The 288,358-nt window shown below is 37.4% G+C and overlaps 2 protein-coding genes and 1 long non-coding RNA gene across 7 annotated transcripts; 2 read left to right on the forward strand and 1 right to left on the reverse strand.

Annotated features, from left to right (window-relative positions):
* Positions 1-9,123: 9,123 nt before the first annotated feature.
* PLSCR4 (phospholipid scramblase 4) lies at positions 9,124-51,145 on the forward strand. 2 transcript variants are annotated; one of them, XM_020872195.2, is made up of 9 exons: positions 9,124-9,562; positions 28,544-28,571; positions 29,064-29,171; positions 35,084-35,319; positions 39,393-39,435; positions 40,345-40,571; positions 43,166-43,327; positions 46,513-46,671; positions 49,142-51,145. In XM_020872195.2, the coding sequence occupies exons 2-9, from the start codon at positions 28,565-28,567 to the stop codon at positions 49,196-49,198; spliced, it is 999 nt and encodes a 332-aa protein (XP_020727854.2). In that variant the 5' UTR covers positions 9,124-9,562; positions 28,544-28,564; the 3' UTR covers positions 49,199-51,145. The 2 variants fall into 2 exon arrangements, with proteins under 2 accessions (XP_020727854.2, XP_020727855.2); XM_020872196.2 differs by lacking the exon at positions 9,124-9,562 and adding an exon at positions 9,569-9,968.
* A 3,487-nt stretch (positions 51,146-54,632) lies between these two features.
* LOC139034784 (uncharacterized) lies at positions 54,633-93,928 on the reverse strand. Of its 3 annotated transcripts, none has more exons than XR_011487336.1 (4): positions 93,777-93,928; positions 62,853-62,949; positions 58,628-61,348; positions 54,633-56,256 (listed from the first exon to the last, which is right to left on the reverse strand). It is a non-coding gene; the product is annotated as an uncharacterized lncRNA (long non-coding RNA). The 3 variants fall into 3 exon arrangements; XR_011487335.1 differs by having other exon boundaries at positions 54,633-58,882; positions 60,920-61,348; positions 93,777-93,920; XR_011487334.1 differs by having other exon boundaries at positions 54,633-61,348; positions 93,777-93,919.
* Positions 93,706-224,707, forward strand: PLOD2 (procollagen-lysine,2-oxoglutarate 5-dioxygenase 2). Of its 2 annotated transcripts, XM_020872192.2 has the most exons (20): positions 93,706-94,084; positions 146,192-146,283; positions 149,389-149,525; positions 163,979-164,142; positions 168,084-168,196; positions 179,128-179,191; positions 180,418-180,515; positions 193,535-193,636; positions 196,875-197,000; positions 199,106-199,227; positions 202,437-202,541; positions 204,854-204,979; positions 215,275-215,416; positions 216,550-216,612; positions 217,604-217,717; positions 220,357-220,422; positions 221,442-221,546; positions 222,717-222,863; positions 222,974-223,099; positions 223,273-224,707. In XM_020872192.2, the coding sequence occupies exons 1-20, from the start codon at positions 93,970-93,972 to the stop codon at positions 223,426-223,428; spliced, it is 2,283 nt and encodes a 760-aa protein (XP_020727851.2). In that variant the 5' UTR covers positions 93,706-93,969; the 3' UTR covers positions 223,429-224,707. The 2 variants fall into 2 exon arrangements, with proteins under 2 accessions (XP_020727851.2, XP_020727852.2); XM_020872193.2 differs by lacking the exon at positions 216,550-216,612.
* Positions 224,708-288,358: the final 63,651 nt, after the last annotated feature.

Below are 288,358 nucleotides of genomic sequence, written 5' to 3' on the forward strand. Positions count from 1 at the left end.
AAGCTAAAACTAAAATTTTCTTGACCAAATTCCACAGTATCTTTTCATTCTCACTTTCCTATATCAAAAAGAAAATAATGAAATTAAAATGAAGCTATTTCTACATCCCAATAGATAGCATTTATTACAAAACTTAATATGACAGTTTACAATGAATTTTGTGTAACTGATGATATTTTTCAAAGAACAACACTTTATTATAGACAACTGACAAACCAACAATCCAAAAAAGCTGTATAACACAAAGCTGTCATTGGATTCTTCACAGAGCTATCCAAGACTATGGAAACATACTTTCCTGAAATGAGTATGAATATAATCAAAACAACTAATTTTCAGCACTTATTATTTACTGTATATTATGTTAAATCCTTCAAACAACTTTGGATGGTAAGCTTTATTAATATTTCATTACTCCAGAGGAAGACATATATAGGAGCACATACACATCAAGTAGCAGAGCTGGTCTTGTCTGACTGCAAGTCCAGGGAACCTAACATCTACTCACTGTTTATAAAACCACCCAAAAAGGTGGAAGTACCCAAATCTAAATGATATAGAATACTTGCAAAGATATAAAGCTATATTACAAAACTCAATTCTAGTTGACCTGTTAAGACAGCAAAAGGAGAGTGGTCCAAAACTTGTTTGGACTTCTCTGGTGGTCCAGTGGCTAAGACTCCATACTACCAATGCAGGGGGTCTAATATCAATCCCTGGTCAGGGAACTAGATCCCATATGCCGCAGCTAAAAGATTCTGCATGCCTCAGTGAAAATAGAATATTCTGTGTACTTCAACTAAGACCCAGTGCAGCTAAAAAAAAAAATCTTGTTTCCAAGGACAGGAGCTTCTGCGAAGCAAGTACTCTAACACTGGAAGATATGAGGGACACACTTTTATCTTTCATTCAACCATCAATACAAAATGAAAGAAATTTTTCTGTTTGGAATATTTGTCACAAAACGAAGATCAAGACTATCAGATGGAACAATTAATACTTTGTGTTTTTAAAGTTCATTAAAAAATAATAACTTTCATATACCAAAAGACTGTGCCATTCTTTTTCAAATTTTAAGTGATTTCATTTGGCATTTATTTTGCTTTAATGTTCTCTTCTTCTAAATGTTTTCTATATCTGGTATTTATATCAAATAGAGATCAATTTTTACCTGTTACTAAAATAATCCTGTCATGATATATTGGTTCATAATAAGAACAGACTATAAAAACACACTTTTTACTGAAAACAGCTGAAAATTGTAACATCATACCACCACAGAAAATTATTCACTATTATTATGGTCACATTATTTGAAAGCATGTAAATACAGTGTTATGAAAATGTGGAATAATTTTTGATTTCAAGAATTTCTGAGAATTCCTGGAAATTCCAATCTGTCATTCCTGAATGATGAATGTTAATATCAGTTGGGGATTTGGAAACATTATTCTGGATCATCAGCTTTCACAGCTTTTAAAGCAGCAGATCCCTTTTATCAAACAAAATCTACCTTGGAAACTGAAGCAAAGATAAAAATGAGGCTCTGGCTATAGGAGATAGCAGAAAAAAAGAGACGTGATTCTGATATGAACTTTGTGGCCAAATTGCTGAGTGACTTTAGGTCATTGCTTTTATTCCTCTAAGTCTTGGTTTCCTCATCAGTAAACTACAGTTGATATAGCTCTTCTAGACCCCAGGCTTATTGTGGGAGACAGTTGAGCTATTGTGGCAGAAGAGCTTTGCAAACCTGGGATGCTGTTAGGTTCAAAGCAGACAAAGGACTTCTATACTTCTGATACAACCCTTGTAACATGGGGCTGATAGGAAAATCAATAACCAAGTGCCCCAGACTCCACACCATCCTGGCTGCTTTCCAAGGCTTCTCCCTCTCTCTGCTTGTGCCTTTCCCTTTTAAGGGTTGGGGCTTCAGGATATAAATGAGACCTTGAGTTTAGATTGGAGTCATTCTATATACACATGACCAAGAGGCACATGAAAAGATGTTCAACATTGTTAATTATTGGGAAATTCAAATAAAAACTACAATGAAATATCACCTCAAACCAGTCCAAATGGGTATCATCAAAAAAAATCCACAAACAATAAATGCTAGAGAGGGTGTGGAGAGAAGGGAACCGTTACACTGCTGGTGGGAATGTAAATTGGTACGGTCACTAAGGAGAACAGTTTGGAGCTTCCTTAAAAACTAAACACAGAGCTACCATATGACCCTGAAATCCCACTCCTGAGCATATATTTGGAGAAAAACACAATCTGAAAGAATACATGCACCCTAATGTTCATTGCAGCATTGTTTATGATAGGCAAGACCAGGAAGTAACATAATTTTCCATTAACAGAAGAATGGATAAAGAAGATGTGGTACATATATACAATGGAATATTATTCAACCATTAGCAAGAATGAAATAATGCCATTTGCAGCTTCATAGATAGACCTAGAGATTGTCATACTGAGTGAAGTAAGTCTGACAGAGAAGGAGAAATGTCATATGAAATACTTATATGTGGAATCTAAAAAGAAATGATACAAATGAATTTACAAAACAGAAAATGAACTTATGGTTGCTGAGGGTAGGGATGGAGTGAAGCGATAGTTAGGGAATCTGGGATGGACATGTATACACTGCTATATTTAAAATGATAACCAACAAGTTCCTACTATATAGCAAAGGGAACTCTACTCAGTGTTATATGGCAGCCTGTATGGGAGGAGAGTTTGGGGTAGAATGGATACATATATGTATATGGCTGACTCCCTTCCCTGTTCACCTGAAACTATCATAACATTGTTAATTGGCTATACCCCAGTACAAAATGAAAAGCTTAAAAAAAAAATAAAATGGAGCCATTCTATAATTAGTTCAGGTCAGGCAGTAAACCAGAAAATTATACCCCTCACCACCTAAAAGTTATAGATTATAAAATAAGGAGTGTTATTTATGATGGATTCCACAGTTCACTGAAATGGGGGCCAGAAGGTTGTATTTCAGTCTGGAACTGCCATGAGATCCAGAGGAATGTGCCAGTTTCCCTCTTCACTTTGAAGGTCAGGAGGGCTTGGATGATGCCTCTTTTCCACTCAGAGGATTCATGGCACCTCATTCGCTGGCTGAACTCACACAGAAAAAGGAATCAGAGGTGTTCATCTGTGTCTGCAGTGATCTTGCCAAGTGGAGCTCTGACATTGCTCAGGTCAGGGAGCTCTTTTTGCAAATAACAACTCTTTACTAAAAAGTAATTGTCATGTTTACTTTCCATAACGTTGGTACCAGCTTTTAAAAAAATATTACTACATGTAAAAGCAAAAAAATGCTTGTTAAAATAAACTTTAACAAAAGTATATAAAGATGAAGTTTCTTCCACCCTCCAATCCTATCCCCCCAGTACGTAATCATATACTTCCAAACTTTTCTCTATGTTTATTCAAATATAAGTACGTGTGTGTGTGTGTGTGTGTGTGTGTGTGTGTGTGTGTGTAATTTAAGAGATTATTTTTTGTTTTCTTAGGGAGAGGGGGTGCTTGTTTATTTGCTTCATATTTTTTCATGAGACCATTCTGTAATTTGCTGTTTTTTTAATATATATTTCTAAGTCAGTACATTTTTATAATGACTGTCCTATTTTGTGGATATACCAAAATTTGTTTCTACATTTCTGTGTTGATGAATACTTGGATCTTTATACTGCCTTGCTATTAAAAATGATACTGCAAGGACAAAACAACTCAACTTCAGTGAGTACCATGCAGCTTTCAACAGAAAGATTTGCTCAGGAAAGGCTGTCTGCTCTAACCTCTGCCAGGATACTGGAGGCCAAGAATTAAATTTTTAGCTCCAGGGTACTCTCTCTTAAAGATGTAGCTCCTAAGTTGAGGGCATTAACTAAAAATCAGCTTTCCTGTTTGTCTCCTGAATGCCAAAGGATATTACTTTGAAAAGAGTGATAAAGAACAAGAGAATGACTGTAGTGCACTCAATTTTTCAAATATGAAAACACATGATTGGTATAATTTACTGTCATCACATCAACATTAACACTATCGTCATCTTATTAGTATTTGTAGGCAAACTCTTTCCATGGTCAAAGTATTGGATCTAATATAAAGTCTTGAACTAAGAGATGAGTCTCTCTATTCTCATCTCAAGTTAAACTGCTTGGGGCTGGATGCAGGTCTGGAATCTTCTGTACAATGTATTTGACAGGTGCTCTTTGAAGCATCTGGAGTGTAGTAAGAATTAGAAGGTGACTGAAAATATGTCATTTTCCCCTGAAAACTCCAGTCCTTATTTTCAGCTCTAACACAATGAGATGCAAAATTACTTCTACATAGTTCAAATACTTTAAGATAACTGGGTATCTTTTCCTTATTTCCAAATCTTTCTTCTGGACTAAACATTCTCTGCTTTTCAAACAAAGTCATATATCCAGACAAACTCTAAGATGACTCTTTAAAATACTTCAAGTTCCACAAACCTATTTGAGATGAGGTCCCAGGAACTAAATGATACTTCAAACACGTTCTGAGCATTGCAGATTATAGTAAAACTAGGTGTCCTTCCTTGCTTGGACACTGGATATGTCCTAATGGAGACTGAATTTACATCAAGACACATGAGATGGCTAAATCATACTGAGCATGGAGTCTACTCAACCATTTAGATTTTTATTTATTTTGCATAAATGCTAGCAGCTTACCAATTAGGGTTTTATTTTAATAGATATCAATTGACATAATAAAAAGGGCAGTGGACTTAAAATCAAAATATATGGATTAAATCCCTGCAAAAATATTCATAAAGTCATTCAACAACATAGAGCAAACTTATAAATGTATTATTTAAGTCTCTCAGTTTAAGTTTTCTCATGTTTAATTTGGGCTTGATAAAGGTTAAAGAAGAAGTGTTTCAAAAGTAATTTATAAAGAACTGTGTGATCATTAAGTACTGTTTTTAAAAAAAGCTTAAATGAAAACATTCATTAATTCTTTTTAATTCCACCATGTGAGCTGTCCCCAGCTATTTCTTTACTAAGAAACATTTGATAAGATATAAGATATAAGAGTTAGCAATTATATTAAATATACCTGTGTGCATGCTAAGTTGCTTCTGCTGTGTCCAACTCTTTACGACCCAATGGACTGTAGCCTGACAGGCTCTTCTGTCCATTGCATTCTCCAGCCATGAATACTGGAGTCAGTTGCCATGCCCTCCTCCAGGGGATCTTCCCAACCTAGGGATAGAATCTGCATCTCTTACATCTCCTGTATTGGCAGGCAGGTTCTTTACCACTAGCAACAACCTGGGAAGCCTTTTAAATATATGTAAACCAAAATTCCCCTTCATGGATCACAGCCTTGTGGCGAAGGGGCTTGCATAACTCAATGAAGATATGAGCCATGACATGCAGAGTCATCCAAGATGTACAGGTCATAGTGAAGAGTTCTTACAAAATATAGTCCACTGGAGGAAGGAATGGCAAACCACTCCAGCATTCTTGCCATGAAAACCCCATGAACAGTCAAAAACATATGTCACCAGAATATGAGCCCTCCAGGTCGGAAGGTGTTCAATATGTTACTAGGAAAGAGCAGAGTACAATTACTAATAGCTCCAGAATGAAGCGGCTGGGCCAAAGTGGAAATGCTCAGTTGTGGATGTGTCTGGTGGTGACAGTAAAGTCTGATGCTGTAAAGAACAATATTGCATAGGAACCTGAAATGTTAGGTTCATGAATTAAGATAAATTGAAAGTGGTCAAGCAGGAGATGGCAAGAGTGAACATCAACATCTTAGGGATTAGTGAATGGACAGGAAGGGGCAAATTTAAGTCAGATGACCATTATATCTACTACCATGGGCAGGAATCCCTTAGAAGAAATGGAGTATCCCCCATAGTCAACAAGAGTCCAAAATGCAGTACTTGGGTATAATCTCAAAAATGACAGAATGATCTTGGTTCGTTTCCAAGGCAAGCCATTCAACATCACAGTAATCCAAGTGTATGTGCCAACCACAAATGACAAAGAAGCTGAAGTCAAATGGTTCTGTGAAGACCTACAAGACCTTCTAGAACTAATACTAAAAGAAGATGTCCTTTTCATCATAAGGGATTGGAATGAAGAAGTAGGAAGTCAAGAGATAACTGGAGTAACAGGCAAGTTTGGCCATGGAGTACAAAGTGAAGCAGTGCAAAGCCTAACAGAATTTTGTCAAAAGAACACACAAGTCACAACAAACACCCTTTTCTAACAACACAAGAGACAATTCTTCACAGATATCACCAGATGGTCGATAACAAAATCAAATTGATTATATTCTTTGCAACCAAAGATGGAGAAGCTCTATACAGTCAGCAAAAACAAGACCAGAAGCAGACTGCGGCTCAGATCATGAGCTCCTTCTTGCAAAACTCAAGCCTAAATTGAAGAAAGCAGGGAAAACCAGTAGGCCATTCAGCTATGACATAAATCAAATCCCTTATTTAGAAATACAGGGAAAGTGATGAGTAGATTCAAGGGATTGGATCTGGCAGACAGAGTGCCTAAACAACTATGGAGGGAGGTTTGTAACATTATACAGAGATAGTGACTAAAATCATTTGAAAGAAAAAGAACTGCAAGAAAGCAACCTCAGTGGTTGTCTGAGGAGGTTTTACAAATAGCTGAGGAAAGAACAGAAGCAAAAGTCAAGGGGAAAAGGGAAAGATATATTGAATACAAGAATGCAAGGAACACTAAAGGAAATTCCCCAACTTGAAGGAAAGTAAAAACAGACAAAACTCCTTACCTATAAGAAAAAAAATGAAGAGCGCATTATTACATATTTGTGAATAAATGTGAAAACTATTTTCACCTGTTAATAATTATAAATGACAACTGGTTGCCTTAGAAAAACATAACATTAAATTCCATAGTTTATAATTTGTATGCATGTAAAACACTATAGCAATGACACAGGATTGAGGCACTGAAAAGTGCTTTGCAAACTTCTTAATTTTAGTTAAATTTTAAGTCTAAGCAGACTGTGGTAATGTAATAAAAAAATAATACAAAGAGATGTAGCTAAGGAGCACTGAAAGTAGGATTTAGGACTACACTAAAGCTTTTGACTGTATGAATCACAATAAACTGTGGAAAATTCTTAAAGAGATGGGAACACCAGACCTGCCTCCTGAGAAATCTGTATGCAGGTCAAGAAGCAACAGTTAGAACCAGAGATGGAACAACGGACTGGTTCCAAAATGGGAAAGGAGTATGACAAGGCTGTATATTGTCACTTTGCTTATTTAATTCATATGCAGTGAACATCATGCAAAATGCCAGGCTGGATGAAACACAAGCTGGAATCAAGATTACCAGGTGAAATATCTATAACCTCAGATATGCAGATAACACCACCCTTATGGTAGAAAGTGAAGAGGAGCTAAAGAGCCTCTTGATGAGGGTGACAGAGGAGAATGAAAAAGCTGGCTTAAAACTCAACATTCAAAAAACTAAGATCATGGCATCCCATCCCATCACTTCATGGCAAACAGATGGGGAAACAATGGAAACAGTGAGAGACTTTATTTTCTTGGGCTCCAAAATCACTGCAGATGGTGATTGCGGCCATGAAATTAAAAGACGCTTGCTCTTTGGAAGAAAAGCTATGACCAACCTAGACAGCATATTGAAAAGCAGAGACATTACTTTACTGACAAAGGTGCATCTAGTCAAAACTATGGATTTTCCAGTAGTCATGTGTGGATATGAGAGTTGGACCATAAAGAAAGCTGAGCACCAAAGAATTGATGCTTTTGAAATGTAGTGTTGGAGAAGACTCTTGAGAGTCCCTTGGGCTGCAAGGAGATCAAACTGGTCAATCCTAAAGGAAATCAGTCCTGAATATTCATTGGAAGGACTGATGCTGAAGCTGAAGCTCCAATACTTTCCCTACCTGGTGAGAAGAACTGACTCATTTGAAAAGACCCTGATACTGGGAAAGATTGATGGCAGGAGGAGAAGGGAACAACAGAGGATGAGACGGTTGGATGGCAATTCCGACTTGATGGACATGAATTTGAGCAAGCTCTGGGAGTTACTGATGGACAGCAAAGTCTGGGGTGCTGCAGTTCATGGGATTACAAGGAGTAGAAAGCAACCGAGCGACTGAACTGAAAATTTTTCATCCCCCGAAGGATTTGAGTTGTATCAGCACCAGATAAGCAATTTCAGAAAGACATAGGTTTCATCATTATTCTTCCTCTTAAAATTTGGGATTTGGGGCATATGACTTACTTTCAATTGTTTCTTTATCCCTCCCCAAAGCAGTATGTTCCATGAGACACGTTTCACTCTTGAATTACTGGGGCTCGTTCATATGACCATCATGGATGTTTGCATTAATAAACTCCGTTTCTGAATCACTCTCATGAATTCAAAACAAAACTAACAAGTAGTATTATATTTAGTTGTAGTTTTTGGCACCACTCCGTTTTATGCTTTCAATCTAACATTATTTCAGTATGTGGCTAATGTCCCATGTAATTACTACTGAGAGATACAATACGAATTTTAAAAATCTATTTCACACACATGATTGCAGATAGCATACATAAAAGAAAAGTGGAAAATTCCAGTACTCCACTCCCATATGCTTTCCCCTAACTAAACTTTTCCCATGGTAGGGGCACTGCCAAGCTCTCTTTAGAATTTAATCTAACTTACTCTTGTCCAGTTCTGTTTCTTTATAGTGTCAGGGACCCCCAGTTTCTGTCAGTAGGTTGTTTTCTTCCCCGTGGACCACAGACCTGAACCTCTGCAGTTTGAAAACAATACTCGTGCCTAACAACAGTAATTAACAAATGCCATTTTTCTCTCAGAAAACATAGGCAACTCAGCTCCTCCATCTCTCTCTCCTGGCTCGCTCCCTTCAACATCAAACTGGCCTACTCCAACCCTGTGGAAAGGAAAACAAATGCCTGGGCCCGACGCCCCAGGGTTTCCAGCCAGCACTGTATCGCCAAAGCCAAGTCTCCAAGCCAAAGGGCTGGGGGGGTGGGAGAGATGCAAATTAGCAGGGCTCTTAGGAAAGACTGGTTTTTTCTTTTCCGTCCTGGACTCTGAAATCTCTGTCTGGAAGCCCTGCCTCACAGGTTCTAGAAAGTGCCTCTCTGATTACAGGCCGCCGTCGACTTGCTCTTATCCCTTTCCTAACCTCACAGGAGAGCTGTGACAACTAATCCTTATTTCCTGCGCCTGGTATTTTTACTTGCTAGCAGGCTTCAAGCCGCGGCCGCGCCTCCAGGAACCTCTGACCCCGACCGCGGAGCTCCCAGCTCAGGGGCGGGGCGGGGAGGGGAAGGCACCCGGGGAGGGTCCCTACCCGGGACCCCGCCCCTGGCCCGCGCCCCTCCCCCGCGGGACTCTTCGGGCTTTCGTTTCAAAATCCTTTTCTTCCTTCTTCGTTTTTCGCCGCCCCGCCCCTTTGTCTTCCTCCGCGGATAGAATCAGACCCCGGGCCTGGCGTCCCGGATGCCGAGCGGACAGCTGGCGGGGCGGTGAGTGGGACCTGGCGGGCGGAGAGCTGGGTCGCGGGAGCCGAGAACAGAGGTTCGAGGCCGGCGGATTCGAGGGTGCGCGCAGTCCTGTGCTCGATGCGCTCCGCGCCGCATCCTCAGGAGGTTCCCGAAGTTTTGGGGCGTCCAGAGGGAGCCGTCTCCGGCGCTGGGGGTGGGGGGATCGGTGTTCCCCCCGGGTCTGAAGTCGGCGGCCGTGGCCTTGGGACAGAGGCTCTGTTGGGGAGACCGTCCCTCCTGCGCAGAAGCGGCCCCCGGAGACCGGCTGTGTTGCGCCAACTCGCTGCGCCCCTTTCCCGCGTATCCTGCGCGGTACTGGGCTCCACTGGGGTCTCGGGCTGGCCCTCCCTCGGCACAGAGCTGGGACCCGGCTCAGGTCGACTCGCAGGTAGGTTTTGCAGTCACTTCTGGACGTGCTTTTCTGGCAGAACCCATCACTTTTACATTCAGGTAAACTGGTGGAGAAGGAAATTGGCAACCCACTCCAATATTCTTGCCTAGAGAATCCTATGGACGGAGGAGCCTGGTGGGCTGCTGTCCATAAGGTCGCACAGAGTCGGACACGACTGAAGAGACTTAGCATGCATGCATGTACTGGAAAAGGAAATGGCAACCCATTCCAGTATTCTTGCCTGGAGAACCCCAGGGACAGAGGGGCCTGGTGGGCTGCCGTCTATGGGGTCTCAGAGCGTCAGACAACTGAGCAACTTCACTTCAAACCTGGGGGAGGGGGCTTGCAGAGTTTCTGGGAGCAGTTGCTTTGTTTCTATAGAATAAAACGTTTATATTTCAAGACTTAGAGTTTCATTTGTTTTTCTGGTCTTATCTTCTCTTAGGATCTACAATTTAGTTTTTACTTTTTTGTTTAGTAGGTGTCCATTCAAACTAGTACAAAGATGAAGATAATATGCAGTAAGGTTTTCCCACCTTCTTAAAAGGGTAAAGCTTTAGTATTTTTTTATTGGGTGTGACTACATTAGCAGAAGGATAACCTCCATCTATCTATCTCAATAAGCCTGTCACGGGAAAACTTGGAACACTAGCATCATTTCCAGGAAACCCGGAAAAGCAAAGAATAGTCATCATCATATCCTGTAACGTTGTTGTATAGGCCAGTGAGGTAGGCAGGAGGACACATTAATATTCTGATTAGAAAAGAAGACACAAAATTAGCCCTTTTTACCATAATGCATTTGTGTACCTTGAAAACAACCTAAAATCTCATAAAGAGAGAATTTAATGAAGTGTCTAATTGCATCTAACCACAATTTTAAATTTTCAATGGATATTATATATCTAAAATAGAATATAGATTAAGACAAAGTAAGCCATTTAATTGGCATGAAATAACTTGGAAAATGTATTTATAAAGAGACATAAAGCTCTAGAGACATAGATGAAAATATGCTATATGTGAGAATGTATAGGTTGAAAATACAGTAAAATACATTGTTCCAAAGATATAATTTCTCTGAAAGAACATATAAATTAAACAACATCATAACCAAGGTTGATTTCAAAACAACTGTTCAGCTCAAGTGGAAAAACAACTACATGCCAGGAAGATTTCAACTCAGAGGAAAGTGTATATATATATATATATATATATATATGGGGATTTTTACTATAAAATAAAAGGTATTATAAAGCCATAATGATTTAAAGGCTGTAGAATAGGGAATAGATCTACCAAACAAGGAAACTGAAGAGACACATAAGAGTAAAAGGAAAGCTTACATTTGATAAGAATACTTTCAAAGTCAGGGAATGGAGAAGAAATAACATTTAATTGATCATATAGGACAATTAGGTATTTATTTGAGTAACCTAATAATAAAGCTTGAACTTTGCCTCACTTTTAACATACCAATGAAATGTAGATGATTTAAACAATTTAAGACAAATATACGAAACAGAAAAACTGAATGAGTATTTGTGAGTGTGGCATGTGGAAAAGCATTTTTGAGACTGATAGAAAAACCTAAAGCCCATGTAGGGACACGATTCTTAGCATTTGCAAGAAAAAGAAAAAAACATACAAATGGCAATTGTTAATAGAAGAAGAGCTAATTTTCTAATGTGCCTAGAACTCTCTTTAAGGACTGAGGATTAAACAATCCAATTTGAGAATGGCAAGTGTTACTTGCTCAGTGGTGTCCGACTCTTTGCAACCCCACTGACTGTAGCCTACCAGGCTCCTCTGTCCATGGAATTCTCCAGGCAAGAATACTGGATTGGGTTGCCATGCCCTTCTCCAGAGGATCTTCTGGATCCAGGGATGGAACACAGGTTTCCCACATTGCAGGCAGATTCTTTACCATCTGAGAATAAAGAGTGTCAATTCAAAGTAAGAGAAACACAAATGACAAGTGGTAGAAAGACCCTCAGCCATGTTAACTATCAGGAAAATGCAAAGTAAAATAGACTTTGCCTGTTTCGCAGATTTTGAAAGTGTGATAATTCTCTAATAATGTGATGAGAGAAATGTACTCTTAGTGGAAATGTATTGATAAAACTTTTTTATGGTGATAACAAAATTTTCAAATACTCATTCACTTACTGAAATTCATGCTCCTAATTGTGCAAATAAATAAATAAATAAATATGTGTGTCAAAGGTGGTCACAGTAGGATTGTTTTTAACAGAAAATTTGTGCATAGTTTTGTAACCATTGATTGGAATTTGGTTATATAATGTATTGTACATCTACAGTGGATAATAATAGTTTAAAATATTTGTTAGTTCTAAGTGTTCTAAAGTGAAAATATGTCCAAAGTATATTATAAATTGTAACGCAAACAGACAGAAACAAAGAAACAAGTTGAAACACAGTATGTGTAAATGTTTGTGTACATCTGTGTGTTTATTATATATATGTGTGCTTTATCATGGTCTGAAATTGAACCTGCGATAGCTCTGAGGATGAGTATATTATTATGTATATTCATGTTCTGTTACATAGTTCTATAATATATGCATGTTTATAAATGAAAAGAAATGTTATTATAATAGGAAAAATAAAATAATAGTAAGGATCTTGATGGATATGTTAGTTGTCATTCAGTGTAGAAAAAATATATTTTCTATCACAAAGCTTTTCATTTTGCTTGCTCCGTTTGCTTTCTCTTTGAATGTTCTCTTTCAGGTTCTTTCTTTGAAAATCCCTTCCTTTATTTGGTTCCTTAGTATTGATTGCTATGATTTCCTATAGGTGAAAGGTTGTTGCTGAACTATGAGACACGGGATTCTTGGCCTCCGGAGGAGACGAATTTAATCGGGGCCAGAGACGAGGCTGGATCACTCAGAGCTTTTGTGTAATAAAGTTTTATTAAAGTACAAAGGAGATAGAGAAAGCTTCTGACACAGGCATCAGAAGGGGGCAAAAGAGTACCCCCCTCCTAGTCTTTAGCTGAATGTTATATAGTTACTCACAATCTGTTAATGAAAAGAATGTCATAAAATTTAGAATGGCACCAGATAATTCATCCCTGGCCATAAAACGATTGACTTGAATCTTGTAGAAGGGCAGAATACCAACATAGTTTAGTTTACGTAGATTAGGGGAACAATACCTGAGTAAGTAAATTAGGCCATTTGGCGGAACCAACTTGAAGATAGAGTCTGGGGTTCATTAACATAGCTTAAGACAACATTTCCATACGAAAAAGAAATGTATTGGTTAACTCAAGGTTGGAGAGTAGTTAGCTTCAGGTGAGACCAGGTGTCATGGCAACACAGCACTTTAAGAGAAACCTCCTTTTAAATTTATATAGAGAAGGAAACACGTATGGATGGTTTGTTTCTTCCTGCCGCTTAAGAGAGATAAAAATGTCTGGCACCTACAGCCTCTTTCCTCCATTTGGAGACCCCTGGCCTTCCTGCCTGTTACCCTCTCATAGGCGCACACAATTAAAAAGTTGAAAGGTTTTGCCTGAGAGATTTCACAGCCTGTTAACATTTTTGTAAACAGAAAACATTGTAATTTTCATACCTTTTATATTAAAGTAGCATTGTCCTAAAATCACTTTTATAGTACTCATTCTTCAGGAAGAGAGAGACACTGTCCTTTAAAAAGGAAAGTATTTAAAATTAGACTACATTTTTGTAGTAGTCTAATTCTTTTTGACTTTTTAGTCAAAAGAATGTATGGCAAAAATGTAGTAAAAATTAATAACAAATTCAAGAAAATGTTCTTAAAGTTTTAATATTATTCAGATAAATAACATGAAAATAATTTATAAAAACTAGCAAACAGTACAATGGGCACATGATAAACAGGCAGTTCACAGAAATGTAACTGAAAGTGACTTTTAAGCATATAATAAAAACTGCTCAAGATATGGAAAATAAACCTGAAATATTTCACCTTTCAGTTTGCAGTGACAAAACTTTTGATAAAACGTAGTATTAGTAATGTAACACAGTTTTGTCTGGGTCTGGTTTGTGAGCTGATTCAGATTCATGGAGAAACGTTTTATAGTAATATTAAAATAAAAATGCTCAAAACTTTATACAGGCAATTGTGCTTCCAAGGATTTAATACATAAATACACAGAGAAGTATATATAAATTTATTTCAGCATTGTTTGTAATGGCATACAATTGGGAACAGTTTAAATTTTCATCAAATAGCCTGTTGAACTGTGGTGTAGTCATTAAAAAAATAAGATTATATGAACTGAAGTATAATCAACATCAAGATATTTTAATAAATGAAAAAGCAAAATAAAAACCAGTATATAGGACACTACCATTTGTATTAGAAGGTATCAGATGGTAGAAAATCTGCCAGGAGACTCAGTTTCAATCCCTGGGTCAGGAAGATCCCCTTGACAAGAGAATGGCAACCTACTCCATTCTTGCCTGAAGAATTCCATGAACAGAGGAGCCTGGTAGGCTACAGTCCATGGAGTCTCAAAGAGTTGGACACAATTGAGCGACTAACACACACACACACACACACACACACACACACACACACATTTGTGTTTGCTTAGAAAACCTCTTGGAAGACACAAAATGCAAAGAGAAGTAGGGTATAGGTAGGAGGGATCCTTTTTGTGATAAGAGTATATGTACTTTTGCTGATAATATTTTTAAATGGCTATTTTTGTATGTGTAAGATTTCTTAGTATGATTTTATCATAGGTCTTTCTGTCTTGTTACAGTTTTTGACACTAGAAGACTAACCAAAAAATGACACAATAATATATTTTCTGGTAATCTTTCAGATATCATGATTAGGATGGTCATGTTTCCTAAAACATCATGATTATGTTACTCTTCTGCTATTTCTTATACTCCAAGTAACAGAGTAACATGCCTCCTCTGAAAATTAAAATAAAGAAGCTTGATATTCTCTTTTAAAAAGTTAAACTGTTTGGTAAAAGTTATGTATCAACTGTGACTATCAGTTTGCTCCTGTTTAATCAAATTCTTTTGTTTTAAAATAAAGCCACATAACCAACTTCTTCCTAAAATGAAGGAAATATCCTGTCATAGACTTTTGTTTGGAAGGAACCATGATGAGACTAAAATAAGAAAAATGTATAAAATATAAAAACTTCATATACATTGATCATATTTTGCCAACATTTTCATTTATTCATAATGAAAATAACTGTTTACTATTGTATGACTGATTTCATGCAAATATATAATTAAATATTTATTCCATGTTCTAGATTCCATGTATCTCTGGGACACTTAAATTGTGTGTTTTATTCCAAGATAACAGACCTAAGTTTATCTTGTTAATGCAGGCCTCTATAATTGCTTTTTGAGTTAGATAGTTTCTTCATTCCAGTGCATGTAACAGCAACCTATTAAGTTGCCCAAGTGTGAAATAAGAATGACTGAATTGTTCACAATCACTGGACTTTATTCATACTGAACCCACTCAACTATCCAGTCCCCTTGTAATCAAGAAACTTATAAAACTAATCATCGCAGTACACCACAGGAGCCAAGACTTTGGTTTCAAATCTATAGAGTATTGTGCTTGAAAGTGTGTGTAAACTTTTCATCTTTGGTGAACCTGAGTTATTTTTAGATAAAATCACTTTAGGAGAGTAGATTGTCAGTTCTGTTTCTCTTTATTTGTTTTCATTTCAGATTGTAAATTCTGTTATACATTTCTTATAGAAAAAATTGTAAAGGAATATGATTTGTATTTTAGTGTCTCTAGATCTTTAATACATTTTTAAGACAAAGCTATCCATGTTATAATTATGCAGATTATTATAAGCATTTTGATTATTTTGCAAATTATTTCTGACCATATTTTTTAAAGAAATGTGACTTTATAATGTTTCAGTATAATGTGTCTTCTTAGCTATTGTGCTAGATATTTATGTGGTTTAGAATTACTACTGTTTCATTCTGTACTACTTTTGTGAGAATGAGAATGTATCACTTAAAATCCTACAACAATATTTTGGATTTCTCTTTACCTTTAGAGGAAATTTACTTGGGTTTACAAATGAAGTTTGAGGGGAAAAAATAGGTATTGTATTAGTAAATTGAAAGTTTAATAGAATTTATTAAGGTAATAATTCTTTTAGAAGAGGGGTATTTTTAAGTGAGGAATAGACACATATAGATCTGAATTTGAGGGGGTCAAATTTGAGGGTGTCAGTGGGAGAGGGGGCAGTGAAGGATATGTAAAAACCACTTGGAAAATGGTTTCAAACCTCATAAGCTTAGTGAAAAAGTCTTCTAAAATTAGTGATTCTCAGAGTGAACCAACAGCATCAGCTCATCCTAAGTCATATTTGGAACAGTTCCAAACTTCTTTTATGTAATTATCCACCTCATCCTTGAAAATCATCATAGTTGATTGCTGAGGTGCAGGACTTTTGTGCAAGAAGAAACTTTGAAAATTAATTATGCAGGTATACTTACATTCTTGTCTGGGTGTGTTCTGTATGTCACAAGTTCTATGAAATATTTGCATAGTTTTTCTTCAATTTCAACATGATGAAAATTTTGTAATTTTGCACTCATGAGAACAAACTGAGTTATATTATTTGGATAATATATGTAGCAAATTTGACTTTCTTAAATATTTTTTAGAAGAGTGAAGTGTTTAAAACAAAGATATATCTACATTCATTTTGCAAGTAGTAACATCAAATGATGAATTAATATTTGGAAAATCCTTGTAGAAACATTGCATAGCCTCTTAATCCTTTTGAAAATTTCTGCTAAGTACCCTTGAATAGTATTGTAACAAAAATTTTTAAAAGCACAGTTGATTTAATGTCATAATCTAAAAATATTTATTTATTTAAAAATATCTTTAACAACTTGATCCAATTTAAAAATCTACACAAAATATCCTCTTTAAGTTTGTCTACAGGAGGTGTTAGTTTTCATTTAAAATTTAATGTCTCAGTTGTTTTTGAGTTATTTTAATGTTTGAAATTTATGTACTTATAAAGTTGTTGAAAGAAGTTTTCCCAGTGGAAAAGAAGTAAAACACCTTTACGGTTGATCATGTCCCTGTTTCAGGGCATCATTTTCTTAGTTCTTTATAATAGGTACATAAATATGTGTTTCTGTACTTGAATAATTAAATATGCACAGTAGAAATGATATTTAATTCCTTTACTTAAAAATTGTATCTTCACCCCCAACACAAGGGAATAGAGAAAATGAGAAAATATTGGGGCATTCTGCAACTCTTACTGAGCTGTAGGGATTCTTCTTTCCCTCTGCTTTAGCCAAGACTGCAGGACTTTTCTGGACTCTGTCCACTTGGCAACTGCTACTGTGTGTCAGGCTGCGTTAAAATAGTGTTACATCAGGAATACCAGAGAAAAATTAGGAAACTGATTCTGGTTGGAGAGCATTTCCCATTATTCTCTTCTTCACCCAGGCTCTTGCTACTGTTTAATTTTCAGGACCCTTGAATGCCCAATCATTTTGTCTAGATTACTTGCATTCGGTGGTATATGTTTACTGAATCTGACCCCAAACTGGAACATGTGACCTCTGAAGAATTTTTTTCCTCTGGATTCATGAATCATTTCTCTCCTAATTATACACATACTTCAAAAACCTTACAAAAGGGAAGTTGAAAGGGAGCTCAGTAGAGGAGCCTGTTTTCATTTTAGAGGAGGGTACAGTAATAGTAGTGGGGAGAGCTAGAGAGATCAGTGAGTTGCAGAAAGTAATTTTCAGTCCATTTAGAATACTAACCTGGCCTCTGATGATGGTTTTGAACAAATTTTTCACTTAAAAATCCTATTTTCTATTTGGCCTCATTCACGATAGTTTTGCTTCCCTGCTGGCTCAGTCTAAAAGACTCCACCTGCAATGCAGGAGACCTGGGTTCAATCCCTGGGTTGGGAAGATCCCCTGAAAAAGGGAATGGCTACCTACCCCAGTCATCTTGCCTAGAGAATCCCCATGGACGAAGGAGCCCAGCAGGCTAAAGTCCATGGGGTTGCAAAGAGTCAGACATGACTGAGCGACTTAAGCATACATATAAGGTATTTTTAAATTGAAGTGTAAAAACAGTTATCTGCTTGAGAATTTAGAAATATGACTTGTTTACCTAGGCTTCCCTGGGGAACATATTTCCATATATAAATATGTGTATAACAGGTAAACAGTTTATATGTCATGTGTTTGGTATATAAAATACATATTTAGTATATATAAAGATAGAAAGGGATTAATAATAATGGGTGATCTGATTTGATATATTGGCTACAAAAATAATAATCAGTTCTTGGGCCTCCAGTCCTTTTCATCCATCAATATAAAGTTAAGAAGTGTAAAAAAAGAAAAAAAGAGAAAGCAAAAGAACACATAATACATCTAATGAATTTACTGCAAAAATCTAGTTAAACCCTAAATGTATACAATTTGGGGTGGATCAGAGGCCATATTTCTGGATGCCTCTGTCAAGTATGACATGAACTAGTTTGTTTTCAGCAGTGATTTCAAGGAGGCTATCCCTAAACATGTGTGTTTAGATTTTCTTTCTTTCAAAAAAGTAGTTAACCAGCTATTACAATATTCAATCCAGAATCCACAGGCAAGCTAAATCAGAGACAATGCATCTGTTGCTTTTAAACCTCCAATATGGGGGCTGTTTCACTAGGCAGCCATCAAATTTACACTTGTCTTTATTTTGCTTTGTTTGAATAAATTAACAAGTTTAATATGATGTGAGGTCTTCCCCAGTGGCTCAGGAGCAATAGGTGTTTAAAGGGTCACTTATAAAAGGAAGCATCAACAATTCTTTTGAATATAAGTTAAACATTCAGAAGACTAAGATCATGGCATCTGGTCCTATCACTTCACGGGAAATAGATGGGGAAACAGTGGAAACAGTGTCAGACTTTATTTTGGGGGGCTTCAAAATCACTGCAGATGGTGATTGCATCCATGAAATTAAAAGATGCTCACTCCTTGGAAGGAAAGCTATGACCAACCTAGACAGCATATTAAAAAGCAGAGACATTACTTGGCCAACAAAGGTCCATCTGGTCAAGGCTATGGTTTTTCCAGTGGTTATGTATGGATGTGAGAGTTGGACTGTGAAGAAAGCTGAGCACCGAAGAATTGATGCTTTTGAACTGTGGTGTCGGAGAAGACTCTTGAGAGTCCCTTGGACTGCAAGGAGATCCAATCAGTCCATCCTAAAGGAGATCAGTCCTGGGTGTTCATTGGAAGGACTGATGCTGAAACTGAAACTCTAGTACTTTGGCCACCTCATGTGAAGAGTTGACTCTTTGGAAAAGACCCTGATGCTGGGAGGGGTTGGGGGCAGGAGAAGAAGGGGACGACAGAGGAAGAGATGGCTGGATGGCATCACCAACTCGATGGACATGTGTTTGAGTAAACTCTGGGTGTTTGTGATGGACAGGGAGGTCTGGCGTGCTGCGATTCACGGGGTTGCAAAGAGTCGGACACAACTGAGCGACTGAACTGAACTGAAATGAAAAGTTCCCGAGTACCTACTATTTTGTAATATTTTTGCATTAGTGTTTCTTTAAAATCTATTAAGCCATCATATCAGTTAAACTTTCTCTTTCAGAGGAGCACATTATTATTTTTAATATTTAAGGAATTAAGAATTCTATTCACTGGGATGGTAATACAAAAGAAAATTTTCCATAGTATATGGGCAAAGTTTAAAGGAAGATAGTATTTAATATTGAGATGGTCACTTAGATATGATTTATGTTTAAACTGAAGAATACTTATTAGAAAATAACAAAATATTCCCTAAACTGTAAAAAAACCTTCACCGATAGAACATGAATCCTTCTTACATTGTTTTAGTGGTAGAGAATGGGCAGAGATAATGTACAAATATTTATGTAAATAGAAATTTTATAGCATTGATCATAATACCAAAAAAAGTCTAAACAATAAACATGGAATAGTTTGAACAAATTAAGCTACAGTCATTGGTACCTAACATTTAAACAAATATCCACAGTATTTCTGAAATAAGTGACAAAGATGTGATATCTTTAATATAGTTTTAATTTTCTGCTCTTTTAAAAGTCTATTACTAAATAAATCCATTTATCTTAATAACATAACATAATTAATGTCACTGCCCTAAACTAGAAGCAAATACTGCAGACACAAGGTGTGCTTTACTCATTTGTCCTTATTTTAGTGGCAAATACAAAAAAGCTCTCCAGCAGTGTCTCCACTTTCTTTCTCCTAGTTCTTTCCAATTTGAAACTCCTTACAAGCAATGCTCATGAAATCATATCCAGTAAAACAGCTACTGGCCAAGTTAACCTCTTGGATGGTTTAATAAATTGATAACAAGTTGTTTAATAAATTGTTTAACAAATTGATAACAGACAGACAAGAAGTTCAGGCAAGGTTTTATTGGGGTTCATGCTGCAGCACATGGGAGGGAGAACAAGATGCAGGTGGCCTTGCTAGTTCCCCAAGGAGGAGGCAGGCTGCTTTCCTAAATGGGCTGAGGACGGGGACAGATCAGTGAGTGGAGAGGAGGCATAGCTTAAGTGATTTGCCCACCCCTTCCATGGTGCTATGTGCAGGGACCATGCACAGTACTCTTCTTTTGCTCTAGGCACTTCAGAAATGGTTTGTGGTCTTTTTGTATCTTTTTGTTCATAACTACCCCACTCTGCAGGATTGTAGTTATTTTCAGTCCCTTATAGTTTGTTTGTATTCTGTTGCTCAAGGAGATGAGGGTTCCAGTTTCCAGCCTGTCTTAAAACCCTAATCTCTGATGGTAGGAGATGGGAATTTTTGGTGTCAGCCTAAAACCCAGTATAAAGTCTTACACATGGATGCTGAGTTATACATGATAAATGACTGGATGACAGACGGCATTTTTTAAACTACATTTTAATACAGACATATATTCTTGGTCTCTTTACCAGTTAGTTAATTTTACCTAGTGAAGTGCATACTTGTCCAGGATTTGCTCTGTGCCAGGTACTGTGTTAAATGCTACCTGACTGTAACCTTGGTTAGTCTTCACAACAGTTTGTAAGGTGGATCCAACTGTCATCATGTCTATGACACACAGGACTGAGGAACAGAAAGGTCACTCAAGGTCACAGAAGGTCTGTCTATCTGGGATTGATTTGTCTGAACCACTATCCATGCTGTGTGAAGTGTGCTGGCATACACAATTTACCAGCTACCCTCCTCCACGTGTCCTATCTTGTGTGCAAAGGATCTCATCCCCTAAAGGTTATATATTAAACCCAACTAGGGGACTGTGGTGGCTTCTAGGTAGCTTAGTGGTAAAGAACCCACCTGCCTATGCAGGAGATGCAGGTTCGATACCTGGGTAGGGATGATCCCTTAGAGAAGGAAATGGCAACACACTCCAGTATTCTTGCCTGGGAAATCCCATGGGCAGAGGAGCCTGACCGGTTACAGTCCATGAGATCACAGTTAGACACAACTGAGTGACTAAACAACAACAAAGGGACTGTGATAGATGGACTAGGACTTTGCAAGAACTAGCTGTATTTCCTGCTGCTACTCAGAAACTGAATAGACAAAAATTTCAGACTACTCAGAAATTGTATAGACAGAGACCTCTTGCTTCCTTTTCTCTCTTCTCACAGTGGAAGGCACTGGAGGCAGGCAGAGCCCAAGGTTTTAGATTTCATATGCAGGTTTCCAAGCCTAGTGCCTAAAGAACTGCAAGATTCTCATGTGCCCAGAGTTTCTCTTGCCAAGAGATTAGGACTGCTGCTACTGCTGCTAAGTCGCGTCAGTTGTGTCCGACTCTGTGCGACCCCATAGACGGCAGCCCACCAGGCTCCCCCGTCCCTGGGATTCTCCAGGCGAGAGCACTGAAGTGGGTTGCCATGTCCTTCTCCAATGCATGGAAGTGAAAAGTGAAAGTGGAGTCCCTCAGTCGTGTCCAACTCTTAGCGACCCCATGGACTACAGCCTATCAGGCTCCTCCATCCATGGGATTTTCCAGGTAAGAGTACTGGAGTGGGTTGCCATTGCCTTTTCCGAGAGACTAGGACAGATTCTAGTAAATTATTGTTTAGTCGCTCAGTCATGTCCTTCTCTGAGACTCCATAAATAGTAGCTCGCCAGGCTCTTCTCTCCCTGAGATTCTCCAGGCAAGAATACTGGAGTGGGTTGCCATTTCCTCTTCCAAAGGATCTTCCCGCCCCAGGGATCAAACCGGCGTATCTTGCATTTGGCAGGTGGATTCTTTATCCCTGTGCCACCTGGGAAGCCATTCTGGCAAATATTCTGGTAAACTCTGAAGAGCTGCTGCTCATTTTTTAGTTTTGTGATTGAAGTTTCAGATATCCCTGATATGGCTGTAGTGCTTGTGGTTTTATTGAACTTTGCCAGTGTGTCACTGTTTACAAAGGTGAAATTGCAGAGTGAGCATATAAAACAGCTGCAGTGTTTGTTATAGCAAGCAGTATTCAGGAAAATGCTCCTTACTGGGAGATGCCATTTAAGATATCAGGGCTGCCTTACACAGCCGCAAACCAGCTTCCCCAACCTCATCCTACTATGTCCGTGTCTCTTTTCCCTCTTAATTACATTTCACTTGGCTTCAATTAACCTGTAAGTAACCTCAGCCTTGAAAATGCCAAGGCCTCTAAAATTAAGAGATCCGTGGACCATGTAATGCTAGCCTATTACAGAGACACAGCTCAGTTTTCTGATTTCCACTTGATATAAAGCCAAAAGTCAGCCTTTCTTCAACTTTTGGCACGAAAAATTTTGCCTTGCTGAAAGAGAAATCTGAAACAATTCAGTGAATTTTAAGAGAAGATTAAGTTAGCAACATTCGCGATTGTACCAGTTGAACATTATCCTGCTTTATAGAACATTCTTGATAAAAACCATATTGTAAAGTTTACATGAAAGGGGAGAGAATTTAGAGTGGTGAGAAAAGAAACCAGTGGCTCAAAGAAGGGAGGAGGTGAATTCCATGAGTACCTGCAGCTTGTGAGGCAATGTGTAGGTGTACTTTACTTTAAATTCATTGATATCCATTACTTTAAAAAACATTTTTATAGATTTAAAATTTTTTCAAAATTTGTTTATTTTTTCAAGCTGTTTTTCAATCAAATCACATTTGAATGCTAATTTCTGCCTGGTGTGGTTGAGAACTGTTATTTTTCTTTACACTGTAACAACTCGAACATACCTGGTCAAAGGTTTCACCTGCCTTGTGCTCAGTTCAGTTCAGTTCAGTTGTTCAGTTGTGTCCGACTCTTTGCGACCCCATGAATCGCAGCATACTAGGCCTCCCTGTCCATCACCAACTCCCGGAGTTTACTCAAACTCATGTCCATCGAGTCGGTGACGCCATCCGGCCATCTCATCCTCTGTCATCCTTCTCCTGCCCCCAATCCCTCCCAGCATCAGGTTCTTTTCCAATGAGTCAACTCTTCTCATGAGGTGGCCAAAGTGTTGGAGTTTCAGCTCCAGCATCAGTCCTTCCAATGAACACCCAGGACTAATGTCCTTTAGGATGGACTGGCTGGATCTCCTTGCCTTGTGTTAAAAGTAGAGTTTTCCAGGCCCGCACCCCAGAGGTTCTGCCTCGCTTTTGGCATCCAGAATTGCATAATTTTCCTTCAAGTTTTTTTTTTTCCACAAATTTTGTTTATTTTGGCTGCACCACTCCGCTTATGGGACCTTCCTTCCCTGTCCACATGCTTGGCCATGAAAGCATGAAGTCCTAACCATTGGACAACCAGGGAATTTCTATCCTTTAAGTTCTTTTTGTAATTATTCAAATTTCTATCTTCACTTAGCTTTAGCAGTTGTTAACATTTGTCATTTTGTACTATGCTATGTACTGTTTGTCACTATAGACGGATGGATGGATAGATGGATGGATGGATGGATGGATGGATGGATGGATGAATAGGCAGTTGGATAGATATCTAGATAATTTAGCCCCTTTTCACTAAGGCACTCAATAATCTGTTCTAGTTACTTTCTGTCATTTATCTTTGACAGCAATCCCCAGGCTTAATATAGAAAGGAACAACCTATGTTTAGTTAGAAACTTATATACCTGTCACATAGTTCGTCACAATAAAAAAGAAGTCCTTTTTATTGTGAATAATGTCATACATACAAATATGCAAATTTAAACATACATATACTCTTTTAAAACTAGTTATAACCCATCACCCCTGTTCATACCACCCTGTTAGAACTAGAACATTAGCAGGAAGTTCTGGCCCTTTGAGGATCAGAGCTTAACACTTGTCCTACATCACTTCTCCTCCATATGTAACCATTTTCCTGAATTTTGTGTTAATAATTCCCTAACTTTTCTTAAGTTTTCTCCCATACATGTATCAGAAAAAAGTTTTTGTTTCATTTTCCTGCTTTTGAATATTCTTAAATGGATTCATATGTGTTCTCCTATGACTTATTTTGTTTTTTTGTGTTGTAATTTTGAGATATATCAGTATTGATGGGCATGGCAGGACTTCCCAGTTGGCTCAGTTGTAAAGAGTCCACCTGTCAATGCAGGAGATGCAGGTTAGATCCCTGGGTCAGGAAAATCCCCTGGAGGAGGAAATGGCAATCTCATGGACAGAGGAGCCTGGTGGGCTACAGTTAAAGGGGTTGAAAACAGTTGGACATGACTTAGTGGCTGAGTATGCATGCACACATGATGAGTATAACTGTAATTTGTTTTCTCTACAGTATACTGTTATACTTTATGAATATACCAGATTTTATTTATCCAGTGTACAACTGATGGAAATTGGGAATGTTTTCAGTTTCTTTTGATATGTAGTATGTCAAGAACATTCTCATGTGTATCTGTGTGTACTTGTGCAGTCAGTTGAGGGTACAATCCTAGGAATGTCCAGAATTTAAGGTTCTAGAAAGGTATGGGCATTTTCCTAAACACCAGATATTACCACCATTAAAGGAATAGGACCAATTCCTAGAATTCTTGATTGACCTGTAGTTGAGTCTGTATTTGCAGTGTGTACCAGGAAAGTTTTTACTTTTGTTGTTGTTCAGTCACTAACACTTGTCCAACTCTTTGTGACCGCATGGACTGCAGCATGCCAGGCTTCCCTGTCCTTCACTATATCCTGGAGTTTGCTCAGATTCACGTCCATTGAGTCAGTGATGCAATCCAACCATCTCATCCTCTGTTGCCCCATTCTCCTGCCGTCAATCTTTCCCAGCATCATAGTCTTTTCCAATGAGTTGACTCTTCTCATCAGGTGTCTAAAGTATTGAAACTTCAGCTTCAGCCCTTCCAATGAATATTCAGTGTTGATTGCCTTTAGGATTGACTGGTTTTATCTCTCCTTGCACTCCAAGGGATTCTGAAGACTCTTCTCCAGTGCCACATTTCAAAAGAATCACTTCTTTGGCACTCAGCCTTCTTTATGGTTCAACTCTCACATCTGTATGTGACTACTGGAAAAATCAAAGCTTTGACTAGACGGACCCTTGTCAGCAAAGTGATGTCTGCTTTTTAGTACTGTGTCTAGGTTTGTCATAGCTTTTCTTCTAAGGAGCAAACATCTTTAATTTCATGGCTTCCCTAGTTGCTCAGACAGTAAAGGATCCATCTGTGATGCAGGAGACATGGGTTCAGTCCCTGGGTTGGGAAGATCCTCTGGAGAAGGGAATGGCTGCCCACTCCAGTATTCATGCCTGGAGAATTCCATGGACAGAAGAGCCTGGCCAACTATAGTCCGTGAGGTCATCAAGAGACAGACACTACTGAGTGACTAATATTTTCACTTTTACTTTTAAGACACAATTAACTCCAGCTCCAGAGAAGGAGAGGAACTGGGCCAAGACTGGTGGGCCAGGCTTGGCAAGAGCCTAGAATCTACATACTGGCTTATGCAGTGGTGACACTCACTGGGTCAACTCAGTATCCATATTGACTACTCGCTCATACAGTGTTCCAGTGCTTCTTTGACATATCTATTCTGTATCGGTAACTTTCTACTCTACTTGAACAACACAAATGACCACATTCTGCACTCTGATAAGCAAGATGATTCATTGGAAAGAACATGGAAAGTACTTCAAAGTACTTAAGTTTAGCAACATTTTCCATTTATGTATTAGATGGTTTTTGTTTGTTTCTTCCTCTATTATACTGTTTTATTTATTTTTTGTTTTCAATTTTTCTTATATATTATAGTTGATCAACAATGTTGTGTTAGTTTCAGCTGTAGAGCAGAGTGATTTAGTTACACATGTACCTGTATCCTTTTTCAAATTCTTTTCTCATTTATGATACTACAGAAAAAACAGAGTTCTCTGTGCCTACCTAACAGTAGGTCTTTGTTGATTAGCTATTTTAAATATAGCAGTGTGTACAATGTCATTCCCAAATGCCCAGTCTATTCCTCCCCCAACCTTTCCCCTGTGGTTACCATAAGTTTGTTCTCTAAGTCTGTATCTCTGTTTTGTACGTGTTTGTTATATCATATTTTTAGAGTTGACATAAAAGTGGTATCATGTAATATTTGTCTTTCTCTGCTTGACTTACTTCATTTAGTATGATAATCTCCAGATCCATCTGTGTTGCTGCAAAGGGCATTATGTCATTCTTTTTAATGACTGAATAATACTCCATTGTGTGTATATATACACCACATCTCTATCCATTCCTCTGCTGATGGACATTTAGGCTTCTTCCATGTCTTGGCTATTGTAAACAGTGCTACAGTTAACATTGGGGTGCATGTATCTTTTTGTAGCATGTTTTTCTCCAGTTATATGCTTAGGAGTGGAATTGCTGTATCATATAGTAGCCCTATTTTTAGTTTTTTAAGGAACCTCTAGACTTTTCTCTATAGTGGCTGCACCAATTTACATATCCACCAAGGAGGGCTCCCTTTTCTATACATCCTCTTCAACATTTGTTTGTTGATTTTTTGATGATGGCCATTCTGACTGGTATGATGTGAGACCTCATTGTAGTTTTGATTTGCATTTCTCTAATAATTAGAGATGTTGAGCATCTTTTTCATGTGCCTGTTGGCCATTTGTATGTCTTCTTTGGAGAAAGGCTGTTTACATCTTCTGCCCAACTTTTGACTGGGTTGTTTGTTTTTTCAATATTGAGCTGCACAAGCTATTTGTAAATTTTGAAGATTAACCTCTTATTGGTTGCATTGTTTGCAAATATTTTCTCCCATTTTGTGGGTTGTCCTTTCATTTTGTTTATAGTTTCCTTTGCTATGCAAATTGGAGATAATACATGAAAAGTCCTCTGCTTTTTCCTGACATTTGGTAAGCATTCAGTATAGCTTTTGATGATGTTCTCTCTTTATTTGTCATCACATAGAACTAAGAAACCTGAAGTATTGAAATTCCTTTCTTTAATAATAATCTTTTCCCATTGATTTAATTAATGGAATCTCTCTCCTAGCCCACCTCTTGTTTCAAATATTATCTCAACATTTTTACTTCTTTGAATTATTCTCATAATGTTCTTTAACATAGTTTTTGTTTAAATGTTTAACATGTCTTCTTTTAGCCTCATCTTAAACACAACATGTCTTGATTTAAATTTTTGATTCCTACCTTCCCCAGTTCCCAATTTTCCCACCATCTTCCTCTCTAGTTGAGTTACTGGCATCACCATCAACTTAGACACCCTGGGTTAGAAAATGAGACTCATCCTTGACTCCTCTCTTTACTGAGTCCATCACCAACTCCTGTAGGTTCTGCTCCCAAATCTTTTTATGCATCTGACCACATCTGACCCTCTCTGTGTCACCTCCAGTCTAAACCAGCATCAGTTCTCACATGGATTACTGCTGCCATCCCTACTCCACTGCTTCCACTCCTGCACCCTCAAGATAAAGTTTAAATCGATCTGATCACTCCACTGATTAAAGTCTCCTGAAGACACCCCCACTGCAATTACAACAGATTCCAAACATTTTACCATGAGTTTTAGGTATGATCAGACCTCTATCTCCACCTCTGACCTTGGTTCGCTTCTTTCCCTGTATTCCTGTCACACCTGAACTCTTTCTGTCCCTTGAGTATCACAAGTTTACTGTTATCTCAGGGCCTTCTCATTTAACTTAATTGTCTCTCTGGAACTCTTCCCCATAGTTCAGCTAGCTGAAAGGTCACCTCCTGAGAGAGGCTTTCCCTGACCCTCTGGGAGCTCCTCATCTATGTTTTCCTTACTTTAACTTTGTTTTCTTCATAACCGTACTATCTAAATTTAATCTTAAATATTTGTTGACATGTTCCACCCCACTGGAATATAATTTCTAGCAGAGTGCGCATCTGGTTTACTGCTGCATTTTCAACACCACGTAGAAAATAGGTGTTAGGGAAATATTTGTTGAATTAATGAAGGAATGAATGAAAGGTAACTAGAGACTAAAAGAATCACAGAACTTCTTACTTGTATCACTAATTAATAATAGTAACTATGTAAATATATAAGGTAAAAATTGTTTTTTTGTTTTGTTTTGTTTTCAGGTTTAATTGGAATTCTTCAAAATGTCAGGTAAGTTTTTGTGAATACATTTCAATATGCTGTATTTTCAATTGTGAATTGTGTGATTCCTTTCCTTAAAAAATTAGATTCTATTTCCTTTTGAATTACTTATTCATGTTTAAGATTTGAAGAATATATATACATATATACATTTATTTATTCATTTATATATATGAACATTCTTATTTATCTTTGACAGAAAAGGATTAAAAGGGATTTAGAGTGGCATATAGGTAATGAAAAAATTTCTGATTGTATGTGGGGGAAAATTAGGTAAAGGAAAAATGCAGGTGGGAAAGTAAGTCTGCAAAGAGAGGTAATAATTAAAAATGTATTGATAGGTTGATATCTAATATACATACTGAGTTGCTTTTTATAAGAAATGAGTGTATTTAATATTGGTCATATTCATTGATGCATACTAACAGAAAAAATGAATATATTCTGTAATCATATTATCATTTCCACTGTAAATCATGTACCACCTTTCTCACCCCTAAGATCTCCCCACAACCCCTGAGAAACCTGCAGATGAAAAGGAGAATCAAATAAAGTCACCTGATCTAAGGCCTGGTGCCCCTCCTCAGTACAGTTCCAGTTTTGTACCAGGTAGGTTAAAAATTCAGAAAGAATCTCTCCCCTCTCCAGAAAACCATCCTCATAGTTAAGATTGCTTTTAAAATTAACTAATTAATTAATTGAATGATTCAGTAAATAAATATTTAATGCCTACAGAGGGCCAAGTAGTTTACTAGATGTTAATTAGAATCATATTCCTGTTTTCATAGGATTTATAGGCAACTAAGGAAGGAAATTACACAAACACTGATGGCATTCTTTTTGCTTAAGAATGAAATGAATGTTGTAAGTGCACGAAAACAGTAACTACTTCTATGGGGTATTGGAGGGAAGCACCGAGGAAATCAAGTTTTACTGGCACAATGAGAAATTTCTCAGTCAAAGGAAAGAACACTGTGTCCTGAAGCTCATGGTCATGATGGTCTGGTCTGAGGCATTCATGGGACAGAGGCCAGGAAAAGTGCAGAATAGTGGAGGCAAATGGCTTCAAGTTCTGATTAAGGAGCTTGTTGTTCTGCAAATATTTTTGTAAGTCTGAAAACTCATACTGTATTCAGGTACTCAGCAAAATGGATGCTCATAAGTATGTGGGCAGTATGTAACTTTTTAAAAATTAAATAGTCTTTTGACTGAGGAAATAGTTTTAATCAGGATTATATTCATATACATTTTAATGATTTAGAAAATGATAAAGTGTAGTGCTATTTCTTTAAATATATATTTAAGTATATGTTTTGAGATAGAAACAAGTGTTAGGCTGTGGAAGAGCAGAAGAAACCCCGGTATCCACAGAATACTGGCAAGGGTGTTCTCTTGGCTCCAGACATATGATCCATGGAGCTCAGGTAGCCTTTGTCTTTGCAGTGCTTTCTGAAGTTAGGGCTTCCTTTTCCTCTTTCCCTCATGTGTATGTGTGTTATGTGAATCTGAGCATATAGCCCCTGTATGCTCATTACTGCTTAATGCCTGCTAAATCCAAATTTTTGACAACTCTGGGTCATAATTTCACTGTATCTGACCATTACTCTACATTTTATTTTGGTGGCTATCAAATTATCTACATAATCTATCTTATATTCACCAGTCACTCTATATCCAAGTACCTAGGTTATACTAGAACAGAAACTATACCATTTCTAAGAAGTAAGTGTTGGCTATAAATCACGTTCTGTTCATCTGGGAAAGTGTCTGTTCCCTTCTGTATCAAAAAATTAACAAGAGAGCAGGATACAGTCTTCAAATTAAACGAGTAGGTAAGTTGAAAAATATTATGATGAAGAGCATACGACTAATGAATTTTCATATATGAAAATCGCCAACAAAAATTTACTGTGATCACCATCTAGTGGCTGAACGATATACTTACCTATACTGATGCAAATTGTGTCCCTTTAATTCACATTAAGGAACTGGAAGTACTATACTTGAAATACTTAGCTTTAATGAATTTCTTAAGGTTCAATTATATATTCCATTTGCATTATATTACTGGATATTTATTCCCACTGAAAATAATTTTGACCCAAATATATTTAAAAGAAGAGTTAATAAAGAAACCTTTGTTATGTATAGTCTATTGGAAGAGAAAATGACATGTATTTTTAAAGTAAAAAAGGATAATAATAGTCAAAATGACTAAGAAGATGCAAATTCCATAAAGCAGTATTTCTCACACTAGTAGTGGTAGGACAATGCTCCATAACAAAGTTATACAAAGTTAAACATGTTTTATTGTGTTGTGTTTTCTTGCATAACAATCAGAACTTTTAAGAGCAGTTTTAAAGCTTAAAAGGGAGTATAAAACATATACCATTTCCCTCAAGTATTATGCTCTTCTCTTAACATCTCAGAATAATGCATTCTTATAACATAAATCATTTGATTATATACATTTTTATCTAATTTTTTTTAGAAATATAGTCTCTATACTGAATAGCACCATAATCTAAATAGTAATTTTCTTGCTAATTTGTTGATCTTCAGATTTTGTTCCATGAGATACTTTTATCCTAAGATTACATTGTTAATACCACAACAATTAATCATCAACTCATTAAAATGATATAACAATTAGTATTTTTGAGATAGTTTGTATGACATTGTTGTTTTTTAATAATAGTTCTAAAGAGGAGACAGATATCCAATATCTACTCCAGTTTGGCTACTCTTGAACACAATTCTTAAAGAAATTAAAAGTATTTCGTTAGCCAAAATATTATTCAGTTTTAAGTACAGATAAAAGGCATATTTTTCATTTCACCAAGAACTTTATTGCCCAATATATTCCCTAACTAAATGAACTTTTTGGCCAACCCAATACATTCTTTACAACAAACTGAATTTTCTCCATTTTTTCTAAAGACATTAGCTCTTTTTTCTCACTTAGCTCTAATTTGACATTGTTTCTAGTTGCTGTTATTTTCCTTTAGTCTCTCCTGAGTCTGTCTCTATCAAGAGCTCTGTGTAAACTACACTTAAAAACTGGTGTTCCCAGAGGTCCTTGGTCTGATTCCCTGTCCAGCCCCCGGCTGCACCAGCCTGTCCCCTCTCTCATCTCTTCCGTTTACCTGTCTTTTTCCACTCTCTTTAGTAATCTTGGGGATATCCCATGGTTTCATTTGCTTTTAACCACTTATGAATCCCTTTGTTGTTGTTTAGTTGCTAAATTGTGTCTGACTCTTGTGACTCTGTAGCCCACCAGGCTCCTCTGCCCGTGGGATTTTCTATCCAAGAATACTGGAGTGGGTTGCCATATACTTTTTCCGGGAATCTTCCCAGCCCAGGGATTGAACCCTTGTCTCCTGCATAGCTGGCGGATTCTTTACCACTGAGCCACTAGGGAAGCCCTAGGAATCTTTCAGCTCCCACCCAAATCAGTCTCCCCTGCTCTAAACTTACATTTCTACCCGCCTGTAGACCACTTGCCCTTAGTGACCTGGGATCTCAAACTAAGTGATCCTCAATACATCTTTGACATCTTGTTCCTAAACACATACCCCCTATTCTTTCTCTACACTAGATTCCTGCAGTCAGAAACTTGAGACCCTTTCCTCATATCATGTTACCAAGACAATAGGTCTCTTTAATGTCGATCATTGTTTTTCCACTTTCTACTCCTTTCATCATAATTAAATTTCTTTACCTCCCATCTAGACTCTTTCAGGCACTTCCTGCCTCATCCAACCTTCCTATTCATAAAGGCTCTAAATGTAAAACTGGTCACTCCAGTTTGCATGTTATCAGCATAAAGTCCTTTGCACAGAGTAGAGGTCTTTCATCGTCATCCCTTCCTCCCACCTTCCTTTCTGCTTTGTTTGCTAAACCTTCACACATGGCCTTTACCCTTGTGGTACTGAGCTTTCCCTGTGCAGCTGCTCATTTTGTGCCTGTTTGTCTTAAAACCTTTCCCAGTCTTGAAGGTGCTAACTGGGTCTCATGTGTCAGCACTTACATCATAGGGTATCTCCTCTGCCTCAGTTCCTTGCTCCTCCTCTTTAATCCCTTCATCCACCATGCGTCTACCTATGTGAGTGTTATAGACCTAGGTCCTCGGACTATTTAATCAATAGAAATTGAAAAGACGCCAGGCGAGAAATTCAAACAGGACTTACTGAGGCTCATGCTACAGCAAGAGGGAGTGAGAACAAGTAACAGGTGCCAAGTAGGTGAGGTAGTTCCTAAAACGGAGTGAGGGAAGGGTTGAATCAGTGGGTTGGACAGGAAGCATAGCTTAGGTGGTCTGCCCACCCCCTTGGCTGTGCTGTGTGCAGAAATCATGGGCAGTATTCTGCTTTTGCATACATAAGGTCATATTTCCTTATGGTATATTTTAGTTCTGTAAGGTTTTAGTAATGACTCCATTTTCATTCCTCACTTTAGTAATTGAAGTCTATTTTTTCCCTTGGTCAGTGTGGCTTGATTTCTCAATATGTTGATCTTTTAAAAGAACCTACTTTTGGTTTTGTTGATTTTGTCTATCTTTATTTTTTCATTTCACTCTCTTCTATTTCAATCTTTATCATTTCCTCCTGGTGGCTTTGAGTTTGGTTTATTTCTAAGGTGGAAAGTTGGGTTACTGGTTTGAGATGTCTCTTTCTTTCTTTCTTTTTGGCTGCAAGGGTCTTTGTTGCTCTCCATGGGCTTTCTCTAGTTGCAGCAAGTGGGGGCTGTTCTTTTTGTAGTGTGTGGGCGTCTCATTGTGGTAGCTTTTTTTAACTCAGAGCACAGGCTTTATGGCCTGCAGGCTTCAGTGATTGTGGCCTGTGAGCTTAGTTACTCCAAGTCATGTGTAATCTTCCTGGAGCAGAAAACAAACCCATTTCTCCTGCATTGTTCTTAACCACTGGACCACCAGGGAAGTCTAAGATATTTCTTTTTTAATGTAGGTGTTTATAGCTATAAATCGCCCTCTAAGCAGTGTTTCAACTACATCCCATAAGCTTTGGTATATTATGTTTCTGTTTTATTCATCTCAAAGTATTTTCTAATTTCCCTCATGATTTTTTTATCCCTTTGATAATTTAGGAGTACATTATTTTATTTCCTCATATTTGTGATTTCCCAAATTTCCTTCTGTTATTATTGATCTCTGGTTTTACTCTATTGTAATAGAATATATTTTTTTAGGTTTCATATGTCTTAAATTTATTGAGACTTGTTTTATGGCCCAGCCAATAGGTCTGTCTTTGAGAAGGTTCTGTGTGCATTTGAGAAGAATGTTATAGAGTTTATTGTTGGGTGAAGTGTTCTATACATTCTGTTATGTCTAGTTTCATTTGTAGTATTGTTCACACTTCTGTTTCCTTTTTGGTCTTCTGTTCATGTATTCTACCCATTACTGTGAATGGGATATTGCAGTCTCTAAATATTGCTTGCTGAATTGCCTATTTCACTTTATAATTGTCAGTTTTTGCTTGATATATTTTGAAACTCTGTTTTTAGGTATATATAATTGTTATGTCTTCTTGACAGAGTGCCACTTCTGTTATTATAAAATATCCTTTACCTCTAATAATAGTTTTCATCTTATTTTTATTAATGAAGTGCTAATACATGCTACAACATTGATGAAACAAAAATATGCCATGAAAAGCAACCAGGTACAAAGGCTAGGTGTTACATGATTTTATTTATATGAAATGTCCAGTTTAGGCAAATCTGTGGAGGTAGTAGTTTCCAGGGCCTGGGAGAAAGGTGGGGAATGATTGGTAATTGGTATAGGATTTTTTAGGGGGTGATGAACTATTCTGAAGTTAGACAATGGTCTTTAAAAGAACCCCTTTGAAGTTAAGTAGAACTTACTATCTTTCTGACCTTAAACAATATGTGTGTTTGCTTAGTTGCTCAGTTGTGTGACTCTTTGCGACCCTATGGACTACAGCCCACCAGTCCCCTTTGTCCATGGGGACTCTCCAGGCAAAATACTGTAGTGGACTGCCATGCCCTCCTCCAGGGGATCCTCCTAACCCAGGGATCAAACCCAGGTCTCCCCCATTGCAGGCATATTCTTTACCATCTGAGCTACCAGAGAAGACCTTAAACAATAGTAGCAATAAACATAGTAGCAAAAAATTTGCCATTCTAACTGTATGCTAGGCCTTGTACTAATCTTCCTACCTCCCAGTGAGGTAGGACTATTATCATCTCCAAAGAAGGAAACTAATGCATAAAGGCTAACATGTTAACTTGATATTTCAACCTTACTTCTACGCCTATGAAATGGGAATAATTACTTCATAAGATTTAAAAGTATTAAATGAGTTAAGGTATAAATCCCCTTAGTGCATTTTGGTACATTCTATAAACTCATAAAATGGAACACCTTGTTATTTTTAAGTGGAGGTTGTGTGATCCATATCATTTCCATGTAAAAAGTCATGCTGACACCACCACATATTGTAGCATTCATAATGTATAATTCTTCCATTTGTTTTTGAATGCAGGGCCCCCTGGACCGGCTATCCCTCCACCTGCAGGCTACCCAGGAGGCTTGCCTATGGGATACTACGGCCCACATCAGCCCAGTACCTTCCCCTTGTACATGCAGACTGGAAGTATCTGCCCCATCCAGTACCAACCTGGAAAATATCCTGCACCACAACTTTCTGCTCCAGTAATATGGATGCCCGTGCCGACTCCCATACCACACTGTCCTCCGGGTCTGGAATGCCTTGCCCAGGTACTCCACACAAATCCATATTATTTTCTTAGAAAGTATGACTGGGGATCCAAGAAGAAGAGACTGGATAGAGTACATGAAGGTAATGGGTCAGTGATGACAGACGTTTAATTTGTGTGACTATAGGAATGGTGATGATAATTTCAGGAATGGGAATGGGGAAAAAAGAAGATAGGGATTTTTTTGATGGTACAAATATGACTCTCCTGAAGGGTGTGTGCTGAATTTTAAGACATTCACAATGTCCTGTTGAACGCAGTTTAAAAAATAGCAATAGGGATAGTAGAAAGTCTATGAAAATGTTAATTAGGTTGTCATTTGTTTAGAAGTAAAGGGTGAACAACAAGAAAAGCAATGTTACAAAGAACAGAGGACAGTGAGTGAATCACTCAGTACCTTTGCTTTTTTTCACTACCCATAGTTTTCATCAGCCAGTCCTGCTGCCTCCCAAAACGTACAATGTAAATAAAAATAGAAGCCATCCAAGAATATTGTCCATATGCTGGGAAAGATGAAGGCAAAAGGAGAAGGGGATGTCAGAGGATGAGATGGTTATATAGCATCACCAACTCAATGGACATGAATTTGAGCAAACTCTGAGAGACAGTGGAGGACAGGGGAGCTTGGCATACTGCAGTCCATGGGGTCTCAAGGAGTCAGACACAGCTTAGCAACTAAACAACAACAACAGCAATAACAAGGATATTGTTTCAGGCCAAGTTCCAGAGAACCACTTTTCACAACATAGAGACTCCCTAATTTTCATGTTTATGGACATTTTAGGATCATGACAGCTATTTCAGAAACTGGAACAATATGCCAACATGTTTGTGTACTGAATGGTATTGTTTTAAAACCCATGTCAGAAACAAAAATGTTGCTTAAAGAAAATAAGATAAACCTAATATTGTAAATACCTTACAAACTATTAAATTATGTTCACCTTTAGAAAAAGCAAGTGTTTAAAAATCTTAAAAGCAAGGGACTTGCTCATTTAATACTTGTCTCCCCACATAGTCAACCAAATGTTCCTTGGCATTGACATGTTTCTCTTTGACTTTATATCGGAGAAGGCAATGGCACCCCACTCCAGTACTCTTGCCTGGAAAATCCCATGGATGGAGGAGCCTGGTAGGCTGCCTGGTAGGAGCCTGGTCCATGGGGTCACTAAGAGTCGGACATGACTGAGCGACTTCACTTTCACTTTTCACTTTCACACATTGGAGAAGGAAATGGCAATACTGACTGTTAATCCTGTGCCCTGGAAAACATTGTTACAAAGTTATAGTGTTGATCTTGAAAATAAAACCATTAGATCAGGAATATGTGGATTTTACATAAACCAAACACTTTATTAAATTATTGTTTGAAAAAATATTGATGAAATACAGAGCCTTCAGGTGAAGTGCTAGAATAACCCCTGTATTATTTTGGAAGCTTATAAAATGCTTATAAGTTAATCAGGTTTAAAAAGTTTATTTTTTCATAAACTTTCATATTTTCTAAAAACAGAAAATTTCCTTAGAAATCCAATATCTGATGTCATTTTTTAAAAAATGTATAGCTTTAATATTGTTAATTCAAATATTTAAAAATTTTCTTAATTTCTTCTATTATTTTGAATGAAGTTAAATGAACATATTTTATGCATACTGTTTTCCCTTTTAGGAGTGTTTTTAGTTTAAAAAATGTAAAAGAAACAAAACAGGTTTTATTTTGTTTATAATAATATAATAATAATAAAAAGACAAACCTGGCTTTTTATTCTAGCTCTGTGCCCTCCTCATTCTACCTTTAGTAACTTTTCTAACCTCTTGGTGTTTGAATTTCATCACCTATAAAATAGTACTAATGATACCTACCCAACTGGGCTGTTCGGAGAATTTTTAATGAGATAAAGTTTATAATATGCCTGATATTTCTGGCACAAGGACCCACCCAGTGGATGATAACCTGTGCAGATATTATTACTTGAAACACCTTATGTATATGCATGGAAGACAAAGAGCCAAGCATCCAGACATTTTCTTTTATATAGTTTTCTTTCTCTCTCTCTCTTTTTTATTTTTTCTTTGCACCACTTGAAGGCATGTGGGATCTTAGTTTCCTGACTAGGGACTGAACCCATGCCCCCTGCAATGGAAGCTTGGAGTCTTAACCACTGGACCTCCAGGGAAGTCCCTATCCTAGTGTTTTGCTATCTTATGTGCTAATTACAGGAATCATTATCAGGATTATCCTGACACTTTAACATCCAGGGTATCAGGTTTACATTATTTCTAGACACTGGATTGGCCGGTGACTTCACACTTGGTTAGTACTGCTTCTTAAAACTATAGCATCTTTCTCAATAAACTCCATTCACATTAATAGGCATCATTTCTTTAGCATATTTTGCTCAGCAGTGGAAGCTCTTACCAAACAGTGAATACTTTTACATTTTAGTTATAGGTATTAGAAAGCCCCTAGATTTTTTCAAAGGGATTGTAAAGCAACCCTGAGTGGCTGCCTTTGATAATTTTATAAGACATGTTTAGACTCTAACCTGATTGAGTTTTTATAAAGAAAATATTTTAGTCAAATAAAGATTGTATCCTCTCTATGCCCTCCTGTAGTTGATCATGCCACAAAACTTTCATGTCCGTTTACATTATTTTAAATTTTGCTTATTACAACATTAATGTGGTGTTCATTAATTAGAGTATTCAACAAGTAGTTGGTGAAATATGGCATTTCAGGCAATGTTTTGGGACTCAAGGATTAGGAATGATCTGATGATCTAAGTGGGGGTGGCAGAGGATGAAATGGTTGGATGGCATCACTGATTCAATGGACATGAGTTTGAGCCAACTCTGGGAGATAGTGCAGGACAGGGAAGCCTAGCATGCTTCAGTCCATTGGGTGGCAGAGTTGGGCACAACTTAGCAACTGAACAGCAACAAAAATTATCTAAGTTATCTAAAATTACAGAGATATGATTAGTCTGTCTTTAAGGGTGTTTCTTTTCTGCTAGAATGTTCTTAAGTATAACAGATGATGGGCCAGTCAAACTGTTTATCTTTACAGTAACCCCTAAGTTAAGGAAGAAGTTAATCCGATGGTATGCCCAACCTCCATTTTCAAGGGATCAAATCCCTAAACGTTTCCTCTCCTTTGCCCTATTCCTAATCACATACTTCCAGCTCTTTGGGTCCTCGCCTGTTAAAGCAGGCACTAGGGAAGCAGCAGCTCAAGTGGATGGAAGTTGGTGTATTAACCTTTTTCAGAAGTACCTGGGAAGACTGGACATTCCTGTTGAAGATCCACCCTGCCTACTTCACACTCTCTAAGCCAGTGAGAAAATTGGCTTCTCTATGGCTGGTCTATGTTAAACTGTCCTGAACTTTCTGACATCTCCAGTCTGTAGGTGACATGATGGATGCTAGAAGCAATTGATGTCAACACAGCTTATTCTAGATGCTGTTACTGGAGCAGGAAAATGATTTTATAATATTTTAAACAAATGTTTCAATATTTTTTGGTGGAACTGAAGGAAAGTATTCTTTCTGGATAGCTCTGTTAATAACCACCTGATCAGGTCAGTTCAGTTCAGTTCAGTCACTCAGTCATGTCTGACTCTTTGTGACCCCATGAACTACAGCACGCCAGGTCTCCCTGTCCATCACCAATTCCTGGAGTCCACCCAAACCCATGTCCATTGAGTCGGTGATGCCATCCAACCATCTTATATCCTCTGTCGTCCCCTTCTCCTCCTGCCCTCAATCTTTCCCAGCATCAGGGTCTTCTCAAATGAGTCAGCTCTTTGCATCAGGCAGCCAAAGTATTGGAGCTTCAGCTTCAACATCAGTCCTTCCAACGAACACTCAGGACTGATCTCCTTTAGGATGGACTGGTCAAGTGCGGATAGGCTAATTTCACTTCATATGTTTTTGATTCCATTCAGTTTCAAAAAAATGTTTTTGTATCCATGGATATGTTCTAGCCTCTGTCTCATTAGTTTTTTTTCTAATATGGGTTTAATTTATGTCTGTTATTTCTCTCTCCTAATTAATTGCTTTGTTCTATCCCAACAGTTGGACAACATACACGTTCTTCAGCATTTTGAACCTCTGGAAAGTATGTATGATTTTGTAGTGTCCAGTAATATTTGAATCAGGTGAAAATTTGCATTATCCAACTTCTAGTTCCTTATTTATGTTGATCATTTTTTAGTGTTTTAAAGAGAAAAGACTATTTTCTATTGCCCTATCTTCAAGAAAGTAACAAAGGGACTTACTTGTGTAATTTTGTCTATTTACACATCATACCTAAGAATTCAAAAGGACTTATATTTTATTTGGTCGAATCTCCTATCCTTTATACATCTCAACTCCTCTGTATTCACTTTTCATGGACAAGGAAAGAAGAAGCCAAGAGATTAGTTGAGTTAGCCAAGGGAACCCTAGTCAGCTAATCAGTGGAGGAGCTGGAAATAGTCTCCCATCTGCTGAGTTCTAAGTCCATGCTGTGGAAGTAAGAAGAAATCAAGGTAAACACAATGCCTGTTCTCCCAAATTTCCTGACCCTCACTGTACGAAATTCATTTCATTCACTTGACCACTACATGGAGCCTTTAACTTGTCTTGGTTGATTTTCTTATTTACAACTAGTGATGACCCTAATCATCTCAGCATATTTCATGAGCTGATTCATTCATTTATGGTCCAGTGGATAATTTCATTTAAATAGTTTTATAATTAAAGTTTTCTGAATTCACATACTCCAGATATATCATTTCCAGTGTTTGTTTCTATGTGGAAAAGTTTACACTGAACTTCTTAAAAGAAATGTTTCAAATTTTCAAAATAACTTATATACTTTTAGGACAGATGAATATTATTGGATTTCTAATCATTGCATATTTTTCATTAGGAGTTTTTTAAAAAGCTATTTTGTTTTAGACTCCTATCAAATACTACAGAAAGACTTTGTGGGGCCCATTTTAACTGCTTCTAAAATAATAAATCTCTCTCATTTTGTTTTTAGTGGTAACAGGTTTTGAAACTAATAATAGATATGATATTAAAAACAATATGGGCCAGATGGTTTACTTTGTGACTGAAGACACAGATGACTACACCAGGAATGCTTACCGGACATTGAGGCCCTTCGTGCTCCGGGTCACTGACTGTATGGGCCAGGAAGTCATGACAATGCAAAGACCTTTCAGATGCACCTGCTGCTGCTTCTGTTGCCCCTCCACCAGGCAAGAGGTAAGAGGACAGATGAGACAGAGGTTTCACCCATTGTTTTTTCCTGATTCAATTCTTCACCGCGCAGTTATGCTCCTTCCAAAGCCACTCAGGAGGGGACTTTCATAGCAAAGCAGAATGGAAGCTAGTGGGGAGGAAGGAAGCCAAATGCCAAATAATCCTACCTATGGAGAATCACCAAGGCAGTTTTCTAGTGGGTTCATGTCTTTGGGTGCTAATTAGGGGGATCAAGCACAAATTAAGGTTATTTACTACTGAAGTGACAACACGCATGCAGTCAGTGTTTGAAATTCTATCAGCTGTATCTATTGAACTAGAAATTAGCAATTCCATGGACTATAGCCTAGCAGGCTCCTCTATCTGTGGGATTCTCCAGGCTATAATACTGGAGCGGGTTTCCATGCCCTCCTCCAGGGGAACTTCTTAACCCAGGGCTCAAACCCTTCTCTCTTACATCTCCTTCCTGCATTGGCAAGCGGAAAGGCCATTACCTACAACTCATTTATCTAAATGTTCCTATATATCCCTAAATAAGTTCACACTAAATATAGACACACTTTTAAAATCAGAAGGAACTTCGGATACTTTTACTCTACCCATTATATCTATACCTTGTTACAGATAAAGAAAGGGTGACTCAAAAAAATAATTTTTTTGGTGGTGGTACAAAAAAAATTTTTTTGGAGGATGGTGTTACATTTGGAAGATGGTGGAACTAGAAAGCAAATGTGTCAAGTTACATTTTGGTTGTTCTTCTATAATCCACACTACCCTTGGAAAATTGTTTGCAGCAAGGAAAAGAAAAGCAGTTTTAGAGAGTGATCCAAGAGAATTTGAATTTCAGATATGCCACTGACTTAAAACTGGGCAATTTACTTAACCCAGTGGTCCCCAAACATTTTGGTACCAGGGACCAGTTTCATGGAGGAGAGTTTTTCCATGACCTGGGGTGGGGGGATGGTTTGGAGATAATTCTCATAAGGAGTTCACAACCTTAGTTCCCTAGCGTGCGCAATTCACAGTACCATTCATGCTTCTCTGAGAACCTGGTGCCACCACTGATCTGACAGGAGGCGGAGCTCAGGCAGTAATGCAAGTGACAGGAAGCAAGCAGCTGTAAATACAGTTATGCCGGCCACTCACTTCCTGCCATATGGCCCATTCCTAACAGGCAACAGACTGGTACCAGTCCATGGTCTGGGGATTGGGGATGCCTGATTTAGCCTGTTTGAGCCTCAGTGTTCTTAATACATGACCTGGGCAGAACAATATCCCTTAGATTTATTGAGATTTTAATTATATGTTAAGTACCAGCCTTTGCAATAGAATTAACTTATAGCCCTTTCTGTGTCTTGATTTATTCACCTATAAAATGGATATATTAATAGTACTATCTCATAGGATGATTATTTTGAGTATTATGTAGTAAATAAATGTCAGCTGTGTTACCATGTATGTGTGGGCTTAGTCACTTCAGTTGTGTCCAACTCTTTGCAACCCCCTGGACTGTAGCCTGCCAGGCTCCTCTGTCCATGGGATTCTCCAGGCAAGAATACTGGAGTGGGTTACTATGCTCTCCTCAAGGGGATATTCTTGACCCAGGGATTGAACCTGTATCTTCTGCAGCTTATGCATTGCAGGCGGAGTCTTTACCACTGAGCCACAGGGAAGTCCTGTGTTAGCACAGTACCTGGCAAATAGTGTAGTGCTCAGTGAATATTAGCAATTGTCAGATAGCTTACTCCTCTGTCACTATTGTCTTTGTAACAACTGTAATATTTGAGATGAATCTCCACCTCATCTGATACTTGTATGCACATTGTCTTCACAGCATTTAATTTTCAGAATGCCTCTTTCCCTTAAGTTTTCTATTATAATTGTCATGTCTGAGTTGTCAATCTGAGAAGCTAGCATGTTACTTTTTTGTGGATTGTGCCACAAGACATGGACACCTAGGTCAGGGACAAAGAACTTTATTACAGCCCAGTAAGCAGCATGAGGGACTTCTCTGGTGCCTCAGATGGTAAAGAATCCACCTGCCAATGCAGGAAATGCATGGTTGATCCCTGGATTGGGAAGATCCCCAGGAAGGATCAGCAACACAATCCAGTATTTTCATCTGGAAAATCCCACAGACAGAGGAGTCTGGCAGGCTATTGTGCATAGGGTTGCAAAGAGTCGGATAGGACCTAGCAACCAAACCACCGTCACCAAGCAGCATGAGCTCCAGCACATGTGCATAGGTTGCCTCCTCCCCACATTCTACAGAGATGACTCAGAGGATCCCAAGTAGATGCTCCATATACAGCTGAGGGACACAGAGCCTAGAGAACTGACCATTTTATAACTAGAAGTAATTTGTCCGGAAGGGAACATGGCCTCATCTCTCAAGGCTGTTCTCTGACATACTACCCTAAGATATAACCCAGGGAAAATGGAAGACTCCACACGAATGACAGTTTCCCTAGTTCTGGAGAAAATTAAGAACACATGTAGTGTGTGTGTGTGTGTGTGTGTGTGTGTGTGTGTGTGTGTGTGTGTGGGTGTATAAATATGGCATCTTCACCCACCTCTGTCCCTGCTTCATTTGGCAGATGGAGGTTCAGTGTCCTCCTGGCGTCACCATTGGCTTTGTAGCCGAACACTGGAACCTGTGCAGGGCAGTGTACAGCCTCCAAAATGAAAAGAAAGAAGATATGATGGGAGTACTTGGGCCATGTTCCACCTATGGCTGTGGTTCAGATTCTGTTTTTGAGGTAAACAAATATAAACATGTTTCTACAATTTTTTTTTTTCTCAGTGTACTAACAGGCCCCAGAATGATCTGGCTTTAGATGATTTTTTGTGTGTGTGTGAATGAATAATGTGAGGAAAGAGTTAACTAACAGGTTGACATCAAGAAGTTTTCAAATTATTTTTAGGGGATTGCTTAATGCTTTCCACAAGTATTTTTTATGATTTCCGTATTGGATGAAAATAAGAAGAAACCATTTAAAATGTTAAACCTGAGAGTAAATAGGCTGACCTAATGCATTCATTTTATTCTTGGATGCTTTTCACTAACCATTTTACCAAGGATTTCCAATCAGAATATAGGTCCTGAGTAATGAAGAGGCCCCACATATCACAGAGCAAATAGAGCATCCCTGAGGTTGTGTAAGATAGAAGCCTGCTGCATCCTGAAAACACAATACAGTGCTCATAACTTGGAATTCTCCAGGCCAGAATACTGGAGTGGGTAGCGTTTCCCTTCTCCAGGGGATCTTCCCAAGCCAGAAATTGAACCCAAGTCTCCTGCATTGCAGGTAGATTCTTTACCAGCTGAGCCCTAAGGGAGTCGAATGATATCTTAGTACCCTACAGTTCTGACAAAGGAGATTCCTGTTCTGACAAAGGAGATTCCTGGGCTCCTTAAAGCAGTCTTCTTAATGCTTTGAAATTCAACAAGACTCATAATCTAAAATTGCTCATTCAAATATTTTCTATGACACCCAATAAACTTCCCTTAGTTCTTGTTTTACATAAGTGTATTGTCAACCATTACTTATTTATTAAAAGACCATTGTAGATAGGTAGAAAATGAAGATAAGCCAGATTTTGAGGGCAGGATGTTTGGATCATTCTAATTACCAAAATTGCTCAAAATTCTCCAAGCCAGTCTTCAGCAAGACGTGAACTGAGAACTTTCAGATGTTCAAGCTGGTTTTAGAAAAGGCAGAGGAACCAGAGATCAAATTGCCAATATCCTCTGGATCATCAAAAAAGCAAGAGAGTTCCAGAAAAACATCTATTTCTGCTTTATTGACTATGCCAAAGCCTTCGACTGTGTGGATCACAATAAACTGTGGAAAATTCTGAAAGAGATGGGAATACCAGACCATCTGGCCTGCCTCTTGAGATACCTGTATGCAGGTCAGGAAGCAACAGTTAGAACTGGACATGGAACAACAGACTGGTTCCAAATAGGAAAAGGAGTACATCAAAGCTGTATATTGTCACCCTGCTTATTTAACTTATATGCAGAGTACATCATGAGAAACGCTGGGCTGCAAGAAGCACAAGCTGGAATCAAGATTGCTGGGAGAAATATCAATAACCTCAGATATGCAGATGACACCACCCTTCTGGCAGAAAGTGAAGAGGAACTAAAAAGCCTCTTGATGAAAGTGAAAGAGGAGAGTGAAAAAGTTGGCTTAAAGCTCCACATTCAGAAAACTAAGATCATGGCATCTGGTCCCATCACCTCATGGGAAATAGATGGGGAGACAGTGGAAACAGTGGCTGACTTTATTTTGGGGGGGCTGCAAAATCACTGCAGATGGTGACTGCAGTCATGAAATTAAAAGATGCTTACTCCTTGCAAGGAAAATTATGACCACCCTAGATAGCATATTAAAAAGCAGACATTACTTTGCCAGCAAAGGTCCATCTGGTCAAGGCTATGGTTTTTCCAGTGGTCATGTATGGATGTGAAAGTTGGACTGTGAAGAAAGCTGAGTGCCGAAAAATTGATGCTTTTGAACTGTGGTGTTGGAGAAGGCTCTTGAGAGTCCCTTGGACTGCAAGGAGATCCAACCAGTCCATCCTAAAGGAGATCAGTCCTGGGTGTTCACTGGAAAGACTGATGTTGAAGCTGAAACTCCAGTACTTCGGCCACCTGATGTGAAGAGTTGACTCATTGGAAAAGACCCTGATGCTGGGAGGGACTTGGGGCAGGAGGAGAAGGGGATGACAGAGAATGAGATGGCTGGATGGCATCACCGATGGGCATGAGTTTGAGTAAACTCCGGGAGTTTGTGATGGACAAGGAGGCCTTGCGTGCTGTGATTCATGGGGTCACAAAGAATCAGACACGACTGAGCGACTGAACTGAACTGAATTACCAAAAAGTGATATTTGTGTGTTTTCCTTGTGGCAAGTGCCAGAATCTCCCTTTTAGAAGCTGAAGCCCTTTGAGATTCTGAGACTCTTTAAGAAGACAGGACTAGGACTTTCCTGGTGGTCCAGTGGTTAAGAATCTGCCTTGCAATGCAGGGGATTAGAGTTTGATCCCTGGTCAGGGAACTAAGATCCCACATACAGAGCAACTAAGCCCTTGCACCACAACTGCTGAGCCCATGGGCTACAACTAGAGTCCATGCACCACAACAAAAGATCCCATGTGCCACAACTAAGACCCGATGCAGCTAAATAAGTAAATAAATATTTTAAAGAACACAGCACCCACAGAAGCCTGGGTGATTACATGGATTCTATGAAGTACAATAAAGCAGACCACCTTGGACTGTAGCCCACCAGGCTCTTCTGTTCAAGGAATTCTGTAAGCAAGAATGCTGGAGTGAATTGCCATTCCCTCTTCCAGGGGCTCTTCCTTACCCAGGGACGAAACCTGGGTCTCCTGCAAGGTGGGGAGATTCTTTGCCATCTGAGCCACCAGGGAAGCCCCAAATAAATAAATACTAGAAAAAATAAAAAGAAGAGCCCAGGACCCATAGAAGTCTGAATGACTACATGGATTTTGTGAAGTACAATAAAGCAGACCATCTTACTTTTGTTAGCTTGTTTCCCTCCAGTGGAGAGACTCCCTCCCAATCTGTAATTCCCACCCTTTACTTTAGGGAAATAATTTCAAAATCAGTTTAAATCATACCTCCACTGAAAGGCTTTCCTAATAACTCAGTGGAGGATGAAGAAAGAACATGAGGCCTGAGAATTGTAAGATATTCCCCTGCTCGGTTGTTAACCAGTTGCAGGGCACTTAACTCTTCCTGGCCATAATTCCCTATTTGAAATTTTATTATTACTATATTCATTTCCTGCTCTATGCTTGTACTGAAAAGTAGTGAAAGTGACCTCAGGGTGAACTGCTTATAAACAAGAGAATAAAGCATGTGTTTTAACACCTTTTAATCATCCTGAAGTCATATTCTTGTCTTTCTAGATCCTGTCCCTGGATGGTGTTTCCATTATTGGCAGTATCACTCGGAAGTGGAATGGTGTGTTATCAGCAATGAGCGATGCTGACCACTTTGAAATTCACTTCCCATTAGACCTGGATGTGACCATGAAAGCCATGATTTTTGGAGCTTGCTTCCTCATTGTAAGTCTTTTGCTGTTGAGCTGTTCTGAGAGAATTATTCTTTATGACGAAAGGCAATAAGGTTTGAAACTGACTCTGCCACTTACTGATTATGTCTTGTTCAGTCACTAAGTCATGTCCGACTCTTGGTGAGTTATATGTCTTGCAAAGTGTTTTTAACACTTGCAAGCCTCAGTTTCCTCATTTGTAAAATGGAAATGGAATATGTATGTGTGTGTGTGTGTGTCTATATATATATATATATATATATATAGCAGGGTTATAAATATGGCCAGGACCATGCTTGAAAGATACTAAGCATCCACTCAATGTGATTGTCATCACTGCATGTTACTTATTATTCTCACTACTTAAAGATACCTGCCCTTTGATTTCTAGGTGAAATAAAATAAGTCTAAAGCTTATGTTCTTTCTCTTCACCTATTACCTATTTGTCAATACACTCCTTGGTGTTGTACCATCCTATATTTATTAGGTACAATTCCTTTGCTATATTTCTATCTGATTAATGGCTAATATTATTAACTAAAGCATAGAAATAAAACTGGTAGCATTTACCTTAAAATATCTATTTAACATATTGCAATTGATATATTTAACTTGTTTAATCCTTTTAAAAACATGTTTAATTTGCATTTCTCTGATAATGAGTGATGTTGAGCATCTTTTCATGTGTTTGTTAGCCATCTGTATGTCTTCTTTGGAGAAATGTCTGTTTAGTTCTTTGGCCCATTTTTTGATTGGATCATTTATTTTTCTGAAATTGAGCTGCAGGAGTTGCTTGTATATTTTTGAGATTAATCCTTTGTCTGTTGCTTTGTTTGCTATTATTTTCTCCCAATCTGAGGGCTATCTTTTCACCTTGCTTATAGTTTCCTTTGTTGTGCTAAAGCTTTTAAGTTTAATTATGTCCCATTTGTTTATTTTTGCTTTTATTTCCAATATTCTGGGAGGTGGGTCATAGAGGATCCTGCTGTGATTTATGTCGGAGAGTGTTTTACTTATGTTCTCCTCTAGGAGTTTAATAGTTTCTGGTCTCACATTTAGATCTTTAATCCATTTTGAGTTTATTTTTGTGTATGGTGTTAGAAAGTGTTCTAGTTTCATTCTTTTACAAGTGGTTGACCAGTTTACCCAGCACCACTTGTTAAAGAGGTTGTCTTTTTTCCATTGTATGTTCTTGCCTCCTTTGTCAAAGATAAGTTGTCCATAGGTGTGTGGATTTATCTCTGGGGTTTCTGTTCTGTTCCATTGATCTATACATCACTCATTATCAGAGAAATGCAAATCAAAACCACAATGAGGTACCAGTACACTCCAGTCAGGATGGCTTCTATTCAAAAGTCTACAAGCAATAAATGCTGGAGAGGGTGTGGAGAAAGGGAACCCTCTTACACTGTCGGTGGGAATGCAAGCTAGTACAGCCACTACGGAGAACAGTGTGGAGATTTCTTAAAAATCTTGAAATAGAACTGCGCTATGACCCAGCAATCCCACTTCTGGGCATACACACCAAGGAAACCAGATCTGAAAGAGACACCAGCACCCCAATGTTCATCGCAGCACTGTTTATAATAGCCAGGACATGGAAGCAACCTAGATGCCCATCAGCAGATGAATGGATAAGGAAGCTGTGGTGCATATACACCATGGAATATTACTCAGCCATTAAAAAGAATTCATTTGAATCAGTTCTAATGAGATGGATAAAACTGGAGCCCATTATACAGAGTGAAGTAAGCCAGAAAGATAAAGACCATTACAATACACTAATGCATATATATGGAATTTAGAAAGATGGTAACGATAACCCTGTATGCAAAACAGAAAAAGAGACACATATGTACAGAACAGACTTTTGGACTCTGTGGGAGAAGGCAAGGGTGGGATGTTTTGAGAGAACAGCATCGAAACATGTATATTATCTAGGGTGAAACAGATCACCAGCCCAGGTTGGATGCATGAGACAAGTGCTCGGGGCTGGTGCACTGGGAAGACCCAGAGGAATCGGGTGGAGAGGGAGGTGGGGGAGGGGGATCAGGATGGGGAATACATGTAATCCATGGCTGAGTCATGTCAATGTATGGCAAAAACCACTACAATATTGTAAAGTAATTAGCCTCCAACTAATAAAAATAAATGGAAAAAAACATTTTTAATATAGATTATCAAGTTTTTCCTCATTTCAACAATGAAAATTTAGTTAATTGGTACCCCAAGTGGAAAGTTTATTTACTTTCCACAGTTTCAAATTTGCAATTGCTGTCCTTCTTATTAGGTTCTCTTCATGAAGATTTCACTAAAAATTTCCTGATTTATTCTTACCTGGAATGAGAAGATTACCTGTTAAGTTATAAACAGTAACATTTTATGCATTGCACTTAATTACTTATGCACTGTTTTATTTATATAATTATTTGTCTATCTAATTTGATATTTATTACACATATAATTATTTTTCTAATTTCAGGACTTCATGTATTTTGAAAGCTCTCCACCACAACGTTCAAACATTCATCATGATTGATGGAACCACACATCAGCAATGGTGATTAATTAAAGAAAAATTTAGAAAAGTTGCCTGGGCTCATAGTCAGCCCTCAAGTATTCACAAATATATTTATCTGCTCTTGAAGATTAATGTTGTTGGATGTTAGCATTGACAGGTAGACTGACAGTGTAAGTGGAAGAACACATCTAAACGTGTTTCAGTTGCGTATCTGTCTACTTGGTAGACATGGAGTTTGCCATGAAAAAACTATGACTCATTAACCAAGTGAATATATATATATGGTGAACTTTCAAACACTTTAAACATGAGATAAGAGAAAATGAATCCCAAAGCTCTTACACTAATTGATAGTAAAATGATAGTCTTTTAAGAGCAATCTTTGTTGAGATAGAGTCATATAGGCTGTATCTCTAACCCTTTCGTCTCCTTGCAGTTGCTGAAGACAAGTTTGATTCCAGGTGAAAAGAATGATACACTTCATTATTAAAAACAAAAAGGATGGCAGATAGAAATATGTTTTATTGCACAAGAAAAATTTTACTTGTGCAAATGTATCAGAAATTTGTTTTGAAAACTTATGAAAATTTCCATGGAACTTTTTATTTTATTACAAAATAAAACATGCTTTTTATATCATAAGGTTATATTTCCCATGCTTCATTTACTAGCATACACAATCAGGAGCTGTCTCCCTATGAAGATAGGGTCAGACAATCAGGAAAAGAGGTGACCAGGGCCATGACCAATCTGGATCTCTGAGCAATTTAGAGACATCAGTGCCCTTATGAGAAGCTTTCCTTTTATACATTTAACCTCTCTTAGCTATAGATGACTTACATATAAAATAGGTTTGGTCAAATCTCTAGGACTGCCTGTTAAACCTTTGTATCTTATTTGGTATGACACAGAAGAGATGGTTTTTTTTTCTCTTAAAAGAAGATCCCTAATCAAACCAGGCTGTTCAAATTGCAAGAGTTTGAGTTTCACTTTTAAATTTTGAAATGTGACATTCTGTGTAGCATTTTGTAAATGCAAAAACTGAAAAAGCAGATACTGTGTAATATTACTTTGCTGTTTTTTGTTTAAATGGTAGATAAATCTGTATCTAGGAAAAGAAAATGATAAAAGAGCAAACATGCTACTTCTCTGGAATCTACAGCTTATCAGTAAAGGTTATTTAGACTAACATAGTAAATGTAAAAATTGTACTTATTTGTATTAGCTAAAAGCACACTTAGTGAACACACTCTGATAAATCAGCTTGCCTCTACTGCACTTTAGTTTCCTATTTGGACATGAACTGTGTTCTTTCAACACAACAAGTATATAGAATAGAATGTGTTCTGTTGCTGCTTATTAAAAGAAGCAAGACTTAATGTGCTTAAGTATGAGATGAAAGCCTTTGCCCATTGAATTTCCTATTGAAGTTTGTATTGAAGTGAAAGAAAGATGCCTCATTTTTAAATTATATTCATGTTTTCATGATAAATGTTGTTTTACCCAGTTTCTTGCAATGTTCATTTTTATATGCTACTGTTAGCTTTCTAAAAAAATTTGATATAACAAGTGAGACAATAGTATTCAGAAAGTTTACTATATAAACTTTTCATTTTTATTTGCTACATCCCTACATTCTAAGGCCTAATGCATAATACTGGGAAAAAATTAGTTTTAGCATAGCATTTAAAATTTCTATTTAAAGTTTTTGCAGTAGTAACACGTCTCTTACAATTTCCTTCTTTAAAATAATATTGTTTCTTATGTTTTTATACTACAGTTTATATTATAACTTTTATATTTCTTATATAAAAATAAGAAATATATAAAAATACACAATATTTCATTGTGCAAAACTGATCAGACTGATGAACACAACAAGCTGTTTTCTGAAATGTGTGTGTTTTCATGTTTCATCATATTGTTTTTGGCTTCTAAACAAATATAATATGGTTTATAGTGAAATACTGTTTTATTTTTGACTTGTGATTGAGTCTTTGCAATAGACTGTTTGTATCCTCCCTCAACAAAATTTATAGGTTACCCAAGTGTGATGGTGTTTGGAGTGGAGGCTTCAGGAGGTGAAAGGTCATGCAGGTGAAGCCCTCATGAATGGGATTAGTGCCCTTATAATCTGCCAACCTTGATCTTGAACATCCCACCCTTCAGAGCCATCAGAAATCAATGCATTGTTTAAGCCACTCAGTCTACAGTATTTATGTAATAGCAACCCAAACAGACTAAGAAACAAATTGGTACTGAGAAGTGACAATGGTGCATAACAAATATGTAAAAATGTGGTACTGGGTGAGAAATAGAGGATGGAATTTTGAAGTGCATACTGAAAAAAACATAGGTTGCCATGAACAGAATTTTAAAGATGATTCCGATGAGAGCTCAGAAAGAGGAACACTGTAGAAAACACCTTAATCTTCTTAGAGAATACCTATCTACCCATGAATAGTATGTTGGTAGAAATATGGACAATAAAGACCAAGATGGAAATGAGGAACTGATTATTGAAAACTGTAAGAGATTCAATCCTTATTGTAAAGTAGCAAAAAAACAAACAAACAAAACTTTGGTGAATTGTGTTTCTGTTTAGTCTTTGGTGAAATGTAGAACAGAATACCAAGCTGAAACAATTTCTAAGCAAAATGTTGAACTGCAACTTGGCTCTTCCTGACTGCTGACAGTAAAATTCAAACTAAGAGACTGGACTTAAAGATGAGATTGTTAAGCCACAAGGAAGCAGAATTTAAGATTAGGAAAATCCTCAGCCTATCCATCTTGCAAAAAATGAGACCACTGAGGGTGTGGCCAAATGACTGAGAAGGAGGTTAGTATGGATCTGATTGGAAGCCAGGTACTACTCTCCAAGACAATGAAGAATGATCCCCAAAAAGAATTCAGCGAGAATCAAGCTGCCACTCCCAGAACTGAGCTGCCACTCCCATCACAGTCCCTGAGTGCAAGGGCCTGGGGAGCAGAGTGGTTCAAAGAAGGGCCCACCAGCACCTTTGGGACCTTGGTGCCAGCTGTTGGGTGCCACCTCACAGGTAGGGCTCTGGTCTCTGTAGTCTGGTGCCACACCCGACACCGCAGACATGCTCTGGTGTTGGGTTGGCCAAAAGTTCATTTGAGTTTTCTTATACCATGGAAAATCAATGAACTTTTTGGCCAGCTCACTAGCTCGCAGTGCAGCACAAGTCTCAGGGGTTGCCCTTCCAGAGAGCACAGACAGCAAACTTTGGTGATGACCATTTGACCTGTCTCCACTGGCACAAGCCTGGCAGAGGGGGAGGGAGAGGCATGGCTGCCTCCACCTAGATTTCAGAGGATGGGGCCATCTGGAAGAGTCATGGGCCAAAGACCCCAGACCCAGAGAACCATGGAGCCCAGGCAGGGAGTGGCTACAGGCCTTCCTGTGGAGCACAGGGGTGATACTGCCATCCCAATGGGTCTAGAAGACAGAGCATTGAGTCAAAGGAGATTATTCTTGAGCCTTAAGGTTTAATGTTGTTTGTGCTCTTCTATCTTGGATGTACTTGGGACCTGTCCTCCTTTATTATTCTCTGTTCTACCCTTTGGGATTGGAAATGTCTATCCTATGCCTGCCCTACCATTGTATTTTGGAAGCATACGTTGTTTGATTTCACAGGTTAACAACTGGAGAGCAATTTGCCTCAGGTTGGATCCTACCTTGCATCTCATCCATATTTGAGTTGAATAATACTCAGATAAGACTTTAGACTTCATAGGAGTAATTAGCTTTCTAGATATAACCAAGCTATTTATGAGTACTTATTTCAAATCCGCTTATTTAAGACACATTTAAATTTTAATTATGATGTCAATACCAGTATATCATGTAGAAAATCTGCTAGAAATTGTAACTGTCATTTAAGACATTTTTTCCTTAATGACAGATTTCCCAGAAATGTTACCAAAAATATGGCTACTGGACTAATTTACTAGTTGAATTTTCAAACCAACTAGATGCTAAATTAAGCTCAAGTATAGAGTAAGCAGTGATTCCAGGGAATGGCATCCTGCCTCTGATGGGACTGCTGGCTACTTTTCAGTCCTTTCTCCTCTCAGTATTCAAGGTTTAATGTAATTTATATTGAAAGATGAAAGTTTGGGAAAGCTATATAGGCCTGGATTTAATAAACGAACACCAAGTTCTGATTTTTGGCTAGAAATATCTAATATTTAAAATGGATCTATTACCTTAAGTTGGTTGACCATCACAGTGCATTTCTCATAAGCCTCTAGGTCTCCTAAATTGTAAAACAAACCCAGAAGACAGAAAAACAAAATAACACATTCCAAATGTAGTCAGAGTGAGGCAACATAGTGTGCTACATGATTACACATAATAGCACCTGGTAGGAATCCATTCAGTAGATGTTCACCTCTGCCTATTGAATGACAATAAAGTCAGTGGATATATTTTTGCAATATTTGTTATGGTGTTGTTCTTTAGTCAGTAAGTTGTGTCCAACTCTTTTCTCCATGAGGCCTGCCAGACCCCTCTGTGCATGGGATTTCCCAAGCAAGAATACTAGAGAGGGTTGCCATTTCCTTCTCTAGGGGATCTTTCTGACCCAGGGATTGAACCAACATCTTCTGTGTTGGCAGTGAGATTCTTTACCACTGAACCACCAGGCAAGTTCAGTATTTGTTTTCTGTTCAGTTCAGTCACTGTCGTGTCTGACTCTTTGGGACTCCATGAACCGCAGCATGCCAGGCCTCCCTGTACATCACCAACTCCCAGAGTCCACCCAAACCCATGTCCATTGAGTCGGTGATGCCATCCAGCCATCTCATCCTCCATCCCCCCCTTCTCCTCCTGCCCTCAATCTTCCCCAGCATCAGGGTCTTTTCCAATGAGTCAGCTCATCGCATCAGGTGATCAAAGTATTGGAGTTTCAGCTTCAAAATCAGTCCTACCAATGAACACCCAGGACTGATTTCCTTTAGGATGGACTGGTTGGATCTCCTTGCAGTCCAAGGGACTCTCAAGAGTCTTCTCCAACACTACAGTTCAAAAGCATCAATTCTTCAATGCTCAGCTTTCTTTATAGTCCAACTCTCACATCCATACATGACTACTGGAAAAACTATAGCCTTGACTAGACGGACCTTTGTTGACAAAGTAATGTCTTTGCTTTTTAATATGCTATCTAGGTTGGTCATAAGTTTCCTTCCAAGGAGTATGCGTCTTTTAATTTCATGGCTGCAATCACCATCTGCAGTGATTTTGAATCCCAGAAAAATAAAATCAGCCACTGTTTCCACTGTTTCCCCATCTATCTGCCATGAAGTGATGGGACCGGATGCCATGATCTTAGTTTTCTGAATGTTGAGCTTTAAGCCAACTTTTTCACTCTCCTCTTTCACCTTCATAAAGAGTAGCCAGTAAAAAGTTTTAACATGCTCTCTACTATTTCACTCTATCAATCATTACTTTATTAAACATCTACTCCATTCAGACACTGGGATACTTGTGAGTCAGAAGGAAGCACAAATGTGAAAAGGACACAATTATTAGCTCACAAGCTAGTGTGTGAGACAGATTTTTAAGCAGGACCAGTGTGGACATGTGTTCAATGGGATGTTGGAACATTCAATAGAGACCATGTCACTAGTCTCATTTCAAGTGTTGGGTGATATATTTCTGTTCCATTTCCTCAGATAGTTCAGGCTGGCTGGTTGTATCATATGCTCAGGTAAACTTCTTGTCACTGCTGGAGATGAATAAGATGAGTTTTACAGTGTGTTGGCAAACTGAATACATGGTAAATATAACTGAAATGATCAATTTGACAAATTTTTATCAAACAAAGTAGGAATTAATGGTTTATTACAGTAAATATAGAGCCTAGGATAGTGATGCATTTAAGATGCTCAACAAACATTTTGTTATCTTAAAAGCATTTATTTATGTATAATTGACACATAATGTTATACTGGTGTCAGATATGTAGCATAATTGTTCATTAATTGTAAATACTACAATATGATCACCACACTAAGTCTACAGGCATATCTGGCAGATACTGCAGGTTCAGTTCCAAACCAACACAATAAAGCAAATATTGCAATTAAGTGATTCACACAATTTTTTTGTTTGTTTCTCAGTACACATAAAAGTTATGTGAATACTATACTGTAGTCTGTTAAGAGTGAAATAACATTTATGTCTAAAAAATAAATAATTTTAAAATAGTTTACTGCTAAAAAATGCTGTCATTTGAGTCTTTAGCAAGTTGTAATAACATTAGACATCACTGATCACAGATTACTGTACAAAATATAACAGTGATGAAAAAGTTTGATGTATTGAAAAGTCACCCTAAAATATGACACAGAGACATGAAGTGAGCAAATACTATTGGAAAAATGGCACTGATAGACTTTCTCTACACAGTTCAGTTCAGTTCAGTTGCTCAGTCGTGTCCGACTCTTTGGGACCCCATGGACCGTAGCACACCAGGCCTCCCTGTCCATCACCAGCTCCCAGATTTTACCCAAACTCATGTCCATTGAATCGGCGATGCCATCCAACCATCTCATCTTCTGTTGTCCCCTTCTCCTCCTGCATTCAATCTTTCCCAGCATCAGGGTCTTTTCCAATGAGTCAGCTCTTCGCATCAGGTGGCCAAAATATTGGACCTTCAGCTTCAACATCAGTCCTTCCAATGTACACTCAGGACTGATCTCCTTTAAGATGGACTGGCTGGATCTCCTTGCAGTCCAAGGGACTCTCAAGAGTCTTCTCCAACACCACATTTCAAAAGCATCAACTCTTCAGTGATCAGCTTTCTTTATAGTCCAACTCTCACATCCATACATGACTACTGAAAAAACCATAGCCTTGACTAGATGGAATTTTGTTGGCAAAGTAATGCCTCTGCTTTTTAATATGCTGTCTAGGTTGGTCATAACTTTCCCTCCAAGGAGTAAGCATCTTTTAATTTTATGGCGGCAATCACCATCTGCAGTGATTTTGGAGCCTCAAAAACTAAAGTCTGCCACTGTTTCCCCATCTATACAAGATTGCCATAAACCTGTAATTAAAAAAAAAAAAGTAGTATCTGCAAAGCATAATGAAGTAAAATGAGGAATGCTTATAGTTTCTATCTGTCATCATATAAAATTAACTTTTAAGATTTATTCCCTCGGCAACTTTCAGGTATGCCCTGCAGTACAGTGTTACAGACTGTAGTTACCATGCTGCACATTATATGCCCATTACTTATTTATTTCATAAGTGGAAGTTTGTGCATCTTGACACCCCTCACCTATTTTGCCCACTACTTTCCTCTCCCCTCTGGAAACCACAATTCTTTTCTCTGTACCTATGATTTTTGTTTTGTTTTTTGTTTTTCAGTCGTAAGTTGTGTCCGACTCTTTGCAAGCCCATGGACTGCAGCAAACCAGTCTCCCCTGTCCTTCACTATCTCCCAGAGTTCGCTCAAATTCATGTCCATTGAGTTGGTGATGCTATCTAACCAGCACATCCTATGCCACTCCCATCTCCTTTTGCCTTCAATATTTGCCAGAATCAGGGTCTTTTCCAGTTAGTCAGTTCTTTGCATCAGGTGGCTGAAGTACTGGAGCTTCAGCTTCAGCATCAGTCCTTCCAATGAATATTCAGGATTGATTTCCTTTAGGATTGACTCGTTTAACCTCCTTGCATTCCAAGGGACTCTCAAGTTTTCTCCAGTACCACAATTAAAAAACATCAGTTCTTCAGTGCTCAGCCTTCTTTATGGTCCAACTCTCACATCCATACATGACTACTGGAAAAACCATAGCTTTGACTAGACAGACTTTTGTCAGCAATGTGATTTGTTTTTTAGATTCCACACATAAAGGAAATCATTCAGTAGTTATCTTTCTCTGTCTGAATAATTTCTGTAGCATAATTACTTAAGGTCCATCCATATTTTCGTAAATGGCAAGATTTCATTCTGTTTATGGCTGAGTAGTATTCCATTGTGTATGTGTGGATATGTAGATAGAGATATATACCTATATGAAGATAGAGATAGAGATATATACCTATATGAAGATAGAGATATACCACAATTTCTTTAGCCCTTCATCTTTCAGTAGACGCTTAGGTTGTTTCCATAGGTCTTGACTATTTATTGAAAACAATGCTGCAATGAGCATGGGGGTGCATGTGCCTTTTTTGAATTAATGTTTTTGTTTTTGTTGGGTAAATACCAAGAAGTAGAATTGCTGGGTTGTATGTTAGTTCTATTTTTTACTTTTCTGAGGAACTTCCACAATATTTTCCATAGGGACTGCACCAATTTACATTCCCATCAACTGTACACAGGGGATCACTTTCTTCCATGTCCTCTCAAACACTGTTATTTTTTGTCTTTTTATTGATCACCATTCTGACAGGTGTGAGGTGATGTCTCATTGTGGTTTTGATTCACATTTCCTGATGATTAGTGATGCTGGATATTTTTTCATGTGCCTGTTGACCATCTGTATATCTTCTTTGGAAAAATATCTATTCATATTCTCTGTCCATAGTCTGGCTTTTTGCTATTGAGTTTTATGAATTCTTTTTGTATCTTAGATATATGCTTTCCAAAGATTTTCTCGCATTCAGTAGGCTGTCCCTTCATCTTGTTGATGGTTTCCTTTGCTATGCAGAAGCTCTGATGTAGTACCACTTTTTATTTTTGTTCAGTTGCTTTACTTTCAGAATAACATCACACTGCCACCAAGGCAGTGGAAAAAACACCTTGATTGTGCCTGCCTGCCAGCTTCAGTCATGAAGCAAGAGAGAGGCTTTTGTGTGTGTGACCGCAGGCTTTAGCAAAAGAGTGGGAGAATGATGTGACGACTCACGCTCATGGGTCCACTGGTCCAAGCCAGGGAGCAGCGGGCGCTTCAGCTTCTCAACCACGCCAGCTTTAGTGAGGCAGCAAGAGGGTGTCACATTCACATATGCCCTGCTGTGCTGTCAGGGTAGAGAGGGAGTATGAAATCCACTCTATCACCTATTTCCCTGGAGAGAGTCCCAACACCCCACTGCCTCTCCAGCAGCACTAAATTTGTTTAGTGTTCCTGATACTTTGGTTAGGTAATGAATGATTCATTTAAAATGGTGCCGGCTCTAATGGAAAAAAAAAACTAAAAAGTATTTATATGGTTAGATTATATATACACATATATTTATATAAATATATGTAACTGAATCACTTTGCTGTACACCTGAACTAACACAGAAATTGTGAGTCAACTATTTCAATGAAATGTTTTAAAAACCGGGTACAATAAAAGTATGATATTTAAAGGCAAAAATAATAAAATGGTGCCAATTCCTCTGTAATCCAGGCTCAGATAAATTTATTTGGGGAGATTTCAAGAACATTTGAAGAAGGCAATGGCAACCCACTCCAGTACTCTTACCTGGAAAATCCCATGGATGGAAGAGCCTGGTAGGCTGCAGTCCATGGAGTTCCTGAGAGTCAGACATGACTGAGCGACTTCACTTTCACTTTTCACTTTCATGCACTGGAGAAGGAATGGCAACCCACTCCAGTGTTCTTGCCTGGGGAATCCCGGGGACAGGGGAGCCTGGTGGGCTGCCGTCTATGGGGTCACACAGTGTCGGACACGACTGAAGTGGCTTAGCAGCAGCAGCAGCAAGAACATTCATTTTTCCTTGAACAGTTTTAAGAAAACATGTTGCTCAAATTGTCTTAGCTAACAAGCATTAAATACGATTTAAGTTTTAATTTTTCTTATAAAACAGAGTTAGAAATTAGTTTACAAAAAAAAAAGAAAGAAAACCTTGGTTTTGCAGCAGTCAACACATAGAGGGTGCCAGAGAAATGCAGTTAGAATGATAAAACGTATTTATCTAGTTTTACAGCACACCTTTTTCAGTCCACTATAGGGGGCAGCACCAGCTCATGGATTTCTTTAGTAAACTCTGCTCATTTTTTCATCCTATAATATATCGGTACTAATTTGTAACTTTTAGAATCTGAGGACTTTAGAGTTAGAAGAGCATTAAGGACACTCTGCCCTATATTCTAATATATAAGCAAAGAAATTGAGAAAAGTTACACCAGCAATTTGCGTTAATTCTAAAACCAGAAGTAAAAACTATCTCCATTCTTTCACCAGCAATTTGCGTTAATTCTAAAACCAGAAGTAAAAACTATCTCCATTCTTTCCCTGTCTCTCTCACTTTTTTGCTGTGCCACGAGGCTTGTGAGATCTTAGTTTCCCAACTAGGGATTGATCCCAGGGCCACAGCAATGAAAACACTGGATCCTAATCACTGGACCCCTAGGGAATTCCCGGATCTCCATTCTTTACTCCAATTTCCTTCTACCACACCAGAAATTTAGCAGCGATTGAAAACATTTTAATGCAATGTTTTTCATAGCACTGTACTTTTAAGCAATAAAAAACTAAAACCCAGTTTAAAGATTTTCTAATGTTCTAAATCATTTTTAAGCACAAGCTTACTGAGTCTACAGCAATTCATTGCACCATACTAATTTCATACAGGTCATCTAACTACAAAGGAGAAACTAAATTACAATGTTACAAAACCAACAAATTTTAAAAACTTTTAAAATGTTTATGTTATGAGTAACATAGAGGTTTACTTATTTATTCATTTATCCACTGATACTATGATATCTTCTGTAGTCACCACTCAGATCTGAGTTTAATTTCCTTATTAAAATATGTCTTTTTTTGGTAAAAGTCTATTCATTATTTGAAAAGTTTTCCTGCTTTGATGAAATACAATTTGGGGTTCAAAGTGGAACATCAGTTAGGCAAAGACAATCTCACCCTTATCCTGAGTAGGGTAAAGGAAATGCAGATATATGGGCAATTGAATACAACTCTTGCCCGGATGTGTCCTGATCTGTCTGCTGGCCCAGCAGATGACATGGAACAGATGAAGTGGCTGGGGATGTCAGAATATTTCATTCAGGGATCTGGTGGTTGGAGTGATAGCAAAGAGGATTATTCCTGGCAATGCTCAGCCTCTATTTTACCCCCTTAAGTTATCATTATTTTTTTTTTACTAGTTAGACCAGTTTTTATTTTTCTCTGTGTTTTCTGTGTTTGTATATCTCTCTCCATATGGCTTTGTATATTCCTGTTTACAACATGTTCATGACACTTGTTTGAGGCACTGCCATAGGACTTGCCTGTACATGGAAATCAGGGAGAGCTTATGCTATTGTCTTCACTGATAGCTCTATAACTTTCAAAGAGAAACTATATTTATATTGCTGATGTTTTGAAACATTTATCTTGTGAATGAAATTCACGGTGAGGTAGACAAAGGAGGGAAGCAGAAATTCTTTTTATCCTGATAAGGCTGTTTTAAGGATATGTGGGGTTCTCTGGCAACAATAGGTTTAGAGTGGTGTAGAATCAGTTGGGGCTTCCCAGGTGGTTCAGTGGTAAAGAATCCGCCTGCCAACGCAGGAGATGCAGGTTTGATTCCTGGGTCAGGAAAATCCCCTGGAGAAGGAAATGGCAACCCACTCCAACATTCTTGCCTGAGAAATCCCATGGACAAAGGAGCCTGCCAGGCTATAGACCATGTGATCACAAATAGTTGGACATGACTGAATATATATGTACTACTGTCAGTTCGGCTCCCTACCTCAGGCAGAGCTGGTAAACAGGAGGGTCCCTGGCGGAAACTTGACCCACAAAACTTACCTCGTAGAAGAGGTAAAAATGTGTGCTCCCTACAGACATGCTGCCTCCCCAAAGAGAGGCAAAAACAAGCAACTTCTTATGTCCGGTTCCTTCTTTCAAACTCACTAGCTGGTAAATCATTCCGCTCCGTGAGGCGAGTGAATGAGGGGACAGAGAAGGGCCAGGAGCTTTCTTCAGTGCCAGCACCATCACATGGGACATCAGGAGTGGAGGGTGATTGGAGTAGAGGGTGTTCTGTCCTTCAAATCTCTTCTCACCTTCTTCCCTTCTGATTTCACTGATTCACAGGGAAGGCTTAAATAACCTTAATATTTTCTTAACGTGGTGATGTGACAAAGTTCTGGTCCATTACATGTGAAGTCTGGCCACTTCTTTAGGAGATGAAAAACACATATCACTTGCCTCTAGTTGCTTCCTTCTTCCTTGCGGCTGGGAAAACAGATCAAGGTTTTAATAGTTGATACCTCTGGGAATTAGAATTGGGAAAGCTCATCTTTATTTTTACTATTATTATTACTTTTAGTTTATTTGTCTGTGCCAGGTCTTAACTGTGGCATGTGGGATTTAGTTCTCTGACCAGGGATTGAATCTGGGCTCCTTGTATTGGGACCACCAGAGAAGCCCCTCATATTTATTTTAGATGCTCTTTTATTGCTTGGATTTATTATAATAAATCATTATTATAATTTTACATAATTTTAAAAATGAAAGATAAACAGTTTCCTATAGCTGGCTGTCTCTAGGATGCCATCTTTTTGGCTTCCTGATTCTGAAGGAGCATTGAAATTTACTGGGAGCTTTTCCTTAACCGCAATGGGCTAAGAGGCTGTCCCCTTAGACAGTGATTTAATTGCTCCGGGGTAGGATCTGGGCATGAATGTTTTCAACAAATCCCTTAGATTTCTGTGTTGTACAGTACAGGATGAGACTCACTGGACATCAGTCATTAGCTCCTTGTTGTTCCAGTGTCACCTGGAATGCTTTGAAAAAAATACCGTGCCCGCTGAATCTCAGAACAACTGCACCAGAATCTGGAGTTCCTTGGGTGATTCTTATGTGTGCAGCCAAGCTTGGCAACAGCTGTTACTGCCTCCAAGCCTCCAGGCAACTCCCCTCCAATCTGCTTGTTTAACTGTTTCCATGTCCTAGCTAAATGAATAGGGTTGCTAGATAAAATACAAGATACTACTTAGTTAAATTCAAATTGCAAATATCAATTTTTAGTAAAAGATTATTCCATGCAATACTTGAGACTCACACACACAATATTATTCAGTGTTTATAGGATACTTGCATTTAACTAGGATTTTTGTATTTTCACTTGTGAAATCTGGCAAGCCTACAAACAAAGCAAATGCTATTCCAAAGCTCACAGAACGGTAATGTAAACTTTTGTATGTAAAGGAGCTTTAAGAAGGTAGAATCCTTGAGGAGGAAGCAAAGAGAGATCACATTACTGATGTCCAGTAAAACAACCAAAAAGTCTTCTTCATTCATCCCTCTAACCCAATAGTCCTAGGTTTTATAACAACTGGCTCAGTTTCTATGCTGGATTCTCCACCCAATACAATAAATAAGCCTGTTACTCCCCAAACTCTGCTCCTCTCACTCCCACCCCACCCTCAATCTATCCTCCTTCCAGCCAACTAAATCAACCTACTTTCAGATGTTGCTCATTTTTTGCTGAACCACACAGAATAAGTACCAAGCCAAGAAAAATCACTGATGGGTTGGCCTGTGTGTGTGTGTGTGTGCATGTGTGTGTGTAGAACCATTAGAAGTCTTTCTGTAGGTATTATCCTGCTTTTAAAATTCATGTGGAAATGTCAGCTTCAGGAGACATAGCCTATCAGTGTTCAGCTAGAAATTTGGGTAAATTTACCTCCTAACTGCTTCTTCCAGCATCAGTTTCAAATGAAGGTCACAGACTCACCTTCAGTCAATGGTCTATTGAAGAGAAAGACATGCTATTGTCTCTGCCAGCTTGTCAATTTCATCATCTAGAATTTTTCATTAACCACACAAATCACCTGTACAGATAACAAATACACAATAAGAAAACAGGAATGCTTAAATTGCATACAGCGTCTAATATTCAGTTAGGAGTGGGGAAGCTTGTATAAGGTACGTATTGGGTGTTTTCTGTAGAGACATGTGCTGCATCAGAAGAATATACTAGATTTTGTGGGATCTAGATTTCACTCTGAGTACCTTGCTAACCTATTAATAAGTGACCCTCAGCTAGAAATAAAAGTCTTGTACTCTTCCATTTCCACATCTGTAAAATTAAAACCACAATTCCTGACTTGTTTTGATAGCATTGTTAATATGAGAATTTCAATAAGATGATTTATGTGCAGAAGACTGAACTATTTCAAACATCAGCATTTTTACTAAGTACAAGATAAGAGGAAACAGGAATATGGCTTGCTTTGCTGTATGTATACAAGGAATCTTAGCCACTTTCTTTTGTAGTCTGTTTTGAGATAGCAAAGCAAACTGGTCCAGAAATATGCTCAAGGGATGAAAGAAATGCTAGTTAGTAGGCCAATTGTAAGCACTGATTTTTTTTTTTTAAAGAAAAAAGGAAAGATAACAAGTGCCAAGCCACAAGATTCATTTCTTTAGAGGCTCCTGGCATCCTAACTGGGGATTGCGGATTTGTTAAATGATCATATTCCCTTCCCTTGGTTAGATGGAAGCATTAAGTCATCTGAACCAAGGATGAGTCACAAACTTACGGGAAGATCCCCAAAGTCTGAGTGGTAAAGTCTATGAAATGGAAAAAAATGCATATGGATGCCATTACGCTCTATGTTTATAGATTGGCTAGTTTAAGTCTCCCTAATGAACCAGAATCACTTCTGTTTTTAGAGTTCAAGGAAACTGCATTACATTTGGTTCCTTTAAATTGTAATATGTGATCATTTGGATAAGCTCTGGAGGCAAGCATACTATAACAGTTGTCACGAAGACTAAAAAAATAAAATTGAAGGGCATATTTGTTGTTGTTGTTGTTGTTTAGTCTCTAAGTTGTGTCTGACTTTGCGACCCAATGGACTATAGCCAGCTAGGCTCCTCTATTCTTGGGGATTTCCAGGCAAGAATACTGGAATGAGTTGCCATTTCCTTCTCCAGGGTATATTCCCCACCCAGGGATTGAACCTGTGTCTCCTGCCTTGGTAAGTTAGCAAGTGGATTCTTTACCACTGAGCCATCAGGGAAGCCTAGGGCATTTTCAAACCCTTCCCAAAAGAAAAGAAAAGCAATGAAAGTAACCATATTATCTAGTTACATACAATGTATATGTTCAATTCCTTACACTAAATTCTTTACAAGCATGTCTGCCCACATTAAATATTATATATTTATATATCTCTTTAACAGTGGTGTACATCTACTTCCACTGTATTTATACAATGTATCTCACAGAGATTGAGGCTGGTGTGGAGAAACTTCTGTGGTCTTGGTCGCTAACATGGTTTTGAAAATCTTCTTTTAAAAATGACTTCCCAAACCACAAAATTCAGTTTGTACCATAAACTATATGATTCCACTGAATCACTCATGACATTTACTCACTTATCTCAAATCTACTCATGACATTCACTCACTTATCTCAAATCTTCTCTTAAAGATTATCCAAATTAAGAAACTGCCTTCTGAAAACCTTGCAGTAACTTTCCATTTATCCATAAGTTAAAGCAAACTGTGTTTCCTCTCTGGGCCATTCTTCCAAGATCTTAAGTTTATTTTCCCTTTCTCTTCATAGTTTACTTCCTCAGAAAGACACCCTCTATCCCCCTATCTAAAATATTCCCAAATCACCCTCTCATTGTTAGTACCTAGTACCATCAAAAATATTTGTTTGTTTATAATTACTGAGCAGGCAGGGATTTTATATGTCATGTTTATCACTATAACCTTACTGTCTACAACAGTGACCAACATGAAGCAGAGACTAATGAATGTTGAATAAATGCCAATGAATATAGACAAAATAATACATTAGCCTCTGTGAGGATCATTTCAAAAGAGGAATTTAAGAGGATATGAATTAACACAGCATCATTAGAATAATTGTATAGCCATGCTGGCTCCTTTGAATGAGACACACTACTCATTTGGAAATATTCATTAGCCATATAAATTTTTTTTTGTTAAAAAATACATTATACAGTTGATCAGTGCAGAATGTTGAGACACCAACCCTGCACAGAGTGGAAAATCCAAGTATAACTTTACAGTGGACCCTCCTTAGCCTGAGTTCCACATCTTTTAGATTCAACCAACCAGACAGTGTAGTACTGTAGCACATTATTTAGTGGAAAAAAAAGAGAAAAAACTCATGTAGAGTGGCTTCCCTGGTAGCTCAGACAGTAAAGAATCTGCCTAAAATGCAGGAGACCTGGGTTCAATCCCTGGGTTGGGAAGATCCTCTGGAGGAGGGCACGGCAACCCACTTCAGTATTCTTGCCTGGAGAATCCCCATGGACAAAGGTGCCTGGAGGGCTACAGTCCTTGAGGTTGCAAAGAGTCGGACATGACTGAGCGACTAAGCACAGCACAGTGCATACAGCACAGAGTGGATCCATGCAGTTCACATCTGTGTTGCTCAAGAGTCAGCTATATATATTCAACTAGACTCTGCTCTTGCGTTCTTTTAAACCTTTTGGCAAGAGATACAGTAAGTCCTCTATATATGAATCTTCAAGTTGTGAACTCTCAAGGATGTGAACATGTGTCTCTTTCCAGCAAGGAACCAGAACCTGTATCATCAACATCAGGCATGAGTTTTGAAATTGGAGCTTGCCCTCCACTCCTATTGCTGATGATGCTTCAGCTCTACCATTTTCCATCTCCCCTCCCTCCTCCAATCAATAACTCTTCTTGCCTGTTCACTTGATGTCAGCCCCTGTATGCCAGTTGTTACAAGGTATTACTGTACTTTTCATGGTACTATACTATAGAATTAAAAATGTTTTCTTTATTGTTCATGTTTGTTTTTTATTTATTATAAAACTATTGCAGTATACTATGACTATATAGCCAATTGTGTTAGTTGGGTACCTAGGCTAACTTCATTGAACTTAAAAACAAATTGGACTTACAAACATACTCTCGGAACAAAACTCATTCATACAGAGGGTGCTTACTGTATTTAACTTCTGACTATAGCTTTTCTCCTGTGATACAAGTCTCAGGATAATTTTCTCCTTACCAATTTGCTCTGCAGAAATCCTTTCTGCCTAGGCTCTCTCTGATGACTAGGATTAGGAATCAAACAGATGTCTCAGAAGTAGGCACAAGAGCTTAGGAGATGTTAGTTGGATTCTTTTTCATCTCAGAACAATGGGTTGCTGGTAGATGAAGCTACTGATTGAGGAGATAAGCACTTACTATATTGTTTTGGACATTTGTTACAAGGGGAAAATAAGGAGACTTTTTAGGTGGTGAAATAGTGAACCTGGGGCAATGTCAATAGTTTCTGGAAGGGAGGAGTGATGTTTGCAACTTTTTCTTGTCTTCTTTGTGGTTGTATCAGGAATGGCACATCAATTACAGATGGCAGAGTCTGGTAAAGTGCTTGTATTTGAGCCTGAAGTTCATGGACAGGCATAATTATTGACTTTGTTCATGTCTATGTTGGGAAGACTTATTCAAATTGGTAAATACTTAATAACTAATGGGCTTCCCTTGTAGCTCAGTTGGTAAAGAATCCTCCTATAATGCAGAAGACCTGGATTCAATTCCTGGGTTGGGAAGATCCCCTGGAGAAAGAAATGGCAACCCACTCCAGTATTCTTGCCTGGAGAATCCCATGGACTGTAGCCCGCCAGGCTCCTCTGTCCATGGGGTTGCAAGAGTCGGTCACGACTTAGTGACTAAACCACCTAACAACAATAATAACTTAGCAGGCTATTGACTCTGGGCACAGAAACAGAAACTTGGGCACAAGAGAACTCTATCAAGATTAACTTAGCTAATTTAGCAGAAGTAAACAAAGCTAAAATATAAATTTGTTCAGAGAGAGATGCCAGTGAGAAGTAAACCGACTCGGGTTAAAGACAAGACACAAAACTGATTATATGATATGATCACAAGGTTGGTTGACATGCATGCTCCCACACACATAGGTATGAGCACACATACAAACTCACATAGCTCATAAATATTCTCACTCACATACATGCAGACACAATGCTAAAACAAACACATCAGAATATAAACTCTGGTCACTTCTGAGTGATTGAATTATGAGGGATTTTATTTTGTTTCTACTTTATTTTTCCATTTTCCTTACCAAACTTTCTCGTTCGATCTCTTCAAACCTAGCTCGGCTACCAGAGAACCCTAATCCTTCTACAGCCCGGTCCAGCCAGGTCCCCAGCTGTCCAACTCTCCATCTTACTCCCTGGGCCCTGAAGCCTTTTGTTGCATCTCTTGTTTATTCTTCATTCCCGGGTCCAAGTTCACAGGGTTTGACTGTTGTTTACCTTACACTCCAGAGAATAATTTCCATTTTCTGAAACTCAGGCAGTTTTAAAACATTGTCACAAAGTTCTTTGATAGTAAACCTGTTGAGTGGTAGGGTCTATGTCCTCTCCACTAGAATACAAGCAGTCTTGTGATGGACTGTTTCAACAAATCCAATGTGGTGGGAGTGATACTGCGTGATTTGTGAAACTGTGCCATGAAAGGCATTGCAACTTCTAACTTGTTTTCTGAAATCTTTGCCCCGAGTTCCTGTGCCAGGCCTGACCACCTTGAGCCTGCCATGAGTCTGAGAGCCTCAGACCCATGGAAACACCATGCATAGGTGCTAAGCCCAGCAATGAGAGTAAATGAGCCCTTAGGTGATTCCAGCTCTGTAGGGTTCCTCCCAGTCTTCAAATCTTTCCAGCTGGGGTCCAGACATGGAGAAGCAGAGTCAAGCTGTTTATACTGTGCCCTGTCTGAATTCTTGACAGGAGAATTTTTGAGTTTAATGAAATGGCTGTTTTAAAGTGCCCTGCCAAATTTGAGGGTGATCTGTTACACAGCAATAGCAGCTATAACAGGAAACTTGAACCCAATTTGAGTCAGATTTCTGACAAAGAGCTGAAATCAGGTTTTTCTGTTTGTTTTTTATGGCTCAGGAGCCAAACACAAGCATTTTCCTCAGGTTGATATAATGCTTTTCCCAAGTGATTCATCAAACCAAGGAGCCTGAATGAGAAACTGCTTCCTATTACACAGATGCCCAAGGACACTCTAGGAAAAGCTAGAGATGCCTGAGAATATGTTACATACTTTCCTTAATAAGGAAATACCCTTAATAAGTCATTCCTTTCTCAGTGAAACTTTTGCATCCTTGGAAGTTTAAGACTTGTTTTCTTCACTTTCCAAGTTCTATAAATCTTCTCATTTCCCAAAAAGCATGCATTCTCTTGCTTCTTGGCCTTCCATTTTTGATTTAGCTGAAGATTTTCATCTTCAAAAATTTTCTCCACGTTTTACCTAAGGTCACATATACCTCTAATGTCAGAGATCAGAAGAGGAGGTGAGGTAAAAGTAAAGATCAAGAATAGAAATTGAAAATGCAGAAGGCCTTCCCTGGTGACACAATGGATAAGAATCCACCTGCCAGTGTAGGGGATGAAGGTTTGATCCCTGGTCCAGGAGGATTCCACACACTGTGGAGCAACTAAACCTGTGTGTCCCAACTACTGAAGTCTGCATGCCTAGAGCTCACACTTGGCAACAAGAGAGTTTACCATTTTGAGAAGCCTGTACACTTCAACAAATAGTAACCCCTGCTCATCTCAACCAGAGAGAAGCCTGTGCAGCAATGAAGACCCAGCACAGCCAAAAATAAAATAAATAAATACATAAAATGTAAAGAAAACACAGGAGAAATTTAGAAACTAAAAGAATGTCAAAAGAATGATCATCCTTGGTTATTTACAGTGTGTCAGTATGCTCCATGTATTATGCTATTTCAACATAACAGCAGTCTTAGTGATGAAGTTTTTTTATTATTCCCATAATAAATGTATGTACAGGTTTTCCCAGGGTGGCAGGGGTGATAGTCATATCCAAGAATCTGATATGAGATCCTACCACAAGACCATACAGATGACAAATAGCCAAAACTATTTCATAATAATACTAAATGTTTCACTCATTATCTAAAGAGTATGCCGTGGGGTTTTCCACTATATATTGGAAACAGCTGCATAACTCAAATGACCAATGTATTTCAAATTTCCAATGTACAATGTTATAGTATCATGTATGGATCAAAGATGCACTCACAGTGAAAATAGACAAGTGGATTTTAATATAATGGGTGCCAAAAGGCCACAGACATGGTTTCAGATTTCACTTTGCAACTAATTTTTCAGAAACTACTACTTTTCAAATTTTGATGTGGCATCAAAGAGGAATATGAAAAGTCAATTACAATAATCTTGTCTTTTTAGACTATGGATTTGTGTGAGACTAGATATCCTCCATATAATTCAACCAAAAAGCAAAAACATTACTACAAGTTGAATGTAGAAAAAGTTATGAGAACCTAGCTGTTTTCTATTAAGTCACATATTAAAAACACTTACCATTCTTCCTACTAAACTTTTTGCTATGGAAAATATAGGTTTTTTTTTTCATAAAATATGATATTGGTGTTACATCTAATGAGTTTTTCACCTGTAATGTAAAATGAACAAATAAATATTATTAAAAAGTCTGATTTAATTTTGCATGTGGTAAACATCAGTGAATAAATAATCAAAAGGTCTTTGGGAGCTGCCTTAGGCAATTTGGGCTGCTACAACAAAATATCTTGGACTGAGGGGCTTATATAGTAAATATTTATTCTTTTAGTTTTGAAGGGTTAATCCAAGATCAAGGTGTCAAGAGAATCCATGTTTGGTAAGCACCTCTGCCCAATTTGCAAATGGTTACCTTTTTCCTCTATCTTCACATGGCAGAAGATAAGAGAGATCTTTTTAAATGGGCATTAATCGGACTTCCCTGGGCTTCCAGGTGGAAGAATCCACCTGCCAATGCAGGAGACACAGGAGACAGGGGTTCAATCCCTGGATTGTAGAAGATCCCCTGGAAGAGGGCATGGCAACCCACTCCAGTATTCTTTTTATTTTTGTAAATGAAATATTTTAATAATATTTAAATATTTTAAAATCTTCCTTTCACTCCAGTATTCTTGCCTGGAGAATCCCATGGACAGAGGAGCCTGGAGGGCTACAGTCTATAGGGTCAAAAAAGTCAGGCATGACTGAACATGCGAACACACAGTCAAACTTTCTTGGTGGTCCAGTGGTTGGAAGTCCACCTGCTAATGCAGGGCACATGGGTTCGATCCCTAGTCCAGGAATATCCCACATGCCTTGAGGCAACTAATCTGTATGCCACAACTAATGAATCCCCAAGCTCTAGAGCCTGTGCTCCATGTCAAGAGAAACCACTGCAATGAGAAGCCCATGCACTACAACTAGAGAAAGCCCAGGTACAGCAATGAAAACCCAGTGCAGCCAACAAGTAAATTAAAATAAATAAAAAACAAAAGGACACTAATACTATCATGGAGATTCCATCCTCATGACTTCATCTAAATCTAATTACCTACCAAAGACACCATCACCAAATGCTATCACATTGGTGGTTAAGGCTTTGGTATATAGGTAAATTAATTTTGGGAAGACAAACTTTCAGTCCTTCCAGATATTTAATAATTTTTAAGGGTGCAAGGTGTTCCTAAAATAAAATTTAAAAAAAATTGATAATCTCTGGTCCAGACATTGGGTGGATGTTTATATGGTGTCAAAGATGTGAGCCTTTAGATTTTATTATAATGGAATTTGCAGTGTATAAAAGTGCTTTAGGAAAATGCAAAGAGAGGTTGCAGGCATGGGAGAGAAGGCCTTTGATGGGGTGCAGTATGTGAGTTTAAGTGACTCATCCCAGAACACAGGTGGAGGTTCCTGCCTGGGAGGATCAGTGATGGCAATGAATGAAGGTACATCTTTGGGGCAACAGGAATAGGGAGAGAGAGAAGGTAGTTCAAAAACCTTTAAATTGCTGACTTCTACTTTTCTGTTAAGCAGAAGACAAAGGATTCTTTTGAGGTTCCAACTGTGAGTTGAATCTTGAGGAAAAAATTATAGAACACTACAAACCATTATGGGAATGAATGAGAAAATTCCCTGGGAGCATGTAGTCCTTATGTTGGCAAATGATTAAAGATAAAGTTTTGAATTCCTGAAACTTCCTATGGAAAACCTTCATCAATTTTTCTTTTTCCTTTTGGGAAAGTCACTATTCGTAGTCTTCTTGCATGTCCTAACATAGATTAAAAGCAATGTGGTTATTTCAAATTTAGTTGGTAGTTTAAAAGGGTAGAGCAAGAGTTATACTATTCATAAGGTTGAAAATTCACATTTGATCAAAAATCTCTTCCTGGAATTAGCATCAAAAGTGCCTTAAAACAGAACTCCATTGATATAATTTTAAAACTATGTGGTGGGTTCTACCCTATTTCTGTCACAACCCAAGATGACATGTCTGTTTTTCAAGCAATTCTCTGAAAGTATTTAAAAATGCTATATCAGCTTTTTCATATTTCAGAATGATGAAAAATGTTTTCATGGGGGTAGCTGGTTTGGAGTTAGAGGTTGCAAGGCAGATGGAAGGCTTTGATGTAACTGGGCCTGCCATGCATCTGTGGACTGGGCAGTGAGAGAAGGTAATTTTGGGGGACAAGTTAGTGGAGAAGCAGAAGATCTCAAGGCACAAAATGTGACCTTGTACATTATTATGGAATCATCTTACATTTTACAATCAGCGACTTCCCTTTAAGAGGGGCTACATGTTTTATTGCTGAATGGCACAAGAGATTAGTGACACTATCAGTGATGGCAAATTGTATCTGCTGAGCATTGTATCATTCCTTGTGATGATCCAGGGAAATATAAAATCTGTGTCTCATGTTCAATCACAAAACCTTCACTCTGTCAGGGGACAAAACCTTTCTTCAAGTAATGCATCAAAAAGCCACACAGATTGTTTAAAAAAAAAAAATCTCACATAGAGCTTTCATTTATTTATTTATTCATTTACTTCACCATGCAGCAGGCAGGATCTTGGTTCCCAGAACAGGGATAGAAACTGTCTCCTGCAGTGGAAGAGCAGCTGGATCACCAGGGAAGTGCCTAGATTTCTCTTATAGACAGACATATGATGGTCTCAGCAACAATTGATGAGAAAAGTACAGTATCAACTTGGATTGTCTTGCTGGTGATCAAGGGTCAAAGTCTAAATCTTCACCTTACCCTTTGCAGCTTCATTCTGTGTCCTCTGACAGTAAGATCTCCTCTCCCCAACTCCATTTTCCTTCTCTAGTCCATTTCTTCTCACACAGTCTTTACTCATTACTGGTCAGCAATTTGTGTTGGCTCTCCTGCTTGTGATCCTCAAATCCTCAGAGTAGACTTTCCTCAACTCCTTTTTCATCTAGTGAAATTCCACTCACTATTTAGGTCTTTGTTTAAACATTTTCTCATTGAAGTCTTGCCTGGCTACATTAGCTTCCCATGGTCACTCAATTCCAAGCACTTTGTGCTTCCTTTTTTCATGACCCTCAGCATGGGCTTCCCTGGTGACTCAGATGGTAAAGAATCTTCCTGCAGTGCAGGAGACCCAGGTTTGATCCCTGGGTTGGGAGGCTACCCTGGAGAAGGGGATGGCTTCCCACTCCAATATTCCTGCCTGAGGATTCCATGGACAGAGGAGCCTAGCAAACTACAATCCATGGTGTTGGACATGACTGAGTGACTAACACTTTCACTTTCATCATGCCTGTAATTTCTTTTTCCACTTCAGTCCTCTCTGATAGATTGGAAGTTCCAGGAGGACCCTGGGAATATTTCTGTTGAGTTCAACACACTCTAGCCCTATCACTCTGGATGTCCACCAAGTTCAAAACTTCACAAATGAATTAAAATATTTGTCAATTAATAAAGCATCAAAATAATTTTCATTAAAGATGTTCTTATCTAGACCCTTTGAACCACATCTACTGATTTAAAATACCATTAGTACACTTTATTTCTTCAAGGGGAAGTATTAATAAAACCAGCGTATTTTAGTTGGAACAGATATGTTTCTATTGACAGAGAAAACAAGCAAACGTTATCTTCAAAAGCTTCTTTAAAACATTTCTCTCACAATCACCTCATTCCTTTAGATCAAATTTAAGTTGTATTGAAATAGTAATATAATTTCATGCATGCTCAGTCATTTCAGCTGTGTCTGACTCTGTGCAACCCTATGAACTGTAGCCCGCCAGGCTCTTCTGTCCATGGGCTTCTCCAGGAAAGAATATTGGAGTGGGCTGCCATGCCCTTCTTCAAGGAATTGTTCCAATCCAGGAATAAAACCCATGTCTCTTATGTCTCCTGCACCGGTAGGCAGGTCTTTACCACTAGCACCAATTGAGGAGCCCATTAATATAATTACATATTGTCAAATGCACAAATATTACATGGAATCCAATAAACAATCTATGTAAACAGTTTAAGAAACAGAGCATTTCCACCATATGGAAAACTCTCTCATCTTGCTTTTCAGTTGATTCTCCTCCTACCCCTCACTTAGCCAACAAAGTTCCATAAAGTCAAAGCTATGGTTTTCCCAGTAGTCATGTATGGATGTGAGAGCTGAGTGCCAAAGAATTGATGCTTTCAAACTGTGGTGCTGGAGAGAACTCTTGAGAGTCCCTTGGATGGGACATCCGCAAGGATGTCAAACCAGTGAATCCTAAAGGAAATCAAACCTGATTATTCATTGGAAAAACTGATGCTGAAGCTGAAGCTACAATATTTTGGCCACCTGATGTGAGCAGCAGACACATGAGGAAAGACCTTGATACTGGGAAAGATAGTAGGCAGGAGGAAAAGGGGATGCAGAGGATGAGATGGTTAGATGGCATAACTGACTCAATGGACCTGAGTTTGAGCAAACTCAGGGAGATGGTGAAGGACAGGGAAGCCTGGTGTCCATGGGGCTCAGAGAGTTGGACACGACTGAGCGACTGAACAGAGACAAGCCTCTGACCCCAGCAACAGCTACTGTTTTGATTTCTACAGCCAGAAACACAAAAAATAGCAACTAATACAGGCAGCCATATGAGTGAATCTCAAAAATACTATGTAGAGTGAAAGAAGCCAGATACAAAGAACACACACTGTGATTCCTTTTCTGTGGATAACCAGATTTTAAAATGCTTTCTCCAGCATAACTCTGACTGCCATCATGTACTGATAAGGATCACACAGGAGGCATACAGGAGGTCCTGACCCTCACGCTTTGAAGGCAGGCACGTGGGAAACATTTTACAATACGAGAAAGAAAGTTAATTCAAAAATTCCTCCTTCAAATACTTTCTATTCTTTCAAATTTTATCCAACACATTGTACTTATTTCTTGAAATTTCTAGCCCCATGAATGTAGCAAATTATATTGTATGTATAATGATTGTTAGAGGCACACCAAGACCTACTTACCTATACAATAAAAAAGCAAGCACATGATTAAATAAATTCCCATGTTAGTTACTCAGTCATGTCTGACCCTTTGTGATCCCATGAACCATAGCTAGCCAGGCTCCTCTATCCATGGAATTCTCCAGGCAAGAATATTAGAGTGGGTTGCCATTCCCCTCTCCAGGGGATCTTCCTGACCCTGGGATTGAACCTGTGTCTCCTGCATTGCAGATGGATTCTTTACCATCTGAGCCACCAGGGAAACCAAAATTTCCATGGCCCCAAATTAAACTTTACACACCTTTTTAAAAACTGCAGTATAATTGTTTTACAATGTTGTGTTACTTTCTGCTATACAACAAGTTGAGTCAGCTATATGTTTACATATACTCCCTCCCTCTTGAAACCTCCCCCTGTCAGTCCCATCACTCTAGGTTGTCACAGAGCAGCAGGTTTACCTCCCTATGCTATAAAGCATCTATTTTACACACATGATCATGTATATATGTCAATGTTACGTACCCAATTCATCCCATTCAGTCTTTTCCCATCTTGTGTCCACAAGTCCTAAACTTTACATATTTAGTCCCTCAAAACATATACAACTTTTGTCTTTAAAAAGTTCCATAATTCTATACTGTGGAGAAACAGCAATATTATATGGTAAACAGTTAATATGAAAATGAAGGTCTTCTAAGGAAATCATCATGATATCAGGAAAGTTATTAATAAAACACAGTCAAGATGAACAGATTTTATGAAGTACTGGCATATGTATTACTGAAATCAGAAAGAAGTTTTGTGAACCAGGTAGAGTTTTGTAAAGTTGCCCATAAGTTGTCTCTTGTTTTTCCATTGACTTGGATTACCAAATGGGGGACATACTTCTATGGAAAATATTTTTGGAATTTCCCTGTTGGTTTGGTAGTTAAGATTCTGCCTCCCAATGCAAGAAACATGGGTTCAACTCCTGGTTGGAGAACTAATATCCCTCATGCCATGAACAACCAAGCCTGTTGCTCCACAGCCAGAAAAGCCACATGCTAGGGCCACAACTAAGACCTGACATAGCCAAAAACAAATAAAACATTTCCTATTCTCATTAACATATTGTTTCAATCCTGATAAAATACCACACTTGCTTAGTGTTTTCAATTTTTAAGTGCCAGTTTTGTGATAAATTCTAAGTTTCACAATAAGTCACTGTAAGTAGAAATATAATACTGTAAACTAACATTATTTTTGGTATATAATAAAAGTTTAGAAGGTCAGTTTTCATTCCAATCCCAAAGAAAGGCAATGCCAAAGAATGTTCAAATTACTGCACAATTGCACTCATTTCACATGCTAGCAAAATAATGCTCAAAATTCTCCATGCTGGGTGTCAACAGTATGTGAACCAAGAACTTCCAGATGTTAAACTTGGATTTAGAAAAGGCAGAGGAACCAGAGATCAAACTGAAAACATCAGTTGGATCATAGAAAAAGCAAGAGAATTCCAGAAAAGCATCTACTTTTGCTTCATTGACTACACTAAAGCATTTGTCTGTGTGGATCACAACAAACTGTGTAAAATTCTTAAAGAGATGAGAATATCAGACCACCTTACCTGCCTCCTGATAAATGTGTATGTGGTCAAGAAGCAACTGGAAATGGAACAGCAGACTGGTTCCAAATTGGGAAATCAGTACTTCAAGGCTGTATATTGTCACCCTGCTTATTTAATGTATATGCAGAGTACATCATGTGAAATGCCAAGCTGGATAAAGCACAAGCTGGAATCAAGATTGCTGGGAGAAATATCAATAACCTCAGATATGCAGATGACACCACCCTAATGGCAGAAAGTGAAGAGGAGCTAAAGAGCCTCTTGATGAAGGTGAAAGAGAGAATTAAAAAGCTGGCTTAAAACTCAACATTCAAAAAGCTAAGATCATGGCATTCAGTCCCATCAATTCATGGCAAATAGACGAGGAAACAATGGAATTAGTGACAGACTTTACTTTCTTGTGCTCCAAAATCACTGCAGATGGTGACTACAGCCATGAAATTTAAAGATGCTTGCTTCTTGGACAAAAAGCCATGACCAACCTAGACAGCATATTAAAATGCAGAGACATTACTTTCCCAACAGAAGTCCATCTAGTCAAAGCTATGGTTTTTCCAGTAGTCATGTATGGATGTGGGAGTTGGACTATAAAGAAGGCTGAGAGCTGAAAAAATGATACTTTTGAATTCTGATGTTGGAGAAGACTCCTGAGAGTCCCTTGGACAGCTAGGAGATCAAATCAGCAAATCCTAAAGGAAATCAACCCTTGAATATTCACTGAAAGGACTGATGCTGAAGCTGAAGCTCCAATACTTTGGCCACCTGATGTGAAGAGCCAACTCATTAGAAAAGACCCTGATGCTGGGGCAGATTGAAGGCAGGAGGAGAAGAGGACAACAGAGGACGAGGTCGTTGGATGGCATCACCGACTCAGTGGACTTGAGTTTGAGCAAACTCTAGGAGATGGTGGACAGAGAAGCCTGGTGAGATGCAGTCCATGAGGTCACAAAGAGTTGGACACAACTGAGCTACTGAACAACAATGAAAGTTTAGAATTTGACTGGAAAAAAAAGTATGGCTCAACCAAATACCCCTCACAGGACTGAAAAAATACAAAGACCAATAGTTAATCTTCCCAAAATGATAGATGGTGACAGGGTTGACACCAGTTTCTTAGGGTCTGCACCAAAAATAACTGGAGAAATGGAGATTCATATATAAAGATGCAAAAGAGAGCAATTAAAAACACAGAAGTTCAATTAAGCTATTCATTACATCTGGGATGGGGAAGGGGTGGGCTTCACAGGTGGCTCAGAAGCCTTCAAAGGTGGTAAAGCCTGCAATGCAGGAGACCTGGGTTCCATCCCTGGATCAGGAACATTCCCTGGAGAAGGGATGGCAACCCACTCCAGGACGTGGTGGTTAAAATCATGTATGAAAAGTCAATATCCTATTTTATTAAAGTAAAAATGTATCAATTAGTGAAACCTTGGTTTAAAAATGAATTGGGTTTTTACATGAGACAGAAAGTGGGGGAGAAGTAAAAGTGCTCATTCATTCATCAGATATTTATGGCACGCCAGGAATTTTCAGGGCTTTATGACAGGGTTGTGCGAAATACAAACATAAATCAGGCCTGGCTCTGTGTCAAGGGAGAATATCACCCATGTGTGAGGAAGTATGTGAACTCTGAGATAGCAAAGGCGATGAAGAGATGCAGATGAAATACAATGCAGGGCAGAGAGGGAGGGAGCAGCTGCAGCTGCCAGGATCAGGGAAACACTTTAGTGATAAGATGATGAACTGCTTCCCTTTTTCAATGGAATGTCCAGACACCACTAAATTAATCCTTTAGTGACTATATTCATCTTGATCATATGCTTTAATAAGAACATACCTTTAATAATATGCTGATCTCTTGGACCTTATACATCCTTTAGAGATGATTTTTTCTATTGGGCAAGACTAGGGTAGTCCCTCAGTTTTTGATAAACCAAAATCTCAGAATCAGAATTATTAGATATACTTATAAATTCATTTTCAAGTCTGCTCTCTGCCCACTCTCAAATTATTTTATTAAAATTACTAGTTTTTCCTTAGGAAATGATAATAGAAATATAATTAGTTATGACCAACACAGATAATTATTTGCTGGGTAAGGCTGAGGGAAATACATTTTCCTATGTGTTATTTATTATATGCAAGTGTTGTATGCATATTTCTTGTATAACCTTATAATAATAAACATTTTCTGCTTTCTATGTGTCAAGAAATGTACTGAAACTTTTTCACACTTTACCCCTTTAATCCATCAAGCACACCATGAGCTAGGTACCATAGTATTAATATTCCCATTTTATTGATGGGGAAGTTGAGTCTCAATGTAGTTAAGAAACAGAAATCTGGTTAAACATAGCAGATTAAATACATGCGTTCATATCTGCTTTCTCCCGAAATCCCACTAAAATGTAAGTAAAGGAATAAAATCCAAATGGGTAAACCCAAAAGGTGATGTAAATAGATAATAAGGATAATACCTGCTAACTGTATTAGCAGGGAGGAAGAAGCTGAAACCTGATTGCCTGCAGAACAGGGATTTCAACAAGAAACAAAACAGTTCTTACTAGCCAAAGGCTCATAATTTGGAACTATCAAACACCTTGGACTATGAGTTTGAGTTGTATAGCTATAAACAAAAAGATTTGTTTAAAGTCTGTAGAGGAAGGTCTATGTAGATCCCCTATCCCACCTGGCATGGCCCGAAACCTATCCTTCCTTGAATTCCCCTTCCCTACTCTCCCAGAGGATGGAGATTTATTCTCTGCAGAATATAAAACAGAGAGGCAGAGACTCAGGGACCCAGATCTAATGAAAATGATAGAAAATACAACACTGAAAACAAGATAGCTAAATTTTTAAAAATGTAAATAATTATTAATTCCAGGAAAAGCAGAAAGCATATAAAAAAGAAAATTAAACCAAAGTAAATTATCCAGCTTAAAAGTAAATGATATTTATATGACCATAATCTTGCAAATCTTAGATATTATTCAAACTAAAATCTTAGGTATTATTCAAACTAAAACTGATATACTTTGGACGGTTTGAAGAAGTGTGTGTGTGTGTGTGTGTGTGTGTGTGTGTGTGTGTGTGTGATGAGTACTGAATCCTCAACTTCCTTTGTAGTCAGTCAATAAATACATAATGAGGTATGTTGGCTGTCAACAGTTACAGGAGCCTCAACTTTGTTTAAGTTTCCAAAACAAACTCTCTTCAAGTGACTCAGGAAACCAATCTTTCTTCAAAAAGATCCCCACTAGCTAAACAATCTCTTTCCACCAACATGATTGGTTTAAGGATGACCTTGTGACCTGCTTCTCACCAAAGACACCAGGGGAAGTCTTTTGATACTTTTTGTTATTGTCGGGTGAGGGGAGCAGCTTTTGGACAAAGACGTGAAAAAAAAGCTGCTTCCTTTCTTTTTCTGGATATCTTCCTGTCAATGTAGTCCCCAGAACTCCTGCATATGTCTTACTACTAGCCCAAGAATCAAACTGGGCATGTCAAGAACATCAGGAAAAAAAAGGGCCAGAGGCCTAACATGCTGTGCCCAGGGATCTCCTTACTTCTGGATACCTTTTTGATATTTGAAAGTAAATTCTCTTTAATTTAGCCAACCCAAGATTAAAAACCCGAGTCAAGTTTTCATAGGTGCTAAGTGGTAGAAGTAGGATTGGAAACCAGGTTTGCTTGAGTCAAAGAGCTGAGATAAACATAATGCCATATCATCAGTATCTTCAAGATATACTTTAAAAATGAAAATTTTGCGACAGAGAAAGCAATTAGGGCATACAAAAGTTAGATGACATGCCCTCCTAGTCAAGAGAGAAGACAACATTAAAACCCTAACAATTTTCATTGCTTTATTTTTGCAATAAAAAATGGTATTTTTGGTAACTTTTTCTTTTTTGGTAACTGAATGATCGAAAACCAATGATTTCCTTGGTCTACAGTATACCTTCCAAGAAGACTGATATTGTGAATTGATGTGGTCAAAAGAAACAAGAACACACATAATATTTTGTACTTCTGTTATTTGGCTATCTACCAAAATCAACACACTTTATTCTTCAGTTCAGTTCAGTCACACAGTCATGTCCAACTCTTTGTCACCCCATGAACCACAGCATGCCAGGCCTCCCTGTCCATCACCAACTCCCAGAGTCCACCCAAACCCATGTCCATTGAGTCGGTGATGCCACCCAACCATCTCATCCTCTGTCGTCCCCTTCTCCTCCTGTCCCCAATCCCTTCCAGCATCAGGGTCTTTTCCAATGAGTGAACTCTTTGCATCAGGTGACCAAAGTATTGGAGTTTCAGGTTCAACATCAGTCCTTCCAATGAACACCCAGGGCTGATCTCCTTTAGGATAGACTGGTTGGATCTCCTTGCAGTCCAAGGGATTCTCAAGAGTCTTCTCCAACACCACAGTTCAAAAGCATCAATTCTTCAGTGCTCACCTTTCTTTACAGTCCAACTCTCATATCCATACATGACCACTCGAAAAACCATAGCCTTGACTAGATGGACCTTTGTTGACAAAGTAATGTCTTTGCTTTTTAATATGCTGTCTAGTTTGGTCATAACTTTCCTTCCAAGGAGTAAGCGTCTTTTAATTTCACGGCTGCAGTCACCATCTGCAGTGATTTTGGAGCCCCCCAAAATAAAATCTAACACTGTTTCCACTGTTTCCCCATCTATTGCCATGAAGTGATGGGACCGGATGCCATGATCTTAGTTTTCTGAATGTTGAGCTTTAAGCCAACTTTTTCACTCTTCTCTTTCACTTTCATCAAGAGGCTCTTTAATTCTTCACTTTCTGCCATAAGGGTGGTGTCATCTGCATAGCTGAGGTTATTGATACTTCTACCGGCAATCTTGATTCCAACTTGTGCTTCCTCCAGCCCAGCATTTCTCATGATGTACTCTGCATATAAGTTAAATAAGCAGGATGACAATACACGGCCTTGAGGTACTCGTTTTCCTTTTTAGAACCAGTCTGTTGTTCCATGTACAATCTGTTGCTTCCTGACCAGCATACAGGTTTAAAATGACAAAAATATATTATCTCTAGAGAATTTAAAATATTGTTTGATCTGCGAAATTAAGATATACAAAGTAATGTAATATCCCAAAAATCAGAATGTTAATTTTTCCTTTATTAAATTTTAATTTAGATATATTTTAGACTATAGAAACATATAATATGATTTACTTTACTATTTAACACAGTGATTTACGCATGCATGAAGATATTCAAAGTGAGAGAAGTGTCTGATTCATCTTGGAATCCTGAAGACATTGTGTCTGCACGGTAGTTATTTGTTGAATGAATAGCTGAACAACTGTTAACCGACTTTAAGGAAATCACGGGTGGAATAAAGATAAAATAGGATTTTCTCCTTTGTGATGGATTTGGGGCAATTTTTCTGTGTGGATACTAGTAACATTTACTTCTTTTGATTTAGGCAATTATCGAATAACTGAAGAATTAAAATGGAAACAGAGTAACTGATATAATATTTCTCAATTTCAGAGATTTTTAAATTTTTAAAGAAAAAATTCAATTCTTGTTGAAAAATGTGTTCTTTAAATGATTATTTGCCTTTTATAGTCTATACCTACAACGTAGAAATTACCCACAATCCTTTGTACCTAAATAGTGTTTTCACTTTGGGCTAAAATTGGTGTTAGTTATTTCTAAATTGTGATTTTTAAGAGTCATATTAACCACTGAGGAAAAAAAAAGTAACACTAGAGCGGCAATTAAGAAAAACACTGTGATTGAAGTAAAATATAAATTAGAGGGCAGTCACCAAATGGCTACCTGCAAGGAGTTCTCTGAACATTTCACATAGGATGCAAAGAGGCTCAGAAGAAGTCAGCAAATGGGCTACATGATCATTATGGCTAACTTCAAAAAGTATGAAGAGGCTCTGTGAATTGTGATCTGTGTCTATAGTACAGAAAATTATATCTGATGCAAACCGTCCCTTTTGGAAACCTGTAATGGAAAAAGCTCAAAGAAGACAATACTTATAATTCTTGGTGCTTCTTTCAGACTGGGCATGGTGTGTTCTTCCGTATTGCTACAACATTTACAGTAAATTTTCTTTCCTCTTAGTTTTGTTGCAAAAATATTTCCTTAGTGTATGTCAAAAAATTCATTTTTCAGATTTCAGGAATGATAGATTAAAAATAGTACTAGCACTTCATGACTTGTTTCTAAATAATATCCATTTCTCTAAGACAAAAGCTTTATAATTTTCTATTTCCTCTCTGTTCTTTTTATGACCTCTAATATTAGAGTTACATCTGTTTTATTGTGTGATGAATCTGTTTATTTTCTTAGTTAGGCCCTGCTTCATTTCAAATTAGCATTCTTGGAGATCGCACCAAATGACATTATAATTCAGTTATTTAACTCAATATTCTGTTGAATTAAAACCTTGTAATCAATGTATGCTAGTTCCATTCTATCAAAAACAGCTCTTCCACAACAGAGATGATCACAACAGACTAGCTGTGGTAGGTCAGGGCACATAAAGAAGTAAACAACATTGAGTGCTAAGATAATGCCAGCTAGAGGCCTTGAGAAGGTTCAGAGGTGGGGGAAGAAGCTACAGAACTCTGTTCTCTGGAGATATATGAGACTACAAGGAAAAATCTCTTTCTAAGATGAAGAAGGCTATCAGACAGGGAACCAAGATAATGACTAAGATGTTTGAGTTAGGGTGTGTAAGGAAGTGCTCAGTCACAGAGGAATAACATTAACAATGGACTGTAGAATGCCAGACTCCTCTGTCCATGGAATTTTTCAGGCAGGAACATTGGAGCAGGTTTCCATTTCCTGCTCCAGGGGATCTTCCTGACTCAGGAATCGAAACCACATCTCTTGTGTCTCCTGAATTGGCAGGTGGATTCTTTACTACTGTGCCACCTGTTGTTTTTCAGTCACTAAGTCATGGCTGACTCTTTGCGAACCCATGAACGGCAATATTCCAGGCTTCCCTGTTCTTCACTGTCTCCCAGAGTTTGCTCAAACTCATGTCCATTGAGTCAGTGATGCTATCCAAGGATCTCATCTTTTGTCACCCCCTTCTCCTCTTGCCTTCAATCTTTAAACAGCATCAGGGTCTTTTCCAATGAGTCAGTTCCTTGTATCAGGTAGCCAAAATGTTGGAGCTTCAGCTTCAGCAGCAGTCCTTCCAGTGAATATTCAGGGTTGATTTTCTTTGGGACTGACAGGGTTGATTTCCTTTAGGATTGACTGGTTTGATCTCCTCGCTGTCCAGTGGAATCTCAAGAGTCTTCTCCAACACCATAGTTCAAAACATCAGTTCTTCAGCACTCAGCCTTCTTTATGATCCAACTGTCACATTTGTACATGACTAGTGGGAAAAAAAAAACCCATAGCTTTGACTATACGGACTTTTGTCAGCAAAGTGATGTCTCTGCTTTTTAATATGCTGTCTAGGTTTGTCATAGATTTTCTTCCAAGGAGCAAACATTTTTAAATTTCTTCACTGTCCACAGTGATTTTGGAGTCCAAGAAAATAAAGTCTGTCACTGTTTCCATTGTTTCCCCATCTATTTGCCATGAAGTGATGGACTAGATGCCATAACCTTAGTTTTTGAATGTTGAGTTTCACTCTCCTCTTTCATGCTCATGAAGAGGCTCTTTAGTTCTTCACTTTCTGCCATCAGGGTGGTGTCATCTGCATATCCAAGGTTATTGGTATTTCTCCTGGCAATCTTGATTCTAGCGTTTGTTTCATTCACCCTGGTATTTCATGTGATATATTCTTAATGTAAGTTAAATAAGCAAGGGGACAATATATAGCCGTGATGTACTCCTTTTCCAATTTGGAACCAAGCTGTTGTTCCATATCTGGTTTTAACTATTGTTTCTTGACCAGCATACAGGTTTCTCTGGAGACAGGTAGGGTGGTCTGGTATTTCCATTTCTTTAATAATTTTCCACAGTTTGTGATCCACATAGGCAAAGGCTTTCATGTAGTCAGTGAAGCAGAAGTAGAATTCCCTTGCTTTCTCTATGATCCAATGAATGTTGGCAATTTGATCTCTGGTTCCTTTGCCTTTTCTAAATCCAGCTTGTACATCTGGAAGTTCTCAGTTCATACATTGTTGAAATCTAGCTTGAAGGATTTTGAGCATTATGTTGCTAGCATGTGAAATGAGCACAATTGCCTGGTAGTTTAAACTTTCTTTGCATTGCTTTTCTCTGGGGTTGGAATGAAAACTGACCTTTTCCAGTCCTGTGGCCACTGTTGAGTTTTCCAAATTTGCTGGCAGGTTGAGTACAGCACTTTAACAGCATCATCTTTTAGGATCTGAAGTAGCTCAGTTGGAATTCCATCACCTCAACTAGCTTTGTGCTGCCTGGGAAGCCTCTAAAGTGACAATACCATTATAAGAAACTGAGCAGTGTGTAGGTTCAGAGTTGACTAAGGAAGATCCATTTTGGTGCTGAGCCCAGAAATTGCTGATTTTTGACTAGACTCATTATAGTGTTAATACTTATGGAAAGGATTGGGGCTACATTCAAGGATAGGAAAAGGAGTGAGTTAAGGTTTAATGATGCCTAAGGTTTATATCATTTTAGGAATCATTAAAAAAAGACACTAGAGTTACAAGTATAAAATAAGATAAACAAGTAAATACTTACTTAGAATAAGAAAAGAAAACCTAACAACCTAACAACTTACTGGATTCCTAGGGCTTGAGCCTCATAAGATCTCCTTGGATAGTTTCTGAGAAATGTTTTCTTAGTAATTATTCCTGATAAACTGGCTTTTTTCCCAACCTCAGACACTGTACAATCCCCAGCCACTCCTAACACTCACAGAGGCCTTTGCAACTGAGGAACATTGACACCTAAACTTTATTGGCTTTAGGGCAAATCTACCTCTGGACAGAGATGATTCCAGAGAAAAGGGCGAAATTGTCCTGAGAAGCAGGAGAATGAGGGGCCATGAGAAAGCATGAGAAATTGTTGAAGAGAAATTTTTGACACTATGCTGTGGTTAATCATAATTAATGTCATTCTGGAGTTCCCTATGTCATAGCTTAAAACTGGTAAAATATGTTTGGAAGGCTGAATGAAGAAGCCACAGACTTCTGCTCCTGACTTTGGAGGGTGACTCATGGCCTAGAGAGCTCTGTCTCAATCAGTACGACTAGTCACAAAACATCTGCCAGGATCATCTTTGGAATACTTGCATGCTCTCTGGCTTGCTTTACTATCCTGGCCTGCGTGCCCAGCTTTTAATCTGGCTGCATTTAGTTTTACATCTGACATCATTCTGCTAGGTACAAGGATTTCACAAGTCATAGCTGCCAAGAGAAGATTCTATATAATCATGCTCAGATGACTAAAACATATAATGAAGTTTTTTTTTTTTTTAAATGGTACTTTGTCTAGAAGTGCTGAATGAGAACAAGGATTCATAAATAAAGGGTTTTTGAAGCCAAAGAAGTAAAAACCTTCAGAAGATAACCCAGGCACATTTCCCCTGTGATACATAATTGTTTTTGTTGGATGAAGAAATATATATGTTAAGCAACTCACTTTCTTTTCTCATATGGGTTTTGTTTGGATTTCCAGCTCTTGAAAAGTCACTTTGGAAATTGTTCCCCACAAGTTTCAGCTTGAAGATTTTGAAAAGAAAATAGCTTGAGTCACAAGCTGGACCTACCATATATAGACAGGACCTTCAGACTGGTGGTAACTTACTCCTTCTACAATTAGAAAGGCAGACTCCTGACATGGGCAGGAAAGCTCTGATTTAGTTGAAGAGTCACAGAATGAAAGAATGAAAACTTTATTTCACAGGGTCCTCCAAACCCTCATTTCCAGTTTGTATCTTACAGTCTTTCCTGCCCCCATCTAAAATGTGATATTAAACTCATATTCCCAGTGCTAAAAATCAATGACTTTTTCTCAGGTTTCCTCCTCCCCTTTCCAAGTCTCTTTTATGTAGATGTTTTCCTGTTTGTCTGACTTTTATCAGTTTCCTTTTGCAGACTCCTCTCCCCCTCCACCCCCTAAGGAGTCTGTCTTTTCAGTTTCTTGGCTGTCTGGTTGTTTTTCCTCCTCCTCTATTTCATTTAACCCTTCCCTCCCTTTCAACTCCCAAGGCTATTATATGTGTTTCCAAGACTTTACTTTTCATTCATTCGACAAATATTCATTGAATAAATATCTTTGATTTACTTTTTCCCACTCTTACACCCACGTTCAAACCACTAAATTTTGTTGACTCTACAATCAAAAATTGATTTTGAAACTAACTTTCTTTTACTACTACCAACCCAGTTGAAACCAGCATCATCTGCTCGACTATTGCGTTAGAATCCAAAGTGACCTTCACACTTGGTGATTTATTTTCCCACCCATCTCCCTTAGTTTAGTCTCACTCAGTGTCTGCAACCCCTTCCAAAATCTACATCCAGTCTTGTCACTGCTCTGCTTGTAGCCATCCAAGTGGCACATGCTCTCTCTCTCTTCCAACTGTGGTAAGAACATGAAACATGAAATCTACCCTCTTAACAGATTTTTGAGTATACAACAGAGTAGTATTATCTACAGAAACAATGCTGTACAGCAGATCTTTAGAACTTGCTTATCTTGCAAAACAGAAATTTCTCCCCTGTTGTCAGTAGTTCTGCCTTCCTGTCTCGACCCAGCCTCTGGCAACCACCATTCTCTTCTTTGCTTCTATGATTTTGACTATTTTAGATACAAGTGGAATAATACAGTATTTATCCTTCTGTGACTGGCTTGTTTCATTTATCATAACATTCTCAAGGCCAAAGCTGATACTAGGGTCTACAGAGTCACACTGTCTGATTATTTGTCTGTCCTACTCATTGCTTGTTACCCCTTGCAGGTTTCATCTCTTACTATTCTTACTCACAGTTACTGAACTCCTGCTCAATTCCTCTTGCCCCCTTCCAACACTTCTGATATGTTCTAGCCCCAGGGTCTTTGCAGTTCCTGGTTTTCTTCCCAGACATAGCTCCCTCACACAGCATGACTACCTCTCCCTCACCATTTTCAAATCTTTGCTCAAGCATCATCTTAGCAAGGCCTCCCCAAGACTCATCTCCTCAAAGTTTCAGTCTACCTTCTCCTTCTTGGTTCCTCTTAGTTACCTTTCCTTATTTATTTTATTTTTACACTCTTCCCTATTATGTGTTTATTATCTCTTTCTTTATATGAGGGTAAAAGCTACATCATTGACGGACATTTATTTGTTTTTTCACTGATATATCTGTCTTACCAGCATGTAGAACAGTGCTTAAACATAGTAAGCACACAGTGGGTATGTTTTGAATGAACAGATGAATGAATGAATACATGCTACTATGTGCCAGTACTAAGCACAGTAATGAAGAAAAATTAGATCCTATTCTCAATAAACAAATTGTCTTATGAGAGGGACTTGGTTAAAGAGTTAGAAAACATACATCATCAAAAAGTCTACAAATAGTCATCAAGATACTATAAAGCTACAGTCATCAAGATGGTATGGCACTGGCAAAAAGACAGAAATATAGATCAGTGGAACAAAATAGAAACCCCAGAGATAAATCCATGCACCTATTGACAACTTGTCTTCAACAAAGGAGGCAAGAACATACAATGGAGAAAAGACAATCTCTTTAACCAGTGCTGCTGGGAAAACTGGTCAACCACCTGTGAAAGAATGAAACTAGAACACTTTCTAACACCATACACAAAAATAAATTCAAAATGGATTAAAGACCTAAATTTAAGACCCCAAACTATAAAACTCCTAGAGGAAAACATAGGAAAAACATTCTCCGACATAAATCACAGCAGGATCCTCTATGACTCACCTCCTGGAGTAATGAATATGCAAGCAAAAACAAACAAATGGGACATAATTAAACTTAAAAGCTTTTGCACAACAAAGGAAACTATAAGCAAGGTGAAAAGACAGCTTTCATAATGGGGGAAAATAATAGCAAATGAAACAACTGACAAAGAATTAATCTCAAAAATATACAAGCAGCTCATGCAGCTCAACTCCAGAAAAATAAATGACCCAATCAAAAAATGGGCCAAAGAACTAAACAGACATTTCTCCAAAGAAGACATTCAGATGGCTAACAAACACATGAAAAGATGCTCAACATCACTCATTATTAGAGAAATGCAGATCAAAACCACAATGAGGTACCATCTCACACCAGTCAGAATGGCTGCTATCCAAAAGTCTACAAACAATAAATGCTGGAAAGGGTGTGGAGAAAAGGGAACTCTCTTACAATGTGGGTGGGAATGCAAACTAGTACAGCCACTATGGAGAACAGTGTGGAGATTCCTTAAAAAACTGGAAATAGAACTGTCATATGACCCAGCAATCCCACTCCTGGGCATACACACTTAGGAAACCAGAATTGAAAGAGACATGTGTACCCCAAAGTTCATTGCAGCACTATTTACAATAGCCAGGACATGGAAGCAACCTAGATGTCCCATTGGCAGATGAATGGATAAGAAAACTGTGGTACATATACACAATGGAATATTAAAAAGAATGCATTTGAATCAGTTCTAATGAGATGGATGAAACTGGAGCCCATTATACAGAGTGAATTAAGTCAGAAAGAAAAATACCAATATAGTATATTAACACATATATATGGAATTTAGAAAGATCATAACAATGACCCTATATGTGAGACAGCAAAAGAGACACAGATATAAAGAGCAGACTTTTGGACTCTATGGGAGATGGTGAAGGTGGGATGATTTGAGAGAATAGTATTGAAACATGTATATTACCACATGTGAAACAGATCACCAGTCCAAGTTCAATGCATGAAACAGGGCACTGAAAGCCAGTGCACTGGGACAACCCTGAGGGATGGATGGGGAGGGAGGTGGGAGAGGGCTTCAGGATGGAGGAGACATGTACACCCATGGCTGATTCATGTCAATGTATGGCAAAAACCACTACAGTACTGTAAAGTGATTAGTCTCCAATTAAAATAAATAATTTTTAAAAAGTCTACAAACAATAAATGCTGGAGAGGGTGTGGAGAAAAGGGAACCCTCTTGCACTGTTGGTGGGAATGTAAATTGATACAGCCATTATGGAAAACAGTATGGAGATTTTTTAAAAAACTAGGAATAAAACCACCATATGAGCCAGCAATCCACTACTAGGCATATACCCTGAAGAAATCAAAATGGAAAAAGACGCATGTACCCCAATATTCACTGCAGCACTGTTTACAATATCTAGAACATTGAAGCAACCTAGGTGTCCCTTGATAGATGAATAGATAAAGAAGCTGTGGTCAATATACATGATGGCATATTACTCAGCCATACAAAAATAATGCATTTGAATCAATTCTAATGAGGTGGACGAACCTAGGGCCTATTATAAAGAATGAAGTAAGTCAGAAAGAGAAAGATAAATATCATACACTAATACATATATATGGAATCTAGAAAGATGGTAGTGATGAAATTATTTGCAGGGCAGCAATGGAGACACAGACATAGAGAGCAGACTTATGGACACAGTGTGAGCGGGAGGAAAGAGAGAGTGAAATGTATGGAGAAAGCAACATGGAAACTTAAAATACCATATGTTAAATAGACAGCCAGTGAGAATTTGCTGTATGACTCAGGGAACTCAAACAGGGGCTCTGTAACAACCTAGCGGGGTGGAATGGGGAAGGAGATGGGAGGGAGTTTCAAGAGGAAGGGGACATATGTTTACCTGTGGCTGATTCATGCTGATGTTTAGCAGAAACCAACAAAATTCTATAAAGCAATTAATCTTCAATTAAAAAAATAAACAAATTAAAAAAAAAAAAAGAGTGGAGCAGGTATACCTAACCCAGCCTGAGATAGGACAAGGCATTTAAGTTGGGCTTTACATAGGAGACGTCACCTGAGCCTGACAGAAGTTAGCCCGATGAAAGAAGTTAGGAGAGGTATGGAGAAGAACCTTTTTTTCCTCCTGAGAGCACTCTTTTTTTTTTTTCCTAATTAATTTTTATTGGAGTATGGGCTTCCCTGCTGGCCCAGACTGTAAAGAATCTGCCTGCAATGCAGGGGATCTGGATTTGATCCCTGAGTCAGGAAGATCTCCTGGAGAAGAGAATGGCTACCCATACCAGTATTTTTGCCTGGAGAATTCCATGGACAGAGGAGCCTAGCGGGCTGCAGTCCATAGCGTCAATAAAGAGTTGGATACGGCTGAGTGACAAACACTTTTTTGCTTTCGTAGTTGATTTACAATGTTGTGTCAGTTTCTGTGCACTGAATTGTATAACCACTCTTTTTAAGATTTTTTTCCCATATAGGTCATTATAGCTCCCTATGCTATACAGTAGGCTTTCTTTGTGGCTCAGACGGTAAAGAGTCCGCCTGCAATGCAGGATATCCGAGTTCGATCCCTGGCTTGGGAAGATCCTCTGGAAGAGGGCATAGCAATCCACTCCAGTATTCTTGCCTGGAGAATCCCGTATACCTGTACCAAGGATCCTGGTGGGCTACAGTCCATGGGGTCGCAAAGAGTTGGACACAACTGAAGCGACTAACATATGCACATGTTATACAGTAGATCCTTATTAGCCATCTATTTTAGAAGAGTTTTTTAACAGAGGGATAATATGAACAAAGGCATGGTGGCTGAGCAGATGCTGTTGCTATTACCGCTTCTCCATTTCTCCTCAATTCTCCTTACCATTTCTGAGCATGCCAACCTCAATACTCACAGCCAAGATCTGCACATTCTTGGGGAGTGGCTGTGTCTGTGAGCATAGCAGGCTGGGGATGTCTGAGAATGAATGAGTGCTTCTAGCCCTTAGTCAGCTACTGATGAGTATTAGCATATGTATGTGTATATATATATATATATATATATATATATATATATATATATTCCCATTCTCTGCCCCTTGACTAGGATATTTCTGTGGGGTGTACTTTATACCAGTTCTGTGGGATTGCGGTGACCTACTGTGGTAGATTTAAAAATGTACCTATTGTTGGCTAGTTCTCTTTCCAGTGTCACTTCACTTTCAACTGTCCCTTTTCCTTGAAACCTCCAACAAACTGCTGGTCCTTGAAACTTGGCTCAGGGTCTGCCTCTAGAAGAACCAAGAGGAAGACAGTGACTACTTCCCAAACTCTAGAGAATAGAAATGATAGTCTTTGATCTGCCTTAGGAGATAATAAAGCAAACCAGATTGGTTATAGGGAGAGGTGATCAGGTTTGATAGTGAAGGAATTTGAATTCTAGGTTAAGAGACGTGGCTTGCGTCCAAATTTCTTCTGAAATCTTTGAGTTTGGGGATAAAATAAGCAAAAGGATGTCAGAGTATGATTAATCTAACTGTGATATCTGGGGCAGGAAGGATCTAGAGGGAGGGCGATCAGTTAGGAAACAGTTTAGCACAGTTAGGAGTGCCTTAGTGAAGTGGCAGTAACAATGGAAAGGAACAGAGGAGAGAAAATATGAGGGGAAAAAATGACAGGATTAGGAGTCTAGTTCTGTGTGTTGTGGGGAGGGAGGTGGGAGGAGAAGTAGAAAATGTCTGAGGCTTTGTGAGTTAAAGAGCAGCAGTATCATTAACAGAGATGAGGAAGCTATTGAATAGGATTTGGATTTCATGAGTTAAAGACATTTGGAGTTTGTGCCAGTGGAATGTCCAAGTAGAAATGTTCAGCAGACAGCTGGAAATATAAGAAGGCAGGAAGGATTTGGTTTCAGAATTGAGACTCTCTCAGACAGCGATAAATGTGTCTGGATATTTTGAAAAGCCCAAAGAAACACTTACTTTACACAAGTCGTATAGTCCTGACCTTGTGATTCTCAGTAGAGGAGGAATATCATAGTAACCTGCAATTATTGGTGGACTTCACAGTTGAAACAGACAACCCCTTGTGATGTGAACAGGCTGAAGGTATGCATGGGGGCAAGAAGGGGATTGAGAGGACAGAAAGCTAGGTTCTAACCAATGCATGTTCTTGAAGATAGTAGACAACCAGGGAAGTGAGGAATCAAGTTCAAGGAGTTTGGAAGAATTTAGGTGCAGTAGACAGGTTTGCAATTCTGGAGACTGAGATTTGGCCAAAAGAACAGTCGTTTCCAGCAGAGTCCTTATATTCAGAGGACTGATGCTGTTTGTTTTTGCCTAGTTTTATGGAGCAGCGTTGGCCAGACACAGAAAGATGTTATTAAGGAATCCCTTCTTTAGCCTTTCTTCTTCAGGCTAAACAAACCTTATTTCATTCTTCCAGGTCATACTTTCCATTTCTTTAATTATTTGTTATTCTTCTCTGAACTTTCTCTAACTTCCCTCTTAAAATACCGAGACCAAATGTTACAAACACAGTAACAGCTCTTAGATCTGGACATAGGAAATGCTTCTTTATCTAAGGTGTCACACCCAGGCATCATTTCTTTGCTGATTTTCCACCTGTTTTTAATGTGAACATCAAGTACTCATCTAGATATGCTAATTTCATACACAACATGACATAGTGAAACATTTTTTTCCCCCCAGTAATTTTATGTTTTAACTTCAAAAGCTCGGAGTTGGAAAGGGTATTGGCTCAAGTCGGTCTCCTGAGCCCCCTCGCATCCCTGCCATTATTTTAGGAAAATGGAAAATTGCCATACTGCCGGTCTGATTCCTTTCTCCCATAAAGTAGGTAATGCCATGACATATATGAGGTAAACTGTCAGGCTTTTACCTTATTTGTGCTTTTGCCTCTGCTCATCCCAACAGATGAAACACTGGGCTAGCTGAAATGTGATGAGAAGTAATACATTAAACGGAATTCGCTCAGACATGAGTCAAAATTGGAAGCAAGGGAGGACGCGCCAGGGAGCCGCGAGATGGCTCTGACAACATCTCTGGGAGTAATTTTCCATGTGGACCGCAGGAGGATCTTGTAAGGCACAGCCCCAGGTTAAACATGCTGGACTCTGATTCCGCAGAATTTAAAAGCCATTACTGGAGAGAGTCTACGGCTCTCCTGGCGCGGGCAGAGGAAGAAATGTTCAATGGATAATAAAAACTTTCGGTTTACAGAGTAAAGTAAAAACAGGGCCTTTCTTTCACAGGGTTTAGAAACTCGCCTCTACGTTAACGGGGGTGTGGGGTGAAAGTGTGGGTGTGTACATCTCCAGGGCTCAAGGCCTGGCGAGGCACCACTCAGCCAAGATTACCGATATTTGTAGTCGCTTCTGACCCGAGGGTAGGATCTAAATCCAGGGGAGAACAGATTCGCACCCTCTAAGGCTACGGGGAAGCTCGGGTCACTGGGGGAACTCAGAGTAGGGAGCGGGGAGCGCCGCCGCCGGCCAGACTGCGGGCGTCTCCTCCCCGCCGCCTCAGGCCCACTCCCAAACCGAACGACAAGCTTCCTGGTTCCATCCAGAAGCCCTGCGTGAGCCTCCACACGTAGCCGCAGACGGCTCCTTAAATAGGTCGGAGTGGAGCAAACAATCCCAGACGTGGGGCTGGGGCAGGCGAGCCGAAGCGACCAGTGCACGCAGCGGCGCGGCGGGTCAGCCGGCGGCCAATAGCCGGGGTGCAGCCCGCCCCGTCGCCTCCCCCTCGGGGAGACTATAAGTCGCCCGCGGCGGCAGGGTCGCCCGCCGCCCTGTGCTTCCCAAACCTCCGGGTTTCCCGCGCCGCTCTCCGCCCTGCTCGCGTTGCCGGCCGCCGGTCCCCCGCGCACATTCTGCCCGCCCGCTCCCTCCTGCTGTCCTCGACCCGGGGCGGACCAGGGGTCCCCGCTCTCGCGAGAAGTGCGCCGCTGCCGGGCGGCTGGGGTGCCGGAGCCCGCGCGGGCCCTCGAGGGGCCGAAGATGGGGTGGTGCTCTGTGAAGACGCAGCTGCTGCTGCTCCTGGCGGCGCTGATCCTCCAGCCCTGGAATCCCTGCCTGGGTACAGACTCCGAGAAGCCCTCCAGCATCCCCACAGGTGAGCGCTCCCTCGGGCCGCCCTGTCCCGCGAGGCTGGGCCGGATGGGCGGTTCATTCATCCGCTGGCCCTTCGCGTGGGGCCCGCCAGGTGAGTAGGTGGAGGGGAACCCGTCCCTCCCAGGTCCGCGGAGGTTGATTTGGAGCGAGTCTGTCCTTCTCCCAGGACCACCGAGGGGGGTGGGGCGGACTGTTCTTTCTTCCCAGCACCGCCCAGGTCTTCCCCAGATCTGAGCTCCGGCGGTGCTGGTCCCTGGAGGAATGTAGGAGCATCCGCCCTCATGGGCTCTTGGAATCCTCCGGAACCCGAGAGCGCACGAAGTTTTCTTCAACACAAGTTGGGGGTTTCATTTTGGACTTGGAGGTCCCAGGGTTCCAACACCTTTCCTGCAACTTTACTTTCTCCTCTTTTGCTGGACTTGGCAGGATTTATCCTTACTGGACGAGGTGGTACTCCCTCTGTGACCTTAGCACGGGGCTCAGTGTACTTTCTGATTGATGGTGACACATTCCTTCCAGCGCCCCAGGAAGCTGCCGGTAACACCTACCACCTGCCAAAAACAACGCTCACAAACCTTGGTTGTTTTCAGTAAGATGGCTTGGCTACCTAATACCTCCCTCCGGGAGGCAGCTTTCCTCCTTGGGGATTTGGAGGGGACGCTTCTCTTGCCTTTAGGCACACTCTCCCTAAGCCTGATGCTGTTCCTTGTTTTCAGAAGTTGGAACTGCAGTCCATAGTTGAGTCAAGGTCATCTAAGACACAACTTTTTACATTTAGCAAGATTAAAGAGAACCTCACCACATGTTCGTGGAAACATACTTTGCATCCATTTACTGCACATGCGATATCCTTGGGCTTTTCCACTTTTGTACTCTAACTCAATGCTCTCTGAAATTAGATCTTGCATTTAAATGTCCTTCTGTATTGCTTTTTTTTTTTTTTAAATTAAGATCATTTTGTCTTTTGGGGGTAGGTGAGTAAATAGGGCTCTTTCTGTTTGAATTTTATTTAAGCACAAGGACAGAAATTTCTATTTTAGGTCTACATTTCGAAGTTGACATTTGGTGTAAAACCTAATCGGTCTATGTAAGCAATACATTTGTCTTCATCTGTAAGTGTTTCAGAAAACTGCAGTGGAGTACGTTGCCCATCTTTCTACATTCCTGCCAAACAACAAACAGTACATGCTTTGTTAGCTTGAGAAACTTCAGCATTCGCATAGATTTTTGTCAGTTACAGGATACTTTTATTTTTCTCAGGTATATGTGATGGCTTCAAAGTGAGTTTCTCAACCCTTTGTGGTTCCTTTAAATTTGAACTAAAATTTTTTCATTACTTTAAAATTATCTTTTAGTGTAACATCTAGACAAGAAAATGCCTTCAGCAAACTTGGAGACAAAGAATAATTCCCAGGAAAATGACTTTCTTTGCTGAAACACCCAAGGAAACTTACTGGGAAATAAAATAACCTCTAAGGGTTTTGCTGCTTTTAGAGGGACCTCTTCAGCCTTTGCATATTTTATTTCACTTTATTCTCAGCACTCCTTACTTTTTATAGAAGACATCTCTTTGTGGTTGCATTTAGGTTTACATTCAAAATCATCTTCCTTTCCTAATTTGACTTTTAAGTTTCATGGAGGTGGATTGTAAAGTTTGAATGGATTGTGACATCAGAGAAGGAAATTTCAGATATGAATTTTTTTTTTTTTCAGAAAGTGACCACATAAAACCCACTGCTGAAATCTGAAGACTGGTTTTGGTGAATGGGCATGGGAAATTCAGAATCACATAAATTCAGAAATATATTGACTTGTAATAGGTGGAGTGCCTAGTTACCAGTTTGATTTTGAACTGTTGTATAAGTAGATGTGATAAACTAATATATATATAGATTGTACAGTGCTTGATAACATAGGGAGAATCATGGATTGTGTTCCATTTTCTTTCTAAAATATTACAACTGAAAATTGTTCAATTGAAAACTTTATGTCAGTATCAAGCATACTTCAGAACTCTGTGTTGTCTAGCTTACTCAATAGGAGATGTTTAAGGAATACTATCATCTCTAACCCCCTATTTTTGCCAATATATCCCTGCTAGCCATGAAGAAATAGATTAGACCAGGGTTTTGTGACCTTATTTACATTTTGAACCAGATAACTATTTATTGTGGGAGACTACAATAAATGTAGTAAACATTTTACAATGTTTAGTAGCATCCTTTGTCTCTACCTATTGGATTCCAGGAGCACCCTTCTTCAGGTGTGAATATAATATATGTCTCAAAATGGAAAATAATCATATGTCTTCCAAGGGACACAATTGTCCAGGATTGGGAACCATTGGATTAGACAAATCCATTTGTATTTGAGGCCATGTTGTATTATAGTATGACTAGGATGATGTTAGCCACTCTAAACTTCCCTGATGGCTCAGACGGTAAAGAATCTGCCTGAAGTTCAGGAGATCCGGGTTCAATCCCTGGGTCAGAAGATCACCTGGTGAAGGGAATGGCACCCCACTCCAGTATTCTTGCCTGGAGAATTCCATGGACGGAGGAGCCTAGTGGGCTACAGTCCTTGGGGTTGCAAAGAGTTGGATATGACTGAGCGACTAACGCTTTCTTTTGGAAACAAATATTTATAATGATTTTCGGTTTTTCCACTGTAGTAGAGAATGTACTGTTTGGATCATATTAATCAGTTTTTGGACTATAGTTTTTCCTAGCTTTGATGCTGTGTGTTAACTGAAGTTGAAAATAATGCTTTTTGTTCTCTTGACTGAGAGTTCTGCTATGTACTGCATTCATTCCTGTTTGATTGCCACTTTATTCTCAACATGGAAAGACTCTGAGGAGGATTTGGTTAAAAATAATCATTTTCTCCTAGAATCATTTATAGGAATTTTGCCTTAAAATTTTATTTCCATGGGAGCTTTCGAGGCAAAACCCTCCTAACTTGTCAGCAAATCAAGTTCATTCCCTAATTTATGTTTCCTGCACTTCTCTGCCTTCTCAGTGAGAGAAGGAAAACAGTGGATGTATTGCTGCCAAGGAATTCTAATCAAGTCTCCAGACCTGGATCAATATTTTGTGTGTTTTCTAAGGTACCTTGACCATCCATTGTCTAAATTGGGCAGAAACCACGTCTTAGGGAAAAATGGAGGAAGTGGTTTCAGATGTTTCTGTCAAGACCAGTATTTTTCAAGCATGTTCATTTATAAACTCTTTAATTTACCCTGGCACATTCATGGAGGAAAGGGAAGGTTGTCTCTATCTGCTGATGTAAACTGGCAATTTACGGGGTGGAGAGGAAAAGACCAAGGTCCTTGCCTTGTGTTCATATAAAAATAGACATATGAAACAATTTGGGAGAATGAGAGGACCAGAGATGAAAATGAAATTAAGATATCCTTTTCTACCCATCACATTGACTAAAGCATCTAAAAAATTCTGATCACACCAACTGTTGTGAGGATGAAGTTTCAAACTGTCAATGGAAGCACAACACTTTTGGAGAAAATTTAATAATATCTGGTGAAATTGAGAATTAACATATCCTATGTTGTACACCCTAGATGTACGTGTACATGTCTCTCAAATTTGTGTCTGTTCTCTTTGGAATTCTGTTCTTTATTTAAATCAAGCTCCTAAAAAGTTCTTCCCCCTACTATCTTTTTTTTTTTTTTTTTTTTTTTGGCTTTCCTTCTAACTTCTTAATGCTGTTGATTTATACAAACCATATCTGCTTTGTAAGATAATGTCTATGTTTAATACATGATACATTCTTTGGCCTGAGGGTTGAGTCTTTTTCCTTTTTATGCACCTCATACTACCTTTCCTGTTCTTTTAACACAAAGAAGATTCTCTGTTAATGTTTGATATGTTTCAGGCCACCTTGAAGAATTATGAAAAGTGGCATGCAGTCAATGGGATTGCTAGCTGTTTCTTTCCCTGAGGTTTTAACTAAATTCACTTTCTCTCCCTGGGACCCACACACCATCATGGTCAAGGAACTTACCCATGAAACATCAAGCTAGGTCTTGTTTCTGAACAAGGTTTTGGCAACTCTCCTCCACATGTGGCATTTTCTGCTCTACCTACCTTTCTCAATGTAAAATCACAGCTTCAAAAATACTTTCAGGTGGCTGGATACCATGATCCTCTTATAGACAGTGAAATGGATGTTTGGATGGTCTGTCATTTATAGAAGATCAGATAGCTGAAAGCAAAAAAAGAGGGCTTCTACCCTTTCTTGAGGCCACACTCCATGTCTTTCCTGACCATTGTTCTGTTGGACTTTTGGGACCTATGGGAAAAATATAGAAACTGGGCATCAGAGATCGAAAAGAAGCAAAAGGGCCACTTTGCTAAAGAGCACTAATTTGTAGGTTTGTGTAAATGTAGGGGAAAGGGACAGACAGAGCCTAAAGGAAACCCTTTGCTGATACTTGTAGCAAACTACAGCCCATGGGCCAAATCCAGTGAACTATAAACAGCTACTTGCTTTTGTATGGCTAGTGAGCTATTGATGGCTTTCATATTTTTAAAAAGCTGAAAAATATCAAAAGAAAAATAACATATCATAACATGTAAAAGTTATATGAAATCCAGTATTCAGGGTCCATAAAGATTTATTGGCTCATAGCCACATTCATTCATTAACGTATCATCTGTGCCTGCCCTGGTACTACAAGGCAGAGTGGAGTGGTGATTATCACAGAGGCTGTAGGGCCTGCAAATTCAAAATTATTTCCTCAGGCCTGTACAGAAACCCTTTGCCCACTTTCAGGAAACGATGTTCCCACTTAAGCCATGTCTCCTGCAGATCTGCTGTTCCCCTTGGAAAGAGTCGGATTGTGGACAGTAGCAGCTGGCTCCGGCATTTGAGAGGGCTGTTTCTCATTTTAGACTTCGCCAGTGATTTCTGTGGCATTTTGAATTCAAACAGAGAGCTTCTCTATTACATCTTTTTAAACCTGGTGTTCAGTGCTAACTGGACATGTACTTTGGTGTAAATAGTGTGCTTACGATACAAAATGAATAAAACACTATTGTCCGTTGGAAAGGAGATGCATATTTCTTCTTCGGAGCTTTTGTGTGTTCTAGAAATTTGGTCTAGAAACTTGGTTATGAATTTGTGGCTTCATTCCTTGGAGGAAATATTTAGCACATTTATCAATGAGTATTTTTCTTCAACCATTGCTGTAAAACTTAGGCTAGACTGAAATTGCTGTTTTTAAAATGATGGCTATATCCTTTTACATTTTACTTCTTTGCATTTGCTGCAGTGTTTGCCTCACTAAACTAAACTTAAATAACAGATCTAATTTTCACAACAATTGAGATTTTAATTAGCCGAGAAATAGTTATGCAGAGGAATAGAATTATAAATAGTGTATTATGATTTGTTGTCATTATGCTACTTACTGTCTTTTTAAAAACTGAAACATAGTTGATTTGCTACTTACTATCTTACAGTCTATTATGTTGCAATGTGTGTTTGATTATGGTGCTGCTGAGTTTATTACTACCCTCTTAACTGTGTCACAAGAGTGCTCCTTTAAAAAATACTGATTATGATAAAATAAAATTACAGAAGCCTTAAATTAGTTTTAATGTTTCCCATTCAGGATAACTTTATTTAAAACAAAATTCCAAGACTGGAGGTATGTTATTTTATACTTGGGGGAAAAATTTCCATTTCATGTTTGCTTCTGTGTGTTGAAAAAGGCAAATCAACATCTGTTAATGATTTTGATTTAGTTTTTAAATATAAATCTCTTAAAAAAACTAATTCAGGTGAGTGCATTTACATATTTAATTACTAGATGGATTGATAAGTATTTTTCAGGCCTTGGTTATGTTAGTAGTATATTGTAGCAGTTTTTGGAAAATAGCAATCATTTTTTATTCTGATTGAAATATGAATATATCTCCTGCCTTAAATTTATTTCTTAAAGATGTGATTATTTGCAAAGATGCTTAATTTGTTAATATGGACATATACTTTGTTTACTCTTTATATTCTGCTACAAAAAAATTTGGTTCAAAATTTAGTTTGTATAGGGTTGGAATTACATTTTATTTAGTTACGGAGAAAATTTTGAATGAATGGTGAATAGACAATCTTTACTTTATAATCAAAATATTCACTAGAAATAGAAGAAACCACATTGTAATTTCATGCTTATTATTGTTAATACATTCTATAAAACTTTTAAAACAAATAAGAATTTTCAAGGACATGCAGCAAAAATGAGGGGGCTAAATGGTCAGGAAATGTGCTTCCTCTAGCAAACATGATCGAATTTATAAAATGGGATACAGTAATAATTAAAACTCATTTGTTTTGTTGATTTTAATATTACTTTTATTATTTTGAATGCATAGATGTCCTGGTGTTACTACATTAAACAGTCATCTACTCATTTACTTTAGGGTTACATACTCAAATTTTTAAAAGGAATTCTGTTTATTTTTCTAGTTACTGCTAATCTATTTCAACATTTCTTCCACGGAGAGAGAGAGAGGATTTTCCTCTGGTTAAAGTGCTGTGGTTCTACTTTTCTAATGATGTGAACGTTATACGGTAAAGATTCTTATGGCAGGAAGGAACTTGGAAGCATACACAGTTTTCATTGCTCTCATCACCAGCCCCGGTCAGACCCAGATATTCAGGGGCACTAAGGGGACACTGAATATGTATCATGCCATGCAGCTTCACTCTCCAGGCACAGCAGCAAGTGGAAGAAATATGTGGAATCCTGGCAGCCTTGAATTCCTGATTCTGGGGCATTTTTCAGAAAAAGCCCCAGAAACTCTGCATGTTAGTTCCAGTGACACAGATCCCCAACATAGAGCCATCAGTGAGGCTCTGTCATAGACTAGTCTGTTTTACTGGTTTGAAGTTACAACCTTTATAGAGCCTAAGTTGCTAATTACTTATAGGTGCTACATATGTGGCTAACGTATTATTAACCAGAGACTTATTAATACATCTTTTGTTACCCAAGTGTTATTGACTGTAAACATTTCAATATTCACTTACATAACAAATTGCTGGCCACAGGCATTGATTCCTGCTTCAATCCCCTGGTCAATAATGTGCCAGGAAGGAAGCCATTTACTTTTAGATTTTTAAAATGCATTCTCAAACTGATTCTTTAAACATTTAATCCTTTCTTCCCGGGTCTAGGAGTATACTAAACACCAGTGGCTATTTTAGCTTGCCAAAGAAAAAAAGAAAATATATTAATAGAATTAATTTCTTTTTTTTTTTTTAGTTACCTGGCTAACAGTTTGCAGGCAGAAAGATTCAAATGACCTCCCTAATTCAATTCCCTGGGGGAAGTCCTACAGTGCTGCTCTGCAGATGGTAAACCAGCCCTCTGATGGGATTTTCCAGTCCTGCCTAAGCCAGCTCTGAGGCCCCTTGTCTTCCAAGGCTTCCCGCTCCCCCGTTCTCCTGCACTACCACAACTGTGACCAGAGTGCTTGCTCATCTAGAGCCTCTGAAATTCCTGTTGGCCATGTCCAGAGAGGGACAATTCTCCTTTTCTTCTTAGTTTAAACAGGGTTGGAATTTTTTAAACAGTGACATTACTAGGTAACCAAGAGGAAAACAAAACAAAACCCCAAACTGGAAAACCACCAAAAGCAAAGCAATGAACACACAAAGTAGAGACTCACAGTTCTTGCCCTATTCTGACTTTAGTTAAAGGCCTGCATACCTGGCACATCCTTAGGGATTTATAGATTATGTGTCTTTGCTCAGTTTTCCTTTCTCCACTCTTCCATCCCAATTCTCAGTTATTCTCACCATTTTATTTTACCCAGACAGATCTTTCTTTTCCAGGGTTGGAATACACAAAGTCCATACTTAGATAAATGTTATTGTTGTTCAGTTGCTAAATTGTATCCAACTCTTTGCGGCCGTGGACTGCAGTGCCCCAGGCTTCCCTGTCCTTCATTATCTCCTGGAGTTTGCTCAAACTCATGTTCATTGAGTTGGTGATGCCATCCAATCATCTCACCTCTGTCACCCTCTTCTCCTCCTGCCCTCAATTTTTCCCAGCATCAGGGTCTTTCCCAATGAGTTGGTTCTTTGCATCAGGTGGCTAAAATATTAGTAGGTTGTAAGATAATAAAAAATATACATTTAGTTTGGTCTCTACTCCCCAGTTCCTGCTAATATTTGGTCTTTGAGCCTGGTGTCTGACATAAAACTCCTAAAAACCCTTGTAATTTCCTGAGTGATAAGAGTGTCTGACACAGAGTTCTTGTATCTCTTAGAATTTCCTGGGTGATAGGAACATCTTTTGTTCTAATGAGATAACTCCTGGTGGGCTCATGAATGGGGCTGGTCACTAGAAAGACCAAACTATCATTAGAAGCTTGGAACTTTCAGCCCTACCCCTCCATATTCTGGAGAGAGAGAGGGTTTTGAAAACCAGTTAATAATTGACCTTGCCTATGGGATGAAGCCTCTATCAGTTCAGTTCAGTCACTCAGTTGTGTCTGACTCTTTGCAACCCCATGAATCACAGCACACCAGGCCTACCTGCCCATCACCAACTCCCAGAGTTTACTCAAACCCGTGTCCATCGAATCAGTGATGCCATCCAGCCATCTCATCCTCTGTCGTCCCCTTCTCCTCCTCCCCCAATCCCTCCCAGCATCAGGGTCTTTTCCAGTGAGTCAGCTCTTCGCATCAGGTGGCCAAAGTACTGGAGTTTCAGCTTCAAAATCAGTCCTTCCAATGAACACCCAGGACTGATGTCCTTTAGGATGGACTGATTGGATGTCCTTTCAGTCTAAGGGACTCTCAAGAGTCTTCTCCAACACCAGAGTTCAAAAGCATCAATTCTTCAGCACTCAGCTTTCTTTAGAGTCCAACTCTCATATCCATACATGACCACTGGAAACATCTTAGCCTTGACTAGATGGACCTTTGTTGTCAAAATAATGTCTCTGATTTTTCATATGCTATCTAGGTTGGTCATAACTTTCCTTCCAAGGAGTAAGCGTCTTTTAATTTCATGGCTGAAATTACCATCCGCAGTGATTTTGGAGCCCGCAAAAATAAAGTCAGCCACTGTTTCCACTGTTTCCCCATCTATTTCCCATGAAGTGATGGGACCAGATGCCATGATCTTAGTTTTCTGAATGTGGAGCTTTAAGCCAACTTTTTCACTGTCCTCTTTCACTTTTATCAAGAGGCTTTTTAGTTCCTCTTCACTTTCTGCCATAAGGGTGGTGTGATCTGCATATCTGAAGTTGTTGATATTTCTCCCAGCAATCTTGATTCCAGCTTGTGCTTCTTCCAGCCCAGCATTTCTCATGATGTACTCTGCGTATAAGTTAAATAAGCAAGGTGACAATATACAGCCTTGACGTACCCCTTCTGCTATTTGGAACCAGTCTGTTGTTCCATGTCGAGTTCAAGCTGTTGCTTCCTGATCTGCATATAGGTTTCTCAAAGGCAGGTCAGGTGGTCTGGTATTCCCATCTCTTTCAGAGTTTTCCTCAGTTTATTGTGATCCACACAGTCAGAGGTTTTGGCATAGTCAAAAAAGCAGAAATAGATGTTTTTCTGGAACTCTCTTGCTTTTTCGATGATCTAGCGAATGTTGGCAATTTGATCTTTGGTTCTCTGCTTTCTCTAAAACCAGCTTGAACATCTGGAATTTCACGGTTTACATATTGCTGAAGCCTGGCTTGGAGAGTTTTGAGCATTACTAGTGTGTGAGATGAGTGCAATTGTGTGGTAGTTTGAGCATTCTTTGGGATTGCCTTTCTTTAGGATTGGAATGAAAACTGACCTTTTCCAGTCCCGTTGCCATTGTTGAGTTTTCCAAATGTGCTGACATATTGAGTGCAGCACTTTTGCAGCATCATCTTTCAGAATTTGAAATAGCTCAACTGGAATTCCATCACCTCCACTAGCTTTGTTCATAGTGATGCTTTCTAAGGTCCACTTGACTTCACATTCCAGGATGTCTGGCTCTGGGTGAGTGATTACACCATCGTGATTATCTGGGTTGTGAAGATCTTTTTTTGTACAGTTCTTCTGTGTATTCTTGCCATCTCTTCTTAATATCTTCTGCTTCTGTTAGGTCTATACAATTTTTGTTCTTTATCGAATCCATTTTTGCATGAAATGTTCCTTTGATGTCTTTAATTTTCTTGAAGAGATCTCTAGTCTTTCCCATTGTGTTGTTTTACTCTATTTCTTTGCATTGATCTCTGAGGAAGACTTTCTTATCTCTTCTTCCTATTCTTTGGAACTCTGCATTCAAATGGGAATATCTTTCCTTTTCTCCTTTGCTTTTTGCTTCTCTTCTTTTCACAGCTATTTGTAAGGCCTCCTTGGACAACCATTTTGCCTTTTTGCACTTCTTTTCCATGGGGATGATCTTGATCCCTATCTCTGTACAATCTCATGAGCCTCAGTCCATAGTTCATCAGGCACTCTGTCTATCATATCTAGTCCCTTAAATCTATTTCTCATTTCCACTGTATAGTCATAAGGGATTTGATTTAGGTCATACCTGAATGGTCTAGTGGTTTTCCCTACTTTCTTCAGTTTAAGTCTGAATTTGGCAATAAGGAGTTCATGATCTGAGCCACAGTCAGCTCCTGGTCTCTGTTTTTGCTGACTGTATAGAGCTTCTCCATCTTTGGCTGCAAAGAATATAATCAACCTGATTTCGGTGTTGACCATCTGGTGATGTCCATGTAGAGTCTTCTCTTGTGTTGTTGGAAGAGGGTGTTTGCTATGACCAGTGTGTTCTCTTGGCAAAACTGTATTAGCTTTGCCCTGCTTCATTCCATACTCCAAGGCCAAATTTGCCTGTTACTCCAGGTGTTTCTTGACTTCCTACTTTTGCATTCCAGTCCCCTATAATGAAAAGGACATCTTTTTTGGGTGTTCTAAAAGGTCTTGTAGGTCTTCATAGAACCATTCAACTTCAGCTTCTTCAGCGTGACTTGTTGGGGCATAGGCTTGGATTACCGTGATATTGAATGGTTTGCCTTGGATACGAGCAGAGATCATTCTGTCGTTTCTGAGACTGCATCCAAGTACTGCATTTCAGACTCTTTTGTTGATCATGATAGCTACTCCATTTCTTCTAAGGGATTCCTGCCCACAGCAGAAAATATAATGGTCATCTGAGTTAAATTCAGCCATTCCTGTCCATTTTAGTTTGCTGATTCCTAGGATGTCGACATTCACTCTTGCCATCTTCTATTTGACCACGTCCAATTTGCCTTGATTCATGGACCTAATATTCCAAGTTCCTATGCAATATTGGTCTTTAAAGTATCCGACCTTGCTTCTATCACCAGTCACATCCACCACTGGGTATTGTTTTTGCTTTGGCTCCATCCCTTCATTCTTTCTTTAGTTATTTCTCCAGTAGCACATTGGGTACCTTCCGACATGGCGAGTTCTGACCTTGGAAGTGGGGTAGCTCGTCTTGGCTGCCACCCCTGACCTTGGATGTGGGGGAGCTCCTCTCAGCCTCTTCAGCGACGTCGCAGCCTGTCACTCTTTGTTGCCGCCCCTGACCTTGGACAAGGGGTAGCACTTCATGGTCATGTTTCTGCGTGGTCTGTCGCAGCTGGTGCGCTTCTGCAGAATGCCTCTATAGAGATCCCCAAAGTACAGCACTTGGAGTGCTTCAGAATCTACAAACCAGGAAGGTTAGTGTATACTTGACTCCATGGGGACAGGGTCCACCCTTGGGACCCTGTAGACCTCTCCCTGTGTATTTCTTCATCTTGCTATTCCTTTGTATCCTTTAACACATATCTTCTGTAATAAATGAGCAGTAGTAAGTCAACTATTTTCCTTGGTTCTCTGAGCCTGCTAGCAAATTACTGAGCCCAAGGAGAGGAGTCTTGGGAACCTCTGATTTGTAGCAAAGTCAGGCAGAAGTTGTGGATAACCTGGGATCCTTCTGCTTGTGATGGTATCTGAAATGGGAATACTTATGGGACTGAGTCCTTAACCTGTTGGGTCTGTGCTAATTCTGGGTAAATTGAATTGAATTCCAGGATACCTGGGTGACGTGGGAGAAAGGGTCTGTGTGGGTGACAATTGATATTTGAAAATTTAATTCAATGAGTATTAATTGAATGTCTAGTCTGTGTTCTGAGTTGCCTTATGTGGAGAAAAAGTAGAAAACCATGAAAAACAAAAAGCTCCTCAGGCTCAGTCTGGTTCCACATTGAAATTCTAAGCTGCTTACATGGAAAATAATGCATATTAAAACTGAACAAATCAAAAGGGCACTTATGATGACGTGGCCTGTTGGGAAGACCATAGACATTTGGGCATCAGGAAACCTACATCTAAGTTCCAACCCTTTCACTCACTAATAGCCAGTTACCTTTCTTCTCCAGACTTCTTTGTAATGTATGCTCTCTAGTTCTCTTATTTGATGCTTCTGAAATTCTAAATGTCAGGATGTGTAGTGGAGACAAAGTGCCTCAGGAATCAGAAAGAGGCCTCAAGGAAACTTATCAATATTTTTGTTAGGCCAAAGAAAGCATAGATACAAAGTTGTTTGTATTTTCAGATTTTAATTATTCTGTCAGAAGCTGGATTTAGGCTTTGATGTTTTTTTTCTAAATAACTTTTGAGTTAGAGGTAAGTAAGTAACGCCAAGAATAACTAGAATTAAATTTACATTTAAAAATATTCCAAGTGTTTCAGTGTGAGAGGAGGAAAAAATCTGGTCTTTATATGAAGCTGTTTTCCATCTTCTGAGGAGAATCATATATCTTACAGTACATTTAAATACTGTAAACTGTTTTTAATGGCTTCACAGGTGGCTCAGTGATAAAGAATCCACCTGCAAATGCAGGAGATGCAGGAGATACGAGTTTCATTCCTGGGTTGGGAAGATCCCCTGCAGGAGGAAATGGCAACCCACCCCAGTATTCTTGCCTGGGAAATTCCATGGTCTATGGAGTGGCAAAGAGTTGGACATGAGTGAGCACACACAACTGTTTTAAAAAATAACTGTATTTCTCTGTTTCAGTCCTAAGTCCTGTTGATTTACAAAAATGATGCTGGTAACTCCTTTGAAGTTGATTTTTTAATGAAATGTGCTGTTTAAGAATTGGAAGTGCTTCTCCAAATTGTTCTAAAACACTTATCAAATCACCTAGATCTACTTTTTTGAGGCGTTAAATATCTTGAAAATATGATTGCATTTAGTAAACTAGAAGCAAGGTAAATAAAAAGAAAATCAGCTCATGGGATAAAAGCTTTTGTATGCATTGTGTTGTGTATGCATAGTGTTTGCTACTCACAGAAATAACTTTTTTGTGAATAAATATAATTTTATTTCTTGGCTGTGCTGGGTCTTTGTTGCTGTGCAGGGTTTTCTCTAGTTGCAGTGAGCAAGTCCTATTCTCTAGTTGCAGTATGTGGACTTCTCAAGGTGGTGGCTTCTCTTGTTGCAGAGCATGGGCTCTGGGCCATGAGTTTTAGTAGTTGTGGCATGTGGGCTCAGTAGTTGTGGCACATGGGCTTAGTTGCTCTGTGGCATATGGGATCTTCCCAGATCAGGGATTGAACCCTTGCCCCCTTCATTGGTTGGTGGACTCTTCACCATTGAGCCACCAGGGAAATCCTGAGGTAATTATTAAGCCTTGAGAATGGAGTAGAAATTTGGAATACCATTTGATCTGGACTTTTCTTTGATGTATTGTTCAATCAGTGTCACAGTAATGTGTTTGCACCCCTGGAATGGATGCAGTCTTAGACCCAGTCCTTGGAGGAGGTGGTGGTGTCTTTGCTTCTTCTCTTTTTCTGGCTATTTTTCCTACAGCTGTAGATGGATTTTATGTAAATTGAAGGAAGCAGTTCAAAGAAAACAATTGGATGGGAAAGAGGGTGGCTTAGTTTTGAAAACATACAGTTGTTACCTTTTCAAATGTAAGATTGTAAAAAAAATCACAGAAACATTTAATCTGGATGTTGTTTTTGGAGACTAACTGTGATTTAGCAAATAAACAGGTATGTTTATCTGTTTAGCAGATATTTCTCCTGTAAAGTAGGTAAGGTTGAAGAAAAGGCTGTTTCATTAAAATAATTAACCTTTGTAGTATTATAAAATAGTTGATGTATTCATGTCTCTCAAGTGTGAGCGTGAAATTTTTCTGCAGGGTGTGTAATCCTAAGGGGCCCGGTCTTTCTCCAGAGCAAGTCCCTGAATGGCTCCATTGCACCAGTGACAACAGCACTGTGGCGGGTTACAGTTTATGGCTGAGTCGGTAAGGAAGGTTTCTTTAGGTTGAGGTAAAAGATAAACTAAGAAGCTTATTTTTGCCACGCCCTCCTCCAGGGGATCCTCCCAACCCAGAGATTGACCCTTCATCTCTTACATCTCCTACATTGGCAGATGGGTTCTTTACCACTGAGAAGCCCCCAAAAGATAAACTAAGAAGCTTATTTTAAGCCATATATGTAAACCTAAGAAATGTTCAGAATGGACAGTTATATCTCCTTTTCTAAAATTGAATTTAAGTTCTTCATTGATGTAAGGTATGACTTTTTCTTAAGAATCAGAATGGTGCATGTTTGAATGAGTTTAGAGCATATCTGAATTGTAGAAAATCCTTGTGAAAAATGAGTCTTATTGTGTGAAGAGGAGTCTTACTGTGTGACAGGAGGTGGAGGTGAAGTGGAGAAGAGAACGTGAAATTGCTTGCGGTTCTGTTAGAAAATTATACAATATGTGATTCTAATGGGTTCAGGTACTTAATTCAGAAATACCTGAAAGTGCCACTGCTTCAAATGCTGTCAGAGGGAAAATTTGCTTATGTAAAATTGGACATGCCCTAAATGGAAATATAGGTTTGAATAGTTTCATATGAGGAATTTGTTTACCTGGATTATGCTAAGTGATGGCATAGCATGTTGTATTAACCTTAATAAACTGTACATCCCAGCCATTGTTGCTCTATGTGACTCTGACACTGCAGTTTTGTGTGCATGGATCCTGGTGGGTTGTGCACACTGACAGTGTGCAGTACTGGATTTGCTTTACATTTGATCACAAGGAATTAGCTGGTTGCTATGGTGATTGGCAGAGGTTCAGAAACCTAGACACTGTGACTCTGTGTTGCCATCCATGGGTGTGTTCCATGGTGGAAGAAATTGCTTCACATTTCTTGAGTTTCTGATAAATTGAGGTGCAAGTCCATTGTGCTTTGAATTATCTGGAAAGCTGTTTTAATCCCACTTTCAACCTGAATAAATTATTAAGAATTTGAGGAAGATACTAGTTTGCTCTTCAAACAATGGGTCAATTTCAAAGGCATTATAGAAGGGAGGTTTGCTTTCTGAATACAGCCAGAGAGGGTTCACCATTCAGGAAGGGGCTAGACACCTCCAAATGGAAGTTGAAGGCAAGTCAGAGCTTACCTGACTTACTGGGAAAATGATTTATTTTAAGGCCAGATATTCATAACTGATTATATGCTAATTATGAAACATTCTGTCTGGAAGACAGTATAGGATAATGCTAAGGAGATGGGTTTTGGTATCAATCTGTATTTAAAGTCCATGTCTGCCACTTATTTGCTGATTGTCCTGGAAAGAAGTTACTTAACCTCTCTAAATCATAGTTTAAAATGGTAACTGCCTTCTGCATTTGACTTGAGGATTAAATATGCTAATACCAGTGAAAGGCTTAGCACAGAGTCTGCAAACAGAAATTGCTCAACAGTGCTACTAGCTAAATGTATTATTTTAAAGAGTGCAATTCCCATTAACATTATTTAAAGTGGAGCATATGATGCATGAAATGAATTCTTGTGTTCTGATTGATAATGGAGAGGAAAGTGTAGGCTGTCAGTGAATACTAGAAAATAAGTTTTAACAAGTTAAACTATAAAGACAACTTTTTCCAGGGGAACCCAAAGAAAATAAATAAGTTTAGCAGTATAGTTTCTTCAGTGATGTTCTTTGATTATTTACTTGATTTCAGAATTTTGAAGTCACTTTTCCTCATTTCTCTTTTTTCCTTTGATATTCAGATATGTTGAATTTTAATCACTATTTTTTCTCTTTCTGTTTTTGTTTGTTTGTTTCATCTGTAGTGGAAAGCATATATGTATATATTTGAATATCTCAAACAGATAAGGCTTTTCTTTTTTTAGACACAGTCTTAAGGCTATTATCACACCCAACAGTCATTCCATCGTATTGTCTAATACTTATTCAAGTTCACTTTTGCTCCCTGTTCTCCAAACTGGCTTTTAACTGTTGGTTTATTTGGTCAGGATCCATCAATTTCTCCTAAACACCCCTTCAAGCTATCATCATTTTAGTCTGTAGTCCAGACTGCAGATCTGGACTCTGGCAGCTTGAAGGCCAAATTCAGCCTGCCTTCTGTTTTTCAGAAAACTTGAACTAAGTCCTGTGTTTTTAAAATCAGGAAAATTTACTTAAAAGTCTGAAACTTATTTCTCTTGGTATGGGTGGGACGGGGAGGAGACTTGGAGATCTTGGATTTGCCCTCCCACAGGGCAGATGATGTTAGTTGACTGGTGCTGAGGGGCTCCCCCTGAAGATGGTACTTGTGTACTCCTGTTCACCATAGCTTCCCCACTGCCCCCTGTTCCTGCCCCTCCCACCCACCCCACCTGCCCCGGCCTCTTCACTATTTATTGTGTGTCACAACTCCAGGTCTGGGTAACACCACAGAATGAGATAGTTATACTTGCTTCTTAAATTTTTAAATTGTTGTTTAGTTGCTAAGTCATGTCTGACTCTTTGCAACCCCATGGACTGTAACCCACCATGTTCCTCTGTGCATGGGATTCTCCAGGCATGAATACTGGAGTGGATTGCTATTTACCTCTCCAGGGGATCTTCCTGATTCAGGAATCGAACCTGGGTCTCCTATGTTGGTAGATTCTTTGCTGTTTGAGTCACCAGTGAAGCTCTTAATTTGCTTCATCTTTCCATACTAATTTTTCTCAAGGCTTGTAGCTTTCAACTGGGGATTTTTTTCCCCCCTCCATATGATGTTTGGTAATGTCTAGAGACATTTTTGATTGTGTTGAGTGATGGGTGCTACTGGCATCCTGTGGGTAGAGACCAGGGATGCTGCTAAAACATCTGGCAATGAAAAGCACTAGACAATTGTGTGTGCTTAGGCACTCATTCGTGTTTGACTCTTTGCAACCCCAGGGACTGTAGGCTGCCAGGCTCCTGTTTGTGGGATTCTCCAGGCAGGAATACTGGAGTATTCCCTTTTTCAGGGAATTCAAGAGAATTACTTCGCCCCAAACGTTAGTAGAGCCAAGGCTGAGAAACTCTGCTCTAGTCTAATGGCACATTTCCAATTTTACTGCCTTTTTAAGAAACTTCCTGTGCTGTCCCTATTTCCAAATGTGCTTATCATTATTTCTCAATTTTCACTTGATAATGCATACTTAGACTCCTTAATCTAGCCAAGATACCATGGTTTTATTTTTTTTAAAGTCATTTCTGTTTTTCCAGTTTCTTCCCACTGTCAAAATCCAAATTACCATTTTTTTTTTTCAATTTTAAATGTTGTATTTTTTTGCCATACCACAGACATGTGAGTTCCCCAACTGGGGATCAAACCTATGTTTCTGCAGTGGAAGCCTGGATTCTTAGCCACTAGACCACAAGCAAAGTGCCCTCTACTTAATATTTTCAAGTCTTTGGTTTTGTCCGTTCATGTTTTTGATGACAGTTTTCCATGTTATTCTCCAAAAATTATCTTATTAGAACTGGGAACTTTGTAGAAAAATAATTTACTTTAATTGGAAGATAATTGCTTTGCAATATTGTAGCGGTTTTTGCCATACATTGATATGAATCAGCCATAGTTACACATGTGTCCAACCATCCTGAACCCCCCCTCCCACTTCCCTCCTTACTCCATCCCTCTGAGTTGTCCCAGAGCATTGGCTTCGAGTGCCCTGCTTCATGCATCAAACTTGCACTGGTCATCTATTTTATATATAGTAATATACATGTTTCAATGCTATTCTCTCAAATCATCCCACCCTCACCTCCCATATAGTTCAAAAGTCTGTTTCTTACGTGTGTGTCTCTTTTGCTGCCTTGCATATAGGGTCGTTGTTAACCTCTTTATAAATTCCATATATATACATTAATATACTGTATTGGTGTTTCTTTTTTGGATTTACTTCACTCTGTATAATAGGCTCCAGTTTCATCCACCTCATTAGAACTGACTCAAATGTGGTCTTTTTATAACTGAGCAATAAAATGGCAACCCACTCCAGTATTCTCACCTGGAGAATCCCATGATAGAGGAGCCTGCAGTCCATAGGGTCACAAAGAGTCAGATTCGACTGAAGTGACTTAGCACACAATATTCCGTTGTGTGTATGTACAACGATTTCCTTATCCATTCATCTGCTGATGGACATCTAGGTTGCTTCTGTGTCCTAGCTATTGTAAACAGTGCTGCAATGAACACTGGGGTACTTGTATCTTCAATTCTGATTTCCTTGGTGTGTATGCCCAGCTGTAGGATTGCTGGGTCGTATGGCAGTTCTATTTACGGTTCTTTGAGGAATCTCTATACTGTTCTTCATAGTGGCTGTACTAGTTTGCATTTAGAACTGGGAAATTTTTTTTTTTTTTATGTATTTATTTATGGCTGCACTGAGTCTCCATTGCTGCATCTGGGCTTTCTCTAGTTGTGGTGTGAGGTCTTCTCATTGTGGTGGCTTCTGTTGTTGCAGAGCACAGGCTCTGAGTGCATGGGTTCAATAGTTGTGGTGCACGGGCTTAGTTGCTCCAGGGCATGTGGGATCTCCCTGGACCAGGAATTGAACCCATGTCCACTGCATTGGCAGGCAGATTCTTAACCACTGGGCTACCAAGGAAGTCCAGAATGGGAGACTTTCTTAAAAATCATCTATTTTAACACTTTCTCTCATTACTGTTTCTGTTTCTCTAATCAAGAAGCTGCATCTGGGAGAATTAGATGCTATATACAAGGTGTCCCCTAGTTTCTTGTTCCCCTGTTTGTGCTGGGCTCCTGCAATATTATTTGCTAGCTTATAATCTGTTAGTTAATTGGAGATTTAGTATGTTATTCTCAGCCTCTTCATGTGAACTGACTTCATATTCTCAGCTGGATTTTAAACTGCAGGAGTACAGAGAGAGTATCTCTTATTGTTGGTACCACATCTGTGAATTGCTGTGCCTCAGACCTTGAAGCCTATGGAAGTTTCTTTGCCTTTAGACCTTACAGAAGGGTAGTCAGACAACACATGCCACATCAGTCACAACCGATGAGGCAAGTGGGCACCTCTGTTTGTCAGTGCTCTGTTCAGGAGAGAGAGGCCAATCTAGATGTATTGAGCAGGAGGTGATTTGACAAAAGAAATTATGGGGTTATACAACTGTTGAAAAGGTTGAGCCTCCAGCCTTGACTCCTGGAACAGCAGAGAGCTGATCAAGCTAAGAGGTTAGTATCTCATTTCCAACTGGGGGGTACCAGAAGGCCTCCATTAGGATTATTGAGGCATGAGTATGTGGCTATATGTGGCATCCTGGGAACAGGAGACTGCCTCCGCTGACTTGTGCCCTGGAAGCTGGTGACTAGACTCTAGAAAGCAGAATTCAGCCATTGCCTCTGCTGCATACCTATCTGTGTGTCTCCCTGCTGCTCTTGCTCCACAAAGTGGAAGACTAGAACACTGAGGTAGGGTGACCCCATGTCTTCCTGACTGTGTTTACCAATAAAAACAGCCAGAAATGGTGGGAAGCCCATCTCTCTTCCAAATTTCATAGTAAGGTGTCTGAGGAGGGCATGATTTTCATCTAGAAGCTTAGCTCCAAAGGAGTTGGGGAAATATAGCTTTAATAGTCATTTTTTCCATAACTTACCTCAGTAATTGTTCTCCCTGAAGCTTGAGAAATCATTCAAAAGTTTTAGAAATCTATGTCTTTTTGATAGTAGGAATGCAAGTGTGGGCTCAGCATTACGTGAAACACAGGCTCAACTTCTTAAGAAGGGCTCTCTTATAAAGTTTGAAGATTATTACTTTCCTAAATTTCAATAATTACTGAAGACAGTCATGGAAAAATGAAATAAAACCATAAAATAAAGGTAAGTAAGTAATAAGAATTTACCTCCCCTTGCCCTCCATTTTTAGGCCAGTCCAGTGGTTCCTAGCTTATGCAGGAACAATGTAGTGTAGCTATCTCTAATTACCATTTTAGAGTGTTTGTTTCACTTTCAGCTACTTATTTTTATTTTCTAGTCCTTTCATCTTATACAACACCCTGTTAATTTCAGTAAGTATTTAGCTGGCTAAAGTGTCTTTTTTGAGATGAAACAACTGAGACTTACTCAAGGCTTTTGGAATTTGCAAAGGTCAAGAGATAATGGAAAAACTCTAGCTCATTTAGGAAGGAAGGATTCTATTTGACACCACTTGTTAAGTATTCATGAAAGCAAAAGTACAAACAAACAAACGAAAAAACCCCCCAAACCTTTGTGAATTACCATAACTATGCTTCATAAATATACATTTATTTTTAGTGATTTTTATTGAAAGCTTGGTTTTCATCTAATACTTTTTTACATTTGTAGTTTCTCTGCTCAAAGCAGAAGCTATAAATAGCCTTGTGGCTGAAAGTCCTGCTGAGCAAATCTATAGAAGATTATCTTACATTAAAATTAGAAGTTAGTTTTCCTCAAAATTTCTTAGAGTTGGGACATGCATATGTATTTCATTTTACTCAACTTCTCTAAGTTCTTTCCAACTGCCTATGACATTTATTTATTTTTAAATTATATTTGTTTTGCTTATCACTTGTGACAACTTGCTTGTCATTTGTGACAATAAATGGCATCTATTTTAAAATTACACTTGTTTTGTATCACTGTGATAATCATGTGTACATACTCTTAAGGGTTAAAATGAAGAAACAAACAGAACTAGATTGGAAATGTATGGGTTTGGTTAATAATTACGTATATAGATTTAATATGCTACCATGGGAATTTTAGCTTTTTGGTTGGGTGTATGTTTAAATAAAACACTTCAAAACTTTTTGCTTGAATTTTGATGAAGATAAAAATAAGCCCATGGTGAAACTGGGTTTATTTTGATAACATGTGCCCAATACTATAATGTATGCACAGTATGCTGTCAGTTTAGCCTTTTCTAATAATGTTTTTATCTATAAATCATTCTGAAAGTTTTAATAAGAAATGACAGACCTCTTGTAAGAAATGGTGAAGCACCAGGAGGAATCAGTAAGAACTTAGATAAAACAAACTGCATGAAAATGGTATAACTGCATTTAAAAATTGCATTTTTGGTTCCAATGAAAATGAAAACATTTAAAAATATTCAATTTGTTCATAATCCCACTATCATTAATAAAGGATGTAAAATATTTTGATAGTACCTTTTCCTGTACATGTATCCTCATATGTTTTCTTTGTAAAATGCTTTCAAACTGTGGTGTTGGAGAAGACTCTTCAAGAGTCTCTTGGACTGCAAACCAGTCAATTCTAAGGAAAATAAACCCTAATTATTCATTGGAAGGACTGATGCTGAAGCTCCAGTACTCTGGCTACCTGATGGGAAGAACCAATTCATTGGAAAAGACTCTGATGATGGGAAAGATTGAAGGCAGGAGGAGAAGTGGGATGACAGAAAACAAGATGGTAGGATGGCATCACTGACTCAATGGACATGAGTTTGAGCAAGCTCCAGGAGATGGTGAAGAACAGGGAAACCTGGCATGCTGCAGTCCATGGGATGGCAGGGTCAGACATGCCTAAGTGACTGAACAACAATGACAACAATATCCAATATGAAACAATACTGGATATATAGTTTGCTGTTTTGTACTAACAGAAATAATATCATAGGGATGTTCTCAAAAATGAGTTTTGGTGTTATTTTTACAGGATAGGCCCAAGAAACAAAGTACTGAAATCAAAGGATATGGGTTCTTATATCTCTTGTTCTGTATCCTTGAGTCACTTTCCGAAAGGTTGTATGGACTTGCATCTTCCCTAACAGGGTCCCAGATGATCTGCCGTATGAAATTCTGCAGCTTTACTTTTTAAAGAATCTCTTCTAGTTTATAGGGGAAAATAAAGTGTGCCTCTCTTTATCTTCCTTTTCAAATTTCTTAAATTTATGGTCAGTTATTTCTTTCCTTGCCAAAATAAAATCTTTCATTTTTTTAGGCACTGTTATTTCTTCTGTGAGCAGCATATTCATATCAATGAAGTATTCATCTTAGTGGAGTGAGAAAGGGCAATAAATAGATGTATCCAGTGGATATAGGTACTAAGAAGAAAGTAAAATGAGATTAGTGACAAGAGTGCTGAGATTGGAAATGCTATGTTAGGTGCTTCTTCCAGAGAAGGATTTTCTTAGTGGTTACATTTGAGCCCAGACCTGAAGGAAGGGGTTTTGTTGGGAAGAGTGAGCATCATTAGCTTCCCAGGTGGCTTGGTGGTGAAGAACCTGTCTGCCAATGCAGGAGACACAGGAGATGCCAGTTCAGTCCCTGGATTGGGAAGATTCCCTGGAGGGGGAAATGGCAACCCACTCCAGTGTTCTTGCCTGGAGAATCCCATGGACAGAGGAGCCTGGTGGGCTACAGTCTTTAGGATCACAAATTGTCAGACATGACTTAGTGAGTAAGCAGCAGTGGCAGCAGTGAGCGTTACAGGCAGTAGGAATGACTAGAGCAAGTGTCTTGATTGTAGAATGTGTTTTGTGTGTCCCTGGGACAGCACATTTCCCTGTACCTGCAGTGGGGCAGGGAGGGCCAGGCCCTCCAAGAGGCGATCGGAATGACAGGACCAGACCACTTGGGGACTATTGAAAGGTTGTTGCTGAAAGATAAGACGCTGGGATTCTTGGCCTCCAGAGGAGACAAATTCAATCTGGGGCCAGAGACGAGGCTTGATCCCTCAGAGCTTTTGTGTAATGAAGTTTAATTAAAGTATAAAGGAGATAGAGAAAGCTTCTGACACAGGCATCAGAAGGGGGCAGAAAGAGTGCCCCCCTGCTAGTCTTCAGCTGGATGTTATATAGTCACTAGCAGTCTGTTAATGAAAAGAAAGGAATGTCTTAAAACTCAGAATGGCACCAGGCCCCTCATCCATAAGATGCATTTTGGGATAATCTTGGCACCAGATGATTCATCCCAGGCCATAAAATGATTGACTTGAATCTTGTAGAAGGGCAGATTACCATACAAATAGTTTCATTTACATAGATTAGGGGAACAATATCTGAGTATAACATACTGGTCTGTCAAGTAGGTTCTGAGCCATTTGGCGGAACCGACTTCATGACAAAGTCTGGGGTAAAAGTGTAGTATGTTAACATAGCTTAAGACAAACATTTCCATAAGAAAAATGTATTGGTTAACTCAAGGTTTGAGAATAGTTAGCTTCAGGTGAAACCAGGTGTCATGGTAACACAGCATTTTAAGAGAAACCTCCTTTTAAATTTGTACAGAGAAGGGAAAAAAAAATATCCCTAGTTTGTTTTCTCCTGCCGCTTAAGAGAGATAAAAATATCTGATACTTGCAGCCTATTTCCTCCATTTGGAGACGTGGCCTTCCTGCCTGTTACCCTCTCACTATGGTATGGAGCTTGGGTTTGATGGAGAACAAGAAGGAAACTACTGAACAGTTTTGAGACAAAAAGAAACAAGATCTACATGGATTAGAATAAATTGCCACCTGTGAATGGAGAGGGCTGAGTTTCACCCCCATCCATTCTCCCCCTGGCTTCTCTGCTAGGTGGTTGGATGTAGTACAACTGCTCAGCTATACTCAGGGGCCTGCAGGGGACATGTAGACGTGTCACTCTGGTGGCCCTGTAGAGAAGATCGAAGTGGGCACAGGTAAATGTGGGGAGATCCCTTAGGAGGCTGAGTGTCCAGAGAGGAGATGATGCTGTCCAGGCAGAGAAGGTGGATTTGTGAGGCTGGATTCTGTCTTGCTGGTAGAACTTGCAGATTGATTGGGGGCGGAATGTGAGAGGAACTTAGGAATTAACACTTTACATGTTAAACATTTAAATTTGGGAAATCTCTGGTGGTCCAAGGGTTAGGACTCTATGCTTCCATTGCAGGGAGCACAGGTTCCATTCCTGGTCTGAGAACTAAGATCCCCACAAGCTGTGTCCAAGGCCAAAAAGAAAAAAAAAAAGTTTAAAGTTGTCAAGTTCATTTCAGCTGCTCAGTCGTGTCCAACTCTGTGAATCCATGGACTGCAGCACGCCAGGCCTTCCTGTCCATCACCAACTCCCAGAGTTTACTCAAATTCATGTCCATTGAGTCAGTGATGCCATCCAACCATCTCATCCTCTGTTGTCCCTTTCTCTTCCTGCCTTCAGTCTTTCCTAGCATCAGGATCTTTTCCAATGAGTCAACTTGCCAAAACCTACATTAATTAGGAATAACTGCTGGCCATTCTTTATAATCTCCCTTTTGTTTCTTTGGATCGAAACTTCTTGTGAAGGATTTTGGTGACTATTTTACAGTTATTTGAATAATCACCGTTATTAAAACTTATAGTCCTTTTGTGTGTGTGTGTGTGTGCCTCTAATGTTGGTACTGAGGTGTTTTTTCAGTAGAAAGTGAGTGCTGAGAAACAGGCCCCCACAAAAGAAGTTGTGCAAGGGAAGTCAGAGTGTGAAACTCTAGGAAGAAGGCCAGAGTGGCTGCTGTGATTGACTAAGCTGTGAGTTTGGAAGCCAGCAATCTGCAAAATGGTAGTTAAAGTGCTGAAAAATTACAGAGCAGCTTGAAGCAGATTTTTAAGTTTACAGGACTTGTCATGTAACCAGAGCAAGTAAGATAGGAGGAGATAGGATGGGGGAATACAGGTTCATGACTGTGGGCTCAGTGCTCGTGTACCACCCCTCGTTGGCTGGGGTTTTCACTAGGCATCAGTGCGCTTGATTAGACAGGAGATCAGAATGTGCTGATCATGCTCTTCTCTCATAATTTGATGCAGTCTGTTAATCAGAAGACTTTATTTTGTATTTTGCATTCTTTATTATTTTTTATGCTTAAATTGCATTTAAAGACAAGCACTGGGAGATATATATGACTGGAAACTTCTCCCCTTTCCCCTTGCTTTCCATTTAGTTCAGTGGGAAAGTTAATCTTGTGAAATGAGAGGTTTGGGTTTTGTAGGATTTTCACTGATAATCCTTTATATAAAAACATAGCTACCATGCAGCTGGAGAAACATCCCTCCTGATTCTGATATGTGCTCCTCTTGGCTTTCAGAAGCAGATGGAGGGAGAAACAGTGGAAAAAAGAGACTGAAAATGAATATGCAAAGGGAGGAAAAAAATAGAAGAGGGAAGCATGAGAAGGATACTTTGGTACAGATGGACAGGGACAGTGAATGTGGCACTAAACCTTTCTGCTGATTGAATCAAACTTAAAAACTTGTTGAATTACCTGATTGTCTGTTTACTGGGGGGAGGGGGGGAGGGGAACCCAACACTGTACACATACTGGTGTAGGTAACAAAAATCTGTTTTAAAAAAAGTTTCTTTTAATGAAGAATGCTAAATAACTATTGATGGTAACTTAATTTGTAGTTTATTTAGACTTAGTTTCAAAGGGTTAAATAAATATTTCCTTCCTCTTTTTGAAAAGTAAGGAAGGAATGGTGTTAAACTGTCACTCAGTAATTGCTTTTCTGACAGGAACTGAGTCAATGACTCAGTAAGGGACATTGTTACCAACCCTCTAACTCTCTAGGGGCAGAAGTGAGAATACCCAGAACAAATGACAGAGATGGCGCCTGAGATTTTACTACTGTTGGATTATATTGAATTCCACCCCTTTATACAAACAGCACATTTCTTCACCTGAAATCATCTTTCCCTTCAGGTCTCGGGTTTAATGTAGTTCCTCAGAATTCTTCCCTAACCTTCCAGTTTAATACAACTCCTGTTAAAATCTCTCACCTCCTTCTTGTTTGAATTTATTCTTAACATTTACCACAATTTCCACTTATACTTATTTATGCTTGCTATCTGCCACCCCAGCCCACCCACCCTTATATTGTAAGGTTCACGAAGACAGTGATTTTTTAAATTAATTTTTATTGGAGTAGAGTTGCTGTACAATGTTATGTTAGTTTCCACTTGTACAGCAAAGTGACTCAGCTATATGTATATGTATACATATATCCTCTCTTTTTTGGATTTCCTTCCCGTTTAGGTCACCATAGAGTTCAGCACCGAGTTCAGTTCCCTGTACTATACAGTAGGTTCTCATTAGTAATCTATTTTATACATATAAATATGTCATACATATACACATGTCAATCCGAGTCTCCCAGTTAATCCTCCCCCAACCCCTCCTTGGTTTCTTTCTATACATTTGTTTTTTACATCTGTGTCTATATTTCTGCTTTAAAAATAAGGTCATCTATACCATTTTTGTGAAGACAGTGATTGATACTTCCAAAACTATTTATTGAAGAGCCTGTTGATGAAAGTGAAAGAAGAGAGTGAAAAAGTTGGCTTAAAACTCAACATTCAGAAAACTAAGATCATGGCAACTGGTCACATCAGTTCGTGGCAAATAGATAGAGAAACAATGAAAACGGTGACAGAATTTATTTTTTTGGGTTCCAAAATCACTGCAGATGGTGATTGAAGCTATGAAGTTAAAAGATGCTTGCTCCTTGGAAGAAAAGTTATGACCAAACTAGATAGTGTATTAGAAAGCAGAGATATTACTTTGGCAACAAAGATCCATCTAGTCAAAGCTATGGTTTTTCCAGTAGTCATATATGAATGTGAGAGTTGGACTATAAAGAGAGTTGAGCGCCAAAGAATTGATGCTTTTGAACTGTGGTGTTGGAGAAGACTCTTGAGAGTCCCTTGAACTGCAAGGAGATCCAACAAGTCCATCCTAAAGGAAATCAGTCCTGAATATACATTGGTAGGACTGATGCTGAAGCTGAAACTCCAATACTTTGGCCACCTGATGCCAAGAACTGACTCATTTGAAAAACCCTGATGTTGCGAAAGATTGAAGGTGGGAGGAGAAGGGGATGACAGAGGATGAGATGGGTGGCATCACCGACTCAATGGACATGAGTTTGAGTAAACTCCTGGAGTTGGTGATGGACAGGGAAACCTGGCATGCTGCAGTCCATGGGGTCGCAAATAGTCGGACATGACTGAGCGACTGAACTGAACTGCTATTGACAACTAGGCGTTGGGTCTACATATGCTCCTGCAATTTACCTTATACTCGTGGGGTTTTTTTCCCCCGTTTTTTAGGCATTGTATCTCTAATGTTTAGCACAGTGCCTATTTCACAGAGAACAGTCAGTGACTAGTTGGTGAGAGAATAATACAAAATTCAGTGAGGATTATTTACAGAGTTCAAAGGTGGACTGGAGTCAAGCCTTAAATCTGAAGTTGAGGAATATAAACTCCCGAGACTAGGGGCTCCTTTTTCCTATCCCAGGCTGAAATTTCCTGATCCCCTTGCCTCTGTGGTGCTCATTTGATGCACAAGAGTCTTTCTCTGACCACGATGATTTCCCTCTCTGAAAGGAGAAAAAAGAACTCAGAAATTCTGCCTGATGAGTTGGTTTGAGAAGAGTTCTGGACTCTTTAGGTGACTGTATTATACATGCAGGGTCCAAGATTATATCGTACAAAGGATGAAGAGTTATGGAGGTTTTGTCTAGAGTGTTAGCTTCTTGTCAAATACTACTCTTTTTATTTTGGCAGAAGAGTTTGTAGGTAGGTTGTGTGAGTCCATGTATGTGTATTTTCTTGTCCAGAGGAGTTTTAAATTTTTCCCACACCACTTGAATAATTATTGAAGCAATACAGGTTTTCAGCAAATAACCAAGGAAGCCTGAGATATTTTTCACTGCTTCAGCCTGAGAATGTTTTAGGTCAACATAACTTTCAATATGAAGTAGGACCTCCTTAATGTTAGACTTTATTTTGTAAACTGCATCTGGGTAGCATTTATAGTTCAAGTAGGCTACAAGATACATCGCTAAAGACTTCATGTGGTAGTGATCATTTTATTATTGGTGAACACTTAAAAGTGTAGCAATTTTACTTTTAACACAGGTAATTAAATTCATACTTTTATTTTTTGGCCATGATTAATCTAAACCTCCAGCTGTTTCTTTATGTTACTTATGATTAAAGATAGGAAAACTATTTTCTGACTTTATTTAATACACATTATATACAAATGAGTTTTCTACCTCAGCATATATAGTACAGTATAAAAATCAGAAGGAGGCAGTAACTCGAGAAATGTGCCATGTTACTGATGGAAGCAGACATTCTGATACTTAGATATAAAAATAGAGACTGTAAAATTAAAGGTCAGCAACATGATGTGAAAAATACTGTCTGGGCTCACTAGGAATGGTGATAAATGGCTGTGTAGAATGAGATGTGTTTTGGGGAATTACTGTATCACTGGAATGTACAGTAAGAAATGATCACAAAGCATCAGGAAGAGGTTATATTTGTTTAGCATTCTTTGCTTAATTATAGAATTTTATACAATGATTTCTATTAAAGAGTGTTTAGAGAAAGATCAAAGACTGCACAACTTAAATAATTGGAATTCTCAATGACCAAAAATGCAGAGAGTAATTTGTGAATTTAATAAATCTTTATTCTCATTTTAAACCATAGTGTTTATTTCTGAAAACATACATATAGTGTTATTTGATGTATATGTGCATATTTAGCAATATACTGTTTAGGGCATTATTGTGAGTTTTCTTCTACTTTGAGAATTTGGAATTAATAGGAAGTGAGGAGTGTTGGAGAGGTGCCCTGATGCTAAGAAATACTGAATGCTTTATCCCTGCTTCCAGGTGCCAGTGAAATAAGACTTTACTGGGGACCAGCTCTCTGATGAGTCATGCCAGGACCCCTGCAGCAGTGGGAATGTCTTCTTTGATTCTGGTGTGTAGAGGCTTTTTGAGAGCTCGGATTTTTGAGTTCTTGCAGTAGCTGGCCCCATTTGATACTGGCCAGGTTTTCTAACTAGGCATCTGCACAGGGTCCCTGAATGAGCTGCTGACTCAGTAAGATACATTCTGACCCAGTATATAGGAGCAAATCCTCCCCCACTCCCTGGGATTTATACTGGTGAGAGTAGGTTACATTCAAAAGGGAGCTATTTTATAAATATCTGCTTTAAATATGTGTTTTTTTAATGACTACTTCATTCCTTTCTGTGTTTTGTTCTTTTTGAGGAACCAGTGGGTGAGGTATTACTTGAACTTGATTGTTCAGGAGATGGGGAAAGAGAGGGGAGGGAGGGTCAGCATTTTCACAGTGACCTTCCTTTAACAGGGCTCTTAGCCAGCAGCTGATATTTCTTCTCCCCAGTTGCTTTTCTGCGTACATGTTCTAATCCTTGTAACACATTTCTTACTAATGACTTAAAGTGATGGCATTTATACAGGAATGTGCAAGTATGACTTGCATATTCTACAAAAATAGATTTAAAAAAGAGAGAAAACCTCTGCATGTTGATTTCTCAAACCAGTGAAGATCTAAGTAACTATTATGGATACAGAAAAGTTTTACATTTTAGAATGAGCTCAGCCATCCTCTTGTTTTATGTGTTAAAATAAAACACTTGATCTACATTTAGGTTATCTGTTGATTGGAGTCCATAACTCCTTCAGGGACAAACAAGTATCACCAAAAGACAAGTTACAGGGACTTGTCTAAAGAGAAGTTAGAGGGAATTGTCTCCACTTCAGGACAGGAATTGTGGTATTTAGATTTTTTACCACTTTGAAGGTCACAGTAATTGCCTTTGATTTAAACACCATTTTACCCAAGCAGCAGACGAATCATTTAAGGTTAATCTTCTTAAATAATCTAGAGTCCTTCACTACTGTCTTTCAAACCCCACATTTAATGCCAGTCAATCTTGTTTAATCTGCTCTCAAAACATATCCAGATAGATCACTTTATATCTTCTTTTAAAGCTACTCCTTGGTGCATGTCACCATGGCCTAGATTATTATAATTCTGTCCCAGTCAGGCTTCCTAACTTTACTCTTGACTTCTTCCAGTCATAGCAACCAGAATGAGCCTGTTAAACTTCAGTCTGATTATGGAGCACAATATGGTATAGCAGTTATGGGCACAGACTCTGGAGCCAGGATGTCTGGGTTCATGTAGCGGTCCTGCCATATATCCTGTGTTTAGTTTGGGGCAACATATTTAAATATAAAATTGAAATAACTTAGTATATAGATTAAAAGTGTTAGTAGTATCTCCATGATAGACATTGCATCTGTTGGATCATCAAAAAAACAAGAGAGTTCCAGAAAAAACATCTATTTCTGCTTTATTGACTATGTCAAAGCCTTTGACTGTGTGGATCACCACAAACTGTAGAAAATTCTGAGAGAGATGGGCATACCAGACCACCTGACCTACCTCTTGAGAAATCTGTATGTAGGTCAGGAAGCAACAGTTAGACCTGGACATGTAACAACAGACTGGTTCCAAATCAGGAAAGGAGTACGTCAAGGCTGTATATTGTCACTCTGCTTATTTAACTTATATGCAGAGGACATCATCAGAAACGCTGGGCTGGAGGAAGCACAAGCTGGAATCAAGATAGCCGGTAGAAGTATCAATAACCTCAGATATGCAGATGACACCACACTTATGGCAGAAAGTGAAGAAGAACTAAAGAGCCTCTTGATGAAAGTGAAAGAGGAGAGTGAAAAAGCTGGTTTAAAACTCAACATTCAGAAAACTAAGATCATGGCATCTGGTCCCATCACTTCAAGGCAAATAGATGGAGAAACAGTGGAAACAGTGGCTGACTTTATTTTGGGGGGACTCCAAAATCACTGCAGATGGTGATTTCAGCCATGAAATTAAAAGATGCTTACTCTTTGGAAGGAAAGTCATGACCAACCTAGACAGCATATTAAAAAGCAGAGACATTACTTGGCCAATAAAGGTCCATCTAATCAAGGCTATGGTTTTTCCAGTAGTCATGTAAGGATGTGAGAGTTGGACTGTGAAGAAAGCTGAGCACTGAAGAATTGATGCTTTTGAACTGTGGTGTTGGAGAAGACTCTTGAGAGTCTCTTGGACTGCAAGGAGATCCAACCAGTCCATCCTAAAGCAGATCAGTCTTGGGTGTTCATTGGAAGGACTGATGCTGAAGCTGAAACTCCAGTACTTTGGCCACCTGATGCGAAGAGTTGACTCATTGGAAAAGACCCTGATGCTGGGAGGGATTGGGGGCAGGAGGCGAAGGGGAAAACAGAGGATGAGATGGCTGGATGGCATCACCGACTCGATGGACATGAGTCTGAGTAAACTCTGGGAATTTGTGACGGACAGGGAGGCCTGGAGTGCTGTGATTCATGGGGTTGCAAAGAGTCGAACATGACTAAGTGACTGCACTGAGCTGCACTGAACTGAACATGATAGACACTATTACTAGTAGCAACAGTAGCAGCAGTGGTAGCTGTAATAGTAGTAGTATTGGTATTTTAGTAACTACTGTGTTGTCGTTTTACTCAAAATCCTCTAGTAGCTTCCCATTGCATTTGGAGTAGAAGTCAGAATCTTTGAAATGCCCTTCTGGGCCCTGCACAACCTAACCACTCTGATTTCTATATGCATCTCATTTTCTCCCTTGCTTAGTCTCCTCTGTGTTCTGTAGTGTACCCCCTGCCCCTTTCCCCTGAAGGGCATATGAGATCTGAAACTGGTTCATTCAGATTCTTCATATTTGTTCTTTCCTCGTATTGGAAAGCATCCACCCAGATATCTGCAAGGTTAACTGCTCCTTCCACCTCACCCCACTTTCTTGATGAAACTTGACTATGCTATTCCAAATGCCAGCAATTTAAGCCTGTCTTTAGCCCTGTAAATTAGAAGAAATTATTTTTTGTTTTGGTTTTTGCTCTTCTGCATTAGAATGTAAACTCCATGATGGCAAAGATTTACTTTTTGTCTCTTGTGTCCACTCTGGAATCTTCAAACCCTGAAAAGTGTCTGTCATATAGTAGGCACACTATAATATTTATTGAAGGAGTGATGAAATTATGGCACTTTAACACTGTTAATTCTCTGTCAGACTCTTCACAGACATTCCTGTCTCTTACAGCTCAGTGCCCCTGGCCATGGCCTCTGTGGTCTGCTACATCTTGGCTGACAGTTTGTCTCTCTCACTGCTAAGCTGTGATTTGCAATTTAACCATTTCTTGTCATTCTGGATACTGAAAACACTATTATTTCCTCCTCATTTCTGAGTATCTCATCTTATCCCATCTTTGAGGCCCACCTGAAATTTTTTTCTTTAGTGGCACTACCGCAGCTACTCTTGACTTCTTTCTTCATTATTTTATTTCATTGGGCTGTTATCTAGAGAGAGCTCAATATGTATGTGTTTACTGGCAAACCTAGAATATAAGTCTTATAATGTGATCCCTGTTCAGCATTATCAGCATCTCCTGGTGCTGATGCTTGGTGCACAGAAATTATTTCCAAATCTCTCTTTATATATAACAAACCAAAAATTCTGGGGATATGGTATAGAAATTTATATTTTAATAAGGCTTTGTGTATTTCTGATACAAGCTGATGCTTGAGAACAACTGGACAAGAACATCAGCATGATGGACTGGACTGGGAGTGTCTGGATTCTTACCAGTTAAATCTTCAGAGTTTAGCAATCCCCAGAGATGGAAGGAAACTAAAGTAGGTGTAGAAGGCCAGAGGTAGAATGTTCTAAGAATGAGTAAACAAAACCTTTTCTCTGAAACATAGAAATTGGGAAATATGTCTACAGGATAAAAGAGAGCCAGGGAAATGGACATCTGTTAGTGAATGCTTAAGTCCATGATTCAGATTTTCTTCTTGTGGAGTTAATTTTGAACAGTAGAAGGTTAGCAGAGAACTTGGAAGTTGTAGCATTAGCTTTGGGTGAATCTTGAGAATGGTAAGCCACTCTAAGACCAAGGTGGAACATGGCCTTTCCTGGATAGTAAACACTTGGGGTACCAGCTCTGAGCCTGGAATATTTTGACAGGAGCTAAAATTGAGGAAGAAGATACAAGACCAGACTCAAGTCATCTTTTGAAATAATATGTTATGATAGGTATCTGACCACTGGTGGGAAAAGTGAACAGAAAACTCAATAACCAAGGAAAGGAACATGTCTCTGCAGAAGAGCTTGGAATGAAGGAACCTGAGGACGGAGACTAGGTTGGTGTGAACTCTTGGAGCAAGGTTAAATGGCCTCAGGGGTGATGTTTAGAGGCCTGGGGTGGGGGGGCTGATTATCATAGAAACATTAAAGTCAAAAAATTGTGTCAACATATAAAGTTAAATATTTTGCTTGAAGACAGGTGATATACATTATACACTTTCTCTCTCTTTATTGCCCGAATGATAATAGACTGAAATCAAACACTTAAAAATAATTGCTCTTTGTGTATTCTGTGTGTTAAGTCTCTTTGGTCACGTCTAACTCTTTGCAACCCCATGGACTGAAGCCCACCAGGCTCCTCTGTCTATGGGGATTCTCCAGGCAAGAATACTGGAGTGGGTTGCCATGCCCTCCTCCAGGGCATGATCCTGACCCAGAGATTGAACCCAAGTCTCTTACATCTCCTGCATTGGCAGGTGGTTTCTTACCACTATTGCTACCTGGGAATCCCAACTTACTCTTTATGAGGGCTTATTTTAATCACATAAGTGTGTTCACTATTTGATATCAATCTTTTAATTTTTTTCCCCCTTAATTTCCAACTGGAATTAAACTGTACTTCAAGCACCAGGATAATATAAACACATGTTCAGAAAGACCTTTTGCTTCCTGTTAAAATGGACCTACAAACACATTATAATGGGCACTAACTCAGAACAGTTAACATGGTCAAGGTTTTATTAATATATTTTTTTGAATGATGTAAAATGGTAAAAGGTCAATTAGGTAGATTTCCTCTGATGCTGTCCTTCAAACATTCTAAGTCCCATGTGAGGTGCACACTTATCCACAAAACACCATCCCCACCCCATGGAGTTAACCTAGATCTGACTGTGGTGCAGGGGTTTGGATTTGACTTGAGGCTGTTCTGGGAGGTTAGCCATCTCAAGGTCTTGAGGTTAGTCATCCACAGACTTGTTCAACAATGACTTGTCAATGAGAATCATCCATGTATGTCTTTTAACATGTGACCTAGTTTAGAATTCAGGAGGTTACTCATCAAAATTTAAAGAAGAAATAAGAAGGAGGAAATATCAGACACATAGACAACAGGGAGCTGATTGTGTCAGAGATAATTCCATCTTAGGTGAGTTTTTGTCAATGTGGCAGATGGAAACACATCGAGAACCTTTTATGTGGGGCTTTATAGCCAATTTTTATAAAGCGAATTTTACTTAGAAAAAACAAATTACGGGACAGAATTATGTTCTTGTTACTTTTGGTGTTTCCAGTATTTGTATACTTTGAGGCATTCTTTTGATTTTTTTTTAACTATCTTTAAAAAATCACAAATCACCTTGCAATCATAGTTGACATAAAAATATTTTTCTTTAAAACATTAATGTATTGATTTGACATAGGTTTTAATAATTCAGAATGGAACCCACAGAATTCCTTGTTTCGAATAATATTAGATAAAACCTCAACAGATTCATCATGTGGTTAGGTTTAACTTCAACCATATGATGAAAGAAATAAATATGAAAAAGTGATACTATAAAAAATGGAGGAACATATGAAAAATTATTTTGTAATTATAATATGTGGAAAGACTTTCTAAAATATAATACAAACCTAGGAATGTAAGAGTTAATGGTTGATAAAAACAATGTTGTAGGAGGAGAGATTTTGCCTGGCAGAAATCAGAGTCAAAACAAAGGTCAAATGATAAATAGTAAATGGGAGGAGTCCTGAGTGTTCATTGGAAGGACTGATGTTGAAGCTGAAACTCCAATACTTTGGCCACCTGATGCAAAGAGCTGACTCATTTGAAAAGACCCTGATGCTGGGAAAGATTGAGGGCAGGAGGAGAAGAGGATGACAGAGGATGAGTTGATTGGATGGCATCATTGACTCAATGGACATGGGTTTGGGTGGACTCCAGGAGTTGGTGATGGACAGGGAGGCCTGCCGTGCTGCGGTTCATGGGGTCGCAAAGAGTTGTACACGACTGAGCGACTGACCTGGACTGAAATGGGAGGAAATTTTTGACCCAGAAATTCTTTTTTAAATTTATTCTACAGATACAATCTTACATGTATGAAATTACTTATGTACATCCTTATCAATTGCAGCTTTTAAGTACAGTATTAGATTGGAAATAATTTAATATCTGCCATTAGTATGGTGGTAATCAAATTATGGTTCATTCATATGATTGAATATCCTGCTGCTGGATTCCATTTGAAAATATATCAAAGATATGTAAAGGTTTTTAAAATGATGAAAAAAATTAATTGCAAAAATAGCAAGAAAACAACAAAATGGCAGTAAGCACATGTCTATCAATAATTATTTGAATGTAAGTGGATTAAATTCTCCAATCTAAATATGTAATGTGGCTGAATAGTTTAACCAAAAAGACTAAGAATTATCTACATGATGCCTGCAAGAGCCTCCTGTAGATATAAGGAAACACACAAATCAAAAGTAAAGGGATAGAAAAATATATTCCATGTGAATGGAAACCAAAAGAAAAACTGGAGTAGCTGTACTTATATTATACAATGTAGACTTTAACACAAAGACTGTAATAAGAGACAGAAAAGATTCTACATAATGAAAAAGGGGGTAGTCAATAAGAAGATACATCATTTGTAATTATTTATGCACTAAATATCAGTTCAGTTCAGTTCAGTTCAGTTGCTCAGTCGTGTCCGACTCTTTGCAACCCCATGAATCGCACCATGCCAGGCCTCCCTGTCCATCACAAACTCCCGGAGTTTACTCAAACACATGTCCATTGAGTCGGTGATGCCATCCAGCCATCTCATCCTCTGTCGTCCCCTTTGCCTCCTGCCCCCAATCCCTCCCAGCATCAGGGTCTTTTCCAATGAGTCAACTCTTCATATCAGGTGGCCAAAGTACTGGAGTTTCAGCTTCAGCATCAGTCCTTCCAATGAACACCCAAGACTGATCTGCTTTAGGATGGACTGATTGGATCTCCTTGTAGTCCATGGGATTCTCAAGAGTCTTCTCCAACACCACAGTTCAAAAGCATCAATTCTTTGGCACTCAGCTTTTTTCACAGTCCAACTCTCACATCCATACATGACCACTGGAAAAACCATAGCCTTGATTAGATGGACCTTTGTTGGCAAAGTAATGTCTCTGCTTTTTAACATGCTGTCTAGGTTGGTCATGACTTTCCTTCCAAAGAGTAAGCATCTTTTAATTTCATGGCTGCAATCACCATCTGCAGTGATTTTGGAGTCCCCCCAAAATAAAGTCAGCCACTGTTTCCACTGTTTCCCCATCTATTTGCCTTGAGGTGATGGGACCAGATGCCATGATCTTAGTTTTCTGAATGTGGAGCTTTAAGCCAGCTTTTTCACTCTCCTCTTTCACTTTCATCAAGAGGCTTTTTAGTTCCTCTTCACTTTCTGCCATAAGTGTGGTGTCATCTACATATCTGAGATTATTGATACTTCTACCGGCAATCTTGATTCCAGCTTGTGCTTCCTCCAGCCCAGCGTTTCTGATGATGTCCTCTGCATATAAGTTAAATAAGCAGGGTGACAATATATAGCCTTGACGTACTCCTTTTGCTATTTGGAACTAGTCTGTTGTTCCATGTTTAGCTCTAACTGTTGCTTCCTGACCTGCATATAGGTTTCTCAAGAGGTAGGTCAGATGGTCTGGTATGCCCATCTCTTTCAGAATTTTCCACAGTTTATTGTGATCCACACAGTCAAAGGCTTTGACATAGTCAATAAAGCAGAAATAGATGTTTTTTCTGGAACTCTCTTGCTTTTTTGATGATCCAATGATGTTGGCAATTTGATCTCTGGTTCCTCTGCCTTTTCTAAAACTAGCTTGAACATCTGGAAGTTTACGGTTCATGTATTGCTGAAGCCTGGCTTGGAGAATTTTGAGCATTTCTTTACTAGTGTGTGAGATGAGTGCAATTGTGTGGTAGTTTGAGCATTCTTTGGGATTGCCTTTCTTTGGGATTGGAATGAAAACTGACCTTTTCGAGTCCTGTGGCCACTGTTGAGTTTTCCAAATTTGTTGGCATGTTGCGTGCAGCACTTTCACAGCATCATCCTTTAGGATTTGAAATAGCTCAACTGGAATTCCATCACCTCCACTAGCTTTGTTCTTAATGATACACTCAATATAGGAGCATCTAAATATGTGAAGCAAATATTAATGAACACAAAGGGAGAAATAAACAGTAATATAATAAGAGTAGGAGACTTTAATACCCTGTTTAATCAATGGTTAGATCATCTAGACTGAAAAATCAATAAGGAAACATCGGCCTTAAATTACATGTTAGATCAGATATTTACAGAAAATTCCATCTAAAAGCAACAGAATGCACATTCTTATGAGGTACATATGGGACATTTTCCAGGACAGGTCATGTGTTAGGTCACAAGACAAATCTTAATTCATTTGTTGTTGTTCAGTTGCCCAGTCATGCCTGACTGTTTGCAACCCCGTGGACTGCAGCACACAAGCCTGTCCTTCCTTCCCACCTCCTAGAGTTTGCCCAAGTTCATGTTTATTGCATCATTGCAGACGGAGAAGAAGGTGTCAGAGGATGAGATGACTGAATGGCATTACCAATGCAGTAGTACATTTAAGAGTATTCAAATCATATCAAACATATTTTTCACCCACAATGGTATTAAGGTAGAAATTAATTACATGAAGAAAAATGGAAAATTCACAAGTATGTAGAGATTAAGCAATATGTTATTGAACAAGCCATGAGTCTAAGAAGAAATCAAAAGAGAGAAAATATACCTTGAGACAAAAATGGAAATGTACCATTCAAAAGTCTTTCTACTAACTTGGAACTTCATTTGTTCTCTACTTCTGGTTCTTTGAGTTGTAAAGTTAGGTTGTTATTTGAAACTTTGCTTGATTCTTGAGGTTGGCATTTATCACTATGAGCTTCCTTCTTAGAGCTGCTTCTTCTGTCTAATGGGCTAATTCAGTTTCCTAGTAATCTGTCTTTTAAAGTTAGTTTATTTTTTAAACTCTGATTTTATTATTTATTTGTTTTTGGTTGCGCTGGGTCTTCATTGCTTTGTGCAGCCTTTTCTCTAGTTGCAGTGAGTGGGAATTACTCTTGCAGTGTGTGAGCACCTCACTGTGGTGGCTTCTCTTGTGGAGCCTGGGCTCTAGGCCTGCAGGCTTCAGTAGTTGCAGCTGGTGGGCTCAGTAATTGTGGCACAGGACTTAGTTGCTCCGTGGCATGTGGAATCTTCTTGGACCAGGGATTGAGCCTGTGTCCCCTGCTTTGGCTGGTGGATTCTTATCCTCTGTGAACCAGGTTCGTCCTCCTAGTAATCTCTTATATGGAAACTTCAACTTGTTAGCCAGTGTGAGGAACTAGCAAGTTGTGGGGTAGTATTCTGAACTGCCAAAATATAGTAGATGCCATAAAACTCTCAAGGCAGGTGAGGAGGTGCTGCTGTACAGATTGAGTTCATTTTATGCTATGTGGGTGCAATGGGAAATGCCCTCTTAAAAAATATAATTATAATGTGTTCATGGCAACGTGGAATGAGAGAAGCAAATGTTTCAGTGTACTTGAGGGTGATGAATGGAAATTGGGCCTTTTGTTTCCTTTTTAGCCCTGCCACACTTTGTCAGGTCTGCTTTTAATTTTGCATCCCAGATTGATTTATTTTCATTCCTTTAGGTTAGGCAAGATTCTTTAAAAAGATTTTTTTTTTTTCCCATTATAGGGAAGTAGGGTTCATCTTGGCTTAGCACCTCACCCTTACAACTTTGTCTCAGATGGGCCACAAGTGCATCTCAGGGTGGCCTCTGACCTTGGATTACTGTTTTGTTTTTGTTTTTCAATTGTAGGTGAATTAGCAGGAGTGTATTATCTCAGTCCCTGCTGTTTCATTCTGGTAATTAACTTTATTACTGATACCCTTTGGTTATGAGTCTAGGAAATATTTTTAGTGCCTATGCAAAACATGGAATAAAGAGCAATAGATCAGACTGTAAATCAAATGCAATAATCTATTTGAACAGACTACACAACCTTGAGACCAGATTTCTGGCAGGCAGTTCATAGTCTCTGCTGAAGCATTTGGCCAGCAGATGGGCTACACCATTGCACTCAAAGGAGGTTCATTCTCATTACCAGTGTCTTTCTATTTTAGAGGTTGCTGTAACCTTTAAACCTTTGGAATTCAACAAATTGGAGCTGCTCTGTTTGTGAAGAGGGCTGGTCCTTTTTCCTTTGACATTAAAATTACCTTCAAGGTATGCGTTTCCTAACTTTTGAAGAGATCAATTGTAGTCTCCAGTCATAAATTCTGGAATATGAGTCTGTATTAGTTTTATAAATACTTGTAAAGATAGCAAACTGCTTTTTCAAGACAGTCCATTCATTCTGGACTTTTTTTTAAAACAAACTTTTAAATTTCTATTGGATAGCCTATTAACTGTTGTGATAGTTTCAGGTGAAACAGCGAAGGAACTCAGCCATACATATACATGTAACCATTCTCCCACAAACTCCCCTCCCATCCAGGCTACTACATACATTCTGGGTACTTTTAATTGTACTTAATATTTAATATACCTGAATGTTTGTGTCCACCCAAAATTTGTATGTTGAAATCCTAATCTACAAAGGTGGGACCTTTGGAAGGTGCTTATGTCATAAGTTTAGAGTCACAATGACTTTGATTAGGGTTTTTATAAAATAGGTTCTGAAGATACCCCAGCCTCTTTCACCATGTTAAAATTATGAATGCACGTATAGTATGAGTTGTTTTATCCTATGCGTGAGAAAGATATTCATTAGGTCTACTTAAGCTGATATCCAGAGATCAAAGTTTATTCTTATTTGCCTTATGTAACACAGTTCTCATAGATGAACGCATTTCATCAAATAGGCATGTTTACTAGTCAACACATATGTTACTACAGTGGCCTGGACATTTTTGTCCCCCTCAAATTCATATGTTGAAATTCTCACCTTCACTATCCAAGGACTTTGGGAAAGACTTAGGTCATGAGGGTAGAGCCGTCATGAATGGGATTAGTTTTCTTATAAAAGAGACTCCATAGGGACTTCCCTGGTGGTCCAGTTGCTGAGACTCCAGACTCCCAATGCAGAGGGCTCAGGTTCAATCTTTGGTCAGGAAACTAGATCCCACATGCTGCAACTAAGAGTTTGCATGCCATAACTAAGACCTGGGTGAAGCTAAATAAATAAATAAATATTTAAAAATAGAGAGAGAGAGAGACCCCAGAGGGTCCCCAGGCCCCTCCTCATGTGAGGACATGGAGAAAAGGCACTGGCTATGAACTGAGAAAAGAGGTACTTCTGAGGAGTGGAGGTTGTCTTAGTGCACTTTGATCTTCCGGTGCCCAGGGCCTCTGGAGGTCTTAATCTGATCCTGTTTCACTCGATATATGGTGTTGACCTTCTGGTTCCAGAAGAGTTTATCCTAACTTAATGTTCTCCTGGACCATTTGCCATCCAGTCTGTTACACAAAACTAGCAATACTCACCCTCTGTAGTCCCACTACCCATACTGCTAGGGTGACCAACTCATCCTGGACTTTTCAAGTGTTAAAACTGAAAGCCTTGTATTCTGGGAAACTTTTTAGTCCTGAACATACTGGAATGGTTGGCTACCCTACATGCTTCCCTTCCCCCACTACCCCCCAGCTCATCTCATTTGCTTTATGTCTGTGTGTTGTCCAGAGTAGGGCTTCATATGTGACTCAATGGTAAAGAATCTGCCTGCCAATACATGAGATGCAGGAGATGCAGGTTCAATCCCTGGCTCGGGAAGTAGGAAATGGAGTATGAAATGGCTCCAGTATTCTTGCCTGGAATATTCCATGGAAAGAGGAGCCTGGCAGTCTGCAGTCTATGGGGTTGAAAAGTGGGCACGACTTTGTGACTGAGAACATTGTAGGCTGTGGAACTTAAGCATCCATCTAAATATTAACATGTGTGAAGATGTTCCCTATGTAGCATTAATGCTTGGAAGTTATTTTTTTCTTTAAGCCTTTCCTCGCTCCCCTTTTTCCTACAGAAATACTAAGGAATTCTCTGATGTCTCTTTGACATATCCTTTTTAGGTTTTTTTCCTCAAAATTGTGGCATGAATTGCTCTTGAGGAATTTTGATCTCTTGAATTTCTTTCAACAGTTCCACAAAATAAAATGTGTTTTCTTGCCACCTAGACTCCATGACTTCAGTGTGTCACAGTGTTTAAGTGACTCAGTGCTTAAAAACAGCAACAAAATTGTGTAATGAGACTAGAAAAGCCACTTTTTTTTAGTAATTAAGAATCATCAATTCCTGATTATCACCAGTTGCAGGTTCTTGGACAAGTTTGATTTTCTCTTCAGGTCTTGGTTTCCTTCCCTATAAAAAAAGTGGATTTTGCTAGACTAAACTCTGGGATCACAGTTTATGCTAAAATGAAATGATTCTCATGTGTATACCTATGTTGGTGTTTGACAGAAAACAACAAATTCTGTAATGCAATTATACTTCAATTAAAAAAGAAATTTAAAAAAATGAAATGATTCTCAACCAGTAGAGAAGCAGGGTGTGATCATCTTATCTATTAAATATTTCCTTATGGAGTCTATTTGGAGTCTTTTCTGTATCTCTCTAGCGTGGCCTCTGAATCCAGAATCTAATAGTCAGGTATCAGATATATAATCAGTTAGGCCCTTAGTGCCTTTTTCAGATGAAGACTTGCTGCCTGTAGCTAGAAGCATAATGGGTAAGCTCTCACCAAGACAATTCCCAGGCTCCCCAATTCAGTAGGAGGACTCAGATGATTCAGCATATCCTCATATTGATAGCTATGACTGTTAACATTGAAAGAATACCAAGCACAGTCAACAAAGGGAAAAGGCACATAGGTAAAGTCCAGGGAAACCAGACACAGCTTCCAAGAGTCTTTTCTCAGGGGAGTCACCAGCAACTAGTTGTGATCACACATGTGAAATGTTAATTATCGGAAACACTTGTTAGAGACTTGTTAGAGACTTAGGTTTTTATTCAGGGCTGGTCACAGAGGCAACTTCTGTACCAGAATTCCAAACTCCTAGAAGGAAAGCTGGTGTTCAGCATAAATACCTTGTTTGTACAATTCAGATACAAGGAGCTGCTCTTATCTGGGAATGATGGAAATTGTCTCCAAAGTCAGGTTTCCAGATGCCAGTTGGGCATCAATCCTGCAAAATAAGATTGAAGTCTTAGGCTTGCTGTGTTATCTCTTTTGTACATGTAATAAAACAAATTTTGCTTCCAGTCTCTTGACCTTTCACCACCAAGTGAGGCACATGAAACACTGGAAAGAAATGGACTGTGGGGAATAACTGAAATTCCACTTTCTGCTATGCTGGTAACTTGGGTGACTTTGGCTAAGTTAAACTGTTTAACCTTAGTTTTTCCATCTGTGAATTGGATGTGATAATGCAAACTCCACAGGGATTTTTCTGGGAACAAATTATTTTGTACATCCAAAGAATCTGCCTGCAGTGTGGGAGACCCAGGTTCAATCCCTGGGTCAGGAAGATCCCCCTGGAGAAGGAAATGGCAAACCACTCCAATATTCTTGCCTAGAGAGTTCCATGGACAGAGGAGCCTGGCAGGCTACACTCCTTAGAGCTGAAAAGAGTCAGACATGACTGAAGGGACCTAACATGCACACAAGTACAGATAAAACATAACATCCATTGTTCCTGTATCTGCTCATTCAACAAAATGTTTATTAAGAATCGATTGCATGCTAAACACTATGATAGGCCCTGGAGGTATAGGGCTGAGCAAAAAACATCCTGCCTCTTTGGAATTAACAGTCTAGTTGGGGAAAGAGACTCTAATCTCAAATAATAACTGAGTAAATTAATATATAATTATAGTTTGTCATAAAGTGCTCCAAAAGAGAGGTAGAGAATGCAGTAGGAATGTATAATGGGCATTGACCTGCTTGAGTAGGTCAGAGAAGACTCCCCTGAGAAAATGGAATATATATATGTGTGTGTGTGTGTGTGTGTGTGTGTGTGTGTGTGTGTGTATAAGAATCTCAATGAGTTGAATAGGCAGTGGCTACTTCAAGAGATCAGAGGAGACATTAGATAAAGCCTTTGCATCTGCAGTAATCTTCAGGGTGGGAGGAGGGAGCAGGCCATTGTTGGAGAACAGAAAAGAAGGTCTGCAGTTGGAGGAGAGAGAGCAAAATGGAGAATAAGATCAAAGAGGGTAGAGGTAGTCAAGAACAACTTTGAGGTAATGGAGCTTGGTCACCATTCTAAGAGCAATGGAAAGTAATTTAAGGATGTTTAGCAGCGGAGTAATGTGGTTAGATATCTAAGGCTTCTGAAAGATAAGTCTGCATTGTAGAGATATGATTGGAGTGGGTGTAGTGGGGTTTAGGAGTGTATTGTGGAAATGGACTAGTCATAACTTGAGTAAACTTGCTTGGAGATGGAGAGAAATGAAAAGACTTGAGAAGATGTATGTACACTTTCTATATTACTTTAATAAACAGCTTCCACTTGAACTCTTTTTACATAGATTTGTTCCCCCATTTTAGTTGCCATCCACCCCCAGCTCTTTTCTGTAAGGGATGCATTCCAAGACCCCTAGTGGATGCCTGAAACTGTGGATAGTCCCAAACTCTATATGTACTGTTTTTTCCTATACATATTATGTATCTATAGTGAAGTTTAATTTATAGGTTAGGCACAGTAACAGATTAACAGCAATCATTAATAGAATAGTTATAACAATGTAATATAATAAAGGTTTTGTGAATGTGATCTTTCAAAATATCTTATTTATAAACTTAATGCCTTTTCTATATTAACTAAGGACTTAACCATGCACTATGGCTGTGTCTGTTACAGTTTGAAGTGAGAAAGTTAATCTAGCATGCATTTCTTTTTCTTTCTTCACAATTTCACAGATAGAGGATTTGTTCTTAGTGTAGGTAGATCTTAGAAATCTCAGCTTTTTTTCCTTATTAAGTCAGAACTTTCACCTTTTCATTTAAAGGAAGCACTTTATGGCTCTCTTTGGTGTATTTGGTTTTTTTTTTTGTCTGTTTTTTTTTTCCATTTATTTTTATTAGTTGTAGGCTAATTACTTTACATCATTGCAGTGGCTTTTGTCATACATTGAAATGAATTAGCCATGGATTTACATGTATTCCCCATCCCGGTCCCCCCTCCCTCTTTGGTGTATTTGAATTGCCAACAATACTAGTCTTGTGCTTTGGGGCCATAAGGATGACTTATGGCCCCAAAGCACAAGTCAAATAAGGGTGACTTGAAGACAAACACTGTGATGCTGTGACACTGGATCTGATGGCTGAGACAATTACTAAGTGACTTACTGATGAGATACACTGGACAGGGGAATGATTCAGGTCATGGGTGGGAGAGAGCAGGATGACAAGAGATTTTACCAAGCTACTGTGAACTGAAATATTTTCTGCCATATTGATGAGCAAGAAATGTCACAGCTATCAGTGATTCCAGCACTCCAGATGTGAATGAGAGCTCCCTGAAGGGAATACAATGCCTGTGATCCTGCAGATGCTGCCACACCCCATGATGATTGATGAGAAGCTGGAGGGAGGCGATGCAATAAGCCGCCATCCACCATATCTGCCACCCCTTAAGGTGAACAAGGAATCAAGGACATAAACAATCAAGAAACAAGATTTGGCCCTAGATCGCTGAGGTGCATAGGAAAGGAATGAATTCAGTGAGCCCAGAGGCTTGCCTCTTTCCATACACAGAGAAATGCTAGATACCTTAGCTTGATATCTGGTTTTCCTTATTTAACAGTAATCTTTGATGTTCAGACTGTCTACCTGTTTTGCTGAAAAACTGATTCCCTGTCCTGCCTCCTTGGAGCATACTCTCAGGGCTACAGTCTCCCAGGCCTGGAGTCCTTAACATTCCCACCAAATTCTCTGCTTTCAGGTTGTAACTGAGTTTTTAGTCAATTCTACTCAGAATGGTGTACAGTTTAACAACTTATGAATTATTTATTTTGAGAATTTTCCATTTAATATTTTCAAACCATGATTGACCCATGGGTGACAGAACCATGGATAAAGGGACAGTGCTATACCAGTATTATGAAATCTTGAAAGTTGAAAGACATTTGTAGGGATGTGGATGGACCTAGAGACTGTCATACATAGTGAAATAAGTCAGAAAGAGGAAATCAAATATTGTATATGTGGTATCTAGAAAAATGGTATAGATGAACTTATTTACTAAACAGAAGTAGAGACACAATCATAGGAAACAAACTTATGAACAAGAAGGGGGAAAATAGAGTAGTGGGATGAATTGAGAGATTGGGATTGACATATATACATGATTATATATAAAAATAGGTAAGTAATGATAATCTAGTGGAGGTGAAGGAATTCTAGCTGAGCTATTTCATATCCTAAAAGATGATGCTGTGAAAGTGCTACACTCCATATGCCAACACATTTGAAAAGCTCAGCAGTGGCTACAGGACTTGGAAAAGGTCAGTTTCATTCCAGTCCCAATAAAGGACAAGGCCAAAGAATGTTCAAACTGCTGCATAGTTACACTTCATTTCATGTGCTAGCAAGGTAATGCTCAAAATCCTTCAAGCTGGGCTTCAACAGTACATGAACTGAGAACTTCCAGATGTACAAACTGTATTTAAAAAAGGCAGAGGAACCAGAGACCAAATTGCCAACGTCTGTTGGATCATAGAAAATGCAAAAGAATTCCAGAAAAACATCTACTTCTGCTTTACTGACTACGCTAAAGCCTTTGAATATGTGGATCACAACAAACTGTGGAAAATTCTTAAAGAGATGAGAATGTCAGACCACTTTACTTGCTTCCTGAGAAACCTATATGGAGGTCAAGAAGCAATAGTTAGAACCGGTCATGGAACAATGTATTGGTTCAAAATTGGAAAAGAAGTATGTCAAGGCTGTATATTGTTAAGCTGTTTGTTTAACTTACATGCAGAATGCATCATGCAAAATGCTGGGCTGGATAAAGCACAACCTGGAATCAAGAATGCAGGGAGAAATATCAATAACCTCAGATATACAGATGATACCACCCTTATGACAGAAGCAAAGAGGAACTAAAGAGCTTCTTGATGAAGGTGCAAAAGAAGAGTGAAAAGCTGGCTTAAAACTCATCATCCCAAAAGCTAAGATCATGGCATCTGGTCCCATCACTTCATGGCAAATAGATGGGGAAACAATGGAAGTAGTGACAGGCTATTTTCTTGGGCTCCAAAATCACTGCAAATGGTAACTGCAGCCTTGAAAGTAAAAGACACTTGCTGCCTGGAAGATAAGTTATGACCAACCTAGACAGTTTATTAAAAAGCAAGCAGAAACATTACTTTGCTGACCTATGTCCGTATAGTCAAAGCAATGGTTTTTCCACTAGTCATGTATGGATATGAGAGTTGGACCATAAAGAAGGCTGGGTGCTGAAGAATTGATGCTTTTGAACTGTGGTATTGGAGAAGACTTTTGAGAGTTCCTTGGACAGCAAGGAGCTCAAACCAGTTAATCCTAAAGGAAATGAACCCTGAACCTTCATTTGAAGGACTGCTGCTGAAGCTGAAGCTCCAATACTTTAGCTACCTGTTACGAAGAGCCGACTCATTAGAAAAGACCCTAATGCGGGAAATGATTGAAGGCAGGAGGAGAAAGGGACAACAGAGGAGAGATGGTTGAATGGCATCACTGACTGAATGATGATGGGCAAGAGTTTGAGCAAGCTCCAGGAGATGGTGAAGAAAAGGGAAGCCTGACATGCTACCGTCCATGGGGCTCAAAGAATCAGACAGGCCTGAGCTACTGAACAACAACAGAGAATCTCCTCTACAGCTCAGGGAACTCTACTCAGTGCTCTGTGGTGACTTTAAAAAGAGAGGATATATGTATGCATGTATCTGATTCACTTTGCTGTACTTTAGAAAGTAACACAACATTGTAAGCAACTGTACTCCACTAAAAATTAATTAATGATAAAAAAGACATTCAGCTCTTGAATAAATAACTGATAGAGGTGGAGATTGAGTTATATAACTTGCTGAGATTTGCATTTCGACTACAACCTCCCTTACACATTTATCTTTTGAGGAGAAAAAGTAAGACACTGTCTAACACATATGTAGTATCATACACTTTGTATACATTAACTTATTAATCATCACAGCAAGCCTATCAGGTGCTATTATTACATTTATATTATAAGTGAGAAACATGAGACACAGGCTTTAAGTAACTGACCAATTTCAAACAAGTAGTAAGTGGTAGGTCTGAGACTGGAACCCATATAGTTTGTTGTCATATCCATATGGCCAACCACAGTGGCAAACTATAATGTTTAGGCCAAATCCGGCCCATAACTGTTTTTATGCAGCCAGCCAGAAAACCTAGAAATTTAAAAAAAAAATTTTTTTTTTAATGTTGCCAAAACCAAAAGTAGCTTTTTTTTTCTTTGTATTTTGCTACTTTGCAGTATTTGTGTGTGGGTTTTTTTTTTTCCTTTAATTTGAAAGGGACAGCACTGTGTATGTTTATAAACTAAATGAAGATAAGATATTATTTTGTATAAACATTCATCTGAGAACAATCAGAGCCGTAGCCACACGGTGCTGACTTCTCTGCAGCACAAACCTGGTCATCTTAATGACTGTATAAAAGGAAGACTTGAAAAATCACGTGGATTCGTATTCCCACCCTTCCCCTCCCATTGAGTCTTCTGATCAAAAAAAAAAAAAAAAAAAGGCTCATATTGAATCATTTTCTTTCTCTTTTCTAGAAATTGGGTGGTTGTACCAGAATGGAATTTTGCTCCTTGGTTATCCTGTGCTTCAGATGATTATAATCTAACCTAAAAAAATAAATAAATAAATAAAATTTTAGAAATGTTTTAAAGAAGAAAGAAAAAAGAGAATCATGACAGAGATTACATATAGACTACAAAGCCTAAAATATTTACTATTTGGACTTTTACAGTGAAAGTTTGCTGGCTCTTATGATAACCATTCCTAGAAAATGTGTTCCTTGAATAGAAAGTTGAGCACCACTGAGTTTTAAAGATGAAAGATACTTCTTTCATAAAATGAGTTATAGCAGAGTAAGGGCAATGTACTCAGAGCTCCTTCTCGGGTAGAATTTTTTTTTTCTTTTTTTGATTTTTGCAAATTTAAAATTAAGACTGAGTGTAGAGAAAGTTTCTTGGCAAGATAGGAGATTTATCCCTCTGAGTAAGATCAAAGGTAGCTGGGCTGGTGCTGAGTTACTGAATGTGCTGCCTGTCATTAAGACAATGAATTTCATCTGGATTTATGGGCTGATCAGAGAATCATTTGGAGATAGGACACATAAGCCAAAAACTTTCTATTTTAAAGCTATGATTTGTTTTTGGAAAGAAAATTTAGGTCAACACTAAAAATTGATAAATTCTGTTATTAAATCAACATCTAGACAAAAAACATGACTCTAACAATGCGTTTTTCTCTGAGTTGTAAATTTATTGAGAGAGAACATAGTGTTGTGTTTGTTTGTTTGTTTTTGCCTTTCTAAATAAATTGTCTTGATTTTTGGAGAAGTTGTGTTATTCATCTAAATTTTTCTAGAGAGCTAAGTATTAAGCCACTAAAATATTTATTAAACCTTACTATAGTGCTAGGTATTTTGGTGGACTTTGTATATATGATTATAGAAGGATTTTTTTTTTTGGCTCTGATATGATTTTCATTTGATAAACGGTTCACATCGACCACACTCTATTGATGCCTTACATGTTTCTTGCTCGTGGTAACTGCATTAATCCACTTTCTGACAGAGTCAGGCCGTGGCTCTCGAGGTTATATTTGGCCAGATTTGGGCTTATCTTTTCTTTACCACATTCTTAGACTGGTTTTGTTAGTGGTTGATGGGTGTCCATTTGTCAAGCCCATTTTCTCAACATCTCACTTGATCCTTTTGGTTGTTGTGGGTGGATTGGGTAAGGTACTAATTATAGTTGTTTAAATTATAATACTCTTTGTTTAGAAAATTTTTTTCTGTCTATTCCATTTTTCCTTTTCAGACTGTTAAAACAAGTTTTACATTGAATATTTTTCAGATTGGAATATTATGGATAATGCTTTTTAATTGTAGGAATTTCCAAACATATGTAAATGGAATTCAGTTTTAAGCATCATCATATGTGGGCAATCTTGTCTAATTTTTTATCTTCCTCCTCCATTGCCTCCTATCTACCCCTAAGAATTTTAAAACAGATCACAAACACTATATCCTTTCATTGGATAAATACTTGAATATTTTCTCTAAATTATCAGGACCCTTTAAAAAATATCAGCACCATTATTAGCATGCTAAAATGAGCAATAGTTTCTTAATATTTACAAATATAAGTTGGTGTTCAAATTTCCCCAATTTTCTCACAGATACCTTATTAGTAGTCGACTTTCCATGTCAGGACCCTAATAAAGGCAGTGATTATGTTTGGTTGCCTGGTCTCTTAATTCTGGTGGGATATGGTATGTTAGTTTCCCTTTCCTCTTTTTCTCTTTTGACATTGATTCTGGAGATCAGTGGTCTTCTGTTCTAATACTTCTGGTAAACTTATGGTACGAATTTTCCTGGAATTCCTGGAATCCTGTTAAATGTAGCTTAAAGTTTTTAACAATAATACGTCATAAGACAGTGGGCAAGTTGAACTGTTGAACTACTGGCTGGCAAGAACTTGTGAATGGTACATGTCAGCACTTTCTTCTTTTACTTCCCCTAGTTTAGTAAATTTTTCTCACAGTTATAATACTATTAGCAGGTAAGAAGAAACAAACATTTGTATGTAATATTATTGATGAGAACTTTCTTTGATGAAATTATTTATTAACTTGGTTTTGCTTTTTTGTAATTAGCAATAATACTGAAACAACAGGAGTCCTTATTTGGCATAGGATTGCCAGACACAGTCAGGCTACGTATTTTTAGTTTTGCCTTCTGAGTCATTAGATTAGGTAATATTTCTGTCTGCCTGAGGGTCTGGCCAACATTACTTTCCTATTAAGGATGGTGAAATCCTTGCTGTTAATTTTGTGCTGAAAATTATAAGTATAAAGATACATCTAGGCAAAATCTGTAAACTTATAGCTAATACTCTATGATTTATGTAGAAAAAGCTAATAAAGCTGTCTTTAAATACAGTCATTTTATGATAGCAAAGAGTACTTAAAAAATATTTCCTTTACTCTTATGAAATAGAATCTAGTATTCTTTTATTCAGAATTTATTGTGAATGATAATATGTCAAGTTTTCTTAATTGATTAAGCCCTGTTTGAAACAAATGAATTTTTGTTTTTTAAAAAAGAATAATTTATTGGAAAATTGCTGACAGCTTTATTGAAAATGACTTTTATTTTTGCTTGAATATCTGTTTCTCATAATGGTGAAAGTTATGTGAGAAATACACATTTCTAGAAAAATATATGAGTGTTAATATTTATCTTCATGGTAATGTTTTCCTTTTTGTTGATTGACTTGCTTGAATTGATTTCAATAAGTGTGTTACACTTATTTATATTTTGTTTATTTTCAAAATTTGATGATTACCTTGGATCATATGAAATAGTTTTTAATTGTTATAATACATTAATGCTATGTATTTCATTTTCAATGGTTGTCTATTGTTTAGGAGATACTTAACACTGTAAATTTTTTCTTATTAATAACAGTAATTGAGAGTCAAATGACATAACTCAGTGCTTAGAATGTCAAAAAGACATTTTGTTTTCTCAGTTAATTTTGCTTTCTTAGCCCACTGGTCCCCTGATACCCTAAGGTTTTGCTTTCTTAATCCACTGGTCCTCCGATACCCTAAGGTTTAAAAAAGAAAATGCTCTAGCACCTTTGGGGTTTTCTGATGCGTTTGTTTCTTTTTTGCATTTGTCCAACATATCTTTTCCTGATAAGCATTTTTCCTTAATAGCTTCTATAGGTAATTTGAGATGACTTCGTAAATATATTTTCTTCTATTAAGAAGAGGTGTTTTGTTAGGTTGAAAATAATAATCCATTATAAAATGATGACTCAAAGCTGTGTATTTGCTAGGGCAGTGTTGATTTCGGTTCCTTTTGTTCTTTATTTATTTATTTTCCTTTTATTCTTTAAAGAAAAAACAAAACACTGAAGGTGATATAAATGTGGATTTTATAAACTTCACATTTACAAACATTCTTTGATAGGAAAAATATTAAGATTCTGTTTCTAAGTATTTTTTCCCAATTTGTCATAAGTTATTTGAAAAAGTTAGGATTAATCTCATGATCAGATCTTTTTGTTTTGTATGTGTGCTTTGAGGAATGTAATGTCCTTCTGAACCTAATGGATATGTGTATTCATCAGCGATGATTTATAGGTGGCAATAAAGCTGATTGATTAAGTAATATGTAGGAGAGTTTCTCTTTACAGATAAAACCTTGTGCAATTTTATGGAAGTGTTTCTGTTAGTGCTGAAATCCTCCATTGAGGGCATGCTTTATTGTAAATATTAATATACTTTCTTACCATTAAAATAATTCATTATTTGACAGTCTGTCATTTGGTAGTAATAGAACCAATTTTAATTGCCTAGTTTTTCAATAGCTCTTTGTTTAGCCTCATGTAGACTAACAAACCAGAACATTCCCATGGGTTTAATGGGGTCTCTAATCACTATAGTGATCTCTGTAAAGTGTGAGTAGTTAGACTCTTAGTAAACTGTCTTATGTTATTCCTTCTGTCTTTGCAGATAAATTATTGGTCATAACTGTAGCAACAAAAGAAAGTGATGGATTCCATCGATTTATGCAATCAGCCAAATACTTCAATTATACTGTGAAGGTATGGTATATCTTTTAATTCATGGAGATTTTAGACTGTGTGCCTGAAGTACATTTTTCATAATGAAAACAATAACAACAGCAACATGATCTATAATCCACAGGAGGGAGATGAAATTTGATTACATAATTGTTGTTAGTTTACACTTACTTGATTGTTTTACATAGGTTTCGGCCTTGTTAATACTATGCCACTCAAGCAATAATTTCCTAGTATTCACTAATGCTTTGTATAAACATGTTCTATAAAACAACAGAAGGATATTTAGAAGGATATATACACACACACATATATATATTTGTTTTGCAGAGTCTTATATGGGTATAACATAATTAAGATTTTATAGTAATTTTTTCACTTTGAAGATTTTTTTTGTAGTGGGTTTGTCTACCTTGGTATATTTATTCATTTAGGAGAATTGGAAACATTACTGTGAAGCAGATGCTTTTTTTGTTCCATTGTTGGGAGGTGCTTTTCTTGTTTTTTGTTTGTTTTAGAGGAATTTAGTAACATTATAAAAGGGCTGTATAACTTATCTGTAGGAGAATATCTTATTGATAAATGGTCAGAAGAAACTTGGGAAATTTGGTAGGACTAGTAAACTGAGCTATGTAAGACCTGCTTTGTTTTTTTAAAAGTTATTTATTTTTTTAATAGAAATGAGGCTCTATCAGCTAAGTCTTTTCCACATATAGAGAAGAAGAGGGAGATATCCCAAGGTAGGAAAAGAAACAAATGAATTTAATACATTTACACAACAAAACAATAAAACTTAAAAAAAACAAGGAGAGAGAGATTGCTTTTTGCTTAGGGAAAAAGTGAGCTGTTCTAGAATATAATGTGCAAAAAAGATAATATTTGCTACATAACTGCTAGAAGACTAGGTACATATGTTAATGTAGAACAACTGTTAAAACAAGCTAACTTTGCTAAAGAAAGAGATCTAGGTGTTTAATACAGGATAAAGGAGAAATACATTAGAGAAGTTTGTTAGGATACAGAGGAAGTACTGTAGTATTTCCTACATGGAAATGGAGAAAAATTATGGTAAGATAATTCTGAAATCCAATGAAGGATATCATAAGGGTTCAGAATGGGGAGAGTGTGGTACATTTCTTATGTGTGAGACACTGTTAAGACCTTTATACATGGCATGCTGTTGGTTCATTATATAAACCATGTAAGGTAGGTATTACTTTGCTTATGAGCGAGGAAATTTGCCCCAGGGCATGTAACTTTAAGGGGTCAAATTTTGGACCCCAGCACCCTTTCTCTGACTCTGGAACTTTTGATCCTTCTGCTGTCTTTCCATTATGTGGTTCTGAAGTATGGACCTCAGACCACCAACATCAGCATCAGCTGGGAAACAGGAATGAGGCTTCTTAGGCTTCTCCCCACCTTCTGAATCATAGACTGGGAGTTGGGCCCAGCAATCTGTTTTAACAAACCCTCTATGTGATTCTGATGCATACTAAAGTCTGTCACACTGATGCAGTGGAAAGAAAATACGAGACTAGGGCTTAATCAAAACAGCACTACATAAGAGTAGGTGCTCAGATATTTAGGCCCAGTATTACTGTAGTATTGGAGAAGTCCAAAAGGGTTGTGGAACAGAAGTATAACAAATGTTAGGGCCAACAGAAGCCACTTTTTAGGTCAAGAACTAATGTTCTAACAGACTAGCTCCAATATGAATCCAAATTCCCACACAAGTGTTTCTTTCTCCCTTCAATATAAGTAGTGAGGAAGTGCTGGCAGGGATCTGAGGCTGGGAGTCCCACAAGCTCTACCAACCAGGCTTGTATTTTGCTCAATGGTAAGTAAATTTAGAATTAATAATATTTATTTTCTAAATTAATTTTATATTTTTCTTTTATATTCTTAATTTTATTCCCTCTGAATTCACAAATCTTTTAGTACAGCAGTCCCCAACCCCCAGGCCACAGGCTGGTACCAGTCTATGGCCTGTTAGGAATCTGGCTGCATAGCAGGAGGTGAGCGCGGGTGAGCCAGTGAAGCTTCATCTATATTTTCAGCCATTCATTGCTCATGTTACTACCTGAGCACCATCTCCTGTCATCAGCAGAGGCATTAGATTCTTATAGGAGAGCATGAACTGTGAACTGCACATGTGAAGGATCTCAGTTGCATGCTCTTGTGAGAATCTAAAGCCTGATGATCTGAGGTGGAGCTATGACAATGATGCTAGTGAGGGGAGTGGCTGTAAATACAGACTATATATTGTATTATATATCACAGTATAAAAACTATCCCCAACCCCGGTCCATGGGACAATTGTTTTCCATGAAATTGGCCTCAGTTGCCAATATGGTTGGGGACCACTGTGTTAGCAGATCCTTGTTTCAGGAACTTCAGAGTTTGTTTTGATGAAACAAAGGTCCAAGGTGTGTCTGTGGCAGAGGGGCTCATAGGCTTGTTTCCTGCTTCTTCACAGCCTGGTACCTCAGCAGGCACACAGTTCAGGAAGCAACTGCTGAGGCTGGGCAAACAGAACCCAGGATGACTCAGGTTTATCTCTGAGTAATTGTGCTTAGGTGATTTCTTGCACTGATAAATAATTAAACTTTTGAGGGAAACATGAGCTTAAGATTCTTAAGGTAAGAATGATGGCATTTGACCTGATGCCCTCTGTGTTTCCTGGGATAACCAATTTGGTGTCAGCAGGGAAATAGCTCAAGGGCTCCATCCAGGATTCACTGAGCTTCCAGGGCTCCCCCTTATTCATCAGACAGATTTCTTGCCAGATTGAGTTTCTTCATTTTCTTTCCTTTTCATTTCAGTCTGAATAAAGAGAAATAAGATATAAGAAATACTTTCTGTGGCTTCCCTCATCAATCCCCAACTTCCTTGGATTAGTGTCTACTTTTGAAATGTTAAAATTGAGAATGGCATTTTATGGGGTGGATAACATTAAAGAATTATGACCTGACCTAGGCATCAAGTTTTTTTCTGTCTAGCATCATGAGTGTAGCATTTAAAGAGTGGTGCTATGTTATATTGTACAAACTGCTGGTGACTTCCAGTGTTTATGACACTTCATAACCTGAGATTTGCCCAAGGATAAAATGTTGATTTCATTTACAGGTCCTTGGTCAAGGAGAAGAGTGGAGAGGTGGTGATGGAATTAATACTATTGGAGGAGGCCAAAAAGTGAGATTGATGAAAGAAGTCATGAAACATTATGCCAATCAAGAGGATCTGGTTGTCTTGTTTACTGAATGGTAAGAGAAGCAACTTGTAGCTTTTTTTTTTTTTTTCTGTCAGTTGGTGCCATCCTTTTGGAAGACGCCTTTTTTTTAAAATTTAAAATTAAAAAAAAAAATTTGGGTGTGCTAGATCTTAGTTGTGGCACACAGATTCTTCGTTGCAGTGCATGGGCTTCTCTTTATTTGCGGTGCAGGTGCATGGGCTTACTTGCCCCGGGGCATGTGGGCTCTTAGTCCTCTAATGAACATCTAATCCATGTCCCCTGCATTGGACAATGGATTCTTAACCATTGGACTGACAGTGAAGTCCCGAATATGTGGCTTTCTAAGTCTGTATTAAATTATTTTAAAAGAGTTGAAATTCATACTTACAGAATATATATTGAATTATTTTATTCACAATGAATCATTGTTTTAAAAAGTATATATTATTAATAATTATAAAACCATGGTCTAACATATTTAAGTAATATGATCAAATTTGATGAGCTATCATAAATACCAACGGGAAGACAAGGCATAGGCTAAAATTTTTGTGAAATTCATGTCTTAACCCTGATTTGAGATAGAATAAAGATCATATTGAACTTTCTATTGATAGAGTAGCTCAGTGGATTCTGGTTGTCCAGGAGGAAATAGATCATGTAAGTTATAAGTGAAAAATTAAAAAAAAAGCATGTTTAATAAGAAAGAAAAATCTTTCTCATATGTAAATATCTGTTCTTCTACTAAATGTGGAGTGTTTGCTGTTTTCCTTATCTTCTCTCTTTTTTAATAATATCAGGTTGTCATGAAGCAGTATTGGTAGACACCTTTTCTTTCTACCATTTTCCCTACATTCTTTTTTATTTTTTGGTCATTGGTTATCATTTTAAATCTCCTTGCACTTTCCTCTTTAAGTTAGGGAAGTTTTTATATCTCTCCCTCAATTTGAAGTCCAAAACCACAAATTATTCTGGATGAAAGTAAGAACAGTGCTTTATATGTATTTGTTAAATAAAGGCAGAAATTTTGAATTGAAAATAGACATACTGGAGTTCTGGTGCCATCAATACTTACAAATTTTGAAAGGTTCATATATTTGCATCTTTAGAATTTCCCTGTTGTCTCCCAGGAAAAAATAAAGCTCTGCTTATAGTTACTTATTCTTGCAACATGAGATTGATGTTTAGCTTGTGTACCAAGACATTTTCTACAGACTCTATTATATATATAATCTATTTTATATATATATATATATATATATACATATATATATATGTATGTATATAAAACCCTTAGGAAAATAGAACAGGATGTTCATATTAACTGTTTGTATTAAACACTGAGTATGTTTGGTTTAAAATTACCAGCCATTTTGGTCAGCTTGAACTTGCCACATGTGTGTCTTGATTTTGACTTGGAGGCAAATTCTCCTTGTAAAAGTTACCATATATGAGCCAGCAGTCGTTTTGGGTTCCTGAACTTCTTTCTGCATTTTAGGAAGAATTACTTTTCCTAACCCTTTGCTCCTTTATCAGACTACCCCTCCCATTTGAGGGAGCCCCCCATTTAAGGTTTAGGCTTGGAAGAAACTGGTTTAGTAAGGGGCCAATTGGCTTCTGACAAGAAAAGGGTCACTGTGAGATATCTGAAGACCACTGGAAGTTGCGTTTATTTATTTAGTTGATACTTTAAGACCCAGTGTGATCAAAAGATAACAATAGAATTTTAATGGAAGGTCCAGTGTGTACCAGGCACTGTGTTTGGGATATATCAGTGAACTGAGGATAAAATTTCTTGACAACTGCCTCTGTGAAAAGAGCCAGCTAACTGAAATCACACAGGCCCATCTCCCCAAGCTCTAGTCTAAGAAGTAGCAGTAACATTTTCTCTTTCATGACTCACCATATCTGTCTTCCTGGAGAAACCTAAGGATGATGAGATAGTAACCAAGATAAGAAAGATGGACAATTGTACCACTTTAGAGCTCTTTTATTTTATTTTTCCTTAAAAGACAATACCCTTTAAAAAATATTGTGGACAAGTGATCAGTACAGTTGAAATTGTGGTAATCCAAGATCAGGGAAAAATGAATTTGACTCTAAATTATTTGAAATAGGAAAGCCATTTTGCAATAGAATTGTTACTCTCCTAATTAACCTTACCTCCAGTTAAGGCTACAGTTCAGAATATATTCATTTTAGTAAATCAAACCAATTACTATTTGTTATGTGAGTTTTTAGGGACAATTTAACTGTACTAATTAGTTTTATGGAAGTGTTCAGTTCAGTCGCTCAGTCATGTCCAACTCTTTGCGACCCCATGAACCACAGCACGCCAGGCCTCCCTGTCCATCACCAACTCCCGGAGTCCACCCAAACCTATGTACATTGAGTCGGTGATGCCATCCAACCATCTCATCCTCTGTCATCCCCTTCTCCTCCTGCCCTCAATCTTTCCCAGCATCAGGGTCTTTTCCAATGAGTCAACTCTTCGCAAGAGGTGGCCAAAGTATTGGAGTTTCAGCTTCAACATCAGTCCTTCCAATGAACACCCAGGACTGATCTCCTTTAGGATGGACTGGTTGGATCTCCTTGCAGTCCAAGGGACTCTCAAGAGCCTTCTCCAACACCATGGTTCAAAAGTATCAATTCTTCAGCACTCAGCTTTCTTTAGAGTCCAACTCTCACATCCATACATGACTACTGATAAAACCATAGCCTTGACTAGATGGACCTTTGTTGGCAAAGTAATGTCTTTGCTTTTTAATATGCTGTCTTGTTTGGTCATAACTTTCCTTCCAAGGAGTATGCGTCTTTTAATTTCATGGCTGCAATCACCATCTGCAGTGATTTTGGAGCCCAGAAAAATAAAGTCTGCCACTGTTTCTACTGTTTCCCCATCTATTTGCCATGAAGTGATGGAATTTGCCATTTATGGAAGTATAGGTCACTATTATATAAAAAAAAAACCCAAGATTTATGTACTTAATTGTTTAAATAGTCCTTAAGAAAATAGCTTTGTTGAGATATGATTTATATACCTTGATATATGCTCATTTTAAGTGAAAAACTCAAAATTTTTATTAAATTTACAGAGTCGTGGAATTCTTGTCACTGCTCAATTCTGGAACATTTCCCATATCTTAAAATGATCCCTAGTGTTCATTGCAACAGACTTTTGTGAATTAATTTGAAAGCAATCTTATAACATCACTTCCATGGGCATACGTATTCTAAACTGACTTTTGGATGAACATTTAAAGTTAGAGACAGTATATTTATGAACTATAAATATACTAAGTTAAGATTTACCATCTTTAATTTAGATAAGTAAATAAATATTTAACAGGGGTTTGGATTATTCTTAAAATGAACACTGAAGCTCTTCATATGAGACAGTGCCACAAACTTTTTTTTCAAGTTACTTCACCTGCCTTGTGCGTGTGTTTTATTGCAGTTAAGGTGCTTTGTGAAATTGGCAGTCTCCTCTTGATTTGAACAACTACCAGTATGCATAATGGATCTGATGACTGGACAAAGTATGATGAGCTCTTTTGAAGTAGGCTCATAGAGATTTGGGGGATACATATTGTAACATGTGTCTACCATTCTAGTTTTTTAAAAATTCAGTCTACCTTACTCCTACCATTATGTATCAAGAGCTTATAAATTGCAAAGTCAATTCCTTTATCTTACCTCAAAGTCATAAAGTTAACCATCTTTAAGCAAATACTTCTATGAACCAAGGAGTTGCTATATACCAAAATCTTGGGGTAGATATTTTCAGAGAGGAAATAATCATTTTGGTGAGTCCAGTAACCACCACCAAATATGCCTTTCAAGTATTTCATGTATATCAAATATTTCATAAAGGATTCTTTCTGTAAAAAGCACATCTGATTAATGACATTTACATTCAGTGCCACCACAAAATATAAATTTCAGCCCACATCACAATCTGATCAAGAAATGGTTTGTTGTTGTTTTGTGGAATAAGAGAAAGCAACACTTTAGAACATTGATTTTTTTTTAAATTTTTAGTCAGCTTATGAGGCACTCACTTAATTGCTTACTGAGCTTTGCACCTTTCCAGTTTGCTTCAAATGTTGAACAACTGTAGAATGGTCTATGTTGAGTTCTTCAGCAACTTCCTGTGTAGTTTAAGAGGATCAGCTTCAATGATTCTCTCAAATGATCGTTGTCATCTTCCAATGGCCGGCCACTGAGCTCCTTGTCTTCGAAGCTCTCATCTCCTTACACAAAACTTCTTGAACCACCACTGCACTGTACATTCATTAGCAGTTCCTGGGCTAAATGCATTGTTTATGTTGTGAATTGTCTCCATGCTTTATGACCCATTTTAAAGTCAAATAAGAAAATTGCTTGAATTTGCTTTTCATCTAACATCATTTCCCTAGTCTAAAGTAAATATAAAATAAATAGCAAGTAATAAGTCTTGAAAAAAAAAAAAACTAAAGCTAGAAATGTGCATTCAAATGATGTATAACATAGCCACATTTATTTAGAATGTATTCCATCATCAAACAGCAAATTCAACAATGCAAAAACTGCAGTTACATTTGTACCATCCTGATAGTAGTTTTCTAAATGACTCTGTTATGGGATTCAATAAACACTCACTGAAAATATAGGGATAAGCTTAGTCACAGAATTCTTTGCTGTTAGCATATATAGCATATATACTATTCTCTCACTTTGATAATACATTACTAACTTCTGTTCACTTATCATATTGAATTGTAATTGTTTTTATGCTTCAGATAGTAAAACTGAGACTTATACCTGATTTGCATATTGTCAGGACATTTAGCAAGGAATCAATAAATACTAGGTAAGAGAGAATTGCATTAAAAATGGAGAAACATTTTTCAAGAGGCAGAAGTATGATGGATGCTTTAAAACTATTTGTAAAGTTTTTTTTTTCTTTCTTTTTTTTTTTTCTTTTTTTTAAAATTTTTTATTTTTATTTTTTTTTTTCTTCCATTTATTTTTATTTGTTGGAGGCTAATTACTTTACAACATTGCAGTGGTTTTTGTCATACATTGAAATGAATTAGCCATGGATTTACATGTATTCTCCATCCCGGTCCCCCCTCCCACCTCCCTCTCCACCCCATCCCTCTGGGTCTTCCCAGTGCACCAGGCCTGAGCACTTGTCTCATGCATCCAACCTGGGCTGGTGATCTGTTTCACCCTAGATATACATGTTTCGATGCTGTTCTCTTGAAACATCCCGCCCTCGCCTTCTCCCACAGAGTCCACAAGTCTGTTCTATACATCTGAGTCTCTTTTTCTTTTTTTGCATATAAGGTTATCGTTACCATCTTTCTAAATTCCATATATATGTGTTAGTATACTGTAATGGTCTTTATCTTTCTGGCTTACTTTGCTCTGTATAATGGGTTCCAGTTTCACCCATCTCATTAGAACTGATTCAAATGAATTCTTTTTGATGGCTGAGTAATATTCCATGGTGTATATGTACCACATTTTCCTCATCCATTCGTCTGGTGATGGGCATCTAGGTTGCTTCCATGTCCTGGCTATTATAAACAGTGCTGCGATGAACATTGGGGTGCACGTGTCTCTTTTGGATCTGGTTTCCTCAGTGTGTATGCCTAGAAGTGGTATTGCTGGGTCATATGGCAGATCTATTTCCAGCTTTTTAAGGAATCTCCACACTGTTTTCCATAGTGGCTGTACTAATTTGCATTCCCACCAACAGTGTAAGAGGGTTCCCTTTTCTCCACACCCTCTCCAGCATTTATTGCTTGTAGACTTTTGGATAGCAGCCATCCTGACTGGTGTATAATGGTACCTCATTGTGGTTTTGATTTGCATTTCTCTGATAATGAGTGATGTTGAGCATCTTTTCATGTGTTTTTTTGCCATCCGTATGTCTTCCTTGGAGAAATGTCTGTTTAGTTCTTTGGCCCATTTTTTGATTGGGTCATTTATTTTTCTGGAGTTGAGCTGGAGGAGTTGCTTGTATATTTGTGAGATTAATCCTTTGTCTGTTGCTTCATTTGCTATTATTTTCTCCCAATCTGTCTTTTCACCTTACTTATAGTATCCTTTGTTGTGCAAAAGCTTTTAAGTTTCATTAGGTCCCATTAGTTTATTTTTGCTTTTGTTTCTAAAATTCTGGGATGTGGGTCATAGAGGATCCTGCTGTGATTTATGTCGGAGAGTGTTTTGCCTATGTTCTCCTCTAGGAGTTTTATAGTTTCTGGTCTTACATTTAGATCTTTAATACATTTTGAGTTTATTTTTGTGTATGGTGTTAGAAAGTGTTCTAGTTTCATTCTTTTACAGGTGGTTGACCAATTTTCCCAGCACCACTTGTTAAAGAGGTTGTCTTTTTTCCATTGTATATCCTTGCCTCCTTTGTTGAAGATAAGGTGACCATAGGTACGTGGATTTATCTCTGGGCTTTCTATTCTGTTCCATTGATCTATATTTCTGTCTTTGTGCCAGTACCATACTGTCTTGATGACTGTGGCTTTGTAGTATAGTCCGAAGTCAGGCAGGTTGATTCCTCCAGTTCCATTCTTCTTTCTCAAGGTTACTTTGGCTATTCGAGGTTTTTTGTATTTCCATACAAACTGTGAAATTATTTGTTCTAGTTCTGTGAAAAATACCGTTGGTAGTTTGATGGGGATTGCATTGAATCTATAGATTGCTTTGGGTAGAATAGCCATTTTGACAATATTGATTCTTCCAATCCATGAACACGGTATATTTCTCCATCTGTTTGTGTCCTCTTTGATTTCTTTCATCAGTGTTTTATAGTTTTCTATGTATAGGTCTTTTGTTAGTTTTTTTTTTTTTCTTCATTCATTTGGAGAAATGAAATGACTTATAAAGGCAGGAAAGCATCCAAACTTTCTAAATCGCAAAGATAGAAATTATTTTAAAAATTGATTGTTGGTTAGGAACTATGAAAATGCTGCTGCTGCTTTTGATCTTTCCTGTGTTGACCAATGTTTGTTTCTTTTAGCTTCTAATTAAATATTAGAAAAAGTGACATCAGTGAGCAGATTTTTCACTTGGTATTCAGAACACATGTCTTGAGCAAAAACTTTGACCCAGGTAATGAACTTAACACTATAGAAAAGGAGATTCACAAAGATCCCACTGTGAAGGAATCTCATATTGTACTAGTTCTGCAGACAAAACTGAACTGACGTAATTTAGACGAAAAATTTATTTTCATGGTCAAACATTGGCATAATCTCTTCAGAATCATTTACTTTTAGAAAATTGGGGAAGATTATGTTTTATTGGATCATTTTGCTAATTGTTTGTGAACATAGTTTTTATGATTTTGTCATTGTTTTAAGAAATATAATTTGTATTTATTAAAATTCTATAGGTGACCAGATCCTATCTTATTTTATTCTATGAACTAACCATGTTGTATCTTTCATAATTTGAGCTACATTCCCAATATGCCTACATTTTATATTGCCTTAGATAGTTTATTGGGAAATAGTTTATTGGGAATAGTTTAGTGGGAAATGACAACCTACTCCAGTATTCTTGCCTGGAGAACCCCATGGACAGAGGAGCCTGGTGGGCTGCTGTCCATGGAGTCGCAAAGAGTTGAACACAACTGAGCAGCTAACACACATAGTTTATACAGAAGACAGAGTAAAATTTTTCTGAAAGCAAAGCTTTTTAAGATTGATGGCTGTAATTTTAACTAATTATGGAAGATTTATTTGATAGACTTCTTGGCAATGAGGACAGTTTAGGTGTGCAGACACAAAGAACCTAGTCATTAGCAATGGACAATATTTTATTATATTATTATGAAGGAAAGCCAAAACACATCAGAGTTTTCAGTTTCTACATGGCTTTTTAATTTTTTCCCTTGTTTTTGAAGCAAAGGTTAAAACCTTTAGCTGTCACTTAAACATATTGCATTGCCTTCAGGCTCCTCCATGATGTGAAATATGATTAGGAATTATATGGGAAATGAATGACTTTTTAAAAAAATTGTTCAAATGTTCTTATTAGTGTTTACTGACTATATTAGTGGGTATGTTGGAATAAGGAAGAACCAGACTGTATACAAAAGAAGGATTGCTTGTTTATATATTGCTAGATAAATGGTACTAATTTGTCTACTTTTTGTGTGTAGACATAAACCAGATTTTCCCCAAACTAGATTATCTACAAAGCAGATTACCTACTCCTTGAATCTTTTTTTTTTTTGAGTAAATATGTATTATTAAGCATCTGTGGTTGTGTAAAATATGGTGCTAGCTGCTATGGCTGGATTGGTGGTGGGGCAGGGGTTGACTGGGACAGAAATCTTGCTGGATAGGCTTTTCTATCCACAGCTTTGTATGTGTTTTCTGGCATAGCTACGTAATAATACTAATATTACATAATAATAATGTAACATTACATAATAATATGTATATATTATTGTATATAGTATATTGTATATAATATGTAGTAATATAATACTACATAATAATAATATTATTATAGCTACATAATAATAAATGCTGGGGATTGAAAAAAAGCTTCTTGCTTTCTTCACTGATTCAACGAATACTTAGTTGTGTGTGCATGTGTGTGTGTGCTGTCACTTCAGTTGTGTCTAATTCTGTGTGACCCTATGGACTGTAGCCTGCCAGGCTACTCTGTTAATGGGATTCTCCAGGCAAGAATGCTGGAGTAGGTTGCCATGCCTTCCTCAAGAGGATCTTCCTGACCTAGGGATCAAACCCGAGTCTCACGTCTCCTGCGTTGGTAGGCAGGTTCTTTACCATACTTACTGTGCACTAAATATGTATCAGATTTGAAAGTTCTAGTGTTGCAGAGATAAATTTAACTAGCATTTAAAATTAGAGGGAGATTTTCATTTAACCATTTATTTTACAAGTAAAGAGACTGATGCAGAGGCACCAAGTGATGACGACTCATGGTCACACAGATAGCTAGCAGCTTGAGCAGCTTGAGGTCTTGCCACAGTGTCTCCTTGGCTGCCCTGTCTGCTAGGAGTTACCTCAGGACTTGGCCACTCTCAGGAAACTGTCTAGAGAAAATGACTCTCCACCTGGGCAGTGTCCTCATTTGACTCCTACCTCAACCCAGCCTCAGTAGGAGTATTATATTCAGAAAATGAAGTTATATACCATTAAAAAAATCCTCCCAGTAATTGTTTTTAAAATAGTCCCTACTTTGTCTGAGTTTATTCCTTCCCCTTCCTTCAAAATCCCTATGATAAATTTAATCATTTCTCTTGTGATTATTTTGTAATTTATTCTGCAAGTTCAACTGAGTAGACATTTTCAACTGCTTTATGAAAATGAGAGGGGAGTGGTTCTATAGTATTGTTTTAGCATCAATTGTCTCTGAAAAATATAAATATGTATTTAACATGAAGACATGATTAAAGAGAGAATTATCAGGTGTATTGCTTCTTGCATGCTTCATTAGATGTTAAGCTTTTAAAAACCAGCTGCTAATAGTTTAAATAATCATAACTTTTGGCTTAAATTTATATCAGTGATGATGAATAAAGTGTGGGTTGGGGAGGAACAAATAAGATTAGGAAACACTTCTGTTGTTTTCCTCTCTTAGGTGAATAATACACAGATAAATAAAGTGGTGTATTTGGCATGTGAAGGAAGACAATGTAGTCTAGTATAAATAGTCACCGCCAGCATGAAGTTCAGTTCAGTTCAGTTCAGTCACTCGGTCGTGTCCAACTCTTTGCGACCCCAGGGACTGCAGCACGCCAGTCTTCCCTGTCCATGACAAATAGAAAATGACACATTCTGTGGAAAAAGAGAGGAAAAGAGTCGTGGGGATTAAGAGGATAGAAATGATCTTTTCCATTTATGCTGCTCACGTAGAGGTTTGTAGAGGAGGTGAGATTTGGATGAGGGTGAGTTGTTTGGATCCGATTGGGAAAAGATGTGCTAAGCTGATGAAACATTATGATTAAAGACATGGAAGACAGATCAAATAATTCAGTGTGACTTCAGAACAGATTATTTAATGGAAAGTTAATGTGAGTCTGATTCATTTAGATTTTATTTTACAGGCCAGGGTTTGGTAAGCTGTGATCTGGCCTAGGCTCTTTTCTGTAAATACTTCTGCTGTAGCACAAGTGTGCTCAATTATTTACATATTGCCTATGGCTATGTTGTACCACAATGGCAGAGTTGAGTCATCCAGCAGAGACCATATTGCCCTCAAAGCCTAAGCAATTTTCTCTAAAAGGCTAGATAGTAAATATTTGCTAAGTCCCACTTTAGACCATAGTTCTGATCCAGTCAAGGGACTGATCCAGTCAAGGGACTGGCACAGAAAGGCTTTCAGGAGAGTTTGTCAGATGGTCCTTGTTGGAGGGGATGGGTGATGGGGAGGCTTATAAGGTTTTTGAATTAGTCTAGTCCAGCGTCTTCTAGTGGCAGTGGAGAGGCTTTAAATTCTAAATAGATTAAGTAGATGGAATCAATGGGTTATGGAGAAAGATTTGATGAGAGAGGCCATGGAAAGGGAAGAGGCAGGGCTGAATAAAGGATTTTCAACTTTAGTGACTGTATGGTTGATGGTGCCACAGAAACAGGGAATGCAGAAGGACAAATGCTTGTAAAAGTTTCAGTGACCTGTCTGAGATAGAACACTGACGTGTCTGGTAGAGGACTCAGTATGACCACATAAGGTGACAACTTTATGGTTTTTGCAGGACTCAGGAATATTTACCACAGTGAACTGTGGAAAGTTTTATCTTATTCTTCACATTTAAATGTATCAAGTTCCTATGAGCATTATTTTTATGACTGTTTTGGGCATTTTTAAAAAAGTTTGACCTTTTGAGTTGATGTGACCAACATCATTTTAAGTAGAAAAACTTTCTTGCCCTTTGAAAAGTTTTAAATCCGTTCAAAAAAACTTTTTAAAAGTACTTCAACACAGAAATAGCAGTGCTACTAGAATGAAGTGAGAAAGTTTCAACAACCTTAAATTTTTATTCAAAGTCAAATCCTTATTTGAATTATGTGAAGAGAATTTTTGCCTTTTACATTTTGATCTATAGGAATTGCTTTTTGTTATAAAGGTAATGCCTACTTATAAAATTGTTAAATTATCAGAGTACAAGTTGCCCACAACTCCTCCTTTTCAAGCTGTTGACTTTTGCTAATAGTTTGAGATATACTGTGGAGATATTAAGTCCTTCGCTGGTGTTAAAAAGACAAAACAATCATTTGCCAACTGTACCTTTATAACTTCAAATACATGTTATTTGTTGTTGTTTAGTTTCTAAGTTGTGTCTGACTCTTTTGCAACTCCATGGACTGTAGCCTGCCAGGCTCCTCCATCCATGGAATTTCCCAGGCAAGAATATTGAAGTGGGTTGCTGTGGCCTCCTCCAGGGGCTCTTGCCAACCCAGGGATAAAACCTATGTTTCCTGCATTGATAGGCAGATTCTTTACCTTTGAGCCACCAGGAAAGCTTGAATACGTGATGCTACCTGCAAAATATCTGAATCAGTTTGGTCCAAGTCTCCAATCACATGATTCTCTGACATAAAGAGCTCTTTTTATCCATCTCTTCAGACAATTTATGGGGTCCTGTACCTCAGAGGGTTTGTTTTATTTCCCTTACCTCTCAGGGCTTAGTTACCCTGGTAACTGGTCTTATAAAGCTAGTTTTATTTCCTAATTTTCAGTATTTGAAAAAAGAAAATTATACCAGCAACTATTAGTCTGGAGGAAAATACCCTGTTAGAAAAGATAGGGTTATCCTACAAGGCAGAAATCTAAAGTGGTCATACTTATGAAATCAGTTGTACTTGTTTATAAGAAAAAGAGAAATGATATATTTATATAAATATTTTGTGAAGTTAGATTAATTCAGTTTTTCAAATAAACATGGAGGGGAGTTGGCTTGAGGTTTTAGTCAGAACAAATTTATTCTGATTTAAAATTTATCTTAAAATGTGTATTTGGCTGAAAATAAAATTATTTAAAAGTACAGGCTTGTGTAAATTTAAAAGTAAGTTTTTGTCCTACCTCTCATTTCTTCAGGTTCCTTTCCTATAGTAAAAAAAATGTTAATTTTGTTAACTTTTTTGAAAGATTATTGTGGTGCTAATTTTTAATTTTTGTAACAATAGCTTGATGAGATATAAGCACTACTTTCCCCATCATTTTATGCTTAAAGAAACAGAAGCATAAAGAGTTTGTTACTAACTTTCCTATTGTTACTCAGATAGCAAGTGATAGAGCTGGAATTATAATTAGAAACCCATCTGTTAGACTTCAGATTGTGTGAACTGAATCACTTTATGATTATATTATTAACAGTATTAAAAATTTTCTACCCATTGATCCTAAAAGAAAGACAAAATTATATGTCAAATATGTTTGTGTGTGTGTGTGTATATATATATACATATGTGTATATATATAGATAGATATGTTTTAATTTTGAAGTTTTTTTGTAACATAAAAAGCAATGATAAAATTTAAATTCTCTAGGACAATTTAGAATGAAAAAAATGGTGTAGCTCTTCTGAATTCAACTTTATTTTTACTAAGTTTTAAAAATTGCCTAGGCATAATTGCTAAATTTAGTTTCACATTAGCAACATTTCAATCTTCTTTTAAAAAAAAAAAGATTCAGAAGTGGACTATCTGGTGGGAGTGAGTATGTCAAGTAATTTTTATTTGTAAAGCCTGTTTCACCATGAAAGGGAAAGAGGAACAGAGGGTAGGCAGCTTCCTTTTTAAAGCCCAGGACTTGGAGGTTGTATGAACACACCAGTTCCACTCACATTCCACTGGACAGACTTGGTCATGTGTAATGGTCAGTCTTCAGAGTAGTCTTTAGCCATGTGCCCAATTAACATACGGGGATTCCATTATTAAAATAAAGGCACAGGAGTGTAGATGGAAGTCAGCATCTCTTCCACATGTGTGTTCTTGCTAAAGTAATTTTTAAAAGTTTCATTGGATTTTTGCTTCTATAGATATGAGAAATGGTGTTTTATTTTGATGAAATAAATCATGTATAGGCATGTGTGCTCAGTCATGTCCAACTCTTTGCGACCTCATGGACTGTAGCCAGCTAGGCTCTTCTGTCCATGGAATTTTCCAGGCAAGAACATGAGTGGATTGCCATTTCCTTCTTCAGGGAATCTTCCTGACCCAGAGATTGAACCCATGTTTCCTGCATCGCCTGCATTGGCAGACAGATTCTTTACCAGCTGAACCATGGGGGGAAGCCCAAATTCATGTACAGAAAGTTAATAAATGTTGCCTGATACATACTACTATGTTAGCATATTAAAAAACTCCTCAAGAGCAAGTCTGGCAAAGTGTGAGGAACAGCCTCCTTACTCCCCAATTCAAATATCATAGCAGGGGCTTCCTTAGTGGTCCAGTGGTTAAGACTGTGCACTTCCACTGCAGTGGGCATGGGTTTGGTCCCTGGTGGGGGATCTAAGATCCTGCATGCAGCATGGTGTAGCCAAAAAGAAAAAAATAAAAAAACCCAACAACTTCCTCAATCCTTCCTTGCTGGTATCCCCTTCCTGCCTCTGCACCACTCCAAGTATCACAGAAGTGCATTTGAACTACTGGCTATTAGGAAGGCCTGGTGCCGAATTAAAGAGCATTTGTTTACTCTTCTTGCTTGCCACCTGGGATGTCAAGTCATGAAAGTATCATCTTTGGTTTTGAGGTACCCTAATGTTAAAAAAGATGCAGAAGAATTTGTGGTAGTGGCAAGAATAGAGAACTTATTGCAGAGAGGAAACAGGTAGTGTGTGTTGCATTTCATATTATAAGTCATTGTGATTCTATGGATGAACTGTGGGTAATGCAGTCTTCAGAAGAATCAATGAAACTATTAATTTAATTTTTAACATTTTAAAATATATTGGGCTTTAAAAAGATACACGTCTGTATGCATTTATTTTAGGACTTCAGGCTAAATAGTGATTCGAATTTAAATTTATACTGATGACATTTAGTACGTAGAAACATTTTGTCAAAGGTAATGAAATCTGCAAAAATTATTATATAGATGAGTACAAATTAAAAAGAAATATTAGGCAGTTACAATGGCAGCCTCTGTCAGTAATAGCACATCTACTATGTGCTACAACAAGTTACTGATTTTAAACTTTTCAACACTTTTGGAGTTTTGATTTTGGAGAGTAAATGATTATTGAAAAAATTAAGACTAATACTAAAAAAGCTGTCTTTTATTTGGACTTCATTGCCAATGTAACTTAAACACTAATAATACATTCCATATAATTTCAGTTGAGGGAAACTTGTTTGGTTTACTCTGCAAATAGTTGGAATTAATCTGATGTTGGATTCTAAATTCTCATTTTTATTAGAGAATAATAATCTCTTGGTTTATATCTCTAAATTTTGACAACTGTATTTTAAAATTTCTTATTTTCCCCCCTCATCAAACAGCTTTAATGTTATATTTGCTGGTGGTCCAGAAGAAGTTCTAAAAAAGTTTCAAAAGTCAAACCACAAAGTGGTCTTTGCAGCTGATGGAATTCTGTGGCCAGATAAAAGACTAGCAGACAAGTATCCCATTGTGCACATTGGGAAACGCTACCTGAATTCAGGAGGTGAGTAAGATACTGGAAGAAAAGTATAATGCAAGCCATGGATTAAAATATTGATGAGACCACCTTTAAAAAAATATATAACTATAGATATGTTTTAAATAACCATTATCTTCTTATTACTATGGAAAAATTGTATCTGTTTAAATTCACAGTGCATTTTATAGTTGACAAAACATTTTCTCATCTATTATATGATGCTCCTAAAAACACTAGTAATGGATTATTACTAGGGTAAATGTTATTTATGTGTAAACGTTATTATTTCTACATTATAAGTGAGAAAACCGTGTTTCCCTAATTTAAGTGACTTCTCCAATAGGCATTCATTTATTAAAGGAAAAACTACAGGGATTCTGGTCTTCTGACTATAATTTCATTAAGAATTTTCTGGGTCTAGGTTAACAGGCTTAGTAAATTCCCTTACTTAGTAAAAAGTGCAAGCTACACTTGAGTAGCTTTAACAAATAGGCATTAACTTTATCTATATTTTAAACAAATGGCTGGTGACTCAGATGGTAGAGAATCTGCCTGCCAATGCAGGAGATCCGGGTTTGACCCCTGGGTCAGGAAGATCCCCTGGAGAAGGGCATGGCAACCCACTCCAGTATTCTTGCCTGGAGAATTCCATGGACAGAAGAGCCTGGTGGGCTATAGTCCATGGGGTTGCAAAGAGTCAGACACAACTGAGCGACTAACATTTTGGCTTTCTTTCACTTTTACTTTCTTATTTTAAATATATCGGAGTAAATGATTTGTCTTGAAATCCCTAGTCAAAAAGATTCAACATTGAGTGCCTAGGTGAACTTAAAGTACTGCCTTAGCTATACCACAATGAATTAAGAAATAAATGATCAAGTTTTCCCCTCCCAATCAAAAAATAAAGTGAAGTTTGACTTTAGACATTATTTTATTTCTTTAGACTGAGATTAATATAAAAATATGGCCAGAAAACATGGATATAGGACAGGTAACTTGTCAGAGAAACTATGTTGGGTGGAAATTGCAAGCCACACTAGGAAAACAGATTTAATTGTAAATTACATAAAATAACTGATTGTATTCAGGACAGTTCAAATAAGTGCTGTTTGAGATAGTAGATCTGGGTTCTAGACTTCACTCAGTTACTTTTGTATATGAAACTTTTGACAAGTAACTTAGTTACAGTTCTACTCATCTGCATTTTCTTTTAGAAACCCATTTCCATGGTGATTCTTTGGAACTCCGTCAGCCCATATAAATTTGCTCTTCTGAAACCTTAAATCTTAGTGTGTACTGCCAAGTTTCAGCTCACTTTTTTTCTCTTCAGTACATTTTTTGTTCATGGTTTTGGGGATCTCCTAACCATTTTCTTTTTCTCCTAACTTACCTACCATCTTTGGGTTTTACTTCAACATTCAAGTCAGAACCTAGGGTTTCTCATATTGTTCACATTGTCCTCTTAGATTTACAGTAAAGATGGCTGCCTGCTCTTGACTTCTCTGTTTGGGCAATTTTAAATGAGAATGAGAGCTCCATTTGCTCCCAACTGTCAGACCCTCAGTGACACATGGCTTATTTTTTACCCTAAGTCCTAGATAGATTAAAAGCCACCTAGCCATGGAATTCTGGGATGAGTTTTACTTTGTATTTATCAGTTTTTCTAAAAATGACATGCTTAGTGAAACATAATATATGTAAAATCTAGATAGTGAAATATTTACTCGAAAATCTAAATTTCAAACAGAGGCACAGTACTTTGGAAACAGCAAAACTAGCGAGTGCCTTTGAGAGCAAGTTTAATTAAGGAGAATGTGTTTATAAGTGAGAAACTGATCATGTGCTGCTGCTGTTGCTGCTGAGTCGCTTCAGTCCTGCCGGACTCCGTACGACCTTATAGACAGCAGCCCACCAGGCTCCCCTGTCCATGGGATTCTCCAGGCAAGGATACTGGAGTGGGTTGCCATTTCCTTCTCCAATGCATGCATGCATACCAAGTCACTTCAATCATGTCCGACTCTGTGTGACCCCAATGGACAGCGGCCCACAGGCCCCTCTAACCAAGGGATTCCCCAGGCAAGAATACTGGAGTGGGTTTCCATTACCGGCTCCAGGGGATCTTCCTGACTCAGGGATCGAACCCAGGTATCCTGCCTTGCAGGCAAATTCTTTACCATCTGAGCTACCAGGGAAGCCTAAAAGTGATCAGACAGATATATCAGAACGTCATCCTTATTCTTTCCGTAGTCAGAATAAAGAAATGCTAGAAAATCTAAGTATGTTCAATAAAGTTTATGTAAATTTATGAATTATATAGAGAGTTATTTAAGAGATATGAATTTTGTTTGTGTGTACCTCATTTAGTTAAAAAAAATCATCATGGAGAGTAAACATGTTTCCTTATGAGGAAAATGGTGGAATATTAGAAACTTTACTCTTCTGAAATAGTATGGCAGTTTAATAGAAAAATGTAAACCATAAACTACATGTCACATGCTATGAAAATAAAAGTAGTTCCTTCTCATTTTTAAGGACATTTGTAATTTATAAAAAGGATAAGGAAACATAATTTTTGAAAAACAGTAATATAAACCATTGGAAAATGTCATATGTTGCTGCTTAGACATGTTTTTTTAATCACAGATTTGTTTTAAGAGTTAAAAAATATATATTTTTCAGTGTTTTAGGATTTTTCTAATTTGGCAAAAATGAGGAAAAAATGAGCCACGAGTGATTGATTTAGTCATGTTTTCATTTTGTCTTGTTTTCTCTAGTTAATATTCCTGCCTATTTCTTTTAATTCTTTTATTACTATGAGAACATTTTAATTTTGAGGATAATAAGTTAGCTTTCTTTTCAATTCTCAGGAGTGAAATTGCTCCTTGTTGAAAAGTATTGCATATCAATGAAACATAGCCGTTTGGCTGCATTTCTGAAATTCAGAGGAAGACTCAAACACAGGGAAAAATGATCCTGTTGTCTGTGTCTTTTATAGACAACTGTTGTTGGCATATTTAATCCTTGTGCTCTAAGGCCAAGGTAAAAAATCCAATTTTAGACTTCCTTTTTCCAGACCATGACAAAACCTAGCCATAAAATGGTTTAGCAGACATAGTAATGACTAGCTCAGTGAAGGAAAAATTCCCAAAATGTCCTAGATATAAAATTTCTTTGGGATGTTTGCAGTCAGTGACAAATCCAACATTCTTTTGATTGCGTTAACATCTCTGGCACTGACATCAAAACCACTGTAGTAGAGGTTTTTTTTTTTTTTTTCCCCCCCCAGAAACAGTGAATCTTTTACACAGGATCTAAGAACAGCATTTCAGAAGAAAGAAAATTCTTCTAATTCTGACTTTTTCCTAGTAACATTTTTTTCCCCTGACATGTGTTTGAAAATATTAGTTCCCTCTCTTGTATCAATTAATTTGGGGAGATGGGTTGAATGGATGGGGTGTAGTAGCATGGAAACATATACACTGCCATATGTAAAATAGATAGGTAGTGAGAATTTGCTGTATGACTCAGGGAACTCAAACTGTGGCTCTGTGACAACCTAGAGGAGTTGGATGGAGTGGGAGGTGGGAGGGAAGTTCAAGAGGGAGGGGACATATGTATACCTATGGCTGATTCATGTTGATGTATGGCAGAAACCAATACAATATTGTAAAGCAGTTGTCCTTTAATTAAAAATAAATAAATTAAAAAATTAATTTGTGGAATGTGTTTATTCAAAGACAGTCTTATTTGCACTGGGTAGTAAAAACTTTTTCTATTTGAATTTATATATAAAACAAAGGACACTCAATAACTCATATTTCTCTCATGGTGAGCTGTGAAATTCTAAACTATGGATTAGGACTAATAGCTTCACAAATCTATGCAACTGGTCTATGAAATTAACACAGACATGAGTTTTGGTCTTTAAATTCTAAATCCTCTATTCATTCTCTTCTCTATTGCAGGATTTATTGGTTATGCTCCTTATATCAACCACATAGTTCAACAGTGGAATCTCCAGGATAATGATGATGATCAGTTATTTTACACTAAAATTTACATTGATCCACTGAAGAGGGTAGGTAATAGCTCTCTCTTTCAATTTAATATCTGGGTTCAAGTGGCTAGTGGCACTCCAGTCATTGCATCCATATTCTGGGCAATTTTACAGGGAGAATAATAAATAAGGGGCCATCTCAATTGTGTCAACTCTAAGGAGCCTATCTGGAAGTCTCACAAAATACTTTGTATATTTTTCTTTGATTAGAACATATTTGTTTGGCTACCCATAATATGGAAAGGGTTTCCCTGGTGGTTCAGTCAGTAAAGAATCTGCCTTCAGTGCAGGAAACCGAGGTTAGATCCCTGACTCAAGAAGATCCCTGGAGAAAGAAATGGCAACCCATTCCACTGTTCTTGCCTGGGAAATCCTATGACAGAGGAGCCTAGTGGGCTACAGTCCATGGGGTTGCCAGTGTCGGACATGACTTAGCGACTAAACCACACACCACACCATATCACAAAATGCAGAGGAGTTTTTTTCTTTATTTCAAGCACATGTGTTCTACTAAAAATCTGAATTCTCTTATTAAGGGGAAGAATGTTGGGAACAAGAGCACTTTGCCTTAAACCCTAAGGACAATATTCCTGAGATTGACTTAAATGGAACTTTGGAGAAAAGTAAAAACAAAGTTCTTTAATTTGATACTATTTTCAGTATAATTACCTATAAGTTAATGTTCCATAAGTTTATTTTGTATAATCAATACAGTTATAAAATTTATTCAATTGTGTGTTTCAGGGTACTGTCATTAGGAAACAAGTGTTTTTTTTTTTTTTTTAAAGTATATTTTATTTTATTTTCCATTTATTTTTATTAGTTGGAGGCTAATTAATTTATAATATTGTAGTGGTTTTTGTCATACATTGACATGAATCAGCCATGGATTTACATGTATTCCCCATCCCTATCCACCCTCCCACCTCCCTCTCCACCTGATTCCTCTGGGTCTTCCCAGTGCACCAGGCCTGAGCACTTGTCTCATGCATACAGCCTGGGCTGGTGATCTGTTTCACCCTAGATAATATACATGGTTCGATGCTGTTCTCTTGAAACATCCCCCCTCGCCTTCTCCCACAGAGTCCAAAAGTCTGTTCTGTACATCTGTGTCTCTTTTTCAGTTTTGCATATAGAGTTATCGTTACCATATTTCTAAATTCCATATATATTTGTCAGTATACTGTATTGGTCTTTATCTTTCTGGCTTACTTCACTCTGTATAATGGGCTCCAGTTTCATCCATTTCATTAGAACTGATTCAAATGAATTCTTTTTAATGGCTGAGTAATATTCCCCATGGTGTATATGTACCACAGCTTTCTTATCCATTCATCTGCTGATGGGCATCTAGGTTGCTTCCATGTCCTGGCTATGATAAACAGTGCTGCGATGAACATTGGGGTGCACGTGTCTCTTTCAGATCTGGTTTCCTCAGTGTGGGATTGCTGGGCCATATGGCAGTTCTAATTCCAGTTTTTTAAGAATCTCCACACTGTTCTCCATAGTGGCTGTACTACTTTGCAGTCCCCCCAACAGTGTAAGAGGGTTCCCTTTTCTCCACACCCTCTCCAGCATTTATTGCTTGTAGACTTTTGGATAGCAGCCATCCTGACTGGTGTGTAATGGTACCTCATTGTGGTTTTGATTTGCATTTCTCTGATAATGAGTGATGTTGAGCATCTTTTCATGTGTTTCTTAGCTATGTGTATGTCTTCTTTGGAGAAATGTCTGTTTAGTTCTTTGGCCCATTTTTTGATTGGGTCATTAATTTTTCTGGAATTGAGCTGCAGGAGTTGCTTATATATTTTTGAGATTAATCCTTTGTCTGTTACTTCATTTCCTGTTATTTTCTCCCAATCTGAGGGCTGTCTTTTCACCTTGCTTATAGTTTCCTTTGTTGTGCAAAAGCTTTTAAGTTTGATTAAGTCCCATTTGTTTACTTTTGCTTTTATTTCCAATATTCTGGGAGGTGAGTCATAGAGGATCCTGCTGTGATTTATGTCAGAGAGTGTTTTGCCTATGTTCTCCTCTAGTTTTATAATTTCTGTTCTTACATTTAGATCTTTAATCCATTTTGAGTTTATTTTTGTGTATGGTGTTAGAAAGTGTTCTAGTTTCATTCTTTTCCAAGTGGTTGACCAGTTTTCCCAGCACCACTTGTTAAAGAGGTTGTCTTTTTTCCATTGTATATTCTTGCCTCCTTTGTCAAAGATAAGGTGTCCATAGGTTCATGAATTTATCTCTGAGCTTTCTATTTTGTTCCATTGATCTATATTTCTGTCTTTGTGCCAGTACCATACTGTCTTGATGACTGTGGCCTTGTAGTATATTCTGAAGTCAGGCAGGTTGATTCCTTCAGTTCCATTCTTCTTTTTCATGGTTACTTTGGCTATTCGAGGTTTTTTCTATTTCCGTACAAATTGTGAAATTATTTGTTCTAGTTTTCTGAAAAATACTGTTGGTAGCTTGATAGAGATTGCATTGAATCTATAGATTGCCTTGGGTTGTATAGCCATTTTGACAATATTGATTCTTCCAATCCACAAAGATGGTATATTTCTCCATCTGTTTGTGTCCTCTTTGATTTCTTTCATCAGTGTTTGATAGTTTTCTATGTATAGGTCTTTGTTTCTTTAAGTAGATATATTCCTAAGTATTTTATTCTGTTTGTTGCAGTGGTGAATGGTATTGTTTCCTTAATTTCTATTTCTGTTTTCTCATTGTTAGTGTATAGGAATGCAAGGGATTTCTGTGTGTTAATTTTATATCCTGCAATTTTCCTATATTCATTGATTAGCTCTAGTAATTTTCTGGTAGAGTCTTTAGGTTTTTCTATGTAGAGGATCATGTCATCTGCAAACAGTGAGAGTTTCACTTCTTCTTTTCCTATCTGGGCTCCTTTTACTTCTTTTTCTCTCTGATTTCTGTCGCCGAAACTTCTAAAACTATGTTGAATAGTAGTGGTGAGAGTGGGCACCCTTGTCTTGTTCCTGATTTCAGGGGAAATGCTTTCAGTTTTTCACTACTGAGGGTAATGCTTGCTGTGGGTTTGTCATATATAGCTTTTATTATGTTGAGGTATGTTCCTTCTATTCCTGCTATCTGGAGAGTTTTAATCATAAATGGATGTTGAATTTTGTCAAAGGCTTTTTCTGCATCTATTGAGACAATCATATGGTTTTTATCTTTCAGTTTGTTAATGTGGTGTATTATATTGATTGATTTGCAGATATTAAGGAATCCTTGCATTCCTGGGATAAAGCCCACTTGGTCATGGTGTATGATTTTTTTTTATATGTTGTTGGATTCTGTTTGCTAGAATTTTGTTAAGGATTTTTGCATCTATGTTCATCAGTGATATTGGCCTGTACTTTTCTTTTTTTGTGGCATCTTTGTCTGGTTTTGGAATTAGGGTGATGGTGGCCTCATAGAATGAGTTTGGAAGTTTGCCTTCTTCTGCAATTTTCTGGAAGAGTTTGAGTAAGATAGATGTTAGCTCTTCTCTAAATTTTTGGTAGAATTCAGCTGTGAAGCAATCTGGTCCTGGACTTTTGTTTCCTGGAAGATTTCTGATTACAGTTTCGATTTCCGTGCTTGTGATGGGTCTGTTAAGATCTTCTATTTCTTCCTGGTTCAGTTTTGGAAAGTTATACTTTTCTAAGAATTTGTCCATTTCTTCAAAGTTGCCATTTTATTGGCATAGAGCTGCCGGTAGTAGTCTCATGATCCTTTGTATTTCAGTGTTGTCTGTTGTGATCTCTCCATTTTCACTTCTAATTTTGTTTATTTGGTTCTTCTCCCTTTGTTTCTTAATGAGTCTTGCTAATGGTTTGTCAATTTTGTTTATTTTTTCAAAAAACCAGCTTTAAGCTTTGTTGATTTTTGCTATGGTCTCTTTAGTTTCTTTTGCATTTATTTCTGCCCTAATTTTTAAGATTTCTTTCCTTCTACTAACCCTGGGGTTCTTCATTTTTTTCCTTTTCTAGTTGCTTTAGGTGTAGAGTTAGGTTATTTATTTGACTTTTTCCTTGTTTCTTGAGGTAAGCCTGTAATGAACCTTCCCCTTAGCACTGCTTTTACAGTGTCCCATAGGTTTTGGGTTGTTGTGTTTTCATTTTCATTCATTTCTATGCATATTTTGATTTGTTCTATGATTTGTTGGTTATTCAGAAGCATGTTATTTAGCCTCCATATGTTTGTATTTTTAATAATTTTTTTCCTGTAATTGAGATCTAATCTTACTGCACTGTGGTCAGAAAGGATGACTGGAATTATTTCAATTTTTTTGAATTTACTGAGGCTAGATTTATGGCCAAGGATGTGATCTATTCTGGAGAAGGTTCCGTGTGCACTTGAGAAAAATGTGAAGTTGATTGTTTTGGGGTCAAATGTCCTATAGACATCAATTAGGTCTAGCTGGTCCATTGTGTCATTTAAAGTTTGTGTTTCTTTGTTAATTTTCTGTTTAGTTGATCTATCCATAGGTGTGAGTGGGCTATTATAGTCTCCCACTATTATTGTGTTACTATCAATTTCCTCTTTCATAGTCATTAGCATTTGCCTTACATAATGTGTGCTCCTATGTTGGGTGCATATTTATTTATAATTGTTATATCTTCTTCTTGGATTGATCCTTTGATCATTATGTAGTGTCCTTCTTTGTCTCTTTTCACAGCCTTTATTTTAAAGTCTATTTTATCTGATATGAGTATTGTGACTCCTGCTTTCTTTTGGTCTCCATTTGCATGAAATATTTTTTTCCAGCCCTTCACTTTTAGTCTGCATGTGTCCGTCTTTTTGAGGTGGGTCTCTTGTAGACAGCATGTATAGGGGTCTTGTTTTTGTATCCATTCATCCAGTCTTTGTCTTTTGGTTGGGGCATTCAACCCATTTACATTTAGGGTAATTATTGATAGCTGTGGTCCCATTGTCATTTACTTTATTGTTTTGGGTTCACGTTTATACAACCTTTCTGTGTTTCCTGTCTAGAGAAGATCCTTTAGCATTTGTTGAAGAGCTGGTTTGGTGGTGCTGAATTCTCTCAGCTTTTGCTTGTCTGTAAAGCTTTTGAGTTCTCCTTCATATCTGAATGAGATCCTTGCTGGCTACAGTAATCTAGGTTGTAGGTTATTCTCTTTCATTACTTGAAGAATGTCCTGCCTTTCCCTTCTGGCCTGAATGGTTTCTATTGGTAGATCAGCTGTTATCCTTATGGGCATCCCTTTGTGTGTTATTTGTTGTTTTTCCCTTGCTGCTTTTAATATTTGTTCCTTGTATTTGATCTTTGTTAATTTGATTAATAGGTGTCTTGGGGTATTTCACCTTGGGTTTATCCTGTTTGGGACTCTCTGGGTTTCTTGGACTTGGGTGGCTATTTCATTACCCATTTTAGGGATGTTTTCAGCTAGTATCTCCTTGAGTATTTTCTCATGGCCTTTCTTTTTGTCTTCTCCTTTTGGGACTCCTATGATTCGAATGTTCAGGCGTTTCACACTGTGCCAGAGGTCCCTGCAGTTGTCCTCATTTCTTTTGATTCTTTTTTCCTCTCTGCTTCATTTATTTCTACCATTTTATCTTCTACCTCACTTATCCTGTCTTCTGCCTCTGTTATTGTACTGTTGGTTCTCTCCAGAGTGTTTTTGATCTCATTTAGTGCATTATTCATTTTTAATTGACTTTTTTAATTTCTTCTAGGTCCTTATTAAACATTTCTTGCATCTTGTCAATCTTTGTCTCCAGGCTATTTATCTGTAACTCCATTTTGTTTTCAAGATTTTGAATCATTTTTATTATCATTATTCTAAATTCTTTTTCAGGTAGATTCCCTATCTCCTCCTCTTTTGTTTGACTTGGTGGGCATTTTTCATGTTGCTTTACCTGTTGGGTATTTCTCTGCCTTTTCATCTTGTTTAGATTGCTGTGTTTGGGGTGGCCTTTCTGTTTCTGGTAGTCTGTGGTTCTTTTTTAATGTGGAGGTTTCTCCCAGTGGGTGGGGTTGGACGATTGGCTTGTCAAGGTTTCCTGTTTAGGGAAGCTTGCATTGGTGTTCTGGTGCATGGAACTGGATTTCTTCTCTCTGGTGTGCAATGGAGTGTCCAGTAATGAGTTTTGAGATGGGTCTATGTGTTAGGTGTGACTTTGGGCAGCCTGTATGTTGATGCTCAGGGCTATGTTCCTGTGTTGCTGGAGAATTTGCATGGTATGTCTTGCTCTGGAACTTATTGGCTCTTGGGTGGTGGTTGGTTTCAGTGTAGGTATGGAGGCTTTTGGATGGTCTCTTATTCCCTAATGTTCCATATAGTCAGGAGTTTTCTGGTGTTCTCAGGTTTTGGGCTTAAGTCTCCTGCCTCTGGATTTCAGTTTTTTTCTTCCAGTAGTCTCAAGACTTCTCCAACTGTACAGCACTGATAATAAAACTTCTAGGATAATGGTGAAAAGATTCTCCCCCATGAGGGACACCCAGAGAGGTTCACAGAGTTACATGACGAAGAGGAGAGGGAGGAGAGAGATAGAGATGAGCTTCAGAAGAAAAAGGGGGACTCAAGAGGAGAGAGACAGATCTATGCAGTTCTCTGTTCCCAAAGTGTTCCCTGTAGCCCAGACACCCGCATAGATTAACAGAATTGGATTGGGAAGAAAAGGGGAAGGGAGGAAATAAAAGTGTTCTGAGGTAGAAAACGGAGAGTCAAAAGTGGGAGAGAGTAATCAACACACTCCTGAGTAAAAATGGGTACTGAATATTGGATTCTTAAATGTCCAAAATTGATATCAAATACTGAAAAACAAAGATTAAAAATCTAGAGGAGAGGTTAGACTCTTAAAAATACAATATTAAAAACAAAAAAACAAAAAATTTTAGAAATATATATGAAGTTCCGTTTAAAAATATGGCTTTTCCTTTTTTTTGGCAAGGTTATAGTGAAATGAAAATGAAAATTAAGGAGTAATATTGGAGTAATAGAGAGCTTTAAAAGACAATAAGAGAAAAAAAATAAAACTAGAAAAAATTTTTTTTTCCTAATTAAAAAAAACAGTAAATATATATGAAAATGAAAGTTAAGGAGTGATGGAGGAGTAATAGGGAACTTTAAAAGAAAATAAAAGAGAAAAAATAAAAAAAGAAAAGAAAAAATATTTTTTAATTAAAAAAAAAGTAAAAATATATCTAGGAATTTCTCTGGAGCTGTTGCGATCAGTGTGGGTTTGGTTCAGTTTCAGATAGCTCCTCATTCCAACTTACACTTCTCGATATCTGTAGGCCCCTTTTGGTGTAGTCAGTGTTATCTACAGGGATTTTAATCTGTTGCACTGGTCCCTTCTGAAGCAGTTCCCTTTGTTTATTTGGCTTCTCTTTGCCCGTCTCTTCAGTGTCTAATTTCTGCCCCAACACAGGCGGGCAGAGGTTGTCTCTTGTTTAGTTTTGCTTGTTCAGTCGCGCTGCAGGGAGGGAGGGGCGCTGCAGACAGATATCGCTGGCCTGTGTGGGGAGCACTCACAGTGTTCCGGCCACACTGGGTTTGTCCCCGCTCATGGGTGTGTGCTCTCCCGGTTTTCACTGCTCAGGCTCCCAGCTGCTCTATATGGAGCGGGCCCTGCGTTGCGTGCGGTTGCAGTTTTCAGGTATTCCACAAAAGCGCAGACTCGGTTGGTCCTGCGTTTTGTGCCTTCCCCAGCCCTAGCAGCTCAGGCCGCCAGGAGCTTGACGGGTGTGCTCTCCCCGGGTGTGGTGCACCTTCTCCCCTCCGCGGTCCCAGTCTCAGTTTCCGAGCACGCCAGTCTTGTGCGTGCGCCTTGTGTCTATTCTTGGGAGCTGGCCTCTAGCCGTGACCCTCCCGGCGGATGTCGACCATCCAGAATCTCAGGAAGTCTTTGGTTAGAAACTGGAGGCCTGTTTGCAGTTTGGTAGGGGGTGCCATCTGGGGCTGAGTTTGCCCCTTTCCCCTCTCCCCGCCTCTTTACTCCGGCAGGGATGGGCCAGTCTGCAGCCGGCCAGCTCTTCTCTGGAATTGTTCACTCCCTTTGTTCTGCGAATGGCCGGCAGTGTGTTCAGGCTGGTTAATTTTCTCTCTCTCTCTCTTGCTATCCCACAGTTTAAGTTGCTATCTCAAGTCAGCTCCCTCCGATTGCCCTCAGGGCATTCGGTCTCGGTCCTTACCCTAAGCAATGCTGCCTGTTCCTCTCCGTTACGCCCCCACTTGCTGGTGGCGGATGCAGGCATCTGGGGTACTTTTCTGCTGGGAGTTGCTTTTAGCCATGTAATCTGTGGGTTTTATTTATTTTTCCTCCCAGTTAGGTTGCCCTCCAAGATTCGAAAACTTCCCCCAGACCCAACTGTGAGGGGGTTTCCTGGTGTTTGGAAACTTCCTCTATTATAACTCCCTTCCCGGGATGGGTCTCCGTCCCTAGCTCTTTTGTCTCTCTTTTTATCTTTTATATTTTGTCCTACCTCCTTTCAAAGACAATGGGTTGCTTTTCTGGGCACCTGATGTCTTCTACTAGTGGTCAGAAGTTGTTTTGTGAAATTTGCTCAGTGTTCAAATGTTCTTTCGATGAATTTGTAGGGGAGAAAGTGGTCTCCCCATCCTATTCCTCCGCCATCTTGGCTTCTCCCTCTAAAGTATATTTTAGAGTGAGTTTGCACTGTGTCTGCTTTTGTATTTTTGATAAATACTATCTAAATATTTTCATTAGATACTTCTTAAGAAACTTTATTCTTAATTTTTTTTTTTTTTACTGTCTCTTATGTGCCTGACACAACCAGCCTGAGGACTTGATCCCTCATTTGAGAGGAGAAACCTACTCTTGGCATGAGTGCTAGCCCTTGCAGCTTGATGCCTGTTTTTCTGAGTGTAATTCCACAGTGAAAGTGTTCTGAGTGTTATTTAATTGTTTTTGCTTTAGGATGCTTCCTATGAAATCTCACTGCTGGGTCTGTAATATTTTTGGTTGTGTAAATCCTATTTATGTTTTCTCTAGGCATAAGATTTAATGTGGTCAGCATGTGTCTTATTCTGCTTGGTTTGCCATAACAAAATATCATAGACTGCGTGGCTTAAATAACAGAAATTGTTTTCTCAGAGTTCTGGAGGAACTCTGAGATCAGGATGCCAGAATAGTTGGATTCTAGGGAGAACTCTCTTCCTGGCTTGTAGATGGCAGCCACCTTCTTGCTTCATTCGACATGGTGGAGAGAGGTAAGAGATAGAGGGTGAAGTTTGCGTCTTGAACATATGAATTTTAGGGAACACAAACATTGCATCTGTAATAGCGTACAAAGACAATTTTAAGAATATAATTTCAGAGCAATGTAGCTGAAAAATTGGTCCATTGAGAATTAGGTTGTAAAGTAAATTAATGTTTAATGATTAGTTTGCCTTCCAGGGAGCAAGTGTCTTAATTTCATGGATGCAGTCACCATCTGCAGTGATTTTGGAGCCAAAGAAAATAAAATTTGCCATGGTTTCCAATTTTTCCCTATCTGTTTGCCATGAATTGATGGGACTGAATGTCAAGATCTTAGTTTTTTAAATGTTGAGATTTAAGCCAGCCTTTTCTCTTTCTTCTTTCACCTTCATCAAGAAGCTCTTTAGTTCCTCTTCACTTTCTGTCATTAGATTGGTATCATCTGCGGGGCTGAGGTTGTTGATATTTCTCCCAGCAGTCTTGATTCCAGCTTGTGATTCATCTAGCCTGGCATTTTGCATGATGTGTTCTACATATAAGTTAAATAAGCAGGGTGATAATATACAGCCTTGATGACCTCCTTTCCCAATTGGGAACCAGTTTGTTGTTCCATGTCTGGTTCTAACTGTTGCTTTTTAACCTGCATACAGGTTTCTTTGGAGACAGGTAAGGTGGTCTTGTATTCCATCTCTTTAAGACTATTTCACATTTTCTTGTGATCCAAACAGTCAAAAGCTTTAGTGTAGTCAATGAAGCAGATGTTTTTCTGGAATCTCATTGCTTTTTCTTTGATCCAACAGATGTTGGCAATTTGATTTCTGGTTCCTCTGCCTTTTCTAAATCCAGCTTGTACATCTGGAAGTTCTCAGTTCACATAACTGCATCCTAGCTTGAAGGATTTTGATCATTACCTTGCTAGCATGTGAAATAAGCACAACTGTCCGGTAGTTTGAACATTTTTTTGGCATTGATTGTCTTTGGAATTGGAATGAAAACTGACCTTTTCTAGTCCTGTGGTCACTGCTGAGTTTTCCAAATTTGCAGACATATTGAGTGCAGCACATTAACAGAATCATCCTTTAGGATTTTAAATAGCTCAACTGGGATTCTATCACCTCCACTAGCTTTGTTTATAGTAATGCTTCCTAAGGCCTCCGTGATTTCACATTCCAGGATGTCTGGCTCTAGATGAGTGACCACACTATCATTTTTATCCATGTCATTAAGACCTTTTTTATGTAGTTCTTCTGTGTATTCTTGCTACTTCTTCTTAATATCATCTGCTTTGGTTAGGTCCTGGCCATTTCTATCCTTTATTGTGCCCATCTTTGCATAAACTGTTGCCTTAGTTTCTCCAGTTTTCCTGAAGAGATCTCTAGTCTTTCCTATTGTATTGTTTTCTTATTTCTTTGCATTGTTTACTTAAGAAGGCTTTCTTATCTCTCCTTGCTATTCTCTGGAACTCTGCATTCAGTTGGGTATATCTTTCCCTTTCTCCTTTGCCTTTTGTTTCTCTTCTTATAAACCTGTTTTAGCAGTCAGACAGATGATACTGCATAATAATAATTATGAGGTTGGGTTGCATAATAATACCCAACCTCAATAGCTTAACATAACACATAATATGGGTATTTCTGAAGAAGTTTATTGGAATAATTTGTGTTTCAGATCTTTATATTCCCCCAAAGAGCAAACTATATCAACATGATAGTGTTGTTTGATGTTTCTTTTGCATTTTAAATATTTTTTTTCATTCTTATTTTTAGGAAACTATTAACATCACATTGGATCACAAATGTAAAATTTTCCAGACCTTAAATGGAGCTGTAGGTATGCTTCCTAAATAGTGGGTTACTCATGTATGCAAATGAACACCAGTGTTTTCAACTGTTTATCATTTTTTTATATTCATTTTGGAGCTATGACTAAGGTTGACATGAAGGTATTGCAACTGTTAAGCAAAATATTGGAGTTAAGCTGAGCTTGATATAAATGCATTCAGTTGAAATCATTTCCTAAGAATAGTACAAAAAGGTAAACTTCAGCCTTAGGTAACTTAAACTTTAGTGATTTATGGGGACTCTAGATATAGTTTTAAATTAATTACACTTTGTTATTACAGTTTTAAGTACCAGCTTTTAATATTGTGAATTACTCAGCAGTATTAAATTATTTTAACCTAGGTTAAAAGTAACTGGTAATGAGACATGTACACTGTGGAGTGTGGTATGTGTGTGTGCATGCCTGTATGTGTTTTCCTGGTAGACATGTATTTAGATAAAAATACATGAATACATTAAATTTAATTAATTGATACATTAAAAAATACACTGATACATTAATGCATTAATACCTCACAAATTAAAAATATACTGCAATTTGATATACTTCTTTAAGGCAGTTCATAAATAAAAAGATTCTTAGAGTGGAAGGCATTTAGTTCAGAGTGCTTTGGAAATATGAGGAAAGGAGCTTGAAAACAAAAAAAGTTTCTGCTCCTACTTTCAGCTCCTTGTGCTGACTTATGTATTCCTGGAATTAGCATTAGTCCTGATTTTCAAGAACTGGAAGTACTATCAATGATGGCCAGTTGTAGAAACCTAGCTTTTGCCTGTCAGTTTTCTACTTGCTAAACATATATTGTTGTTATCTTCATAATAACCTAGAAAAACAGGCAAGGATCCCATTTTACAGATGAATAAATTGAGACAATAGTTTAATTCATTTGGGATTACATCACTTTCAAAAGATAGAGACGGTATTGCGAAGATGCCTTCTTTCAACCAAGACCTCTCAGTGTCTTAGCTCAGTTTGCCAGCACCAGGTTGGAGAAAGTTAGGTGCTTAGAATCTGCATCTGTGTCAGTGTTGTCCTTCATTTTGGATATCTGCTGACTTGAAGCAGGCAAAGTTTCTCAAAGTGTGGCATATGGAATAGTATGCATGAGAAATTTTTAATAAACTAAAATGTATAGATAGATGTGTACATGTATATGTGTATATGAACACATACATACACATTTTAAATGACTAAAATCTGTCTTTTTTAAAATCCAGATGAAGTTGTTTTGAAATTTGAAAATGGAAAAGCCAGAGCTAAAAATGTATTTTATGAAACATTACCAGTGATGATTAATGGAAATGGGCCCACCAAGGTGAGTCACAGTAGAGACCTTTCTCTGTTTCTTTATTTCTTGAGGATAGATTACAGAGAAGTATATATTGATAGAATGACTTCTTCTCCTCCTTCCCCTTTTCCCCCTTCTTCCCTCTCCCTCCTTCCCTTCCTTTCTGCCCCCTGCCCCATTTCCTTCTCTCCCACCTTTTCCTCCCCCTCTTCCTCCTTTAATATCTTTAAGAGGCTTGATAAGTAACAAGGTTCTACTGTATAGACAGGGGTATTCAATACCCTCTGATAAATCATAATGGAAAAATGTCTATTTATGAATTGTTTTGTATATACATACATATATACATATGTACATACACATACGTATATATATGCACACACATATACACACAAACATACGCATATATGGTTAGTGATATTGTGCTTAAAACAATGTTCTGGGATACCAAGATGATGCTTGGCTTACCCATAAGTACATAGAAAAGAGATTATTAGATAAATTTGTATTGTGGGAAGAGAGATGGGAGATGAAGTCTGCTATTTCAGAAGAGTGAGAAGCCTGAATTCCAATAAAATCTATATGCATGGGAAGACAGTCAAGGAAAAGCCCACATTGGCAGCCTTTCCACCATAAAAATGGAGAAAGTAGATTACCCTTCTTTAGTTACTTTCCACCTTGCTTTTCATCACATTCCAGCCCTCCTACAGAACCTTGGCTATGGACTCCTTTATCTGTCTGATAACAGTTTTCCCAGCTCTAGTCTCTCCTTCTCATCAGCATTTTAAAGATGTTAAGTCTTTTTCATTCTATGAACCTATCCAACACAAACTGTAACATCCTTCTCAGTCTACATTGCTTCCCAGCAATGTAGGACATTTTCCTTCCCCTCACAGCCACACTCTTTAGAGACTATTGCTCTTCACCAAAGTGTTGTGTTGTGATATTCTTGTTGAGGAGTAGACACTAAAGAGCTCTCATTTATCTTTCATTCAAAGATAACATTTGATGATGTTCATCCCATTTGGTTCAGTTTGAAATACTTCCCTTTGCTTCCATCATGCTCTGCTGGTTTGTCTAATAACTTTCTGGCCATTCCTCATTCTTTTTTAGTCTATTTTTCTTATATATATATATATATATATATATATATTTTCTTACTTTTGGTTGTGCTGGGTTTTCATTGCTGTGGGTGTGCTTTCTCTAGTTGTGGCGAGTGAGGGCTACTCTCTAGCTGTATTCCTAGAGCTTCTCATTGCAGTGGCTCTTCTTGTTGCAGAGCACAGACTCTGGGCATGTGGGCTTTAGTAGTTGCAGTGCAGAGCCTCAGTAGTTGTGGCTCTCAGGCTCTAGAGCCCAGGGTCAGTATTTGTGGTACAGAGGTTTAGTTGCTCAGTGGCATGTGAGATCTTCCCAAACCAGGGATTGAACCTGTGTCCCCTGCATTGGCAGGCAGATTCTTAACCACTGGACCACCAGGGAAAGTCCCTTAATATAAATTTTTAAAACTTAACACTTTGTGTAGTGAAATTCTGGGGTCCGATGGTCCTCTTCCTGTACTGTTTTAGTTATTCTAAAACAATTTATTTAGTTTTAGTATTCTATAGGTATCTGTCGGAGACATTCTTTTCTCTGCATTCTTAGGTAATATGCTTCATTCCCAAATCAGCAAATCTCTCAGTGCTGATTATTTTCAAATCCCTTGCTGTAGCTTCCATCTTTCCTGAGCTCTGAGTTTGAATGCCCAATTGTTAGATTTATCTGTGTGTCAAATAAGACATGGAGCTCAAGACCTTCAGTTCTTTCCCTCTTCCACCCAGTTGATTAGCCACAAGCTGGTGTTTGTTTTGGCTGTAGATGCCTCTCTCTTTCAGTCCCCCTGGAGAAGTAAATGGCAACCCACTCCAGTATTCTTGCCTGGGAAATCCCATGGACAGAAGAGCCTGGCAGGCTACAGTCCATGGGGTCTCAAGAGTTGGACACGACTGAGTGACTAAACCAACCATCCAATCCAAGAACTATACCTTCTAACTCTGTGCATGGTGGTTTGACTAATTTTCTTAGAGTCAAGAGCAACTTTTTAGTTCAGGCCACCTGCAACCTTTCACTGATAACAGTCATCTGCTAGCAACTTGGACATAGAGTATTCTGCAGAAGCAAAAACCCAGTCACATTACTCAACCTGTGTGCTGCCCTTTATAGTCTTAGGTATGAAGTTCCACATTCTCAACTTGTTTTGTAAAGCTCTTTTTTTTTTCCTTTGAAGTTTGCTTCTGATTTAGGTGTCCCCGGTGTACCGTCCCATCTACTCTCCTACTCCTGATACTATAATATCTATACACCATTTCTCATTCTCATTCTCTCCCTCAACTCCTGCCATACTGAGTTAATTTAAACTTTGCAAACGTTTCATGTTTCCTCTGTCTGCATGTCTTCTATATATGCACATCACTGTTCTGGAATCCTCTGACCCTAATTCCTATCTGCTGTACCCATTTATTAAGTGCTATTCATCTTTTGTGTGTGCTTAGTCACTCAGTTGTGTCTGACTCTTTTGTGACCCTTTGGACAGAAACCTGCCAGGCTTCTCTGTCCATGGGACTCTCCAGGCAAAAATACTGGAGTGGGTTGCCATGCCTTCTTCCAGGGGATCATCCTGACCCAGGGATGGATCCCATGTCTCCTGTGTCTCCTGCACTGCAGGTGGATTCTTTACCTGCTGAGCCATTCATCTTTTAGGTGTCAGCTTAGTCTTCACTCCTCAAGTTTCCTACATGCTTTTATAATATCTGGAACTTTGTCTATCACAGAACATAATACCACACCCTGTACAGGGATAGGATTGACCTGTTTTAAATTTTTGTCTCTTACTGGGTCTGTAAGCCTAGGTATTATAGAAATCGTATCTATCCTGTTCACTTTTTTTTTTGCCAGGCTTCAACACATGTGCAGCATATATTAGTCTTTCAATAAATTGTGATTGAATGTCAAGGTCTATAAATAGTCCAATGATGTAGCATTATTCTTGGGAATAGTGAAGTGGATTTTTTTCTGGCAGGGCAAAATATTCATGCAATATGTGTGGGTCCCTGTAACTGTCCCTAGACAGATAAATGAACTTCTATAGCCAGACATCTATAACTAAATAGTGTGCTATTTCTCCTTGGTAATGTAGTAATGTAATCAAACTTAAATGTCTTTAAGAGTGTGGTTGGTCCCAAAAATTTAGCTATTTTGAGTGAGGCCTGGTATTCGGTGATTTCATTGTATTCACCAGTTTTTTCCAGATTTCCAGGGTAATGCTGGTAGTTTTAAGTGATTAAAAGACTTCTCATAAGAACACTAACTCTAGTCCTTAGTCATTTAGAAAGTTCTGTATGTACTAAGAAATTTTAAGTCTTCCGAGCAACATTTTTAGTTTGGGCTCTCTGTTTCTGGCATTTCAAGCAGTATGATGATCCCATTATATTTTCTGTGACATGACCTTATAATTCTATTTGGCAGCAAAAATGAAGTAATTTTTTATTGTAAAATTATATTTGGTATAATATAAAATTTGAGAAAGGACTATATAAATGAGCATTCAATGAATGCCAACACTTTATTTAGTAATATGTTAAAAAATATCACATTTTACCTAGGATAATGAAGAAAAAAAAAGCAGATTACTCTTTTTAGATACACCATTTTTATTTAACCATCATAAAGATGAAAGGATTTTTATATATTTTGTATGTTAGCTTTATTAATTATTTTATTTAGTAAGGAATGATTATAATGTCAGTGGTTTTGAGCCATAACCTCATGAATGTTAATATTTAAACCATTTTTATTTAAAAATGTGCATAATGTATAAATGATAAATTGTTGATAATGTGTTTATAGACCAAAGTATGTAAAGATTTCTTAGTTACTTTCTTGAAATTTCATGCTATTAGGAAGAACAACTTTTAAATTATAAATAATTTAAAAAATCACTTATAATCCCACTACATTTCATTTTGCTTTCATTCATAGTTGCTTTCAGTCTTTATGTCCTTGCAATATGTACCTTTGAGCATTCATATTTTTCATTTGTTTTCATAATGATGTATAAACAACTTTGTTGCTTTTAAATTAACATTTTATTTGAAATATATTTTTTATTTATTATACATAATTGTCTTCATACTTGTCTAGGTATAATCTAATATAAATCAGTTTTTAGATAGAAACCATGACTTCTGGTTTGAAGTTTTGCTTTTTATTCTTGAAACTTATTTACTGTTAGTAACACATCATAAGATGCTTATTTTAATAACTAACTTTTTTCTTTCAAATATCAGATAATGTACTTCTTAAGGTAAATCATTATGAAATTGGTAGTATTTATATACAAACAGAAGTTAGACATAAGAAAAGCAGATCATCTAATATACACATGAAAACAAGTCATTTCAGAAATGAATCTGATCTGCAATAAAAATAGGGACTCTAATTTTGTGCATATAAACCTCAATGCTTGGGTCACTATGACCTTGAATACCTGGGTGACTTGAAAAAAAATGAAAGAAAAAAGAAAAGATTCAGTTGGAAAAGTTTCTCTGCCAGTGACATGACATCACCCTTGGAAATGTTTCGATATTGTGAAAACAGGATTAAGAAAGCACTACCACCTAGTAGCTGGGGACTTCCTGGAACAGCCTAACTACATAAACAGTTTTCTGCACTTTCCAAAGCTGCCAGCACAAATGTCTGTGATTTTTGATGAAGAAAACAGATGTAAACAGAGGGTAAGGGTGATGAGTAACCTCTGCCTGTGTGATGAGAGATCCAAAAAAAGAGAGATTTCCAGTCTTAGTGATCTCTGAAAATCCAATAGACATAAAAAGTAAAAAAGTTATGAAGTTTTAATTCTGAAAACTAAATGTAATGTCTTTTATGCTCTAAACTTTTAAAAAGGATATTGATTTTCATATTCACCTAGGGGTCCTAACAGACTCATCAATAATTCATGAAATAAATATTTAATTTCGTATGAGATTTCTGAGATGAGGAAGGTGCCAGTCTTTATATATAGGTGGGAATTTTAGATATGTCCAACCATGGGGGGATTTTTTTTTTCTTCTAAAAAAATTATTTCCCAGGATATTTTAAACAAAATTGTGTATTTCTCACCAGCTTTTTAAAAAATTCCTTTTAGTAATAATGCTTAATAGAGAACCCATTTAAACATGAATCTCTATTTTTAATCCAAAATCATAATGTTATATAGGACATGAATAATTAACATTTGCACTTATAGTTTGACAATAGTAAAATTTTTGTTTTTATTATAGAAACATATTCAAATCATTGTACTGATTCTTGAAATGTCATTAATGAATATCATAACTACATATTTTCTGCCTCGTAATTTGTTTCCTGACTTTTCATGTAGTACAAGAGGGATGTGAATGAGTTACTTTTCCATGTCTTATGATTGTGCTATACAGAATAATGTGACTGTCTATAATATATGTAAAACACAAAGGTTTTCTCTTTGTAATTATACTGTACTTGTTTCAATAGCCTTTGCTTCAGTTTTAGTGCAATAGAAATATTTGAATGGAATACCAAATATTTGAAAGGAATCAGATAAAATAGTACTAAACTAACTTCTTTATCTATTCTATACCATAAGATCTCTTTTAAGGTCTTCAGTTCAGTTCAGTCGCTCAGTCGTGTCCAACTCTTTGTGACCCAATGAACCACAGTACGCCAGGCCTTCCTGTCCATCACCAACTCCCAGAGTCTCCCAAACCTTTGTACATTGAGTCGGTGATGCCATCCAACCATCTCATCCTCTGTCATCCCCTTCTCCTCCTGCCCTCAATCTTTCCCAGCATCAGGGTCTTTTCCAATGAGTCAACTCTTCGCAAGAGGTGGCCAAAGTATTGGAGTTTCAGCTTCAACATCAGTCCTTCCAATGAACACCCAGGACTGATCTCCTTTAGGATGGACTGGTTGGATCTCCTTGCAGTCCAAGGGATTCTCAAGAGTCTTCTCCAACACCACAGTTCAAAAGCACCAATTCTTCGGCGCTCAGCTTTCTTTATGGTCCAACTCTCACATCCATACATGACCACTGGAAAAACCATAGCCTTGACTAGATGGACCTTTGTTGGCAAAGTAATGTCTCTGCTTTTTAATATGCTGTCTAGGTTGGTCATAACTTTCCTTCCAAGGAGTAAGCGTCTTTTAATTTCATGGCTGCAATCACCATCTGCAGTGATTTTGGAGCCCAGAAAAATAAAGTCAGCCGCTGTTTCCACTGCTTCCCCATCTATTTGCCATGAAGTGATGGGACCGGATGCCATGATCTTAGGAAGCTAGAAAAATTCAGTTGGTACTTCTGTGCATTTTTGACTATCATATTTAACATATGAACATTTTTTTCTTTTAGTTCATCTCATCTTTTCAATGAAAAAGTAATGATTATGCAAACATATGAGAATTTTAGGTGCTTCCTTTTATCAGTAATATAAAATTACAGCCAAAGCTAATTTGTTTTAGCTTCACTGTGTTGAGGTGAGATAATTATAGTTTATGACAAGAAATAATAAAAATTAAAAAACTTTAGCTCTTTATACCATGCTAGGGGTTAAAATTGAAGGTTAGAATGTTCAGTAATTTCTTTAAGTAAGGTCAGCAGAATTTTTCTTAAAATGTTTACATGCTAGGGACGTTCAAGATAGTTTTTTGAGGGCTCAGAGCATCTTTCAATGTGTTTACCTCTCTCTTCCATCCATCTTCCTCCACCTCCTAAATCCAAAACATAATGAAGGATTTTATAGATAAATTTTATAGATAAATTATCTATAAAGATTTTATAGATAAAACGACTGCCAACAGATGATTAAGGAGAAGGGGGGATAAGTCACAAGGGAGATATTCTGAGATATATGAAAGGGGTAGGTGGGGAAACAGTGTCATACTTTTTTTTTTCTTCCAGTTTTATAATTGATACATAGCACTGTATAAGTTTAGTAAATATCTGTCATCTCATATAAGTACAAAATAAAAGAAAAAAATTTTTCTTGTAATGAGAACTCAGGATTCGTTTCTTAACAACTTTCATGTATAACTTAGAGCAGTGTTAATTATATTTATCATGTTTATTACATCTGTAGTACTTATAGCTGAAATTTGTACCTTTTAATCACCATCCAAGTTCAGCTCTTGCCTCTGGTAACCATATATCTGATTTCTTTTTCTATGAGATTGTTTGCTTGCTTGTTTCTTTTTGAAGTATTATAATTCCCTAAAATACTATGTTAGTTCTTGGTGTACAACATAGTGATTCGATATTTCTGTACTTTACAAAATGATCACTATAATACATCTAATTATCATTATATCACCATAAAAGTTACTACATTATTATTTACTACATTCTTCACACTGTTCGTTTCATGCACGTCTCATTTATTTTGTACCTGGAAATTTGTACTTATTTATCTCCCTCATCTAATTTTCTCATCCCACCACTCTCCTCCCCTCTGGTAACCACCTGTTTGTTCTTGTGTCTATGATTGTTTATGACTAGTTATGTTTATTCATTTGTTTTTAGATTCCACATATATGTGAAATCATATGGCATTAACCTTTCATTGTCTGACTTATTTCACTTGGAATAAAATCCTCTTGGTTTATCCATGTTGTTGCAAATGGCAAAATCTCATTCCTTTTATGGCTGAGTAATATTACATTATATATATACATATATGTATATATATTTCACAATTTATTTATACATTCATATAATGATGGACACTTGGGTTGCTTCCATATCCTAGCTATTGTAAATAATGCTTCATTGAACATAGGTGTGTATATATCTTTTTGAATTAGTGTTTTTGTATTCTTGGAAAAAATATCCAGACATGGAATATGTGCATCATATGTTAGTTCTGTATTTCATTTTTTGAGGGACCTCCATCCTCTTTTCCATAGTGGCTGCATCAATTTTCATTCTCATCAGCATTGCATAAGGGTTTCCGCTTTTCTATGTCCTTGCCAACACTTGTTACTTGTATTTTTTGATAGTAGCTATTTTGACAGGTATCTCATTGTGGTTTTGGTTGCATTTACCTGATGATTAATTTTGTTGAGCATTTTTTCATCAGTGTGATGGTCATTTGTATGTCTTCTTTGGTGAAATATCTATTCAGATCCCCTGCCTGTATTTTCACTGGGTTGTTGTTTCTTTTTTTTTTTTCTTTTTTTAATATTAAATTGTATGAGTTCTTTGTATATTTTGGATATTAACCCCTTTTTTGGACATAGCATTTGCAAATATCTTCTGCCATTCAGTGGGTGGCCTTTTTGTTTTGTTGATGGTATTTTCATGTGCAGAAGTTGTTATATGTGCAAAAACTTTAAGTTTGATTTAGTCCCATTTGTTTATTTTGCTTTTGTTTTCCTTACCTGAGGAGGCATAACCAAAAACCACTGCTAGCAACCAATGTTAAAAAGCATATTATCTATGTTTTATTCTACAAGTTTTATGGTTTCAGGTCTTAGATTTAATTCCTTAATCTGTTTTGAGTTTCTTGTTGTATAATATATGGTATGAGAAGGTAGTCCATTTTGGTTCTTTTGAATGTAACTGTCCAGTTTTCTCAGCACCATTTATTAAAGAGGCTGTCTATTCTCATTGTATAACCTTGCCTTCTATGTCATAGATCATTAACCATATAAGTGTAGGTTTATTTCTGGGCTGTCTATTCTATTCCTTTTATCTATGTGTCTGTTTTCATGTCAATACTATATTGTTTTGATTACTGTCCTTTGTAGTATAGTGTGAAATCGGGGAGCACAATACTTCCAGTTTTGTTCTTCTTTCTCAAGATTGCTTTGGCTCTTTGACCTCTTTTGTTGTTTCATATAAATTTTGGGACTATTCTAGTTGTGTGAAAAATGCTATGGGTATTTTAATAGGAATTACATTGAATCTGGAGTTTGCTCTGAGTAGTATGGACATTTCACAGTATTAATTCTTTTAGTCTGTGAGCACAGTTTATCTCTTCATTTAATTGTGTCTTCCTCAGTTTCTTTCCCCAATGTTTTATAGTTTCCAGAGTACAAATCTTTCATTTCCTTGATTAAATTTATTCCTAGGAAATTTATTCTTCCCTATGCAATTGTAAATTTTTGGTCAATTATTATTAGTGTATAGAAATGCAATAGATTTCTGTGTCTTGTTTGTATCTTGTAACTTTACTGAATTCATTTGGTAGACCTAATAGGTTTTTGTGTGGAGTATTTAAAGTTCTCTATATATGGTACATGTCATCTGCAAACAGTGGCAGTTTCAATTTAGATGAATTTTATCTCATTTTCTTGCCTAATTGTTCTGGCAAGGGCTTCCAAACTATGTTGAATAAAATTGGGAATAGTGGGATCCTTGTTTTCTTCCTAGTTTAGAGGAAATGCTTTCAGCTTTTCACCACTGAATATGACATGAACTGTGGGTTTGTCATATATGGCCTTTAGGTTGAGGTATGTTTCCTTTGTAACCACTTTGTTGAGAGTTTTTGTTGTAAAATGGATATTGAATTTTGTCAAAAGTTTTACTGCATCTGATTATATGATTTTTATCCTTTATTTTGTTAATGTGGTGTTTCACATTGAGTGATTTGAATATATTGAACTATTCTTGTGTCCCTAGAGTAAATCCTACTGAATCATGATATATAATCCTTTTAATATGTTACTGAATTTCATTTGCTTATATATATTCTGTTGAAGATTTTTGTATTCATGTTTATCAGGGATAATTATCTATTATTTTCTCTGTTTTCATAGTATCTTTGATTTTGATATCAGGATAATGCTGGCCATGTAGAATGAACTTGAAAGTGTTCCTTCCTTCCCCTTTAGTTTTTTGAAATAGTTTGAGATGAATACATATTAAGTCTTCTTTATATGTTTGAGAATACCCTGTTTTATCCCTTCACTTTTTGTGTGATTTTAGATGTCAAGTGAGTACTTTGATGGAAGCATGTATATGGAGCTTTTTTTTCTTTTAATACATTCAGCCACTCTATTTTCTGGATCTGAACATTTAGTCCATTTACATTTAAAGTAATTATTGACAGACATATACTTATTACAATGTTGTTAGTTGTTTTCTGGTTATTTTTGGTATTCTTCTCTGTTCCTTTCTTCTCTTAGTCCCTTATGATTTGGTTACTGAGTTATGTTTGTGTTACTTCCTCTTTATCTTTTGTGTATCTATATTATATGTTTTTGATTTGTGGTTACCATGAAGTTCTTATATAGCAAATATCAGTATATTTTAAGTTGACCATTGCTCAAATTTGCCTGTATTCTAAAAACACTACATTTTTACTCTCCTCTGCCACATTTTATGTCTTTGGTGTCTTACTTTACATTTTTTATTTTGTACATTGTTAAATAATTACTATAGATAATATTTTATTTTACTAGTTTTGTATTTTAACCTTCATACTAGCTGTATAGTTGGCTGATTCATTACCTTTACTATATATTTGACTTTACTGGTGGTATTTTTCTCTTTTTGAATTTTCATATTTCTGATTATGTTCTTGTCTTTTCTATAAGGAAGACCCTTTAACATTTCTTATAAGGTTGGCTTAGTGGTGATGGACTCATTGCCCTTTTGCTGTTCTGGTAAACTCTTTATCTCTTCTTCAATACTGAATGTTAACTTCACCAGATAGAGGTTCTTGGTTGTGTTTTTCCTTTCAGTACTTTGAATGCTACTGCTACTGCTAAGTCACTTCAGTTGTGTCCGGCTCTGTGTGACCCCATCCCCGGGATTCTCCAGGCAAAAACACTGGAGTGGGTTGCCATTTCCTTCTCCAATGCATAAAAGTGAAAAGTGAAAGTGAAGTTGCTCAGTCATGTCTGACTCTTCGTGACCCCATGGACTGCAGCCTACCAGGCTCCTCCATCCATGGGATTTTCCAGGCAAGAGTACTGGAGTACTTTGAATATGTCATGCCATTCTACAAATTTTCTGCTGAAAAATCAGCTGATAATCTCACAGGATTTATTTTGTATGTGACACATTTGTTTTGTTTTGTTTTTTGCTGACCATAATACTCTCTTTATCTTTAACTTCTGACATTGTGACGGTAGTGTATTTGTGTAGGTCCCTTTGGATTGACTTTATTTGGTATTCTCTGGGATTCCTAGACTTGAATGTGTTTCTTTCACCAGTTTAGGGGAATTTACATCCATTATCTCTTGAAATATCTCTGTCCCTTTCTTTTCCTTCTGGGAATTCTATAATACAAATGTTAGAATGCTTTTTGTGCCCCAGAGGCTCCTTAAACTATCCTCATTTTTTAAAATTCATTTTTTGTTTTGCTGTTTTGATTGGGTGATTTCCTATTAGCCTGTCTTCCATATTGCTGATCCTTTCCTCTGCATCATCTAATCTGCCTGTGATTCCCTCAAGTTTCTAACTTAGCTCCATTTCATTAAATTCTTTTTCTGAGGTTTTGTCTTATTCTTTTGTTTGGAACATCTCCTCATATAAACTAATTTTTTTGTTTCTATGTATTAGGTAGATCACCTATTATCTCCTGGTCTTTAAAGAGTGACTTTGTATAGAAGGTGTCTTGTGGGGCCCAGTAGTGTGTCCCCTCCTGGTCAACAGAGACAGGTACTCCAGGATTGTCCTCTGTGTGGGCTGTGTGCATACTCCTGTTATCACTGAGTTGCAATTGCTTTGGGTGCACTGGTATATGGGGCTGGTTCCCAGTACAACCAGCTATAAGGCCTGGCCACAATCTGCCAGCTCCTTTATACTCAGAAAGTTTGAACAGATCTGTGCCTCTTAGGTACATGCCCTAAAATTAATAAATGAATTTCCTTCTTGTATGACCCAGGCACTATTCTAACTGCTGCCTCTGCACTGGGATTTGGAAAGAGTGAATCTGTGCCTGCACCCTTTAAGAGCAGTCTCAGTTTCCTACAGGCTTCTGGCTCTGCCACATGTAAGCCCCTCTGGTGTTAAAGCCAGATTTTATGGTGTCTCATCTTCCTGGTGCAGGTCTTCTAAGATGGGGAGCCCAATGTTGGGCTTGGGTCCTTGGCCCTTTGGTGAAGACCCCTAGGACTGTGATACCCCTCCTGCTTGTGGATTGCTCCACTGTGGGCATGGGTTCTGACTAAACTGCATCTCTCTTCCTCCTACCTGTCTCATTGTTGCTTTTTCTTTTTATCTCCAGTTATGGAAAATATTTTCTGTTAGTCTTATGGTCATTCTCAGAGATGGTTCTCTCTATGTAGTTGTAATTTTTGTGTATGTGTGGGAGGAGGTGAGCCCAAGTTCTCCCTACTCTGCCATCTTGTTCTACCTCCCCTCTCCACTCTAGTTTATTATTGATAGGGTTTGTGGGGTGGCTCTAATTAGAACTTATTCTAGGTCTATTTTAATCTACAGGTTTTCTTTTCCTCAAGTCAGTATTCCAGAATCACTGCCCAGAAGCCTGGGTTATAGTGAGTACCATAGTTTCCCAGAAGAGTTTAGTGCCTTTTGGTAATAAAAGTATATACAATATTTGTTTTGTGTGGTGATGGTGGTAAGAGGTCACACTGGCACTAACCCATTCACTGTACATGTCTAGACTGAGCCTTTAAGCATATTTATATTATTACTAAATTACTGTTCACATAACTGCTTTTATTCATTTTGATTAATAAGTTTCATTAGCTTAATTAAAACTGTGTTAAATTGTTTGACATATTTCTTTAATGGTGTCTCTTATTTTTGATATAATGAAATGTGACTTTTATGATGTATAATGCATTTTTTGGCATTTCTAGACAAAGTTTGCTTTCATTTATGATTCACAGTCTGTAGAGAACTTTGTTCATTGTGTATCTCTAGGTGACAGATATTCATAGAATTATTAAGGGGATGTACCTAATGCAGAAAGCACACTTTGAAGTTAGAGGTTTATAGAATGAAAGTACATTGATGGGAAAGTCTTACTTTTGTTAATAGTGCAGTTTTCCTTCTTTTCCAGATCCTCCTGAATTATTTTGGAAACTATATACCTAATGCATGGACACAAGATAATGGTTGCACTCTTTGTGAAGTGGATACAATTGACTTGTCTGCAGTAGATGTGAGTGGAATTGACTCTGGATGAAATGTAGTAATAAAAGTATATTTTCATGAAATTCAATGATTTGTAAAATAAAAACAACACATTATTTTATAGTATTGATAATTTGGTAGATGATAGATTTATAAATCTAAAGCAGGATGACAGAAAATTGCTGGATATGTGTATTTCTAGAAAAACCAGATAATAATTGACCCCATTGACCCTAGTAAAAGGGGCTTAGTTGTTAATATTTACTAGTTTGCTATGAGTGGGAATTCTTGTTTTTAGTCTTTAACTTGGTCAAAGGATTGAGGAAAATAATGGTTATAATGTTTCAGTATTTGTATTGACTAATTTTATCTGTGCTTGATTTTCAAATTTGATGATTTAAAAATAATAACTAAGGACTGTTTTAGTATTTTATATATAGTAACTCATATTAATTTTACAAATCCCATAGGTTTGACTGAGGTTTACAGATGAGAAAACTGAGGTACCTCCACATTAAGTAACTTACCTAAGGCATGCAATTTTTTTTTTTTAATATTGGATGTGTGATTTGAATTTAGGCAATCTGGTTCTAGACCCTATAATTTTGGCCACTGTACAATTTTGCCTAGATGTCACATATATATTATATGCCAGGCATAGTGCTACTTTATACATAGATTTCATACAGAATTATAGTTATAGTTTACCATTTATACTTTGAAGATAAACATGCCATTGGAAGTAATTATTATTTATGTATAAAATGCTTTATGCATCCTTCTGTCATCAACAGAGCAGTTTTAGGATATCCTGTCGTAATAATTTTCTTCCAAAAATGGCTCTTATAATTTGGAAGACTATTATGTGTATGAACAATGGGTTCTAAGGATAATTTTGTCATTAAGACTGATTGTTTCCTTTACTTACCATAATTTTGTTGAATATCTACAGCATGCCAGATAAGTGTAGACACAAATAAAATTCCCCTTAATATAGTTCTGGTGACTTCTGGACCCATGCAAATTCAAAATAATCTCACTGTAAAGTACTAAATGTCCTGAATTAAGTAGTTTCTGTTTTTATCACTGTCTGAAAGGGAGTATAAAGAGTAATTTGTTCGTATTTAGGAGAGTCTGAATAGAGCCCTCTTTTACCTGAAAGTAAGATTTTTTGGCCAGTCTCTGAAATAACAAGCTGAATGTTTCCTATCTGGAAGGAAAGCCAGAAAATTTCTGAATGAAGCTGCATCATGAAGATGTTTAAAAATTCATCCTGATCTTTTTTTCAAAAGAGTGCTGTCTTCTGGAGGGAGAGTTAAAATTTTTTATCTGTTTGGTTTCCTGTTAACATAAACTTTCTAGTGCCAAGACAGAAAAATATTTATATTATAATTTTTTATCTTTATTTTTTTGCGCATAGGAATAACTTGATTATCAAGCCGTTTTTGTCTTACAGACTGCTAGAAAGGAAAGCCATTTTATTATAAAAATAAATTTCTTATGTATTTTATTTATTTAGTAATTATGCATATAAATATTAAAATTATATGGGTAGTTAAGGTCTAGGGCTACCATATTCTAAGATGTGGGCCATAGGCAAGTTTCTTTATATGTAAAAATGATAATGATTGTCTCAGAGGATTGGTAGGAGGCTTAAAGAAATTACACATATGTTTATGTATACAGTAATATTTTATATGATAAATATATATATGAAATGCTAAGCTTTGAATAATACTTAACTGTTATCATCATTGGTGTACTGTTGTTATCATTAGTGTATAAAATGAGCTTAGATTGAGAGTGAAGATGTAGCATGCTGAAGCTTAACTCTAGCTACTAATTCATGTGTTCTGAGTTGCTCTAAATCTCCTTTTCCTCATATTGTAAATTTGGAATAATAAATGACTTCTAGGTTATGAAATTTAAATGACATGCATCACTTCATTTGATAAGGGAGAGTTGTCATCCAGTTTTTACTCATTTCCCCTATTAAATTGAGAACTTCCAGAAGGTAGATTTTTTTTCTTTAGTTGTTTGTCTTTGTTTATTGACTTAGTAATAAATATTTGGGTAACTGAATGAATACATACAATGAATATATACAACTGTGTTTGAGTTGTACTTCAATCCACACAAATATTAGGTTATCATCCAGATGACAGAGGAATACATGAGGTATTATGTGTGAAAAGGAGAGGTACCTAATTCGGCGCTGAATATATATGGCACTTTAAAAAATCTGTAATCTTTATTTTTAGAAGTTTTTTGTTATTTAAAAATTTTTCTTGTTCAATAGTGTGATGTACTTATTTGTCTTTTCCTTTTACCTTTTGATCTACTTCACCCATGTGTATATAATTTGTAATTTAAAAATCTAAAGTTAAGCTTCAAGACATGGATTTAAAAAGGTATTATAAAGAAATCTTTCATATAGTTCCAATAAAAATACCATACTATTGTGTGGTTATTTACTTATGTTTCTGTCTTCCTCAACCATTTGTAAGTTTCCAAGCCAGGAACTTTCCCTCCATTTTCTAAATGTTTCTGATCACGAGGATAGACTAATAATAGATATTTCAGAATTTTTCATGAAATGAGTGACAGATAAGCCATCTTCTAACACTTACCCAAACAGAAATTAAGAAAATATATAAAAATCGATACAAGATAAGATATATTAGTGATGCAAAATAGCTTTCCTTATATATAACATAATAATGAAGCAAAATAAAGAACTATCAGTAAAATGATATTAATGATTCAAACATAGAGATAAAGTCTCATGATTTTAGTAATGAGACTTAATGAGGTTTCTCATAATAATCTCTATGATTACTTTATTTGAGCCACAGATTAACCATTCAGTTTCCAAGCCATAGAAACAAACAAAGAAGCACAGTTAGCATTTTGATCTCTGAGATGAAGCTATCAAAATAGATTCATATCTAAAGAAAGTTTCTTTTAGGACTACTTTAAAGGGAACATTAAATAGTAGAGCAGGCAATAACTTTAATTATAGTGTCCCTGTAATAAATATAGTAGTGAGCTTCCTCTTCAACTTGAATCATAATGTCAAGATGTTATTCAGTAAAAATCATTGATGGGGTCCACAAAAATGTATTAGAGAATTGCCACTGGGCAATCAACATTATGTTGTACTGATATTATAGTATATTTTGTGCTGTATTGATTAATACTTGAATAGAATTTAAAGTAAACCCATGCTAATGATAATTTGTTTTTATGTTTGACATAAAACAAAGGTCTATCCAAATGTAACAATAGGTGTCTTTATTGAGCAACCAACCCCTTTCCTACCTCGATTTCTGAACACATTGTTGACTCTGGATTACCCAAAAGAAGCACTTAAATTCTTTATTCATAACAAAGTAAGTATTTGATAAATGAATTATTTTATGTGAAAACTTTGATCTTAGTTGAAACTATTTGTTATTATTTGTTCATGTCTAAAAATTGTTAAAATTTGTGTTAAATTATGTGGGGGTTTTGAAATCATTACTTCTTTGCCTCTGTAGGGGGCTTCCCTTGTAGCTCAATCAGTAAAGAATCTGCCTGCAGTTCAGGAGACTTGGGTTCAATCCCTGATTTGGGGAGACCCCCTGGAGAAGGAAATGGTGACCCACTCCAGTATCCTTGCCTGGAAAATCTCATGGACAGAGGAGTCTGGTGGGCTACAGTCCATAGGTTCGCAAAGAGTTGGGCAGGACTGAGCAACTAACACTTACTTACTTACTTGCCTCTTTAGCACCTAAGTATTTTCAAATACAGTAACTAGTATCATAGTATTGAGATGAGCCACATGAAGCTGTCAGTTTTTTGTAGATCAAAAATGGTTGACTACCAGCCATTTTAATAAATTTAACCTAATATTTAGTGAAGAGATGTCAAAGAGTCTATAGTCCTTTGCCTTTGGGTTTGTTCTGGTACTTACTTTTATAGAACTGGTCATAAAATCATAGCTAATGATAATACCTGGATTTCCCTGGTGGCTCAGATGGTGAAGAATCTGCCTGTATTGCAAGAGATGTGGGTTCAGTCCTTGGGTCAGGAAGATCTCCTGGAGAAGGGCATGGCAACCCACTCCAGTATTTTTGTCTAGAGAATCCCATGAACAGAGGAGCCTGGCAGGCTACAGACCAGGGGATCGCAGAGTCGGATGACTGAAGCAGCTCAGCATGCACTCAGTGATAATACCTAACATCAGAACTTGAAATGTCTTTCAGATACAGTATTGTTTTGATTAATCACACAATGGCATACTCTTTCCCAAAGGCTTTTGATACTTTCATTTCCTTCAAAAAATATTCAGATCCTCCCAAATACCTCCCACATATAGTCTAAACTTAAAGACATTTTTCCTCAATGCTTTTCCATTTACTTATCTCTTTCATGTTGGAACTGTTGACATTTATTATCATCTGGAGAAACTCAATAGCCATGAACTATATATTTTTTTCTCTCTTTTGTCTTAATACTTTTAGTTTGACATTGTTCTTTCTTCCTGGTATACATATCAGCTAGTTATTCACCTTTTCCAGAGACTATTTTATTTAGTATATCTGCAAAAAACTAGCTCAAATAAGTTTTAAAGGGTGAATGCATTGAACATTTGCTTTTTATAAAATGAACTGTAATATATTGCTTATATTAAAGTATTTTCTTTTTATGGAATGTGTCTTAAACTTTTCCTCCTTTCATAGGACCTAAAACCCCTTGATAACAGGAGTTTTTATCTTCTTTTATTTAAAATATTACCTCTCTGCAGCTTTTGTATGATGTCATTTTAACGAGCTGTGAAAAACTTTCAAAAATACTTAGTGAGATTTGATTAATAAAAAGCTCTGAAGTTCTCTAATGATGGAGATAATCTTATCTAAATTTTAGCAGTCGAATCACACTAGTTTGATGATTTTTGATGTTGATTATTTTCTCATTGTATTTCTTTATCAATAAAATTTTATTAATTTTCCCTTCTTTTTGTAAAAAAAATGACTATATGACCATAAATTTCTCTCTGATTAAAATAACATTGTAATATTTATTGTATAAAAAACATGATAACAGATTAATCAGTTAGGTTTAATAGATATTTTTATGGATATTTTATAACACATATCTAAGATTCTCTACCACAAGCCTTTTTTCTCTCTCAAGTTAGAAATGTTTTATAGCACTTAGGGTTTAAGTATTAATGCAAGGATCTGTCTAGAAGTAGATATTAAAATAATTTTAAAGTATCTTTTAAAAAATTCCTAAGTATCTTATTTAAGGTTCTTCCTGTGATATTTAGATGACATTTAAATGTATAATGTGTTTAATACAGTTATCATTTTGTCTGTAATTGAGTGAATATGTGAATTGTGGAGTTCACAATTTTGAATGTGAAGTCATCCTTCCATATGAAAACTTCAGTTGCCTTTTTTCTCACTTCTTTTTTTTGAAACTAATTTTCCATTTTTAAAATATGTTACAGGAAGTTTATCATGAAAAGGACATCAAAGTATTTTTTGATAAAGCTAAACATGAAATCACTACTCTAAAAATAGTAGGACCAGAAGAAAACCTAAGTCAAGCTGAAGCCAGAAACATGGGAATGTATGTTTTAGCAAATATAAATTCAATCAGTATCTACTAAAGAAACTTTTCTTCAAAATTAATATTCTAAACTTGAATGTCTCAACTGTGTGTTCACATGTGTGTGTATGTTTGCATGTGTGTGTGTATGTGTGTGTATCCACACATGAGCAAGCCTCTGCTTTAGAACTATATCTATGTTTGAGTGTATTTATGTCTAAAGGGAAATGTAAATTATTTACAATTTTCTTCTAGTGGCTGAGAGTCAATATATTTAATGAAACTATTAACTGAACTTCGGTTCATGATTTAAATCCTCGGACAAATGAGTCATGTGACTGATGTAACAGTGATTTAAATATGTATTAGCTGAAGGTTTTGTGGGACAGAAATATATGTTTCAGATATTTTAGTTACCTCCTGGGCTTCCCCAGTGGCTCAGTGGTAAAGAATCTGCCTACAGTGTAGGAGCCACAGGAGATGCGGGTTTGATCCCTGGGTTGGGAAGATCTTCCGGTGGAAGAAATGGCAGCCCACTCCAGTATTCTTGCCTGGAGAATCCCATGGACAGAGAAGCCTGGTGGGCTGTAGTTCATGGGGTTGCAAAGAGTTGGACATGACTGAAGCGACTTAGCATGCATGCATGCATGATCTAAATAGTACTATATCCAAATAAAATAAATTCTTTAGGTCCTTTGTCTAGCCCCTTTAATAACTTCAGACAGATTATTTATAAACTTTTGGTTGCAGTAAAGAAAATCATTTATTCAGTGATTGTTGAATATGTCCATCAGTGGTTAGAGAGCTACTAATTAAAAGGTAAGAGATGGTCCCTTCTTAGCAGGAGATATTCTTGTATTGTGCTATAGACGCTCTGCTCCGAGTGATAGACAGTGCCTATTGTGGGCGTATAAGGACTGGCAGGAAAACAGACCTTGGAAAAATCAAACTGATGTTAATACTAAGGGTTCTGTAACTTAATCATTGGAGAGTACCGTGGGTCCACATTTAGAACCTGTTTACTCTAATTTAAAAACTTCTGTATGTGCTCTGTTGTGTCTGACTTTGCCTCAGCACAGTGTTCTCTAATTTGCTTATGTCATTACAGTTATCAGCAGTTCATTCCTTTTCATTGCTGACTAGTATTTTTCCATATGAATATATTACAAGTGCTTTATATTCTCTACAGTTGATAGGCATTGGGTTATGTAGAGTTTTGGGCCATTATGAATAAGACTGCTAATGAAGATTCTTTATTAGAAGTGTGAATACAATGTATTATGTGTGTGTGCATGTATGTGTGTCTGTGCATGTGTGTACATATATCCTTTAGAATATATTTGGAAAATACCAAGGAATGGACTAACTAGGGCACAGGGTTAGCATAGATTATGTTTAACTTTTTAAGAAACTGCTGAATAGTCCAAAATAGATGGACATTTTATACTTTTAACAGCAAGGTGGTATAGCTCCAGCTGCTCCACATGTTTGTCAGCATTTATTGCCCATCTTTTTGTTTTAGCCACCCTACTGGGTATGGAAAGATATCTTACTCTGGCTTTTTAAGTATTGCCTTTTAATGAGAAGAAATTTTAATCTTAATAAAATTCTGTTTCATTTTTTATGCTTTGGTATTTATTTTCTATTTAAGAAATCTTATTCTAATGTCATGAATCCATTATTTGAAATTTTTCTTTCATAAGCTTTATCATTCTATCATTTATGTCTAAGATGTTTCAATCTGCAATTCATCTTGAATACATTTTTGTGTTTTGAGTGAAGTAGGGGGTCAAATTTCATTCTTTGCAAATGAAATTCCAGTTGTTTCAACACTCCTTTTATTTCTCTTTTTAAAATTATTTATTTTTTAATTGAAGGATAGTTGCTTTACAGAATTTTGTTGTTTTCTGCTAAATATCAACATGAATCAGCCATAGATATACATAAGTGCCCTCCCTCTGAACCTTCCTCCCATCTCTCTCCCCATCTCACCTCACTAGGTTGTTACAGAGCCCCACTCCTTTTTAATTTAGGCTTTTATTTTCCTACTTAATTGACTTGGCCTTGGTCCTAAATTAGGTGACTGAGTAGTTGTGCGTGATTGGGAACTCTCTATTCTATCTTGTTGCTCTAAGATGAATGCCACACTTTATTACCAAGAATTTATATTCATCTTGAAATCATGTAGTATAAATGTTTCAATTTTTATCCAAGATAATCTGGGCTGCTTTAAAAAAATTTTTTTTTAGTTTATTATTTTATATTGAGGTATATATAATTCACATATAATATTTGTCTCAGGTGTGCAACATAATGCTTTAATATTTGCATATGTTGTGAAATAATCACCACAATCTCTAGTTAGCATCTGTCACCATACATAGAGTATTTTAAAATAATTTCCTCTAATTTTTCTTTTTTGTACAATTTTAACTATCTTCCTGTCATATCCTGTTTGACAGTTGATTAGAAACAAATGTGTTATGGAGATAAATATTGTCAATAGCAGAAAGTGATAATTTGGATCAGCAGTGATAGAGGAGAGCTCAGAAAGAACCCCAAATGCAGAAACCACAATACTTGGAAGCTTGTCATGTATCACAAGTAGTTCATTCCTTTGTGTTCCTGATGATAATGCTCCAGACTGTACCAGGAAAAGCATACATCATAATCCATGTCCCCATATAAAAAGCAGGGCAGTGACTATGTTAGAAAAAATTCTATGTAAATCAAGTTTAAAAAGTACTGATACCTAAAGAGTTATACACCTGTAGCTCCAAGATTTCACTTAAACTAAATTGTAGATGTACAGAATTTTGCTCTGTGTGTGTGTGTGTGTGTGTGTAGAAAATATTTTGATTTGTGAAAAAATTCTGTTGACAAAACATTAGTATAAAGTATGTTTCCCTTTTAGAGAGGACTAAATGCTGAATTATAAATTGCCCATTTGACCTGATGCTTTATGGTTTAAAGTATTTCATGGCTTGAAAATATATTTCACTTCCCTAAAATTTTTAGTATTGCTCTATCCATGAACATCTATGTTGATCAACTGACCATTTTGAAATTTAAAGTAATATTTACCCTTTTGGATGTTGTCTTACTATTTTGATTAGAAAAGTACTTTAGAAAAACCTTATTTTACATGAGATTTATGTTAACATTTTTCAACCAATATTTTCAAATATTTGGTTTACTTAATGCTTATTTTATTTCTTTTTCAACAACAGGGATTTTTGCCGTCAGGATGAAAACTGTGAATATTACTTTAGTGTGGATGCAGATGTTGTTTTGACAAATCTAAGGACTTTGAAAATTTTGATTGAACAAAACAGGTACTGTATATGATTCAATGTCAATTTATTTTAAAATTATAATTATTTTCTGCGTTTATGTGGACATGCCATAATTACTTATCTGTGTTTAGGAAATTGAGGAAACTCACAAGAGATTATTTTCTACAGGTTTCAATTCTGAGTTTGCATTTTTTAGAGAAGTCAAATAGAAAATAACCTGATGAAAATTTATATGTATTCAGTATGTTACAATCATGAATATAATGTTTATTAATTATATTTGGCTTATTTTTTTAAACTAGATGAAATTGTGATTTATCTGTAACATTTGGAATTGCTTTATTTTCTAAAGATATTTTTAAAGTAGAATTTCATAAAACTTCTGACCTAAAAAGTTACTACAAGCAGAGTTGGAAGTTCTTAGAATTTGAAAGAAATTTCAGAGGTGCACATTACTCCACAGACTGATCTGTAATTTTATTTAGTACTGAACTAATTATCACTAGGCAGTACCTGTTTTTATTTAGCCAAATTGAAGTGAGAAAATGGCACAATCTATACCATCTTATAGTGATTTAATCTTTATTTTAACAATTTACTACTAACACTAGTATTGAAAGTGAAAAAAAAGTGAAGGTGTTAGTTTCTCAGTCATGTCTGATTCTTCACAGCCTCATGGACTATGTATAGCCTGCCAGGCTCCTCTGTCTATGGGATACTCCAACTAAGAATACTGGAGTGGGTAGCTATTCTCTTCTCCAGAGTATCTTCCTGACCAGAATCAAATTGGGTCTCCTGAATTGCAGATGAATTCTTTACCATCTGAATCACCAGGGAAGCCCAGTAATAGTATTACTAGTATTAATATTTCCACTAATAACCCACCTTTAATGAGTGCTTATTAAGTGCCTGGTATGTTCACAAATATTAACACAATTATTTATCTTAACAAATAGAATGGTTAGCAATGAAATGTTAAAATTGCTGTTTTGAATTTGATGATTAAAACATGTAAGATGTCTGCTGTCCTCTATTAACCCATCCTATGTATAATTTGTCAATTTGAGAATTCAAAATCTAAGGCTGCTCAGTATTAATCATAGAATTCCATACTCAAAAACATTGAGGCACACAGCAGATGGATTTTCACTTTCATTGTCTCTTTGCCCGGCTCTTTCAGGCAACTATTATAATGAAAAGATTTCTTTCTATTAAGTGTTTGATCTTATTAGTTGTCTTGAATTATCATTCCTTAAATTAACATAATATGTAGATTCTAATTTATGTTTTTATTTCCGATGCTGTGGGTATTCTAACAAAGCAGACTATAGATGTATCTGGCTAACATTTTATTCTAATAGGAACCAGGAAAAATAAACTACAAACTGTTTTATCAAGTGTATTTGTAGACTATGTGTTACTTTTCCATAGGTGATGGAAGGGCACACGTGGTCTTCACAAGATTGGAGTGTTGTGAAATGTTTTTTTTTTTGTGGAGATAGTTGGTCTATTACCTCCCTCTTGAAGGAGTTGTGTGAGATTTTCTTTAGAATTGTGTCACACTACTGTAATTTAGATCATTTTTAGTTAATTCTAGTGGAATTTCAGAATTTGTTACTTCATTTGAAAAATGTTTATGCATTATAAATTAGATTTCCTTAAGAAGAAATCTGACATATTTTGAATTTGTAACATGTACTTGTCTCAAAGGGACTCCTTTCCTGGTAAATAGTGAGACAGCACTATTCTATTTTGTTTTCTAAAACAGTCAAAAACCAGAAAAATGTTCAGTGTTGCCAGGGCTAGCACAACCCATTATAAAAGTTAAAAAAAAAATCGCAACATATTTTAAAGTAATTCAGGACTTAACTTTAGGAAAACTGGCCTATTTACAGATATCTCAGCCCATCTTCATAAATTTTTTTATTCAACAAATATTTATGAGATACCTTAATGCACTAGGGACTGTTATGTCTGCCTAATAACAATGAAAATATTTGATTTCATTGAATATAATTTTTGAAATATTTAAAATAAATGATTAAGGTAGTTACACTTTTATTGGATGCAAGTATGGTCCTTTTAAAAGTTTTTTTTTTATACTTTCATTCACATTTTCAATTACTTTTTCTTTTTTATTAGTCTTTTACCAAGCATGATTGAAAATCAGCAATGTACTTGTTTAAGGAAAAGTGAAAGGAGGAAATTCCTATTTTATTTTAGTTTTTTGGACTAACTGCATATGTGTTAAATAAAGTTTATTGTTTTCTGTGTCATGTTAAGCCCCAAACACATAATTTTGTGGCAGTTAAAAAATGGATAATTATCTGAATTTGTTTCTCTCTCCTTAGGAAGATCATTGCTCCTCTTGTAACTCGTCATGGAAAACTGTGGTCCAACTTCTGGGGGGCCTTGAGTCCTGATGGATACTATGCTCGATCTGAAGATTATGTGGATATTGTTCAAGGGAATAGAGTGTAAGTTACTTGATTTGATCTTTTCATGTGAAATATCTTTTGTAAAGATATGGTCTTATTATATTGAGTTTTCAAACATTTTTTAATCTCTTTCCTTTATGTTAAATGGAAATTTGAAGACCTTGGAGACCACTTGTGATCCTGCAATACTAGTATGAAACTAATATTTTAAAAATTGTTCTTAATGTCATAAATCTTCAAAGGCACACACTCTCAGTTGTGGTAAATGCTAAAAGGTAGTGTATGATTGCCATGGGTAGATATCTTATGGTTGTTAGAAAAGGGATATTCTTTAAAGTTTGGAAAGGGAACTTCATTTAGCTAATTTATTTAGTGGCCAGGATGAATGTTGTTTGATAGCTTATAAACTTTATAAATGAGTCAACAAAAACACCAACAACTAAACCTTCCATCATTTCCTTTTGAAGAATTTTCTGTGTGATATAGCTGGTATTCTGCTTTAAAGAGAAGTTTCTTCACCGTATAATTTCCATTTTCTAGAGTTTGAAAAGAGTATACTTGCTACAAAGTATGTGACTTATTTATACTTATTTCAGACACAAAAGTTGATATTTTTTAAACTAAAGGATGATCACAGTTGAATTAGCTTTTTGCTAAGGTTAAAATAGAGAAGAATGTCATCCTTTTTTTTTTCAAACAGCTGACTTGAACCAGAGTGACTGAGACATTAACTGCGTTGCCTAATTTTTCAGATACATCAGCTCAATTAAAGAGGGTTAATGTTTAGAAAAAAAAAAAAAAATCATACAGTGTTTTTGAACAGTTGAGTTGTGAAGAGATGTTTTTCTTGTGAAAATTATAATAGGCATGTAATAGTTAATTTGAATTATACAAATGTCATGAAGTCTTTTGTTAGCTGCAGTTAAGGAGCATGATAACTGAGAAAATACTATTACAATCATATTCTGTTGTTTCAAAATACTTTAATAGTTTCTGGGATGATTTGTATAGACTATATGCCTGATGCTGTCCATGGGTGTGGCAGAAATAAGGCTTCACAGAAGTGGAAATAGAGAACTCATATTTCATTTAAGCTGTTTTAGTTCAACTTCCTGTCGCTGTCTAAAGGAAAAGAATAAAGTAGAGGCTTTTGATTTAGTTAATAGAAGAATGTACCTTATGTATGAGATGCATGAAAGAATGACATCTTACAACGTGTGTGTGTGTGTGTGTGTGTGTGTGTGTGTGTGTATGAAACTGTACTTTTTACCATACCGGTGATTAGTTTCTGAATTCAGTGGGCACACTATATATTTTTTATTGAACATTTCCTTTGAAGCTCATCTAGTAAGACAAAATGATACTATGTATATTGCTTTCAGTCTCTAACTACATTTCCTTGGTCAGGATCTTCCCTTTATGTTCTGTGAAAGCAAAACATATCCCTTCAAGTGAAACTTCTGTTTTATTGTTTATAGGAAATGAGTCATGTTCAGAGTAAGCAGACAAGTGTGGGAAAGAAACAAGGATGAAATAAGCAGTGTCTTCCATCACTTGTGTACTTCAAGCTATGTTTATTTATTTATTTATTTATTTAATTTTAAAGCTATTGGTCTTTTTTTTTCCATTTATTTTTATTAGTTGGAGGCTAATTACTTTACAACATTGCAGTGGTTTTTGTCATACATTGAAATGAATTAGCCATGGATTTACATGTATTCCCCATCCCGGTCCCCCCCTCACCTCCCTCTCCATCCGATCCCTCTGGGTCTTCCCAGTGCACCAGGCCCGAGCACTTGTCTCATGCATCCAACCTGGGCTGGTGATCTGTTTCACCCTAGATAATATACATGTTTCGATGCTGCTCTCTTCAAACATCCCACCCTCGCCTTCTCCCACAGAGTCCACAAGTCTGTTCTATACATCTGAGTCTCTTTTTCTGTTTTGCATATAGGGTTATCGTTAGCATCTTTCTAAATTCCATATATATGTGTTAGTATACTGTAATGATCTTTATCTTTCTGGCTTACTTCACTCTGTATAATGGGCTCCAGTTTCATCCATCTCATTAGAACTGATTCAAATGAATTCTTTTTAATGGCTGAGTAATATTCCATGGTGTATATGTACCACAGCTTCCTCATCCATTCGTCTGCTGATGGGCATCTAGGTTGCTTCCATGTCCTGGCTATGATAAACAGTGCTGCGATGAACATTGGGGTGCACGTGTCTCTTTTGGATCTGGTTTCCTCGGTGTGTATGCCCAGAAGTGGGATTGGTGGGTCATATGGCATTTCTATTTCCAGCTTTTTAAGAAATCTCCACACTGTTTTCCATAGCGGCTGTACTAGTTTGCATTCCCACCAACAGTGTAAAAGGGTTCCCTTTTCTCCACACCCTCTCCAGCATTTATTGTTTGTAGACTTTTGGATAGAAGCCATCCTGACTGGCATGTAATGGTACCTCATTGTGGTTTTGATTTGCATTTCTCTGATAATGAGTGATGTTGAGCATCTTTTCATGTGTTTTTTAGCCATCTGTATGTCTTCTTTGGAGAAATGTCTGTTTAGTTCTTTGGCCCATTTTTTGATTGGGTCATTTATTTTTCTGGAGTTGAGCTGGAGGAGTTGCTTGTATATTTTTGAGATTAATCCTTTGTCTGTTGCTTCGTTTGCTATTATTTTCTCCCAATCTGAGGGCTGTCTTTTCACCTTGCTTATAGTTTCCTTTGTTGTGCAAAAGCTTTTAAGTTTCATTAGGTCCCATTAGTTTATTTTTGCTTTTGTTTCTAAAATTCTGGGAGGTGGGTCATAGAGGATCCTGCTGTGATTTATGTCGGAGAGTGTTTTGCCTATGTTCTCCTCTAGGAGTTTTATAGTTTCTGGTCTTACATTTAGATCTTTAATCCATTTTGAGTTTATTTTTGTGTATGTTGTTAGAAAGTGTTCTAGTTTCATTCTTTTCCAAGTGGTTGACCAGTTTTCCCAGCACCACTTGTTAAAGAGGTTGTCTTTTTTCCATTGTATATCCTTGCCTCCTTTGTCGAAGATAAGGTGACCATAGGTTCGTGGATTTATCTCTGGGCTTTCTATTCTGTTCCATTGATCTGTATTTTTGTCTTTGTGCCAGTACCATACTGTCTTGATGACTGTGGCTTTGTAGTAGAGCCTGAAATCAGGCAGGTTGATTCCTCCAGTTCCATTCTTCTTTCTCAAGGTTACTTTGGCTATTCGAGGTTTTTTGTATTTCCATACAAATTGTGAAATTATTTGTTCTAGTTCTGTGAAAAATACCGTTGGTAGTTTGATAGGGATTGCACTGAATCTATAGATTGCTTTGGGTAGTATGGTCATTTTGACAATATTGATTCTTCCAATCCACAAACATGGTATATTTCTCCATCTGTGTCTGTCCTCTTTGATTTCTTTCATCAGTGTTTTATAGTTTTCTATGTATAGGTCTTTTGTTTCTTTAGGTAGATATACTCCTAAGTGTTTTATTCTTTTTGTTGCAATGGTGAATGGTATTGTTTCCTTAATTTCTCTTTCTGTTTTCTCATTGTTAGTGTATAGGAATGCAAGAGATTTCAGTGTGTTAATTTTATATCCTGCAACTTTATTGTATTCGTTGATTAGCTCTAGTAATTTTCTGGTGGAGTCTTTAGGGTTTTCTATGTAGAGGATCATGTCATCTGCAAACAGAGAGTTTCACTTTTTCTTTTCCTATCTGGATTCCTTTTACTTCTTTTTCTGCCCTGATTGCTGTGGCCACTTCCAAAACTATGTTAAATAGTAGTGGTGAGAGTGGGCACCCTTGTCTTGTTCCTGATTTCAGGGGAAATGCTTTCAATTTTTCACCATTGAGGGTGATGCTTGCTGTGGGTTTGTCATATATAGCTTTTATTATGTTGAGGTATGTTCCTTCTATTCCTGCTTTCTGGAGAGTTTTAATCATAAATGAGTGTTGAATTTTGTCAAAGGCTTTTTCTGCATCTATTGAGATAATCATATGGTTTTTATCTTTCAATTTGTTAATGTGGTGTATTACATTGATTGATTTGCAGATATTAAAGAATCCTTGCATTCCTGGGATAAAGCCCACTTGGTCATGGTGTATGATTTTTTTAATATGTTGTTGGATTCTGTTTGCTAGAATTTTGTTAAGGATTTTTGCATCTATATTCGTCAGTGATATTGGCCTGTACTTTTCTTTTTTTGTGGCATCTTTGTCTGGTTTTGGAATTAGGGTGATGGTGGCCTCATAGAATGAGTTTGGGAGTTTACCTTCTTCTGCAATTTTCTGGAAGAGTTTGAGTAAGATAGGTGTTAGCTCTTCTCTAAATTTATGGTAGAATTCAGCTGTGAAGCCATCTGGTCCTGGGCTTTTGTTTGCTGGAAGATTTCTGATTACAGTTTCGATTTCCTTGCTTGTGATGGGTTTGTTTAGATCTTCTATTTCTTCCTGGTTCAGTTTTGGAAAGTTATACTTCTCTAAGAACTTGTCCATTTCTTCCAAGTTGTCCATTTTATTGGCATAGAGCTGCTGGTAGTAGTCTCTTATGATCCTTTGTATTTCAGTGTTGTCTGTTGTGATCTCTCTATTTTCGTTTCTAATTTTGTTAATTTGGTTCTTCTCCCTTTGTTTCTTAATGAGTCTTGCTAACAGTTTGTCAATTTTGTTTATTTTTTCAAAAAACCAGGTTTTAGCTTTGTTGATTTTTGCTATGGTTTCTTTAGTTTCTTTTGCATTTATTTCTGCCCTAATTTTTAAGATTTCTTTCCTTCTACTAACCCTGGGGTTCTTCATTTCTTCCTTCTCTAGTTGCTTTAGGTGTAGACTTAGGTTATTTATTTGACTTTTTTCTTCTTTCTTGAGGTAGACCTCTAATGCTATGAATCTTCCCCTTAGCACTGCTTTTACAGTGTCCCATAGGTTTTGGTTGTTGTGTTTTCATTTTCATCCATTTCTATGCATATTTTGACTTCTTTTTTGATTCCTTCTGTGATTTGTTGGTTTATTCAGAAGCGTGTTGTTTAGCCTCCATATGTTTGCATTTTTAATAATTTTTTTCCTGTAATTGAGATCTAATCTTACTGCACTGTGGTCAGAAATGATGACTGGATTGATTTCAATTTTTTTGAATTTACCAAGAGTAGATTTATGGCCCAGGATGTGATCTATTCTGGAGAAGGTTCCGTGTGCACTTGAGAAAAAGGTGAAGTTGATTGTTTTGGGGTGAAACGTCCTATAGATATCAATTAGGTCTAGCTGGTCCATTGTATCATTTAAAGTTTGTGTTTCCTTGTTAGTTTTCTGTTTAGTTCATCTATCCATAGTTATGAGTGGGGTATTAAAGTCTCCTACTATTATTGTGTTACTATTAATTTCCTCTTCCATACTCATTAGCTTTTGCCTTACATATTGTGGTGCTCCTATGTTGGGTGCATATATATTTATAATTGTTATATCTTCTTCTTGGATTGATCCTTTGATCATTATGTAGTGTCCATCTTTGTCTCTTTTTACAGCCTTTATTTGAAAGTCTATTTTATCTGATATGAGTATTGCGACTCCTGCTTTCTTTTGGTCTCCATTTGCATGGAATATTTTTTTCCAGCCCTTCACTTTTAGTCTGTATGTGTCCCTTGTTTGAGGTGGGTCTCTTGTAGACAGCATATATAGGGGTCTTGTTTTTGTATCCATTCAGCCAGCCTTTGTCTTTTGGTTGGGGCATTCAACCCATTTACATTTAAGGTAATTATTGATAGGTATGGTCCCGTTGCCATTTATTTTGTTGTTTGGGGTTCACGTTTATACCACCTTTCTGTGTTTCCTGTCTAGAGAAGATCCTTTAGCATTTGTTGAAGAGCTGGTTTGGTGGTGCTGAATTCTCTCAGCTTTTGCTTGTCTGTAAAGCTTTTGAGTTCTCCTTCATATCTGAATGAGATCCTTGCTGGGTAGAGTAATCTAGGTTGTAGGTTATTCTCTTTCATTACTTTAAGTATGTCCTGGCATTCCCTTCTGGCCTGAAGGGTTTCTATTGATAGATTAGCTGTTATCCTTATGGGAATCCCTTTGTGTGTTATTTGTTGTTTCTCCCTTGCTGCTTTTAATATTTGTTCTTTATGTTTGATCTTTGTTAATTTGATTAATATGTGTCTTGGGGTGTTTCACCTTGGGTTTATCCTGTTTGGGACTCTCTGGGTTTCTTGGACTTGGGTGGCTATTTCCTTCCTCATTTTAGGGAAGTTTTCAGCTATTATCTCCTCGAGTAACTTCTCATGGCCTTTCTTTTTGTCTTCTTCTTCTGGAACTCCTATGATTCGAATGTTGGGGCATTTCACATTGTCCCAGAGGTCTCTGAGGTTGTCCTCATTTCTTTTGATTCTTTTTTCTTTTTTCCTCTCTGCTTCATTTATTTCCACCATTTTATCTTCTACCTCACTTATCCTGTCTTCTGTCTCTGTTATTCTACTCATGGTTCCCTCCAGAGTGTTTTTGATCTCATTCATTTCATTATTAATTTTTAATTGACTCTTTTTTATTTCTTCTAGGTCCTTGTTAAACATTTCTTGCATCTTCTCAGTCTTTGTCTCCAGGCTATTTATTTGTAACTCCATTTTGTTTTCAAGATTTTGGGTCATTTTTATTATCATTATTCTAAATTCTTTTTCAGGTAGATTCCCTATTTCCTCCTCTTTTGTTTGATTTGGTGGGCTTTTTTCATGTTCCTTTACCTGTTGGGTATTTCTCTGCCTTTTCATCTTGTTTACATTGCTGTGTCTGGAGTGGGCTTTCTGTATTCTTGTGGTCTGTGGTTCCTTTTTATTGTGGAGGTTTCACCCAGTGGGTGGGGTTGGACGATTGGTTTGTCAAGGTTTCCTGGTTAGGGAAGCTTGTGTCAGTGTTCTGGTGCGTGGAATTGGATTTCTTCTCTCTGGAGTGCAATGGAGTGTCCAGTAATGAGTTTTGCAATGGGTCTACGTGTTAGGTGTGACTTTGGACAGCCTGTAAGTTGACACTCAGGTCTATGTTCCTGCGTTGCTAAAGAATTTGTGTGGTATGTCTTGTACTGGAGCTTATTGGCTCATGGGTGGTGGTTGGTTTTGGTATAGGTATGGAGGCTTTTGGATGGTCTCTTATTCCTTAATGTTCCATGTAGTCAGGAGTTTTCTAGTTTTCTCAGGTTTTGGGCTTAAGTCTCCTGCCTCTGGATTTCAGTTTTATTCTTCCAATAGTCTCAAGACTTCTCCAACTATACAGCATTGATAATAAAACTTCTAGGTTAATGGTGAAAAGATTCTCCACCATGAGAGACAACCAGAGAGGTTCACAGAGTTATATAAATAATAGGAGAGGGAGGAAGGAGATAGAGGTGAGCAGGAGGAGAAAAAGGGGACTCAAGAGGAAAGAGACAGATCTACACAGTTATCTGTTCCCAAAGTGTTCTCCATAGCCCAGACACCCACAAAGATTCACAGAATTGGATTGGGAAGAGAAGGGGGAAGGAGGAAATAGAGGTGTTCTGAGGTAGAAAACAGAGAGTCAAAAGTGGGAGAGTAATCACCACACTCCTGAATAGAAATGGGAACTGAATATTGGATTCTTAAATGTCCAAAATTTGTATCACATACTGAAAAACAAAGATTAAAAATCTAGTGTAGAGGTTAGACTCTTTGAAATACAATATTTAAAAACAAAGACAAAAACACACAAAAAATTTAGAAATGTATATGAAGTTCAGTTTAAAAATAGGGTTTCTCTCTCTTTTTTTTTTTTTTGGCAAGGTTATAGTGAAATGAAAATGAAAATTAAGGAATAATAGAGGCGTATTATAGGACTTTAAAAGGAAATAGGAGAGAAAAACAAGAAAAAGAAAAAAAAAGAAAAAAAATTTTTTCCCTAATTAAAAGAATCGTAAGAATATATGAAAATGAAAGTTGAGGAGTAATGGGGGAGTAATAGGGAATTTTAAAAGAAAATAAAGAGAAAAAATAAAAAATAAAAAAAAGGAAAGAAAAAAATTTTTTTTTCATTAAAGAAAAATACATATATATCTAGGAATTTCTCTGGATTTGTTGTGGTCAGTGTAGGTTCAGTTCAATTTCAGATAGCTCCTGTTTCCTGCTTACACTTCTGGATATCTATAGACCCCTTCTGGTGTAGTTGGTGTTACCTTCAGGGATTTTAATCTGTTGCACCGGTCCTTTCTGAAGCGGTTCCCTTTGTTTATTTGGCTTCTGTTTGCCGTCTCTTTGGTGTCTAATTTCCGCCCTGACACAGGCGGGAGGAGGTGATCTCTTATTTAGGTTCACTAGTTCTGTTCAGTACTGCTACGGGGAGGGCGGGGCGTTGCAGACAGATACCCCTCTGTGTGGATAGCACTCACCGGCCACACTGTGTTTGCCCCGCTCACGGGTGTCAGTGCTTTCCCCGTCTACACTGCTCAGGCTCCCGACTGCTCTATATGGAGCGGGCCCTGCATTGAGTGCAGTTCCAGTTTTCGGGTACTCCACAAAAGCGCGGATTCGGTTGCGCCTGCGTTTTGTGCCTTTCCCGGCCTGAGCGGTTCAGGCAGCCAGGGGCTTGGGCGTACTCTCCCCGGGTGCAGCGCGCCTTTTCCCTCCACGTCGAGCGGCCCAGGCAGCCAGAGGCTTGGGCGCACTCTCCCCGGGTACGGCGCGCTTTTTCCCTCCGCGGCCCCAGCGCGCACTGCCAGTCGGGTCTCAGGAAGTCTTTAGATAGGAACCGGGGGCCTGTTTGCAGTGTGGGAGGGTGTGGCTTCTCAGGGGCTGAGTTTGCCCTTTTCCCCTCCCCCCTGCCTCCTACCTCCAGCGGGGGTGGGCCTGCTCTTCTCAGGAGTTTCTCAGTCCCTTTGTTTTGCAAACTGCTGACAGTGTGTTCCAGCCGGTTAATTTTGTCCCTTGCTATCCCACAGTTTAAAAAAGTTCCCTCCGATTGCTCTCAGGGTCTTCGGGCGGTCCTTATCCTAAGCAATGCTGCCCGCTCCTCTCCGTTCCGCCCCCGCTTGTTGCTGGCAGGTGCGGGCGTCTGGGGTACTTTTCTGCTGGGAGTTGCTTTTAGGCATGTAATCTGTGGGCCTTATTTAATTTTTCCTCCCAGTTAGATTGCCAAAAACTTCCCCCAGTCCCGCCAGTGCGAGGGTTTCCTTGTGATTGGAAACTTCCTCTATTAAGACTCCCTTCTCGGGACTGGTCTCCGTCCGTAGCTCTTTGTCTCCCTTTTTATCTTTTATATTTTGTCCTACCTCCCTTCGAAGACAATGGGCTGCTTTTCTGGGCACCTGATGTCCTCTGCTAGCGATCAGAAGTTGTTTTGTGAAATTTTCTCAGCGTTCAAATGTTCTTTCGATGAATTTGTAGGGGAGGAAGTGGTCTCCCCGTCCTATTCCTCTGCCATCTTGGCTCCTCCCCTCCTCAAGCTATGTTTATATCTTACTTTTTCTATAGACAATTGAGATAGCTTAATGACTTTCAAAAAAATGTATTTTAAGAGAATTTTAGGCTGTGTTCAGTGGTGCGCTGGTAAATGTCTAATAACTGATTCTTAGGGTTAGAAGATGCTCTGGTTTGTAGTTTTGCCCATCTTTGTCTTCTGAATACATCTACTATGGCTGATTTCAAGCTTCCAATGTGGTCACTGAGTGTAGACTTGGGAAGGGAAGCTCAGTGCTCTGGGAAGCCACTGTGAGCTGGATGTGATGTTTTTGCTATCGAAGTGCTTAATCATAAATGCCCATCAGGATATTGTACTCTAACTGGTCAACAAAGTGAGGGATGACAGCTAAAATGCCAAACAAATCAACTTTAAAATGAAGTTTATGTAGGGAGATACTAATTTAGCTCATAATATGGGTCGGGAAAAATCCTCTGGAGAAGGGATAGGCTACCCACTCCAGTATTCTTGGACTTCCCTTGTGGCTCAGCTGGTAAAGAATCTGCCTATAATGCAGGAGGCCTGGGCTTGATCCCTGGGTTGGGAAGATCCCCTGGAGAAGGGAAAGGCTACCCACTCCAGTATTCTGGCCTGGAGAATTTCATGGACTATACTGTCCATGGGGTCACAAAGAGTTGGACACGACTGAGCAACTTTCACTCACTCACTCATATAGTGTTTACCAAATAATCTCATGTATATGTGTGTGTATATATGCCAGATATCATGAAATGTGTTTGTATCAGTTTGTAACTTGACTGCATAGTGTATATATGCAGAATTTTAAACATACAAGGCATTTGTTTTAAAACCATAAAAGTAAAACTTTAAATATTTTGTATTTGTGGTATTTTGAAATGTCTTATCTTTACTTTCAGAGGGATATGGAACGTCCCATATATGGCTAATGTGTACTTAATTAAAGGAAAGACCCTCCGATCAGAGATGAATGAAAGGAACTACTTTGTTCGTGATAAACTGGATCCTGATATGGCTCTTTGCCGAAATGCTAGAGAAATGGTAGGGAATATGATGATGGCTTGCTTGAATGTCTCTATAAGATGGCTTGCTTTACCAGTTGATGTGTCATTTGTTTTGATGACCTTTTCTTTCTAATTTGTAAGTACTAGCCAATTTTTTGTTTGTGTATTGAAATATCGGAAGCAATTATGGACAATAACTTGCCTGTGCAACACCTGCAGAAACAACTGGAAAAAAGTTTGGCTTAGGCTAACTCACAGGCAACAATAAGATATTCAATTGTAAGCATAGACTGGTTACAAATCAACTTTGAATTTTTAATAATTTGTCTTTAATTTGAAATTCTATACTGACCTAATTAAACTTAATAGATGAAGCCTCGGTGAAATGATGATTTACATATTTAAGAAAAACACACTTTTGTCCTAAAGTCAGTATCCAGTATTTTTCTGTTATTATTCATCCCATAATTTCAAAAAATAAGTCCCTTACCACTAAACTGGGAAAAGAATTAAAATATGTAGTCTGTTTATGTGAAAAATTAATCATACATTGCTAGTCTAAAATATATTTTCATTATAAAACTTGAAATGATTGTAGAAAATTGCTTTCAAAGTGTATAAGTGTGTCTTAAAACATACTTATATGGTTTTATGTTTTAGAAGTGATTGGGTTATTTTATTCAAATTTGTATAAGCAAATGTGTTTATGGAAAAATCAGGAAAGTTGGCAAGTACTTTTTTCTAGTTTAATAAGGCATGTGTTACTTGAAATATGTTTGTTTTTCCTACAAACTTTTGTCCATTGTTACACTGAATGTACTCAGTACTTGTGATTGTAATTTGTGCTCATGTTTGGCTATTTGACTCAACAGCGCACCCTGGAATGGCCTCTCTTACACTTTTTTTTTTTCCTTTTTCTTAATTTTGTATCTAATGAAAACTCTTACTAAGGAATGAGCTTGGATTTATGTTTGACCAACAGAAAAATTAAAAAAAGGGCTGGAGTTGTTTCTTTATGTGCACTGTAAGCTTTGCTTGTTCTGCATGTTGTCTGTGAAGGACATTTCAGAATGTCAGCTTTTTCTCAAGGGCTGCTATTTTTATTTACCTAAGAATACCTGAGAGAGTGGATGTGCAGGTCAACTTACCCAATCCTTCTCTTCATTTTAGACTTTACAAAGGGAAAAAGACTCCCCTACTCCGGAAACATTCCAAATGCTCAGCCCCCCAAAGGTGTTATTTTATTTACTTTTATTTTTGTTTTTTTATTTAAAATACTAGATACTGTATATTGCCTAAAACTAAAGTTTCTTTAAGAGTCTTCTTTTCATTTAGCTTGGTGTGAACTGTTGTTATTCACTGGTTCTGAATTTGTACATGTGAGCGTGTGTTTTGTGTGTTGGGGATAGGCATGTGTGATATTCAGCTGTTAGTTCTTCAGACTGATTTGCATTTTATGGGTGACAGATGGAAAAGTTAAATACAAATCACTTTCACTAGTTTCTCCAGTTTTTGTTTTTTTTTAAGGCGAGAAGAGGTAGGAGTATGTATAAAGTACATCCTGATTAAAATGAGATTTGATTACTCTTCACTAATTTTCTTTTTATTAATAACCAACTCTTTTTACCATTAAAACAGGTACAAAAAGAAACAACCTTACCTTAATGGTGTTTGCCATATTTATTAGGTTTGGGGCAAGGACAAGAAACTGATTTAGTTGCCTCTTAATGCAGGAGTAAATTCTGTGTTCGATCTTTAAACATCAGAACATAAAAGTATGAAATAGACTGATAAAATATTGACATTTGAATTTTTGTTTAAAAATGTGATATCTTCTTTGAAAGGAAAAGAAGCCAAAAGAGGTACAATTAATTGCATTTTGGCGTCTCAAAAATATTTCTGCTTTCAAACAGGAATTCTTTTTCCCTGATGTCTACATCTAGGACCAATGAGAAAGGGACAAAAACAGTCCTTCTTCCTCTTCTTTATTTCAGTTGAGTGTCAGTGCTATCAATTAGTTTTGTGTGGTGTCTGAATTCATAATTATCAAATTCTACTTTTATTTTAAATTATGCATGTTTTATATGAAAAATAAAAATGCATGTTCCTGAATAAGAGATAAAAGTTGAAATTAATATCTTTTGTAAAATTTTTCATGTGGTTAAACTTATTTTCTTATATTTTCCTCCAATATTATTAATACTATTATTTTTTTGGTATATAGGGTGTTTTTATGTACATTTCTAATAGACATGAATTTGGAAGACTATTATCAACTGCTAATTACAATATTTCCCATTTTAACAATGACCTCTGGCAGATTTTTGAAAATCCTGTGGTATGTATTTCATGCTCAGCTTCATTTATTACTTATTTTTTGTAACTCTAAATGGATATAAATCAATTAGGTTAATAATACAGAAATACAGCAAGAGACTTTAAAGAAGTATTTTTAATTATCTAATCACAGGCCTAATTTATTGTATTTCTTGGCTAAGAACTTTCTTTTTAAAGATATATTAAGTTTGGATAATGGAATTATCAGTTTCTTTGATTTCTCCTAATATTTCTGTTATTTGTATTTCAAAACACCAATAAATTTTCAATCTGAATTTCAGAAGAAAATGTTTACGAATAGCTCATGTATGACAATATTACATTTTGACTTTCAGAAAGAAAATGCAAGAAGTTAGTTTGAGAAAATGAATTTTAAAATAGTTTTTAAATAAAAATTCTGGGAGTGTACTCTAAAGATAGCTAGAGAAAACTGCAAAGTGGAATCAGCATATAGAGAAAGTCTTAAGTTGAGGAAACTATGTCCAAAATTATTTCTTTTCTATAATTTTTGAATCATGCAGGAATTAATTCATTTTTGTCTTAATTGGTTTTCTTTAGGCAAGATGGCACATTTATTCAAGGAAAAATACTCACTAAAATCTATTTGTGGTTTTTTCCCTTGCTGTTAGTCAAGTTTTAAATTACGAAGACTCAACCACCTGTTGAGAATTGTCTTTTACCTTGTAGAAGTGTTGACTTTGGGGAATAGTAGATTTAATGGTCTCTAAAACTCTGTTGTTGGAAAAAGAATATCTTTTGACTTTTTTGTGTGTCTTAAAAGTACTGTTTCACTTTATCAGCGTATCTCCATCTTTCACAGGAGTAGAATTGAAAATGGGCTCTTTTTTAAAATGATGAGGATGGAATTACCTATTTTACTTTGGCACTAGAACTCTTGGTATTTTGAGAGATACGACTATTTGATTTCTTGGCTAATACTAGCTTCCTGAAAAAAAATCCCAAATTATATCCTGAAGTGTAGATATTTGTGTGAGATTTAAAATCTTTGGAGAGTATGCAATGAATATATCAGATATTGGAACTGGTTTTCTTTCCATGGCTTTGTTCTAGTTTTGGTAAATTAGTTTGACTGATATGTCTTATGAAGGATGTCCCATAGCAAAGTATTTAATATTACCCCATTATCAGAACTACTAAGAAATTAATAAAGTCAATTTGTTCAATGATATTTGAAAACAGTCTAAAATAAAAAGTTAGTATTAATGCTTTAATGTAAAATCTTAGGGTCTTGTTTCTTTAACTTCAAAAAATCTATAATGATGCCAATAAAGAATACTTAAAAATCTTTAAAGATTCTGAAATGTTATGTATGATTATTTACTTTCAATTCCCCCCCCCATATTTTAGAATCAGAGAACCAATAAATATTAAAGGGGATAATGAGTAATATGATCCTTATACATACTATACATTACACACTATGTATAAATTAATTTTGTTAAAGAATTTGAAGATAATTTTGGTTCTTCCAGATCTAAAAATATCTGAGTTACATATAAGCAGAGAAATGTAAAACTAAGAATGGCAAATAAATTATCAGGACCCTTTTTAAATGTGGCCTCAAAAGATATATTTCAGACAAATATTTTTTGAAACATATTTTGATTGAAATTATTTTGAGTCCTTACCTCAGTTTTTCCCTAGTTGCTTACTATTTGTACTTTGCAAAGAGAACACTAAGAATTTTGTTAAACAGTCTAAATATATTTAAGAAAATATCATTGTGGATATTGAATCTTATTTTAAGATATACCCTTTAAATATTGGGTTTTTAAGTAAAACACTTAACCCAGGAAAAAGATTCTTCAGTTGATATTGACAAAAATTGTTATATCTTAGTGTGAGGTTGGTGTGTCAGTGATTAGGTTAAGAGAAGATTCAGGTGCATGAGTTAGTATGAAGAAGATCTGTTTTTCAATACATGGACTTAAACCTTAATTTCAGTTAACTGAAAGTTATGGTAATGTTAGTAACCCCATTGAACATTCTTTGATACTAATCTAAAGCTGAAGTGAAAATACACATTTTGAATATATTTTAAAAAATCAAAATTATTTTAGAGTAATTCACTATAAAAGTATATAAGCAAGGCCAAGTTGATTAATTTGCTAATTTTTACTAATGTTTGTTGCTAAAGTTATGTTCCCTATCTTTCACTTTTAAAACACACATATTTGCCTACAGCTATGTATAACTGTCCTGGAGGAGGATATGGCAGCCCACTCCATTATTCTTACCTGGAGAATCCCCATGGACAGAGGAGCCTGATGGGCTACCGTTGGACATGACTGAGGGACTAAGCACACACAACTCATGTATATCCATAGAATATAGCATACAAATATAGAGACTGTAAGATTACTCAGAATTTAAAATAGAATTATAAAACTGCATAAATAAAAACTTTCACAGAATGTTTTCAACATACAAAAAAATCAGGCAAAGTTTAGAAAGCATAAACTCTGGTTTCTGAAAGTTTCTATTTTGTCTACTACACATAGTCATTTATAAATTGCTTGAGCAGTTTCTAAAGTGCATATACTTTATATTTTCCTTTAAAATATTCGTGGAAAGGTTTTTGCTTTAATCTGAGCAATTGATTTTTTTTTTTTTCCATAGGACTGGAAGGAAAAGTATATAAACCGAGATTACTCAAAGATTTTCACTGAAAATATAGTTGAACAGGTTTGTATTAGAAATTACTGTGATATATAGAGCATTTTTGTTATACTTTCTAGTAGGGAATATTTTTTAACATAATACTCTCTAGCAGAGGGTGTTGTGATAGTAGAGAAACTGTCTTTTAGGTAAAGTTCATGTGACTTAATTACCAATTTTACAGCCTTGAAGGTCAGATAGCTTAACAGGTAGAAAAATGAAAATTAACAATAATATTAAGGTCATGCTATTTTTTTTAGCATACTCCCAATGTCATAACCATTTCAGAAATAAATTTTTGACAGATCTCTTTTGTAAGCCTCTTTTAGTGAAAGTTCATCTTTGAAGAATTGGACTCCATCACTTCTCAAAGAGGTTTCTTTCAAAATGAACTCTGCTGTAGATTAATGTTCCAAATTATTGTTAATAGCTTATTTCAGAGAATGTAAAGGGTCTTTAATTCTGAGATTCTGTTATTTTGTTCATTGTGAGAAAGGAAAAAAAATACTGCCAATTAAACTATGATGCACATTGAAAGAGCTATGTTAGACTTACTGAGGCAAAGGTGTTGTATGTCATAGGGCACTGTATACATAATAACATTTCATTTCAATGACAAATCATAATGTATCATTTAAAAAGATGTATCAAAGAGCAGGTCAACAAATGTAACACTGACTAGATGTATATATGCATTTGCACACATACAGATGCATACATTCACACATGTTGAGAACAAAATCAGTGTCTAACCAGGTGTACATTCCCTGTGTCATTAGCAACTATATCACAATGGCTGCCTAGCCAAACCATGAGTCTAAGAACAGGTCTTGATTTCATAAAGGTTAAAATGCAAAAAAAAAAGTCTTAGAAATTGTTTTTTTAAAATCTATTGTTTGTAACAGTAGTGTCAGTATTGTTGGGCAAACTTCTTAAAAAGACATCTAACTGAGATAAATACTGAATATTACTTTTGAAATGCCATTTGTTAGTAAAAAGACACAAAATGTTACTCTCTTAATGGTGGTGTCATGTTTTATACGTAGCCTTGTCCAGATGTTTTTTGGTTTCCTATATTTTCTGAAAAAGCCTGTGATGAATTGGTGGAAGAAATGGAGCATTATGGCCAGTGGTCTGGAGGGAAGCATCATGTAAGTTATCATTTTACATTAAGAACTAAAATGTGTATGTAGGGCAAGGAGGAGTATAGGTATTTAGAGAAAGTGAAGGAGGTTTGTACTTTTTGTCTTACATCTCTGAGTCCTAGACCTCAATGAAGGGGCTGCCCAAGTCTGTCAAGAGAACTATGATTTTCATCTAATTCTGCCAATCGTTTTTTAACATTTAATCTATCTGGGCCTCAATTTTATCTCCAATTACACTGGGTGGTCCTTCGGGGTCTGTGTCCCCTGGCTGGGGATGGTAAGGTCATATAGGCCTATTGTGTGATATTGCTCTTCTCTAAGGCCATTTTTTTTTTTTTTTAATTCTCTGTGTTTTCACAGAGAGCTATAGTGAAAATACCAAAACAAAGTTTATCTGGTTGACTGCCAAAGCTATTTTTTTGTGTGTAAACATAGGAAGGAGGAATCTGTTTGAATGCCTTTGGTGTAATACAGTATTGCATTTACATTCAAAGACTTGACAGGAGGCATTACTGTTGGTGCTTCAATGTATTTCTTTTCCTCTGAGAACCCACAGATACCAGGTCCTTTATAGTACCAAGGAATTTTAGTGGAATACTCTGAGTATTAATGCCTCTGCTCAAATATATACCCACCTAGTCAGCTGATCAGGAAGGCAGAAGTTTGAAGTATGAGGAAGAACTTGAAGTTGGCAGGTTGTAGGAAAATGAAAAGCAATCATGGAAGGAATTTGGGGGCCACAAGATAGAAGTGAGAAGATTGGCAGAAAAAGTTTATTTTCAGTGACAGGTAGTAGTCCAAGGTGCAGACAAATAAAATCTATACCCATCAAGCAGCTAAGACTTCCTGAAATGTCAAAAAACTCGTTTTTAAGGGGACATGGAAAGGCTTTGGTGATCAATTGTATTTATTTTCTTATTAGACCTCACATATCTGTTAAATAAATAGGAAAGCAGTCTACTTACTCTGTAATAATTTGCTTCATCACTGATACATTTGCAAAGCCATGTTATCTAAGTTATTTTGATAGTTGTGCAATAAAGCAGATGGTACACCATAATTGAACTGTTATTTTTATTGTCTATTATGATCTTGTGGTTGAAAAAAATTCCAAGACAAAGTGAGTGTAAATTGCACATGGACCACACTTTATAATGTCATGAATGCTCTTTCCAGGATAGCCGTATATCTGGTGGCTATGAAAATGTCCCAACCGATGATATCCACATGAAGCAAATTGGCCTGGAAAATGTATGGCTTCATTTTATCCGGGAGTTTATTGCGCCTGTCACACTGAAAGTCTTTGCAGGCTATTATACTAAGGTAGTTATCCCCCCACTACTGCTACCTACTCCTTCCAGTTTTTACACAAATGTGCTATTTTATGTTTTTATTGATAAGTGAATCCATTAGTTTACTTTGGTTTTTTTTAGGGATTTGCACTCTTGAATTTCGTAGTAAAATACTCCCCTGAAAGACAGCGCTCCCTTCGCCCTCATCATGATGCTTCTACATTTACCATCAACATTGCACTCAATAATGTGGGAGAAGATTTTCAGGTTATTATGGTTTTTATATTTTATATTTTTTCAAAACAAATATGTCATTATGAAATGGCCTTTGCCTTATCTTTTTTTTTTTAAGATTCTGCTTAGATAGCATCCTTTGAATTTTATCACTTATTAAAATTGAAATATAATAAGTTGATACATTTATTTCTCTATCCTTTTAGGGAGGTGGATGCAAATTTCTAAGGTACAATTGCTCTATTGAGTCACCAAGGAAAGGCTGGAGTTTCATGCATCCAGGGAGACTCACCCATCTGCATGAAGGACTTCCTGTTAAAAACGGAACAAGATACATCGCTGTGTCATTTATAGATCCCTAAGTTATTTTCTTTTCATTGAATTGAGTTTTCTTTTGGAATGGATGACTGGCATGAACATGCCTTTGAAGTTGTCCTTGAGAAGATGAGAGGAATATTTAAATAACTTCCACAAAACAACTTCACTTTAGGCCAAACATTTGAAAAACTTTTCCTAAAAAGATTGTTTGATATTTCTAAATGTCTGCTCTGAGCCTTAAAACACAGATTGAAGAAGAGAAAGGAAAAAAAAAATGTAAAAGCAATTATTTATTTCTATGCCTTATTGTCTCTGAGAATAATGACAGTTTTCTGAATTTGTGTTTTAGTTGATTCAGGTACAGATGTACAAGTGACAAATGAAACTAATAATATTTTCTTATTAAAAGAGTGGGAAGAGTTTTGTTTATCAGCATGTAGACAAAATGGATATAAATGAAAATTTCAAGTTTTGAAATTCAGGAAAACTGGAGTTCTAACTGAATTTGTATGCAACTAATTGCATAAGTACTTTCTTTGGCCACCTATATTGGGACGTTTTTTGGTGGTTATTGAAGGAATATGAGGAACAATATATAATACAATGTTTTTCCTCAAGAAACTTAGCACAGAATACAACTGAAGTGCATATCCAGTGGAAAACATTTTTGTTTAGATTGTTAGATTGTTTTTTACATTTGCCTTAGAAATCAAGCCTTATGGTCCTTCAGATAAATTTTCCAAGGTGGATTAGATTAAGTAGATGTTAGATTTAGGAAAGCTTTCAAGTCTTTTGATTTCTTCAAAAGTACATCAAGCATCAACTTAAGATCATCAAGTGTCCTTAAGTCAAGACAGGGTCATTTTTAATTCTAGAAAATGAGGAAAAGGAAAATTTCATTGATATTTAGTAGTAACACGTGATTTTTTTTAAATAAAACTCTAAGTACTTGAATTTTGTATCAGGAAAATAAAGTTGGTGAGCCTTTGTTCTTCCCTTTTACCTTCTGTCTTCCTCCTTATTCTTTTTTTCAGGAGGGTGATTCACTTTTTTGTCTTCACAGCATAGTCTCCATTTTATCCTTCTTACTGTTTTTTATTACTTTTCTTTTATCCCACTTTCAAAAAATTCCCCGACACAAACAATTTTGTGACTTGATTTTTTCACCATTATTCTGAGTGAGGTTTAAATATTCTCATTGTAGCTACTGTTTTTAATTTAAAGGTTAAACTTGAAAACAAAGTTTTAAGTCATGGTGCCAAATTTCATTTTTCTAACACTGTGTGTTAGAAAATTATGAAAAATAAAATAATTTAAAATGTTTCTGTTCTCTTTATTATTGGTCATTTATGTTTAGAAGAGAATGATGGTGGAGTGGACTGAAAGAATATCTAGATAGAATAAGCTGTGATTTTATTTTGCTTGGTATGTTTACTGATATCCAAACTAAATGAACTCTATTTATTGAATTTCTAATTGAATTATAGTATCTTCCATTTCAGACTTACTAGGGAGTTCATCTGATTTATTTCACAAGTGAGAAAATAGACAAAACATTTGTTTATTTTGTATTTATTTATTCAGTGGTGTTTTTCAAGTCCCTACTATGGTCCAGGCACTGGCCCAGTCACTAAAAATGTGGTGAACAAGATGTTATAATTACTGAGAGATGGATTTAGGAGATAAAGTGTTGTAATTCTACCTTGTTTCTGCTCTTTAGTGGCACTTCATATCCAATAATTTCTACTATCCATCAGTTTGGTAGAATACATTTTATTAATTATTTGTGAATTATACTATTGTACTTCAAGGATGCTCTTCTAAATATGTACTGCTATGTCATGGATACCAACCATTCAGAACAGACTTTGGTTATAAAAAATAGTTCTACTAGTGTAAGCCAGCTTAATGTCCCTTGTGGTACACTTGACATTAAAGACATAAGTAGATCCTAATTCTTTACATTTGTGGGTGATGATTTATAGTAACTATTTTAATCTCATGCCATGTTTTCAGAAATTGAATGAAGGCAACCAACTGAGCATATTTTCTATGTTCCCCCTCATCCCAGGCTTCTTGAAATGATATGAAGTGTACTCTTAAAAAGAACAAGTCATGATTAGTGAGAGTGTGACAAATGCCCATAGGTAGATAAAAAATTTGGGAGATGGAAAACAGACAGGATTAGATGGATAGAGGAAGCTGTAACCTGACACATGTTCAGCTTTGGCAACCAATAATCTGTTCTCTGTTTCTGTGAGTTCAGTTTTTTTTTGTTGTTGTTTAATTCCATATACAAGTGAGAACACACTTATATGTCTTTGTCTGATTTACTTCACTTACTACAATGCTCTTGAGCCTCATCCATGTGGTCACAAATGGCAATATTCTTTTTCATGGTTGAATTATATTCCTCCTCTTGCGAATGTGTGCACGTGTGTGTGTGTGTTTACACATCATATTTTCCATTTTCTTTAACCATTCATCGATTAATAGACACTTTAGGTTGTTTCTGTATCTTGGCTGTTGTAAGTAATGCTTCAGTGAACATGGGAGTGCAAACAACTTTTGGGGGTAATGATTTTGTTTCCTTTGGATATATTCTCAGAAGTGGAAGATCATATCATTGCAATTCTTAATTTTTTGAGGAACTAAAATCTTTTACTATGAAAATATATTTGTGTACTAATTTTTAATTTAAAGAAAGATAAAAACAGTAGAAAGAAGCAATCCTATTTGTAATTTAATTTGAGTAAAGGAAGTGTATTAATGACAATAGTAAGTATTGGTGACTGTGGGTACATGTATATGAGTGTGTGTGTTGTTTGTGTGTATACATATTTTACTGAAGGGTTTAAATGCTAATGTTGTCTAGTTCTTAATTGCATAGGAATCAATGTGAATATTTTCCCTGAGTATGGATACTATTTCAATATGTTAATTTTGTTCCCTTTGCTTTATTTTTGAAAAATACTAGCACTTTATCTTTTTTGGTAACTTACCTAACAGATCTAGCACCTTTCTAGAGAATAAACATGGAAAACGATTAACATATAAATTGAGTGATTCATGCTAATGACAGGATCTTTTTGCATATTCCTTCATTCCTGTTTTCCTGTCTGTCAAATATCTTTCTTAATTTCATTGTTTGCTAAGCCCTAAAGCCTATCTTGTATGACGTTTTTGGGGCCTGCCATTCATTGGAGTAGAGTGTCCATACAACAAATCCCTTCAAGTTGTAGGAAAGTCAAACAAAATTATCAGTTAAGAGTCAATTTCAGTAGACACCTATAAACTGGGTGTTTTGGAAAATTGAAGTCTTCAAGACTTCATGAAAGCAGACTTTGTTAAGCAACATTGTTTATCTGTGATGTTTCAGAATAGCAAGCTCCAGATTTCTTTTAGTATGAGTCTTTGTATAAAAAGCCATTGGAGAGAAACAGGGGGAAATACATAAAGCTCTTCAATGAAAGCAATGAATTTTGGATTACATTTAAAGAGAAATACACTAAGAAATAAGTAATGAAAGAGTAGAAAACGGTACACACAAACATGCTTTAAAAATGCAAAGTACTATATTGCTAAGTTATTCTAGTACAAAGAATCAGAAAATTGGAAAGATGGGTATATATATACTAGAGATATGTGGACTTGATAAATTTTAAATCGTCCTGTGGTTTTCTTTTTAATTTTAAAGATTGTTTTTTATATTTTTGTTTTATTCTTAATAGAATAAAATAAATTAGAAAATATTCATCTGGAAAAGTGAGTTTTTTGCTGGTTTTTGAGGTGGTATTTATTTTTTTTGGTAAATCAAGCAACAATGATTATTTTTACCATGCTATTCTATTTTTACTGAAAATGTTTTAAAAATCTGATTAATTAAACTATTTTGAAAATTAGAAAAGAATTTCTGTCTATTTAACAATACAAAACAAGCTAACAACTCAAAGAACAGTTTTAACAAAATAAATGGAAAACATGGTGCATGCTATCAGTAATTTAAAGAAAGTGTTGTTCCTTTCAAATTATCTTCATCCCAAAGTAAATATTAGATTGCAAAAGAGAATTAAGGGATGTAGAGGAGAAAAAAAAAATCATGTAGATTTTTAATAAGTAGTGAACTTCTCTGTGCTTAATTATAAAGTAATTTTATTTATTTATTGAAAGGAGCTCAGCTGGGTGCTCTGTGATAACCTATAGGGATGTGCTGAGGGGGATGGGAGGGAGGCTATAGAGGGAGGGGATATATGTATACATATAGCTGATTCACATTGTTGTACAGCAGAAACTAACATAACATAAAATAATTTTTAAAAATAGCTCTAAAAGACATTTTTCTTAACACTGGTTTAAGTTGAGTAACTTTTCCTTTAGGAACGTAGTCTGCAATGATAGAAAGAGTCCTTAAGGAAATCACATCATGGTATAAAATTCAGCATCTACTTAGGAGAATTTTATATTTGATAGAGCTTCCCTGGTGGCTCAGACAGTAAAGAATCCACCTTCAATGCAGAAGATCTGGGTTCGATCCCTGGGTTGGGGAGATCCCCTGGAGGAAGGCATGGCAACCCACTCCAATATTCTTGCCTGGAGAATCACCATGGACAGAGGAGCCTGGCAAGCTACAGTCCATGGGGTTGCAGAGTTGGACATGATTGAGTGGCTAAGCACACAGCACAACTTCCAGGTGAGAAATGGACAAATTAAAGCATAACTTTCTTCTATTGAGCATAAATGATTAGATTATTGAAAATGCATATTTTTAAAATGATATTATTAAATTTTGTATTATTTTCAGTTGTGTTGTATATAGATATACATTTTACAAATCATGCTAAATTATGACATCAGAGCCCCACCTTGTGGCCAATATAGAAAACTAATAGAGTCTGAGCTTTAAGCCAAAAGCAAAAGCTTTGCATTTTTTTTTCAAGTTCATGCTTTCATGATGTACTCTGCATATAAGTTAAATAAGCAGGGTGACAATATACAGCCTTGATGTACTCCTTTACCTATTTGGAACCAGTCTGTTGTTCCATGTCCAGTTCTAACTGTTGCTTCCTGACCTGCATACAGGTTTCTCAAGAGGCAGGTCAGGTGGTCTGGTACTCCCATCTCTTTCAGAATTATTAACTTATATACGGAGTACATCATGAGAAACGCTGGGCTGGAGGAAGCACACGCTGGAATCAAGATTGCAAGGAGAAATATCAATAACCTCAGATATGCAGATGATACCACTCTTATGGCAGAAAGTGAAAAAGAACTAAAGAGCTTCTTGATGAAAGTGAAAGAGGAGAGTTAAAATGTTGGCTTAAAGCTCAACATTCATAAAAGTAAGATTATGGCATCCGGTCCCATCACTTTATGGCAAATAGATGGGGAAACAGTGAAAACAGTGGCTGACTTTATTTTTCTGGGCTCCGAAATCATGCAGATGGTGACTGCAGCCATGAAATTAAAAGACGCTTACTCCTTGGAAGGAAAGTTATGACCAACCTAGACAGCGTATTAAAAAGCAGAGATATTACTTTGTCAACAAAGGTCCGTCTATTCAAGGCTATGGTTTTTCTAGTGGTCATGTATGGATGTGAGAGTTGGACTGTAAAGAAAGCTGAGCACCGAAGAATTGATGCTTTTGAACTGTGGTGTTGGAGAAGACTCTTGAGAGTCCCTTGGAGTGCAAGGAGATCCAACCAGTCCATCCTAAAGATCAGTCCTGGGTGTTCATTGGAAGGACAGATGTTGAAGCTGAAACTCCAATACTTTGGCCACCTCATGCGAAGAGTTGACTCATTGGAAAAGACCCTGATGCTGGGAGGGATTGGGGGCAGGAGGAGAAGGGGATGACAGAGGATGAGATGGTTGGATGGCATCACCGACACAATGGACATGGATTTGTGTGGACTCCAGGAGTTGGTGATGGACAGAGGCCTGGCGTGCTGTGATTCATGGGGTTGCAAAGAGTCGGACACGACTGAGCGGCTGAACTGAACTGAACATGCTTTCAAATTTTTTCATGAAGGCTAATATAAATAAAAATAATATAAATTGTATGATTTCTTTCAGGAATTCCTTTTTTAGTTTGAAGATACAATATTTTAAAAGGAGGAACTGAGACACCTTATTCTGAAATAAGGGATAGCTAGCATATTCCCAGTTAGCACTGATGAAGTGGATTGTTTTCTATATTTTATCTACCTTAGAAACTGCTAATCTGTGTTCATTGGGTAATATGGACCATTGACAACATCTGTATAGAAATAATCAGACTCAATTACAACTGAAACAACAATTGGTTTTGAGTAGACAAAATAACTTTCATGACATTAGAAAATTGAGGAGTTTGATTATAAAAACCAAATGTATTTTAAAAGTTCCTTTGTGGCAGGAAAGGATAAATCACATTTTTTCCCTCTCATAACAGCACTGAAGACAGGTTTTCTGTGGCACAAACATTAGGTGATTCAGACAAACTGTGAAAATCATCTCTGTTTTGGGTTTTGGGGGATTAAGGAAATTTGTTCCTGCTGAAGTTGTTGAAGGGAAATGTACTAGAGTAGTTCTAATTTGCTTAAGCTCTCACTTATTCAGATGTTGCCCCCACACCTTTCTTGATCATCCTTCCCTCCTTTGATATGCCTTGCACCCTGGATGCTTGACTAAAGTCAGGTGCTGCTCATATAACTCTAGAGTGACTTCATTGACTTTCATAGTGTCCTAAGAGGGCTTTCCTTTTGGTCTTCTGTGAGCCAAGAGGAGAGGAAATTAAAAGTATGTGTATTTTTGAAACCTAAATGATTTGGGTGTCTGTGATATCAAGTCTCCAAAGACGATCCTCAATGACTTATCCCGAGATTCAACCTCTGCATGGCTCCTTTTCACCTTGAACCTGGGTGGGCCGTCTGCAACCAATGGAGTGCAGTAGAACTTACTCTGCATAACTTCCAAGCTGAGTCATGCAGGACCCCATGGCTTTGATTTCTTGGAACATTCATTCCTAGGCTCTCCATTTGGAATCCAGGTGCCATTCTGTGGAAAGTCCATGCCACAGCAAGCACTCCAAAAGTGAAAACTCAATTCCTACATCATTTGGCACTGAGTGAATTATTTGGACCTCAAGCTCAATTGTACCTTCAGATGACTGTTGTCCTCATAGTTTACTTGTGCCTGCAACCACGTGTGAGTCCCCAAGCAAGAACCACCCAGCTGAACCCAGTTAACCTACAGAGCCACAAGAGACAAAGATAACATTGTTTTGAGTCACTAGGTTCTGCATAGTTTACTACACAGCAATTGATACTGAACAGGGATAATTGCTTATACTTCCTCTCTAATTGGAACTGTTTTCCTGAGTACTTAACATAACTGAATTACTTATTTCATTTTACTCAATAAGGCCATAAGCTTTTGGTTTTTTTATGTAATTTTATTTATTTTTGGCTATGCTAGGTCTTCTTTGCTGCATGGGCTTTTCTCTAGTTGCAGCAAGCAGGAGCTACTCTCTAGTTGCAATGTGTGGGCTTCTCATTTTGGTGGCTTTTCTTGTTGTTGAGCACTGACTGTAGGGCATGCAGGCTTCAGTAGTTTCAGCTCCTGGGCTGTAGAGCACAGGCTCGACAATTGTGGTGCGTGGGCTTAGCTGCTCCACGGCATGTGGGATCTTCCGGACCAAGAATCGAACCTGTGTTTCCTACCTTGACAGGCAGATTCTTTACTACTGAGCCACCAGGAAAGCCCAGTCATAAGCTTATGACAGAAGGGACTGGTCCTAATCCAGTCTTTTCAGTTTTAGAACTTAGCTTGTAGCCTGGCATACAATAGGTACTTGTATGTGTGAATGAGTATTGGGAGTTGGCTTTATGTCTTGAGATTTTGTATTTGAATCAAAATGATCCCTGAAGGAAATAGGACTTTTCAATTTAACAGACCCAAATTAAAAAAAAAAAAAAAATTTATGTGTTCTTTGGATATGATATAGGAGAAGACTTGAGAAAGACTGTACAATCTGTTCCTGAATAAAAGAATATGTAGGTGGCCCCAAGTTGGATACAGTAATATACAAAGTACTAAGATGTTGTAAAAAGAAACCCATACCACTGTTATCCTCAACATCCCGGCGAAAGGATGGAGACAGGGAGTGGTCAGTTTATGAGTAACCTGCTTGGTGGCCATATGTTGTATTAGCCTTTCAATAAGCATTTTGAATTGAATGAATTTGGTTTTGTATATCTTAAAACCATTTTTAGTAAAATGCAAAAGCATTATATCTATATACTGACTCATGCTTGTGTTCACTCACTCAGTTGTTTCCAACTCTTTTGCAACCTCCTGGACTATAGCCCACCAGTCTCCTCTGTCCTTGGAATTTTCCAGGCAAAAATGCTTGAGTGGGTTGCCATTTCCTACTCCAGGATATAGTGACTAAAATCTCGATTTTATCATTACACTTTAAGAAATTGTTCTAAAGTAGAAATATGTGAAAACAGTGGATTTCCAAAGGAGAGTGTGTCCTGAGGTGTATTTTCACTGAAACTAATGTTGTTATCATAGTTACAGATGGCACTGCTCACTGGGTGTTACTTGTTGATTTTAACACCATTTTAACATCTATTCAGTATTGTGCTAGAAATGTGAGCAATAATGGAATTAATTAAAACTTCATAATTTCAAAAGTATGGACCTGTATATATTTATTCAAAAACTGAATTGTTTGGAAGAGCTATAATGTGGATAATGTCAGAAAGAAAAAAAACAGAATTTGGAAACTTGCTGACAGCATATCAGTAATTGTTTGAATAAAACAGACTTGTGGAAACATATTTTTATACAAATATGGAGTATATAGTTTGAACTGTTTAAAACTGGTAAAGGATCTGGCAGATCTGAGATGTTTAAAGGGCAACAAACAGTGAAATCAAGTGTGTAAATTGATAAAGCTGTGGGAAAGAACAATGAGATCGAGGAGTTATAATGACTAATTATAGTTCAAAAGGAGGATATGAAAAATGGACATTAAGCCCCATCTAACTTTGTTGACTACAAATGTTATAACTTCTAATTTGGGACATTTGTTTTGGTCTTAAATTTCAGATTATATTTTGGGGGGAAGCAGATTGTATATACTGTTTTTCAAACAGTTTCATCCTTTAGCAGACTTGCTTGCAAATATTTATTCCAGTGTTTCATTATTTTTTTAAGGTCTAAAATGAGGACAGAACAAGATGTGCAGAATGAGAGCTTGTCTATGTGACATGATTAATTGGAGAGCTCAGATGCTTAGCTCAGAATATAAATCCTCAGTGATGGTTTACATCTGTGATGGTTACTCCTACTTTTCCCTGAATATCCATGTGCTTCCCAGATTTTCCACCCGCTCATGTTTAGGTGGGGACTTATGACTGTTTTTGGCTACTGGCCTACAAGCAGAAGTGATGTGGATCACTTCCAAGGCCCAAATCTTTAAGAGCCCATCATAGCGACCCTTGAAGCATATATACTAAGGTGTCTGGATCCCAAGTCACTATTTGGAAGTGAGTGTCCGTTAAGAAGTGTCAGTCAGGTCCACAACAGAGAGGTATGAGAAAGAAATAAGGTTTATATGTCAAACCACACTGTAAAGCAATTTTTAAAAAAATCCTATGGCACACCATAATAGAAAAGAATATTTTTTAAAAAATGTGTGTAAATACATTTATGTATAACCAAATCACTTTGCTGTATAACAGGAATTAACAACATTGTAAATCAACTATACTTCAATTAAAAAAAAAAAAAAACCACTTAGTTTTCAAGGCTTGGAAGATGGCTTATTTTTACCTAATATACCAATCATATGTTTAAGGAAAACATACATATTTGAAGAAGATAGATTTAGTTATGTATTGATTTTAAAATAATTAAAACCTAGAGTTATTTTAGGGTTTAGGGATTTAATTTGTGTCGTCTAACAATAGAATATGATCATGGCCACTCAGAGATGGTGAGGAACAGGGAAGCCTGGTATGCTGCAGTCCCTGGCATTGCAGAGTTGGACATGACTTGGTGTCTATGATGGGCTCTTAACAACAAACAATAGAATCTCCAGATTGGAGTGGACTTAAAAGCTAGGTAGTCCAATCTCTTTCCTGTTATCACCCTAAGCAAATTCCCTTCAAGTTTCCCTGGTTGATGATCATCCAGATGTACTTGAAAGCTTCATTTAGTGAATGTTTATTAGATGTCTCTTATATGCCTGTACCTGATACAATATAATATCATTGTATCTGATATTACAGATTTGATTTAGACTTATAGATATGATTTACCACACTTGCATTGGGATCCACTGATGGCCAAGTTACTGAATCTTGACACAGACACAGCAAAGAATTTTCTTAATGATGCTGAACTGTCTCTTATAACTTCTCCTTAAAGTGTATATTTTCACATTTGAAAATGATGTGGAAAAAAAATAAATGCCATTTAATATGGGCTTCTCTTTCAAATATTTAATAGCAGTAATCACAACTGTTTTCTCTTACCTTTCCACCCCCTGTTATCTTTTCCACACTTAACATGTTGCATTTTTACCTAATCCTTTGTATTGGAAGACAAAAATTACCAATTTCTCCTAAGGGCATACTAGGTTCAGAGAGTCGACAAATGCTAAGATGGTCAGGTTAGATTTGGTGCAACCATATAGAGAAGAGACATCTCACGAGTATAGACAGCTTTGGTTCCAGACAGTAGTCTGAGTTCCCTCAGTCTTTTGTTTCTTCACTTTCAAAAGCACAGTCTCAGTTTGAGAAACTTCAAGAAGCTTCAAGATGTTATCTCAGGTTATTTGTACAATGGGAAATAAAAGGTCACATAGTCTAGCCTCCTTCCCATGTGCAGGATAGATCACTAGACCTCTGCTTGAGGGTTTGCAGATTGCTCATCTGTGGTTGAAAAGATCTTGTGTAGTCGCTAAGTTGTGTCCGACTCTTTGAGACCCCATGAACTGTACCCTGCCAGCCCCTCTGTCCATGGGATTTCCCAGGTGGGAATACTAGAGTGGGTTGCTATTTCCTCCTCCAGGAGATCTTCCCAACTGAGGGATAGAACCTGCATCTCCTGCATTTGCAGGCAGATTCTTTACCACTGAGCCATCTGGGAAGCCTAAAGATCTTGTTGGCAAAATGCTTTTCCTTCTATTGTGCTGTCAACTGTCCTCATAACTTCTTCCTATTTACTCTTGTTCTGCTTGCAAAAGGAAAACAGACTAAGTTGAATGCTCTTTCTATGTGTTGGCAATGCAAATAGATTGTACTTTTCCTAAATGCTTTCCAAGATAAGCATTTCAGGTTTTTCACAATCATCTCAGCATCTGTCATCTATGACTCCCTTCTCTTTCCTTTGTCAACATTACACTTGACAGTGTATCAGTAGAAACCTGGTTCTGATTACCCCTTTGGTCCGGTCCCTGTATTTCTAGATAGAAAGCCTAAGATTTTATCATCTTTGATGGGGTTCATACCACAATGATTTAAAAGAAAACACAAGATTAGTGTTTTTCAATGTAGGCTGCACATTAAAATCACCTGGGTCAGCATATAAAAACTGCTGATACTAACATCTTAACTCAGACCAAAGAAACTAGAATCTCTAGGGGTAAGGTCCAAGTAGAGGTATTTTTTTTTAAGTGCTTCAGTGATTTTGAAAATATACTAATGAGTTTTAATCTTAAATAAAGATTCTCTCAACCTGTATGTTAATGTAGTTTTTTATTTGGATGCAAAACTTTGGCTCTGTATCAGTCTAATCATCTTTAATATAGGAGTCCTAGAATTTCCAAGTGCAATTTTGTGAGGTCAGTCTTCAACAATCTTCCACAAAGCTTGAACATTAAAATTATTAAACTGTTCATAAAATGTTTAGAAAAGTTTAAAAGGGAATTTTAAAAAGTATAAAGATTAATTTCAGTTTAATACTCCTTATATTGTTGGGTTTATACATGACATCATCATGTATGTGCTGTACAATTACATTATGTAGAAACTTCCTACCACCATACTATGAATAAACTTGTATGATCATTCTTGGCAAATGACATAGGCCAGTAATCAAGAGATACAAGAATGTTTTCAAGCATTAATCCTATGCTAATTAGCTCGGTTTTAAGGCATGTCCAAATTAAACTACTTTTAAATTCCTTTAACTTTTGATATCTTTCAGCTGTTAAAAGGAATATTTAGAAAGTTTGGCAGTAGAAACCTTTGAGTCTGACACATCTGAAATTAATCAGTGTTGAGTAAGAGTTAAGAGGAACAACTGTAGTTATTTAAATTTGCGTCTCTGGGTCATTTGTCAAAGATTTTTTTTTTTTAACCAAAGTTGTTAAGATTGCCCAAGTATTGCAATGTAGTGAATTACAGTTTTGCAAAATCCATGTTATTGGCCCTTTATTTAAAAGGTCAGGAGCAATCCCAATTATTCATGGAATATTGAGTATATTGTTGATAGTAATCATGATATACAGTTTTGAAGGCACTAGTTCTTAAGCTAAGGTATCATGCACTGATGTTCATAATCTCTTTCACACCCACTTAAAATGAATTGAGGATAGTCCAGAGGAATAATGTTAATACCAATAAAATGAAGGTATAAAAGGTGAGGAAACATTTAGAGAAAGTGCTGAGAAGTTTATTGCAATTGCTCATAAAACTTACTATGCAGTTTTTATAGCCAAGACAAAAGGAGAAAGAATAGGTTATTGATACAAAGTTCTGTTTATATTGCCACAAAGGCATTTTTCACTCCCCAGGTACTTAAATGCTTTTCTATTTCTGTATGTATTAGATCTTCACCTAGAGATTTAGTCTTTTTCTTTTAATTAATCTATTTATTATAATTGGAGGCTAATTACTTTACAACATTGTGGCGGTTTTTGCCATACATTGAAATGAATCAGCCACGGGTTTGCTTTCCATGCCATGCCTTCTGTTCAGTCATGTCTGACTCTTTGTGAACCCATGGGCTATAACCCTCCAGGCTCCTCTGTCCATGGGATTTTTCCCAGGCAAAAATACTGGAATGGGTTGATATTTCCTTCTCAAGGGTATCTTCCCAACCTAGGGATCAAGTCTTCCTCTCCTGCCTGGCATACAGGTTAGGATTCAGGTTGGCTGCAGGATATAAAATTAACACACAGAAATCTGTTGCATTCCTATACACTAACAATGAGAAAACAGAGAGAGAAATTAAGGAAACAATACCATTCACCATTGCAACAAAAAGAATAAAATACTTAGGGATATATCTACCTAAAGAAATGAAAGACTTATATATAGAAAACTATAAAACACTGACAAAAGAAATCAAAGAGGACACAACGATGTCACATACAAAAAAAGAGGACACAAAAATCAAAGATTGAGAAATATACCATGTTCATGGATTGGAAGAATCAATATTGTGAAAATGAGTATACTATGCAAAACAATCTATAGATTTGATGCAATCCCTATCAAGCTACCAACGGTATTTTTCACAGAACTAGAACAAATAATTTTACAATTTGTATGGAAATACAAAAAACCTCAAATAGCCAAAGCAATCTAAAGAAAGAAGAATGGAACTGGAGGAATCAACCTGCCTGATTTCAGGCTCTACTACAAAGCCACAGTCATCAAGACAGTATGGTACTGGCACAAAGACAGAAATATACATTAATGGAACATAATAGAAAGCCCAGAGATAAATCCACGAACCTATGGACGCCTTATCTTCGACAAAGGAGGTAAGGATATACAATGGAAAAAAGACAACCTCTTCAAAAAGTGGTGCTGGGAAAACTTGTCAACCACTTGTAAAAGAATGAAACTAGAACACTTTCTAACACCATACACAAAAATAAACTCAAAATGGATTAAAGATCTAAATGTAAGACCAGAAACTATAAAACTCCTAGAGGAGAACATAGGCAAAACACTCTTCGACATAAATCACAGTAGGACCCTTTATGAGCCACCTCCCAGAATATTGGAAAGAAAAGCAAGAATAAACAAATGGGACCTAGTTAAACTTAAAAGCTTTTTCACAACAAAGGAAACTATAAGCAAGGTGAAAAGACAGCTCTCAGAATGGGAGAAAATAATAGCAAACGAAGCAACAGACAAAGGATTAATCTCAAAAATATACAAGCAACTCCTGTAGCTCAATTCCAGAAAAATAAATGACCCAATCAAAAAATGGACCAAAGAACTAAACAGACATTTCTCCAAAGAAGACGTACACATGGCTAACAAACACATGAAAAGATGCTCCACGTCACTCATTATCAAAGAAATGCAAATCAAAACCACAATGAGGTACCATTACATGCCAGTCAGGATGGCTGCTATCCAAAAGTCTACAAGCAATAAATGCTGGAGAGGGTGTGGAGACAAGGGAACCCTCTTACATTGTTGGTGGGAATGCAAACTAGTACAGTCACTATGGAGAACAGTGTGGAGATTCCTTAAAAAACTGGAAATAGAACTGCCATATGACCCAGCAATCCCACTCCTGGGCATACACACCGAGGAAACCAGATCTGAAAGAGACATGTGCACCCCAGTGTCATTTCAGCACTGTTTATGATTGCCAGGACATAGAAGCAACCTAGATACCCATCAGCAGACGAATGGATAAGGAAGCTGTGGTGCATATACACAATGGAATATTACTCAGCCATTAAAAAGAATTCATTTGAATGAGGTTCTAATGAGATGGATGAAACTGGAGCCCATCATACAGAGTGAAGTAAGCCAGAAAGATAAAGACCAATACAGTGTACTAACACATATATATGGAATTTAGAAAGATGGTAATGATAACCCTATATATAAAACAGAAAAAGAGACACAGATGTATAGAACAGACTTTTGGACTCTGTGGGAGAAGGCGAGGGTGGGATGGTCTGAGAGAATAGCATTGAAACAAGTATACTATCAAGGGTGAAACAGATCACCAGCCCAGGTTGGATGCATGAGACAAGTGCTCAGGGCTGGTGCACTGGGAAGACCCAGAGGGATGGGATGGGGAGGGAGGTGGGAAGGGGGATCGGGATGCGGAACATATGTAAATCCATGGCTGATTCATGTCAATGTATGGCAAAAACCACTACAATGTTGTGAAGTAATTAGCCTCCAACTAATAAAAATAAATGAAGGAAAAAAAAAAGTCTTACTAGCATTTTTTACCTCATGAGGTTGGTGCCCCTAATTCCTGCTTTGTTCAAGGGGTCAACTACGCATTAATTTTTAAAATTGTGATAATAATTTTTAGTGTTTTAGATAACACTTCATTCCTTTCAACTATCCTTCCTGCTTCTACACTCTCTGCCATATTTCTCTTCCTAAAGTTTCCAAGTATATTTCTTTATCCTTCAGTTTAGGTAAAGCAATATGACTTTCTTTAGCAAAAGAATAATATGGAAGTGGTGATGTGCCAGTTCCAAGAGTCCTTTTATGTTTCTACTTTCCCTTCCAACTTTGACATTGGGAAAATATGTTGGGTGAGACTACTAGGCCTCACTGTTTATCATCTATTCTACATCCACGGGTTCAACCAACCACCGATTGAGTTCTACTCTAGTACCTATTGAAAAAATATCCCTGAATAAGTGAACCCATGGAGTTCACACCAGTGTTGTTCAAGGGTCAACTGTATTACTAAATAACTATTGTGACCTATGCAAGTAGTTGTTTCATTTATCAACTCATTTCTTTCAATAAATATTTGAAGACCCAGGGCAAAAGTACCTAATCTGCCTTTTCTTCTGATTCATCACATAACTGCCACATAATTTCCAGCAAGTCACTTAAGGTTATTTTTAAACTTTCCTTTTTCTTGATGTCCAGTTCTGTAAGATTTAACAATGGTTTAAATTCTTTTAACAATCACCATAATCAGGATATGGAATAGAGCATTACATCAAACAATGTTTTTCTTTTACTCATTTGTATTAGTTAAACTCTTTTGTAATAGTTAAAACCTTTGTAATTGTTCAGTTCAGATCAGTTCAGTCGCTCAGTCATGTCCGACTCTTTGTGACCCCATGATCTGCAGAATGCCAGGCTTCCCTGTCCATCACCAACTTCTGGAGCTTGCTCAAACTCATGTCCATTGAGTTGGTGATGCCATCCAACCAGCTCATTCTCTTTATCTCCTACTCCTCCTGCCTTTAATCTTTCCCAGCATCAGGGTCTTTTCCAGTGAGTCAGCTCTTCACATCAGGTGGCCAAAATTTTGGAGACTCAGCTTTAGCATCAGTTCTTCCAATGAATATTCAAGGCTGATTTCCTGTAGGATTGACTGGTTCGATCTCCTTGTAATCCAAGGGCCTCTCAAGAGTCTCCTCCAACACCACAATTCAAAAGCATCAGTTTTTCGACACTCAGCTTTCTTTACGGTCCAACTCTCACATTCATATGTGACTACTGGAAAAACCATAACTTTGATTAGACAGACTTTGTCGGCAAAGTAATGCCTCTGCTTTTTAATATGCTGTCTACGTTGGTCATAGCTTTTCTTCCAAGGAGTAAGCGTCTTTTAATTTCATGGCTGCAGTCACTATCTGCAGTGATTTAGGAGCTCAAGAAAATTAAGACTGTCACTGTTTCCATTGTTTCCCTATCTATTTGCCATGAATTGATGGGACTGGATGCCATGATCTTAGTTTTTTGAATGTTGAGTTTTAAGCCAGCTTTTTCATTCTCCTCTTTCACTTTCATCAAGTGGTACTTTAGTTTCTCTTCACTTTCTGCCATAAGGGTAGTATCATCTCCATCTCTGAGATTATTGATATTTCTCCGAGCAATCTTGATTTCAGCTTCTGCTTCACTCAGGATGGCATTTCTCATGCATATAAGCTAAATAAGCACGGTGACAATATACAGTCTTGATGTACACCTTTCCCAGTTTGGAACCAGCCTGTTGTCCCTTGTCCAGTTTTAACTGTTGCTTCTTGACCTGCATACAGGTTTCTCAGGAGGCAGGTAAGATGGTCTGATATTCCCGTCTCTCTAAGATCATTTTTTCACTGACCCTGTGAGGCGGGTGGTGAGCCCTGAGTGTCTTGCTTATGGAGCAACACATTGCGGGGACAGTGCCAGGTGGGGAGTTTGACTGGGGCGGTACACCTGTCAATGGTAATGCAGGTGTCCTAAGGTGAGCTCAGGGAGGACAGAAACCTCCTGTGGAGCAGAAGGACAAAAGCTCACTTGATCTTGATTTTCAGTATGTAATAGTTAAAACCTCCTCTTGTTCTGGATTGCTGGCATCAACTAATCTATTCTTCCAAATGCATTTGCTTTATTTTAGGTTTTCATATTTCTGGACTCAGAACCTTTGGCCATTGACTTCTTTCACTCAGCATAATGTCTCTGAGATTCATCAGTAGTGTCGCATGTTCCTTTTTATTGTATGCAGTAGTATACTAATAGTAGTTAATAATATTTGCAATAGTAACCCATTAATAGAAGAATGATTACTTTTAAATCCATTGACTTATTGAAGGACATTTAAGTTAGTTTTAGTGTTAGGTGATTATGAATAAAATTTCTATAAGCATTCATGTACATATTTTGTATAACCATAAGTTTATATCTCTTTAGAATAAATAGCTGAGTGTGATTTCTGAATCATATGATAAATATATGATAAATTCATGATCAGAGACCATGATTGTATAATTACCATTCCTTTAAACTAGTTAATGTTTCTACCATGATTCCTGACGTAGTCTATCAAGGTGAATGTTCTATGTGCACATGAAAAGAATGAGTATTCTGCTGTTGTTGAGTGACCTGTTCCATAAATGTCAATTTGTCCATTTTTCTGATGGGTTGTTCTGTCCTTCTGTATCCTTAGAACTCCTGAGAAAGGAGTGCTGAAATCTAATAAGAATTGGTATGTTTTTCTTGTCATGTCTACCCATTTTTGCTTTAAGTATTTTGAAACTCTGTTGTTAGTTATATATTTAGCATTGTTATGTCTTATTAACATATTGACTCTTTTATCATTAGCAATACCCCTCTATATTTCTGGTAAGTTTCTTGGCTCTGAGGTTTATTTTGTCTGATAATACTATATTCTAGTTTTCCTCTGACTAGTGATTATATTACTACCATCCTTTTCCTTTCTAATCTACCAATATCATTATATTTAAAGTGGAATTCTTATAGACCATATATATTTGTTACCCTCTTCCCAATCTAACAGATCTGTCTTTTAACTAGTGAGTGTAAATCATTTGTCTTTAAATTAAATATTGATATGTTTAGAGAGGTCTACCATTCTATTTTTTGTTTTCTTTTGTCTCCTCTATTTTTCATTCCACTGCCTGTGCCTTCTTTGGGGTTATTTGAATATTGTAGCTATTACTTTAATTTTATAAATTGATTTTAATATGTCTTTTTGTATATTTTTCTAATGGTTACTCTAAGTAGTAAATATGCATACTTAAGTTTTCATAGTCTACTTAGAATGAATATTTTACCATTTCTAGTCAACTGTAGAAACCTTACCACTGTATCTTCCTTTATGATTTAGTTGTGATATTTATTAAGTCTATGTTCACTGAATAATTACTTTCAACCATTTAAAAACTTAAAGAACCATTTTAAATAACTTCAAGGAAAAATACTCTGTTTATTTATTCAATGTTTACTATTTGTGTTGCTCTTCTTTTATTCCCAAAAGTCCATATTTCTCTCTAGTATCTTTTCCCTTTCACCTGAAAAGTTTTACAATACTTGTAATACTCTTTTACAATATTTGTATAGCAGGTTTCCTGGTGATAAATTCTCTTAGTTTTTATTCATTTCAGAATATACTTATTTCCTTTTAAATTGTGAATTTAAGTTATTTTTACTGAATTATAGGTTGAAAGTTGCTCTTTCTCCATACCTGGTACACTGGGACTCCTACTGACTCAAATACAAGGAAATATGCAAGAAAAAAAGAATAGAACAAGGAAACTTTCCACTGATTGCTTGTACATTGTGTTCTGCTTTTCTTCCCAAGCTACCTTCTACAATTTACTTAGAGTTCTTGTGTGGTCACTCCACACTTTCTGCCAAGGGCTTTTTGTAGTGTTCAATTGGAGAGGCAGAATGGAACTGCTTATTCATCTTCACAGGAACTTGGACCCTCACTTAAGTTTTGTAAACTTTAGTTGCTTCATCTTCAAAGTGAGTGTTAATAATAATTGCCTTTTCTAGTTCCTAAGATAATTATAGGAATAAAATGAGATGGTGCTTATGAAAGTGCTATGTAAACTGGAAAATACTTTATGATTGTGAACATGGTGATATAATGAGCTTTGAACATTGCTACATAGTTTAAAAACAATTTTTAAGGTTTGAAGTTTAAAAGCACTTCAACTTTATTATTCCTGGCAATTCCCCCAATATACAGTGCTACATTAATAAGTATTGGTGTTTGAAAATATGAGGCTTCCATGTTAAAGCCAAACTAGTTTCCCCATGGCAGGACTTCTTGAAGCCTCTGAGAGGTTAATGTACACTTTGAACTCTCAAGAGATAAAGGAATAGATTTAGGTACTCCTTTGTGAGCTGTTTTCTTTGCTAGGTGAAGTGAAGTGAGGTGGAAGTCATTCAGTCATGTCTGACTCTTTGTGACTCCATGGAGTATACAGTCCATGGAATTCTCTAGGCCAGAATACAGAATACCCAGGCATCAAACCCAGGTCTCCCACATTGTAGCTGGCTTCTTTACCAGCTGAGCCACCAGGGAAGCCCTTTCTTTGCTAAGGGTCTCTTAAATATAAATAAGTGCAGAACTATATATTATAAGTGCATTCTAGAAAACTCTTCTCTGGAATCTTTAAAACGAATAGGAGTATTTTAAACTTTAGCAAAGCCTTTATTACCCCTTTTAATCACCTGTTATGGGCTTCCCTGGTGGTTCAGACTGTAAAGAAATTTTCTGCAATGAGGGAGACCCAGGTTCAATCCCTGAGTCAGAAAGATCCCTTGCAGAAGGGAATGGCAACCCACTCCAGTATTATTTCCTGGAGAGTTCTTGCCTGGATAACAAGAAGAGGTGGCAAGATTACACAGAAGAACTCTACAAAAAAGGTCTTAATGACCTGGATAACCACGATGGTGTGATCACTCACCTAGAGCTAGAGATATTGGAGTGTGAAATTACGGGGCCTTAACAAAGCATTACTGCGAACAAAGCTAGTGAAGGTAATGAAACTCAAGCTGATTATCTAAAATCCTAAAAGTTGATGCTGTTGAAGTGCTGCACTCACTATGTCAGCAAATTTTAAAAACTCAGCAGTGGCCGCAGGATTGGAAATAGTCACTTTTCATTTCAGTCCCAAAGAAGGGCAAGGCAAAGAATATTCAAGTTACCATACAATTGCATTCATTTCACATGCTAGTAAGGTAATGCCCAAAATCCTTCAAGCTTGTATACAACAGTATGTGAAGTGAGAACTTCCAGATGTACAAGTTGGATTTACAAAAAACAGGAACCAGAGATCATATTATGAACATCTGTTGGCTCCCTAGAGAAAGCAAGGGAATTTGAGAAAAACTTCTGCTTCATTGACTACATGGATCATAACAAACTGTGGAAAATTCTTAAAGAGATGGGAATACCAGACCACCTTACCTACCTCCTGAGAAACCTGTATGTAGGTCAAAAAGCAACAATAAGAACTGGACATGGAAAACAAACCGATTCCAAATTAGGAAAGGAATATGTCAAGACTGTATATTGTCACCGTGCTTGTTTAACTGATATGTAGAGTACATCATGTGAAATGCTAGGCTGGATGACTCACAAGCTGAAATCGAGGTTACTCAGAGGAATATCAGTAACCTCAGCTATGCAGATGATACCACTCTAATGGCAGAAAGCTAGGAGAAACTAAAGAACTTCTTGATGAAAGTGAAAGAGGAGAGTGAAAAAGCTGGCTTAAAACTCAGCGTTCAAAAAACTAAGATGATGGCATCTGATCCCATCACTTCATGGCAAATAGATGGGGGGAAAGTGGAAGCAGTGACAGACTTTATTTTCTTGGGCTCCAAAATCACTGCAGACTGTGACTGCAGCCATGAAATTAAAAGAGACTTGCACCTTGGAAGAAAATCTGTGAGAAAACTAGATAACATATTAAAAAGCAGAGACATCACTCTCTGGAAAAAGGTCTGTCTAGTCAAAGCTATGGTTTTTCCAGTAGTTATGTACTGATGTAAGAGTTGGATCACAAAGAAGCTGAGATGCTTTTGAATTGTGGTGCTGGAGGAGATTCTTGAGAGTGCATTGGACAGCAAGGAGATCAAACCAGTCAATTCTGAAGGAAATGAACTCTGAATATTCTTTGGAAGGACTGATGCTGAAAATGAAGCTCCAATACTTTGGCCACCTGATGCGAAGAGCTGACTTACTGGAAAAGACTCTGATGTTGGGAAAGATTTAGTGTGGCAGGAGAAGGGGGCAAAAGACGATGAGATAGTTTGATGGCATCACTAACTAAGTGGACGTGAGTTTGAGCATACTCTGGGAAAGAGTGAAGGACAGGACAGCCTGGCATTCTGCAGTCCATGGGGTTGCAAAAAGTCCGATATGACTTAGCGACTGAACAACAATAAATCACCTGTTAAGCTGAGAGCCTTGTTCACAAATAGACATCTGGTTGAGAGAAATTTTGAGGGGAAAATATGAAGCTTTAAAGAAACACACAGATGTAAAGCAAAATATTGTATATTTGGATATTTTTCTGAAATTTCATTCAAGTAATAGTGTTCTATGGCTTCATTTTTCAAACCGTAGCCTATTAGTGTAAGAGTAGTTCAAAAATACTCTTAGAATCTGGTATTAGGATGAAAATCCAGGTTGTGTACTTGCATTATTTCTTATAATTGTGTATTTGTGTACTTGTACTGAGATAAAACCCAGTTCTTTAGAAGAGTGTTACTGAATTATAATGATGTTTTTACATCTCCTGCCTCTCTCAGTTAACAATAATTTTTAGAATTTAGGAATATAACACAATAACAAGCTATGTATGTAACCTCATTGTCTTTGTTTGACAAATACTAATTGTTTCCTGTCTGTAATAGTCAAAATGGACATAATTCAAAATTTTACAATTTTCTATTTTCTATTTTATTTTGCAAAATTTTCTATTTCTGTTTTACATTTTTCTGTAAATAAATTTATATTAAAAAAGTTCAAGGAGAAGCTATATTCATTAAAAGAGAAAAGGAAGACAATATCACTATAGACAATGAGGAATTTGACATCTTGAAGGTAACATATGGATGTTAACTTTCCTTTTTTTTTTTTTTGGATGTTGATTTAGAAATCAGTTTAGGATCTCAAATTCACTACTAAGAAAAATAATTCTAGAGTGGGTAATTGAATTGTCAATCTACCTGCATATGGACTTTTAAAGTGAAAGTGTTAGTAGCTCAGTTGCATCCAACTGTTTGTGACCCTATAGGTTGTAGCCTGCCAGGATCCTCTGTCCATGGAATTCCCCAGACAAGAATACTCAAGTGGATTGCCATTTCCTAAAAGATTGTAAGTAGAGGGATTTATATTCACAGATGTCCTGAACTTTGGTCAAGAATCAATTTTTTGAAATAAATCATTGTATGTTTTATCACATTATAATACAATTCCAATTAAGGCCATAGTTCACCACTGTTTGTCCACTGGGAACTTATCAGCTCCATGTGCTTATAGTCTGTGCCATGCAGACAGTCCTGGGGACTCCCATTCATGCAGTTTGAGAGCACAGATTACCGCTACTTGCAAGCATAAAGCCTAGGTTAAATAAAACATAGAAAGCAGTAATTCAAGTTTAGCCACAGAAACAACAAAGTTATATTTGGGGTAAGTCTGGATATATCTGACATCTGACCACCATCTGACTTGTGTTGTTGAGGGGTCAACTGTATTCTCTAAAGAAAAAACATTTTATGGACACTAATTTAGAGCACTCTAAGTGTAAACACTGGTTTACTTTTATTTAAGCAATTTACATAGTTCATCTGCTTTTTTTTTTTAAAGCAAGGGTTAAAACTCATGAAAAGCTGTAGTACAAAAGGCTAACACACTCCATATTTGTGCAGAAGAATTTCATTTTTAGATAGTAAGTCTGGGTGCCTTATTTGTTACATCAAGTCATTTAGAATGTCAATTTATGGGCAGGAGTGAACTTTGACTGCCCAAAAGCTATGAAAATTTCTTGTCTCCATCTACTATATCTCCATTCCACTAGAGAATGGAAGTATTCAATTTCTCAAACTTCCTTGGGTGTATAACCGCATCACCCCTAGACTACTGGCCACTGGATAAAAATAATCTTTGTTTTGGGGGGAAAAAAAGGAATTTTTTAAAGATTATGAGATTCTTGGATTCCAATAAAGTTATGTCTCCATGCATTATGGGACAAAATATATGGAGTTTTAGACTCTCAGGATTAAAGTACACAAGAAACGTTAGTATTTTCTTTGGATAATCAATATGGCATTTTTTCCTACAAAACCTCTTTATATCTATTTTAACAAATCTCAGTTTTAACTTGGAACTGTTTTTCAGAAGCTAATCATCTATGATCAGAGACACAAGCTGTTTTAGAAAGTGCTTGCATCAGAAAGCTAGCCAAATCTGTTGGTACTCTGATCTTGGACTTTCCAGCCTCCAGAACTGTGAGAAATAAATTTTTTGTTGTTTATAAGCTACTCAGTCAATAGTGTTTTGTTATAGCAGCCAAATGGACTAAGACACAGGGGGAGGTTACTTTGAGTGTGTGTGTGTGTGTGAGGTTTTTTCGTTTTTTGTTTTTACATAGAAGGCAACTGAGTGGTCCTAATTATCTTCTGTCAACTTCTGAAGAAAGGAAGAGGAGTATGAGATAAGGTAAAGAATAAAAATACTAATGGGGGGCCTCCCTAGTGGCTCAGTGGATAAGAATCTGCCTGCCAATGCAGAAGACATGGGTTTGATCCTTAATCCGGGAAGATCCCACATGCCAGTGTGCAGATAAGTCCGTGCACCACAACTATTGAGCCTATGCTCTAGAGCCTGGGAGTCAAAACTGCTTAAGTTTGTGCACCCTAGAACCCGTGCTCTGTAACAATAGAAGCCACCACAATGAGAAAGTGGCTTGTGCACTGCATCTACAGAGTAGCCCCTGCTCTACACAACTAGAGAAAAGCCTGTGCAACAGCAAAGACCCAGCACAGCCATAAATAAATTAAAAAAGATACTAATGGGAGTATCTAATGGAAAAATACTAATGAAAGCAGCGTACTAATGGAAACAGTATATTAAAGTATACTTTAATACTAAACTTCTCATGTTTAGTAATAGAAAGTGCTATCACTTTCTCCTTTGGGGACCTCTGTTGCTGAAAGAGGAATTGTGCCATGGTCTTTGTGGAGCCATGTACAGTTGCAATAATCCCTGGACCTGTCAGAGTATAGCTAAGATGTACACAGTAAAAGCTCATTAAAAAATATAATAGTTTAATCAAAATTCACCAAGGTTTATTAGTTGAAATAAATTTGTAATTGAGACAGTGATTCTAAGTGAAAAAGCTACTGCATTGTTTTCTTCAAACATTTGTCCATGGCCTTGTATCCTTGAGATAGATGGTAGGGGCAGTCACATTGGCCATGTAAGCCATGTAGGTTTTGGAGTTTACATAAGAACATGGGGAACTACTGATATGTTTTAGCAAACGAGCATGGTCAGTATTACATGGTCAATCTGCTTACAGAAATGAATTATTTGTAGGGGAGTTTAAAAAAATTGGAGTAGCAGATCCAAGTAAGAGGATATGGCAATGATCCTAGAAGCATATCATGGTGTCTTTCAATGTGAGAATGGAGAAAATTTGAGAAACTATATCACCTAGGGATGATGAATAAAACATAAATGCATAATAGATAGAATAGAAGGAGAAGAAGAGAGATTGGAGCCCATCCTCAAAGCCAGATTTATGTCTTGAGCAATTTAGTGGATAGTTGTTCTCAGTAGTATTATCAAAAAACAAAAGCATGTTTGTATTCAGGGGAGGTAATGCACTTATTTGGATATATTGAATTTGAGGTGTCTATAAAGCAGTTAGATGTATAAGCCTAAGTTTCATAGAAGGGCTTTCTCTAAAAACGGTGAATGTGGGAATCTTCAGTATAAAGGTGATGTTACCACCCTGGTAGATGCTTAAGAACACCGAATCCTGGTGTGCTGCAGTCTATGGGGTCACAAAGAGTAGGACATGACTGAGTGACTAAACAACAACCACCACCCTGGGGGTTAGATGAGACATGCCTCACCACCACCCAACCACCAGGAAAGATTATTAGAATATACAATAAAGCAGTCTCCATGGGTTCAGAGCTAATGACAGAAGCTAAGAAATTGTGGGATGGTCAAGAGGCAAATTTTTCAATGATGGACCATTGAAATTTCATCATTGGAAATTATCTTAGGAAATTCCATCCATTCCACAGAGGTTGACCTTGGGCCACCTCGATAGGAAAAAAAAGAAAAGAAAAAGACCTTGCTAGAGAAATGTGAAAGCGCAAGTTGTTCAGTTGTATCCGATTCTTTGTGACCCCATGTTCTATATAGTCCATGGAATTCTCCAGGCCAGAATACTGGAGTAGGTAACCTTTCCCTTCTCCAGGGGATCTTCCCAACCCAGTAATTGAACCGGGGTCTCTTGCACTGCAGGCAGATTCTTTACCAACTGAACTATCAGGGAAGCTGGTATCCTGAAGTCTGAAATAAATTCATTTATTTTCTCTTCTGTAGTAATGACATTTCAAAAATGAATTTGATTATTGGAAACTTGTGTCTGTACTTACACTGAAACATATAAGCACAGACTTATTTTTTTTATAATTACAGACTTAATTGAAAAATAATTCAAACTCAAATTACTTTGAACTTTATCTTTCTCTCTCCCTCAATTTTGATAGTAAATGCTACACATATGTCTTCCCCAACCCAAAGCATTGATCTTATTGACTAAAGCTGTCAATTACAACAGACAATGCTGAAGATTTGGTTTAAAAAAGTACAAAGCGTATGAACCATGTTTGATTAAATTCTGTTGGTTGAAAACACATGAAAGAAATTTTCATTTATGCAAAGCTCTGAATTTGCTCTTATCAGAATCTCCAGTTTTTGAAGGAGATGGCTAATGACGAAAACCACATCAGCTCCCAAGTGGAAAATAGTGCTCAGGGCTTCCATGGGTCACCAAGTCTCTTCCAGTATTATAAAACAGAGCCCTCCCCAACTCTCTCATATATTAAAATAGTTAACAGCTTTATAAAATAAAAGTAGACATAATATAAGTATTTATAATTCATGGTACTCATGATTTTTAAAAATAATCATGATTGTTTGAAAATCTTTAGAAATCCACCAAGCCAAGTAGGAGCCAATTTTAGAGTAAAAATTAGACACGTGACACTGGGTGATTATAGTTTGAAGAGACCACAAATTGTAGACTTGTCCCCACTTATTTTTGTGTAATTACTTTTCAAATACTGCCTTAAAACTTATTTTTTCTGTGTATGATTGAAGTTGTATTGAAGGATCTCTTTCCTTAAAAATAAAAACATTTGAACTGTTTATAATTTAATGCAATAGTATCTCTCTTTAATAGTGTTAAATTCTTATTTATACTGGGTATATGACTTTTTTCCCTCTCATTTATTTTATCACCCTTCTGCCCCCTAAAATTTATTTTTAATTTTATTTTTTTTAAATTTATTCATTTATTTTTATTAGTTGGAGGCTAATTACTTTACAGTATTGTAGTGGTTTTTGCCATACATTGACATGAATCAGCCATGGATTTATATGTGCTCCCCATCCCGATTAAATTTTTATATAATTTTCATTTGATTCAGCATCTTTATGCCTCTGATTCCTTAGAATTTTGCTTCTTTCAGAGAATATTTGACTCTAAGTTTCCTGTATTTGTCAGAGCACTTTGAAAAACCTAAGATCTTTGTTAAATCTTATTCCTGGAGCAGCTTTTATAGTCAGCTCAGCACCAACACTTTGGAAATATTAAACAGAAAGAAAAGACATAGATTCCAAAACATTAGACCCAGCATGAAGTGAAAATTTCAGTTGCATTGACTCTGACTCTTGGAACATCCATAAGGCATCAGTGTTTAACCTTCTTTCCAACTTGCCTCTCAGACTGAGAGAAGATTTACTTGATGGACCAGTTGGCTGTGGAACTGGAGTTTATCTGGAGACTTTTCAACCAAGCTGCTAAGGAGAGCAAAGCACAAAAGCATGCATGCTGCCAAAGTGAGAATTTCAATGTGATTTAGTGAAAATATCTGACTGCACAAGCCAGTCAAGCACTGAGGTGGGAAAAAGGAAGCCTGCATCCTAACATGATCACTGCTCTATCACTAAATTAACTACATGATCTTCACCAGGCTCTTCCCTTTTCCTGGCAAAGCTTCTTATCTCTGACATGTTGAGAAGAATTAGAACTCTGGTAGCCCATAGATGTGGTTTATTTGATTCACATAGCTCTCACCCTCCTTCTTTCTTTTTCCTCTTCTCCTTCCTATCTTCTCTCTATCCTTACATCTATCCCTCTCTCCCTCCCTCCTCTTCTCTTTCCCTCACCTCCCTCCCTCCCTTCTCTCCTCCCTCTTTTCCTTCCTCCTCCTCCCTCCCTTCCTTCTTTTCTTCCCTCCTTCCTTTCTCTTTTCCTTTCTTGTCTTAATTAAATTATTCCAGAGGTTTAAGCAATATAAACATTTTGATCTTTTAACAAAAGACCCTTGGACATTTTAAAACTCCTTATAACAACAAGATACCTCTACACAGCCACTAGAATGGCCAAATCTGGAATACTGACAACACCAAATGCTCAAGAGGAGCCAGAACATTAGGGACACTCATTCATTGCTGGTGGGAATGCAAAATGGGACAGCCACTTTGGAAACAGTTTGGTGGTTTCTTACAAACTAAACACACTCTTACCATATAATCCAGCAATCATATTCTTTGGTATTTAATCAAATGAATTGAAAGCTTATGTCTACACAAAAACCTGCACACAGATGTTTATAGGAGCATTATTCATAATTGTCAAAACTTGGAAGCAACCAACATGTCCTTTAGTGGGTGAATTGATAAATAAACTGTGATCCATCCAGACAAAGGAATGTTATTCAATGGTAAAGAATAAATGAGCTGTCAAACTATGAAAAGACACAGAGGAAACTTAAATGCATATTACTAGTGAAAGAAGTCAATCTGTAAAGGCTATGTACTATACAATTCTAACTATATTACATTCTGGTAAAGTAAAACTATGTATGGAGATAGTAAAAATATTAGTGATTGCCTGGGGTTGTGGGGAGTGATGGCTGAATAGGTGAAGCACAGAGGACTTTTAGGTACATGAAAATACTCGTGTCAAAATAAAAGACTCTGTGCTTAAATGGTATGCATACATCTGCCCCAATGCATAGAATGTACAATACTAAGAGTGAACGTCAATGTAAACTCTAGAATAGTGATGGGTTGATGTACGTTTATCAGTGATAACAGGTGTACCACTCCAGTGGGTGACATTGATCAGGAGGAGGCTATGTGTGTGTGTGGAGACAGAATGAAAACAGAGACTCTATTTTCCTCAGTCTCTGCTCAGTTTTGCTGTGAATCTAAAATTATTCTAAAAAATCTAAAGTTTATGCATTAAAAAAATTGTTGAGGGGCATTTGGAATTGAGAAGCCATTTGACACACTAGCTATAAGATGACCTTAGGAATCAGACCTTTGAGTCTATATATGTGTAGGGGCAAGGTTTATGGGACATCTCAGCACCTTCTGTTCAGTTTTTCCATGAACCTGAAACTGCTCTAAAATTTGTCTATTCCATTCAGTTCAGTTCAGTCACTCAGTTGTGTCCGACTCTTTGCGACCCCATGGACCACAGCACACCAGGCCTCCCTGTACATCACCAACTCCCGGAGTTTACCCAAACTCATGTCCATTGAGTTGGTGATGCCATCCAATCATCTCATCCTCTGTCGTCCACTTCTCCTTCTGCCCCCAATCCCTCCCAGCATCAGAGTCTTTTCCAATGAGTCAACTCTAAGCATCAGGTGGCCAAAGTATTGGAGTTTCAGCTTCAGCATCAGTCCTTCCAATGAAAACCCAGGACTGATCTCCTTTAGGATGGACTGGTTGGATCTCCTTGCAGTCCAAGGGATTCTCAAGAGTCTTCTCCAACACCACAGTTCAAAAGCATCAATTCTGCAGTGCTTAGCTTTCTTTATAGTGCAGTTCACATTCATACATGACCACTGGAAAAACCATAGCCTTGACTAGATGGACCTTTGTTGACAAAGTAATGTCTTTGCTTTTTAATATGCTGTCTAGGTTGGTCATAACTTTCCTTCCAAGAAGTAAGTGTCTTTTAATTTCATGCCTGCAGTCACCATCTGCAGTGATTTTGGAGACCAAAAAAATAAAGTAAGCCACTGTTTCCACTGTTTCCCCATCTATTTGCCATGAGGTGATGGGACCAGATGCCATGAGCTTAGTTTTCTGAATGCTGAGCTTTAAGCCAACTTTTTCACTCTCCTCTTTCACTTTCATCAAGAGGCCCTTTAGTTCTTTGCTTTCTGCCATAAGGGTAGTATCATCTGCATATCTGAGGTTATTGATATTTTCCCCAGCAATCTTGATTCCAGCTTGTGCTTCCTCCAGCCTAGCATTTCTCATGATGTACTCTGCATATAAGTTAAATAAGCAAGGTAACAGTATACAGCCTTGATGTACTCCTTTACCTATTTGGAACCAGTCTGTTGTTCCATGCCCAGTTCTAACTGTTGCTTCCTGACCTGCATACAGGTTTCTCAAGAGGCAGGTCAGGTGGTCTGGTATTCCCATCTCTTCCGGAATTTTCCACATTTTATTGTGATCCACATAGTCAAAGGCTTTGGCATAGTCAATAAAACAGAAATAGATGTTTTTCTGGAACTCTCTTGCTTTTTTTGATGATCCAGCACTTGTTGACAATTTGATCTCTGTTTCCTCTGCCTTTTCTAAAACCAGCTTGTACATCTGGAAGTTCACGGTTCATGTATTGCTGAAGCCTGGCTTGGAGAATTTTGAGCATTTCTTTACTAGTGTGTGAGATGAATGCAATAAATAAATAAATAAATAAATAAAATGACAAGACCAAACCAAACTAGGTTATTTTACATATGGCTCTGTCTTTCCTGTTTCTTAGAAATTAGAACTAGGTTTTTTTTTTTTTTAACATGTAACTCTGTGTTTCCCATTTCTCAGAAATTAGAAGACCTGGCAATGCAGAGGCTAGGTCTGCACATGGAAGAAGCAGCCAGAACTAAGTGGTGTCGTGCTGTTTCACAAGAGGTGCACACATACCTGATGGCCACAGTCCCCACTGGGCTCTCTTTATCCACTCATGTCCCTGACCTCAGCAAGGACTTTGGTTTGTGACCTAAGGCATCTAGGCTTGTGATCTCTGTGATGCTTTCCTTTCATCTCAAGATGTCTATCATTCTCACTGGGCAAACCAATAATTATGTCTTTGTATTGCCATTTCAGCAACCTGGCAAATAAGCTGGAAAACCTTAGTACAAGACCAGACTTAATTAACACAACCACACATGCTTTCTTCTCCAGGTTTTCCTTGTGAATGGCATACTCTCTGTACCATGCATCTTTCCACATCTTCCTTTGAAGACACAGACTTTCCGTTTAAATATCATATCCTCAAAACCAGATGATGTACTTAAAAGAAAATCAGCCTCTTTCCCTCCTTTACAATGGATTCTTATTTCTGAACTCTAAAGTGTGCAACTTTAAAACATGCAGTGCCATGGCTTGAGTGGTTAACCAGCTGCAGCTCAACTCCAAAAATGATCTTATCCTTTAGGGAAATTATTTAAAATGAAAAAGTCAGTATTTTTTTTTCCTTATTCTTATCTCCATGTCCCATCAATTTTTGAAGGTGGGAAGTTTTTGTTAACGTTTTGCAAATACACCTTTTAGAAGGAATCTGCATGGCCATTATGTTTTTGTCTATGGACACAAGATTAGCATTTAGGGCCATGAATATAGAGGGAATGTCTAGTTCAGTAAATGTGTCTGAGTCTCAAATCCTCTAATTGACTTTTTTATTTTTTTCTTGCTTGCTTCTGAATCATAATTTAGCATTTAATTTATTTATTTTTGGCTGTATTTATTTATTTATTTTTGGTCTTCCTTGCTACACACAGGCTTTGTCTAATTGCAGTGAGTGGGGACTACTCTCTAGTTGCAGTGTGCTAACTTATTGTGAAGCAGAGCTCTAGAACATGTGAACTCAGTTATGTAGCACGGGCTTAGTTGCCCCACAACATGTGGAATCTTCCCAGAGCAGGAATTGAAGCATTATCCCCTGTATTGGTAGGCAATTCTCAACAACTGGACTATCAGTGAAGTCCTGAATAGTAATACTTTGAAGCACTGTAAAAAAAAAAAAAAGTCCATTTCTCCTTCTGAGATAAGTGATTTCTTTCAGTTTCTCTTTATAATATGCAGTTCTTAACTTGTGATATCCAGCTGACAACAATTCTTCCTCCCATTTAGCATTCAGTCCTTTGCTGATCTTTGAAATAGATGTGTCTTCTTCAGAACTAATGGGACCTGAATTTTGCTCTTATTTCTAATTTACTGCCTTATTTCCCTCCCTGCCGATGTGCATTCTTCCTGAATAAAATTCTTGATTACTGTTGATAAGTCTTCATTATTGTTCTGACATCTATAATTGTCTTAAATAACAACTTTACATTAAAATTTATTAATTTTCTGAGTTTGGAGTTCCTTCATGAAAGGAACTACATATCTTCCAAGGCTTTGCTGTTTTCTAATGCTTACTAATTTTGGGGGTTATCAACTTGATTCCCATTTTATTCTCAATTCTATATGCTATAACTGGACTTGCATTTTTTTCCTTGTGAAAATTTAGTTCTAAAATTAACTAGTCTTCTGCATGTGTACTAAGTTGCTTCAGTTGTTTCTGACTCTTTGTGAGCCTGTGGACTATAGCTTGCCAGACTCTTCTATCCATGGGATTTTCCAGGTAAGAATACTGGAGTGCATTGCCATTCCCTCCTCCAGAGGATCTTCCAGACCCAGGGATCTAACTGATGTCTCTTATGTATCCTGCATAGTTAGGCAGGTCATTTACCACTAGCACCACTTGGGAAACCCGTAACTAGTCAGACTTCTGACATGTCCCATTCTGCTTAAGATCTCTAGTAATTCGTTAGGGAGATTCTCTTTAAGGGGCTGTTCCGGCACTCTTTCCAGACCAATTTTCCAGCAGCTTATGTAAATTGATTTGAACAAATGGACCAGCTAAATAAATTGCTTTTATATCAAGGACTTACTAAAGGAAAATATTTCCTTTACTTACTTGGATGTTATAAACAAAGGAGAAAGTGTCATTAACTATGATTTTCTCATTTTCATTAATTTATTGTAACATAGGTTAATTTTAGAGTGCAAGCATTCTTTGCTTGGGACAAGTATTGATTTCTGTAACTGCTGTTAGCGGTTCCCCCTTCCTGACCATGGCTTAGGGACACAGGGTTAACTTTTCATGTCTCAAAGAGATAGCAGGGTAGATTTGGGTCTCTGAACAGTATCTAATCAAGGATTATGTAATGCCATCCATAGCATAAGCAACACTAGTGTGATCACTCATGATCAGTCCTTCCATGTTGCTCTCATCAAAACTCTACTCATCAAAAGAAAAGCAACTTTTCACCAACTCCTCTCCCCTTGCAGAAGAAGACACAATTTTTCACTGTCTCATTTCTTAATAAGGTACAAGTCTAATTATATAAGCTCATAGCTTTACCTTGTAGAGGGAAAATGAAAATGAAAGTGGTTTAGTCGTGTTGAACTCTTGGTGACCCCGTGGACTATATTGTCCATGGAGTTCTCCAGGCCAGAATACTGGAATGGATAGCCATTACCTTGTCCAGGGAAAGCCCACCTTGTAGAGGGAGACATGTTTAAAAAATCTAGTACAAATACGTCTTTGATTTGCAATGTATTTTAGAGAAAAAATATGCATGAAAAGTAATAATACCTTAGAAAGCCAATATCATGTAGTGGTAAGAGTTTTAATTCTGGAACTAGACACTTTTAATTTGAATATTGGCTTCATCTTTGGTTTCAGTGTGAGTACACTCGCTTACTACATGTGTAATCTTGAATAAGGAAACTATCCTTTGTGAGTCTCAGGTTCCAAACTTGTAAAATATGAGTAAACCATGTATGTCTATTTTATAGGCTTGCTACAATGATTAAATGTGTCAATTCATATGAAAGGACATAGAACAGTGCCTTAGAATTAATTTAAAACAAGGTCATTATTTCAAATTTCTTCATGGTTTGGCTTAGGTCCCTTTCTGTTTTCTTGGGTAGTGTCCTTTTAGGTGGTTCATATTAATACTACCCACTAATATTTTGAATTTATTTGTGGTGTGGGGTTGTTATGACAGGTGCACAGAATATTAAAGGTAACCCTAGGCTAGTTTAGGGGTTCTTCCTGCAGAGCAATCCCAGTGGCTCATAGATGGAAGGATTTCATTTTTTAAAATGCAAAAAAGTTTTTGTAATTGAAGGATAATTGCTTTACAATGTTGTGTATTTCTGCTGTACAACAACATGAATCAGTTGGAAGCCTTTCTGAAGGAGTCTGGAAAGCAGTAGTATAGTCGGGTCTGATTTGATATTCTCAGAGATCCCTGACTGCTATTATCCCAGCCTGACCCCCGAGTTGTTCAGCCCTCCTCAGTATTCTGGGTGGGAGGAGAAAGAAGTGGTTCTCTTAAGCAGCCTCCTACACAACTAGGGGAGCTGGGCATACACTCTCACTTTGCCCCATGGGATACATCATATTCTGAGGAAATGGAAACCCACTCCTGTATTCTTGCCTGGGAAATCTCATGGACAGAGGAACTTGACTGGCTGCAGTCCATGGGGTCACAAGAGTCAGGTAGGACTGAGACATTATACCACACTGGGCATTAAGTTGTGCTACCTTGGGGGAGGGGATGGTGGGAATAGCAAAACAGTTCTTCATACACTCTTCAATGAATTTCATCTATTTTTTGCCCCAGTAGCGTGCTCAAACTTCTCTGCTGTACTCCTGGGCTTCTACAAAGGGACTCTCATCTATGACTATCAAAATTGGTGTCCTCTGAGGGGGAAGACAGTAGATGACATCAAAATGGCAAGATAACAGTTATTTTTCACAGCTCTAGTTCTTTCATTTTGAAAAGACTTCATTCTTTTTGAAAAAAAATATTTATTAATATTTACTTGTTTTTGACTGCTGGGTCTTTGTTACAGGCTTTCTCTGCTTGCGGTGAGCAGGGACTACTCTTTAGTTGTTGTTCACAGGCTTCTTATTGCTGTGGCTTCTCTTGTTGCAGGCATGGGCTATAGGGTGTGCTGGTTTCAGTAGCTGTGGCTGATGGGCTTAGTTGTCCCATGGCAAGTGGGATCTTGCCAGACCAGAGATTGAACCCATGTCTCTTGCATTGGCAGGCAGATTCTTTTTTATTTTAAATTTATTTATTTTTTAATTGAAGGATAATTGCTTTACAGAATTTTGTTGTTTTATCTCAAACATCAACATGAATCAGTCATAGGTGTACATATGTCCCCTCCCTCTTGAAACTCCCTCCCATCTCCCTCCCCATCCTAATCCTCTAGATTGATACAGGGCCCCTGTTTGAGTTCTCTGAGACATATAGCAAATTCTCTTTGGCTACTTTACATACGGTAATGTAAGTTTCCATGTTACTCTCTCCATACAGCTCACCCTCTCCTCCACTCTCCCCTTGTCCATAAGTCTGTTTGTCCATAAGTCAATATGTTGCTGCCTTGCAAGTAAATTTGTCAGTATCATCTTTTTACATTCCATATATACACTTTAGTGTATGATATTTATCTTTCTCTTTCTGACTTACTTCACTCTATATAATAGGCTCTAGGTTCATCCACCTCATTAGCACTGACTCAAATGTGTTCCTTTTTATGGCTGAGTAATATTCCATTGTGCATATGTACCACAACCTCTTTATCCATTCATCTGTTGATGGACAGATGGGCTTCCCTGGTGGTTCAACTGGTAAAGAATCTGCCTGCAATGCAGGAGACCTGGGTTTGATCCCTGGGTTGGGAAGATCCCCTGGAGAAGGGAAAGGCTATCCACTTCAGTATTCTGGCCTGGAAAATTCCATGGACTATGTAGTCCATGGGTTTGCAAAGAGACAGGCACGACTGAGTGACTTTCACTCCATATTCTAGCTATTGTAAATAATGCTGCAATGAATATTGGGGTACATGTATCTTTTTCAATTTTGGTTTCTTCAGTGTATATTCCTAGGAGTGGGATTGCTGGGTCATATGTGGTTTTATTCCTAGTTTTTTTTAAGGAATCTCCATACTATCTTCCACAGTGGCTGTACCAATTTATATTCCCACCAACAGTGCAAGAGGGTTCCCTTTTCTCCATGCCCTCTCCAGAATTTATTGTTTGTAGACTTTTTGATGATAACCATTCTGGCCAGTGTGAGGTGATAGCTCATTGTAGTTTTGCTTTGCATTTCTCTGATAATGAGCAACGTTGAGCATCTTTTTATGTGTTTGTTAGCCATCTGTATGTCTTCTTTGGAGAAATGTCTCTTTAGATCTTTTCCCCACTTTTTGATTGGGTTATTTGTTTTTCTGGTATTGAGTTGTATGAGCTTCTTGTGTATTTTATTTTATTTATTTTTCTTGTATATTTTAGAAATTAATCCTCTGTCAGTTGTTTCATTTGTGATTATTTTCTCCCACTCTGAGCATTGTCTTTTCACCTTGTTTATAGTTTCCTTTACTGTGCAAAGGTAAATGAGGTCCCACTTGTTTACTTTTGTTTTTATTTCATTACTCTAGGAGGTGGGTCATAGAGAATCTTGCTTTGATTTATGTCATCGAGTGTTCTGCCTGGGTTTTCCTCTGAGTTTAATAGTTTCTGGTCTTATATTTAGCTCTTTAATCCATTTTGAGTTTATCTTTGTGTATGGTGTTAGGAAGAGTTCTAATTTCATTCTTTTACATGTAACCATACAGTTTTCCCAGCACCACTTATTGAGAAGACTATCTTTGCCCCATTGTATATTCTTGCCTACTTTGTCAAAAATAAGAAACCCATAAGTGTGTGGGTTGATTTCTGGGCTTCTATCTTGTTCCATTGGTCTGTATTTCTATTTTTGTGCCAGCACCATACTGTCTTGATGACTGTAGCTTTGTAGTATAATCTGAAGTCAGGAAGTTTGACTCCTCCAGCCCCATTCTTCTTTCTCAAGACTGCTTTGGATATTCAGGGTCTTTTGTATTTCCATATGAATTGTGAAATTTTTTGTTCTAGTTCTGTGAAAAATGCCATTGCTAATTTGACAGGGATCACATTGAATCTGTAGATTGCACTTGGTAGTATTGTCATTTTCACAATATTCGTCCTTCCTACCCAGGAACATGAAATATCTCTCCATCTGTTTATGTCATCTTTTTTATTTCTTTCATCAGTGTATTACAATTTTCTGTGTACAGTTCTTTTGCCTCCTTAGGTAAGTTTATTCCCAGATATTTTATTATTTTTGTTGCAATTATGAATGGGATTGATTCTATTATTTCTCTTTCTGATTTTTCATTGTTAGTATATAGAAATGTAAGAGATTCCTGTGTTTTGATTTTATATCTGTAACTTTGCTAAATTCACTCATTATCTCTAGTAATTTTCTGATAATGTCTTTAGGGTTTTCCATGTAGAGTACCTTGTCATCTGCAAACAGTGAGAACTTTACTTCTTTTCTAATCTGGGTTACTTTTATTTTATTTTTTCTCTGGTTGCTGTAGCTAGGACTTCCAGAACTATGTTGAATAATAGTGGTGAAATTGGACACCCATGTCTTGTTCCTGATCTTAGGGGAAATGCTTTCAATTTTACATCATTGAGAATAATGTTTGCTGTGGGCTTATCATATATGGCCTTTACTGTGTTGAGATAGGTTCCTTCTATGCCCATTTTTGAAGAGTTTTTATCATAAATGACTGCTAACTTTTGTCAAGGGCTTTTTTCTGCATCTATTGAGATTATCTTTCAATTTGTTAATATGGTGTTTCACACTGATTGATTTGCATATATTTAAGAATCCTTGCATTTCTGGAATAAACCCAACTTGACCATGGTATATGAGATTTTTGATGGGTTGCTGAATTCTGTTTGCTAGAATTTTGTTGAGGATCTTTGCATCTATGTTCATCAGTGATATTGGCCTGTAGTTTTCTTTTTATGTGTTGTCTTTGTCTGGTTTTGGTATCGGGGTGATGGTAGCCTCATTGAATGAGTTTGGAAGTGTTTCTTCCTCTGAAATTTTTTGAAAGAGTTTTAGAAGGATAGATATTAGTTCTTTTCTAAATGTTTGATAGAATTCAGCTGTGAAGCCATCTGGTTCTGGGTCCCCCCCCCCCCCCCCGTGGGGGGGGGGTTTAATCACAATTTCGATTTCAGTGCTTGTAATTGGATTGTTCATAATTTCTATTTCTTCCTAGTTCAGTCTTGGAAGATTGAACTTTTCTGAGAATCTGTCCATTTCTTCCAGGTTATCCATTTTATTGCCATATAGTTGCTCATAACAGTTTCTTATAATCCTTTGTATTTCTGCATTGTCTGTTGTAACCTCTCCTTTTTTCATTCTAATTTTGTTGAAATGCTTCTTCTTTTTTTCTTGATGAATCTGGCTAAAGTTTTGTCAATTTTTTTTTCTTCTCAAACAGCCAACTTTGACTTTTATTAATCTTTACCTTTTTTTTTCATCTTTTTCATTTATTTATGCTCTGATCTTTGTGATTTCTTTCCTCCTGCTAATTTTGGGACTTTTTTTTTTTTTGTTCTTCTTCTTCTTCTTTTCCCAGTTGTTTTAGGTGTAAAGTTAGGTTGTGTATTTGATGTTTTTCTTGTTTCTTGAGGTAGGATTGCATTGTTATAAACTTCCTCAGTACTGCTTTTGCTGCATCCTGCAGGTTTTCTGTTGTCGTGTTTTCATTGTAATTTGTTTTTGGGAATTTTTAAATTTCCCTTTTGAGTTATTCACTAATCTGTTCGTTATTTAGAAAAGTATTGTTTAATCCCCATATGTTTCAGTTTTTTACAGTTTTATCTTGTAACTGATATCTCAGTTCAGTTCAGTTCAGTTGCTCAGTCGTGTCTGACTCTTTGCGACCCCATGAACACAGCACGCCAGGCTTCCCTGTCCATCACCAACTCCTGGAGTCAACCCAGGCCCATGTCCATCGAGTCAGTGATGCCATCGAGTCATCTCATCCTCTGTCATCCCCTTCTCCTCGTGCCCCCAATCCTTTCCAGCATCAGGGTCTTTTCCAATGAGTCAACTCTTCGCATGAGGTGGCCAAAGTATTGGAGTTTCAGCTTCAGCATCAGTTCTTCCAATGAACACCTAGGACTGATCTCCTTTAGGATGGACGGGTTGGATCTCCTTGCAGTCCAAGGGACTCTCAAGAGTCTTCTCCAACATCACAGTTCAAAAGCATCAATTCTTCGGTGCTCAGCTTTCTTCACCATCCAGCTCTCACATCCATACATGACCACTGGAAAAACCATAGCCTTGACTAGATGGACGTTTGTTGGCAAAGCTTTTAAATATGCTATCCAGGTTGGTCATAACTTTCCTTCCAAGGAGTAAGCTTGTTTTAATTTCATGGTTGCAATCATCATCTGCAGTGATTTTGGAGCTTTTAAATATGCTATCCAGGTTGGTCATAACTTTCCTTCCAAGGAGTAAGCTTCTTTTAATTTCATGGTTGCAATCATCATCTGCAGTGATTTTGGAGCCCCCCCTCCCCCACAAATTGATATCTAATCTCGTAGAATTGTGATCAGAAAAGATGCTTGATATGATTCATTTTTTTAAAATTTACTATGTTTAATTTGTGACCCAAGATGTGGTCTATCTTGGAGAATGTTCCACATGCACTTGAGAAGAAGGTGTACTCTTCTGCATTTGGATGGAATGCCCTGAAGATATCAATAAGATCTATTTCATCTAATGTATCATTTAAGACTTCTGTTTGCTTATTAATTTTCTGTTTTGATGGTCTGCCCACTGGTGTAAATGGGATGTTAAAGTCTCCTACTATCAGTGTGTTACTGTTAATTTCTCCTTTTATGTCTGTTAGTATTAATGTATTGAGGTGCTCCTATGTTGGGCACATAGATATTTATACTTGTTACGTCTTTCTTTTGGGTTGATCCCTTGATCATTATGTAGTGCCCTTCCTTATCTCTTGTAATAGTCTTTATTTTAATGTCTCTTTTTTTCTGATATGAGGATTGACTGATATGAGGATTGTCTGATACTTGTCTGATACGTTACTCAGATTTTCTTTTGCTTTCCATATGCATGGAATATATTTTTCCACCCTCTCACTTTCAGTCTATATGTTTCTTTAGGTCTGAAGTGGGTTTCTTGTAGACAGCATATATATGGATCTTGTTTTTGTCAATCTGTGACAAAAACATCAGCCAATCTGTGTCTTTTGGTTAGAGTGTTTAATCTATTTACATTTAAAGTAATTATTGATACATATGTTCCCATTGCTATTTCTTACTTGTTTAAGGTTTGTTTTGGCAGATATTTTTCTTGTATTTCTTGACTATGTAAGTCCCTTTAACATTTGTTGTAAAGCTGGTTTGGTGGTACTGAATTCTCTTAACTTTTGCTTGTCTGATAAGCTTTTTATTTCTCCATCAATTTTGAATGAGATCTTTTCCAGATATAGTAATCTTGGTTGTAGATATTTCCATTTCAGTTCTTTAAATATATCCTGCCATTCCCTCTGGCCTGCAGAGTTTCTACTTAAAGATCAATTGTTAAACATAAGGGGTTTCCCTTGTATGTTACTTGTTGCTTTTAATATTCTTTGTGTTTAGTCTTTATTAGTTTGATTAGTATGTGTCTTGACATGTTTCTCCTTTGGTTTGTATAGGACTCTCTGCACCTCTTGGACTTGGTTGACTATTTCCTCTCCCATGTTGGGGAAATTTTCAACTGTAATCTCTTAAAAATGTTTCTCATATCCTTTCTTTTTCTCCTCTTCTTCTGGGACCCCTATAATTCAAATATTGGTGCATTTAATATTGTCTCAGAGGTCTCAGAGTCTATCCTCAGTTCTTTTCATTCTTTTTACTTTATTCTGCTCTTCAGCAGTTATTTCCACCATTTTATCTTCCAGCTCACTTATCCATTCTTCTGCTTCAGATATTCTGCTATTGATTCCTTCTAGAGTATTTCAATTTCAGTACTTATGCTGTTTGTCTCTGTATGTTTATTCTTTAATTCTTCTAGATCTTTATTAATTGATTCTTACATTTTCTCCATTTTATTTTCAAGGTTTTCAATCATCCTTAATCTCATTATTCTGAATTCTTTTTCAGATAATGTGCCTATTTCCTCTTCATTTATTTGGACTTGGGTGTTTCTAGTTTGTTCCTTCATTTGTGTGGTATTTCCCTGCCATTTCATTTTTTAATTTTTAACTTACTGTGTTTGAGGTCTCCTTTTCCAAGCCTTCAAGGTTGAATTCTTTCCTTCTTTGATTTCTGCCTTTGTAAGTTTGGTCCAGTGGTTTGTATAAGCTTTGTTTAGTATGTAACTTTTGCTTGCATTCTAGTGGGAGGAGGTGAGTTGTTTTTTTTATTTTTCCTTTGATGGACAGGGCTGAGTGAGGCAGTAATCCTGTCTGCTGATGATTTGGTTTGTATTTTTGTCTTGTTTGTTGTTTGGATGAGGCGTCCTACACAGGGTGCTACTGGTAGTTGTGTGATGCTGGGTCTTGTATTCAAGTGGTTGCTTTTGTGAGAGTTCTCACTATTTGATACTGCCTAGGGTGGGAGTTCTCTAGTAGTCTAAGGTCTTGGAGTTAGTGCTCCCACTCCGAAGGCTCAGGGCTTGATCTCTGGCCAGGAACAGAGATTCCACAGGTGATTTGTTATGGCATTAAATGGGATGAAAACAAATACCCCAAAACAAGAAACCAAAGACTAACCCCAGACAAATGGCAATTACAAAATCAGGCAAATAATAATTAACATTGTGGAATATACACACATATATGTACACCCATAAGCAAAATCAAAACTGTCCAACAAAAATAAAGTCCAATAGATTGACCTGGCCAACAAAGGAAACCAAAAATGATATCTTCCTGTTAAGAACCAAACTAACCAAAGCACAAACTAAAAAACAAAAGTAAAACAAAAATAAAGCAATGAAAACACAACTAACAAGTATGGTGAGAAAATTAAAGAAAAGAAAGAAAGACTAGAAATGCAAAGTTAAATAGAGGTAAATAAAGAAGATTTATATATATTAAAGATTAATTGCAAGGGGAGTAGAATAGTAGGAAAAGGAAAACAAAGGAAAATGTAGAAAAAAATAATAACTTAAAAAAATTTAAAAATTTAAATTAAAGAAAGAGCAAAAATGGAAAACCCTACAGAACTACAAAAGGCCAACATAAACACAGAAGTTTATAACATAAATAAAAAGTGTGATTGAAATAAAACTCAAAAGTTGAAATAGATTTTATCGTGCTAATAAAATTGACAACCACAATGGGGGTTGAGGGGGGAAGGAAAAAAATTCCAAAAGAAATTTCAGAGCAAGTAAAAATATAAGAATAATAAATGTTTTTCTTGAGTCTCTGCTGTCAGCATCCTTGCCCTTAAAGGGAGTCACAGTCCACCTTGCCTCTCTAGGATGACTTCCAATACTGTGCTGGTCTCTGGATATGCTGTGAGGGCAGCTGAGACTCTAATATGTTCCTCCTCTTGTGTTTTCTTGCCTCCAATGTTTACAACTGTCAGAACTATTGTATTTTCTTTTGTGGGAACTCTCAATGTCCTTTTATCTATTCCGTAGACACTGCTGCTGCGGTTGCTGCTAAGTTGCTTCAGTCATGTCCAACTCTGTGCGACCCCATGGACTACAGCCTACCAGGCTCCTCCGCCCATGGGATTTACCAGGCAAGAGTACTGGAGTGGGGTGCCATTGCCGTCTCCATCCATAGACACAGAGTCTGCCTAGTTGATCGTGTGGATTTAAACTGCAGCTTGTACAGCCAGTGGGAAGATTTGGGGTCCTCTTCCTTGGCCACACTGCCCCTGGGTTTCAACTGTGGCTTTATTTCTACCTCTGCATGTGTGTGGTCCACTGGGGTTTGCTCCTGAGACTGCTCTGGAGGACTTGGGCTTGCCCGTGTGAGGGACAGGTATGGAGGTTGTGCCGCTGCTTGAGTCGCAGGGGCCCTAGCAGCACCAGGTACTCAGGGGAGTTGGAAATTAGGGCAGCAGGAACTATAGTGCTCTGAAAGGGTATGGCAACCTGCTCCAGCATTCATGCCTGGAGAACCCCCTAACAGAGAAGCCTGGCAGGCCACAGTCCACAGGACTGCAAAGAGTTGGACACAAGTGAAGCGACCCCCTGGTATGGACTCAAGAAGTTTTTTATGTCTGTGGGCTCTGCCTCAGTGAGGGTTGAACATGAAGGTAGTGCAGTTGCTTGAGTTTCACCCTGGTGGCACCAAGTGTGCAGGGACATGGACTGTCTCAGCTACAGAAATTATGGTCCTATCAGAGTCTTTTTTTTTTCCAGCCTCTGGCAGGTGGTGATCAAAAGGCCTCTTTGGCTAGTCTTTCTCCATTGCTCCACCTGTTCAGACACTTAGAGGGCTCTTTTCTTAGGTCCTTCTCTGTTGTTTGGTGCATCAGGCACATAAATTGGCCCCCTGGCTAGGGTCCTACTCTGTTGTTCCACTTGTAAGGCACTTAAAGGGGCACCCTGGGTAGGGTACTACTCTGTTGATCCACTCATCAGGTGCTTCAAGGGCCAGGCTCTCTCAGCTGCCTGTGTGCTGACATGTGGGAAGAGAGAGCTATGGTGACGGCTCCACCCCCTAGGCATAACTCAGCAGTATTGCCTTGCTTCCATGACTGCCTGGCTTTCCTCCACAGGCATTTCCCTCTACATTCTTCTCCCTCACATCCCCTTGGTCGGCCTCCCAGCAGTCAACAGCAGCCCTCGCCCTGGGATTGCTCCACAGTCCCTACACTCCAGCTCCCAGCTGCTGCGCCATTTTGGGGACCTGCGCCCCTGTCCCTGGCTATGGCAAGGACTGTCTGATCCTCATATTCTTTTCTGGTGGTCAGGTCCTTCTGCCCACTCTCAGCTGATGCTCTGCAAGCACTTCTGTGTCTGAAGTTGTATTCCTGATGTATCCGTGAAAAGAGATGTACTCCATGTGTACCTACTCCTCTGCTATCTTGTTCCCAGTGGCAGGCATATTCCTAACCACTGGACCACCAGGGAAATCCTAGAGCTCCATTTCTTAAGTGAGTATTGTAGGTAACATTCTCTGTTGCCTCAGAAGACTTGCTTGGCTCCTTTCTGTGACTGAAATATAATTAAAATATTGGAATCTTTACCTTCCCCATCTTTTCTTGCAGGTAATGTTTGACTTACTGAAACAAGCTGGATATTGAAGAGGACACAATTGGCATACATGGTATCTTTGAGGCTAAGTTGATTGGCACTAGTTAAACCCAAAGAAGGCTATGTACAGGGCTTCCCAGGTGGTGCTAGTGATAAAGAACCTTCATGCCAGTGCAGGAAATGTAAGAGAAACAGGTTTGGTCCCTGGGTTGGGAGGATCCCCCAGAGGAGGGCATGGCAACCCACTCCAGTATTCTTGCCTGGAGAATCCCATGGACAGAGGAACTGGGCAGGCTATATAGTCCATAGTGTCGCATAGAGTTGGGCATGACTGAAGCGATTTAGCACACACACATGCACAAGGCTATGTAGAGTGAGGCACACCCATGTTCTGAGGCACACCCAGAACCCACAGAAAAAAAGATAAAATTTTTAGAAAAAACTCTTAAAGACGAAGACTTTAACCTAGAGATGAAGGTCTTGGACTCATTTCTCCAGCTTTTCTTACAAATGACTCCCACCACTTTTTTTTGAAATGCAAGATTTTCTTTATGTTGATTAGAAGGGACTCAAGTCCAGGGCACTTGAAATGTTCAATCATGGCTATGTGTTTTTACAATAAAGACTCAATGAAATTTTATGCTCCTGTGAGTCTGTCTTGAGATGATGAATTTGTTGCTTGTTCTCATTGAGTTTCTGAAAATTTCTCCAACTAGACTGGTCTTTTTGTTCTCTACTCTAAAAAGCTCTAGGGAAGCCATACCACTGAGCAGTAACTCTAATAATGGTACTATATTTAATATAATGAAATTTAACAATATGTGTGAAAAAATATGACAGATTCAAATATCTAAAGTGATAATTATAGTTATTATATATTAATCAGCCACCTTTCATAAAGCTTCCTCTCTGTACCAAAATATTTGTTAAGTAAGGGACTTTAATCACTGTATTTCTTATCTATATTCTTGAACTTGAAAAATAGGAACAACAGCACTATTTTACAAATGAGAAAATTGAGGCTTATAGAGGTTAAAACAATCTACCCCCAACTTACTCATAATTATTTCACAATGATTAAAGAATATTATTTGCATGCACATTGTATGAAAGTGATTGCTACTGAGCCACTTACTCTTTTTGACCATCATCTGTGTATACACACAGATAATTTTAATATTGTCATTTCAAAAAAGAAGAGTGAAATTCTCCAATGGCTTTTATTTTTTTAAAAAATAATAAACTTCCCAACCTCCTCCCATTTTCTTTTTGCCTGATCCAGCTTGATCCCATCCTGTGACTCAACAGTTATTTCTATCTTGCCCAAATGTTTGACTTTTACTTACACAAGCTCAGTCCAGAGTCCAGCTGAATTCCTAGCAGAATCAGGCTTATTTCTATCTGGCAGCTGCAAATGTAAAATGCACAAGCACTTTTTATCTTTCTCTTAACTAATGGAAAGTTTCCTTTATTTTTAAGCTCTCCATACCTCCCAGAAACCCACAAAGTTTTGTAAATTTTTACAAAATTTTCCAAAATCTTTTACAAAAGCTGTTTATAAGTATTGGCCAGGCTCAGTAAAATAAGTAACTGACTTTTCACAATGTTGTTCATTTGTCTGGACTTGCCCACCCGCAAGACTGAAGAGTGATCTAAATCTAGGAACTCTCTTCAGCACAGCACTGATCCATGTGAGAAGTTCCAATAGGATAAGGTCATGCTAGGAAGACTTGTGTGTGCTGCTATTCAGAATTCTGAGAGTTCACTGCTTATTTTAAAACTTGTCCCATTGGAGTATAACTTTCTTGTTGCTTTTACACACATTTGAAATACTATATTATAGTTTTTAGTCCATAGGAGGGCAATGTTGAGCTACAGGAAAATCCTTGCAGTTTTCTTGCAAAAGAACATATAGAATGGATTAATTTAAAAATTAATGAACTGAAACAAATTAACTAATTTAAACATACTACAAGATGATAGTTATTTAATAATATTCCCACATTGAATACTGACTGGCTTCATGTTTGTCATACTGGTATTTAATTTGTAAATTGATGTAAATTATTCTTGTCACTCAAAGCCAAACCATGGCTGTCTCTTTGGAGAAGGTTGTGTTCTCCTTGTGTAGCTTTTCTTTATTTTAGTTATTGGAAATGCTTAAATTATTTACAAACAGAATGTTTTTTTTTTTTAAACTATTTTTGTTAATGGTCTCCTGATGATAGCTCTGCTTGAAGAGAAAAGAATTCTTATAGATCAAATTTCTAAACTGCTTTGACATCTTTCTTTGGGTCAGAATTTGAGGTTTCCTTTAAATGCCACCATAAAGTTCTCAGAGCAAACAATTAACCAAATGTAATGTTTAAAGTGAGTTACAAAGAAAAGGAAATTAAATTTCAGCCAAATTTTAAGCTACAAAATTTGGTCATGTATCAGAATTATTTTCCTGAAAAGAGCCATAAATCAATATCACACACTATCATTTCAACCTGTATATAAGCAAGTCTATTCTGAATTTTTAAAGCAAGTATTGTATGTAGAATTTAAGTGTAATTATGTGTTTGTGTGAAAAGTGAAAGTGAAAGTCACTCAGTCATGTCAGACTCTTTGAGACCCCATGGGCTGTACAGCTCATGGAATTCTCCAGGCCAGAACACTGGAGTGGGTAGCCTTTCCCTTCTCCAGGGGATCTTCCTAACCCAGAGATCAAACTGAGGTTTCGGGCTTTGCAGGCAGATTCTTTACCAGATGAGCCACAAGGGAATTGTTTGTGTGAGAAAATGACAAATTTTTTGGTTTTGAAAGCTTATCATACTCTCCTAGATTGAAAAAGCAACTTTTCTTCTCTAAGTATCTCTATGTCCCATTTACCAGGGCATTGTGATAGAAGTCTGATTGTTGATAACCTACCTCTCCATTTCCATGCAGAAGCATGGTGCATCTTGTCTGTGGGTTAGTTCCTGAGTCCAAGGAAGTAGCAAATTACTGGATCAGTAACAATAAAAGATAACATTTTAGAAAAGCTTACTGTGTGCCAAAGGCTGTTATCCAAATACTGTTATTAATTTATTTACCCCTCACAACAATGCTATATATTCTATTATTAGCATCACTTACTGGATAGGGAAACTGAGCTATAGATTGAGCACATTATAGGTGTTCAAGGTCACAGGGCTTCCCAAGAGACAGAGCCAGGTACACTTTAGGGGACTTGCTCCTCATCACTACTTCAAGGTAAAAAGCAGAATGGACGGGGTCTGCTCTGATGGCCCCGAAGTAAAGAATCCGCCTTCCAATGCAGGGAATGCGGTTTGATCCTTGGAGGGAGAACTAAGATCTCCCATGCCAACCCCGCATACCACAAGTAGAGTGCATGAGTGCCACAGTTACAGAACCCACACGCTCTGGAGACCACATGCCCAGAGGACCAAGACCTGATGCAGCCGAAAATAAATTAACTAATTTAAAAAACCTCAGAGTGGATCAAAGATTAGAAGTAGTGATGCATGTGGTGTTTCAGAGTAAAGGGAAAATATATGAATGTTAGGCAATATTTAAAATATTTCCTCAGTATCTTTTGTTTAATATGGTGCCTCTGGGTAGGTGTGGGTGGATGTGGGTAGGTAAGTGCCAAAGAGGAACGTCATTGTAAGACTGACTTTTTCAATCTACCTGAAGGTCTTAACATTCATGATAACAAGCTTTTTTTTTTTTTTAATATATTTTAATAATATGATAAATGGATTACAAGTCCCCAGAGGGTGGAAATTGTGCCTTGATAATTTTCTGTGTCTTTTGTTACATCTGATCCAATAGCACTGATATGTGAAAATGATGCATTTGGAAAAATAAGTAATGGATGACCAAAAAAATAATTACTCAGTGTTAAAAGGCAGGTATGTATAAAGTCAAATGCAGAAACCACTGGCACACATCTTTGGTCCATAGTTTAGATCTGGGTAATATCTTTGGGGGATTTATTCTGTCTGTTTACACTGAGGAAGAATAGTTTGGGTCTGAACTACTGTCTGGATAATTCACTTCAACTTTATCAGTATGTGTATTTTTCTCTCTAGTTATTTACTTTAAGAAAGATCTCTGACTTCCCATTTAAGATAATATAAAAATGTAAACCCCATGCAAGTTTCTAAATGATTTTCATCAGCATATATGCAGAGAGATCTATTTGACTTTTTTAATTTAAAAAAGTTCTTATCTAGTTCTTATCTAGTTCTTATCTAGAAGTAAGGTATACTGCACCATATACAGTAATTCTTGTGAAATTCTAGTCAAATATAGAATGTTTACCCAAAATAGGGCATGCTTTTATCCATTCTATGAAATTTAGAACTCTATATAAAAACTAGTATCGAACTTCAAGAAATTGCAAAGAGTAGTTTCTCATGGCAAAGAAACCCTTCAGGGAGGGTCAACATTGGGGCACCCCCAGGGGTGTGTATGTCTGTATGCGTGTGTGTGCACATGCATGCATGATAATGAAAACAAAAATAAATGCAGATTAAAACACAAAGTAAAGGATATAGATTTTACAGGAAGAAAATGAGAAAAGAAAGAAAGAAAAAAGAAAGAAACTAATCAGTGAAGGAAAAGGGAAGGAGAATGGGATGGATTGTAGCAATTTGTTCAGTAATTTCCCCATTTCCTGTTCATCTTTACCCCATTAATAAAGAATTTTAATTGAATATGTGCCACAATAGAGCCTATAGGTCATTTTAATGACTCTGCAGCTGTGTGAACACATAGGGAAGGTAGTGCTGTCACTGAACTGGTCCTGCATCTCATTGGGCTGAAAGGTTAATTTTCATCTACCATCCCATCCCACCCAGCAGTGGGCACACAGACTTCCTTAAAAAACTCCCATCCTCAGGTATCTTTGTAAGACATGGAGAAATATGGGGGAAATGGATCAAAATTCAGGAGAAGCAGAGAGAGAGAAAGAAGACAGAAGAAAAATTAAAGATGATGGGAACTTCATTTTAAGGTTATTAGGTTGAAATTTGAATTTGGTTACATGAGAACAACTAGAGATGAAGAGATATGTGTAAAATCTTCACTACATAGCATAAAATAATTTCCTCTTCTGGCCTCCACACTGCATAGATGTTTATACAAATCAGTTAATAATGACTTTGAGTGGAATCAGTTCCATCATGTAATTTATTCTCAGAGACATCGACTGAAGCTCATTCCTCTAGAAAGAAATCAATACATTTCTTGTTCTGATGTGATTGAATCCAGAACCACTCAAAGCTGAATGGATCAGCCCTATGGAAGGAGTGAGAGTAATAAAACATAATTTTATCTGTTGTAATTTTATTAATTTTAGTCTAATTTCTAATAACTCAGAAATTCAGTGACTTTTCAAGGCTAGTTGAGACAGCTACTGATATCATTGTGAACACCAGAAAATTTCACCAGAGTGAAGCTCATATACCTTCTTCATGAGGAAATTTTTGGGTTAATGCAGTTGTCCTCTGAGATAGCTAGTCAGGAAAAGTTTCTAGGAGGAAATTTAGAAAATGAAAGACTGAATATTGGCTCAGCTATCTCATAATTAAAAGATAAGGATTTTTTTAAATGGCTATAATCTACTTTTATATCTAAACTAATGTTTATTTTAAAATAGTTTTTAATTTACTGGAAAGTTTTAAAGATGATGTAGAGAGTTCCCACATATACCATATACAGTTTTCCCTATTGTTAATATATTACTATTGCAGATGAACAAATAATGGTATATTATTAAAAATTAAATTCCATACTTTATTTGGATTTTATTAGTTTTTCTCTAATGTTCTTTGTCCATTCCCAGAAGAGCAAATTACATTTGTCCTCATGTTTCTTTAGGTTCCTCTGGGTTGTGGCAGATTTCTCAGACTTTCTTTGCTTTTTATGACCTTGACAGTTTTGAGGGGTACTGGCCAGGTGTTTTGTAGAATGTCTGATATTTGGGTTTGTCTAATAGTTTTTTCAGGTTAGGTGGGTTATGGTTTTGGGGGAGGAAGACCGCAGAGGTGAAGTGTCACTCTCAACATTATATATTAAGAGTACATTCTATCCACATGAACTGTCGCCAATGATGTTGACCTTGATCATCTGAGAAAGAAGCAGGCTTCTCCACTATGAAATAACATGTTGCCCCCACTCTGCTTCGCAAACTGTGCTATTTAGAAACAGGTCACTAAGCATTGTGAAAATTAAAGGGTGAGGAATGGAACTTTACCTCCTGGAGGGTTAAATATCTACATAATTAGAAATTTTTCTGTAGGGGAGATTTTATGTATTCAATCATTTATCTCATATGGACTCCTGGATGTTTATTAATATTTTATACTTTGAGCTACAATGCAATATTATGTTATTTGTTATTGTTGCTCCATTTGTTCCAATTTTGACCATTTGGTATCTGTGTTCTTTGGATATATTGCCACCATTGTTTTGTCTTTTGTGTACTTTCTTATTTCTGGCACTTCAGGATTCTGTGGACTCACTTTGCTGTGTCTCCAAGAAGAAATTGGAAAATTGTATTAGAAATAAGATACGGGCACAGGATGTACAATCAGTTTTTTTGTTACATTTTATTTGTATGGGGTCAATTACTTTCTGTTGGACTTGTTGGAGAAATGGCTCTTGATTCTGTCCCCAAGTGAAGGAGCATGAGACATCTGCATATTGAGTTTCTGTGTCTGTACTTCCTTTATGTTTTTTTCATGATACTCAATTATAATCAGTGGATATTCTTGAGGATCTTTATTTCCATTTTCCATCTTGAAAAGAGCTAGGGAGTATGTCATTATCCCCTGTGGACATTAAGAATAGCTTCTATAGATTCCAGGTTAATTTTTAATTAAAATTTGTATCAGTACAAGTTGGGCTTCCCTGGTGGCTCAGACAGTAAAGAATCTTCCTGCAATTCAAGAGGCTGGGGTTTGATCCCTGGGTCAGGAAAATCCCCTGGAGAAGGGAATGGCAACCCACTCTAGTATTCTTGCCTGGAGAATTCTTTGGACAGGGGAGCTAGCCCAGAGGTGTCCGTGGGGTCACAACGAATCTGACAGACTGAAGGACTAACACTTTTACAAGTTAAATAGTGTTAATTTTTTTTTTTTGCTGTCATTAGTAAATGAATAAGTTTTAGTTTGTCAGAAACCACCTAACACAACATCTTTTTAGAAGCCAAATTTTATGACTAGTATACAGCTTATCCCCTTGTATTTTCTAATGGTTAGGCAAAGGAAAGTGATAAATAGAAAGTATCAGGACTTCCCTAGCAGTTCAGTGGTTGAGAATCTGACTTCCAATGCAGAGAATGTGGGTTAGATCCCTGGTCAGGGAACTATGATCCCATATGCAGAGCAGCAACTAAGCATGTGTGCCACACCTATGAGCCTGGGTACCTAAACCAGAGAGCTTGCATGCTTCAAACTACAGGGCCCACACATTCTGGAGCCTGCAGCCATAACTAGAGAGAAGCCTGTGCACCACAAAGAAATATCCCATGTGCTGTAACTAAGACCTGAGGCAGACAAATACATATATACATATATATATATATATATATATATATATACACACACGCACACACACACACACATACACACACACACACACACACACACACATATATACAAAGATATTGTGTAGACAGTACTTGAGTAAAATAGAGTAAGTAAAAGTACACTGTAATTTTTAAAATTCATACTTTTAATTTCTCATAACATTGGTGTGCTGTACTGACATTAATCTCATTAGTATATTTCAGTCCAGTCGCTCAGTCATGTTCAACTCTTTGCAAACCCATGGACTGCAGCACACCAGGGCTCCCTGTCCAGCACCAACTACTGGAGCTTACTCAAACTCATGTTCATTGAGTCCGAGATGCCATCCAACCATCTCATCCTCTGTCATCACCTTCTCTTTCAATCTTTCCCAGCATTAGGGTCTTTTCAAACGAGTCAGCTCTTTGCATCAGGTGGCCAAAGTATTGGAGTTTCAGTTTAAACATCAGTCCTTCCAAAGAATCTTTAGGACTGATTTCCGTTAGAAAGGACTTGTTGGATCTCCTTGCCATCCAAGGGACTCTCAAGAGTCTTCTCCAACACCACAGTTCAAAAGCATAAATTCTTTGGCACTCAGCAGTTCTTATACTCCAACTCTCACATCCATATATGACGACTGGAAAAACCATAGCCTTGACTAGACAGACCTTTGTTGGCAAAGTGATGTCTCTGCTTTTCAATATGTTGTCTAGGTTGGTCATAGCTTTTCTTCCAAAGAGCAAGCGTCCTTTAATTTCATGGCTGCAATCACCATCTGCAGTGATTTTGGAGCCCAGAAAAATAAAGTCTGACACTGTTTCCCCATCTATTTCCTATGAAGTGATGGGACCAGATGCCATGATCTTAGTTTTCTGAATGTTGAGCTTTAAGCCAACTTTCTCACTCTCCTCTTTCACTTTCATCAAGAGGCCCTTTAGTTCTTCTTCACTTTCTGCTGTAAGGGTAGTGTCATCTGCATATCTAAGGTTATTGATATTTCTCCTGGCAATCTTGATTCCAGCTTGTGCTTCCCCCAGCCCAGCATTTCTCATGATGTACTCTGCATATAAGTTAAATAAGCAGGGTGACAATATACAACCTTGACATACTCCTTTTCCTATTTGGAACCAACCTGTTGTTCCATGTCTGGTTCTAATGGTTACTTCCTGACCTGCATACACATTTCTCAAGAGGCAGGTCATGTGGTCTGGTATTCCCATCTCTTTCAGAATTTTCCACAGTTTATTGTGATCCACACAGTCAAAAGCTTTGGCATAGTTCATAAAGCAGATATCGATATTTTTCTGAAACTCTTGCTTTTTCGATGATCCAGCAAATGTTGGCAATTTGATCTCTGGTCCTCTGCCTTTTCTAAATCCAGCTTGAACATCTGAAAATTTATGGTTCACATATTGCTGAAGCCTGGCTTGGAGAATTTTGAGCATTACTTTACTAGCATGTGAGATGAGTGCAATTGTGTGGTAATTTGAGCATTCTTTGGCATTGCCTTTCTTAGGGACTGGAATGAAACCTGACTTTCTCCAGTCCTGTGGCCGCTGCTGAGTTTTCCAAACTTGCTGGCATATTGAGTGCAGCACGTTCACAGCATCATCTTTTAGGATTTGAAATAGCTCAACTGGAATTCCATCACCTCCACTAGCTTTGTTTGTAGTGATGCTTCCTATGTAATGATGCTTCACTTGACTTCACATTCCAGGATGTCTGGCTCTAAGTGAGTGATCACACCATCATGGTTGTCTGGGTCGTGAAGATCATTTTTTGTCCAGTTCTTCTGTGTATTCTTGCTACCTCTTCTTAATATCTTCTCTTTCTGTTAGGTCCCTACCATTTCTGTCCTTTATTAAGCCCATTTTGCATGAAATGTTCCCTTGGTATCTCTCAGTTTCTAGAAGAGATCTCTAGAGCGGCACTGGAGTGAGGAGTGTCTGAGAGGAAATACCCCACATCCAAGGTCAGAGAAACCCCAGTAAGACAATAGGCACTGGAGTGGCTGTGAGGGGATACCCCACATCCAAGGGCAAAGGAGAAGCCCTAGCTAGACGGTGGAAGGGGTGAATTCATGTTTAGAATCAAACCCCATTCCCACCAGAGATGCTCAAAGGGCTCAAACAAACTTTATGCACACCAGGACCCAGGGACCCCACAGAGATTAAGACAGAACTGTGTTTGAGCATCTCCTGTGGAGGTATGGTTTGGTGGTGGTCTGCCACAGGGACAGGGCTCTGGGTGCAGCAGACTTGGGTATGGCATGAGCCCTCTTGGAGGAGGTCGCCATTAACCCCACCGTAGAGCCACCAGAACTTACACAGGACTGGCAAAACAGACTCTTGGAGGGCACAACAGAATCTTGTGCACTAGGACCTAGGAGAAAGGAGCAGTAATCACACAAGAGGCTGTCCCAGACTTGCCTGTGGGTGTCTGGGAGTCTCGGGCGGATGCTGGGTCGGTGGTGGCCTGCTGCAGGGTTGGGGGCACTGAATGTAGCAGTACATGCATGGGATCTTTTGAGGGATGTCACCATTATCTTCATTACCTCCACCAGGTAAATAGCAGGGAAAGAACACAGCTCCACCCATCAACAGAAAATTGGATTAAAAATTTACTTGAGCATGGCCCTACCTATCAGAACAAAACCCAGTTTCCCCCTCAGTCAGTCTATCCCATCAGGAAGCTTCCATAAGCCTCTTATCCTTCTCTATTAGAGGGATATCATAGTGAAGTTACTCAGTCGTGTCCAACTCTTTGTGACCCCATGTACTGTAGCCTACCAAGCTTCTCCGTCCATGGGATTTTCCAGGCAAGAATACTGCAGTGGGTTGCCATTTCCTTCTCCAGGAGATCTTTCCAACCCAGGGATTGAGTCCAGGTCTCTCGCATTGTAGGCAGATGCTTTACCATCTGAGCCACCAGGGAAGTCCTACCAGAGGGCAGATTGCCTGAAAACCACAATCACAAAAAACTAACCAATCTAATGACATGGACCACAGCCTTGTCTTACCCAGTGAAAGTATGAGCCATGCCATGTAGGGCCACCCAAGATGACCATGGTGGAGAGTTCTGAGAAAATGTGGTCCACTGGAGAAGGGAATGGCAAACCATTTCAGTATTCTTGCCTTGAGAACCCCATGAACAGTACAGAAAGGCAAAAAGATAGGACACTGAAAGATGAATGCCCCAGGTTGGTAGATGCCAATATGCTACTGGAGATCAGTGAAGAACCAACTCCAGAAAAAATGAAGGGATGGAGCCAAAGCAAAAACAACATCCATTTGTGGATGTGACTGGTGATAGAAGCAAGGTCCGATGCTGTAAAGAGCTGTATTGCATAGGAACCTGGAATGTTAGGTCCATGAATCAAGGCAAATTGGAAGTGTTCAAATAGGAGATGGCAAGAGTGAATGTCAACATTTTAGAAATCAGTGAACTGAAATGGACTGGAATGGGTGAATTCAACTCAGATAACCATGATATCTACTACCTTGGGCAGGAATCTCTTAGAAGAAATGGAGTAGCCATCATAGTCAACAGAAGAGTCTGAAATGCAGTACTTGGATGCAGTCTCAGAAATGATAGAATGATCTCTGTTCGTATCCAAGGCAAACCATTCAATATCACGGTAATCCAAGTCTTTGTCCTAACCAGTAACGCTGAAGAAGCTGAAGTTGAAGGGTTGTGTGAAGACCTACAAGACCTTCTAGAACTAACACCCAAAAAAGTTGTCCTCTTCATTATATGGGACTGGAATGCAAAAGTAGGAAGTCAAGAAACACCTGGAATAACAGGTAAATTTGGCCTTGGAGTACAGAATGAAGCAGGGCAAAGGTTCATAGAGTTTTTCCAAGAGAACACATTGGTCATAGCAAACACCCTCTCCAACAACACAAGTGAAGACTCTACACATGGACATCACCAGATGGTCAACATCAAAATCAGATTGATTACATTCTTTGCAGCCAAAGATGGAAAATCTCTATCCAGTCAGCAAAAACAAGACCAAGAGCTGACTGTGGTTTGGATCATGAGCTCCTTATTGCCAAATTCAGACTTAAATGGAAGAAAGTAGGGAAAACCACTAGACCATTCAGGTATGATCTAAATCAAATCCCTAATAATTATACAGTGGAAGTGAGAAATAGATTTAAGGGACCAGAGCTGATAGAGTGCCTGATGAACTATGGACAGAGGTTCATGACACTGTACAGGATACAGGGAGCAAGCCCATCCCAAGAAAAAGCAATGCAAAAAAGCAAAATGGCTGTCTGAGGAGGCCTTACAAATAGCTGTGAAAAGAAGAGAAGCAAAAAGCAAAGGAGAAAAGAAAAGATATTCCCATTTGAATGCAGAGTTCCAAAGAAGAGCAAGGAGAGATAAGAAACCCTTCCTCAGTGATCAGTGCAAAGAAATAGAGAAAAACAATTGAATGGGAAAGACTAGAGATCTCTTCAAGAAAATTAGAGATACCAAGGGAATATTAGTATATTTGGATAAAAAATAATATTGGAATTGTTATAAATAATTTTGTAGGGGTTCTTTAAATTGTTAGTCAACCCCAAGTTTCATAGCACTCTTTTTTTTTTTTTTTTCTTTTTCTATTCATAGCACCTACCAGTCAGGGCCAGTGATTTTCAAAAATGTGATCCCCAGAGCAGCAGCATCAGTATCATCTGGGAACTTGTTAGACATGTGGTCTGTGTCTTACCAAAATCTCTAGGTGATTCTGATGTATGCTGCAGACTGGGACATACTGGATTTCAAGTTATGCTACAACCCCAAACTTTAATGGCTTAAAGCATAAAAAGTTTGTATCTGACTCAAGCTACATGCCAGCAGTGGGGCAGCCAGGAAGACAGAAGATGCTTTACAACCTCATCTGTTTCTGTGGTAATGGCAGCTGGAAAGTAAAATACACACTGGTTCTTAAAGCATTTTCTGGGAAGTGACACTTTCTTCTCCTCATAATTCTTCAGACAAAGGAAGCTTCTCTTGGCCACTCAACTTCAAAGGGTGTATAAGGTAGTGCCTTCCTACCAGGTATCACAAAGGATGGAAAGATAGATTTATTTAGCAAACATGGTGAATATCTACTATAGTATTGGGTATCACATTTTTTCCAATAGGAGTATAATGGGATTTACATATGTAATTAAAATTATCTAGTATTCACTTTAGAAAAGTAAGAAAAAGTAAATTAAATTAATATTAATAAGATATTTTATTTAATTCAACATATCCAAAGTAGTATCATTTTGACTAGAATCAGTGTAAAATTACTAATGAGATGTTTTGCTTCTTTTTTTTTCATCCAAAGTCTTAGAAATCTGGTGTGTATTTTGCATGTATAACACAGGCTCAGTTTGAATTAGCCCAGTTTTAAGTGCTCAATAAATATATGTGACTGGATAATTTCAATTTGAACAACATCTTGAGTATGTCAAGACAATATCTGCCACATAGTAGGCATTCCATAAACCTGTGTAAAATGTTGAATGATTGTAAACCATAAATATTTTTAAAAATAGTTTTCTTTCTTTATCATATTACTGTATTTAGGTCTTGGTTTTCTTTCCAAATTCTGTCCCCTTGTGAATTAATACTACTTTTTAAGGGATGTTTGTGAAAATTAGATTTCAAAACTTTCATTAGAAAAATTATTACAAGTATTTATTTTTAAATATATCTTTATCTGTTTACTGTGGCTGTCTAGTTTTACATCTTAATCTATGATTTCTTGCTGTTTTTCTTGTGTAACATTTTTGTGTGTTTGTGACAGAATTATGTCAAATTTAAGCTGAGCTTAAAAGTTGAACATATGGCCTCCACCCAAATTGATGTTAAAGCATGAGGATTAAATGCAAAAATAATTTTCAGTTAAGTAAGAAATGCTGTGAATTAAAGCTCAAAGGCTCAAGTTTATGTTCAATAAACTGTGTAATATAAAGCTGCTCTTTATTGCCATGACACCCTCCTTTTTAGTTTGCATATTCCAAGATGTAAACTGTCTGCTTAGTCTTTGTTTGGGAAATTTTGACACAACATTAAAAAAAAAATACAATATTAAAATTCTGAAATACTGTTTTTTCCTTACTCCAGAGCATCCCTCCACTCAATCCCCATGGCCTCCACTGCTCCCTATTCCCCCCTCCAACCTATGGACTTCCCACATTCCTCATCACCTTTGTCAGCTTCCTAAGCTACTAGTAAGGAATATATTTGCCAAAAAAATATTCATTTAGTATGTTCAGCATTGTCTTATAATACCATCCATGAGGTCCAGTGATTTGATAACTGAAGACTACGTCTGCAATACAAACTCTTCTTCAGGAAGTTCCTAAAGGACACATTTGCAAAAAAAATTCTTTATATTAAAAAGAGTTTAACTTACTTATGTGGTACTGTCTTTGTTTCTGAGTTGTTTAGAAAAAATAAGGGCCCAGTGGTTTGGTAAATCATGTCTTCTCATGGATACACTCAATAGAGGAGAAGAGTTTTCTTTTTTCTTTTTTTTTTTGTAGATATAACTTGTGTTTTAAAGGGGAAAATGATCTAAGTAGTCTACATGAGAATTTAGATCATGCTTCTCTAACCACAGGGAGTGTGGTTGGTGAGTGCCTCCAGCTTCTGGCCTCAGAAACTCATCCTTGCCTTTGTGCTTATCCCAGAGTTCCCACACTGCTACCCTGGTGGCTCAGCAGTAAAGAATCCACCTGCCAATTCAGGTGACACAGGAGACACATAGGAGATGTGGGTTCAATCCCTGGGTTGGGAAGATCCCCTGGAGAAGGAAATGGCAACCCACTCTAGTATTCCTGCCTGGGAAATCCCATGGACAGAGGAGTCTGGCGGGTTGCAGTCTATGGGGTTGCAAAGAGTTAGGTATGACTGAACAACTAAACAACAACACACTTCACATGGGCTCTTTGCACCCAGTGATGGAGCATGGCAGAGAGGGATGCTGAAGCTGAACGATTTCTGGGAGCCACAGAACTGTTCTGATAGTCTGCTCTGGGTGGAGGACCACTTGATGGATTAGCCAGAATTTCCCTAGACACTTCCATCCAACCATTTTCATCTTTTTCTTTTTATTTGGAGTCAGACTTGTTTGTATCTGAGGGCTCCTCCACACTTGTCTGGCTACCTCCCTATTTTCTTTCACAGAGACATTTCCTTGGACAAAATCCTTTTACATTAATCCAGTCTTGGCATCTGCTTCTTGGAGGGCCAGGACTAATATGAGTCCCTTGGATTCCCTTAGATTTGGCTTTTATAAGAGAGTGTCACCTTATCAGAGCATGGTGGTGGAGCCTGAGCAGTGGGACGAGGGTACCCTGTGGGTGCTGGTGGCCTTGGTGGTGGCAGGATGTAGGAGTCAGGGCAGAGTGAGAAGAGAACTGGCAGAAGAGGGCAGTGGTTGTTGCGGGGGCTCAGAATGAGACGTTAGAATCTGAGGGAAGGAGAGGAGTCACTGGGGTTGAAGGGCAGTAGTAACACTGGGACATTTGTTGTGTATGAGGGGAACTGAGCCAAAAATAAAGGATAATGAAAGCCATGTGAGAAATGGGAGTTACAGATATGGAAAATGAGAACATTGTTTAAGACCTGTGGGTTGGGGAACAAATGGTAGATGTGATGATTTTCAATGTGGAAGTGAATATTTTTATAAAAGTATGCATATAAACAATACATGCTCCCCAGCTCTATCTGGGATAACTCCTTGATAATAATGGGCATAGCTATCACCCAGATGTTGGTTTCTATCAAACATTATTCATTAAAGAAACTGGAACTCCTTGAGGAAATAAATGGCTGTTTCTGGGACTAGAGAATGGAAAGCACAAGATGAGCCTGGAACATTATTTTGTGCCAGAAAGTAAGGAATTCTCAAAGAATAATGGGATTACATTAGAAACACATAGGAGTCAACTTCAAAACTTTCCTGCTGACCAAGTTTAGGACAATTTGGGGACAAGATTGATAAAAATGGGTTATAACCAATGGAAAAAAGTATGAATCCATGCCTTCATACTATATATAAATAAATAAAGAAGGGAAAGTTTTCCCTTCATAGAATGTCAACTAATGGATATAGATACAAATAATAGAAGTAGGCAAACTCACAATTAAACAGCAATGCTAAAAATAATTAATTCAACCAAGAACTATCAATGGATACTAAAACTATGGGTGAAAGTTTGATGAGGAACAGAATATTTACATCTTAAAGTATTTCCTCACAAAATATTTATTAGTGACAAAGGGTAAAAGAGCCACCAGGTGGTGAGAACAACAACAAAACAGCTGGCAGGATCCCTCTTACTTAAGAAATCAGTTAACAGCTCTAATAATAAAAGCATTCAGAATCATGTACAAGATTAATAGAATCATAAAAAGAGCATTTCTACTGCCAAATTTCTCCCCAAAATCTAATCTGACTTTCATCACGAGGCAACATCAGAAAAACAAACAAAAATTCAAGTCGAACTGGGGTATGTGTATATATATATATATTATGTTATTATAATATATATCAATAATATATATATATGTTATTGATAAGGTCTCAGTTATAATTTTCTTCAGATCAAAGAACTTAAAAAAACACTGGAAAAAATAATGTCATGGCAGGTACTTAAGGACTCAATTTCCCATTTGCTCTGGAAAAATGAGAACATGCAATTTGCCAGATTAGATTTGAGGAGTTGAAGTGGCCAAGATTTCCCAATAGTGGTGTGTACAGCTTCCCAGAGATTCTTTACTTGTTCTTCTCCCAGTCAAGTGAATATCTGGAATTCATGCATATTTACAGAAGACTGAAACTCTTTCTGAATAAAAATCTTCTAAACTTAAATTTGTAAGTTTAAAAACTATTTTGAATTGATTTATGCAACAGAAAGTGTTTTCTTTATTTTCACTTTTGTTATTTTTTAATCCTAAAATACATTGGGTAACAGATCTGAAGATAACTAGAAAAGACAGATTTAAAATATCTCAAACATAAGCATTTCTCTCATTGTCTCCCTGCCGGTCAGGGGCATATATTACAAAAGGGTCAGGAAAAAGGAGGAGGAAGAAGAAGCAAGAAAATGACAAGGGAAAGAGAAAGGAGAAAAGGAAAAAGAAAAGGTTGAGCAAAAGAGAAAAAAGAAAAGGAGGATGAGGAGAATGAAAGCACATTTGTTAAGGTACTTTAGATGCAAGAATAAAATTGACATTTATTAGGTTGATATCACGTGCCTGGTGTTAATTTAGATGCTTGCTAAACAGGAAGTAAGAAAAAAGCTGAGAGTAATTAGGTATCTTCTCAATGGCTAGTTAGATGGTATTTCTGTCTGTCTTCAAAGCTCCAGTGTTATCCTAAGTGATGTTAGTAAATAATTAACTGTCTAACTGGTGAAATAAAGGATGAAAATGCTCCACTAGATGTTAGCATCAAGGTGATTTTTGCTTTTCCTTCAATTCAGTTTCCTTATTTAAAAAAATGGAAAAGACATCCAAAGTAGTCAAAAACGTGTTGAATTTTACTGCCTTGGAATATTATCTGAGTAATGTTTTTACTAATTTTCAGCTCATTTAAGTACCATTTCATCCCTATGTAGATTATACATAGTGAAGTCAGAAAGAGAAAGACAAATATAGTCTACTAATACATATATATGGAATCTAGAAAAATGATTTTATGAACCTATTTTCAAGGAAGGAAAGGAGAGGCAGATGTAGAGAATGGACTTGGGGCCACAGTGAGGGAGGGAGAGAGTAGGATGAGTGGAGAAAGTAGCATCAACACTATCAGGTGTAAGATGGATAGCTGATGAGAAGTTGCTGTGTAGCACAGGAAGCTTGGCCTGGCACTGTGTGGTGGCCTGGAGGGATGGGATGGGGAGGAGGGGAGGAAGACTAGAAAGGGACAGTATGTATGTATAATTATGGCTGCTTTGTGTTGCTGTATGGAAGAAACCAACACAACACAGTACAAATTTTTTTAAAAATAAACTAAAAAAATTTTAAAAATCTGAGTAAAATTGAATGCCCTAAAATAGCTAATGAATAGTATTAGATTTTTCAAATAAAGTTTCATTTAAAATTGTCTGACTGGACAGCAAGAGAGACACAGATGTATTGAACAGTCTTTTGGACTCTGTGGGAGAGGGCGAGGGTGGGATGATATGGAAGAATGGCATTGAAACATGTAAATTATCATATATGAAATGAATCGCCAGTCCAGGTTTGATGCATGATACAGGATGCTCAGGGCTGGTGCACTGGGATGACCCAGAGGGATGGGATGGGGAGGGAGTTGGGAGGGGGGTTCAGAATGGGGAACACATGTACACCCATGGCAGATTCAAGTCAATGTATGGCAAAACCAATACAACTTTGTAAAGTCAAGTAAATAAATAATTTATATTAAAAAAAAAACCCAACTACAACAACAAAATAAAAAGAGCTACATAGAGCTACATATTTCATATACACTTAACAACATTGTATATTCTAAACAGTCTATACTACTGTTATGACAAAAGAAGAGAATAAAAAATCATATTTCCCTCAGCAACAAAGCAAAGTAGGTAAAAAAGTTTATTCAAATAAACTTTTGACTGATAAAATAAATAAATAAATAAAATTGTATGACTGAACTGTCCTCTGAATACTTTTGAATTTTCAAAAAGTCAAGCTATTATAAAGTACTCAAATATTAAGTCAATGGTTCAATTTGTTTTGACAAGTGTATACACCTTTACGCAAAACACAGAACATTTCCATCAACCAAAAAAGTTCCTTTGTACTCTTTCCTAGTCAGTTTCTCCCACCCTTGAAGCTGAAAGTATGTAGTGATTTGACTTGTATCAACACTATTATGTTATATAAGTTATAAATTAGCTTTGCTAATTCTAGGATTGTACACACATGGAACCTGCAGAAATTTTTTTTTCTGACTTTATTCACTCAGCACAATATTCTGATATCCATCCATGTTGCTGGATGTATCAGAGGTTTGTTCCTTTTTATTGTGAGTAGCATTCACTGTATGAATCTAACAGTTTGTTTATCCATTCCCCTGTTGATGGATATCTGGCTGATTTTGGTTATTATGAATAAATTTGATTGGACATTGTAAAAGGCTGTTTGTGGACATATGCTTTCAATTCTCTTGGATTGGAATTGCAGGGTCAAAAGTTAGGTGTGTACTCAGCTTTTTAATCAATTGCCAAACAACTTTCCAAACTGGTTGTGCCATTTATATGCTCTCAGCAGCACAAAGGATGAGAATTCTTGTTGTTTCAAACTCTGTCCAACATTTGGTGGTGTTGTTTGGTCTCTTCCATTTTGGGCATACTTGTGGCTATGTAACGGAATGCTTCTGAATACTTTTGCAGGGGTGGAAATGTTTCCTTTACCTCTCATGGTCCATTGGCTAATCTAATAATTAAATTGACATAAAACAGATTAACATGAAAAAGCCAATTTTAATGTTGGATGTATGGAGCCCCAGAGATCTGAGACTAAAGGGCAATTTGAACAGTTGAGGCTTCTAGGCCATCCTGAGTTACAGAATGGGCATGGTCATCAAAGAGGGGCGTGGGGAAGTCTAGGACAATGAAACAATGGTGATTAGATGTTTTCCTTGCCATACAGATAGGTCATTTTGATAAAAGTTGTTTCTGATAATAACTCGCTTTCTCTGAGCCAGGTTCCCTCTCTTAATTCTTTTAGGTAATAAGTGTGTGTGTTAGTTGCTCAGTCATATCCAACTCTTTGCAACCCCATGGACTGTAGCCTGCCAGGCTCTTCTGTCCATGGATTCTCCAGGCAAGAATATTGGAGAGTTGCCATGCAATCCTCCAGGGGATATTCCAGACCCAGTAATCCAACCTGGGTCTCCTGCTTTGCAGGTGGATTTTTTACCATCTGAGTCACCAGGGAATTCCTGTGGACTGTAACCCACCAGGATCTTCTTTCCATGGGATTTTTCAAGCAAGAATACTGGATTGGGTTGCCATTTCCTAATCCAGGGGATCTTCCCAACCCAGGGATGGAACCTGTGTCTCTTGCGTATTCTGCATTGACAGATGGATTCTTGATCACTGCACCACATGGGAAGACCCATGTAGTAAGGACCCAGGTAGTAAAGGGAGAGATAAAATGTTTTTCCTGTGTCTCTGGGCCTTGATTGTCTTCAGCTTAAAATAATCTACATACTTTAGCCATACACTTTGGGAAGCTCATTCTGAGCGCCTTCACTTTCAAGAAAGCTGAAATATAGGCCATGAGGGATCCTGTAGTAGTCTTTAGGGCTGCCGCAGATATTTAAGACCTCTCTTCCTTCTGAACACATGATAAGATTACACTTGTTATCAATATTAGACATTCACAGTAAACAAAAAGTCCTCTGCAGACCTGTGCTGAACGTGCGATAAGATACAGAAAAAATCATTATTTTTAACTTTGGGATTTTTGTGTCATTTGTTACAATAGCTTAACCTAACCTAACTTGAAATGTGATTCTAAATATTTCTTGCCCCATTGAGGTCTATTTTTGCTATCTATGAACTTGGGATAATGTGTAAGAGAGATCAGAAAATATTGGAAGGAAGTAATTTATATTTTGTTAGCACTATTCATGTGAAAGACAATCTATTAAGTACCTTACACAAGTTATTCTTTTGAAGAATCTGTTCTCTCCTGTGGCTCAGTTGTGTCTAACTCTTTGCGACCCCGTGGACTGTAGCCCACCAGCCTCCTCTGTCTATAGAATTTTCCAAGTAAGAATACTGGAGTGGATTGCCATTCTCTTCTCTAGGGGATCTTCCTGACCTAGGGATCAAACCTGCATCTTCTACCTCTTCTGCATTGGCAGGCAGATTCTTTACCACTGAGCCACCACTGTTACCTTGAAATAGATTTCATTATTTTCTAGTCACTCAAATGAAGAAACTGTGGGTTAGAATGTTGATTAACTTGTTCAAGCTTGTAAAAACTGGTGAGTGTGGGTGTCCTTTCTCTTTCACTTGTACTATTTTCATTGCTCTGTGCTATTTGAAGTCAGATTATATTGACAGTGAGAGAATTAGAAGTTATTGTTATGGACTTTAATACTGTGTAGACATAAAAACAAAATATAGAAATAATGTGTGACTTCTAATTTTCAAAGTAGAATAGTTGTTGACAAAATTGGGAAGACAGAACTTCAATGGCCTGAAGACATGTTTTGTGAGCCAATGTATACCAGGAAATAAAGCTATAAATAAAATGGCACTTTGAAATGCGATTGAGGGATCTATGTCCCAAGGTGCTATCAATGTTTGACTTTGACAAGTTCAGAGATAGTCTGCAGTACTGATGGGTCATGTAGGAAGAATTTTCAGTCACTTTCCAAAGGTCAGGTATACTTGTTACATTGCTGAATGGGAATAATCTGCAGTCATCTTTTCAATAATTTGTTGACTGAAAAATAAAAACACAATGTGAGAGTTGTGATTTAAGTTCTGTTTGGGGCAAAATGAGGACTATAGCCTGAAAGATAGCATCTCAGATCTGTCTCTCTGAGGAACTGCTCCAAAGAATTGGTAGGAAGGTCAGCATATATATACATCATTTTGGAGGAGTACATGCAGTCATGTGCACATTTTTGGCAGAATATTGCTGCTAGTCTCATGAAGGTTACTGCTAGTCATAAGGAGCAGATGTTTCCATTAATGATTTTAGTGCTTTTCTAGATATGAGAAAATGTACCAGCTTTTCTCACA

This window comes from Odocoileus virginianus, chromosome 4 (assembly GCF_023699985.2).
Source record: "Odocoileus virginianus isolate 20LAN1187 ecotype Illinois chromosome 4, Ovbor_1.2, whole genome shotgun sequence".
In the NCBI taxonomy this organism is placed as follows: Eukaryota; Metazoa; Chordata; class Mammalia; order Artiodactyla; family Cervidae; genus Odocoileus; species Odocoileus virginianus.

Excerpts from the sequence above, each read along its gene's own strand:
- PLSCR4 (XM_020872195.2), top strand. Across the intron at positions 39,436-40,344 it reads GCATTTTGAACCTCTGGAAA|TGGTAACAGGTTTTGAAACT; the intron begins GTATGTATGATT and ends TTTTGTTTTTAG. Across the intron at positions 43,328-46,512 it reads GTTCAGATTCTGTTTTTGAG|ATCCTGTCCCTGGATGGTGT; the intron begins GTAAACAAATAT and ends TTGTCTTTCTAG.
- PLOD2 (XM_020872192.2), top strand. The coding sequence starts at position 93,970 with ATGGGGTGGTGCTCTGTGAAGACGCAGCTGCTGCTGCTCCTGGCGGCG. Across the intron at positions 193,637-196,874 it reads TTGACTTGTCTGCAGTAGAT|GTCTATCCAAATGTAACAAT; the intron begins GTGAGTGGAATT and ends CATAAAACAAAG. Across the intron at positions 223,100-223,272 it reads ATGTGGGAGAAGATTTTCAG|GGAGGTGGATGCAAATTTCT; the intron begins GTTATTATGGTT and ends CTATCCTTTTAG.